General features: G+C 44.0%; 4 protein-coding genes and 2 long non-coding RNA genes across 15 annotated transcripts; 1 reads left to right on the forward strand and 5 right to left on the reverse strand.

Annotated features, from left to right (window-relative positions):
* Window positions 1-503: 503 nt before the first annotated feature.
* BICDL1 (BICD family like cargo adaptor 1) lies at window positions 504-50,037 on the reverse strand. Of its 3 annotated transcripts, XR_010030144.1 has the most exons (11): window positions 49,702-50,022; window positions 44,852-45,067; window positions 19,514-19,630; window positions 17,345-17,491; window positions 16,207-16,386; window positions 15,301-15,519; window positions 14,060-14,203; window positions 10,740-10,870; window positions 8,046-8,166; window positions 7,129-7,237; window positions 4,577-4,684 (listed from the first exon to the last, which is right to left on the reverse strand). XR_010030144.1 is itself a non-coding variant. In XM_063173097.1 (10 exons), exons 1-10 carry the CDS (start codon window positions 50,020-50,022, stop codon window positions 4,496-4,498), a joined length of 1,785 nt encoding a protein of 594 aa, XP_063029167.1. In that variant the 5' UTR covers window positions 50,023-50,037; the 3' UTR covers window positions 504-4,495. The 3 variants fall into 3 exon arrangements, 2 of the variants coding, with proteins under 2 accessions (XP_063029167.1, XP_063029166.1); XM_063173097.1 differs by lacking the exon at window positions 7,129-7,237 and having other exon boundaries at window positions 504-4,684; window positions 49,702-50,037; XM_063173096.1 differs by lacking the exons at window positions 7,129-7,237; window positions 14,060-14,203 and having other exon boundaries at window positions 504-4,684.
* Window positions 50,038-68,928: 18,891 nt separating this feature from the next.
* Window positions 68,929-136,969, forward strand: CIT (citron rho-interacting serine/threonine kinase). 2 transcript variants are annotated; one of them, XM_063173417.1, is made up of 47 exons: window positions 68,929-69,024; window positions 69,780-69,921; window positions 71,197-71,372; window positions 72,258-72,359; window positions 72,551-72,693; window positions 73,541-73,634; window positions 74,994-75,197; window positions 75,720-75,873; window positions 83,195-83,375; window positions 90,351-90,456; window positions 91,330-91,473; window positions 92,803-92,922; window positions 96,423-96,593; window positions 96,844-96,897; window positions 97,446-97,499; window positions 98,659-98,799; window positions 99,157-99,282; window positions 102,172-102,267; window positions 103,981-104,097; window positions 104,574-104,683; window positions 107,189-107,363; window positions 108,611-108,808; window positions 110,979-111,032; window positions 118,329-118,526; window positions 118,980-119,173; window positions 119,674-119,809; window positions 120,209-120,313; window positions 121,509-121,649; window positions 121,826-121,933; window positions 122,625-122,787; window positions 123,032-123,196; window positions 123,292-123,429; window positions 124,306-124,486; window positions 124,715-124,806; window positions 125,097-125,201; window positions 126,067-126,236; window positions 127,191-127,271; window positions 127,469-127,604; window positions 128,799-128,938; window positions 129,803-129,895; window positions 131,116-131,224; window positions 131,320-131,448; window positions 132,110-132,190; window positions 132,796-132,874; window positions 132,993-133,190; window positions 134,027-134,330; window positions 135,016-136,969. In XM_063173417.1, the coding sequence occupies exons 1-47, from the start codon at window positions 68,929-68,931 to the stop codon at window positions 135,037-135,039; spliced, it is 6,228 nt and encodes a 2,075-aa protein (XP_063029487.1). In that variant the 3' UTR covers window positions 135,040-136,969. The 2 variants fall into 2 exon arrangements, with proteins under 2 accessions (XP_063029487.1, XP_063029489.1); XM_063173419.1 differs by lacking the exons at window positions 68,929-69,024; window positions 69,780-69,921; window positions 71,197-71,372; ... (3 more) ...; window positions 74,994-75,197; window positions 75,720-75,873 and having other exon boundaries at window positions 83,040-83,375; window positions 96,838-96,897; window positions 133,997-134,330.
* Window positions 136,970-139,379: 2,410 nt separating this feature from the next.
* PRKAB1 (protein kinase AMP-activated non-catalytic subunit beta 1) lies at window positions 139,380-149,526 on the reverse strand. 3 transcript variants are annotated; one of them, XM_063173029.1, is made up of 8 exons: window positions 149,341-149,526; window positions 145,102-145,270; window positions 144,529-144,695; window positions 143,569-143,662; window positions 142,760-142,874; window positions 141,452-141,585; window positions 140,941-141,009; window positions 139,380-140,857 (listed from the first exon to the last, which is right to left on the reverse strand). In XM_063173029.1, the coding sequence occupies exons 2-8, from the start codon at window positions 145,258-145,260 to the stop codon at window positions 140,780-140,782; spliced, it is 816 nt and encodes a 271-aa protein (XP_063029099.1). In that variant the 5' UTR covers window positions 145,261-145,270; window positions 149,341-149,526; the 3' UTR covers window positions 139,380-140,779. The 3 variants fall into 3 exon arrangements, with proteins under 3 accessions (XP_063029099.1, XP_063029101.1, XP_063029100.1); XM_063173031.1 differs by lacking the exon at window positions 149,341-149,526 and adding an exon at window positions 146,100-146,123; XM_063173030.1 differs by lacking the exon at window positions 149,341-149,526 and adding an exon at window positions 145,691-145,894.
* Window positions 149,527-152,131: 2,605 nt separating this feature from the next.
* On the reverse strand, window positions 152,132-167,528 carry TMEM233 (transmembrane protein 233). 2 transcript variants are annotated; one of them, XM_063173062.1, is made up of 3 exons: window positions 167,316-167,528; window positions 159,596-159,730; window positions 152,132-153,965 (listed from the first exon to the last, which is right to left on the reverse strand). In XM_063173062.1, the coding sequence occupies exons 1-3, from the start codon at window positions 167,502-167,504 to the stop codon at window positions 153,954-153,956; spliced, it is 336 nt and encodes a 111-aa protein (XP_063029132.1). In that variant the 5' UTR covers window positions 167,505-167,528; the 3' UTR covers window positions 152,132-153,953. The 2 variants fall into 2 exon arrangements, with proteins under 2 accessions (XP_063029132.1, XP_063029133.1); XM_063173063.1 differs by lacking the exons at window positions 152,132-153,965; window positions 159,596-159,730 and adding an exon at window positions 159,744-159,920.
* Window positions 167,529-167,747: 219 nt separating this feature from the next.
* Window positions 167,748-190,337, reverse strand: LOC134427252 (uncharacterized). 3 transcript variants are annotated; one of them, XR_010030127.1, is made up of 11 exons: window positions 190,144-190,337; window positions 187,363-187,469; window positions 182,376-182,441; window positions 181,157-181,268; window positions 178,864-179,086; window positions 177,833-177,958; window positions 175,307-175,377; window positions 172,067-172,237; window positions 170,439-170,516; window positions 169,750-169,881; window positions 167,748-167,978 (listed from the first exon to the last, which is right to left on the reverse strand). It is a non-coding gene; the product is annotated as an uncharacterized LOC134427252 (long non-coding RNA). The 3 variants fall into 3 exon arrangements; XR_010030126.1 differs by having other exon boundaries at window positions 167,748-169,881; XR_010030128.1 differs by lacking the exon at window positions 181,157-181,268 and having other exon boundaries at window positions 167,748-169,881.
* A 996-nt stretch (window positions 190,338-191,333) lies between these two features.
* LOC134427502 (uncharacterized) lies at window positions 191,334-217,162 on the reverse strand. Of its 2 annotated transcripts, none has more exons than XR_010030192.1 (4): window positions 217,011-217,162; window positions 197,576-197,704; window positions 193,710-193,842; window positions 191,334-191,438 (listed from the first exon to the last, which is right to left on the reverse strand). It is a non-coding gene; the product is annotated as an uncharacterized LOC134427502 (long non-coding RNA). The 2 variants fall into 2 exon arrangements; XR_010030193.1 differs by having other exon boundaries at window positions 191,353-191,435.
* Window positions 217,163-240,297: the final 23,135 nt, after the last annotated feature.

Raw genomic sequence — 240,297 nt, forward strand, 5'->3', positions numbered from 1 at the left:
AATCTGAGCAGGAACTGCAGCTGTGGCTGTGCCCTCAGCACCCCCTTGCCCTGCCCAGGCTGGTAGAGATGGAAAGCTGCTCTGGGAAGGTGCCTTGGCTGTGTCTGTGCCCGTTGGGAGGAGCAGCTGGAGAGGACTCCTGGGGATGTGTGGATGGCCAGAGCTGCAGCTGCTGCCAGCTGTTTGTCACTGTCTGTGTCTGCTGTCTAAACTCCTTCCAGTTTGAGTCTGCCTCCATCCCAGGGCAGTAGAGCACAGCAGTGGCTGGAAGGTGGGATGATTTACCCACCTTCAGGTGTTCCTGTGCATCAAGAGATGCAAATGTTTCAAATGTTTCTGCCCTGGCCCCTTCTCCCCCAAGCACACACAGCACAGGGGCTTTACCTGGCTGAATTTCATGGGCTGATGCAGCACCAAAGATGCTGTTGGCTGTTAAATGGCAGTTCAAAAAATGAGCTTGTTTTGCTGCTGGGCACAGTAAAGTGGTGAGAGCTGAGACAGTATTGTATAAATGATGTTTTATTCTGAAGAGTACTATTTACAAAAGAAGTAGAGCATTGTTTTTACTAAAAATATGCCTTTATAGATTTTTATAATATGTATCTTATAAAAACCATACATTTATTTACATGACTGCTACATACAAAAATTACAGCACTGTGGTATATGTACATATCTATAGGTACATTCTTTCTGCTTGTCCCTGCTGTGTGCTTTTTCCCTCTCAATCCAAGGGAATCATTGCTGCAGCACCCAGACACTTCCTTTCTTGGCTTTTTGGTTCAAACAATCTTGCTTTTTATAGCCGAGTGGGGAGTAGAGAGTTTGCCTGATGGAGAGGCAGATCTGGAATCTACCATTCTAAGTAGGACAAGTGCATGTGGCCCTGCCTGCAGCCTCACTTCCTGCTCTCTCTGCAAAATGACTCTGTTGTCAGTAACTTTTTGATTTACTGTTCATCTCCATGGCAAGTTGCTGATCTAAGTTTGTGTGAAGATAAAGTGCTAGTGACTTGCCTTTCATTTCCATTTGTTCCTTGTTTACAGTTGCTTCCCTTGCAGAGTTTAGGAAGGGGAGACTGATCCCTTTTCCCTCGGGCTGGTGTAACAAACGTTTGCCCAAAGAGTCACCTGTTACCTGTGGGAATGTCCTTTGTAACCTTAATCTCAGCAGGCATCTCTTCTCTGTGCAATATTTGAACAGTGACTGTGCAGCACTACTGTTTTATTTACCATTATCCCAAAACCAAGGCTGAAGGTTGTGTTTAGAGCTGCTGATCCCACTCATTAAATCTCCTCTGGGATCCCGAGTACCTGCTGGATTAATGTGCTTCCTCCATCTCATCTCCTGGAGCTGATGTGTCCTTTACACCGTGGATGTGTCCTGGAAGAGTCAAGTGCCACACGTGAAGTGTCTTCCAACCAGCACTGCAAGGCTGATTCCAGGCTGTGACAGGATGGAGGGGAGTGAGTTAATGACAGCACAGAGTGAAGCAGTCGGGACATTGTTCAAACACAACGTGACAAATACGGGTGAGGTTTTTCAAGACAGAAGACAAAACCTAGCTGCTGTGTTAAGGCAGTGTCTGTTCCTGTGGAGTAGCAGCTCAGCACAAGGAGATCTCCTTTGGTGTGTTGTCCAGTTCATTGCACCCAGTTCTCTTGTATCTCTGGGTTTAGTAGTGCAACTAAGTCTTTAGGGTGAAGGGGCTTGTTTGAAGAAACCATACCCAACTGGCACCTTAGAACATGCAGACTTTCCTCTTGCAATCTCTTCTGCCACTCTTGTTAAATAAATAAAATTGCAATGGGATTAAGGATTCTCATTAAATGAAGAGATGAGCTGTGCCTACCCCTGCAACCGATTGAGTCACTTTCCTCAGCAAATATAGCAGAAGGCACCTTTCTTCATCTCATTACTGCATCTTCATGGGGAAACTTAAGGCCCTTGCCTCAGGACTGCATCCATCCATCCATCAATCCATCCATGCATTCATCCTCGCTGGGGTAGAGCCCCACACATGGTGGGCATGTGGCTTGAAGAGAGCTGGTGGGGTCTGGGAAATGACAATTGACAGCAGAAGAAAGGTCCCTGAGGACCGAGGTGTTCACGTGGCTCTCCTTGATAGAGCATCGTTCTCAGTGGTCACTGGTGTCACTGGTGTCACTGTGTCATGGGTGTCACTGTGTCACAGGTGTCACTGGCATCCACGCCTCATTTTTCAGGGATCCAAGGCTGGGGTAATGCATGAGGGTGTGACTGAGTCCTGGCAGCAGGAGATGCTGAGCAGGTGCCTCGTGTCCCTGCCCTGTCCAGAGTCACAGTAGAGGCAGGATGGCAGGATGAGGACATGTGGCACTGCACTGCAGCCCTTCCCCTCGCTTGCACAAGTGGCTACAAGCAGATACTCAACAGCTGAGCACTGCCTAGAAAGGAGAGGCCAAGTTTCAGTTTCCTTCCCTGCCTGTGAGGCTCCTGATGCCTTTCCCCAAAAGCATCAAGCTGTATTGGTGGGGCTTTGCCCAAGCATTTCCTGAAGCAGCTCTGCAGTCCAGGGTTCATTGCTTTCATGTAGATGGGTGTCACCACTCAGCTCTTCACTATCATGGCCAATCTCAGAGCACTCTGCTCCTTGCAGCCCAGAGCTGCCTTAGTGCAACATGGTCTCATACCAGTGTGGTGGTTTCATGTAACAAGGAAATACAGGAATGCTCAAATCTTCATAGGCAGAAAGGATTATTTGTACTGAGGTATTATGGATGTTCTATCCCACAGGGAGGCTGAATAACACTAAAACCCAAGCCACCAGCCTCTTACCTGCTGCTTAGAAGGTGACTGGTACCTGTTCTAGCAGAAAGCTTGATCCTGTGAGCAGAGATAGCAGCTCCCTGTGGGATGGTGTGTTAGCACCGAAGTTGCTGAGCAGGGCAGGGCTGAAGGAGCAGCCAGCTCTGTCTGCTGTGGGACAGTGTAGGTGGTGGCCTTTTGAAAGCAGCAGGAAACAAACTGGGGCCTGCCCATGGGTATTATGAGCTGGGAGAATGTGTGAAAATTGCATGAGAGCAGCAGGACATCTCTGAACTGAGCCTGGTGCTCCTCACTGGCTTATGATGGCAGACTGATAGAAGAGCTGTAAAGTGCCCATCCAGTGCAGAGGGCAGGTCCCTACTTGAGTATTGCAGGATTTCCAGCACTGCAGTCTGCTGGAATACACCAAAAAAGCCACGTTCCCTCTTGCTGATCAAGTCATGCAAAGCAGGCTCTGGTCATTGATCCAAAGGACCTTTGGCTACCTGCTCACTGAAGGGCTGAGTAGAAACTGACCCTCAGGCAGGGACAAAACTCCTTTCTGTCAGGCCATAGCCACCATTACTGCATAGGGCAGAGTAACCTGCAGGCTCTCCAGAGCTTTGTAGACACCCTGACAGCCTTTGGCTTCAGTGAAGGCAGATGCCAGTGTGCTTTCTGAGGATGGAGTCTGCCAACCCAGTGTCAGAGACTGACTGACATCATTGGGAGTAGGCTTTCAGTGAATTATCAGTTAGGCTTTTGGGGGCCTAGCCAGTTAAAATGCCAGTTTTCTTACTCTGCTTGGGAGATGTGTATGGCTTTGGGGAAAGGTGTGTGACTTGCTGAAGCCCCCAAACTACTTTTGGCCATTGGAGGAATAGCAGGTGCCTCAGGACTGAACATGCACAACTTTTATCCAGTCTGTAATCTGTTGTAGATGGTCAGTCTCCTGGGGAGAAATCTGTGTAGCTACAGCCTGCAACTCTTACCTCTGTAACAGGAGGGAGCTGGAGAGGACAGTGACAGCACCCATCTGTCCCCTGCCCTGAGCTGTGAGGAGCCTGGATCCCAGCGAGGGGGAACGGCCACGCAGAGCTCCAGGGGAGATGGTGCCCAGGCAGGAGCTGCACTGAGGGCTCAGCTTCCACCACGGAGAAAGCTACATCTGTCAAAACATGGTATTGCTGGGGCCAGAGTGACTCCAGTCTCAGTGGGATGGATGAAGGATGTCACAGCTGCCAGGGTGGCACAAACGGCTCCCTTCTGTCCTCTTGCATTCAGCTCTCTTCTTCCCCTTCTGCTCGCTGTGACAGAAGTTCTCAATCCCCTGCACTGCTCTGTCTTGGGGCTGCTTATTTCCTTCTCCAGCATAAGAATGCTTTTAAGACAATCAGAGAATTCTTCACAGCAGAAACTGGACTGTGTCAAAGCGCCTAAAATATACCCTGAAGTTTATCACTTCATGTATAGAACAAGAAAAATTTCTTTCTACTAGAATCACATTGTCAATTTGCAAATCTCCAATTCATGTAAACATTTGGTTCAGACCAGGTGTGGTGTAAATAGTGCAGAGTCTCAAGGGTTAACTCCTTTGCCCCCTTCTTTTTTACTCAGTGGATCAGACTTGGGTCCATCAGCAATCTGGGCAGCTGCCCCACTCCCCATCTTGAAGCAGGAATTGTTGGAGAGTTTTCTCTTTTTCAAATTAATTTTTCTTGAAGAAGGAGAAGAGCCGGTTTCCTTCGGCCCCGCCGGGCTCGTCCCCCTGCTGCTCCGGCCTGGGGGAGGGCCTGGCGCCCCGCCTGGCGCCACTGGAGAAGGAATAAGCAAGCTGGCTCCATTCCTTCGGGTGTTTGTCCATCAGCTGCTGGTCAATGACCCTGTGCATGTCATCCTGCAGCAGAGGGACAGGACAGGGCCGTTAGTGGCAGCTGATGCCAAGGGGAGCTGGGGCGGGGCGGCTGAAATGGGAATGGAACGTGCAGTGATGAGATGGAGCAGGGATGAGGGAGCAGGGACAGGTCTGTGTCCCCAGCCCACAGCAGGCTCAGCTGTGCCCACTGCCATGAGGCTTTTCAGGGAGTGAGGAAGATCAATCACACAGTTCTGAGGGACAGATTGCTCAGGCGGTCTGGCACAGGAGCTCTGTGCCTGCTTGAGACTCTGTGCCGCCCCTAAGCTGCGTTCCTCTGCAGCCTGCAGATGTCCCCTTTGGGGAGAAATAAATAAGAACAAATGCAGCTGAAAGCAGAGGCCAGAAGAAGGATGGAGGTCTGTGCTGAGCAGGTCTGTGTGCACCTGGGGACAGCAGGGGTGGCAGAGCTGCTGCATGGCCACTGTCACTGAGGCTGCTTTGGGGATGGTGCTGAGGGGCTGGGGCAGGTGTGGGCCCACCAGATCCCTCCTGGGCTTTGCACCAGACTCACCAAACAGAACTGAGCTCGTCCCTTAGAGCCCCTCCTTCCCCTAGAGCCAGCACAGCAGTGGGAGCTCTGACTGACAGCTCAACATGAACTGTGGCTTTTCAGGTGTACCAGGAATGCTCTGATTTCGTCCATGTTTGCTGCACAGTGAAGCTCCTTTATACAAAATAATTACCCAGTTCTGTTGCCACTAAGAATGTGCTAACATGTTTCTTGAAAACCTGGCTATAAATTTTACAGATTTTAAACTTTCAGATCCATTGCTTCTCCTATAATTGAATATTTAAGCTTAGTGAAAATGTGTGTACATAAACTAGCCCCACAGGAGGAATCAACTACTCCCCAGCAGTCTGGTCCCTGACTAGGGCTGAGGACACTGTCAGGATACTCTGGATGGGCTGGAGTGGTGAAGTGCTGTTCATTCAGCACCTGGTGAGGGGAGGCTGTCAGGGCAGCCCCAGGACTGAAAGGAAGGTGCTGCCATTGCCCAGCAGGTGCCCCAGCTGCTCTGGATTGGAATCAAATCAGCCAGCTGGGACTGCAAACTTAATAATGGCTGATCTCTTGCTGCAGCATTTTCTGTAGGGAAAAGGATTGATAGCCATGACCTGGGCCTGAATTTAGTGTGGGGGCTTCCCCTGTGGGAGCAGAAGGGTGCAGAGCTACACAGAGTGGGGAGGCTTTGGGTCTTTTTAGAGCAGGGCTGGAGAGAGGAAAGGCAGAGGGAGAGTTGAAGAGGTTGAGGTGAACATCAGTATGAAATATCAGTGAGACAGGTTTCCAGAGCTGAAGCTGCCATGTGAAAATGTACAGCACTTGGATTTGGAAGGCACCTCTTCTGCTAAATGAAGTAAGTACCCAGGCTCCTGCATAGCAGATCTGTGTCCTTGGTTGACCATACAACAAGGGATGAGAAGGATTTATATGTATATTTATATATATATATATACACACACAAAAATATCATATATATATATAAAAATACAGTATGCATTATTGAGAGAGCACTGCATTGGATCCCTGTCTGTCAGATGTGTGAGTCAGAGAGAAAAGCACTTGGATGGGGAGGATTTTTTGCTTGAATCCTATTTTGCAGCCTGTATGATTATGTCCTTAGAGAACACTGTCATCTTGTTGACAGCCCTTGGTGAAATGCAGACTAGCAGTGTGCAGAAGCAAAATGTTACCAGATTAAAGAGTCCAATTATGCCCAGCTAAAGCAGAGACTTTTATCCTATTTTATCAGAAACTTTTCTGCAAATTCCTTTGAAAAACAGTCCCCAAAATACATAAATCACCCCACTTGTTTTGTGCCTCTGTGGCTGAGCTGCTGCTGAGGGGACAGGAGGTGGCTGGAAATGATTTTACTGCTGTGTAGCAACACCTCAGGTCAGTATGTTGGAGACAACTTACTGCCATGAAGTGGCCTGAGCCTCAGCTCAGAGAGTTGATGGCAGCAGGTCTGGGGTTGCTGTGTTACTGCAACAGGACCTGTTCTTAACCCCTAAGCTGGGTTTATTCCAGCACTAAGTAGGCCTAACTTTATAGCACCCATCCAGACTGAATGTGGATCCAGACAGCTCCTGTGCAGAGCAGAATGTCACTTGGACAATGAGGCTGAGAGCAAAATCCCAGTCTGTCTTTCAAGAAGCTTTCCATATACTAAATATGTGGCTAGAGAGGGTTAATAAAATGTGCACCTCAGCCTGGCTTTGCCTGTGGTGCCCTGGTAAAGCCTCACCATGGGGTGCAGGATGCTGCCCTGACTGCTGCTGGGATGGGGGGGGTGGGCAGAATATTGGTGGGTGATGGAGACCCCCACTGGCCCCTCTTGCCAGATGATGGTGAGGGCAGAGGAGGATGTGGGTGATGGTGGCAGCAGATGGAGAGGGGATGGTGGGTGTGGGGAGCTCACCTCAAAGGCAGGAGGGGTGTACGACTAAAGCTGTTGGTACAGGAACTGAGAAAGGCCACTAGATCAGAAACCAAAGGAGCCAGATAGTAAAAAGCCCTGAGGAAGCAAACTGTAAGCAGGAAAAAGAAAAGAAAGAAGAAAAGAAAAGAAAAGGGAACAAAAAAGAGAGAGAGAGAGAGAAACGAAAACACAGTGGAGTTGAAACAGGAGCGAGGTTGTACAGGAAAGGTTTCTATTGGTCAGGCTGGTTTTAGTAGAGCTGGGGGCTTGCATGGTCTGCAACAAATCACTATAAATGGCACAGACCTTTGCTCTTGAGTCTGCTCTATTTTCTGCTGAAGTAGCCCTCCCTTGGTGCTGGTTTTGGGAGGAGGCAGCTTTGTCTGCTCACAAGGGTTTTCCCCACTGACCCCAAGCAGAGCATCTCCAGGGCACTGTGGAACTGCCATGACTTTGTTTTTTCACCTTGGTGAAGAACTGGAATTTTAGCTTCTCCTTCTTGATGGATCTTCAGAGTTTATGCAAACAGCGCAGCAACAATCAGCACAAGCTTGTTCTCCCACCCTTCTGCTCCATCACGGAAAAGCACAGACATGCTGTGCCCACGTGTACCAGGGTGTGCCTGCCTGGGGACACCTCTTGCACAGACCCCTCCCCACCCCAGGGCAGAGCAACATGCACATTTCCCATGTGAGGCACAGTCTGCTTCTCCATTTCCAATGAGTTTAGAGCTGCAGAATTCACTGCTCACAGCCAAAAGGGTTGGAGCAGGGAGGGGCAGCTCCCCCTGCACCCCATGAGCATCGCTGGCTCCTGCAGAGCCAAAACCCCCAAACACCCCCAAACACCCAATCCATGGGTGCTGAGGCAGAGAACAGCACAACCCACAGGAGGGGGACAGTGGGCTCATGCCTCACCTGCCAGGCCTCCAGCTGCTGCGAGAGGTTCACCTTCTGCTGGATGGCATCCAGGAGTTGGCTGTTGAGGGACATCATGTCAATCTTGCACTTGGTCAGCTCCACCTCCACCGCGTTCTTCCTGCAGGGACAGAAATCCAGGCATGGCACCTCCTTCTTTCTAAACAGTCAGGCATATCCAAGCAAATCTACAATTTATGTCTTTCACTGGCAAGTCCCCACATCCTAAGGTGTTCATCTCTGTTGTAATCTGAACAATTTATTAATCTGAGTGAAGAACTTTTGACATCTTTACCTTAAAACCAGCAGACTTCTGAGATGCACACTGTGAAGAATACTGAAAAAACTCAGATACACTGCTGTGTAAGGTAATAGTGTGCCTGGATAATGTGCAAGATGTGCCAATAAAATGGAGACCTAGAACAAGGTAGAATCTATATTCTCCTTCTGTTTACATGCATAGAAAACAAATGATATGTGCTAAAAATCAAATGACTCGTGTCTGATTGCTCCATCGATAAATTGCAATATAAAACAAACATTAAAATCTCTTAAAGAGCACAATTCTGCTTTCCCTTGGGACTTGACTGAAGGAAGGATCTAAGGAAGAAATGAAAGAAGAGAGCTTATCACAGCATATACTTTTCAGGAATGATAAGCAGTCAAAATTATTTAAATTAAATGTTAGACTTTAAGGAAAGCTCCCAATTTCAGTGGAGTTGTCCCAGCCCTTGGGAACACCTCTGCTGCATTTCTTCCCAGACATTTGGTGGCCATTGAGTGTGTCATGCCATGGACAAAGTTACCCAAAGAGCTCCAGATGCTCAGTGGCTGAGATGTTCCAGCTGCTCCTTTCTTGTGGAAAGGAATTGTCCTTCAGGATGGAGCAATTTCCTAAGCTGCCCAAGCTGGGAAATGCTGCTCATCCTGCTGGGAGCACACAGGTGAGCACAAAGCTTAAGTTTTCAATTAATTGCTGTGTGATAGGAAAGTGTAACATGACTTGCTGGGAACCATCTTTCCTTGCAAACATTTTCAAGAGAAATAACTGCATCTTATTAACTGTAGCTCATTCCTTGTCTCGTAATAGCTCCCTTGTGCTCCCCTGCAGAAGAGCAATTTGGGAATTGGTGTTTATATTCCAGGTACTAGAATACAAACAGAAATATTCCAAGGTTGCTTAACACTTCCAGGTGTTATATTCCAGGTACTGGTTGCTTAACACTTCCTCTGAAAGGATCCTATTTTCCTATTGCTTCCCATGTTGCCAAACTTCAGCTTCAAGCAAAAATTTTCCACACCAGATGTCTGCCTTGGGCAGTGATTTTATTTCTGTTCAGAGCTAAGCATTTTTGGGGGGGATGGGATGAACAAAAGCAACTTAACCCTTGGGCTGTGAGGTGGGAAGAAAATCACGAGCCTCCCCAGGCAGCAACCAGCCCACTCGGTCTGGGAGGGATGTTTTCACTTCAGTGACAAGATGCTCTTGTCTGCTTTCCCTTGCTGCCACTCTCTGCTCCTTCATCCCCCTCACTCGTGCCTCATTCCCACAGCTCCTGCACTGCAGGACAGCCAGCCCCAGATGCTGCTGCTTTGTCCAGCAGGGTCCCAGGGAAGTGGGGAAGCCGTGCCCTCGCACTGCGGGCTGTGCTCTGAGCACCTGAGCAGCCTTTTGTTCGCTTCCCCGCCGCTGGGTGGATGTTTCCAGGAGGGATGGCAGCGGCAGCGTTGCCATGGCCACGGCAGAGCCAGCAGCCCACAGGCACCGGAGCGTCACAGCCGCCCTGCACGCAGCCGGGATGCTCCTGCTCCTTGCCAACAGAGGGAGGTGCTCCAGAGCACAGCCGGGGCAGTCTGGTGGTCAGCTAGCCCAGCAGGGGCAGCACAGGCGATCCAGCCACTTACAAAAAGGGATGCTGCAGGCTGATTTAGCTCCTGCACCCTCTGAGGTGCAACCCTCTCCTGCTCCTCCTCTTGTCCAGGGCTTTTCCCCTAAGAAGCTGGACTGGTGGTGTCCTGGCCCACCTGCTTGTTGAAGGGATTATCAGAGGAATCCTTTCTAGCAGAGCACAGAGGGGTAAAGGTGTCTGTCCCTCTCCTTGGGGCATTTTGGCAAGCCCAAGGACAGAGCTGAGAAAGGGGGATTTGGGGTATGGGGGAGCAGAACTGCACAGATCTGTAAGGAGGATGGGCAAAATAAAGAGCCAAAGCAGTGGGAGAATCCCAAAAGGAGAACCAGAGAATTACAGGACTGGAGATGCAAAAAGAGAGCTTGGAACAGGAAAGGAGAGGAGTGACCAGAGGAGTGGCTTAGGGAAGAAGCCCAGGCAGGCTGTAATGGGGATGGTCAGGAAAGCGGGGCTGTATGTCTGGAATAGCAAAGGAAGAAAAACTGACAAATAGGGCAGACCTAGTGTTTGCATTTAGCTTCCTGAAGTCCTCTCCTCCTCACTGTGACTCACACCAGCACCAGGGATGGCACAAACACGGCTCACAGAATGCTCCTAAATGCCCCCAGTCCAGCTGTGGGCAGCTCTGCCTTTAGCATCTCCTGCCCTGCTCCCAGGCTCCTGGCAGCATTTCCCAACACCAGCACTTTGTCAGAGCTGCTGTGGAGAGCAGGAAAAGCCACTCCAGAGGCATCTCCTGCCATCAAGTGCCGCCCAGGCTGGCTGTGGCGCTGGTGGCACTCACTTGGCGATGGCCTCGTCGCGGTCCCGGATGGCCTGCAGGAGCCGCTCGCTCGCCTCCTTGTCCTCGGCCCCGCCGCGCAGCCGGTCCCGCTCCTCCTTCAGCGTCGTCATCTCCACACTCAGCAGCGTCACCTGCGGGCACAGGGAGCCTGTGAAACCCGGGGCTGCTCGGGAACATGCACAAGTGTGTGTGCGTGTGGGGAAAGCCACATGGGCCAACCTGCAGGTTGAGAGATGCCCTGGTCATAGAAAAAGCTGTGTCTGCTGAGTGGGGCTGTTAGTGCTGGTGCCTAAAAGGTGCTGAGTGACTCTGGGATGCTGACCTGAGCGAGATGTGCCACCAGGGTGGCCTCAGCAACGTGCAGAAACAGCACTGAAAGCTGGGCAGGGCAGGACCCACCTGTGACTTTGCTGGCACTATGGCATCAGTGCTAAAATGTTGTCTCTCTCCAAGCAATTTGTACACATCCCTTGAGTCTGCTTGTTATAATTCTGATCTTTTCCAGGGTTAAATTATTGCTAACATAATTTACCAGCAAATAATATTTTTTGAAAGGATCCTTACATCTTCTGAAGTAATATGAAGCTGTAGACAAAGGATGTGAAAATTCTCTTTCATGCCATGGAAGGTGTTACTGGCACATCTCACAATTTTAATTAGACTTTAAAATATGTCTGGAGTCTTTAATAGTCTGAGAAATGATCTATGGTTTTGGTCCTGTGCAGAGTGAGTTAATAGGGTGTGAAATCATGCAAGGATTGCATTAGCACAGCTTCACAGTATTTCATACACATTTAATTTCTTTGTCTAGGGCACACACATGCTCTGTTACACTACTCCACCACCTGGAAACCCCTCCAGCATTTGACCCACCTCCTGCCTCTAAATGCAGCTCAGTAGTGCTTGAATCTTCAAAGAAATCTTTAAATAGAGGGCAGACAGTCAAAAAGGGCTGATCACATCCAGGGCGTGGGAGGATCTGCTGTTAGTGAGGCACGGCTGGGCCGGGGGGAGGAGGGTGTGACTGCACCCTGTCTGTGCAGAGACTCCCCACGGGACTGGGGGGCTGTGCTGGGGCTGCCAGGGGATTGGGGAGCTGTGCCAAGGCTGCCAGGGGATTGAGGGGCTGTGCTGGGGCTGCCAGGGGACCAGGGGGCTGTGCTGGGGCTGCCAGGGGATTGAGGGGCTGTGCTGGGGCTGCCAGGGGACTGGGGAGCTGTCCCTCCCTCAGCCCCACATGGGGAGCACCTCAGAGCAAGGATGTGACACAGAGCAGTGGTGATGGGGGGATGTAAAAGGTGCTGAGCACTTCTACAGAAATCCCAGGAGACAGAGGATCCAGAGGCCCAAAACATGGTGTTTGGGGATAGGTTTGGGATTTTAACTGGTTCTGTCTGGGCTTCAGGTAAGAATGGAAGGAAATAAACAGGCAGAAGGTGTGAAATAGCTTCTCAGTGTAGACAGAGAAGGGGATGGCTCCTGTTTCCACCTGCTCACTGTGCTCTTGAGCAGGAGCAATGAATGTGTGTGATGCCACAAGATCCTAAAAGCCATTTAGAAGCAGCTCCCCTTTGATTGTATCAATACCAGTGCCAGAACAGAGGGATGAGGAGGCAGCAGAGCACTGCTTCCCCCGGGTGGACCAGATTTCCACATGCATCAATTTTCTGTAGCACTGAACAGAAGATGGTGTTGCCTCTTAAAGAGGTGGTGAGAGTAATTATTAACCTGCAGCAAGTGTGAGGCTGGATAACAGGCAAAAGCTGTGGGAGACATGTACTGGCTGTGGGAGGCTGGAGTTCCTCTCTGAGAGTAATGGCTGCTGCATTTGTAGCTATGCCTCATCTTTCTCCACATCACACAGAGGTGTGAGAAGAAAACAGAACTGCAGTCCTCCCTGTGCTTACTAAATATTCAGAGCTTTGGTAGCTGGGGACCTCTAAAAGCAGACCCAGGGTTCCAGACTTGCAATCCAGGGCTGGTCTTCTGGTCCCTCCTGGCTGGAGAGTTTGGGGAGATCAGACAAGCCTCAAATCTGTGAATAAGTCTCTAAAGGTTTCTGTCAGCACTCCCAGGTTGCAGAGGTCGAGCCCTTGTCTCTTGTCCCCTCCATCTCAGATGTGTTTAAGGGCAAGGGAAGCTGTGTGTGGTGCACAGGACTGCAGCAGCACAGCCAGGGCAGGGGCTGGCTCATGTCTCACTGGGGGCAGAAGACTGGACCTTCACAAGTGTCTCTTGTGGTGGCCACACTGCTGAGAGGAGCAGTCCTAGGAGAAGGACAGGCTCCAGGGCTGCTCCCCTCCCACACTCTGCCCTGATCAGCTGCTGTGGAAGCAGGACATTTCCCACCCTTGCACTCACACAGCCACCACTGCCAGGGTATTTAATGATGCTCTCACTCTCTTCCCTTTGGGGGGAGCTCCCACAGCCCTACACAAGGCTGTCACACCCCAGGTTGTGCTGACTTTCTGAGCAGGGCTGTGTTTTCCTATTTACTCTCCAAAGGGTGATACAGCACTGCTGGGAAGACCAGCTAAGGACATGTATTCATTCCATGTTCCAGTCCAGTTGCTGCTGCTGCTGCTGCAGCCTCCAGATCCCTTCCAGCATCTGGAGTCTTGTCCCACAGAGCCAAGGACTGCCAAGCACCTCTCTGGATGCCTGTGTCCATTTCCTGCTCTTGGCACAGGGCTCAGACACAGATGATGCTGGGTGGGGGTGCAATGAGTGTAGAGTTGGTGTTGGGGTGACCGTTCCTTGCTGTTGAGGTTGCCTCAGCTGGTCCCGGGGGTGCTGCCTGGAGCCAGCCTGGCCACAATTAGGATCCTCTTGCTTTTCTGAGGGTTTGTGATGTTGCTGTGGAAGAGGTTAAGCCCTGCTCCGTGCAGAGCAGAGCAGCACCTTTATATCCATGGAATGGTGCACATACCCTTCACAAGGGCTCAGTGCAGCAATTCAGGTCAGCTGAACTGGATACCTTTGGGTTTCCAGTACCCCATATCAAGAAGCCTCATACTGTGAGGTCTTCTGCTGAGAATTTAAATAACAGACTGGCTAAAATGTGGACTGGGAGAAAGGCCTATAGGAAGTCTGGCTGCTTGAGATGATGCTTCAGATGGGCCCCAGACAATTTGTCAGAAATTTTCATCCTGGATGCTTAAATCCTCTGCATTTGGTTTAACAAATCTCCCTCATCCAACCATTTTGTCCTAAATCATCCTGGGTTATTGATCATGTTGGTCTCTTTGATGGAAGGTGTGTCTTGGAGGATGAACTCTGCTGTTACAAGACCACATGTAAAATGTTTGGGAGTTGCTAACCTGGCTGTGCAGTCGCTGCAGCTCCTCCAAACTCTGCCTCAGTTTCCCCCGTTCTCCCTCCATTAACTCCCTCAGGGCTCGTGAATCCTCACTGGTTCTCCTGATCTGCTCCTCTAAGGTGTCGTCGTCGCTTCGCCGAGAGCTCTGAGAGCGGGAGAGAAACCTCTTGCTCAGATTTCACTTTAAAAGAGGCAATTGTATTAATTTGGTACCAGTTTGGGATGAGGGTGCTAAGCAATGAAAAAGAAAATATGAATGTGACTTTGGTAGAGCTTTTTGTTTGCATGTACCTCCATAACCAAGGGTGCTCAACCAAGGGTAGTGCTTCCACACATGATGCAAAGAGCATGCAGAGCTTGGCATAAACCAAATTTACAGAGACCTACTGCCCATTTGGTAGCCCATGTGGCTACAGTCTGTTTGTGGACTTTTACAGGACTCTCTATGTTTTATTTAACAAATACAACTTCATCTCTGTACTCTGCCTATGGGTACTCAAGTGAGGAGGGTGAGTACTCCCTCACAGCCCCCTGCAGGGGTTACACTGTTTTCCTCACCACAACACCCCAAATAAGCACTAATGGCAATACAACCCACTTGTAGGGAATGGGACCAGGCCTGATTTGACCCACAACAAAAAGTGAGGTGTTTTGTTGTAATTCTGCACTTCTGTGGATGCTGAGTGGTCCCTCCATGCCCCGCTCTGCCCAGCAGCCTGGGGACCACATCCTACAGACATCATCTTGTGCCAGCAAAACCCTTAACCTGCCATGAATTTGAGTTTGGCAGCTCCTGCCAAGACATTTCTATCAATTACCATTCACAAGGACGGAACCTCCTAATATAGGGGTTATGATGTTTTTATGGTACTATTGCTAATAAAGCAAGGTTAGGAAAATCTCAAAGGAAAGAACTGAACTGTGATGTGTAAGACAACCTGCAATATATCCACGTTGAAACTCTAACTTACTGAAAATCTCAAAGTAAGCCTACTTTTATTAATTTTCCAGAATGACTCCCAGGCCAATGATAGCTGTATGGGCTTGAAACTTTACGTGGTCTGAGCACTTCAGGGTGAAACCCCACGTGCTTGGCTCTTGGCTGACCATTTGAGACACAAAGAGTGGGCCGTGCCTTGTGCCACAGAGAACATCAGGGCCTTCAGGATCCAGCAGCACCTGCAGCAAGCTCTGGGCTAGGGGACATGCCCAAGGCAAGGCCTCTCAGTGCCACCAACTCACCGTGGAGTCTGCCCCGTCCAGCACGTTCTGGATGAGTCTCTTGAGCTCGCTGAGCGCGGCGCGCAGGCTCCCGGCGGGCACGTCTTTGGCTGAGGAGGTTTCTGAGGACTCGTCCATGGAGGAGTCGGTGGACACAGCCGAGTCGGCGCTGTCGTTGCCCCGCAGGTGGGAGCAGAGGTACCTCACCTGGCAGTACGCCTCCCACAGCTGCAGCCTCAGCTGCAACAACAGAGCCGGCCATTAGCCTGCGCCGTCAGCACCATGCACAGCCTCCCTCCATGGCCAAGTGCTGTCACAGACATCTTTCATGAAAAATCCTTTCCTTAGGATTTTTTCTCCTGAGAAGCCAAGAGGCCTCAGGAACAAAATGTAAAGAATGGTTATCTGCTGCTGGGGAATGCAACAGGTGCATCTGTGATTGGTCTCATGCAGTTGTTTCTATTAATGGCCAATCACAGTCAGCTGGCTTGGACTCTCTGTCCGACGCACAAACCTTTGATATCATTCCTTCTTTTTCTATTCTTAGCCAGCCTTCTGATGAAATCCTTTCAGCCTTCTGATGAAATCCTTTCTTTTGTTCTTTTAGTATAGTTATAATATTATATATAAATCATAAAATAATAAATCAAGCCTTCTAAAACATGGAGTCAGATCCCCATCTCTTCCCTCATCCTTGGACCCCTGTGAACATGGTCACAAAGTGCAGTGTGGGATTTCCAGCCCTCACAAATATTTGTCATGCTGATTTAGAAATGGATGCAGAGATTTACTTTCAAATGGTCAAAGGGTGCTGATGGCACACCCCAATCCCAATTTCCAGCTCCAAATCCAGATCAAATACATTAAACTCCCTTTTGTTCTGGGACCAGAGGCCTGTGGGCTTTCCCAGAGCTGGAGGGCAAATACCTGTTCTCGTTCTTGCTCCAGCTCCTCTGCCTCCATGCTCTGCTCTATCTCAGAGAGCAGGGATGTGCTGGTTGTGTTGAGGTTTTGGAGACTTTTCTCCTCGCTGAGCTCCTCCACCTTGCCCTGCAGCTGTCGGTAGGACAGCCTCACCTCCTGGAGCTCCAGCTGGCTTTGGTGCAGCTTGGGAAGAAAATCAAGGAAACAAAAAAATATTAATGGAGGCAATATGGACTGGATCAATCTCTTGGTTTGTGAGGGAGCTGGGAGGGAGGAATGAGTGACACAAAACAGGGTTTCCAGCCAGGAGGAAAGTACTCTTGGCTGGTATTGCTGTTTATTGGAGCTTAATAATCTCCAAGTGTCATTAGACACTGTTTAGAATCCAGAATACCCAGAAAGATAAAAATAGCAGATTAATCAGCACTAAAATGGAGAACATTGTGAAGAAGTTGGGACTCAGGTAAAGAAATTTGCTGAAAACAAAACAGCAGGAAGTGGATCCAAAGAGAAAGTGCTATCTACATTTTTTAAAAAGAAAATTACAAATATACTTTTAGGAAAAAATATTCAGGGTTGTTTTGCAGAGCTGAGCATCCAGTGCTTGGTAAACCACAGAAGTGAAATGGAAAAACCTTGCTCTGCCCTAAGCCCAAGAGGTGCCAAGCTTGTTTTCTGGGGAGTGACATTTGGTGATTCATGGCTGTGAACACCATGGAGATTGTTGGGAAACCACCTGAGCACTGGGATCTAAGAGGCCAGTGACTGCCCTCTGGAACAGCAGAGATCAAGAGGGGCTTCTCTGGATCTAGAGAAGCCCCTTTTGAAGCCAATTCTACTCTTAAAAAATTAAATAAAATGAACTGTAACCTGACTCCTCTGATTATTTTTGCATTTATCTCATTTCCCCAGCACCCTGCCCCACTTCCTTGCTCAGATCTGCCTCCTAGGCTGCTCTTTGCTGCCAAGATGCCTCATTGATGTTCCTGTTACCTGTCTTCCTGGGGAACACCCAGGACCTTGCTTGCTACCATTCATTCCTCTAGTTATCCTGTCTCCCAGTTTGTGGCCATTTTTACCCCAAATCATGACTTTTACTGCATCTCCCCATGCCCTCCCTGTCTCACTGCTGCCTCCTCACCTGCAGGTCCTTGTCATGGCTTTGTCTCTCCAGGATGAGGACTCGGTCCTGCAGCTCCTCCACAGTTCCCTGGAGCAGGTCGTTCTCCTCCATCATGGCACTGAGGCGATGCTCCAGCTCCCGCTTCCTGTCCGTCAGCATCTTGATCTGCAGGGCAAAGAGAGGCCCTGTCAGACTTTGCAGAGGCCAGGAAAGACACCACATTCCCAGGAGGGCAATGAAACAGCAAAAAGCAGAAGGATGTACACAGATGTTCAGTACCTGTATGAGAGAAGCTACCTCTGTGTGTGGTTTAAAGCTTAGGAAAGCTCTGAAAGGAAACAACTCCTTCCCCAGGCTGCAGGGCCTGCTCCAAAGGGGCTGGGTGTGCACTGACAGGAATATGCAAGGATATTGTGGTGGAGACCACCCCTGCCCACCCCTTGAACCTTCACATTTAAAAGACTGGGAAGAACTGGTTACTTTTTTGGCTGGTCCTGATGGTGGCATTTTCTCCTGTATGGGTGCTGGAGATCACAGGGTGAGCCAGCAGGATCCAGAGTGAGTCTGTGGGATCCTGCTCCCTGCAGGGCTGTGCCACAGCACTGCCCATTGCTGTTCTTAATTGGTGTGTGTTCATCAGGTCCCCATCAGGGATTTTTCTGTCTTTTCAATTGTGTAGACTCCTTTCTGTGCTGTGCTTATTTTTAGCTTCCCAGTGATCGGTTGCCTTTAAAATTGGTTCATTTCTTTTAATTGTCAAGGGCAGTGATTTCAGGCAAGGGACAGTTTGCCAAACAAACCCTCCGTGACTCAGTTAGCTGGGAACAGTGCAAGGGATGAATCAGCACTAGCCAAGGTCACTTCTTCTGTTTAACCAAGAAGAAGGAGCTTTTTCCCACATTAGTACACACAGGATCTTTGGGGTCTGGTATGCCAGCCATCCACCAGTCCAGTATAACCCTAAATATTCCTCATGGCCTCCTTTCAGTTCATGGAGTATAGACAAATTCAGCAAATTCCCACTGTTTTCTTGGCCTCTTTGGGACCTTGTCTCTTTGCTGCTTTCCAGGTTGCTGGAAAGATCTGGCTGCACAAAGGAGTATCAGCCAAGTATGTGGACTTGCTATTTCTGCAGAGTAAAGGCTGCTGGAGGTATTGGAAAGCTGCTCTGAGGTGACTAATGGTTTCTGAGATGTCTCTGCCCACCACCACCATGATTTGCGTGGGTTGGAGAAAGAAAAATAAGAGGTTTAATGGAGAGATTGTGGTAAGATTTCATATTTGGTGGGCAGACCAGTAATGAACATGCTGTAAATAACGATGCAACATAAACACCGCTCTGCCAGGAGCCCTGGACCATGGGAAAGGCACAGGGGGAAAGGGTTTGGAAAGCAAGAGACAGGAAGGAGGTGAGAAGACAAGGTGTGGCATGCATGGTGACAGGCATGCATGGTGACAGCAATGTATGTGCAGGCAAACCCTTTCCAAGGCTCCATACTTACTTCAAGGACTTGCTGCTCCACACCAAGGGGAGGGGAAGAAAAGGCGAGGGACCAGCAAGGAGCAGGTGGGAGCGGGAGAAAAGAAATCGAGAGATTTTAGGAAAAGCTTTTCCAGACAGCTTTTAAATAAAAGAAGTGGTTGGGTAGTAGAGTTGGACATCTTCTACCCATCTAGTTCCTGCCTATGTGATCCCCAGTGACCCTGTCAGGGAAGGGGAAAGGAAGGAAGCTGTCTCATTCCTGCAAATGTGCCTGAGTTAAAACAGGCAGGGGCTCCTTGCTTTCCCAAGTGCATGGCTGAGAGGCAAGAGAGGATTGCTGCTTTCTTTGCAAGCATGAGGAACAGAAGAAAAAACCCTTGCAGACCTTCCCACCATTCCTACCAGAGTTTAGTCTGTATTGGGCAGCAGCCCTGCAGGAGCACAGCCATGGTTTGGCTCCTGGAAGAGCCTTCTCATCCATTCATTTTGCAGGAATGCTGTGGCTGAGGCAGCACTGGAAGGTGCTGTGAGCCAGCCCAGCCAGAACACCATGGAGCAATCCTTGCTGGGGGAGTCCTTTGCCCCAGTGCTGCCATCCCTCTGGTGGCTCCACTGGCTGATTGTGTTTGCCCAGCTCAGAGAGGGTCATTACACAACTCCAAGAGCCCTGGCTGCTTCCTGCAGGAGGGAGGCAGGTGACTCACCTCGGCCTGGAGGCTCTCCAGCCTCACGATGTGCTGGCTGCTGGAGGAATGCTTCTCCCGGAAATCCTCCCGGAGCGTGTGGACCTGCAGGGAGAGCTGCCGCTCCACCTCCGACGCCTGCAGGGAGACACAGCTGGAGTTACCCCAAGAGCAGCCCTCTCCACCTGGCCAGGGAAACCCACCCAGATACACCTTCTGCACAAGCCCAGTTTCAGCAGAAATTCTGAATTTTGCAGAGTTTGGGTGAGTGAAAATCTCATTGTGGACAGACACTGGGGAGAGCTACCATTTAAACCATGTTGATTTTTCCCTTGGGGCAGCCATGGACACAGCCCATAATTTTTTTCCACTGCAAAAAAAGCATGATGACTCCTGTGTCCTAAAGGAAATTCACTTTGCCTTAAAAATTGTAGCCTAGCTGGGGTTGAGGAGAAGACCAGGAAACGCTCCTATTAGATTTACACTCTCTTAACCTCTGAACATCTTTGGCACTGCTCTAACATAACAAGTACTCTTTGCCTTTGATTCCCAGCTCCTGTCGAGGCCAGATGGAGAAACATCCACTGCACATAACTGTCAGTGAAGGATCCCTGGGCTTGTCCCTCTTTCCCATTTTGAAGCAGGGATGCCCCACTTATGCAGGGTGGTTTGAGGACAGCAGAAAGGTCATTCCTACCTGCAGGATCCAGGCTTGAGGCAGCCCTTACAAATGACAGCTTAGACATGTTAAGGACTCTCCATGCAGCTTTATGGCTGATTTTTACATGTGAACACACTTGTTTAGGCTTGTGAGACAACATAAGGTTTTTATGACTAAATCCTAAAGAGACAGCAAAACAGATAGTTTTTTTTTTTTTTTAATTAGCTTCCATCAGGTTTCATTACACTTAGGCACAGAGTTCCAACTATGCCACATGGGCTGGGATTGAGCTGATTCCCCTCAAGAGGTGGCATTCCTGTCCTGCTTGGGGCATGTCCAGTGGCAAAAGCCACAGTGCTTTAGACTGGGGGGTGAGATGGGAGGGAGGGATTGGAGTCAGCAGCTGTGGGCAGGTTGGGGAATGCATCTTTAGGTCTGGCAAATGTGGGTTTGGATTTTCTCCAGGTGCTCTGACAGTGCTCAAGGCAGAGCTTCACCAAAGGGTGCAATGACTCTGCTCTAGCAGCTTGTGACTGGAGCAATGAGCACACAGACCCAGCCTGAGCTGCCCACAAAGGCAACACTGCTCCCTTTAAAAAATGGTCCCTTATTTTGCACAGTCTGCAGCAAAATATTCCAAACCAGAAGCATGAAGTAAAAGGCTGTTCCAGCTCCATCAAGTGGAGGAAACTGGTGGCCTTAGCACTGTTTGCTTGGAGGGGCAGCAGCAGACAGAAGTGTGGCCAACAAATCAGGCTCTGACCACTGGCTTCAAAAAGAGAAATGGGGTTCCAATAAAAAGAAATAATCTTGTCTACCAATTGGTTTTTAGTTCCCTTCTTATACTGTTTTTTCACTCTTCTTTAAAGCCCCATATCAGAACCTGTTGCAGATTGCTAAATGGATTTAATAAAGCTTCCTTGCTTGGGCTGGATACACAGAATATAATGACAGCACAGCACTACAGGAAGGGGTGGTTATTTTTCTTCCCTTAAGCAACTATAGGTTGCAAAGCATCCTGAGCAGCTATTAATTGGTGACACTAAAGAAGATGGATGGATTGTGCTTTTTCTGAATGATTCACTTGCTTTTGTAATGACTGCTGAAACATCTTCATGCTGAAACACTCTGCAGGAGCTATCAAGGATGAAAAAGCACCAGATGAAAAGCACTGAAGGATTTTGCCTGCAAGATGCTGACCACACTCCCAAGGAGCACAAGTGGCCCCAGAGGAGATGACACACCAGTATTTGATAGCTCACTGTGTAACATAATTTATATGCTTGAAGAATTCTACATACAGAGAGTATATAAATGGACAACAGAGCAGTAAGGAAACAAGGCAGTATTAATGGCATTGTAAAAATCCCTGGTAGGAGAATATATAGCTGCTCTTGCTCGTTCTGCTCCCCATGCCCAGACAGGAGCAGGTGAAGGGATGAGCTGCAAGGATGATTCAGATTGTGGAAAGTCTGTTATATGAAAGGAGTCTAAAAAAAGGATGGCTTGTTTTATCTCATGCAGTGAATGCTGAGAGAGGACTCCCTATAAATACATCACGGATGAGCACACAGGAGGGAGAAGCGCTATTTAAGCAGAAGCACAATTTTGGCAGAAAAGAAAGATGTGAATAAACCGGATAAGAGTATATTAAGGCTGGCAATAGGAAGATTTCTACATTTCCAAGGACCTGCTGTAGGATTCCTCTTCCTGCACCATTACAGTAGTAGAAATGGTGGCAAAAAAATTAACTTTGTAATGGAGCTGGGTCACTTTGTCATGCAGCTTCTTTCAGAGGGCTGCCGGTGACAGAAGGGAAATGAATTGACCTCAAAGGTCCTCTCCAGTACCAGGCTGCTTGCAGGACTATAAGACTTGTATTCACCAGCATTAAATCATCATCTGCAATTTATCTATGTGCTGCCCAGCTCTTATTGCCACACATCTTATTGCCACAATTATAACCCACATGGAGGGAAAAAAGGACTCGGTTACTGGTAGTATTTAGAGCCCTAAAGGCAGACAGGATGTCACAGTGTCACCTCAGTGAACACCACTTGCATCCTGCCTCATGCAGTAGAGAAAAGTAAAAACAACACTTGCTTTAGGCTCACACAGTGCAGAAAATACTCTCTGACCAGCTGTTTAGCGGAAGTAAACAGAAATGACTGTATTTTGTGTTTCCCTCCACAGGCTAACTAGAAACAGTCTTCATCCAGTTTTTCTAGACATGAAACAGTCTTCTGAGCTGAGCTCTGGTCATGGAATCTTCCTTGTCATGCTACATTTGTTTCAGAGGTTATTAACGCTACTGCCAAACTACCCTTTCTAATTGGTTGTAAAATAGAGATTTTAACATCATCTTGCATTAATTTATGAAAGCCACCTTGACAGTGTCCAGTATTTCTCAGGCTTTATGGTGTATATTCAGACAGTGTCTGCTTCAGCTGTCAGCACTGCTGGTGGTGTGCACCTGTACATGTGTGTTTTAAACCATGAGCTCCCCACTGATTACTTCTAACATGCTCTTTTTACTTAGTGGCATCAGTGAAGATGTAACCTTCCATCTCCATTTCCTCTTTAATGCTCAATATGGCTTTTGCTGAATGGAAGTGAGTTTGTTCTGCCTCAGCCAGCCTGTAGGGCTTTCTCTCCTCCATCAGTGTTTCCTAAACATTAAAAGCTAAATCTTTTGTGGTTCTGTCAATCACTTAGCAATGCACTGATTTTCCTAGAGACAAGTAATATTCTTTGCAGAAAGGGAGACATATATTGCTCAACATCACAGCTTTGCTCTGTAGTTAAAAATGAATTAATTTCCTCAGTATGGGCAAATTGGCCAACGCAGCCGCCAGGCAAGATTTGAAACATATCTGCAAAAGCATGGACATCAATTCACAATTAGATATATCCAATCAACTGTGAGATTTGTTTTCTGGTCTTCAGGCAAGGTTTCGATGAGATTTGGGCAGTGCAAGAAGAGCAGGAGGACATTCTGGCTTCTGCTCTAATTAAGGGCTTTTCATCATTGCAAACTTGATTAAGTTTCTCTCGTGATTAATTCCCAAGTGTTAAAATACACAAAGATCTACATGTGTATATTTCTGGCAGAAAGAGATGCTTGCCAGTTCCAAGAACTCCATGAGGCTTAACATCTGGAATGTATGAGCAATAAATACATAAAACAAATATAAATAAATTGGACCACTGATGTTCCTGTGAAGGGAGGATCTTTGAGAAGTTAGGGATGGATTGTGACAAATTAATGGCCTGCAGGTTAGTCTTAGTCAAAGAAAACCTTCCTTTGGGGTAAGAGTTGATAAATAAAGCCAACTGATTACAAAATATCTAGCTATAAGTCATGTCACAAAGAAAAGGAGAATGGAAAAAGTTTAATAGGCTGTAGCTGGGTGGAGAAACCAATGTTTCCCTATGATTTACTTCTACAAACAAGATGATTAAGATTTAACAAAGGATATTGAAGATTTTCTTGCCTAAAATAGCTAAGAAAGAGAAGTTCTAATTAGTGCTAAATTTGTAACACTCAGGAGAGCGTGTTACCCCTTTTATTAATTTGCTAATAGCTGAGTTCAAGGGACTTCCAGTTCCCACTGTGGTCCCATTAACACTTCAAACCACTAATTGCTGCCTCCCCTGGCTGCAGGTTCCTGGATTCCCAGCTCTTCTCTGAAAGGAAAATATATTTGGCTACTAAAACATAACCAGAGCAGGAAACAACAACAACAACAACAAATTGCTTTAGATTAGTAATTTACAAAAAATTGTTAATCTGGTTTCAGAGGGAAGTCCCAGAGGATGGGGATTGCTGTCTTGCCACTGCAGCCAGAATCCTGGTGCTGGAAGCAGCCTGGTTTTCTGGGATACTTGATACAATAAATTGGCTGTTTCCCAGTCCTTGGGACATCGGCACCATTAGCCACCATCAATATTTTGCACACCTGGAAGTTGCTCAGTTTGGGAATCTTTGAGAGATTCTTAGCAAAGCTTTGAATGCAGGTCAATTTCAAATTGTTATTTGAAACATTATCCAGGAAAAGTTCTTACATAATAGAGGTGCTTGCATTCACCACTTCTTGGGGCCTTCAATCAGCTTGTATTTGCTGATTGATGTGCCCAGAGGGATTCCCTGTGGAATTCTCTGTGGAGAAGAGCAGTGGCACCCTGGTGGGCTGCCCAGATGCCCACCCAGCTGCTCTCACCCCCGCTTCTCAAAAATGGGGGAGAAAATAAGATTTAAAAGCTTGTGGGCTGAGACAAAGACTGAGAGATTACACACTATTAGGGAATTTGAAGTTAAAACAGTGATCAGTAAAGTAAAAGGCAAAGCTCAGACCAGGCACTGCCTGGGACTGGATTACCCATGGGGATTTTTGTGGTGAGGGGGAGGATGGGGCTGTACTGAGGGTGGATATTGGGTCAATGTGGAGTGGAGCTTCCAGCAGTGGAGCTGTGAAGGTTGTGTGCTGAGTGAAGATTGTAATGACCATTATGAAATTAGCATTTTGCTGAGACAAGGGGTGGAATTTATTTGCTGCAGGTGCCCAGGCACTGCTGGGGGGCTGGGAGACCCTCTGGGGTGGGGCTGGGGCTGCCCCAGAGTGGACATGGTGAGTTCCACCCCAGCCCCTCTGCGGGCAGGGCTGAGCCTGTCATTCACCACCTCTGGAAAAATGCACTCAGGAAAGGACAGAACCTTCTGCCAGTGACAGCTGAGGTAAAAAGCGTGGGAAACAGCAACAGCCTCATGGCTGGAGGAGGAGTAGGAGGGGATTTGGCTAGGCCTTCTCCAGAGACCTCTTCCTGCTTCTCCCCAGGGCAGCACAGGACATCAGAGCTGGGAAGTGCTGGTGAGAGCCAGCACTTTTATTTACAAAATGGTAAATAAAAGAATATTATTTTTGCACAAAATCAATCTCTCCAGAAAAAAGGAAAGCAGAGATCTCGATCCAAAGGATTTCCAAAGCAAGGAGACTCAGTAATGGAGGAAAGGCACAATTATGACTCTTTTATAAGCATCAGGCTGGGGACACATCAGTGATGGGAAAAGCCTCATGGCTGCAGCATTAAACCTATTCTGAGAGGATTCTGTGAGACAAAGGGCAGCAGTGGCAGCTTATGCTAAGCTCTGCACTACTTCCACAGTTTTGACATTTTGGAAATACAAGAATACGAGCTTTTATTGCCTGCATGAAAGTGAGAAATTTTTGCTACAGACTTGTTCCCTTTCCCTTCTGTAGGACAAGTGGGAAATGCAGAATGTGTCCTTTGGCCTCACTCCTATATACCTGGGTTTTACCATAAAAAACCCCAAGAATGTGTTTCCTCTCAACAAGCCCTAGTTGTGCAGTGGGTGGCAATGGATTAATGCCAATCAACTCTGAGGTCACACACCCAGCTGGTTAAAAGAGAGAGCAGGGAGCACCTGGGGCTTTGCATTTTGGGGTGGGGTGGTCTGGCACCTGCTTCTTGAGGTGGAGGTAAGAATGGAGATATTTAGTTCCTTGGTAGAAACATCTACAAACCTTGGCTCTTCTCAGGCTGAAGCTGGATTTCTTGTTTTTGGAAGGAAAAGTGTTTGCGTTGTATGACTCTGATTGCTTCCTATATTTCTGGTGACTGGAGAACTGTGTAAGTGTGGCTAGAGATGGAGAAAAGCTGCTGATGCTTTTTTTATTTTCAAGTGTCTTTGAAAAGTCCTTTTATCAAAGATGGTTGACTTTTTGCTGCATCACTAAGCAAAGTGTGAAAAACTAGATGGGGTTTTCCTAGCAATGTTCTTTTTTTCCCTTCTTGTAAGGTTAGGTGATACATCAAAACCAGTGTGCAAGGCAAGCACCTGAATGCTTTGGGAAAGAGCTCAGGGGGATGAATGCAAAATGGTGGCCTTCATCTTGTCTTTTAGTAGTGTTCAGATAACTGATTGAGACCAAAAACCATTAGCTGGGCTAAATCAATTTACAGGATTAGGAACTGCAAGGGCAGTTGGGTGCCATATGGGGGTAACTCTACCTGGGTGTAACACTTCCAGGTCTGTTGTTTGAATGAAACAAAGAGCTTCACAAGTGGCTGTGGGCTGTTTTAGGAGGTGCTTAAACACAAACCTCCCTTTTTTTTGGTGGTTTATTCTTGACCTAAACATTTGGCTCTTGTGGAGAAGAAAATAGAGTGTGTGGAAAAATGAGTCAGCCAGCTTCCTGTGGGAGGGACTGCAGGAGGCACGATGCTTTGAATGCTGCAATAAATTAGCACTGGAGATAATTCAGAGGACAAAGTGTGCCTGGAGGACACACCATGCTAAGTAGTGCACGAAGTGGCTCCTGCTCTGTGTGCAAATCCTGCTTTGCAGAAGAAGTGTGGGAGATGAGACAGCTCTGCACTGTGTCTGTTGCAGGGCTCTGCACAGAGAGCTGAACATGGGCTTGTTGGCAGCTGCTTGGTTCCTGGATGGGGGGAGGATTAGGGTAACAACATGTGACAACAGCAGGCTGGTGTGGTTCTGTGGGGATGCTGCACATCACCTGGAGGGGAGCATTTGTTACCTACTGCACATGGAAGCAGAAAGGCTGCAATAATCAAGTCTGGTGGAGCTGAGAGGAACCACCACATTAATTCACTGCAGCACAGCCTGGCCCTTGCTGCAAGGGGGTCTGGGACCTTCAGGTTAAAAAGTTTGTCATTCCCCTTGTGCCTGTGCAAGAGCACAGTGGCTGGAGCTCTGTACTGGACTAGCAGAGGGAATGGTACAGTTTGGAAGTGGACAGTACATGTTTTCCCTCAGTAAGCTCTGTGGTCTGCTCTCTAAGATAACTCCTAATGCATTTCTAATATTTAATTTCCACTAATAAGTTTTTTTCCCCCTGAAAAAGGCATATTTTATCTTGATAGACCATTTTGGCCATTACCTTTGATGTGGGCTTTTAATCCAGATTTGCTGGAGCTCAATCTATCTTTGTTACATGAGCTAAAGGCTGAAAAATAGTTCTTCCAGTAAATTCCTAGTGAGCCAAAAGCATGGGTCAGATGAGAGGACAAAGAAATACAAAATGCCTGACTAGTTTGGAAATAACTGAACTGGAAACACAAATACTTAACCTGGTCATTAAAACCTTTTGAAAAATTAAGGTGGTTACAATGATGGAGACAAAGAAATGTAACATTCCCTCCTGCCTGAGAGGCTTTGCTGTCTTTCCATGGTAGCCTGAAGTCAGGACAGGCAATCTCCATTCTTGAATTAATTCTTTTACAAAATCATTTTAGTCTTAAGACCTTAAACCTGGAGGTGTTCAAACCCAAATGGTTGTGCCTGGAAGAAAGAGACAATAATTAAGCTTCTTACAGTCTCTGGCTTTAAGCACTCTCTACCCTTTATTTGAAGGCAAATTAACTGAGCTCTATTGGGGATATCTAATACCTGATGGCAAGCTAACAGTTCTGTCTGCTCTTGAAATCTTCATGTCTACACCATGTTAAGCTCACAATTACTGTTTTAGGATTTATTAGTAGTAAATGCAAGCCAAAAGTTTTCCAGTGGGTGTAAACTTGATGCTCAAACCTGAAGTAACAAACATGTCTGAATGCATGAAAATAGGGGTGACCATTCCCATATATATGAAATGAGTTAGTGCCAAAAAGATGGAACAAAATTCAAGGAGTTGGTTTAAAATATATTAAACTCTCCCAGGAAGTCTTCAGACAGGAAGAGAGAAAGCATTTTCTCAAATGTATATTTAAATTTTATGGTAGATTGACCTGGACATGTTTGATTAGCTTTTAAATCCCTGCAAAGTTTGATTCCAAATAACTTCCATCAGGCTGTTTCTTAAAAATAGTGCTCATGTGTGTTTGCTCATTTCCTTTAAAACTTGATAAACTTATTTCAAAAGTGAGGGGAGGAAGAGCTAAGAAGTGGTTTTTGGAGCTTGGCTTGAATAAAGCAAGATGTGCAAATGTTCAGTGCAGAAGGATGATTTCTCATGGCCAATACAGTAGAACTTGTGGCTGCTTTCTGTGGAAAAATAAGAAAACTCAAACTCTATAGTGAATATTGGCCAGGATGAAAGCTACAGCTTCAAACTATTCCAATAAAGTTTCCTCTTCACTAAATGTTTTAACCACAGATAGGTGCAATAGGGTCACACATGGAAAGTGAATGCCATGAAAACGAGCAAGTCCATCACAAAGATTTGGAAACTTTGTGATGGATTTGAAACCAAGAAACTCATACGGCAGCATGTCACATTGCAGCACTCAAAAAAGTTCAAATCTATGTTCTTAAAGGATTGTTCTGGAGCTGTTAAGTAACATTTTACTTGAAAATATTTCTTGGTCAGCCAGTACTTGATCTGTCCTTCTAAACACAAAAGAACTGTGCTGAATACCTGCAGACAAAAAGCTTCTAGACAGATATCATTTAACTTAGCAGTGCTTCTTCCTGTACTTTGGCAGCCTCCAGCTATATCTGAATTGTTCTCCCTCTTGACAGCATGAAAAGATCTGTTCAGAGCATAAGGTCTTTGGAGCAGACTGAGCACAAGGCAGACCTTGCTCTTGGGTGATTGCTGACAAAAGATAATTACAATGTGTTAGTAATAACATCTGAGCACTTTGATCTGCTGAAGCTGAATCTATACTTAGTGCACTAACATGGGTAATAAGTACAGGAATTCTGTCTCCTTTTAGCCCAGCTTTGCTCTGTTTCCACCCAGGTTGAGCCTGGGGATGCAGGTGCAGCAGATGCTGGAACACAGCATGTTTACCTTCTGTGCTGTGCACAGATGTAAACACTGAGGGGATTAGGTCTTTAATTCCCAGAGCTTCAGGGCAGGGCTTGGCCTTCAGAGCAGTCAGCACCTCCCCAGCTGTACACAGGGGCAAATATGCAATAGTAATTTCTAGAGTGAGCCAGGACCTAAATTCACAGCAGGTGTACTCAAAGCTGAACATAAATCTTCCAAACCACACCTGTAACCCAGCTTTTGGGAAGCTTCTCAGTACTTCTGCAACTGGCCAGATCTTATTCATGTGGTAATGATCTTAGGCATCTCTCTCTCTCTCTAGAGAGACTGCATGGCTGTAGCTGTGGCAGTGTCTGAATGAGGGGAAGGTCTGGAAATATGGATCTCTCCTTGCAGCTTTGTCCTCCTACAATCTTGCTTTTAAAAAGCTCCTGCATGAATTTTATTGAAATAACAGCTTTTGGCAAACTTGCTGGCATTTTGGTACTTGAAGTCCTACAACAGGTTGTACTTAGAAATAAAAAATAATGCAAGCAGATGTGGAGAGGAAACGTAGCTGAAAAATGAGGTGGGTGCAGCACATGCTGTGGGATGGCATATAAAGGATACTCTACTCTGCCAAATCATACGCATGCAGGGGAATTGTGATCAGGGACTGGAAAGAGCCCCTCTCTCTATGAGTTTCAGGGTTTAGTGTATGTGAGTATCACTAAAGGTAAAGTATGGATGGTTCTGTATGGGGGAAGATGCTTCAGTCACCAGCCCTTCATGTATTCAGCTATTTTTCTGATGGAAAACAAGCGCAGTGTTATTGGAGGAAGACAAACCTGCTGCATCAACATCCCAACAGCTCTGTTAGAGTAACTGCCTGGGAGAAAGTCCACTGAAAATGTTACAAAAGCTGGGCTTGGCTGTGGGTTTGGCACAAACATGTTAGACTCAGACTTACACCTGTAGCCAAGGTTTTGCAAATCCAGGTCATGTGTCATTCAAGTGAAAGCCCTTTCCTGCACTGTCTAAGATGCTGCTTAGAGGGATAAGAGTCACTGGAGCTGTGTTTTTTTGGCACAGAGGCTGCTGCTTTTTGACAGCTGACTCCATGCAGACACAGCCAGTTCTCAGCAAGCCTGGGCTGAGCTGGAGCAGGTGTCAGGCAGGTCTGGGACTGACCCACAGCCCTGGTGTGGGGCTGCCTGCAAACCTGTAAGCACTGCTCAAGGTTTTAGACTGGGAAACACTGCACAGACAGAATTAGCAGCCTGTCCTGTGTTTGATGCTGAGAAAAGATCTCTTTTCTCTGTAAAGGTTTCACAGCTGAGGCTTTGGCTGGTAAGAAGCATGCTTCCCTCCCTCACCAAAGCTCCCTGATCACCCTCAGTGATTTGTCTTGGAGGGGCAGAGTTTGTAAATAAGGAGAGTTTCCCTACAGCTGCCCTTCAGAGAAAATATTGTTGGCTTTGGTGTTTTTAGGCAGAAGTCAGTATCAATGACATGTACCCTGTGCATGTGCCTTTTGGCTTTGGTGTTTTTAGGCAGAAGTCAGTATCAATGACATGTACCCTGTGCATGTGCCTTTTGACCCTACTTAGGGCCATAAAAGGGAACAGGAGACCAGCTGTAAAGTGCAACAAGAAAAACACAACAAAAGTGGTGTGGCAGTGGCTATTTTTCAGCTTCAGAGACTCCCTGACAAGTTACTGTTGGGAATGTGCTTCATTTTCAAAGCCCTGTTTGAGCATGCTCATAATTTACCTGTGGCAACCTTAGTTGCTTTCCAGGTATGTTCATTCATCACTTTATCTTCAGCAGAGAGGGCTGCCTTGCCTGAGTGTGTGTGGATTCTCCTGCACTTAATCGTGGGCTGATCTACTCCATCTCTTCTGCTACTACAGCAGGATTTTAAACTGGGATCTTCCCTAGCTTTGCTGCACATAAATGATTAACTTTCTCTTCCTCTTGCTGCCTGAAATCAAGAGTAATGTGACCAGTGACAGAAGAGACTGTGGTATTCAGCTCTCAGCAGTTTTTATTACTCCTGCTGCTGTAGCTGAATTTCTCTATGTGCACAAGCCAGTGGTAGCAGCACTAAATCTCCTGAGCCCCTGCTGTGTGCTGGAGTGCCTAAAATGGTGCTGCTTAGAGCTTCTGCCAGTACACAGACATGTGAGTGAGCTAGGAGGGCTTTCATCCTATCAGTGCTAAAAATCACCTGCCTTAAGCCACTGATCCCTTTCCCCCCTCCTTGCAAGTCTTGCATGCAGTGAGGTGTGTGCTGGAGCTGGCAGATGGCTGGGGAGCAAACAGGTCCACATGAGCATGCAAAAAAATCAGGCTGCATCAGTGGTAACCAGCCTGTGCCAGGACTTGGGTTTTCTTCTGCCTGTCACTGACTTCCCCATCACCCCTTGGCTTGGCTGTTTGGTTACCTACCTCCTGGAAAGTTTTCACCCCTCCTCTCCCAGCTCTCTCTAGTTGATTAGTCTAAAAGATATCAGCCATGACACATTGTTGAATTCATTTTTAGACACAATGCTATGCCAGAGATTTGTTTGCTCAATTACAGAAATACTATTCTTTCTGCTGCAGTATGTCTGGATTTGGTTTTGTTCCTGAGGCTGGTACTGATTTCAGCCTCCTTTCCTTGGCTTTGCTTAAAGATATTTTTAGTTGTTCTGTTGAATTCGAGCAGATATCCCCAGTCTGGAAAGTTATAAAGAACTGAGTGGACTGAAGAAGGAACAAGTGGTTTAACCATGTCACTACTGCAGCACAGGTAGGCTTTTATCACTTAGATCTTCAACTCTTAACACTTGTATCTAATGCAGGGCTGCTCAGCTCCATGCACAGGCACTCTCTGCATCTCCTGTGTGGAGACAGGTCTCGTGGCAGTGCCACACATGGCAAAAGCTGGCTTTGGGTGCCCAGGATGCCACATGAGACAAGGAACATCCTCCTCAGCAGACCCACATACCATGTGGTGTAGAGACAAGCTTCATGCAAGTGGAGCATCTGTGGAAGCTCCTTGACTTGATGCTTTGGTCATGTCTGCCTGAGCAGTGGGGCACGAGGGTAGAGCTGCTTGCTCAGAGGTGCAAAGTCCCAGTACAACCCATGTCAGACAGTGTGTGCACACCAAGTGATGACCTGAACCCTGGGTAGTTTTCAGAAATTAATAGGTTGAAGTGAAGCATAATTTTATTAAGCTCTTGCAGGGATTTGGAATTTCCCAGTGTGATCCCACTGACAGCAAGGGACGAAGGAGATAAAGATATTAGAGCCAAGATTTCAGCACAAGCCTTCTCTCAAGTACTGATTCAAAATACAGCTTTACATGTCAAGCTGTGAAACACCAAGTATATCCATGTCTCAAAATTATTTATTTAGAGGACAAGACAAATACTGCCAGTTAAAAAGCTCTCTATTGATTTCCACCCTTACTCAGGTTTGCTGAAAGGGTCTAGGATTTAATATTGTTTATGGCAACACTTAAACCTTACCAGGAAAGGAGTGTTTTGGCCAGGTCCCCTCACAGAGTCGGAATTTACACGAGGGTTATGAGGCTCACTGGGGCTAATCCCTACCAGCATTATACATCATCTGACAGTTGCCAAGGAGACAAGGATAATCTGAGTGAAACAAGATATGTGAGAAGGGTATTTATGGACATTTGCCTAATGATGCTGGTGGAATGCACCAAGAAGTGATTATCTGAGTGCCTTTGAAGTACTACCTCTTCTGTGATGAATATGGAGGACTGGTACACATGCAAAAAATGTCCCTCTGAAATTAAAGCAGCATCAGCTTGGCCTTGATTTTTTCATTTTATCCTATGGTGGCCTCATCCAGTGGTGTGGGTGATTCCTTAAGATTTTAGCCTTTATATTTTTCAAATCCTGTACTGCATTAGTGCATAACTATAAACTCCATATAAAGTATTAACTACTGTCTTCACATTTTGGTCGGACAAACAATTCCTCTAAGCCTAAAACTCAAGGACACCCTACAGCCTCGGGCCCTGAAAAGTATAAACAAAAGTGAATTTTGGAGGAGCAAACTGGGGTTAAATTACTTCATTACCTGAAGCTGAACCCTGATATGCAAATGGACCAAACTTTGTGTGAAAAACTTGTGACCATCATCCATCTTGGGTGTAGCCTCTGGGAGGCTTCTGACTGCCCAAGGTTTACCTATTGAAGACCTTTAATAAATACCTGCTGTTATTCTCTTAATCTTGTCCAGCCTCTGTTCTAGGCAGTCACTCCAAGGATTCATGGGGAGGGGCAGACAAGGCTTTTGCAGTGCTGTGAGTTCCCTGTCCAGCCACCTGCACTCTGTGGCATCAGCAGAGCATACACAAGGATAAACAGTGTAAAGAAGCCACTTCAGTCTGACAGAGGCTTAATGAGAACTGTCCACTCCACCATGAAATACTCACAGGTGCCTCAGGCCAAGTGGTGTGAGGGAAGGAAAGAGTGGAGGTGTGCAGGTACTCACAGGCATGGAGGTGTGTGGGCTTTGTTGATGGCTTTACAGGCAGCCAGCTTGTTCCTCCCTCCCTGCAGGGTGAGCCCAGCGGTGCCACAGACACCTGGCTCTGGGTGCTTGTGTCACATTCACCGAGCTGTGGGCAGGGTCAGCATCATTGCCTACTTGGTATGTGGGTCTAGACAGGCATTTTGGGCAATTATGCCACTTTTCCTGACCTGGGGTGCCTTATAGCTCTGCTTAGGGAGACTAAATAAGCCAGAGAGTTAATACTTTCATTTGATCAAGTTCATGCTTGGAAAGGCTTCTGCACTGTTGGTTTCTCACAGCAAAATATTTCCTTGGCAGGGTGTTCCATGGCCATGAAAAGGGTCAGAGATTGTTGGAGGAGGCCCATGTCTGGGACCAGGAGCACTAAAATTGTGAATTGGAGCTGTCCCACACTGGGCAAATCTTCCCCTCCTGTGCTGAGGTGAGGCAGTGACATGCAGTGAGGGAGAAAGCTGCCTGTCTCCTTCCCTCTCCCCCAGTTTGACCTTCTTAGACTCTGATACTGTCTCTTGATGGAGGATTAAGAAGGATGGGAAGGCAGAAGGAATTTCCCAAGTTTTGAATGCCTGATGCAAAGAACTCCTTTGAAAGGAGGGAGATGCTGAGAGCCAGCCTGCAGCTGATGGGCTGTGTCTCGTGATGCCAGAGTTAATCTGGGTAAGCAGAGATTAACTGAGCTGCTGGATTGGATAATGCCTGAACTGGTTTATTGCAGCTTCTGCTGATAAAGCAGCCCAAGCCTCAGAGACCCCTCCTTGTCTGCAGCTCTGCAGGATGAGGGCCTGTGCCCATGGCAGCAGTGCCTCAGGCACAGGAAGGCCCCAGGAAGAGGTGGCATTAATGGAATCATCAATTTTATAAGCATTTGCCTGGATCCCCTAAAGGTTTAAATATTTATGAGTTAGACTTCACTAAGAATCTGGTCCCTTGTGCTAAAGTGGAGAGTGAAATAAAGGCTAAGTAGCACAACATTTAGGGAGAATTTGTGCAGAAAGTGAAGTACAACATCCAGTAAAGCCTAGGGAAATAAATCTTTCTGGAATAGAGACAAACCTACAGGAACAATCTGAGTTGGCAAATCCCTGTGCAACTTCATAGCTGATCAATAAATGTTATTTAGACAAATATCACACTGCTACATTCTACCAACAATCTCTTTGAAACAAACATGGTCATTCCAGGCTTTCTCATTTGGCCTCTAAACATAAATCTGTTGAAAGTATGACTCCCACAAAATCTGAGTCTATTCAAGCATTTTGAATAATGGCCTGTTTACATGTGTTTTCACCCTTTCATTACTTTATGTCCATGTAGAGTTTCAATGCAAGTCAGTTCCAAAGCCTTTGAGACCACACATTCCTTGTGAGCATTCCCTCAGGTTTCTCTGCCTCATTCCTTAGTATTCATGAATAGCAAGAAAAAATAACCTGATGTTAGTCAAACTCTTGCCTGCATAAAAGGGAAACCTCAGAAGGTCTCTTTCTGACTTAACTTTGGCTAGTTCTTCTCATATCAGTGCAGAAACTGGCCAGCCCTCCCTAACTGGTGTCTGCTTGGCCACTTCCCAAAAGCTTCCTTTTTTGATGGAGACCTTGTAGAGTTTCTGGGCCATCTCTCCTACTCAGCCAAACTTACAGCTTGTTTTTGGTTTTTTTTTAATATCAGTCTAATTTTTATCCTGAAATTTATACACATGGCCATTTATGTAAGGGACATGGAGAATAAAGAAAGCCTATACTTGGTCAAGGAGCAATGTCTGAGCACTAGCATTACCCTGTCATGCTGTCAGTGTGGGGCACAGAGCACTAAATTGCTATTCCACATCTTAAAAACAAACAACAAGCCCCACCCCAGTTCATCCCCATTCTATAAGAGCAAGAGAAGTTCAAACTCTTGTGTACTCTGCCTGAGTGGAGATTTTTCATTCACTCAGGTCTTGTTTATTGGTTTACATTGAAAAGTCTGTCAGTGCCTCAGTTTCCTGGTGTTAATAGAATTTATGCCAATCCCTTGCTAACCAAGTAAAGAAACAACGAGAACTCTTATGGTACTTCTCCAAAAGGCCTTCTCTTGAAATTTGTGGGTGTTTTTGTCCTGAAACACTTCACCTGTAAAAGCAATTGGGACTATGGATCTCTTCTGTAAATACAGATCCTTCCCTCCAGCAAGTCTTGAGGTTTGTACCTGTCTAATGGTCCTAGTGTGAGTGACAAATCTACACCTGAACTGTAAAAGACATCCATTTTCCTGGATTTGAGCTTGTAGACAGCCAAGTACAATGGGGCTTTGTTCAACAAGTAACCAGGAACAGCTCAGGCTAAATAGTTGCCAAATGGAACAGCTTTCTAAGAGCACCCCTATCACTACAAAACTGTGCCAAGTCTGGAAGTGGGTTCAGGAACAGACTTTAAAGGATGGAGAGAACAAAGCAATCACAAGGTTAAATTTCGTTATCTTGGTGCACTGGAGTGCAAAGGAGCTGAAGGATTCCATTTAAAGGGCAAATCCAATGAGCTGGATGCTTTAGTTACCCAAACATCAGCAGGTCATGTAACTGTTCTGTGAAAGCTCTGCAGCTATGACACATCTGCATTACTGTGCTAATCTTGGTAGTCATAACCCAGCTGAAATTATCCAAGCAGTCCCTCAGTTTAAAAATGTTCTTTCCATGCTTCAACATTAGAACCTTCCAGGCAAGAATAGTTAGGAGAGGGAGAGAACAGTTAATGGAATTGTTCCCAACACTTCTGACCTCAGCAGTCCCCCCTCAAACACTGACAGGGATCCCATCCATGATGGAAATCTGTTGCAGGACTTGGCATCTACAGAACTGAGCCCCTGCAGAAGGATAACTGAGGTTGTGAGGCCAGCCTGTATCTCTGCAAATTAAATGCCTCCTTGGGCTGCTTATGAGCAGCCTTTTACTCCAGCTGCTCTGACATGCAGGCCCCTTGACTTATGTCAGTTGTTTTCTGTGGTACCTTTGCCTCTGGATCCTGTTGTGTCCCTGTCTGAGGTGGCATTTCCCATGCCTGTGGTGGTGCTGCCAAGCACGAGCCAGCTCTGTATTGCATTGTGGCCACCAGAAGTCAACAAGAGTATCTTTCTGATCCTGTATCTCTGCTCAAAATAAACTGGGTTCTGCTAAATGCCATTCTAAACAAAATGTTGGTTAAGCTCTTGGCTGTTTTGCAAGAGGCCTCTGATTTCATGGGTAATCAGAGCACTCAATACAGCTGGCAAAACCCTCTCAGTGTAGAAGAGACTTCCCTCTTGAGCTATTGTCTACTAAATTGCATTTAGAAAAAGCAAGGCTGCTTGAAAAAACAAGACTTTCATTATAAGGTGTGCAAACTTTATAAGCCAGAGTGGGTCTTTAAAGATCAAATGCTTTTAATTGGTTTTTTCTTATGTAGCTATTTGCAAAGCTTTCAATCATGTTTGTCTCTGGTTCTAGCTAGTAATGCAGTGGCTGGATACAAACACCTTCAGTGTCCTACTTTCTAGAATCTACTGGAGGAAGTGTTTACAGCAAGTGTGAATAAGCAGAAATATTTTGAAAAACTTTCTTCTGCCCATGTGTTCATACCTCTGAGCTACTGCATAATAAAACAATTCCAATAAACAACCTGGATGTAAACAGAATAGCCACTCAAAATTTTTTGTGTAGCGCAAGAGGGGAGGAAAGGACTCATTCAGAATTTTATCTTCTTACTCCAGGACAAGTTCAGCTTCAGTTTTATGTTGGATTCTGGCTTTCAGATGTTCACAGATTAGTGGTGCTGCTGATGTCTCAAGACAGAAGCCTTGCATGAACTTTTGAAATGTCTTCTAGGACCACTTGCCAGAGGAGAAAGCTGGGCTATGAGCAGGGCTCAGCTGAAGTGCAGGAAGAACAGTGTATGGCTGACTACCCAGGGCTTCACACCTACGTGTATCTGTCCACTCATTCCTGCAGATGTGCTGCCCGGTGAAAGGGGGGGTGGTGCGACAGGAGGAGCGGCTCTGTGATGGCTCCCGGGGCAGCCTGTGCTGCCTCATCCAGGCACGACAGCCTCGGAGGGTGGGAGATGAGCCGTGCACAGCCTGCAGGCTCAGTGCCTAGGACAGACAATCATTTCCCTGGTGCCACGGCCGAGCTGGACTCCCGGGAGATGCTCTGTGCCAAATCCCCAGCAGGGTCACTGCGTGGGCTCGCTGATCTGCTCACGAGGGGCTCTTTTCACCCAGGATGTACAATGTTTGTCTGTCCCAACAGGCTCGGGAGCTCATTGTGGATGGTACAGACAACAGGCTGCCTGGGGCTGGCACAGCTCCAGCGCGACTTTGGGGGGGAAATCGCCGTGAGCAGAGGAGGGAGGGCGGGGAGGGGGATGCAGAGAGCACGGCCCGGCAGCGAGCCGAGCCCCCGGGGGTGGCAGACGGGCCGCGGCCACCGCCCGCCCGCCTCGGACGTCACAAGCGCGTCTCCCTGCGTGTCCCCGACTGTCGTGGCGTTACAGGCACAGAAATCACAGCCGGTTACCACGGCAACAGCACCAGCCGGGACATGCCGTGCTGTCATCATCCAGCAACCGGCCAGGGGTCCCTGGGATGCTCTGCTGCCCCAGGGGAGGATGAGGGTCCCACCCAGCCCCTGGGACCCAGGGATGCCACCATCCTTTTGCCCAGGAACAGCGACTTGTGTAGCTCCACTGCCTTAGCAGTAACGTTTTTTTCTAATCTAAATAGTAGTTTAATCCTTTTCCTAGGGAGGGCTTTGCTATTCAGGAGCCCCTGTTTTATTCCATGCACAGCTTTCATAGGAGCATGAAATGTTAAGGGATTGGAATGGACCTTACAGATCATCTAGTCCCAATTCCCCCTGCCATAGGCAGGGAACATTCCCACTAGACCAGGCTGTTCCAAGCCCTATCCAACCTGGTTTTGAGCATTGCCAGGGTTGGGACAGCCACAACCTCCCTGGGCAACCTGCTCCAGTGTCTCAGCACCCTCACAGGAGAGACCTTCTTGCTAATACTTAACCTAAATTTCCCTTCTTTTAATTTGTCCCCATTCCCCCGTGTCCTATCACAACAGCCCATTCTCTTTCTGCCCATTCTGTACGTGCTCATCAGCCAGAGGACTCAAGGGTAAAAATCTTGCATGAAATGAGCGTGTGCAAAATCCTTGGGCAAATTCTGTAGGGGTGTTCCCCCTCATGTTTGCTGAAATTACTTTGGCACTTCCTGTATTTATTCCTTGATGTCTGGATGGCCCTGTTCCTGTTGGGTCCCAAAGCTCTGTGTGTCCTAAAATGGGGTTAATGGGTGCTACAGGCTTGGACTGACTCTCAGCAGAGGGCTGAGCCTCTCTCCTTGTTCTCCCAGAAGGACAAGTGCCACTCAGCAGTGATCTCAAGGTGTTTCTCCATTACCTTCTAGGGCACTGAATCATTTCATTGAAGGACTCTGCAGGCGAGAACAGGCAGCTGCAGTCACGTCCTATATTCACAGCCTCAGCATGGAAAGCCTCAGCACTCCAGGCCTGATGTGGCACGAAGCTGAATTATTAACAAGTGCTCTCTGCTAGAGGAGAAGCAACTGGAGAGAAGGAGCCTCATTTCTCATTAGTATTCCCTGGGTGATCAGGGATCTGGCTATGTGGCGTGAGGATCTGCTGATGCTCCAGAGGGGTGGGGAGCTGGGGAATGAGGTTACTGGGAGCTTCATTGGAATCACTGTTTGGCTCTGGCTGGTGCTGGTGTCTGTTTCCTCTCACCCCAGCATGTGTGACACGAGTGTGCCTCATGCCAGGCACAAAACAGTGCTCAAGGACTGTCTGCCTTCCCCCAAGGAATGAGCAGCCCCACTAAAGCTGCTGTGACAAGCAGGTCCTTCAGCCCCTTCAACAGGAAGCAGTGCTGCCCTTTCTCCTGCAATTTCCCCTTCCATTGAATTTGGACTGCTCAGTAGTGAGGCACGTGAAGATTTGCTACTCAGGACTCTGTGCTTGAGGAGTTCAGTGCAGAGCTCCTTCTAATAATCTACTCACTAAATAGGTCCAGTAAACATTTTGAAGAGTAAAAACTGGAGAGTTTTTATGAAAAATAATTCAGTGTAGTGGTTGATCTGCACCTTGAAATGTAGGGAGAGTAAAAGCAACTCTTCTCTAGTAGGAGTCCTAGTAAAATATATGTATTGTATAAGCGGCCTTGCCCCAATCCTAGTTGTTCTAAATGGGCTGCAGCTCTGATGTCCTTAATTGGGTGGCAGCTGTGGCCAATGAAGATAACTGGGATAAAAGAGGGTGGGTTGGCTGCTTAGGGAGAGCCTTGGAGGAGTCCTGATGAAGAAGCAGGAGCAGCACTGCTGTGAAGAGCTGTGTGTGAGAAAACCACCCAGAAGGTAGGGGACTCTAGAAATATGAATACAACAATGTAGTAACAACACTCTTCTTTAGCCCAGGTTCACTCAGGATCTTTGGTTAAAAATAAACCCCCTGAAGCAGGACTTAAATTCAGCCTGACTTGCCTCTGTGCTAAGGATGGAGCTCCCAATAGACCCTGCTGGGCTATTGGAGACAATTTAATAAACAAGACACAAGCAGGTTTGCATTAAGCACCTGTATAAATAAAATAAGGAATTAAAGACATAATTCATAGTGTAATTGCTACAGATTTCTGGCATGGCAAAAGCAGTGCATCTTGCCCAGCACGATTCTTCCAATAACTTTCTTTTTCAGTGAATAATCTGAATTTCTTAAAACCAACATTGTTCCTATGCTGATAGACCCAGCAACAACCATTCAGAAAAATCTCTTCAAATAACTGACAACAGATCTGCCTCTCCTGTGTGTTCTTGACCATAAAAGGATGTATTTAAAATACAAGTAATTTGGAAGGGAGAACACATTATGGTTAGCTTGTTCTTAAATAAAAACCTGTTTCTTTCAAAGCAAAGCCAGGCAGTGCCTGCCAGTTCTCTAACATCCTGCATGTTAGAGCATGAAGTGAGAAACTTCAACTGAAATATTACTGAAAGGAGGCTTTTGTGGTTAGTAAATAATACCTCCTTTGGAGAATTGTGGGCTGGCTGCTCCTGTTTTTGCTGTAGCACAGGGATTGACTGAAACACCTCATTCTTTGTAGCAGCATGCTGGCTCTGGATGCTGAGTGAATCTAAGGAGTTGGTGATTGAGGGCCCCTCTGAGGGATGCCACAGCAGCCCAGCCTTCCCCTCTAAACACAAGGAGCTGTTTCAGCAGTGCAAGATGACACTCTGCCACTGCCCCGGGAAACAGATTTGCATTGCAAAACCTACCTGAGCCTGACGTTGTGAAATCTCTCCCCGGTGCTCCATGAACCACAAAAGACGCCCAGCTGAACCGGGCAGGATAAGCCTCGCCCAAGCTACAGGCAGCAAACAGCTCCAGGAGCCAGAGCTGGGGAGCAGGAAATGTGTGGGAAAGCCATCTGGTGAAGGCACTCAGAAACAGCGTGGAAGTCTTTTTTCATTCACTTCCTGACAAAGTAGTAATATGTTGTCTCATTATAGGAAGATGACTGCTTGTTATTATTATTTGTATTAGTAACTCCTAGAAGCCCAAAGGTGGGGACAGACTCTTGCTGTGCTACCTGCTGTGGGCACATGTAAGAGGAGACCTTTCCCTATACACACTCCTCCATAAAAGGACAGAAGGCATAGGATTGTGGTTTTTGTGTTTTTCTTTTTTCTTTTTCTTTTTTTATCCTTGTGGGGAACTGAAACAGATGGAAGAGACTGAAGGAGCTGGAAACAGAACATGTAATAATTCCCAAGCCTTGACTTTCTCAGCAGAACTGTTCCTTGCCTCATACTTCAGCTCTGAGCAGTTCTGGTGAGTGGTTTGTACCCTGGCACACTGCTCATGAGGAGCTCTTCAGTTCTCCTTGGTAAACTTGGCATTTAGCTTGGTGTGGACACTGCTGAGAGCTCCTGCACCCTTTGCTGTGCTGAGGCAGGGGGAGGGAAATCAAAGCAATGTGCAGAAGGGATTTTAATCATCATGTAACAAATTAAAAAATACTGTGGAGGTCTTAAACTTGCTCTTTGGCATTTCAATCATGTCTTTCATCATGTGCTCCCAGTCCAGCCAACCAAATATTCCCCATGGTTTAATGCTGCTGTAACCTCAGGCAGTATCTTTGTTCTGCTAAAAGCAGAGAACCAAAGGCTGTATTTCAAGAGGAGGCAAAGTTCCTTATAGCCTACTTACTATTATTAGATATTTAAAGTTCTCCTGTATCACCACCTCATTGGAAGACCTCAAAACTTTTTAAAGACCTTATTTTAGCCTCTTGGTGACACAGGCAAGAGGCTAATTTTTAGATACTGGAACGGACTTAAAATTCCCATCCTTGAGTTTTCCTTATCAGTCTTTGCTGGAACTGATGATGGATTTTTTCAGTCCCAGGCATTAATTGCAAGACAGAGCTTTCCAGGTCCCCTTGCTGTCCTTGTGTGGGTGTGTGTGCTTGGCTGGTTGGCATTAGTGCCAGGTTTAGACAAAGTGAGTATGTGTTGGCTTTTCATCTCTGGGGAAGGCAGAGTTTAAAAAATGTCCTAAGGACTAATTAGTTGGTGAAAGTATGGCAGCAGCAGGAAGGAGGAGGGGCGGGATGGAGGAGATGGTGGCTGCTGCCCTGCTTTGAGATAAAAGAGGCTGAAGCCCAGGGAATCCGGAAGAAACAAGCAGGACCATGTGGGCTGGCAGCTCCTGAGGCTGACTGTCATTCAACACACAGAGCCCAGTGCCAAGGGGATACCTTCTCCAGGAGTGAGATGATCAAGTGTTGTTAAGTGGGGCCACGAGATGTTAATTGCTAAAAATGGTAGAAATTCAAATTTAAGGAGCTTTTAGTGTAGAATGACTCTACCAGAGAGAAGCCTGTCTTTGTGTCCTGTGAGTGAAGCAGGATGGGGCAGGCTTGAGGCTCTGAATAAGGCTTTCATCACCTTATCCCAGACTTCTCATAACCCTCTGCTCCCAAACAACCCACGGAGACACAAATGCAGAGCCAGGCACACAAGGAGGATACCAGCAACACCTTAAACCTCACAGAAGCTGTTACAGCACCTCTTTGTAGGACTTTTCCTCTGCCAGTACTCAGCTCATGATCCCACGAGAGACTCCAGCCTATGGCAAGCACATCCATGCTACTCTTATTTGTCCTTTTTATTAATTGGAAGCCTAAGTGGTAACAGGAGCCAGAACTCCATGGGTGCAGGGTTCAGGCAGTGCCACTGCCTCAGGGATTACATGTGTAACCTCTTCAGAATAAGAGACCAGACACATGAGACTGCAAATACACTATGGAGCAGCAAATATAGAATATTAAGCAGCTAATATAATGCTAAGATTTTAAAAAGCCTCAGCTAAAGCCCTGAGAAAGACAACAGATTGTTCCCTACTCTCTTTCAGTTTGTCCAGGTTTTCCTGACTGTGGGAGGACTGTTTACATCCTTGCTATACCCATTGCTGTATTTGAGTTACTGGCAAGTTTTGGCCAGGTGACAAACTCAATGAGCACTGAATCGTGCCTCGGCAAACATGAGCTCTGTCTCTGTCAGAGCTTATCTGCATTGGAGAAAAACTGTCCTCCAGGCTGGGAGCAGGGCTGGGCTGCAATGGGAAGGGCAGCAGCAATACTCAGCATTTTTGAATGTGGCAGTTCTGAAGTGGGTCAACGAAGACCATTTCTGGCTCTAAGAGGGAGTTAAGGGAACAAAACCCATGCTTGGACACCACATGCTGGTAGAGTTGGTGGTTCCTCTGACAAGGCTTTGTGGAGTGGATCTCTGAGCATCTGGCTGTGAGAGGTTCCTCTAGTACAAGTATCACATGAGGATAATCCCATCTGGTTTAAAAGCCCAAAACAAGCTGCCTGGTTTGCCTCTCCTACCTTCTAGTCTGTGCTTCCAGTTTATGCTTATATTGGGACAATAACAAATCTTACATTCCCCAGCCAGTGACAGAAATCATACACACAGAGAAGGAGACAAGTTCTTAGTCCTGGATAAGAAACCTGACACAACACAGGGCTTGTGCAATCTTGGGTGGAAACCCTCATCCATGGTGTATGTGGAATATGCTCTGTCCAGAGAAAGGTGAAAGATCTGTAGCTCACTTGGGACACATTGCTTTAAAAACATGGACAAACTTAGTAGCATTCCTGAGCTAAGGAAGATCAGGTCTTTTTGGTTTTTTTTTTTTTTTCTCTCTTCTTTTTAAAGTTAGTTAGCCAAATTGGAATAAGTTACTTTTTAAATCCTTGACAAGAAAATCTACAATGGAATGAGGAATGATTTCCTCAAGTGTCAGAACAGTGTCATACCCAACACTAGCTCCTCTCACCTCCGGAGGCACAGGACAACTGCACACACAGCTTGAGTGAAGACCTGTGGCCCTCTTCAGAGTCCTTTGGTCCTAGTGCTGTGGTTGAGGTGTCCACCCTCCCATAGGCAAAATCCCTGTGTCACCCCAGAGACTCAGCTCTGACAGAATTTAGTCTGAGAGAGGTTCTTAGAGCATGAGGTGGGCCTCTTCAGCCTGAATCTGTGTGTGTTTTTGTTCTATGCTATTTTAGGAATAAGCAACTGATAACAAGCAAATGCTTTGGTCTGCTGGAGTAACTGTGTTCTCAAGCATTAAAATTATGGTTTGTACTAACTGTCCAGTGGGGAGGAAAAAAATCAAGGCTCTTAATTCCAGAAGACAGGTTAACTTCTGTGGGAAGGAGGCAGAAACTGTTAAGTCTTTTGCTGTCAGAAAGAAACTCACGCTGCAAGTATTCAGTCAATTAGGCTGATTTGTAGCAGCCTCACTATAAATCCTCTTTCATTCACAGGCAAGTTAAGCTCTTTGATGAAACACAGCATTCCAAGGAATTTCAGTAGGTTCTCACACATCTAACCGTGGCAAAGTTATCTGTAGTGACACACCATCTGAGAATGACATGGTATGTTCAATTCTACAACATTACAGCTAATGTATCTCAAAAAAGGGAGGCCTGCAAAAAGCCTTTCGCCCCACTCTTGCAGATTAGCGTTCTTCTTGCATGCTAAATTTGTTCAGCCTATTAGTAAATTAGAAACAGATTTTCTACATCAGTTCTAGATACAAAAACAGTTGAGAAAGATAACTATGCAGTAAATGACCACTCAACCCAGAAACACAACTGTTTTGCCAAAAAATGCATCACTCCTTAGAGGTGTAAAATCAGTTTAAAGGCAGTATGTGTTATCACAACACCTGTGTAACATAACCAGAGGCAGAACCCTTTGTTTCCCTGGAAGCTGGAGCTTCCCCACTCCTTTGCCCCAGAGGGGGATGACAGCAGAGCTGTGCCCCTGTCCCGTGCCCAGCTGTGCCACCCAGCTGACTCACCCTGCTGAGCTGGTCCAGGAGTCTTTGGTTCTGCTCGGAGAGTTCCTGGACAGCGCGCGTCTTCTCGCGGTCGGCCTCGCGCAGGTGCACCTGCTGCTTCTCCAGCTCGTCCTGCAGCTGCTTCACGTCGCTCTCCAGCTCGGACACCCTTCCTTCCCACTCTCCCTCCTTGTTCTCAAATCGCCGCCGCAGCTCGTGCTTCTCTTGCTCCAGGTGCTACGTGATGGGGGAGAAGGGGTTAGGAAGGGAGGGAAAAAGGGTCAATGTCTCTTTTTCCTCCTCTATGCTAGGGCTAAAACCTCGTGCAGGAAACAGGATGGTGCTGGAGCGTGACAATGCCATGGAGATAACAATTCCACATCAGGGCAGGTCACTGGCACTTAAGCCATTTTCCATTTCCAGCAATTGGCCTGTCCTTGGCCACTGGAGTTCAGCACATTGAATTTTTACTGAAATAACTGCCAAAAGAGTGAAGTAGGCTGCATGTCAATAGGCGAGATATATAGGTCAGACAGAGCAATTGATTTAGCAGAGCCCAGTTTAACTCCAAAGCAATATTTCAGTGGTCAGTGGCATAATTTTTTAAAAATTGCCTTTATAGTCAAAATACACAAACTGTATACCCTCACTGTTGGTGAGGAATGTAGATGAAGCATCCTTGTTGTCATATGGGTCTCATGAACAACAGTTGAATCATCTATCCATTTGCTCCTTCTATTCCTGACCTAATTAGTGTCTGAGAGTTTGATAGTGCACAGTAACTCCATTGTTTGATGCAGCCTGCTCTGGAATGGCAATGGATGCAATGAACTGGTTGCTATAGACATTATGTACATCCATGTTCTGGGTTCAGGTTTCTTAGAAACCACTCTAAGTTCTGGAGACTCTGCTCTGCTTTGGATTGGCTGGAAAATGAGGAACAGCACCAATCTGGTGAAACTTTTGCATGTTTTACAGGCTCAGTTAAATGAGGGCTTGATTGAAACAGAGCTGCAAATCAGGTCAAAGCAGATTTATGTTGTGCCCATTTGAAAGAATCCCTGCTCCAAAACCCTGAGCTTGAATTTCCCTTGGTGGCTGAAGACACACATTTACTTTCAGAACAGTCACAGATTGGGGACATGGGCGCGTCCCAGGATCAGCAGGGAAACCTGAAAAACGGGAGTCCTCTCCTTGTTGGTTGTCCTCTGATCCCCAGAATATTCTCCTGCTACTCTTTATCAGATTCCCCAGTCTTTAAGGAATGTGTTTTAGAAAAGAACAGAAACCCACTGGGCCAAGCACTTGCCTATTTCTCCCAGGTGAATTGTTCCCTGGTGAACAATTCCCATGGCACTTCTGATAGGAGGGAAAAATAAACCTGCTAGGTGGAAAAGAAAATTGCACTGCATTTATGTGAAGTGGCTTTTTATTGCTTGTTAGAAACACAGGCTGTGAGGGGGCTGTTTCCCCTGGGTGCCTATTGCTGATGACACACAGCCTCCCTGGCAGGGTCCTTGTCACCTTCCCAAGCAGGTCTGAATGTCAAAACCCTCCAGTATCTCTCCAGCTTCTGGCCTGTGTATTGCTAATCTTCCACCTTTTTTTGCTCTGCCACACACATGCCATGTTTTCTCTTTCTTCACCTGATCCCCAAATCCTTTACTATGCTCCTTCCAGCTCAGTGTAGCAGCATGGTGCTTGTGCCCTTCAAATCCTTCTGCAAATTCCAGACTTTCATGAAAACCCTTAAATATGAGGGAAAGTTGATTAAAAACAGTGGCCCATAGTAGGGAATTTCCCCATGTTTCAGACACTAAAAGAATGAGCATCCTTGCAAATGAGAACTAAGCAGTAATATAAATATTTTAATGCAATAGGTAGGCATGAGGTCCCAGTAACTGGCCCATGACAACCATTGCAAAGAAATCTTGTTTGTAGTCCAAGTGTGGCTGGAGCAGCCACAATCTCACTTTCAGCAGCACACTGAAAATTCTGTCTTTTATAGCTCTGCCTCTTTCACTGCTAGGCAACGTTTAGAAAGATCCAGGGCCTTCTCTAAATGGAAAGTGGAACTTCAGCCTGCTGAGAAGCAGCACTGCAGCTGAAGTGCCCCAGACACCCAAATGTGATTTAGAAGCCACCGATAAGCCTTGTCAATCATTTAAAAAGCACTTTAGTTTTTTCACTGCAAAAGAAAATCTCCACTACACAGAGCCCCAGTAAATGGCCATCACAAAGGCTGGCATTAGAAGAAGGTGAAGAATATGAAGCTTATTCTGTTGTGACAGAGAAACCAGAACAGAGCAGTGGGGCACAGAGAGGCTGTTGCAAAGAGGAGGAGAACCCAGAGGAGATGTGTTGACTGGTCCCTCCTGCTCCTGTCAGCAGCCATCTCTCCTGGCCTGCCCTCACCCCAGCACCTGCAGGCTGCATGTCTGGCGAGGGGATTTCTGCACCTAGTGCTGATAGGGCAAGCTGCTGGCCTCAGGAGGGGAGTTTCTTCTTTCCTGAGTGTCTGTCTCTCCATTCACCAGCTGCTCATTGATTTTTAAACAGAACTGCTTTCTAGAAGATGTTTTCTTCGGAAAACAGCTTATCTTCAACTTATCTGAGCTGGGCTGGTCCTCATCTGAACAGATGAAAGCAAGGGGAGGTTTCCCAGCTGATAAAGAGGGTTCATACTGTAAAGTGCTTGGACACAGCAGGCTCCTCTGTGTCAGAGGAACAGCACTATTAACTGTTTTAATCCCTCAGAGAGGATAAAACTGTCAAGGATCACATATCAGAATTTATTACAGAACTTTAATTTCATGATTAGAAATGAATTTAAATTCAGGCTGTGAAATGAAAGGTTTGCCAGAGTAGGTGCATGGCAGGAATGCTGTACCTCAGCAATGAACCCACAAAACTAGAACAGATTTAATCTTGAGGCAAAGCACCCAATGAGCAGACCTGGACTTTGGCTGTTGTGAAATGGAGAGGCTTCACTGAGCTCTTGTAACCAATTCTGAACTGTGAACTGGGACAAAATATCTCCTTTTAAGTGCTAAACATCATTATATCAGGTTGTCAGCAAGGATCTCATTTGAGACTTTGCTTTGTGTCACCATCAGAAAGTTCTCAGCATAGGGAAGGAGGGAACAGCTGTGGGTCCTTCCTCTCTGCTCCTCTGAAATAAAAAAGCTTATTGTGAAATTTTATTCACTTCAGTGGCAACAGGAGGAGGCCGAGATTTAATCTGCAGAGGCTGGGATTATCAAGCTTGTGTTTTAGAAGATTAATGTTGAAATTTGATTTTTTGTGTGAAGCAGCACTGGGTTAAATTTGCCAAACACAATGGAAACAAAATGACCCTAAAGTAGATAACACTAACTCCTCTCAAATGGGTAGCCTGGAAAATAGCAATCTGTTATTCCACTGGGAAGTTAGGGTGATAGTAATGGCATGAAAACATGTAAACAGCCCGTTGTGTTTACAGTCTCTTCATTTACCTTCTGAAAGGGCCTGTGAGAGCAGAGGTAAACATTTGTGGGATGTTATTTAAAGTACTGTAAAGTTGTAGTTTCTCCCTTCTCCTTTTCACCTCAACATTTTGCGAGCAGTGAGTGGTGTTTGAGGCTCCTGAACTCTCTAAGAGGCAGCTTGCTGGGTACCTAAACTTGTGCATTTTTCCTTTAATGGTAGGAAAGGTTCTACTCCAACTCCTAAGGAAAAACCATGTCAGCACAACACCACATACGTCTGTTCTTACTTAATGATCAACCTGGAAACATTCACTCAGGAAAATTTTAATACTCTGGGAAATTCTCATCTGATAAACAGAGCCACTAAGCAACAATTTGAGCAAATGTCACCTTCACTATTTTTTTATTAAAATAGCAAAGGCAGGGAGATTGCCCTGCAAAAAGGAAGGGATCAGCTGAGGTAACTGACAAGCTTAATAAGAGAGAGGAATTTTTGTCAGGAGAACAAAGGGCATACAGTAATTTCACAGATCCTCCTGAACTTGAGAAATGTTAAGTCTGTGAGGAAGGAATACAGGAATATTCAGGACTGTGCAGAAAGGACTGGTCTAGGGCTGTGACTTGAAATGTGAATGTTAATCCAGCATTGTTCAAACTCTCTCCAGAACGGTGAGAGAGGCTTTCCTCAGCCTTCTAAGCAGTATTACTTATTGGAAGAAATACAATTTCAAGAGCAGCTATGAGGAAGAGTGAATAATAGTGGTTCTCTCACAATTGTGCAAGAGAGTCGTTCCAAAAAAAAAAGCTGCCTGCACAAGTCCTTTTCTTTGTAATAGCTCGATTTTATCTTAAAAAATCAATAAAGGGCTCAATCCCCCGAGTTCCTGGCAAACAGCTCTCTCCAGATACCTGTAGGCATTTTTTAGAGCCAACAGCTAAGAGCGATGTATCATTAGGGCTTATCTCCTGCCATGCCTAAAGCCTTAGCTGCAACAGCTTAAGCATAAGGGTCACATATGCTCTGTAGCTCAGTACCTGCTGTGCAAATTTAACTTCCGTGGTATTTCTGTGACGAGATGAGCCGCGCACATATCTCCCAGGTGGTCCTGGGGCAGAAGAGCCCCCCAGGAGCCTCCGGAGCGCGGTGCTGCAGCCCGGCCCCGGCCCCACACGCCGGCTCTCGGCCGGAGGGATCGGGGGAGAACGGCAGCTTAGCCTCCCCCAGGCCTCGCAGGCATTGCTCAGACCCTTTCTTCCCCGTCACGGCCGCAGCGCGTCCCGTGGGCTGCCCGGCCGGGCCCGCGCCCGCCGCTCGCCGGGGAAGGGGCCGCGCTGCGCGGGGAGAACCCGCGGGCCGGGGCCGGGGCCGGGGCCGGGGCCGGGCGGAGCGCGGCGGGGCCTCACCTCCAGTTTGTCGGTGAGCTCCTTGTGCATCCTCTCGTACTGCCGGCTCATGTCCTGGTTGCGCTCCAGCAGCGCCTTGCCCAGCCGCGCCGCCAGCACCAGGTCCTTCTCCTTCTGCCGGATCAGCGAGAGCAGCTCGGGGTCGCGGGCGGCGGCGGCGGGCGGCGGCTCCGGCGGCTCCCCGGCGGCGGCCAGCAGCGCCAGCTCCTCCTCCAGGGCCAGCTCCAGGGCGGCGGCCCCGGGCGGCTCCATGCCGCCGGCGCTGTCCGCCTCCGCCGGTGCTGACCCGGCGGCGGGCAGGCGCAGGCACGGCGCCGACATGGCCCTGCGCGCCGCCGCCGCTCCGCTGCGCCCCCCGCGCCCGGCCCGCGGCTGCGGCGGCTGGGCGGGGAGCGCCGCCGCCCCCGGCCCCCGCCCCCCGGCGCCGGGCCCCGGCAGCGCATCGCCGCCGCCACGGCCACCGCCACTGCCACTGCCGCCGGCGCCGCCAGGGGCACCGGGCCCGGGCGGCGCGGGGGAAACCGGGTCCTGCTGGCCCCGGCTAACGCGGGCAGGTCTCGCCCCTTCTGCCGCAGGCCCAGGCCAAAAATCCCCCCAAAACATCGGGGAAGTCCCAGGAGGCAGCTTGGCACCCCCGAGGGGCACAGCGTGTTCTCCTCGCTCGCTGCTCGCTCCCCCAGAGCTCTAGCGGAGCTCTTTCGGGTGCCAGAGCAGCTCTCGGGATCTTTGTGCTCAGTAGTTCACCCCGCAGAGCTGACTACAGCTTCCAACAGCCACCGGGGCTTGCTTTCAATTTCAGATTGTTTGGCATGTTCTCGGGTAACATTTGTCCTAAAGGTACCCTCAGTGAACGTTGGGAGTTGTAGTCAGTTCAGGTCCCAGTACTATTCCCTCTATTAGGGGCAGGACTGGTTGGGCTTTCAGTTTTGGTTTTGTTGATTTTTTGATCTCCTTAGATCCCAGTACAGGAAGGAAGCTGAGGCAGAATACAGCAGCAGAAACCTGTATATTGTCACCTTTGCTAAGACCCCATTCCCTCCATTTCTGATTATACTCGAATTTCAAGCAAGGCTTTAACAGTGATGGCACAAAAACATTTTAAAGGGAACTTGTGCTTTTGATTCCTAGATTCTGCAGACAGGAATTATGAGTTTCACAGCTTTTTTCTTTGTACACTGCTTTCTTGGGACTTGCTTTCCTTTCCTTCACTTAGACCATGTTCATCTGTATGCAACAGCCCCAACACATCAGTCCAAGGACGTTTTTGGCTGGGACAGTTGGTGACTGATGCAGGTTTCAAGCATGGCTGGCTTCTGCCTGGCGTCAGACCCAGGGCCCTGGAGAGCTGCTGATTATTCGTATCAGTTAGAACATGAATTGTGGCAATGCAAACTTCCCTCTGGCCATCTGCCACTGGGACTCGGCCTTTCGTGGGGATACACCCCAACAGCCCGGCTTGGGGGACCTGTTGATCCTTGGCCTTTTTCTTGGCAGCAACAGTTAACAGCAGTGCTGCTTTTGATATGAGAGCACCTACTCTCCAAGGACCTGGCAGACTGGTGCCTCGTGCTGCCAGCACCTGTCCCAGCACAGTAACTGTTGGTCCTTATGAGCATTGTGATTTTCTTTGCACTGGTGACCCAGAGGTGACACCTCCTTTATCTCACAGCAATTCCCCCAGGCACTGACTTTTCCCGTCCTTTTGTCCTTGCAGTTCCACAGAGCTTACATTGCTGGAAAGAGGGATTGACCATAAGGTGAGATTGTTTGGACAATATTGGCACTTTTAAAAGGATCCCCGTCCCAAGAGGAGCTGTGATTGCACAGATTTGATCATCTCTATTTAAACACAGGAGGGCATTTAATATTTAAACTGATTGTGAGCACCTTCTGCTGGAAGTGCCTACTACAGCAAACCAAGCTCCTGGTGTGATTAATGAAATCCATTGTGGCATCAATTTTCATCTCTAATGCTTCCTTCAGTGTATAAAACAAAAAGAGATTATAGTGAGATGGTTTTAATCTCCCAAACAAAGCCTGAAACAAACCCCATTGCTGCATCTGTTAGGAGAGGGATGAAGAAAATCTATTGCTTGGATGGAGAGGGAAAAGCACATATAAATCAGTGAAATGTATTGTAAATATGCCACCATCTTAGTCAGGCCTCTATACAAGCTTAATGTTCTTTTGGGGACTATTGACTGCAAAACATAACTGTGTTATCTGGAGCAACCCTGGATTAAAGCTTTGTTTATAGCACAACATATTATTGACTTCCACTTAAAAAAAAAAATTAAAAATCCATTGTCCTGTGAATTTAATTACTGGTTTGGCTTTTTAGAAATATGGTATGTTACTGCTTCTAAAACTCCTTTGTATGCTACTTTATTAGTATTTGATTTGGTATGTGTCATTCCAATCAAATACCTATGAAAAACTGTTAAGAATATAACAATGCAGTTTCTTTACAATGAAATGGTGGCATTATGTTTTAGGATCCTAAAATGTATTTCAGCTGAGAGCTGGGACAGTTGCTGCCTATAAGTGGACACCCAGCTCCCATTTCTACTCTTCTTGCCCTGCTTCAGCTTGGTTATGTCCTTTGGAGAGCCTCAGCCCAGGAAATAGAAGAACCAGTTACTGGAAACAAGTCAAACATGAGGTTGTTTTGTTTTAATTGCACTGCTGAAGGCTGATGTGACACTTCACTCCTCAGGTACTGCAATAGTGAGTAGCTCTTGTGGAGATTAGATCAGGCATTTCAGGAGCTGACACTCTTGAAACACACAAGGTTTCTGTGTGTACAGAACAAATGATCTTTCAGCCTGGAAATCACTCCAGGGATGGCCCTTTCTGAAAATGCAAAAAGGCCAGACTGACTCAAGCACACAGAGAACCGAGAGCAAGTGACTGATGCCAGTGATGTCATCACAGCACAGAAATGTCACCTTGCCCAGGACACACTGCCTTCTTTGTGATATTAGCAAACAAGGGTGAAAATAAAGCATAGGTGTAAGAGACTGGTGTAAGAGTCTTTGTAAGAGGGTCAAGCATTCTTTCCTTGCTCAGATCAAAATCTTGCATAGTTCTGTATAAACTAGAAAGCAAAAGGTTCTATTCTTATGAGTCAAAAGGGTGGCACTGACCTTGCCTTTGAGTACTTTTTTTTTTCCTTCTTGCTTTTCTCCATCCCACAAGTACCGAATCCAGTAAAAAAGCCATGGGGAGGGTTGGAGAACTTGATTCAAGGAGCCACCCAGGGCAACCTGCCAGTGCAAATTCCCTCTGCTATGGTTCCTAAAAGAGCAAGATACTGAAACAGGCAATCCAGCTTAAGCTGTGGATACAGCAGTGGGTATTGTCCTTCCCACAGGGTCAAGGGGAGGTGAACTCTAAGCTGTACAGGCTCTTCAAGCCCAGTGTCAAGGATATTGTTAAATCTGATGCTTTGAAATCTGTATTCTGCCTTGCAGGGATTTCACTGGTTGGTTTGCTCACAAAGGAAGTGTGGCAGAGGGTCTGGACCTTTGGTGGTTACACCAACAAATGCTGGAACATGTAGGACTGTATGACTTGAGCAGGACAAAGCATTTTTCACACATCAGAAAAGCTGCAAATCCAATAAATGTCCAAGTGCTTCAATCAATACCTTCACCTCAGCTGTGAGGGCAGCACTCAGGCACTGCAAGGGAACATCTTTTTTTGTTTAGAGTAAGGAGAGAAAAAGATGTGTTGTGGGAAAGCCACAGCCAGACCTGTAAAAGTAGGTTATTGTCCTGTGCTTTTAAAGCCGACTGTGGTGAGAAAGGAATTCCCATCAACATCCTTAATCTTCCTGCCAGTGGGCTGACAGACTTCCAGGGGAGGCAGCACAAGCTATCAGGTTTCTTTTGCCATTCTCTCTCTCTCTCTCTCTCTTTTTCTCTCTCCCTCCCTGCCCCACTCCCCCCTTTCTGAATGATGAATTGCTTTATCCTTCTCTCTGTTTTTCTGCACCTAATTTCTGGCAAATATCTTATGTTTTCTGGTTGTTTGTGTACTTCTGTGCCGAGGTGTTACAGCCACAACCTCCTCTGCTACAAGAGGTGCAGGCAGCCTCAGAGAGTTTGCAGTTACCCTAATGAATAATTAAAGGACATCTGTGTCTTGCTTGCAAAACAGGCCAGAACTGTAAAGCCAGAGATAAAACTCATGTGTGACCTTTCTTTCTCTTTGCTTCTGTAATGTCCAAAGCTATCCAGTATGTGTGTGCCCAGCTTCTCCCTGATGCTGAGTAGAGGAAATACAGGATGGGAAGGTGTATTTGCAGAGCTTGGTAAGGGTGAAAAACCAGAGATTTATTGTTAAATTCTGGAAAGTTTTAAGAAGGGAAAGAACACTGTTATGAGTGTTAGCCTAGCAAGATGTAGTAAAAAAAAAAAAAAAAAAAAAAAAGGCCATCCTATTTTCCTCAAGGCTCAGTATCTCCATGGAGTTTCTGACCAGGTTGTTTTTTCCCAGGGTTATCAATATAACATCAGGTAGAAGAGAAGGACCACTCATCCACCATGGTGACTCATGGCATTGAAGTCAGGGGGAAACATCCCTTGACTGCTAAGGGGGTAAAGCATGGATGACTCAGGAGTGCCCAAGGACAGAACCAACACCATGCTGTGCTCACCCTGCCTGTGTGTAAGGAACAGGGGGTGCAAAGGGAAAAGAGCAGGGGAATAGTTTGACTTGTAATGTGGCACATAGGAGTTAGAGATGTAACTATTTTGTACCATAGGTGTTAGTTTCTGTGAAGTTTGGAAGCATTCTGTAACACTCTCTCCAAAACAAAGCTGTTTGTTGACAGTGCTGGGAACAAGCAGAACTACTCCAGACCTGGAGGAGTTGTGTGGCCAATATTTCAGGCCATCTTGATCTGTTTGGGGTACCCCACCAATAATTTGGCTTTGGTTCACAGCTGGCCCTGATCTGACACACACGCTGCCTTGCACCTGAGGCTCCTTCTTGGCTTACCATGATTCAGGGAGACTGAGGACACAGGATCCATGTCCTTAATGGGATGACCTTCCAACACTTATGCCAAGAGGGCTCCCATCCTCACACACCCTTGTGCCAGCTGCTGGGATTGCAGTGTGACACTGCTGGAGCTACTCAGAGCTGCTGGAGAAGCTGCAGAGAAACAGAAAATGTCTCAGGGGCACGGTGAGCACAACAGGGTGCAGAGGAGAGCTGGGCTGGGGATGTACAGGGTGGCATTGAACACTCACATGTGAGGGATTGGGTCTGAGTGCTCCCACACAAACCCAGCTGTGGGCTGGCTGCTTCTGCAGCCCACAGGAGAAATAAAGATGTAATGGTTCCACGGGAGATGTACATCTACATCTAGACTGGTGCTGTGTTTTTTTAATGAACTAGGTGTTTTCAGCAGTGGGTGTGAGTTCTCCCTCTTGAATCTTACCACATGACAATGTTTGCCAAGCCTTTGTGGAACAAACACTCTTATTAAGAATTAAAAAGTAGTTTGTGCCTTTTCCCATTTTAAGGTACAAACTGAGAGAGCTGTTCTTGCTTGTATTTTTTTACAGCAAACCCTTAGGTCCTAAAATTTCCTGTCATGGTGTGGGCCATGGAGTTCTGCAACATAAATGATTGGACATGACTTTGTGCTTTGTTGTAGGGAAAAATACTTGTTCACTATGATCTCTCTGCTTCTTAGGGATATGCTGTGATTTGTAATGACTTGTTTTAGGAATGCTGGTCTTTGATCTGGCATTACTGGATTGTAATTGACCATGTTGACACAAAGCAATGGTGGGGGTTTAATGCAGCCTCTTTCACTCACTGTTGTGGTCAATTATTTCATGATAATGGCAACTCTGCCAGGTATTTTTGCTTCATTGAGCAATTATGTTGTTATGGAAACTGGTATTCTATAAATTATCTGAAGAGAGGCCTGATTCACTTCTTGGGAACAAGAAATTTTAAAGTAAAAAGTACAGGATAACAGGGGTTTTTCATTAGCTGCATACTTATTTGTGTAATTACTAATCCTTAGAGCTGTTAATTTGCACTCCTTGGTGCAAATATCAGCACCTTCGTGTCTCTGCAGGATCTCTCACATCATTAGGAGTCAGACCACCCTGCCCAGGGGGAGGCATCCTGGGTATGTGCAGCATAGAAGCTTTCAGAGGAGCTTTTGCAGCACCCATTACCTATGAGAGTAATCCCCTTTCATGCCCTGAGCTGTTTCCTCAGCACTTTCCAAGAGCACGAACTAGATAAACATGTGGGTGGAAAACCATTGAACAGAAGTAATTAAGTTGCTCCTGGTGAGCTAAAGCTCATTCTACATGGATGAGGAATCCTGCATTAGCTTGAGGTAGTCAGTGCTATTCCCCAGCATCTTTCCCCTTTTTCATGCTTTCAAACTGAGATTTCTTCTGGTTCTTTTTAACAGTTGAGCTACTAAAAAGAACATTGCCACCTTTTACATGTTCAGCTCACAGGACAGGGGGCACACTGCCTCCCTGGGCCCCAGGAGGGCTCTGCACTGTCAGGAGCAATAACCTCTCCTCCTCTTGGCTCTGGAGGCAGCTGGAAATCTGTCTTTGCTGTGTCAGCCTGGCCATGGGGAGACCTGCAAGTGGCAGGGAACCAGTCTCCACATGATGTTTCCTTGAGTAGTGGGGTTTAATTTGGGAGGCAGTAATCAACCTTGCTATAAAAATAGCCAAGTCTTGATTTCTCCAGAAAAATGAAAATCCTGTGTTTTCTCATGCTAGTTGCTGGTTTCTAAATCCCCTTCAGTTTCGTCAGCACCCTTCTGTTTCACAGAATGGCGAGTTGCCAGACTGGTGTATCATCTTCCTGGGGTCTGCTGCCCACGTAGCAGGTATTCAAATTCAAAATAGCAGACTTTGTAAGAGTGCAGGACAGCTTCAGCTGGCAGGAAAAGATTTGGGTTCCTTACAAATGTGGTTACATATTGGTGTATGAGAACAGTTCACAATGAAATGAAACCTGCTATGAGTGATTTCCATTTTAAGCTCATGTTATGTATAGGAGTTTTCAAGAGAAAAAGAATTGCCAAATAACAGCTAAGACATACTGTTGAATTATGGGTATTGCTTTCTGCTGTTTAATTACTTGCAGACTGCACTACCCTGTTGGAAAGGCAATGGCAGAACAGTTTTCATCTGGCAAAAGTATTTCTGTAGGATTAGAAAGTAAATTATTTTCTATCACTTGTACTGCTCAGAAAACCAATGTATCTTTTTTGCCCCATTTGGGGACTTGAATTACAAACAAAAGCAGAACACAGAAAGCTTCTTTATTTTCTTGTTTTACTGCAAACATAACAACTCTGTACAGCACTGTGCAAGGATCCCTGGATGTGGCACATGGCATCTGCTTTTGGAGAGGAAGCAAAGCCAGACCTTTCCCAAAACTACACACCACCCCTCCCTGTACTGTCTGCTTTCCAAGGAGTTCAAAGCTCTTCACAGAAACCATAATGAGGCAACTCTTGGGGTGGCATTGTCCTGTAATCCCTCTTCCCTTTCACAGAGGGATGAGGAGAAGCAAGGCAGTAACTTGCCAACAGTCCCCAATGCCAAGGCATGCAAATCTCATGATCGAGTTGTGACCTACAGTCCTAACCCTGAGATCACATTTTCTCTTCAAGAGCAAAGTCACAAAAGGAAAACAAAGGAGTTCCTGTCAATATCTCTTTGCAATGGCTACAATGCTTTGGTTTTTGAGTCAGACTCCCAAGGATCAAGGAAGGAGCTGCTGTAATACAGCTGAAGTCACAGATATATAACAGTGATGGTATAAAACAGCTGAAGAGAACAAGAGCAAGAGAGAAGGTTAAAGCTCCAGAGGCCTCAAAACATAAGCAACATGGAAAACATGAAAGAGATTGGTCTTAAATACTAGAAAGGACCAATGGAGAGAATGAGTCCTTATTACAGTAATTTTACTCATCCATTTTACAGTAATTTTTTAGATTTAAAATTGTGAGATTAATTATTCTTGTAATTTTAAAAAGTATTTCTTTATTCCTGCTGGGAGGACCTAGTTGACATCAGTTGTAAATGTGTTAGGACAGAAAAATCAAAGTGTTTAACTGCTGCGAGGCACTCTCATCATATCATAATGCCTTTTGAAGCGGTAATTCAATGATTGATCAGAGGAGATCTAATTAACTGACTGCATTATATGAAAAAAACAACCATGGAGAAAGCTGTGATACTCTGGGTATCACATTCATCAGAATCTTTGCTCTGCTGCAGGGGTGTGGGTGTTCTAAGGAAAAGCCAAACCTTCATTCAATAGATCACCTAAAAATAAACCTTAAGATTAAAAGTTTCCTTTCTCTTTCTATCCTGCCTTTCCCATATTATTGCTTTGCATACTTCTAGACATTTTAGGAAGTGCATAGACCATATTTGTCACTAAAATATTCAGCATTAAGCTAACTGCTTAAATCTAATATTCACCCACACATTATCTATATGGGGGTGAAATTAAGATGTGAACATTACCTTAATAAAGTGCCTTCTATTCTTGTTTCCCATTTTTGCATTTTGCTGTACAGCATTCTGTGCCTGCAGGGGCAGGGTGAGCTCAGTTGCATTGGGAATGACATTTATGAACATTTAGTGCAGCCTTGGTGTGAGTTCACAGCCAATGTCTCCCATGGGGTGTGTGAAGGCAATGATTTGACAAAAAGGGAGCCAGATACTCTTCATTGGGATCAATGAATATGTTGACATGCTGTTGTCAAAAGATATGAAGATTAGGGTGCATATTTTTCTTACTCAATGGCCTTTCATCCTGGATGTAGAGACTGATAAAATCCACAGCAATCCAGGCTCTGGGTTTGGCTGAATGCCCTTTGGTCTCTGATTCTCCTCTCTCTTGAAGATCAGGTTGTTTTGTAAAGCTCCACACCTTTGCCTGCCTAGAATGACATGAAATCAGCTTTGTTGAGAAGGAAGGGAAAAGTCATCAAAATTCATATTTTTTGCATTATTTCAGTGCTGTGGGTTAGCTTGCCACTTATTGGGGATCTGGTTTCTTTCAGCAACACTTTGATATTAAAAGTCTATCTTAGGATGTTTTTTCCTATTTTAGTAATCCTCTTTTAGGTCAGTGTCAGATGTAGCCTTATGTGAAGAATTTACTTTTTATTTTCCCTCACTGTTTTCATACAAAGCCATCATATAGACAGATGAGTTTTGCTTCCCCAAATTTACACTTAAATGAAGACATTTCAGTGAAGGCCAAAAAACAAAGGCAGCAACTACCTTCCAAACATTCCATTATTGAATATCCTTGCAGAAGAGCCTGTATGGCTTCCCATTCCACTGTCTGCCTCATAATCCTTGCTACTCCCTGGGTCAGTTTTGTGCTACTCAGTATAAAATACACACTGTGTCAGTTTTACTCCAGTTATTTAACTCCAAACCTCCAAACCAATACACAACCAGCTGAAATATTTATGGGTTTGCCCTTAAAGTGTTTTTGTTTGTTGAGTGTTTCAGAAGTTACTCAGTGGGAAAAAGGAGATGTTTTCACATAGCATGATATGTCTGCAAAGTTCAGGAAATATTGTCTCACTTTTTGATGCACACCAACATCCCTGTCCAGTGCAGAAGCCTCCTGGGAAATTGCTGTGGGCAAGAAAGGTAAGAGCTTACTGTTATTTTTAGTGTGTCTGTACATGCGTCACCCTTGGTTGCTTCTCTTTCTCTCCTGATGACTTTTCAGCTCAATAAGTTGTAGCATAAATAACCTGCAGTGCTATAGCCACCAGAAATTGGAAAATCATTCAGCAGCACAGCCTAAGAGCCATCTCCAGCCAATGGGGAAAAGGCCTGCGGGTCAGGGAGGTGATTTATGGGAATCAGCTCTCAACTGCTATAGAATTAGCACCTAGAGTTGGAAAAAGAATCTGGAATAAAGCAATCTACTTCTATGGAAAAGTGCCTCACTCTGCACTTCAAATGCTTTATTTTAAAAGCTGGAGATGTATTTATAGAAATTAAAATGGTGTTCCCCAGTGCCAGCCTTTTGTATCTATTATTCTAACATGCTTCTATTGAACTTGTCTGGCTTTCTGCTATCATTAATTGTATCTATTAGTTGTTAGTCTGTTGAACCCTTCCTCTATCTCAGTTTTTGAAAAATAAGAGCAGTTTGAGTAATTGGAGAATGCTGCTTAGGCCAGTGATTGTGTTTATAAAACAGAAACATTATGTTCCTCTTTATTTACCGTCATTGTAAATGGAAAATGCATCTATTGTTTGTGTTGCTCTGAAATTATGTATTGCTCTTTCAGACACCTGAGGACCCATTATCACCTCCTGAATTTTTGTGTTTGTCTGTGAGAGAAAATGCCCTTTATTGTCCTATCTCAGAAACACCATCTCATCAACTGGGAACCAATTTAGAAATCTTTTAATTCAGCAGATCATTAGAATATATATGACACTTCCAGGGAAAATTAAACCACGTGGAAGCAATAAAAGACTGGCAGTTATGTCTGATCAACAGTAATAGTCCAGCATCTTGGGAGAAAATAATGTATTTTAATTCAGAAGCCTCTCAACATTTAACAAAGCTGAATTTTGTGTTTTTAGCCCATTACAAAATTACCAGTATTTGGAAATTGGTTTTGTATTGTTTTTTGTGCATTTTGTTGTTGTTGTTTTGTGGGTTTTGTTTTGTTTTGTATTTTTTTGGTGGGAATAAGGAGAAAGAGTGAAAAGACAGACAGCTGCAAGGACTTGCAGCACATTCTAATGCTTTATTTTGTTTGACCTGATTTAACAAGCTTCCTCTGTTGAAATATCATCGTCTATGTCGGGAATTATGTCAGGAAGCACAATATGTGCAGTGTGGGTGAGTGAGCTTGCAAAAACTGTCAATGAAGATCAATTATAGGAATTTTTGAATTACACATTAGATAAGAAGCAGATGACTTCTTTTCCCTTGCAACTGCGCTGTTCACTATTTTTGTCTAAATTCAAATCCAGCCGTAGAGGCAGCGCAAATCTGTCACTGAGCGTCACAGCCTGCCCAGGCTTATTGATCATTCTCTTCTTTATGGCTGAGGTCCTGCAGAGCCCCGGTTTTGGCACAGAGCTCTGTGCAGAGGCAGCCAGAGAGCAGCAATGCACTAACAACCCAGGATTTATATGCAGCTTGGGCAGAAATGGCCCTTTACAAATGACTTGGTAGGCATGAAAAGAAAAATGCTATTTAGGAGTTGCCATTTGCTGATGTGTTGGTACTGCTGAATGATGCAGTGGGGGCTGTGTGTCCTTCTCTCACACCACAGCTGGGCAGGCAATGACAGGGGGAGGCAGCCTCGCTCCTGCACCTTCACTGTTTATAAATACCTTGGATCAGCCTCTTCATTGGATATTTCTGAATGTGGAATAGCATTTTTTTGCCCCAAGAGGCTACAGATAAGGGGGGAAGACTTTTGCAGACTCTACACAGCTGTTGAACACCACTGCCAGCATTTCCTGGCTGTGCCTCTGGCTCAGTTTGGAGCTGAATTCCAAAAAACAAGTAGGATTTAAAGAACCCTCTTCAAGAGAGAAGTAGCAGTTCTTATTCACAGGAACTAGATGATACATCATCTTTTGAGGCTGGGATACTGAAAGGCATCAGAATGAAAGCCAGGGGAACGTAGAGAAGAAATAGGTGCAACAAACTGTGCAGCCTGTGTGCAAATCTCTTTTATTCCAGCATCTTGTATTCTAAATAATCTTTATTTTGTAGTATCTGTTCATGGAGGAATAGGTTGATGCAGAAGCTAGAATCTTCCACTGATTTAAATGCTGTTTTCTGGAGGATTTTAAGTGGTAGCTGGTTGTTAACAAAGAACAATTACTTAAGATAAATTTTAAAAAATTATTTATTTATTTTAGTTATTGTTGTTTTTTGTCATTTTGAGGTTGGCTGTTAGCCTTTTATTGATAGCTCTTTGATATGAAAAGCTGACTACTTTCTGCTTTGTGCTTAAAAGCTTTAAGGTGTGGGGTGTGCCAAGTCTGCACCTTCCCCTCATTTCCAAGGCACTAATTGATACTAATTGTTCTCATCCACTGGCAGAACTCATTAATGCTGCATCTGATCCATTTCAAATTTCAGAGAAGCAATGCACAAGATCCACTGCTCTGAGGAAAACTGGAGGGCAAAGTGGTGAGAGGAATAGAAAGAAGAAAATATTCTACCTTAGTACCTCTATAATTCAATTATAGAGGAATTTGAAATAGTAGCATAAACCCACCTTTCATTAAAAAGTTATTTTCAAAACAAAAGTCAACCTGCAGCACTTTAAAAACAAGGGAGGAAAAAGAAGCCTAAAGCCATTTTTTATTCAGGAAATGTTTATTCTACAGAAACTCTTTCACATGGAATTTCCATTCCTCTTTCAAGATTTGTATTTTTGTATCCAGCCTTTGGCTAAAAATGGCAAAATGCAATTCCTTGGCAGACCATGAGCATTGCACCATTGCAACAACTTCCCACTTTCCCAATTTTATTTTTTTTTTTTTTTGAGGAAGAATATACTGGGTTTGGAGCCTTTTCTTTCCAGGTAGTAAAGGAAATTTAAAAGTGAGAAAAAACAATGTGAGCCAGGCCAATCACCATGAGAAATGGTGAAGAGCACTCCAAAAAAAGCAATTTCACCATACAGTGACCTCCAAAGCAGCCAGAAATTGTCATTCACTTCCTTTACGAACCTTAAATTACTTCACTGTTTGTCAGTGTTATTTCTTAATCATGCATTCATCACAATTCTTAACATGGAAAAGCTGTTTAAAAATGAGAATCCCACCACAGTCACTGTAAAATATCTCCTGGCCTCCAAGCAAACATTATAGAACTAATTCTAGAGGGATTAAATAAAGTAACATGTAGGCTGTCATTGCCGAGCTCTTCGGGACAGGAACGAACACACCCACTCAGAGCGAGAACATCGAAAATCCATGAGGTACCAAAATCGTGATTCCACATTAAAAAATAGGCAGGCAATCAAATCCAAACTTCTTTTAGTCTCACCTGGAAGAGTCCTTTGACATTAAAACTGTCATTGCCTCATCTGCTGCTTTTATTTATACTCTGCACCAAGTGCTACTATTGTGCTTTTTTCCCCCTATTCACACTGCCCACCATGCCACAGGGCTGCAGAGCACAGATTATTGGTTACTGGAATTTTTGGAATAAATCTTCAAAGGAAAAAGACAGAGTTTATTTCAAGTTCAATTCCACAAAGAATCCAAGTCTACCTCTGTATCTTAAATCATTAGAGTTAGTAAAGACTGGGTTTGTTTTCTTTTAAAAAGCTGGCATAATTTGAACAGACATATTTTGTTTAATCTATTTTCATACTTAATTTTGATACTTGAGTCTGACGGTATTTGTTTTTGTAACAAAATACCTGGGCACTGATGCCCCATCCCACAAACAAGCAAATTATTGCTGTAGTTGAGGAAAGGATGTCTTTTCTGTGGATTTGTTGATTTAAGGCAAAGAAAAGAGTCCTGCTGTGAACATCTAGAATTAATTCACCCTAGGACCAACATATGATTAAATTTTAATAATAAGTTTGTGCTCTCAAAAGAATTCTGTCTCTTCACCATAATGGTATTGCTGTTCTTTTTTTCTCTTGGAATCTGAATAAAATATATCTGGATATGGCCATTTTTACATGATTATTCTATCTAAATTCCAGAGTAATTGAGTGTTATGTTAGATGCAGTTGCCATCTGATAAGCAGCCCTGTCCTATTCTAGGTTATATCTTGGAAACCAGAGTTGCCTTCCCTTCCCATCAATGAAAACATGCAAGTGGTTCCTTAGGACATTTAAAACAAAACATTTTTTTATAATGCCTCAGATACTTTATTAGTTTTGCTTTAATTAAGCTCCTGTCACCTGTTGCTGTGCAACATGTAATTCCCATTAAGTCATGACAAATGCAGTTTTCAGCAGCTCCAGGAGTTAATGTGAATACATCAATATTCATGTCTCTTGACAGATTGGGAGGTTTAATAAATTGCTTTCTATAAAATAATTTTTGTGGAATCAGGGATGTTCCTCTGATAGCACAAAGGAAGCCTGAAGATGAGATATCTAAAATATCATTTGCTTTTCACTGCATCTGCAAGTTAATAAATTATTTCTCTGGAAAGTAATGAGGGATTTGTTTTAGGCAAAATATAAAAAAAAATGTAGAAGACAATTAGGATTTAAAAAAGCACTTCACTTTCATGAGGTTAAATGCTCAGTTTGCACATAAAGATTCTTAGTGACCCAATTCTGTTACTATTTCGTTTTGGTCACACCAGAAATTTATCATGATTATGTTTTGGCTTACAGGGAAATTCAAACATATGGCTGTGTTAGGAGAGTGTGGTCACAACTGAGCAGTGAGTGCTGGAATGAGGAACCCTCAGCACTGGGATTTGGTCTGAAGAGCATCATCACATATGTCTGTTTGCATTTTTATGAATAAATCAAAAGGGAGATGACAACTATGTATCTAATAGGATGTGTTTTAAAAACTATTTTAATGGATTTTACTTCTGTAAATATAAAGAAAATAGAAGCAATACATAAAAACTCCCAGTGAACATTAGCACTGGTATTATACAATTATTAGCATATTAATAATACAAACAAAAAAGACCTTTAATATTTTAGTCAAAATAACCTTGAAGAATATTTTCTCTGTGCCTACCTTCTAGTGAAAGTCGATGGAAGAAACACCAAACAGGCCTTTCAGTTTTTTAAAGTTTCATTTCCTTTTTGCTTATCCCAGGAGGATGACAGCAGAGTGGTCTTTTTCCAAAAATTCTCAGGAGGAAATTAAAAATACTGCAGAAGGAAAGACAAAGTAATTGTTTTCCTGGTGATTATTTCTCTTTGCCTTCATATATTTGATAAGGAATGTACTTCCCTCTTCCATAACTCTTCTTCCCAAATCTGTGTTTTGCAAATATTCCCATCCCCTGTAGTGTGCACAACTATTATGTCAGGTTGGATAATTTGTGATAGTTTGGGAAAAGAAAGTGGAACAAAATGTGTCAGGAACCTAAGGATTATTTAGGTCCCATTAAGCAGTGGGGAGAGCTACACTTAGCAAGGGTTTGTGACAGCATTGGAGTCAGCCAAGTTAAACCCTTTATTCTGAAACATGCAGTGGTAACCCAGGTGTGATCAGGGTTAGGGCTGAAAAAGAGCTTGGTTTATTAAAACCTCTTTTAAATATTGGTAAGTTAGAGGAAGGGATAGAGCTGATAAAGGCAAATTCATTTTTTGTTTTCATATAGAATTATAGATTGACATATAGATTAGCTATGGTAAAGGCCTTGCTGAAGAGCATGATTTATTTCTGGCATCCACATCCCCTGGGAGCCTGGGCTGCAGACCCATCTGCATGTGCAGCATCACAATTTGGAAAGAACAGAGCTGGAAAGATTTGCAAGGCAGGACAAAACCCCAGATTTTGGTCATCCTTAGCTCCTAGCATTGTGATAGCACAAGCCCTGTTTATTGTTTTCTGAGCATATATAAATTCATCAGCATTGTGGGCACAGGCACGAGTGCTCAGTGCTCCACAGATGAAGAGATTTCCAAGTAATGCTGCTGTAAATACAGAAGTTCACAGCCAGATGGTGTTGGGGGGGACTTGGCAGCTCTGTGCCCATTAAAATATGGTGAGGTTAGTTAGGATGAGGATCTGAGCACCAGGCTCTTGGCAAAAACCTGGAGTACCTGCCTGCCTGGTCGTTTACCTCTACATTTACAGGGTATCTTAGACTCAGGCAAGCCTGAAGGATGCTACTGTGACAAGCAATCCTGGGAACAGTCACCTTGGAGCACAATGCAGCAGCATGAGGGAGGAGAATTTGGGCCAAGGAAACAAAGGGAAACCCCAACTCTTATAATAAAATAATGTTCAAACAGATGGTAACCAATTCAGTGCATGGTGAGATGTCAAAACATGTTGAGCACCATATTGGGACCTGCTTAGGGAAAATCACAGTGCTATTTATGCTGTTGCACTTTTGAACAACCTATTAATTTAATAGTAGGAATGAGCCCTTGCTTTGTACAGTTGCAGATCTGCTGCTGCTCCTTCCAGTTAAGTGAGGTTGTACCCAGGAGCAGCTGTCAAGTTCAAGGAGTGATCCATAATTTGGCTGTTACAAAGGACTGGTGCACTATGATTCCTCTTGATAAAAATATCAAAGGTAGGAAGGAATCATCACTTTCACTTTGAAGGCTTCAGATCTTCAACTTAAACAAAAAGAAAATATGTGTTCTCCTGAACAGGTATGTATTTCTTTTTTACCTGAGACAGTAGAGATGGGTATTGAGGTGTTAGCACTGAAACTGCAGGTTTTTTCTTTCTCTTCTCCTCCCCTCATCTGCCACTTCAGTTGTTTTCTCACCATTTAATAGCAGTTCTAGTGCAACTGCATTTTTATGCTACTATTTCATTTTGCTGCTAGACTTCCCTGTTTACCTAACTACAGAGCAACAAAGAAGGAAAAAACCAGTATGTGATCTTGAATCACAGGGCTGCTTCTAGCAAAATATGCATTTAAAGGCTTTCTTAAAGGGAACTAATCTAACTTGAGTCCTCATCTAAATGATGAGGAAAACTGTGTCTTTCCCAAAGGGTTTTAAGAGCCAGCTTCTTTGCTTGCAAACACTAAAAAAAAAAAAAAAAATTTATTTGGAAAAAATAATTATAAATTAATTTACTGTGAATCAGTAAACCGAAGCTATTGCTGAACCTGTTGGGGAGCTGAGAGAGGCCTGTGGTCCAGCCAAGCAGCTCACCTGGCTGGTGAAATTTGGGATATTGTGTGGGACACCAGAGCCAGCGTTCATGTTCTGAAGGGAAAGGGGAGCATTCATGTACATGAGATGGGACCCTTTATGAGCCATCTCCTGTCCCAGTGTGTAGGACAACCCAGGTCTTCTGCTGCCCCCATTTTTTAAATCCAAACTGATGTGCAGATATGGTGATATCCCCAGAGGAATTAGAAACAGTGGGGATATTTAACAGTAATTCTGCCAGTTAAAACAGAGCGGGTTAATGATACTTGCTGAGGAGATAGGCTGGATAGAGGAGCCTGAAGTTCTCTTAGTTTGGATGGCAGGCTTGTTCAAAATCTAGGGTAGAGCACCTTTAGACATGGCAGGGCTCCAATATCAGGGGAGGATGTGGCACTTTACTAAAATGCACGACCATGGCAATTGCCCAGTTCATGCACAGGAAGCTCTTTACTGCATTTCTATTTAAGAGCTGATCTCCCTGGGAAATGCGCATGTGGATGAGACACAGCCAGTCACAGTGTCCTGAGTGGAGTCCAAAACCAAATTGGCAGCGGAGGTAGTGGACAATAAATTAGATTTTAAAAACTCTTTCAGGCTTTGTAACTTGAAATGAACCCAGCTATGTAAGTTTCAGATGAGAAATGCACCACAAATATGTCAGTGTTCCAGGGGTGGACTGGGGGAGGTGAAAGGAAGCACAAATATGTAAAATGATTTGTAGGAAGTCAACTGTAATAAATCCATGAGTGCATTACTTGATCAGCAAGATGCCAAAACAGCATTAGCATCATTAAAATAATGAATGTAAGAGAGCAAACATACGACATGATTATTTTTAAAGGCCACACCACGTAGATTTCTGTTACCAGATTAAATCTTGCCCAGGCACTGTCTGACAAGGGGCTGTTTTGCAGCCCTGTGATGTCTGCAGGTCTCAGCAGTGCTCCCTGCCGATGTCCCACGGATATCTCCGCACGGATCCATCGGATCCCTCTTACACGAGCTCATCCCGCATCCCCCTGCACCTTCTGCTGACGCCTCACTGACACAGGGCTGCCGAGCTGGAGGCCTTTCACCAGTGCCTCACTTTAAAGTTAATCACTCTGTATCTGAATAAAACGGCCGTACAGAAAGGGTCATAAAGGTCAGACAAGCATTTTACAGAATGAAATTTAAAGCTTCTGAAAAGCTTTCCATTTCCCCTCTGGCTGCCCTACATGGCAGCAGCTGCTGCCAACTATGACGTCTAGGGTAGGGCTGAGCCAGCTCCACTCAGAACCACTGGGAATGTGTCATTTTCCCCTTTTACGATTCGGCACAAAAACAAACAAACAAACAAAAAGACGTGAAATACTCGACAAGCGTGAGCAAACCCGTGAGGGCAGAGCAGCGCCAGCGGTGTCCGAAGGCTTGCCTGTGCTCCCTCCGGAGCTGGGGAAGCCCCGCGGCACCGGAGTCCCCTCAGAGTCCCCTCAGGGTCCCCTCAGAGCCCGCGGCCGCTGCCGCCCTCACGGGGCCGCCGCCACACCCAGGCAGGGCTTCCGGCCCCGCCGGCCTGCGATTGGCCCGCTCCGCCGTACCAGAAGTGACGTCAGCAGCCCCACGCCCACCGCGCCGTTCAAACGCTGGCGGCGGTAACAGCGGGGAGCGCGCGGGGACTGAGGGGACCTGGGGGGCTCCGGGAACGGGGCGACCCTGAGGGGCGGAACGGAGCTTGGGGTGGAGCAGCTCTGAGAGGGACCCGGGGCTCGGGATGGGGCAGCTCTGAGAGGGACTCGGCGATTGGGATGGGACAGGTCTGAGAGGGACATGGGGTTCAGGATGGGACAGCTCTGAGGGGGACCCGGGACTCGGGATGGGGCAGCTCTGAGTGGGATCGGAGCTTGGGATGGGGCAGCTCTGAGGGGGACCCGGGACTCGGGATGGGGCAGCTCTGAGTGGGATCGGAGCTTGGGATGGGGCAGCTCTGAGGGGAACCCGGGCCCGCCCGCTGTACCCTCCGGGGTCTGGGGGGCTCCGTGCCCTCCCTGCAAGGCGGTGCGGTCACTGTCCCTGGAGGTGTTTAGGGAAAGGCTGGCCGAGGTGCTGAGTGCCATAGGGAAGGGGGCACGGTGGGGTTCGCTCACTGGATGGTCTCGGAGGGTCTTCTTCAATGTAATTGCTTCTGTGCTTCTCCCCACTTTATTGCTGGGGTGCTCCCAGCCTTTAAACTTATAAATTTTGTCCCCGAGGAAAAGTAGATGTTACTTATATTACATCCGCCCTCATGCATGTTTTTTACTTAGAGTCAGCCAGCCAAGTGCTTCCTGAATGTCCCTGTTCACTTTTTCAGGTGCTTGTTTCAATGAGATAAGCTCTAAAGATGTTGAAGTTTAAATGTGGAGCCCGAAATCCAGTCGAGGCAGGACCGATGGAGCCCATCACCAGCCGAGTGTCTCGGCTAAATCTGCTCTTTCAGGTGAAGGACATCTGGCCTGGGAAAGGCTGATCCTGGTTTTGTTCTTGTCCTGATCTCCAGTATCTCAAAATACAGCTTTGCTTGTTTGGGTGCTGAAACCATGCCTGTGTTATTCTTTGGGGTAACTAGGTGAAGTTCAAGGTGCACCTGGTTTGCACAAAATTCAGTGGATAGGAACTGCTGTAATGTTTTGTGCATCTGCTGATGTTTTAACCTGATAGATTTTTCCACTTAAATATGGAATATTGCTTTCTGTAATATTTAGTTTTTTCATGAGTGAAGGAGCTGTGGGTTTGTCCCAAGATGAATTTACCTAAGGGGCTGCTTTTTCATCATCTGAGGTCCCACAGCTTTTCCTTCCAGAGCTACTGTTGATGCTGATTTCTCCAATTGTTTGTACCATGGAAAGACCTGCATGATGCAGTGTCAAGGAAAAGGCCAGTCAGATCAGAGTCATCAGGAGGATAGAGATTGTTAAAATTTGAATCACAGCTTTCTTGAGACTGGTAGTTTAGTTGCTTGAAACTTTAAAGGATTGCTTTGTCTATAAGAAAAATACCTGTAACAGCTATCTGTTGGACAGATGGACATAGTGAGTTGATATATTTACCTCACACTTCTGTATCATTTGCTTAATTTCTGAAGTAGTGATTTTAAAATGGATATATATTATCTGCTCTATACATCTGTTATTGATTTGAGGCTTTTCATTGTTGTCTGAGACTCCATCTGCTGTTGCTGCTTTTTTTTTCCAGGGGAAGCCACTCTTTGTGACTCAACAGCAGATGTCTCCTCTCTCCCGGGAAGGCATCCTTGATTCATTATTTGTTCTTTTTGAAGAATGCAGAAACCCTGCTTTAATGAAAATTAAACATGTTGGCAACTTTGTCAAGAAGTGTAAGTTTGTTTACACTAATTTTCAGGTGTCACTTTATAAAACAGTTCTTAAGAATCTGGATGTTAGAGTAATGCTTTAGTTGCTTTGATTGTAACCCAGGACTTTGAGCATCTGATTCTTTGTTGGCAGACTCAACTCTGCAAAGGGGATCTTGGCAATCTTGGTAAGGATTTGTTCAGGTCCAAGAAGATCAAATGCAAGTGGCTTTTGAAGTGCTGTGACTCAAATGTGCCTCCTTCTTAGTCTGTACTGTATTTATATTTGAAGAGGTGCTTTCTTGGAAAGTGAGTACTGGCTACAGCAAAGCTCTGAGTGTGCACCACAGAAGGATGTCAGAAGTTTAGAGCAGGGTGGTGACTCTGAGAGAAAAAAAGATTTGAGAGAGAAATTTGGTAATCTCTGGCTCTTTCAAAATACCTTTTGGAGTCCATGTGTTACCAAAGTTCTGCATGTGTAACTTGTAAAGAAGTATTTCTGTGCTTCAGAAATGCAGGTCCTAAAGGTGTAAATATTTTATTGATAATGTGCCCAGAATCCTTTTGAGGAAGAGCAAAGAAAATTTCCATCAATTTTTCCATTAAGATGTAGCAGAAACACATTGGATTTCAAGTAACACCTTGTGTCCCCCGTTATAATTCCACCCAATGATTTGTAGTATTATTAGCAGACAGAAATTTTCTGCTAGTTTGAAGAATTTTTAGAACAATCTCCTGTGAGTGACTGATAATCCCAGTGCATGCTGGCTGGAACTAGTCAGTGGGAAACTTGAGCTGAATATCTGCAGTAAATGCCTCTGGTTGGTTGTTAGACAATAGACTGGTGCCTCCCTCAGGCAGAGGAGCAAACCCTGCCCCTGGACTGGAACTTGCTGGGTAAAGCCCTCATGTTTAGAGAATATACTTTGTATTGATAAAGGATGGCTGGAAAGAAATTAGGAACCAAAGAGCTTCTCAGGCTCTGATGTTATGAATGGGACAGAATTATGGTTGCCATGGGAACTGTCTTAACATTTCCTGATCCTTTTGTATGTACCATATTTCAGACTTAACTCTGCATTGATACAGTCTTTTTCTAGTTCTGATGCATGCTGTTATTTTTAAGAAGCATATTCTGGAAAGATTTAACATTTCTCGAGAATCTGGAACTGAATGTTGGGATTTTTTTTGGTTTTGGTTTGCTGGAGCTTTTTAAATTTTATTCCCCAGTTTCTATGTTGTCTCTTTTTTATGAAATGCCAGTTGCCAAATGTAAAAACAAGTATTTTATTTTTATAGATGCAGAGGCTGTCGCTGAACTAAAGGAACTGCAACCCAGTGTGAAGGACTTTGAAGTAAAGAGTGTGGTTGGCTGTGGTCACTTTGCAGATGTCAAAGTAGTGAGGGAGAAAGTCACTGGTGATGTCTATGCCATGAAGGTGATGAGCAAGGAGTCCTTGCTGGCACAGGAGCACGTATGTATATTTTTCTCTGATGAGTCTAGGAGGATAAATTGCAATTTGTTGAACACTTCCTTTATGTCACTATAATTAGAACTGAGTTAAAAATATATCTTGAGAAAGTTCATCCTGCATTTGAGTGAAGCAATAAATTTGTGTGTAGTTTTGCTGTGTTTAAAAGCCATTGTGACAGTCTGTGGGTCTGTTGGATGAGGTGCCATCCTCAGGTGCCAAAACATGGCCCTTGTTGTAAAGAGCTTCCCATGTAATTATAAGAAAAGAAAAACAGATGATGAAAACACTGAATCAGTATTGATCTTGTTGAAGATGGTTTGAATTTTCAGACAATCCATTCATTAAGTTTTTTTTTTTTTTTTAATTTTAAAGAGCAAAGTAGAATGTCAGGAGTGGGTGTGAAGGCAAACTGTGGTGACTGGATTTTTATGGAGAGCCTCTCGCTAGCTTGAGGAATGTGTTACTTGGAAACTTAAAAAAGGGATAATGGAGGTTGTTCTCATAGTTTGGTGAGAAACAGAAGTTAATCTTTGCTGACATGAGATGACAAGTAGGACAGAGATACTCCATGAGAGACCTCATGAATTTATACAATATCTGCATCAGTTGTTCCCAATACATGGTGCACCAAGGTTGCTCCTGATATCCCTCAGCATTGTTTGTGGCTAGGAGAAATGGAGCCCGACTAAAATTACCCTTTTTGGGCCCAGATTGACAAGAAAGCAAAGTATGGTGCTACCCTCACATCGCACTTGCTCAGGAAACAGCACTTAATGATTTCTGTGTAATTTTTTTGTGATGTGTGCCAAGTTTTTCTAAAACTAGGGGATTATAATGTATTCTCACTCCCTCTCATCATGATGTAACTGAACACTTTTTTGGTAGGTGTCGTTTTTTGAGGAAGAACGCAGCATATTAGCTCAGAGCACCAGTCCATGGATTCCACAATTACAGTATGCATTTCAAGACAAGAAAAATCTCTACTTGGTAATGCCTAGTTTTTTGATTTTCTCCTCTACTGAACACCATTGTTGTTGGTTTATTTTAAAGAATAATGTGATGGTTGAAATGTGCTTGTTTTCTGTAAATTTTCCTGCACTGTTTGATATATGCCCAGTGTCATACTGGGGAGTTGAATGGAATATCTTGTATATCTATTCCTTTAAAATTGGATGCAGGTTATGGAGTATCAGCCTGGAGGAGACTTGCTGTCACTCTTAAACAGATATGAGGACCAGCTGGATGAGAGCATGGTGCAGTTCTACCTTGCAGAGTTGGTTTTGGCCATTCACAGTGTCCATCAGATGGGTTATGTCCACCGGTATGTCAGGGTTCCTTTGGGTGCTTCTGTATCCTGTCCTCTTTCAGTATTTCACATGCTGTGTCAGAGGACAAAATTAGAAAATTAATCAGACTCCCAACTATAATTGTAGCTCAGGGCATTGACTTTGATGTAAAGTTCAGACCAATATCAAGAAAGGATTGTTACATATATTTTTCTGGAGGCTCAGTGAAAAGAAGCCTTAATGTTGCCCTATAAAAAATTTAAATATTTTCCATGGATTGCTGCTTTTGGCACCAAATCCTATGGGGAATTAATGTAATTGTTAAAAATGGTTGTGTGCTGATTGGTGAACAGGGCAGTATAGGATGTTGGAGTAGTTAAATATCACAGAGTTTTCTCTCAGGGCTTGGAGACAGTTACTGTGTGCATTTCCAAATCATAATGGTATTTAAAAAAACTATTCCATTCTGGAGGTGTGGATGGGTATTATGTTCCAAGACCTTGTAGTGGCTGCACTTAGAGCATGGGCTGTGGCTTTCTAATGCAAGGTCACTGGCTGAATTTGGAAGATGTGAAGAATAAGTTCTGAGGGAATTTGGGAAGAAAACTACAAAGTACTTGACTGTGAGTCAGTTACAATGTGGTCAAGATGCAAAATCACCTTATCTTTTCATCTGCTGTCAATAGTTATTAACCTTCCATGAAATAAGGGGAGCTGTAATTCTTCCATATTTGCCTGGAAACAGGGAATTTTTGGAAAGACTCCCACTTGAAAGGCTTTATGCATTTGGTTGAGTATAGCTGAATAGGGATATCCTGTTATCTGGGTGTGCCTGTAGGGAATGGTCTGGAAAGGTTCTGATTGCTTTCTTCTGGCTTACAGGGACATCAAACCAGAGAATGTTCTTATTGACAGAACAGGGCACATTAAACTGGTGGATTTTGGGTCAGCTGCCAAAATGACAGTAAACAAAACGGTAATAATGTGGATTTCAACTTTGTCTGTGCCTTGTTTGGATAGTCCAGTTGAAAAGGGAAAACTAACTCAGTATCTGTTCTTTGATTACACCTTGCTCTTCTCTCTTCTGCCTTTCTTGTCTACTATGGAATCTATTCACAATTGTATTTTTCCATTTGTGAATGGCTTTTCAAGCATGAGCTCAAGTATCTTGTTCAGCCCTCAGCAAATACATATTTACTTATTAAAATATTAATAAACAAGAAAGCAGACTTACCTTTACCTTTCTCATGGTGCTGCACTGGGCACAAAATCATATTTCTACAAGTTCTTACAGCTGTTCAATGCTGTGTTTAAAGGGGACATGGATTCATAGTTGGAATGAAAATCGTGCCTGTTGTAACCAAGTTCACATAACTTTGAAGACTGGGGAGCTCTTGATCAAAATGAGTCACATTTAAATATTCTGGGCTTCACTCACCACAAAGTACTGCATCAAATCTAAATCAGTGGAGTTTTTTATAAGTTGCTTGTAAGTTTTGGTAGCTGCACACAACTTCCACTGAAAATTTTTAAAATTTAAATGTGTCTAAGTGAGAACATGAAGTTCTGTACCATATTTCTGTCTTGTTTTACAGTTTTTATTTTTCCATAACATTTTCTTTGTAATGTGATTCTTAATATCCTGTTTTTCCCTACTCTTACATTTTCAGTGCTTCTCTGCATTGCATTTTCCTTTGAAACTTTTTGTTCACACTATCTCTTCAGTCACTCATAGGTTTTTGTGTTAGCCTGCCTGCTGTTTTGTTTCATTCTTTATGCCACTCACTACAAAAATGATTGTAGCATTGGCTCCTGAATTACCTTTTCTAAGCAGTCCAGAAATTCAAATATTAGTACTTTGCTGATCATGAACACTAGGTAAAAAGGATGACAGGGAATGTAATGAGGGCAGGAAATAGTTCTGTCTGAACTTGACCATTTTTGAAATTTCAGCTATGATGTCCCTGTTAATACTAGTTGAAACAGAGTTAAAACAAACATCAGTTTAGTATTTCTGTGCTTTTTGGGATGCTACTTTTCTACTTTAGCAGTTTGTATTTTATAGTAACAATTAGCTCTGATAATTTGACTCTTTATATCAAATATATCAAACAAATCCCTTTGGTTACCAGCAGTTTTCTTAACCTGGTGCTTATTTGCTAAACAGCTTTGCTTAAAATTACTTTCTTAAAATTCACATGGAGGGCTGAAAATTATGTCTTTTTTAAAAAATAAAAAAAGAGTGGAGGGGGAAAAAAGAAAACCTTTGTTTTATTACCAAGACGCCATTGAACAGAAAGTGCTGTAATTTCACTTGGTGTATCTTTGCTCCCAGGTAAATGCCAGGCTCCCTGTGGGCACACCTGACTACATGGCACCAGAGATGCTGACAGGGCTGGGAGGGGATGGCAAAGCCTCCTATGGCCCTGAGTGTGACTGGTGGTCCCTTGGAGTCATTGCCTATGAAATGATCTATGGGAGGTCTCCCTTCACTGAGGGCACTTCAGCAAAGACTTTCAATAACATCATGAACTTCCAGGTAGAGAGATCTCCTTCCCTGTTCTCAAGTAAAAAGGCTGTTTTTCTCAGCTTTGCATAAAAGTTTATGGATGTCTCTTACTTTGTCATAAAATATTTGGAATATATGCACTGTGCTGTATTTATATAGGTATTATAGGTTATAGTCAAGTTATTTTTTGTAACAGGTGTCATCATTCCCAATTGAAAAAATGCTATGACCCACCCTTTGGAGGTTTGTGAGAATTTTCTGGGGAAATGTCTTGTTTTATTCTTCCATTTGTGTGTGCTATTGGCCATTGTTCAGCATAAGGTGCTGACCTGGGATACCATTTGCCTGGGTGGGAATGGTTGTTCCTGTGTTCTTATCTTTACTGCAGTAAATGCATATAAAAGCCTGCTTGGATAAAATGCACCGTGCTTTTATTTGTGTGCTATAAATATTCATCCTTTGTACCTGACATATCTCAGAATAATGAAACTTAATCTTCCTGTTCTGAGCCTGTTTTCCTACTGAGCAGAAATCCATTTCTTTCTAATGCAGAGATTTCTGAAGTTCCCAGAGGATGTGAAAGTTAGCAGTGACTTTCTTGACCTGATCCAGAGCCTGCTCTGTGGGCAGAAGGAAAGGCTGGGTTATGAGGATCTCTGCTGCCATCCATTTTTTTCTAAAATTGACTGGAACAATATCCGTAATTGTAAGTAGAATAAAATTGCTTTTAGAAACGATTTCTGGGTTTTTTGGTACTGGGAAATGTATACAATGAGTATTAAAGAGTGTTTGATCTGAATTATTCCTAATGAAACAGGACTGGTTTCTGGAGCAGGTGTTTTTAGCAAAACAGCTCATTTTGGTTTTTGCAAAGGCTATGTTAATATCTCAGGTAAAAATTGTAAGGTAGAGGATGTTTTATTAAACTCCACATGAATTCCTGATGCAATTGCCATATTACTGCAGGCACTAGACTGGAAAATCAAAATGGTCCTTTCCATGTCCTTCTTCAGATTAAAAGGCATCAGTATTTTTTTTCAGGCCTTTCCCACTTCAGTTTGCTAAATTTTGGCTTCATCTTTTCTTGTTGTTGTTGTTGTATCTTCAGATTTCTCTTTTGTAACTTGTGAACCAACTTTACTTAGGGTTGGTTTGTTTTTTGTAGTTCCAGTAGGTGATGAAATGTCTGTGGCCATAGGGGCCATTGCAGCTTTTTGTCAAAGTCAATGGGGATAATGTATTACTGCTTTTTTTTTGGTGAAAAATCTGTTCATTCAACCAGGAATAGAATAAAACCAGTGAACCAGATAATTCTCTATGCAGAAAACTGTGTATAATACTATGCAAGCAATGGAATTTGGTATTTGGAAGTACTGAGGCACCAGCTCCATGGCAAAAGCAAATGCTTCACAGTTCATCAGTGATCTCTGTATGGGGATCTGATTGTATTGGAGAGTATTTTAAATTATTTGGACTGTAAGATTATCTGGGCGAGCAACATGTCTGCCTTATGTTTTTTGTCAAATATGCTGTAAGGGAATGATTCTGCTCCATTTTCCATGATAAATTGCTAAGCCAGTGCTTCTCCTTTTGATGACTATCTCAGCACTTCAGCTGTCAGCTCCACAGACTGTTTGCTCACTTTTCTGTCGATTCATTAATTTTGAACTTGTGGAGCTGCTGTTCTGTTAAATTCCATTGTTTCTGCCCTTTGAGAGCCATTGAGCCTGCAGCCCTTTTCATCACTTTAGCATACATTTCCCAGTGCTCTCTGCCTTCTCTCCCTAGAGCCCTGCCTCAGCCACCAGTTTCTGTTCCTGAATTTAGTGTTGCATTTATATCATGTTGCCTCAGATATAGAGAGGAGAATGACATGTGAGCATATGTTCTGGTGTTTCCTTGGCAATTGCCTGTCTAGTATTCACACAGCTGCAGGAGTTAATGGAACGTTTTGCCAATTTGTGTGACAGCAGTGATGCTGATGGACAAGCCACTAGGCAGCCCTGGTGTGGTTTTAATGTTGGAATAATCATTTGGGATTTAAAAAAATCCCATTTCTGTCTGCAGCTGGCCAGCAGATTGCATCATCACTCCCTGTAATATCCACACCTACCTACTGGGAGGTTTCATGCAGTTTTGACCCCTCATTTTGTTGTTATACCTCATACTTGATAAACCCCCACTGTAACTAGCACAAAACACAGCAGTGTCTGTGCTTCCAGCAGCAGATTCAATGTATCACCTATTGCTTTGCTCTCAGTAGTGGTTCTCCCTGTGCTGATTTTTCTGAGCAGTCTTTCTGTCATTCTGTTCAAAACCTGGGTCAGGTTTGACCTGAGCTATCTAAAAGCTAAAGGTTTCTTTCTAATCTTGACCTCTGCTGATAGAGGTGTTTAGCTGGAGAAATGGCAGCTTGAGAAGATGGGTGGTGGAAGAGGTCATAGGATTTAGATTTACATTAAAGAATCTCACTACCCCAAGTTAATCTGGTGAAAGACTTTAAGGTTATGGAGTGTTGGGGCTGGGTGATCCTAAACCCAACTGAAGTGACTCTGATCCACAATTGTTGGACAAATTCTGTGTCAGTATAGTCAGACTTTCCTATAGTCTATAAGGGCAGTGATGTAATTTCTATTTCAGGCTGAGCAAGGTAGGGAAAAAAATTGGTACCTTTGCCTTGCAGGTTTTTAATTATCATGCTGAGAGCTCCAGGATAGCCATTCTTAATACACAGATTATGGTTAAGAATGTGTCATTAAGGGGCTTTTCAGTGTTACACTTTGTTGTTATGGTAACCTATCAAACACTTGACTTTTTAGTAAACCCGTTTCCAAAAGATCATTGCCTCTAAAAAAAGCTCCCAACTTCCTGAGGTCCAAGTAATGTATTTGTAAAAGCAGCTCTTAAGTTACAGAATCAAACAATTAAACCTAAAGTCAGGTTTATCTGAATTTGTCTCAACAGGTGATTTTTCTCCTTTGTTGGAGTATTATACTGAAACACACAGAAATTCTGGTCTCTGTTGCTCTCTGCCTTTTTTTCTGCTATTTAATGACTTCTAAAGCTTATTTAAAAAACCCACCTGCAAACAGATACCATTGCACTTCCTCCCCAAAAATAAAATAAACTAAAACTTTCAAAAAAGTTTTTGTTCACTCACTGAAGAATTTTCTGAAAGTATTTTGGAATTTATTTACCTGAAATAAGCATATTTCTGTTTCAGCTAAATGATCAGGTATTTCACTAGAAAGTTGATAACAGAACCATTTGAGTACCTAAGAAGTATCTAAAATCAGAGGTAGAGAATGTGGGAATGACATACTTGAGTTATCAGCAACAAGGCTGCATTCTGTATAATTTTGGGAGTTTTTGGTTGTCTTTTGTTATTTGACATCCATAAACTGCATCAGCTTTTATTTTGGAACCAAAAATCTGCTTGCTGAAGCCTAGCTGGGAGATGGTCAGAAAACTTTGATCTGTATCAGCATAAAGAGCCTTTCATTTTAAGAATTGCTTTGTAATTACAATCCAAGAGGTCTTGAAAATGGAATGGCATATTTGGGCTTGCACATGGAAACTATATATATGAAAAGACAAGAGTTATTGTCTTGTGCAAACAGAAGAACTCGAGAAAGTATTAGAGACTGATTTTTAAACTGTTTTCTGCTGTTAAAGAGGCAGGACCCAAATCTCATTATTCAAAAATCCAAGACACTTCTCCTTATGAACACCATGTTGTCATTCAGGATGTTAACAGTTACACATTGTAGTGTTTCATTTGAATTCTTGTCTTCAGAAAAATGTGTTGACTTGTTTCTTGAAGTGGAGATCACTTGCACTGCAGGTTGGAAATCACTTTTATTAATAGAAATGTATGTGTTGGATCATTGTCTTGACAAAACACTAAAGGTGTTAAGATAATATTGTAATGATAGGTTAGAACAAGCACAGTGCGTTTTTTATAAGTAGTCTTAGCAAAAATTTCCTTTAGTTTCATCATTGGGATTGTCTATTCTTTCTTTCATAACACTTTCTCAAATAGGTCTGTTAGAGCCTGAGGAAGAGGAATGCCTAACCTATTTAAAAAGGCTGTGTGGATGCTTTTCCTCAGAAAGCATTTATAGATCACCTTGTAGATCAAGAAGAGACACATTTTTATCCTTAAGAAACATTCTGTATTGCCTTTAAGTTTCCTATTTCAGTTGAGTCTTTCACTGTCCCAGGGGAAATGCAGTCTCTCTTTTCTGAATTTGCATGAAAATATTTTGAAAGGATGGAAAGACCTGGTTAAGGCAATGTTCTTTGTACCAGTCATAAATACACACACTGAGGCAGAGTTTTAAAAAAAGGCTTTTTTCCATAAGAGACACTTTATCTAATCTTAATTATAAACTGATTAAAGTACTGGAGTATGTGTGGTGGTTTTGGATTTTTCCTTTTTTCTTTTTCCTTTTTTCTTTTTCTTTTTTTTTTTTCCCTTAAACTTAGCAACCTACAACACCCCCTTTTCCTCTGAAAGTCATTCTTTGGAACAGATGGAAGAGGGTTACATCCTTCCACAAGTGGGGATGTATCTAGGCAAGGAATTGGCTTTTTTAAAACATGCAGTTCTCCACAAGATACTTTAAATGGTAAACAGAACATGTACGTTGTTGTAACGTGTCGGGGACAAAAGGAGCTCTTTGTACCCAACCAGTTTGTGAGAGTAGAAGCACTGGGTTTACTGATTCTTGAGTAATACTTTGGGGTGAGCCTGAGAAAAGTGCAAATTTGTCACCTTGTCAGATGTGATGGCTTGGTGCTCACATTTATTTCTCAGAGGCTTCTCTTGACCTCTGCTGAAGGATCCTTTCCTTTAAAGAGGAAACTGATAAGCACATCAATGTATTTGCATTCACCAGTCTTCATCTTGTTCTGAAATTGCTATGGTTGTGTGACAGCTTTCTGATTTTAAGCAAGAAATAATAACTTAGCTAGACATTATGCCATGGTGTGACCCACCCTTGAGAACAAAATTGCTTGTCTGTTTTAGCTTGATTTTACAAGACTACTCTGTTTTTTCTGTGTTAATTTGGACATCCGATAAAGGACTCCTTAGTCTAAAGAATAAAAAATCTATGAGGAAGCTACCATATAATTAGCAACATCAGACAGAGTGGATCTAGCTTTTTTTTTTCTAAGTTATTCCCTCTTACCCATAAGTGATATTTTTGTCCAACAGCTGAAACTTCTTCAGAAGTTCTGCTTCCCATTTTCAGCCACTGTTGACAAGTTCAGAACCACTTAACATCTAGAGGTGTTTTTGTCAAATGACTGTTCCAAGTTTTCTCTTTAGTTGCTACTACTTCTTGATACAAATATTGTAACAAAGTTATACTGCAGAGTTGCAGGGATTTTGGACTGTTAGTCATGGTTTTTAGTGAATGCAAAATAGAGGGCAAAGGATTGTTTCATTATTTTTTAATCTAGTATTCACAATTTCTCTTCTTTGTTCTCATATTTTATTAAACATCAGAGGAAGCTGTAGTGTAAAACACTGTGCTCTTTAAACTAGTTTCCACCAGCCCCAAAGGTTTGCTCTGTCTCACATTCAGTTTTATCTTTGTGCATCCATTGTTCCCCCACTGAGTGCTTTTTCATCTTTTTATGTGCATGCATAGTTAAATGATATTTTCTTTTATGCATGGGGTTTGAGTAGCAATTCTTATTGTTGGTAAGAGGGACAACTTTGTTTTTAATTACAAGACCTTGAAGATGGCTCTTAAGATCTTCTTTGCTGATTTCTGGAGGGAAGTAAGACTTTAGGTGTCTCTTTCAGAGATGAAGTTATATCTGGCAGGCTCTGGGGAGGACAGAATAGGGTGCTTGTACCCTTATAAAAAGGCAGCTAAGTTGGGTTTTGCTACCTCTTTAAAAATGTTCTAGATTTTTGCAGATGAAGTGAAGAGTTGGCTGTTTTCTCTATTACTTTACCTCATAGACAGTGTCTGCCTTCAAAAACAGTGTTAAAAATCCCACAGCAACCCTTCTGTGAGAGAAAGTGCAGAGTTCTTTCAGCAAAGGTCCTGAAACTAAAGAATACTGATCCTGAACTGATCCTTCTCTGCTGTGAATTAACTACAACTTTAGGCTTGTATTTGCAATTAATTTACAAATTGTTTTCTGTTACTTATCTGTTTTTAATCATTAAGAACAAATGTAAGAGTAGCTGGACATTATCCTGATATTAAGTGATTTTTTTTTAAAGGAAATACATATTCCAATCAACAATCTATATTTCAAAATTATGTTTATGTTGCATAAGTATCAGCATTATGTTATATTTTTTATTATGACCAATTAAAGAGAAGAAATTAATAAATCTGTGATACTGACATACATTTTAAATGTTCTGGAGCTTGTAAGTTCCAGTAGGCTGAAACTGCTTACTACAGAACCTATTTAATTAGTGTATTTTCCCCATTTATCTCATTCTAATGCACTTGGAGCTACAGTACACAAGCAGCATCTGTTTCATGGAATTTCTTCTCACTTCCCTGCTTGGGAGCAGCGTCAGGATGGCTCTTCAGGGAGCTGCTACCAAAGCCCGCGCCTGTACTTGGGATTTGGCACTTGACGGAGACAGATTCTTTATTTTTAATTTTTGATTTTTTTTGTCTATTAACGCTGGTCTGGTGGGTAGTTCCAGCGAGGAATGGAGAGGTAAAGGCGGGCAGTGAAGGCTTTGGCAGCCTAGAGGGAGCCAGAGCCTCCAGCCGTGACTGGCGGTGCCCCTGCCACTGACGGGCGGCAGCGGCTGTCACGCCGCAGGCAGGTAGGGTTAACGCCGGCTCGGGAGCAGGGAGCCTGCACTGCAGGGGTTGGAATGTTTGTTCCCAGTCCTTCAATCCTCAGCAGCCCTTCAGCTACGGGAGATCCATACTGGATCCATGGTAACGGTTTTAGCACACTCCACTTCCATCAGCTGGTGACAATGGGCTGTTCTAGCTGCGGGCTGAGGAGCTGTCTCCCCTTTGCTGAGCTCAGAGTTGCAGTGAGTGGGGAGCCGAGTGATGAAATTAAATAAATAAATGTTAGGAAATGTGATTTAATGAGGTAGGGATTGCACAGCAGGGCTTCTGCATTCATTCCTTTCCCACACGTAGCCAAGCCAGCAGGTAGCTCGGGTGCTGCACAGCACCGAGAAGAACTTGTCCTTTTGTTCCTTAGGTTAATTAAACTGAAGCAAGCACGAGAAAATCATCTGAAATTAAAACAACTGCTTAGCAAGTTAAGTGGTACCAATTTAGAAATTATAGTAAGAAATACATTGTAATTCCTGCTATTTATACCTCTCTTCAGAGCTCATTGTATCAGAGCCAGACTGCAGTGGTGTCCCGGCAAGAGTTCCAGATCTTAAGCAAGCTTGTTTAGAGAAATAAAATCAATCTTCTTTTCCTACAGACCACTGAGCTTTTAGTAGCTATAGTTTATTAGAACCTTCCAGGAGAAAGACCAGTTTGCTGTTGATTAGAAACCCATGCTGGGAAGATTCTTGTTAGTGTTAAAGGGTAAGATATATCCCTTAGCTGACTAGCACAAGATCAGGCTTCTTTCTCAGGTAGTGTCACTAATTGGACAGGTTGGAGACATTTTCCTTTTCAAGATGAATCAGAATTGACAGGCTGCTGGCTATATTACAGTAATGATTTTCTTAGCCTGGTGCTTTGATTTTATTATTTATGTGTTAAAAAACCCCAACATCCTCACCTGAAAAAAACCCAAACCCAGAATCTCTAATGCCCAAGCTAAATCTCAGTTTGATCAGTGTGGGAGATGCTGTGCCTGCAGAGTGGTAGCCATGTTGGCAGCTCAGGGGTTAATCTCTTGTTGCTGTAATACGCTTTGAGAGCAGCAGCTCAGTCTGCTTGTGTTAGCAAGATTAAAAGCAGGAGCTGCAGTGCCATTGCAAGCACTGAATGAGTGGGACTGTTGCAGAGTGAACTGTAGCTGAATTTTATCTTTTCTTCTTGCTTTTTTTCCACCAGCTCCTCCCCCCTTCGTTCCTACTCTCAAGTCTGATGATGACACCTCAAATTTTGATGAACCAGAGAAGAATTCGCGGGTTTTATCCTCTACGCGCCAGTTGAACCCAGCAGGATTCTCGGGGGAAGATTTGCCGTTTGTGGGGTTTTCATTCATCAAGGCTTTGGGGATACTCAGACCAGAGTAAGTAGAAATTATTGCTCAGGTGGATAGGACTGCTGGAAAAATGGGTAGGTTTGTTGCAGAGAGGATGGTGTGTGTGTGAGAGGGAAAGCTGTTTTAACTGACCTGTACTCTGCTGTAGGGAAGCTGCCAGATTCGGGTTTTATCTGTTGCTGCTGTGTCTTGTGCATGTCCTGCTGTTCTCTGATTATTTCTGGGATGAAGGGGAGGAAATGGGGTAAAAAGATTAATTCTAAATCAGTTATTATTAAAATTGTAGTTCAAATAGTTTGAATTAGTTGTTGCTGTTTAGCAGGGAGCAGTAGGTGATTGCATTTCTGGTACTGCAGATCCCTGCAAGGAGCAGAATACTGAGGAGTTCAGAGATGGAAAAAGGGGATGGTGTTATTTTATTGGGTCACAGAGTGGGCACCAAGTGCTGGGAATGTGTAAGGCTGAATCAGTGATCCATAGAAAAGCAGCTCCACTAACCTGGGAATGTGCAGTGATGGGTCAGTGAGCAAGGGAAGGAGCTGCATGGCAGCTGGCTCTGTGCTGCTGGGTCAAGTTAAACAGGAGGACTGGACATTGCTGTGGTGTGTGCTCAGACACTGGAGATTTGGATCAAATATGCAGTGGCCATGTGTGTGGAGGGATGTAAAGACCTCAGAGAAATGATTTTCAATGGAAAGAAAACATGATTTCCAAGAGAAGGGAGTCAGAGAAAAAGAAGAATATAAATAGTGTGATATAAACCATTTGGTGTGGTGGGTGGTTGGTTTCTGATGACAAAGCTATTGAAAAAGTATTAGTGCAGTGTGTTAAGTTGGGAAGTCCTCAGCTCAGGACCAGGAGGCCTCTCAGGAGCGCAGTGGCTTTGGCTGGGTTAGTGACTCAATGCACTGTGTTATCATGTCAGCCCTCATTCCCTGCTGCTGGTTTGCTCCCTTCTGGGACTTCATTGTCAATCTGTCTTAATTGAGTTTCATTTTATGTCATATTGGTGATAGCTGCTCTGCAGTAAGCTTGTCACCAAATTTGGTGATACTGTTGACATCTTTGATCTTGCTCACACCGTGAATCAAGGTTATATGATGGTTATGCCAGCAATAAAAGGGGAATTTTTGCCTTTCCCTCCTCAGCAGAGTTGCTTTTATGGCAAAAGAGGAAGGAAGGGAGAGGATATAGAGCCTCAGAAAGTGTTCTTTTGGTGAAATGATCTAATATCATTAGCAGGATTGAATGTTAGATCTGTAGATACCTGGGGTTAAAAATCTGTTTTAATTTATGAGTGCGATAACTTGGGCTGTTCTCTTGTCTGCCTGGAGAACTGCAATCCATGTACCAGGTCTGTGTGGCCATTCAGGTGACAGTCAGGAAAGCCTCAACAGTGACCATATATGTGTGGTAAAAACATGTATGCAATTGGGCCCAGGACTAGAACTGAAGAGGAGCATGGGCTGAAGTCTCAGAACAGTGGTGTAACTGTGCTGGAGGCTGAGAGAGCTGGAGCAGATGGACTGAGGGGCTTTCTCTGTGGAGCTGCTACCAAAAATGCATATGGAAGTTACATTTGAATTTTGGGAATAGGTGAGAAGAGGTATAGCAAATGAATATAGAGATTAATGTCCTCTGCAGTAATTTTGACTGAAATAAAATTTCTGTTTGGTGTGGCCTGTGTTTTCTTAAACTGGAACAGAAAATCATCTTATAGATATTTTCTCCTGAATAATAATGGTTTCTTTTTCTTGAGTGAGATCTAGATAAATGCACTTATTTTTAGCAGTACATATTTGCCTTTTGTTCTAAGAAGGTGATTTAAGTATGGCAAAGCCCTTATGGAGACTTTATTTATTATATATTATTACTAAATACCTGTATTTAAATATTGCAGTGATTAGTTTATTCTCAATACCACTGCAAATGGGTCACAAAGATAACTTCTTACTTATAAAATATTGTCTGGTGTGTGTTTTACTTGAGGAAATAGAGTACTGTTTGTCTGCACTGCCTTGAAAATCAAATTCTTAGATGAAGAGCAATAAAATGTGGAGGGGGTTTATCTGCTGTGAATCTTGGGATGCCTTCTCTGGAAGGTCCTAAGTCATGAAGTTTATCAGTCCAGATTTTTTTTTAAAAAACCTTTTCCTGTGAAAGTCTCTCCTTATGGTTGCTAAGTGATGCAGATCTATTTTCCTGTCTGCAGCACGAACCCTCTAGTGCTGCTTACTGTAAGGCCAGGCAACTGCAGAGTGCTGGTGACGAGGTCCTTGAAACTTTCAGCACTTTGAATCTGGGGTCTGTCAGACTCTGAAGGTCAGGGTTATCCTTTGCCCTTGTCCACTGGACAGTAAGAAGGTGGGTATTTGGGTATTTCAAATACTTCAGAGACAAGGCAGCTAAGGAAGGACAGAAGAAGGATAACAGAAGTTCTCTTTTCCAATCCCAATGACTTTGGGCTAGAAGGGTTTTCCTTGTTTAAGTCACTTAGACCTGTTGCCAGAAATTACATGGTTGGTGTGTGGTTCAGAAAGGTCCATTGGATTACAGTGCTCTGTCTGCTGCCCCATACCATGAGATTTGAGAGGAATTTGTGTCCCTCTAACAAATGTGAGACTTATCAAAAATGCAAAAGACACAGCAATAATGTGTCATAGGAAGCAATCAGGAGAAATCAAGGGCATTGTTTAAGTTGTGGGCTGCTTAAAGTGTTCCAGCTAAATCTGCTCTTAGAAGAGCTGGGCTGAGGCTGCAGAGTAGGACCAGCTAACTCCTTCTCCCATCATGGCCTCTGAATTCTGGATGTGGGGGAGAAAAGCCTGTCTGGCTGCAAATCTGGCTGCTGGTTTGGCTGCAAGCGTGTGACTGTGACAAGATAAGAGGCAACCAAGAGTTTAATTCCATTAAAAGCCAGCCCCACCTTACTTCCTGTCCCTAACCATGGCTGATCTCCAGTGCTTAGAACAAGTGACAGAAACCCTTAGCTGCCAAAAATACGCATCAAGTGGTGGAAGAAAATTGTTCTTGTCTTTTGTAGGTGACTAGAAGAAAGCATAAGATAAATATGTTATAAATCCAGGACTAACCAAATATACCAAACTGCCTAATAAAAATAAATACCTAATAAAATTAGTGCCAAATAAAAATAAATACCAAATAAAATATATCAAAATACCTAATAAAAAAATAAGTGCCTAATTAAAAATAGTTTATTATGCAGAATTTTGCCTGCCTATGTTCTCTCTCTAAGGTCCTAAGAAATGGTGTTTTCTCAAGATTTCTGGGGTTTTGTTTTCTGGTTTTTTTGGGGTTACTGGGGTTGAGGGGTTTTTTTAATTAAAAAATTTGGTATGGATTCGTGACTGTCATTATAAAATACTGAGTTAAAATGGGCCATTCCTCAAAAAAGAAGGATTTCTACTGATTTCTTCCAACAGTTTGTTGGGTTCTGGTAAGCTCTTTCACCAAAGATAGATGAAAGAGGAAGCACAGGATGAGCATACCAAAAATATGCTTTGCTTCAACAAGCTCTATTCACAGATTGATGGTATCACTGTTTGTTTTTGGTTGGTTTTTTTTAGGCCTGAGCAAGCATTTACGAGGGGGTGGAAGGTACAGATGAGTATAATGCTAAAAAGAATAGAGCATGAGGGATGGGGATGAGATTATCAGCATGTTGTGTGGGGGCCAGGATTAGGACAGATGGTGCCAATCCTTGTGAGAAGGAAGCACAGGTGAGTTGGGGGTTTAGGACAGTGGCAGAAAAGGACACAGGAAGTTACAAAGTGTGATGGGATGCACAAGTTGGACACCAAGAATCAGCTTGGAGCTTTTCCCATGGCAATGCTTTTTTCTTCTTCATCTCAGCCACATTAGGACTGGAGGAGCTTTTACACAAGCAGCCCCATTTCTGCTCATTCTGCTGGTTGAGGCTGCTGCTGATCTAGCTGTGAAATCACTAGTCAGCTCTAAGTTAACTTGGCTTTTAGTCATGCAGGCTCTGCTTCTCTGGAAAGTAAATTGGCACAGCCTATGAGAGTTTGGTACTCTAGACTTGGATTTGGGTTTTTTTTTAATCTTTTATTGCCATTTTTTTGTTGGTGGAGCTGGTTACCTTTTGTTAATAATTTTTTTCACACTTGAGAGGAAACAGCAGAAACTGCTCTGTTGTGCTAAGAGAATTGATCCAGATGTAGCAGTTAATTAAATGAAATACTCTGAGATGGTCCCATCCTGAATGATAGCTATACATCATGGCTTTAGATGTTGGATTGTGTGTGTTTAATTTCTGCAATGATGCTGACTGAGGAAGAATATAAGTGCCCCAGAAATGTGGGTATTTTCCACCTTGTCATGCTCTGTTGAGAGCTTCTATCACCATGACAAGGCTTATTAGATTAGCCAGTATTCCATTTCTCTTGATTTCCTCTGTCTGCCCCTTTCTGATACTTTGAAGGTTGTATGGATGTTCAGGAAGTTGTTCTAATACAATTTGTACACAGGAAAGAATTACTGGGAGAGCCTGTCTCCTAAAAACTGTGTCCAGTGCTAACTGAGATCAGCTTCCCTTGGGGATAAGATGTACCGTTTCCATGGCAGGAAAATCACCGTGACACCAGCACATATATTTTTAAGGAATTTCTTCCTCACTTTGGACAGGGATGGGGAAGAAAGATTGGAGTTGTGTCTGCAGCCTTCTCTCCTCTTACAAAGCCAACACCAGCCCTGAGGAGCAGCTCCCTCTGCAGTCACCTCATGAAATCCAAACTTGGGCAGTCTCCTGTGCCCTGTCCCATCCCATCCCACCCGAACCTTCTGCAGAACTCCACATTCCCTGAATCCCTCCTGTTCCTGCCTGCCTTGCAGTGCCTGGGGATGCTTTCAGCTGGTTCACCATGAGAAGTTTTTGAAATGCAAAATGGTGCCTGTAATATTAGGCTCTGTTTCTTTTAATAGCAAATAAAATAAACAAGCAAAAGTGACAAATAAAATGAGCTCCTTTGGGGAGGTGGAATAGAAGACATAAATAAAACCAGCTCTGTGAGAACTGGCTGGAGTTTTCTTAGGTAATGCCTCAGATCTGAAAAGAATGGAAGTAAAAAAGTGATGGTTAAGGTTGAAACTATAATAATAAAAAAAGATTGCTTTAGCCAATACAGTTCAGACCTGTAAAACTAAATTTTTATTAAAAGAAGATTTTCAGATTTGTCTCAGTACATATTTGCAGCTATTTACATATATTTGATTAACATTTGAAAGCAGATTCCTTAGTGTCTTTTTTAGCTAATGTGAGCTTTAATTTGTATTTTTAGACTGCTTTTCTCAACTATTCATTTTTAGCCTTGTTTGTACACCCAGCTGTTATGGGATTTAATATGCATCTTTCTCAGATGGTTGCTTTTTCTCTGTAGGAGTATAGACACGCTTTATAAATTGATTTTTAAATATGGTAATTTGACGGATCAGATTGATTGGACCAGGGCTAAAGGAATGCTGTATAAAAGCATTAATTTTAAACTTTTTTTTAGTAAGTCCTGATCATATCTCTATCATTGACATGCAGGATTCTTTTTTCTAAGTTTTTCCATATCAGGTTTCTGAAGAGATATATTAATACCTGACCTTTCAAGACAGCATTGGTGGATTTTGCTGTGTTTGTTTGCTGATATTAAAACAGCCTTTCCTAATCACTGCTCGAGGTGCTGGTGCTGAAGATCTGTTTGATCCAGAAATGTTGCTGCATTTTTGTAAAAATCCATGTATATCTTTCTGTGCCTCTGCTGCATATCCAGTTGGATTAAGGAGTAGATTTTTCCTCAGAAAATGGTGGTGATGGAATGAAACTTTCCTTGGTGTTGAGAGGAGCCTGTGCTGCTGTGTGTGGGTGTCTGGCTCTATGCAGAGAGCTGCTCAAAGCTCCTTTCTCTCCGTGGGGATAACTGGCTGCACACCAAACTGTGGCCAGGAGAAGCAGAAAGCAACGTGTGGGCAGCCTGTGTGATCTTTTATTAGCACCTTCATTGTACTGCTGCTTTTTCATCTATCAGTTAACACTGCTTCCATCATTAACTGCTCCAGTCTCTAGTCTGAATCATTTTATGCAAGGGAGAATGTGATTTTTAAAATTGTGTTTTGATGTGTGTACTTAATTTTTTGGTTGCAGATTGCATATTTAAGGCTTTGCAAAGCACTAAAAATATGCTCCTAAACATCAGGTGGCTTCCTATCCTCTTCTAAAATAAATTTAGACTAACAGGAATGGTAAACTCCTTAAATGCTGAGTCCCAATTAGACAGAAAGCTTAAGAACAAGTAAATATTTTCCCCTGGCTTCTGGAGTCAAATTGTTTTGAGCAGTACAGTTGTGTCTCAGGAAAAAAAAATTACTTTTAAGTGGAACTCTGAAGTTCTGCAGTGTGACTAATCATATTGATATTGATTGGGTTTGTAGGGATCATATGAATTGGGTTAGGGAAGTTTCAATTTTGATTCACAGAATGTAACTAAGGATATTAAATCTTCTTCCTGTGGTGCAGATTATGACATGTTGAAGTTTGTAGGGCTTTTATACTTTGATGGTAATTTAAAAACCTGTTTAAAAATGAAGTGCCAAATAAAAGGCATTTCTCTGAAAATTTGTTATCTTTCCAAATGGTTATGTTGACTTTATGCTCTGTTTTTGTTGCACCTATAAGTCCCTACAAATCATGGAAAACTGCTGCTGTGATTTATTGTTTTGCACTCTGACACAGCCACTGATGGAAAATATGAATATTGTAACTAGAAGTACACGTGGATTATTTAATAATGGTGTACTGTCATTAGCTTTTATGGTGCCTTTGATCTGCAATGATGGCTGTTAGGCTGTGATTGCTGCACAATCACATTTCTTTTATCCTGGAATAAGTAAGTACCCAATGACTTTACAGGGGCTGCATAAATCAGATTTTTGTACCTTTTACCCATATTCATGTGCTGTTTGGCTTTGCTCTTTTAGATCTGTTTTTTCAAGTGTGGATTCCCCAGCCAAGGTCAGCTCCATGGAAAAGACACTTCTTCTCAAGAGCAAAGAGCTCCAAGACGCCCAGGACAAGTGTCACAAGGTATTTATTCATGCGATTGGCCACACCCATTGCTCCAGGAATCTGCAACCACTGTATGTCCAGGGATCTGTCAGATGCTGCTGATCATCCAGACTCGTGGTGGGCAAAGTGCTTTTCCTTCAGAGAGGTGGCTTCCTGTCCAGTACAAAGGGAGATGAATTTAGGCCATGCTGTTGCTGTAGATACTTTTAACTTAACAAGAAGCGGCTCTGGATTTTAAACAGTGCTTTTGTCAGCGTGCCACAGACGACTGCTGCTTCCTGCAGGCCCTGCCTCTTCATCAGACACACATTACAGCAGTACTGTTCTGAGGGCTCTTCCTCACTCATCAGCTCCTGCTTATATAACTGTTGTCACGTCACTGCTTTATGGTGAACGTCTTGTAACAGTTGCTGTGCTCCAATAAAGGGAACCTGGTGGAGTCTTTTAACACTTACTGCTTGTTTTGAGACTTTTATGAGAGTTCCATTACTTTTCTCCCTGCTCGGTTCTGGATTTGACCATTTGCTCCTGACAAGGAGATGGGGGGAAACCATCTTCTGGTCCAGCATGGATTTGGGATAAGGTTAAAGTGACCCATCTCTGCAAGTCAGGTGAAAAATGATTGTGTCTTCTTTGCTAACTGGGGTTCGAAGAATGACTGAATATGAACAAGCAGCTTGAATGAATGGGGTGACTTAGACTTACTACTTTGTCCTTAAGAAGAACTGTGCATTCCTGGAGCAGAGACAATGGTATCGGAATTTAAACACCATTTGGAGAAACATAGCTAGAAGTCTCTTGGAGACAAATTTCTTACAAAGAGAGCTCTGAAAGTAGCAGTTAACAAAGCTTTTGAAGCCCTCCTTTATAACCTCTTGATATTTATTGCAGATGGAGCAGGAAATGACGCGGTTGCACCGGAGAGTGTCAGAGGTGGAGGCTGTACTTAGCCAAAAGGAGGTGGAACTGAAAGCCTCTGAGACCCAGCGATCCCTCCTGGAGCAGGACCTGGCCACCTATATCACAGAATGCAGTGTGAGCCCTTACCCCAGTCCTTTCAGCTCTGAAGGCCTGAAATCTGGTGGTCTTTGTCTTTCTCTTCCATCATGCTTTCAGTGGGGTACTTGATGGAGAGAAAATACTATGTGAGAGGATATCTGTTGAACATGGAGCCCTGAAGTGTTTGCACAAGCTTGATTGGTAGTTTTATTCAGATGTTGTTTCATGGTCATGTGCTTAGATCATGCAGGAGTGACTACTGTCCTGGTCTTGCTGAAACTCTTTGTGATGTTTGTCTTACTGGCTGTGCTAGAACATGCCTGGTTTGTGCTTCTGGAAGGTTTCTTAGCTGGAAGAGGATGGGGCCTAATCAGTGCCTAGACAGAAATCTTCAAGAACAAATAGGATTAGGAAGCAGTGGTGTTGCCTCCATCTGTGGTGTCCTGAGTTCAGACCCATCCTGTTCCCCAGCACAGTGTCAGGGAAGATCTAGGGCAGGTGCTATTTTTCAGGTAGAATATAAAAATGAGGCTGTAAAGCCATGTCTTCAGAGATCATTTTTCATGAGAGCTGGAATGTCTGCCCAGTTGTCACTGGCAATATTCCAGTGAGGATATTTTCATTCTAGTTGATAGTCTCTGTATTTTCAGTTAGATACACAATTATGTTTCCTCTCTTGTACCAAGAGCAAAAATGCAGCTAATACTCTGTTCCAGAGAATTGAAAACCATTTCTGATGTCTTGGGTTGATGTTGGGAAGGACATCTTAAAATGGGGCCAAGTGATTTTCCTATACTGAATGCTACTAGGCAAGGAAGAAAATTCAGTTTATATCTTCCTGTTGATGAATAACACTCAGTTAATAGGAGCACCACTCCACTGGTGACTCCAAATTTGGAGGTAAGGCATGTGGTGAGATACACTCAGCTCTTCTGTTCCTTACAGAAATTTAACAATGATTAAAGCATTTGACTCACTTAACAGCAACAAGAAAAATGTAAGTAACATGAAGTTGAAGGATTGTATCTAGGTTGTGAATTAATAGTGCTGGATAAAATATAGATAAATGCTGTCAATAATGGATGCCTTTTGTGATCTGTGTTTGGTTTTTGTCTCTAAACCTGATGTGAGGAAGTGGAGATTTGAACGAAGATTTGAGTTGAGTAAACAGTGTTTGTAAAATGGGCTGCTTCTGTTCAGATAGGAGCCGCACTGGCCATGAATTTCATTAGGATTCCATCATTGGTGCCTCCATTTTTCTGATGCCTCACTGCAGTCAAGGAGGCATTTGTGTAACTAAAGATCTTCATTATACAACCATTTGAGAAACCAAAGCCTATGTATTGAACATTTTGCTTTCTGCAGAGCTTAAAGCGCAGCCTGGAGCAGGCACGGATGGAGGTGTCTCAGGAAGATGATAAGGCACTGCAGCTACTTCATGATATCAGAGAGCAAAGCCGAAAACTGCAAGAGATCAAAGAACAGGTATTCCTGCTTCTTTGGGGAGCAGAGTGGCTGCCCACAAATAGGCATTCTTGGCACATTCTAGCTCTGGTGCCAGGATTGCGCTCGGTGTTGATGGGCTGTGATAACTCCCAAGCTGTGTGATTTCACAGGGGTTCCTGAACAATACAGCAAGCTACAAAATTCCACTTGTGTATTTTGCAAGTAAGCACAAACTCCAGACTTCACCTTTCTCTTTTCCTAGTCCCGAAAGTACTTCATCTGTACAATCAGTTTAGGAGAAAGTTCCAATGCTTTAGTGACATGCTGCAGTAGAAATGACCTATCCATTTTAAATGTCACAAGTTAATAAATATTCACCTGGGAGAGAGCTGAGCTAACCTGAATTGTGTTGGTCTTTTAAAAAATTTTTCTTCTTTATCTTACTATTTAAAATGCTTAATTGTGTTTCAAAATAGAATGTGTACTGCCTATTTTTTTCCTGATTTGATCTCTTTGCAAAGTAGAAATTAATAATTTTCTTTTCCACCCAAAGAATGTTGAAAGTTCACTAATTCACATAGTTGCCCTTAGGTAAAAAAGGTCAAAATTAAATGAAAACATTGTGGCAAATGTGGCCATTGCAAGGGAGAACCCACTCAGTTTTATGAATTAACAGCAACATACTGCATTGAGAAAAAGGAACTGAAATTTGCTATAGCATTCAAACAATTCTTTGTAATTATCTGTTGGTTTTCATCTTCAAAGCACTTTACAAACATTAACTGACTCATTTCAAAGTCTCTGAGACAAGGAAGCCCTGAAACCTTGGTAATAATTCTCCAGACATGAGTAGCTCTTATATAAAAAGTAATGAAATGCAAGCCCAACCCTCTGGATGTAGCTGTCCTCCACAGACTTCCCCAGCATTCTTCTGGGTGGTTGTTTTATGTAATACAAGGGATCTAAAGCTCCCTGCTCTCTCTTCTGGTGCTTAGCTAGCAAAGTTGCTTTAAATGCTGAAATGGGGAACATTTTTGATGATTTTAAATATCCACAGATTCTTAGGCAGTACAGACAAATGTAACAGAGGAAACATAGTGCAAGTAATTTTTAATCAAACACTTTGTCCCAGAATCTCTTAATTTGGCTTGTGGAGATTCACAATGACATAAAGAGGCTGCTTAGCTCAACAAATGAGTCCTGCAGAGTTTCATGTCTGTGGTGGCCTTCTGAGCTCCCTGAAACATGTGTTCAAGAATCTTGCAACCAAAAATGCTGAGAAATTTGTGCTGACTCATGTCAGCAGGTGGATTTTGGCCATTAAAGACTTGGACCATGATTTTTAAGTCAGAGGGAACTGGGAGTTGGAAGAGCCCCTTAGAGTTTTGCTGTTGGAAACCTGAGGCTTGAGAGAGAATGAGTCAAATCAACAGCAAAGCAGGATCTTCAAAACCCAATAATTAGGCATTTGATATTTTCAGGGTGAGGCTGTAGGTTCAATTTAACCTCAGGTACTTGGATAGAAGAGCATGGTGGGTTTGTGGGGTTTTTTGTTTGCTTGGGGTGTGTGTTTGGTTTTTGTTTTGTTTTGTTTTTTTGTTTTAACTAAACCTGTGCTCTGGTCGTTATTTGATGAAGAGCCGTACTAACAGACAAACTTGCAACAAATCAGAATCTGTATTTTTCTGAAAGCCTCACTTATGTCTGTGTAGTTCCCTGATGTGATTTGCTTCAGATACATGCCCTGAACTTGTCTAGTAATCTGTGCTTAAATATCTCTTGGTATTTTAGAACTCTGAGCAATGCATATCCCAGAGGATTGTTCTGTGTTGCCTTGAGTGCTGTGGCCTGTTCCTCTGATCTATCTCGGGACTTATTCAAAGACAATCTTGCAAATGTGATGAAACAAGAAAACCTGAAATATTACTAATTATCTCCTCTTCTTTCTTCTTTTCTCCCTCCCCATTTTCCTCCCTTCCCAAATGCTCGTTGTAACAGTGGCAACTATTGTCATACCTTTAATTCTTTGGTGAAGTGTTCGCTGATATAAAAGCCCAGTATTTTAGGAAGTCTAAACAAATTATGATTTCTGAGCAGAACATTTATTCTTTCAAACCATTCTGCCTTTTTGTTCACAGATGTATTTGTATAAAAAGAATATTTAAGTTAATACATGCTTAGTTATTAGGAAAAAAGATCTAATTTTTTTCCAGCAAGAAAATAAGATTATCCTTGCACAGGAGACAAACTGGAAAGAGTAGGTTCCTGTCTGGCTTACAAAGTGGAGAACCAGTTTTGGGATTACAAGCCAAGGAGCCATTCTTTGCTCCCTGTAAGGGCCAGTAAAACAATCTGCTAAAGGCCTGGCTTCTTTCACTATCTGCATAAGCTCTCCATGCTGGAGGATGAGGGGCTGCCATCAGGGTCAGTGCTCAGCAGGCTCTCATCGAGCTGAAGGCGCTGCCTGTCTGGAGGGAGTGATGACAAACCCGGTTCTGTCACGAGACAGTTACTCTTCTCAATATGGGGGTAGTCAGGCATACTGTAAGATATTAAAATGGAAAGAGAGATAGACTCCCCCACTGTCAGTCCTTCACAATCTTTGTTCCTAACTCTTGATGTGCATGTTTTCTACTTGTTCTCAGCTTCGTAAAAAATACTTCAATTTTGGAGAGGGCTTTTTTTGTTTTTTTTTTTTTTTTTTTTTTTTTGCTTTAGAATAATTTCATGAAATGCATACTTGCAGGACTTAATAAATGCTAAACATAATTAAATTCTTGTCTTTCAGTGAAGATGTGAAGCAATCTCTCAAGCTAGTCTCAGTTTGAGTTCCCAGTCTCATTGAGATAGTCAATTCAAATGTTCTTTTCTTCTCCCACCTTCCCCTTCCAAATGCCCTGTCTTGTAGTCTCCTACATGGGGAATCTTTATTTCTGCCTGTACAGGCAAATATCTTCTATGAGCAATGTGAGTTTTAGATAGTTTTTCTAAGATAATGTTTGATTTTAGGTTATCTCCCATACTGAGCAATGTGATCCTTTTTAACTCTGTCAAGAGAAATCTGATGGCTGCGAGCCACAGTGTGCTACCCCTCTGCTTCTCCTTCTTCCTTTTACCCAAGCTGTGCAGATCTGTGGTAACTGTCATGTTATCAGCCTGAGAAAATAGATCTTGAGGGAGCATCTGGGCATTTAGTAGAGACATCAACTCAAAGGCACATTTCTGTTTCAGAAATTAGAAATGTAAGTAATTTTTATCATTTGTATGTGGATGTATGTATGTGTTCCTGCACTCTCAAAAAGTCAATGTTTTGATTTGGAGGTATTGAGTTGAAAGTGGCAAGACTCAAACCACAACACCATGATTTTAGTTATTTTTAGTTAGTTTTTACTGTTTTATTTTGTACTTTACCTTCCTTCTACGTACTCTTAAGTGCATCTCTTGCCTGCAGTCAGTATTCTGGAATCTGCTGCTCCAAGCATTTCCCCTGTTGCCTCTAAACTGTAACCCCTTCTCCTTCCCTTGCACCCCAACCACAGGAATACCAAGCTCAAGTGGAAGAGATGAGGCTGATGATGAATCAGCTGGAGGAGGATCTGATCTCGGCTCGCAGGCGCAGCGATCTCTACGAGTCGGAGTTGAGGGAGTCCCGCCTGGCAGCCGAGGAGTTCAAACGTAAAGCTGCCGAGTGCCACAACAAACTGCAAAAGGTAGTCTAGGCTCCATGGGAGAGGGGGCTGAGGCTTGCTGCAATATCTAGTGCTGCTTGACACATGCACACACACAAGTTGTGGGTGTGCCCTTCAGAGATTAGCGTGGTTCCTACAACTAACACAACATGTGTTGTATGATGTGAGTTCTACTTGGTGTAACTGCTGGTGTTTAAATTGCATGAGGTGATGACTGGATAGAAGCCTAGCTTTTCCTGAGGTTTTCATATATTTTATATTTAAGTTACAGGTTAAAGATCAAGGAAAAAATGAGGCAGGAGAGTTGTATTCCAAACTGGAAAAGGTATGTTACTTCAGTGTTCTAGATTTTTCTTCCTGGGTCTCTTATGTTTTGCACAGAAACCAAACTGTGGCTACTCAGTGGCATGCATGGCCTCACAGCCCCCACCTCCTTTCATTTTATGTTTTAAGACATCTTGGTGTGATTCACTGTTCTCTCTTGTTTGATCTAAAGCTGTCTCTGGATAACCAGTTCTTAATGGATTGTGTTGAGAAGCCAGGCAAAGACAGGCTGTTATGTGTCATCCAAGTTTGGAGTCAGGCTGGGGCTACATCAGGGTTTGCTTTACTCAGAAGGAACAGCAAAGTGAAAAACAAAAAGAATTCTGTGTTCTCACACTGAACAATCTTCTTGGTAACTAAAATATTAAATCAACTGGAAGTTAGCAAAATGGGAGTGGATTTGCCAAGGGGTGTTTTGGTGTGTTGGGATTACAGGGGGAAACCAAGATTTTTGGGAAGCGAATTAAAACAAATATGGTATCATAAGCAAGGAGCATTTTCTCCTCTTTGGTTTTGACTCTTTCCCTCCATCTTTTTATCTAACTATAGATCAATACAGAGCAGCAAGCCAAAATCCAGGAGCTGCAGGAAAAGCTGACAAAGGTAACGACTGGGTGGTGAAAGTGGATTTTTCACAAGATTTCCCAGTGAAACCTTAATGAAGAGGAGGGATGCACTTTGTTTTACCCTCAAAAATAGAATTAGTCATAGCATGGGGGATGATAAGGAAAAGGGGGTGGGAAATGGTATCTGAAATCACTGGTGCTCTCAATATGCTTTTGGCTCTTGAGACATGTCAACAGTGCTTATTTTTACAAATGAAGCTGAGTCAGAACTGGAGTAGTGTAGAGAAATTCTCATTTAGAGGCCTGTTTGGGTATGCTCTGGACACTGCACAGGTCCCTTGCTTCTGAAGAGGGGTTCAGCTGCTTTTAGCTCACTAGTAAAACACATGTTGGACTTGGTTTAGTCTCCCAGTATAATCTGCTTTAATCACCTGACAGTTCAGTTCTTCCCAGGATCTTCACAGCAAAAATGTTGAATGATAAGGATTCACAACAGAACTAAAACACCTTATCAATGTCTGCTGAAAGTGGTGCAGAATATCTAAGATTTGCTGTCGTGGTCAGTCTGGCACTTCAGGTCTCACTGTAAGAACAGTTAGGGAACTTCTCTTATTGGAATCCTTCAGCAGGAAAGAAAGGGGTTGTCATAATAATTCCCTGATTGAGCTTTTCAAACTTGGCACCTGCTGAGAGAAGGCTATTTCAAGGGTTAATGATCATGAATATGGAGGCCAAAACTACATAGAAATAGTACGTCTAATATTTCAAAACATTCATATTTTAATCCCCTGTATCCTTTTCTACCTGCATTAATGCCAAGGAATTATCTGTAGGCCAACAGCTTACTCTCCTTGTCCTTCAGTAGTAAGAGTATTTTCTGAGTTCTTTAAAGGAACTTGGGCTGAATTTGGGATAGACTTACTTGACTCTATATACTGAAAGTTAACTTGCAATATAGCAAGACAAATATGTGTATCCTAGATTTTAATTTTTTTTTTTTTGTGAAATAGAAGTCAAAATTATGTTTTGGAAGTTATTTGGACTCATGCACATGTTAATTTAAACTGTTAAACCAAAGTTCTGTAGTGATTTTATTGAGAATGTTGACCATCTTGAAGTTCTGAAACTTTCATACACCAAATTTGTGTGTGTGTTTTTCATATAATATCTTTTCATTTTTCTCTCTTGACCTTCAGGCTGTGAAAGCCAGCTCAGAGGCAACTGAGCTCCTGCAGAATATCCGTCAGGCAAAGGAGAGAGCTGAGAAGGAGCTGGAGAAACTGCAGAACCGGGAAGATTCCAATGAAAGCATGAAGAAAAAATTGCTTGAAGCAGAGGTGAGTGCAGAGTGTGTCCAGAGTAAATCAGTTATTGAGATGTGTCTTAGTTTAGGAACCCTCACCTGGGTGGCTCTGAACAGCATTCCTGTAGTAATTCTTCAGGGGAAAGTGCTGTTGGACTTTAAAGCATTTTTAATTAAGAAACATATTTTTGGAGGAAAAGTGAGGGGTTTTATTTTCAGTGAGGAGTGGATAAGGACATGTGGTCAGCCTGGTGGATTTGGGGTGTGATGAGGATTCAAAATATGAAAGCCAGCCTTATATTGACTGCTTCAGCCTGTTTCCTCCAGAAACTACTCCTTGCTTTGTGCTAGTGCAGAGTGGCCTAACCAGCAGCTCATGATTGCTCTGCAGGAACGGCGCCATTCTCTGGAGAATCAAGTGAAGAGATTAGAGACTGTGGAACGAAGAGAAAACCGCCTAAAAGAAGATATTCAAACTAAATCTCAACAGATTCAACAGATGGCAGAAAAAATTCTGGTGAGCAGAGGTGATAAATGAAACCTAGAGGGTAAGAGTTTGTAAGGAAGCGGTAGGGAAGAATCAGAAGATGTAGAATTGCGTTGAATAAGGTGGAAATTGTTGAATAAAGGGATTTGTTTCCTGTACCAGCAGAAAGCTTAAGTATTCAAATACTATTTGTACCCCTAGTTACAAACTCTCTCTTGTGCCTTTAGTCTTAATAGTGCTTCAAAGCTGGAGTCATCTCAGTGGGAAAACTTTTCCATCAACACAGTAATGTTTAAATTATTTACCTCATGATTGTTTCAGAGGTAAAACATTCTGAGGGTGGGTTATGGCAATAACAAAAACATCTCTCTTTTTAAGTAAATTGCAGAGGAATTTAGAGGTCAGATCTATTAGAAGTGCTTACATTTTGAAGCAGAGAGAAATTCGTCATCCAAACTGTTCATCTCCAAAGATATTTGTTAGGAAACCATTTGCACCCACATAACTTCTCTGTTGGCAATTTCTTGTTTCTTTCCTGGTTAAAACTATTAAGGCAAGTTAGTATGTCAGTCTCTAGTGAATCAAGCAGAGGGTGTTTCTAATAATTTTTGCTTCCCTTGGACAGAAAGCATAATTTAATATTGGAATGATTAAATTTATTTTGCCTTCCTCATGAATTTTCTCTGTGTGTTGCCAATATGACAAGGAAAAAAAGAATTACATTTTACTGATAGTAATCCCAAGCTGAGACACACCTGAGGAAGACCAAATGAAAATGTAAAATTAAACATATTTGGAGTCAACAGATGACCCAGGCTTGTTCTGGGTGAATAGACTTTAGCATCAGTATGCTGAGCACTGTCAAGAAAAGGTAGAATAAGTTCTTTAGTAGTGCTGTTCTTTTCAAATTGTTTTGATAGCAGGAGTGCATGGTAAGTGGGAGACTATGGTTGTGCTGGGCAGAGAGCCAACTTTATGTTTAGAAATAGTGTAAAACTTTGAATTGTTTCATAAGCCTCTTGTGTATATTTGGGGATTGTTCCTTGGTTTTGATTATGTTCTCTGTGGAGGAGAAAGTGGAAGGGAAGGCAGAAATATCAACTAATTGTTTTACACCATGGGATATGCTTAGCTCTTCTTATAGATAGTTTCCATGGAATCCTGACAGAATGTTGGAGGGGTATTTTATGGAAAAAGTCAAACAGGCATTGAAGAAGTAATCCTATAGAGTCTTTCCTAGTCCCTTGCAACTGCTCTGGGAGCACAGGGTACTGGTGTTCTTTTTTCCTCCACTCCTACCTTGTACCTTCCCTCAAGCTGTCTCTTCAATCATTTTTTACTTTTCTTGGTATGGAGAGGTAAGAGGGGAGCTGAAGATACAGAATTGCATAGAATAAGATGGAAATTATTGAATAAAGGCATGGTTTTCATGTACACTCATGGAGCAGTACCTGAGAAGTACCTGCTCATCTGTCTGTAAGGAACTGATGAAGAAGTAAGAAACAAGTTAGAGAAGATACTTCTGCCTGCCTGAAAGTGCAGATCATTGCTGTGATGCCAATAACAAAGTCAGTGCTACATAGAGAATACTGACTGAGGGCAGCAATGGTAGAAAATTACCTTTTCAAGCCCACACTGGCTGTTAAGTGCCACTGCAGGAACTGGTGAAGCTCCTGCTACAATATGAGCAGTCTGATGCTGGGAGCTTTGGAGCTGCTGCTGATCTGGTTGTCTGATTCTCTGCCAGGACCTGAAACGTGTGGGTTTCTGGGGGAGGTGAGTTGTCCCTCTTGTTGCTGGGAGACATATTTCAATTGCAAAAAGCAGCAATCTCCATTCCATGCAGGAGTGTCAGGGACTAGGCACTGTTGATGACCTACTTTTGGTGAACCTCCTCTTTGATTCTCACTTCTGGAAAGGAGGTCTATTGCAATTACTGGAGCAGAAAAGCTTACAAGATGAGGAAAAAGCATATCAAAATACTATGTAAAGTACTAAAACACACACAAATATCAGGAAATTTTCCTGTTCTGTGCAGTAATGAGGGCAAACAGGAGGTCCAGATGCCCCTCAGCACCCGAATTTGTCTACGCAAGAGTCAGCCCAGTGGTGGTGAATGACAGACCTGGACCTGCTCCTGTTCTAAAGAAATTGTTGGAATGACAAATATGACAATAAATGAGCATAAAGTTGTAAGCTTGGCTCTTGAGAAGTGTCCTGTTGAAAGGTTATTATAGATAGACCCCCAAATAATATAGTCAGACTGCAGAAATAGCTGATTTCTGAAATACAAATTATTTAAGTCCTTATTGTACATGGCTGAAACTATCTGATGTGAAATAAAGAGGCTAGAAAGATTCTGGAATGTTCCACCACATCCTGCACTTTTCATTTTTGAAGCCATTTATAAATAGCATTTCTGACAACATTTGTCCAAGGAATACAGCAAAGTAAATGCTATTCCCCCTCTGAATGCAGAATGAAAAGCACAGACAGCAGTACCCCGTTATTGAGGTCTGCTGTAAGAAAACAAGTGAGACCTTGTTAAAAATAGATCTGAACTTCCTGTGATGCCACTGCAGCTATAAAATGTTTATAACTATGTTTTCACCAAATGTCCTTGGCCTATCTTTGGGTATATTTCACTGGGAGATGGAGATTCTTACCATGGAAGTAGAAATCCTTGTCCTTAGCAGTGTTCCCACTCTGCAGAAGATGGGTCTGCAGCAATATGCAAACCTAAAGTTGATAATGTTCAGGTCTCATAATGCCTTTCTTTTTTACCATGATAGCCCTGGACTTGGGATTTTTATAGTGTGAAGCCTTAAAAAAGAGAATGAATTTTTGGTGTCTTTGTAACACATACTCACAGCACCTGCCATTTCCTTGTTTCTGAATATGATTTTTTGCTGCTTTTAGGAGCTGGAGGAAAAGCACCGTGAGGCTCAGATTGCAGCACAACATCTGGAGTTGCAGCTGAAACAGAAGGAACAATTCTATGAGGAGAAACTCAAAGTAAAAATATCTTCTCTTCCTACAAGCTTTTGTGGGTAGAATGAGTTCAGGGAAAAACAGTTGCCTTTAGGCTCTGATTGCTTTGTCTTGTGAGTTGCCTTCTTGTTGCCATTGCTGCAATGTTGAGGGAGTTTAGTGGAATCCAAATCAGTTTTCTCCTGTTTTTTCTGCCATTGTACCTTATCTGTCTGTGGCACTGGATTAGGAGAGGTAGCATTTGAAGCCAGAACTACAGGAAGGCATTTGTTGGTTGTAATTTGACTTTTGATGACTAAATAATACTTAGTTAATGCTGTTGGATCTCTCACCCTGAAGAGGCTTTCAGTTCCCACTGATTTTCTATGAGTGTTCACTCAGCCTACCTGCAAGTTTTAAATGCAGCAAATAGTAGACCATTTCTGAAATTCCATCTTGGAGCTGGAACATCTGCCAAGAAGACACAGAAACCACCCACTTTGTTTTTGTCTTTTCCAGGGTAGCATTAACAAACAGTTAGAAATAGGCACCATCTAAAATTAGTAAAAACAAGCTGGCAAATAGGAGTATGTGCACTGGCTAAGGATTTTTCTAAAGAGCTTGCAATATAACAGCCAGTAAATGCACTTTGTAAGAGTCTTTCATAAGAACAAATTATTCTCAGTAGGAACAGTCTTCATCTTGTACATTTATCTAATACTTTAATTCTACATTTTTGCTGAAATGTGAGAGGATGTAGTATTTAAGAGGAGAGAAGAAATTTCTGTGGGAGAAATATAAAGGAAAAAACAAGATATGCTGGCAGATCAGAGCATGTGGTTATCAGTAATGAGAGGAGAGTGATAGAAAGCAGGAAGATGAGATGTAGATGTTGAGAAATAAGTGGTGATATAAAAACTGGAAAAGAGTATAAGCTTTGAAAAAAAAATAAAATGTAAGAGAACTGGTGTATTATGGGGCTCTATGATGTAGGGTTTAGTAGGAGAAATCAGGAAGCCAGGCGAAAGAGGTTCAAAGGAATAAAACAGCACATGGAGCTTTTGTAACTGGAAAAGTAAAAACTATCCTGTGGTGCAGAATTTGTGCCTTTGATAAACTTTTCTTTGAAGGAAGAGACCTTCAATTTAACAACTGATTCATAACTCTGGTCATACATACACAACATGCATTTCTAGCAAAATGTAGCAATTCATTACTTTAGTCCTGTTCCCAATGACAGCTATTTGTGCCACAGTAAGAAGTTTTTTAATTTGCTGTTAGATTTTTGTCTCTGACTGGAAGAATTTGTCTGGTCTCAGTTGCCTTCTCATCCATACCTATGGAACTCACAAATTACTTATGAGCCATGTTGGTAGGGCAGCCAAAGGATGGGCACTTTCCTATTTCTTTCAGCTGTACATATTGGGTTAGAGAGTCTTTTCTCTGTTTCTCTTGCATTAGGCTGAAACAGTTATTCAACACGGTTTATATGACTCAAAATAATAAATAAAATACCTACAGTATCTCCATATCTCTATAAAATCTTATTGTTAAATTCAGTCTTCAGAGATAACTGAGAGTGCTCTTTTTGGAGTTTGCTCTTCCATGGATTTCATGCAATTGCATCATGGATTTAATTTTGCTTGAGATATGACCAATTCCTTACTAAAAAAAAATCTATATTGATGATTTTCTTTCTGCTTGCCCTTTGCCCAGTGAAACAGATATAATTTAGACAAAAGAAATGTCTTCATTTAGGTGTTGGAAAATCAGATGAAGAAGGATCTTGCAGATAAGGAAGCACTTGAGAATATGCTCAGAAGACATGAAGAAGAAGCACGTGAGAAATGCAAAGTTCTGGCTGAACAGAAGGCGGTATGTGGTGTTGAGCTGGAAATCAAAGCTGTTTGAAGAGTAGCTTTCTAAAGCTGATTTTAAGCAAGATAATCTTGTTTGAGGTTCTGTAGTGCTGCTGAGCTGCTTTGAAAAAAAATTCATTGATTAATATGAATTTTAAGAGACATGTTTTTTTTTTAATTCAAGAATATTTGAATATTTAAATTCAAGAATATTTTTGTCTTCAAGAATATCTCCTTTAAAAAAGCCATACAGCTTGCTGTGTACCCCTTATTTTGGGTCTTGATAATGATTGCTTTTTCCTAACATTAAAGCAGTAGCAAGCAGCTGCAAATAGCTCCAGTAATTGCATTTGTGTTGCTGATTTTGGCCATTTGATCAGTTTTCTTTTAGTTCTTTTTTGTTTCTGGAAAAAATTCAGACTTTTAAAATAAACTTTATTTTTGTAACTGCTTGCATTGTGCAGCCTCAAAGTCTCACTGCTGTGTTTTCAGATGATCAATGCAATGGATTCCAAGATCAGGTCACTGGAGCAGAGAATTGTGGAATTGTCTGAGGCCAACAAACTGGCAGCAAATAGCAGCCTCTTTACCCAGAGGAACATGTAAGTGTGGCAGCTCTGTCACTCCTTTTCCAATTGAAGTGATTCTCTGATTCACCATGTAAAAGTGGCTCTTTTTTGCAGGCCTGCTCTGCTCCCTGCTTGTTTTTCACTGATAGCCCTTCAAAAATATTCTCCCTTCTTCAAATAGTTGGGACTCGCTGTGTATTTTGTGTTTTCTCAAACATGACTGGGAAAATTGGTTTGTATTGCAGTGTTTACTTTGGAGCATTTCCTAAGGCAGGTGATTTGTGCAGGTTTGCCAGATATGTTAAATGAATACTAATAATTTTATGTCTAAAATACCCCTGGAGAAGCATACATTCCTTCTTTAAACATAAACATTGCTAATAGATTTATATTTTGCTCAGTTCCCCTGACACATGATTTTGTAATTGAAAACATTAAACACCCTTCACTCACAAACATTCCTTCATGCCTTGATGGGTGAGAAAACAAGGAAGAACACTGTATTTTTAAGCCAAGAATTTCTCTGCATGCTTTTGAATTCTTCTATTTCTGACCCTTTTGTGTGCCCAAACTTTATTTTTCTTTGGATTTTAGCTGAGATTCCTTATCTTTACAATGCTGTATATCCTTCATAAATGACATAGAGGTGTTCTACTTCGAGTGTAGGAAAAGCATGGGTTGGTTGACACCTCCTGTAGGGCAGGGCTAAAACAGAATTTGCCCTTACTGAGTTCAGACATTCACCAGCTTGGTTTCCACAAAGGTTACAGCTGCTGGATCCAACATCAGGCAGTGCCTTTGTGGGAAGCACTTGGATAGATGCATCTCTGATATTGAATAGAATCAGACAAGGATGAGTTTTGGCAAAGACTTGCTTTGGTTTCAGTCCTTTTTTGTGGTCATTATGCCTCCAGATATGTAATGGCTCCAATTTTCATTGCATTTCAAATATCTTGGAATTTATTTTAGCCTTTGTAGCCAAAAACATTCACAGAAATAACTGGGGAACCTAATTGTGTTGCTTAATGCTCCAGATGACCTCCAGTTAATCACCCAGGGAGTTTGTTGAGGCAGCAAAAGCCATAACTTACCTTCAGTCTAAAATAAAACAGAAATGTCTTGAGGTGGAGCTGTTCAGTGTAGGGAAGGTTGAATGTCTCAGTCATGGGTGCTGAATTGAGTGTAAGGACCTAAAGCATCCTCTGGGAGCCATATCCTTGACTGGAGAGCCACAGAAAACAAGAAAAACATATAATAATGTTTCAACATACAATTTAAAATAGATTATTGAGAGCCATTTTGTCAAATGATGAACTTTGCAGGATTGGTAGGAGACAGTACAGAATTAGCAACATTTTGAGAGAAAATTGCCTAATTATGCATGCAGTTAGTTAATGAATTTGTGCTTATTTTGTGAATTGGGCTGTTGAAAATGTATAAATTGTTGTTGGACTGCATTTTGAACCCACAAAAGCTGCAGCTAATCTGAGCATGCATCAAGAGGAGAGCTAGTGATTAAACTCTTCAGAGGAGAGGGGAGCTCTGCAAGCTTTTGTTCCAGCAGTATCTGAGGAAACCACTGATTATCAGGTTCCTGAGAAGATAGCCCAGTAAACAGCCGGAAATGAAATAACACCATTTGACAGTTCTGGCTGGCAATAATCTATAGAGGTAAATTAAAAAAACAGAGAGGGTAAAAGGGTGGTTTTGCTTGCAATGCACAGAAATGTGAGTCAGAAGACTTAAGTCCTATTTTTAGTTTTGTTAAGTCTTCCTATTTGATCTTGGGCAACCCACATAATTTCTTTGGGATAGGATTAATAACAGCTTATCTCACAGTGAACTTCTTAAAATATTAATTCATTAATATATGTAGAGCTTTGTGAGGTTTCTAAGTAGAAAGCACTCTATGAGGCAGAATTTTCCAATCCATGATAACACAATTCCAGGAACTGTAAATAATGCAGAAAGACCCTTTTTTTTTTTTTTAGGGTGTCAATTTCAGATAATAATAATTAATAATTGCCAGCTCTCAAAATTCTTATGAGAACAAGTAATTATTTTTGTTCAGTTTGTGGATTAAGACTTTGATCAGAGACAGCAAAAGCTTCACTTCAGTGTAGGTCAAGTTCTATGTTCATTACAACAAAAAGCCTCAAACAAAAACCCCAACACACTACTCCCAATCCTAAAGCATGGGGTTCCTCTTGTCTCATGGAAATACACTCTGAGAAAGCAACTCTCAGAATTTATTTTTCCACTACAGAAAAACATGTGACAACTGATGAAATGAGTAGATTTAATTGTATCTTAAATTACAGATTACCCTCTATTCATTTGTGCAACTGGCAAATATGGAATTTTAGCTCTGGGCATATGTTGATGAATACACTAGTATTTTTTATTTTTAGCTGGGATGTAGTATTTAAGCCATGAACTTAACTTCACAGCAAACTTGTGTTTTCCTTACTTGACCCCAGTGGAAGGATATATGTTAAGGGCATTTTGGGTTTGTCACTTGTGCATTTCTCCTATCAGGAAAGCCCAAGAGGAGATGATTTCAGAGCTCAGGCAACAGAAGTTCTACTTGGAAACACAAGCTGGAAAGTTGGAGGCCCAGAATCGAAAATTAGAAGAACAATTGGAAAAGATGAGTCACCAAGATCACACTGACAAGAACCGCCTGCTGGAGTTGGAGACACGGCTCAGAGAGGTGAAAGCATGGCTCTGATCCCTCTCAACAAACTTTCCTAAATGTACCCCATTTTGTCAATACAGTGAGAACTAGATTAACTTGTTGCAGTGGTATTTGAAAGTGTATAAGTAATTTTAAAAAAAAGCTCACTAAAAGGAGATAAATGTAAGTATTAAGGACTTGTCATGCTGAATCTGAGCTTTTAGATCATCTTGCTTTTTCAGAATTCTATTTCTGTGTTTGTACAATACTCTTATAATATTTTCTGGGTAGAGAATAATAGCTCAGCAATGTACAATGACCAGACAGATAACCTGTAGTCTTAGAGTCTACAGCTTAGAAAGCAAAGGACACAGCAGAATTGCTGTACGAAAAAAGGAACCTGCTGCTTCAGGCACCATTTTCAGAGTTTTCTGGAAAGAAAACCCAACACTAATATGGAAATATACTCTTAAAGATCTGTGAGCTGTACTTCAGTTTTAATGTTGTATTAACTAGTTTGGTTCTACAAATTCTTCTCCAGTCTCAGTCCACTAATTTTCAGCTAAGGCTGAAATCTTGCCTTCAGCTGAGGTTGTTGAACAACCAACCTGTCCTACTTTGGCCAGAAGCTGACTGAGACCATGTAAGTTTTCTGACAGCCTTGTCACACATCTCAAGCACAACAGACAGATTCCCTTGGGATAGCAGGCAGCCTGAAGAAGGTGCTAAGGTTTGGAATTGATTTTGAACACTGAGATGTGTTTTAGTTGTTTATTTCTTATCCCTGGAGTGACATGTTTTTCCCTTTGTGTGCTGCAAGAAAACCTTCATCAGAAGCCATTCAAATAAACCCAGAGCCAGATGAGCTGGTAGGTTTCTATAAAAGGAATCTGAAGGGAAGATGAAACATGGAATTGCAAAATGTATGTAATGTATGCCCAGAGATTCCCAAATAAAGATCCTTAGAGACTCTTAGCTTCAGTGAAGAAAGTTCATCACAAACTACTTCAACATTTTATGTCAGTGTTTGATATGTTTGAGTTTCAGCTGGAACTATTCTTGTGCCCTTGTTGTTTCAAAATGCCAAGATGTTTTTTCCAAAAAAAACAGTAGATTTTAGGGAGTAGACAAAGCTGTGTCCTTGATTTAAGCAGTCTGCCAGGATGTGATTTTGGGAACAGACATGGCAATGGCATCTTAAAGTGGGCTGTGAAACAAGACTCCATTGCCTGTCATGTCTTTGTTAGTAACTCACACTTGGGTACTACTGTGACTTCCTTCAGGTTAGCCTAGAGCACGAAGAGCAGAAGCTGGAGCTGAAGAGGCAGCTGACAGAGCTGCAGCTGACCCTGCAGGAGAGGGAATCCCAGATCACTGGGCTGCAGGCTGCAAGGACAGCCCTGGAGAACCAGCTCAGAGAGGCCAAGACCGAGCTGGAGGAGACCACGGCCGAGGCAGAGGAGGAGATCCAAGCCCTCACGGTGAGCCCTGGACCCTGTCTGTGAGCTGCAGATAAACCCTAGAGTTATGTAGGTGCATGTTTCATAAAGAGGTTAAAAGGAATTTATATGATCTAATTTTTCATTTTCAGAAATGGGTGTGAATTGTGCCTTGTGTTGATAGGGTAAAATGTCAAATTTTACCTTTAAGTATTTGAATACTTCCTAGTAATGGTTCATTGCTGCCTAAACTGACTGATGGCTTGTAGGAGAATCATTACTTTTGTTTTGAGGTAAAAGTTGCATCTGAAATTGGTATTGTTAGGAGTTTAACTCTGTGATTTACTTATTTAAATAATAGCTCATGAATTTAGAAGTACTTGATGGTCATAAATGTTTTGATGATTTTTTTCTTCCTATCAGTTACCCTGCTTTGAGGATACTTATTCAGGGGTATATATACCAAATTTAGGGGTGTATATACCAAATTCTCCCACCAAATTCTTGGAAGAGTCTTCCAACACATAATTGTATCCCAGTGCTACTTTTATTAAAAATTGTCATGTGTGTCTGGTGAGGTGTGTGAGTGATAGAAAGGAAAACAAAGTTCAAGTCCTGCCACCCTCTTCCACCCCAACCCCTATAAATGGAGTTCTGGATTATATGCTGCTGGTTGCTGTCTCTTGAGCACAAAAGGATGATTTCAAACTGTTTGATTTTAAGAAATATTTCCTTCACAAAAGATTCCCAGGGTTGTGGGTAGAGAGTTTGACCTGCTACCAGCTAACCCCACCTTGAGCAGCAGCCTGAAATGACCCTCAAATCCTGTCATTTGGAAATGTTGAAAATGTGCTCCAGTGGCATTTAATCAAAGAACTGTTTGAATATTGCTGCCATTGCTGGTTTTTGGGAGGGGAGGGGGGCTCAGCTGGCATGGGCACTGGTATTATGCTGCTGCTTTGGGTAGATGAATGGCAGAACCATTCTCTCAGTTCTAAAGTGGGCACAGCCTGGGCAAGTGCAGCAACAGCATCAAGGCCTAAGAATAACTGAATAGAGATGGCATTGGGTTCTTTTTGCTCAGAACTGAGGCAGTCCCTTCCCAGCTGAAAGCTTTGCATAACAGCCACTATCACTGCCAGGGGGCTGGCAATGCACTTGGGATCCTTACCAGCAGTGAAACAGATGAATATTCATGACCTGTGTTCGCTCAGTTATTGCTCCAGTTAATGGGGCAAACTGGTCGTGCTGGACCAGCTGCTGTCAGGCACTCCAGCCAAGCAGGCTTGGGGCTATTCCTGCCATGGAGTTTTTTACATACTTTTATTTCTCACATTGCCTGTTGTGGTAAGATAGCTTTTAAGCTCTCGTATTTGACTTCTGCTGAATGTTTTTTTTCCTGTTTAGTCTCTTGGCTCTAAGGAAAATGTTCTGAATGAAGAAAGGTGGCTGGATATGCTTGAGCAGTAACCTTTCCTTTATTAAGTTTTCACATAGTACATGACATTAGACACTTGTTAAATCACTTTGAATTTTGAGAGAGGCCACGAGGCTGAAACAAGAACTTTTTGCTTTGTCATGCTTTGCTTGTAAATTAGGGGATAAAAATGGTGCATGCAATACTGCATTCTTTAAAATGAGTGTTTGAACTTTTCTGTACTTTAGATGCTGTCCTCAAAGAATTGATTATTATGTTTTATCACTGCTTTTTAGGGAGGCTCAGGCTTAAATGTGACTTTATGGTAGGATTCAGGTAGATTGGCAGAGCTGTTTGGGGTAGCTTGCATTATACATCACTATAGTTTTTCTTTGCAAGCATTAAATTGTGTGCAGTGTTTATTTTCTATGAAACACCAAATATGGAAATAAAACCAACTCAAATTAAAATGTCAAGAATGTAAAAACTTAACATGGGATCAACAAGTCTTCTGGTGCCCATTTCAGATGGAACCTGTTACATAATTCCATTCTTGAGCTTGTACATTTTCCTAAAGCACCTCAGATTTGGGAGCAGAAGTGGATTTTGATAAGTAGATGGGACTTTTGCTAATCAGTTCTTTGCCACTGCAAAGTGCTTTCAAAGCCTGCAGCATCTGCCTTCCAAACTTTGCTTGCTGGTAGATTGTTCTGCAGTTTGTTTAGCAACAAATGCAACAGCATTCTCGAATTCTAATGTATGAAAAATTGATGATGAACTTCTTACCTCCTTTAGGCACATAGAGATGAAATCCAGCGTAAATTTGAAGCCCTTCGTAATAGCTGCACAGTGAGTATTAAATACAGATCATTGAATTATTTTGAAATTAAGGATAATGAAACAAACAATTTCCTCATTCAATCCTTGATGACACTAGTTCATAATGTGGACTTCTGGCTTCAAGGTGCTAGTAGGAGCTGGATGGATTGGATTGGATTTCTTTTAGGTTTCAGGTAAACCTCAATTTTGAGGTTTTAGTCTGATCATGAAATTGTCACTGTTCTTCTTTTTGGAGAAGAAAGTAAATTAAAATATCTCATTGCAGTGCAGCTAATAAGAATGGTGCAGCAGCTGCAAAAAATGACTGTAGATAAAGATCTTTTCTGCTCACAAGAAGGAAAGATCTGCCTGTCCAAATTCTGAGCTGCATTGTAGATCTAGGCCTGAGTGGGTTTTAAGGAGGATTTTAACACTGTTTGAAGAAACAAGAAGTGTTAAGGTTCCAAATAATACATTGACATACAGCAGAGAGAACTCCGGGATCTGAATTTTCACCTTCTGTTGCCTGAGATCTTTGACATGTTTTCAGATTCATTTCATCAGTCCAGGACACATCTCCAAGGGCTTTGTCTATCCACAGGGATTCTTGCAGTTTAACACTATCTTCACTTGTTCATGGCAGCTGATGGAGAGTATCTGCCTTCCAGTGACATGAATTACACAAGTGTTGGATAAGGACCACAGTCCTCTGGTCAGCAGTGATTGTGAATTATTCTGGGCTTTTTCTCTCTACCCCACACTGTGAGCAGGGCTTAATTGCTGGGACTTTTTATCTTGATTGTTTCCCTGCTTCCAGTGATTTCTTCCAATGTAATTTTTCATGCTGTGGGAGTAAGTCTCTAATGTGTCAGTTTTTATCTTTTAAAATATCTTTTCAGCATGAGAGCCATTCTGTTTTCCTCACTTGCTCTTTAGCACTGAGCAAGGGGGTTCTTCTGGACATGGAATATCCAGACAGGAAGAAGTGAGGAAGTACAGCTTTCCAAAGTGCTTTAACCTGTGTCTAAAAGAAATCCTACACAAGAAACTTCACTTTCTGTTCCCTTCCTCATTTTCTTAGATTGACTGTCTAGCTCTCTATGTGTCATCATAGATCTTACATCCAGAGCTATCTCCTGTTGCTCTGGATGTTGCCTTTCATTCAGAGTGACAGCTTTCTGGGAAAACACTTTTGTGATCTCCATGCAGGGAAAAACCAGGTGGGGAAACTCTGTGGCTTCTGTTCACTGCAGGGTCAGCTGCCTTGCAGAGCTGTAACTCATTATCCAGTGACACTTCAGCTCTGAGTGTGGGGAACAAGCTCCAGCAGTGCAGAATGACCCATAACATTTCCAGAATGTCAAGAGCTTCAAAGGACTTGTAAAAGTGTTGTGTATTGTAAGGCCCTCCAGTGGGATAAGTGGGATCAGACATCCTCATCAATAAGAGATTAATTAAATAGTTCCTAAATGAATAATACATGCCCGTGGTACATTCTCTTTGCAGCCCAGGAGAATGCATGTATAATTTAATTGACCATGGACAGATAATTTCATGTTGTGTGCTATGACTGCTCCTGGCTGTCCATCCTGCCTGAGGAATGAGGAAATCAGGGCAATATTCTGTTGCCAGTGAGGGTCAAGAAATGCTAATTACACTGCTTTCACCAGATGTTCCAAACTCATTTTTATCTGATGGTACCAGTATGATGCAGGCTGTGCTTTTTGGTGACCATGTGACTCCACTTGAAGGTGATTATAATTTATACTCCTTTTAAAATCCAACAACACTTCAAGGGAATAATTGTAATATGCTGCTACTTATACAGCCTGATAAAGGATGGATTTATTCTTTCAGGAAGTTCTCAAGAGAGATCCTTTTTAAGCTGACACAAACTCCTTGAACTAGTCTGGAAAACTTTGGCAGGGAATTACATTTTATTTGATCTTATTGAGAAGCCCCAAACAGCATAAGAATTACAAAAATAAGATTAGACAGGAAAAAAAATGTTAAAAATTGAATTACTTCAGTACTTTTGCAGTCTTCAAAAGATAAATAAAAATACTTAATCTACTTTCTTTGGTATTGTTCCTGTTTCTCTAGCTTCACAAAGGTCACAACTTCTGATTGTAGAGAAGGCTGTGTCTGCTTTCCTTGTATCCTCATTGCACACTTGGTCTTCCTTTTGCTGAGGTCTCTGACCAAGGAGGCATTTTTAGCTTCCCCTTTTTCATGCTTTCTGTCACTCAATTGAGCAAGAAATAAAAGAATACATAATTACAGCAAAAATTGTAACTTGTGCTACCTGCTGAACACACATGTGCTTGTGGGGACACACAGAGTCATATCTTATCACAACCTTCTCACAATGATGGCTCATCCAGCAAATCTGCTGAGGGAGAAAAACTACTTCCCTACATTTATTCTATGAAATAAATGGCCCATTTGAGTGTTAAAAGTATTTTCCAGGCAACCAAAGCAAGATCTAGAAATAAAAGGCATTCTTAAATAGGAAAATGTACATATTTGTCAGTTGTCTCCAGATACCTGCAAACTGTGGCTTGTTCTGAGATCACCAGCATGTTTAAACTTAAAAATACAACTAAGTTATCTAAATAATAATAATAGAACTGTTTCCAAAAGGAAACTTCCATTAAGCAGGTATTAAAGTCTTTAAATATTTAGCAGGAAATAGTCCTATAAAAGCCTTGCGCTCAGATTAGTAAAATGCCAGAGAACAACCATCTGAGCCACCTGGGTTTTTCAGGTACAGGGAGTTGCTTTTACTCTAGCAATGAGTGGCATTTCTTATTCCTAATTGGATATTGCATTTCCATTTATTCAAGTTTTCCCCTATAAAAGAAAGTTTATCTTCCCTTCTTGAGTTTCTTTTGTCATCATCTTGTGTTCCAGTCTTAAACATTAACTGGCTTGATCTGCAAGAGATTGGATACTGAGGCATTACATCTGTGAGCCCATCAGATAGGTGTAATTTATGTGTGAATTCCTGCTGAATTCAGTCTAAGATCCTGATTCCACATTTGCTTCATTAGTTGACATAAGTTGTCTTCTTGTGAGCTTCCAAAATAATACTCAGGAATGTTACTTTGATGCTAAACTGTGTTTCGGAGTAAAGGAATCTTGCCCACTATGACAAGGCTAATACCCAGGCAAAAATTTTTATATGGCTTTCTTAATTTTTTTTTTGAAAAGAAAAATTCCTGTTGGGTGGAAGGAGTTATCCTTGATTCCCATTTCACAGAAAATATGATGGCAGATACCAGTTACAGGCAGAAATGGAGTTTTGTATTTTTTGTAGCCTGACAAAAAATCAGAGACTTCTGAGGCGTTGCTGTGAGAGGTTAATGAGACCTTCACTGTGGGTAACATCACCAGCATTTGAGGAAGAGGCTGTTGTTTGGGAGAGGCAGCTCATCTTCTGGGGCCTGGGATAGGAACACAGGAACTGAGTGTTTTAATCCTGCCTTGCTGTGGGGAGGAGAGGAATGCAGTCTGGGCAGTGTCCAATGGGCAATGTCCCTCAAGATAAACCATGAAGAGTTTTTGGAGACTGAGATCCATGTCTAAGGTGTGTTTCAAGGCACAGATGTTGTCTGACTATGGGGAGGGAGGAAAGTGAGGGATTTATTGTCAGGTATTGATGGAACAGAACAATCTGTCTGCAGCCCTGTGTGAGGGCCTCAGCCTCCCAGTGTTGGGATTTCTCTGCCTGAAAAGCTTTGTCTCAGAGAGTAGGTGAAGACAAAAGGAGTCTGATTTCTGCTCTCACTTCCTCCTCACAATAATTTAGGGCTGAGAGACAGCTTTTTCTTGTTTCCTATTTACTCCTGACAGGTAGCTTTCTGGTAAAGATTAGTGGGGATGGGGAGGAGTGGAAATGGATAGAGCAACACTATTAGTCTGGAATTACATTAAACTCCAAGTAAAACACTGCTGATAGCATTCCAAAACAGTTTCCCTTGTTGTGTCCTTGCATTTTCCTGCATGTTTGTTGATGGCATCTGAAAACTGAGACACTTTTATGAAGGAATAGGGTGTGGGGAAGTTTGCAAGCTGCAGTTATTGGTATATAAATAAAACTCCTTATTTTTATCCTTTTCCTCATCATTGTGCCTATGGTTTTGGTATGTGGAGCATATGGATTAAATTTAGTACATTTTATCTGGTGTGCAAACCAAATCATCAAGGCCCTGACTTTTTGTTGCTCTGATATTTGATTTAATCCATGGCTGGAGAGGTCTGTGGGACCAGGGGTAACAGCTGTGAATCTGCTCAGCCTCACCAGAGGAACACTTTGCTTTCCTCAGATTATTCAGTGGAGAGGGAATTATGCTGGATATGGTCCCTTCTGCTGAGGAGCTGCTGTGCTTGGGCTGCTCTGCAATATTTAAAAATGAGATACAGTCCTCTGCATCAGGATAAAGATAAGCTGTGTCCTTAGATGTGGTGTGCAGTGAAGAATCTGTGTAGTTAGATGATATCTCTGGTTTATGGATTAGTTGTGGTGAAGATGTGCATAAATAGAGGAGAAAATTCCAGTTGCTCTGAGTGGTGATGCAGTGGCACAGATACAGTGGCTGTCTAGAATTGCTTTTCCAAGGTTTCAAGTGTTTGCTTAATTTATAAACTTAAAATGTGAAGATTTTTCTAATTATATTATGGGTTTCTAAAGGATATAATGGCATTTTCTTACTGACTTCCCTTTAATATACTTCACATTTACTCGAGAATAGCTCAGAATTGGTTGACTTGTTTGGGACTTTTTGGGGCTTTTTTTACCTGGGGATTTCCTTAACTGAAAAGAAAAATATCTAAAGCTATTAAATCTTTCCAGGTACAGGATTCTGATATAGGTTGTATGGATGCCCAAGCCAGTATTTCCAATTAAATCTGGGGGGTTTTTAATCTGTGGTTTTTTTGTTGTTGTTGTTGATAACCAGGAAAGGCATTTATATTACACTACATCCCATTTTCCTGTGTCAGCATTACCTATTACTCTTTAGGCTTTTAGTGTTAATAAACTCTCTAATCCTGTTGGGTTGTACATAGCTGTAGATAGCTATTGGATGTGTTAAAAAACATCCCCTTTCCCCATGAAAAATGGAAGATTGTAGCAAGAGGAATAAATTTTCTCCTGTGGAAAAAAATTGTATCTATCTAGATTACATTATCTAGGTTTTAATATAGCTGGAATTTAAGCCAATGTATTTTGGAATTGTCAGTAACTACACTGTTAGAAGAAGGAAAGAAATCATGTCACATCTTCTGGAACCTTTCTTTGTTAACTGCTTTGTTATTTGTCTGAAGTTTTCCAGAAATATCCTACTAGATAAAATATAGCAGTGAAATATAATATGATCGGGTTTAATTTTAGTTGTATTCAGGGAAAGAAGTCATAATCTCAGAACCTAGAATAAAAGAAAATGGGAGCTCAATTTCCAGCCCTTAAGGAATAAAATCAACTTGAAATACAGCCAGTTTTAATAATTAATTAAGTAGCTGGACATATTAACTCTGCATATTACTTTATCCATTTTGTGTTTCCCTCATCTCAGTTTTCTTGTATTTCAAAACTAGCTTAATATTTTTTAATAGAAATTACTTGTACTAGTGAATGTATAAAATATATCTTGAAACTGCCTAGATACATGGTATGGTCAAACAATAAATGGAAGAAAAAGTGAGTTTCTGATCTGGTAGAGATATCAGCTGTTGTAAGAGCAGTAGGTAAAGCACTGTGAAAACAAATGTTCTTTTGTTCCTTTTTGTTTGTATAAACAAATCTAAGTCCTTATTTCTGTAGCACTATAGGCACTAACATGTCCTTACAACCCAGGCTGCTCTTTGAAAGCTTGGTGCAAACAATGCAGGGGAAAATGTGTATTTTCAATAGGGCAGGGAGAGTGCTCACAAACAAGCACATGATCAGATTTCCTCAGAAATGTTGTGTTTTGAAGTGTGAATCATCTTGATTTGACCCTGAACATATGGGTGGCAGGAACTCCCCTTCACCCAGCAGGGAGTAATGGCTGTTGGACTTTTCCTGCTCACAGTTTAAAAACCAAATACTGTTAATTTAGGTCTAGGAGAGGCATGGTAAAAGGCTGCCAAAATATGCATTACAGATTCTTCAAAAAGAAGTGGTTGTCATCTTTCCAGAGAGCTGAGAAGAGCAGTGTGCTCTATCCTCTACTGCTTTAGATATTTAAGTCCTTGGCTTCTGTAGGAAATTGGAACATTTACATTTGAATGTGTGGCCAACTGTGCTCTGAGATTTTATTTTTTTCCCATTTAATGAAGTATCTTATTCACTTTTCTTTGACATCCAGGCAAAAGAGTCTCTAGAACATATTTTTAAGAGTTGAATGTGAATTGTATAGAGTTTACCAGTTTCTGAAATTCTTTTTATTAAGCTGATTTCAAAATTACTGAGGTTTCTTTCTCTTCTGTTGTGGTGATATTGGTTTTGAGTTAGGAGGTACAAATTCATCCACCCGGTGTTCAGGCCTTTCATTCATAAAACCAACTGTGAAAATGGCCCACTGTTGTTTATAGTTGTCCTTCAGTTGGAGGGGACTGTGGTTGAAAGCTTTTAGTTAGTGCTGACTGAACAAATGGATGCTCCCACTTTGGCAAAGGCCTTGTTGAGTTTTTGCTTTTCACTGATTTTCCATATTGTGTTACCACACTGGTTTCTTCCCTCCTGTGTACCCAGCTGCCATCCATAATGCTGTTACTTTGATAGAATGTATTTCTGAACATTTTTCTGCCTTTCCTGGTTATACCCAGTGTTACAAACAATAATATAAGCAATTCCCAGGGATATCCATCAGGTTGCACTGCCTGCACTGCACCTCTTGGTCTGTTTTCTTCAGTACCACACTTTGAAAGGCTTTCTGAGAGTGATTAGCCTCATTGCACTTAGGGGAGATTGAGGCAAAAAAAGGTCACTGTAAGTCAGCAGCAGAGCTAAGAATCCAGCCAGAACTCCTGGCTCCCAATCCAAGGCTTTAACTATGGCAGGTCACTCAAATAATAAATTACATTGCAGCATATTTATGCTCTGAACCAGATTTAAAAAAAAAAGCTATTTTCTCTAAGACACAAAACTTTACTACTAATCCAAGTACATTACTATGCAAAAATACCTACCACTATAATGCTGCCCTTTTTTGAATTAGAAAAAATGTAAAAGCTTGGAAATAAATAATTCTGTGTGAATTGATTAATCTCCCCAGTTATATAGAAGAATGGATGATTTCAAAAACCTGTGCTTACTCACATGTAATTTATTTTTCTTTCTAGGTGATTTCAGATTTGGAAGAGCAGCTGAACCAGCTCACTGAAGACAATGCAGAGCTGAACAACCAGAATTTCTTCCTGTCCAAACAACTGGACGAGGCCTCGGGGGCCAACGACGAGGTGGTGCAGCTGCGGAGCGAGGTCGATCATCTCCGCCGGGAGATCACCGAGAGGGAGATGCAGCTCACCAGCCAGAAACAAGTAAGGCTCTCTAGGTCTGCCCAGCAGCCTTGGTGAGAGCTGGCAAAAACTCCTTTTACATCTGGGAACCCATGAGAGGTGATGATGCTTCCAAGGGCAGTGGCATTTAAGCCTTCCTTCCCAAGGCGGTTGAGTGAATGGAAATTTTTGGTATTTCCCATCGTGTTTTTACAACATTTTATTTAGCAATCCTGCACTCTGAAGGCATTGTCATTTAGAATTACTCATTTTAATTTGGTGGCTCTGGAAATCTCAAAATGTTCATAATGAGCTCGACCTGACATTATCAGGGATCACAAGTGAATGTACAGGAGCCTTGAAATAAATGGGCTGTGATTTCCCAGCTCCTGCTGGCTGCTGATTTGCATGTACTGTAATCGAAATGCTACGGCTGAAGCTGAGAGTGCACGCTTGATGTGGGATGTGAGAATTGATAGGAGGATTTATTTTTAGACTATGGAGGCCTTGAAGACAACATGTACGATGCTGGAAGAGCAAGTAATGGACTTGGAGGCCCTGAATGATGAACTCCTGGAGAAAGAGCGCCAGTGGGAAGCGTGGAGAAATGTTCTAGGGGATGAGAAGTCCCAGTTTGAATGTCGAGTTAGAGAGCTGCAGAGGATGCTGGATACTGAGAAACAGAGCAGGTCTCTCTCTCTCTCTTCCTTCCCTTTTATGAACTTTTATGAAAATTCTCTATAGAAGCTAGTACAAAAATTATATTTAGCATAGGATATGGGAGTTGGAGCTAAATATAAAATCTTGTGAGGTAGTTCTAAAAATGGTTTATTAGTTAATAGTCATCACTGATATTGTTCCTTTTGTTTCTTTGCAAGTGAAAGATTCAAGGGGAGTGGTATTTATCATTGTAACTTATAAAATGTCCTGATTTATTATCTTCTATTTTATTTTATGGAAAAAATAGTCTTTGCTCCTGACTGTTCCTGTGGGGTCTTGAAATTTTTAAGGCTGTAGTTCTAGCAGGGGCAGGAACAGGATTATATAATATAAAAGTGTTGCAGCAAACAGTCTGGCTTTCTAATGTAACATCTTGAATTTGAGGCAACCTCTGAAAGAGTTATTGATGCCACTGCCTGCTAGGGAGAGGTCAAGGAGTTAGGTAACATTATTTTCCATTTTAATGCAGAGTGAGAGCAGATCAGCGTATTACTGAGTCTCGCCAGGTGGTAGAACTGGCTGTCAAGGAACACAAGGCAGAGATTCTGGCCCTGCAGCAAGCACTCAAGGAACAAAAACTCAAAGCAGAGAGCCTTTCTGATAAGGTAAGTAACTTTCAATCCTAGACTTTCATAATTAGATGAAATATTTTTCCACTGATATTACTTTTAGAAATGTGGCCTTCAGCAGCTTTTTTCAAGATGTTATGGAGACAAATTAAAAAGACCGGAGGGCATAGAATAGAATTCTATCTGCAAACCAAAGACCTCAAATTTTCTTTGAAAAAGACTAAAGCAGACAGCAGGCTATGATGCCTGGAATGAAGTCCTTCAATAACTCGGTATCTGCATTTGAACAAGCCAAAATATCTTTTGCCTGGTTTTTCCCCAGCAACCAAAGGATAATTGTATCATTTTTCTTCAACACGTGCTTGGTGAAGTTGGATTTAAGACTGTGGAATTATATTTATTAGTGTTCAATATTACTCTGACCCTCTTTCCCAGCTCAATGACCTGGAGAAGAAGCATGCCATGCTGGAGATGAATGCCCGCAGTTTACAGCAGAAGCTTGAGACAGAAAGGGAGCTCAAGCAGAGGCTTCTGGAGGAGGTAACCTTGGAGATTCATGTTAGAACTTCAGAAGGTTCCACATCTTGAGGAGGGGAGGTTGTGTGAATAAGAGTTACACATACATCCTTCTTCTGTATAACTAGGGAGATTAATCAAGTTGGGGGAGTTGTTTTCACTAAAAGTTTGCAGAGTGTGTGGCCATGTCAGGGAGCAATAAAAGTGAGCTGCTCCTCAGGGGAGATGGCAGCCAAAGGGGACAGCATGCCAGGCAAGGACAGGACCTTGCAGCCTGCAAGCTCACACCCACAGCACCTGAACAAGAGGACCAGTGAAGATACCAGTGATCATTATGGAAGCCTCTAGTCACAAGGCAGCTCCTAAGTCAGCCCTGCAAGGCCAGGTCTGTGCCCAGGCATAGCTCTGACCAGGCCAAGGGCCATAGCTTAAAACCAGCTCTGGAGCCAACATGCTGACAGTGCACACCTGGAGGCCACAGGTGAGGCTTCTCTCACAGCTCTTGCCATCACTGATTTGGGTCACAGGTTTTGATACAAGGTCACACACCATCATCATATCAGACAGTAACTGAATGCAGGCAACCAGTTGTGGGTGGTGGGGGAAGAGGCTCCAGAGGAGGATTTCAGGGACAATTAGGGCATTTAGAGCCTTCTGGTATTCTTGGGGTACTGACAGGTTGCCTACTCCTTTGTGCATCACCAGGAAAGATTCCTGGCTCTTACTTTGTAACATAGGAGCATTCATGGTTTTCCTAGTCAGGGACCTTGTCAAGAAAGTGTAAATTCTAAAGGAAGTAGGAGTATTTTGTCATGTGCCCTCCTTTGGTGTTAATTGGAGAGAAAGATGCAAACAGCTGGCCATTATTTTCCTTATCTCATGTGACTATGACTGTCCTGGTTTATAGTAAAGATTGTAGTTTTAATTTACTTTTACACAGTACTGAGGTGACTTCTGGTGGTTGTACAGAGAGCTTGAGAAAATGGTGTTGCTACAGATTAATATAAATACACAGAAATGCTTGTTTAGTCATAATGCAGTCTGAAAGAAAAAGAATCTTCTAGAGTATTGTCATTTTCCAGTTCTTGAAGAATTGTATGTTTATTTATAAGTTCTGCAATGATGATTATTTTACAAGAGTGACAACATTTAATAGCTTTTCCTTACAAACAAGAAGACAACAAACCCAAAACCCTGGCCTTTGTTCTCCTCTCAACAGCAGGCAAAGCTGCAGCAGCAAATGGATCTGCAGAAGAATCACATCTTCCGCCTGACTCAAGGTCTGCAGGAGGCTCTGGACCGAGCAGATCTTCTGAAGACTGAGAGAAGTGACCTGGAATATCAGCTGGAAAACATTCAGGTGAGGGTGAGGAAGCAGGGCAGTGCTCTGCCTCATTCCCTGTGAGGCTTTAGGATGTGATTTACAGTTTGTGTGATACTTTCTTTAGGGTATTTTTTAGCTCTGTTTTGCTATCAAGTTGTTTGTTTGTTTCTTCTGTTAAGATGAAATTTCTTGCATCTGTGTGTGATTCACAGGTTCTCTATTCCCATGAAAAAGTGAAAATGGAGGGCACTATTTCTCAGCAAACTAAACTCATTGATTTCCTGCAGGCAAAGATGGACCAACCAGCAAAAAAGAAAAAGGTGGGTGAATAAGGTTTGAGAGGCATGGAAGTGAATGGTTTTGTAATTAGTTATGTGCTGTGTATTCTTAATATTCTGTTTTATCTTCCTTTGTGTAACAAAATGTTGTCCTCATTTAAGACCATTCTGAGTTGGTGAACACAAACTTTACTAGGCAGAATGTGTTCTTTGTGGTTTTTCTGGTATTTAGTTATTCCTACAACATTTAGGTTACAACCCAGTAGCTACACCTCAGTGAAGCTGTAGGACTACAGAATTTTAAGCATGTTTTTTTAATGCTAAGTATGTATATGTGTACAAACTTATTGCGTACCAAGAGTGGTTGTCCTTTAGTCACAGCATAGGACGGAGCAGTCAGGCAATGTGACTCGTGTCACATCTTTGTCATAAGCTGTTCTGTCACTTTGAATGAAGTAATTTAATTTTAACCACATATTTTGAGATCCTCTGTTTAGATGCTTTCAGAGACTCCAGGTGTGAGTACTAACAGGTGATGTATGTCCCTCTTTAAATTAATCCATATCTTGACATTTTTCTCTCCAGTGCCAATATGAACTAAAAATCCATCCTTACACATAACAGAGTTGCCATTAGGCCCTCTGGCCGGACTGCCACTAGCTAGTGTCACTTTGCCTAGGTTAAGCCATCTCTTGCTAGGAGTTAGGAGTTGTCTGTGTGTTTCTGTTGCTAGGGCCTGTTTAGTCGGCGGAAAGAGGACCCTTCTTTACCCACACAGGTTCCCCTGCAATACAATGAGCTGAAAGTGGCACTGGAGAAGGAGAAGGCTCGTTCTGCTGAGCTGGAGGAGGCTCTACAGAAAACACGCATTGAACTCAGATCTGCTCGTGAAGAAGGTAGGGGTTAACAGAAAAGGTGGATCTGGAAGGAGGCACACGTTCTTGGTCTGAAAATGTGCCTTTAATTGTGTGCCACTCTAGCAATAATTAAACAACATATGTTATTACCACTGCTGTGATGTTACAATAAAGCTACACTTGATTCTGTAGGCTGTAACTGCAGACTGGTCACACAGAGCCCTGCTAGGAACCAGAGTGCCACGTTGGTCACATTAACCAGGGACATTTGTCTTGTCTGTAGCTGCTCATCGGAAAATATCGGACCACCCTCACCCCTCCACGCCGGCCACAGCCAGGCAGCAGATCATCATGTCTGCCATAGTGCGCTCCCCTGAGCACCAGCCCACGCCCATCAGCCTGCTGGCTCCACCCTCCAGCCGCCGGAAGGAATCCTCCACACCTGAGGGTAGGCTTCTGCCCACCTCCTCTTCTTCTTCCCCTGCAATGCCATCTCTTTACTGGTGTAGTTTTCACCCTGCTGATGATCTGTGTCCCTCGCAGAGTACAGCCGGCGCCTGAAGGAGCGGATGCACCACAACATCCCCCATCGCTTCAACGTGGGGCTCAACATGAGGGCCACCAAGTGTGCCGTGTGCCTGGACACCGTGCACTTCGGCAGGCAGGCCTCCAAGTGTCTGGGTAAGGGCAAAACTCAGCACAGCTCGGGGGGAGGAGAGGCATCATCTCGGAGGGTTGCAGTTTACTGCAGTCCTGATTCACGTGAAAAGTTTCTGTTTTGGCCTGCACATTTGAAGAATGAGTTGGAGTTCTTTAGTTCTTGGTCTCAGAGTTGTTTATTGTTTCTTATCTATAAAAATTTTTCTCCTGCCCTGCCGAGGTCCGTCCAGCAGGACAGTTCCAGGCACTCTGCCTGCCCCCGGGGCGATGTTATCTCTTTATACTACAAATTATGTATAACATGTTTACAATTACTTTCCAATACCTATCACCTATGTTAAACAGTGAGCATCTACTCTAAACCAATCCAAAAGTGCCACCAGCACAGCAGAAGATGGAGGTAGAGAAGAAGAAGAAGAAGAAAGGCTGGACACACCCAAGTCCCTCCATCTTGTCCCCAAAACCCTCATTCTAAAAGCCCCAAAATCTACTTTTTCACCTAGTGATAATTTTATTATTACACTATTTAAACTTCTGTGGATTTCAGGTCTTCATACAAAGCTGGTAATTTGCTCCATGGGTCATAATCAAACTCACAGGTGTTCTGAACTGTGTGCCAGGGTCTCTGAGCCCACTGGCAGGGGTCCTGGCAACTCTGGGACACCCAGAGGGATGTTCTGAGTTCAGAAAGCATCACCCATCTAGAGCAGGGAAAGAAATGACAGTGTGAAGACTCTGAAACTACTTGGTGCAAACATTGAGAAAACATCATGATTTGGAGTGGAAGGGGAACCTTGGAGAAGCTGGGATTTGTGTGTTAGAAGTTGAGGCAGCTGTGTCATGATTGTTTTCTTTTTTTTGTCATTTAACAGAAGTTTTTCCCTGTCCTCTTGTCAGAATGCCAGGTGATGTGTCACCCAAAATGCTCAACTTGCTTGCCAGCTACTTGTGGGCTGCCAGCAGAATATGCCACGCACTTCTCGGAAGCGTTCTGCCGGGATAAGATGAATTCCCCTGGCCTGCAGCTGAAGGAGCCAAGCACCAGTCTGCGTCTGGAAGGGTGGATGAAAGTGCCAAGGTACAAACAGGACTCTTGGTGCTATGTCAGGTGCTGAAATATTTGGCCTGATATTACCCTGGCTCTTACAATGAGATAATTAATAAAGGCCCATTACATGGGCATTGCAATTACCACCACTATAATTACAGTTGCTACTGCTGAAATTTCTTTTATAGGAGTTGCATGCTTGCTTTATATAGAATCCAAGCAGAAAGTCCAACATGGCTTTGTGCTTATTTTCCTCAGGAATAATAAACGTGGGCAACAGGGCTGGGACAGGAAGTATATTGTCCTGGAAGGAACCAAAGTGCTCATTTATGATGCAGAAGCAAGAGAAGGTAACTTAGAATTTCTAGCAAGAACATATATTTTAATCTTCAGATATTGTTTGGTGGGTTGAGAGGCCTAAAGATTATTATTGTTTCCTATAGCTGTACCAAATTTAGCTAAATCTTCAGTGATAAAGCAACATTATTTTTTTCTAGACTCTTAGCCATTTTATTGGCTGGCATGTCATAATAATCCAGCTGAGAAAACATCCAGTGTGCATCCACTTCCATTTGCTATCACAATTATTTTCTTGCTGCCTGTTTGTCTGTTCCTAATCTGTCTCCCCATTCTGCTGCAGCTGGACAGAGGCCTCTGGAGGAATTTGAGCTCTGCCTTCCTGATGGTGATGTAACTGTTCATGGAGCTGTAGGAGCTACTGAGCTTACCAATACAGCAAAGACAGGTGAGAATATTACATAGGTCAGGTCAAATGGATTTCATCTGGCTTGCCATCAGTTAGCCTTGTTTGGCTGAACAGAATTTTCTCCCTCGAGCTTTCATTGTGTAATGCTGTAATTTACCTCCATCTGAATTAGGGGAGTAGCTGAGCACTCCAGACCTAGTTACACCCAGGCTGTTGCTTCTGTCGTGGTAGAACTGTGGTTAATATAGTCATCAAGCCAAATGGAAGTAAATCTTAAGAGATCTGTAGCATAAACACTCGCTTTATTTAAATTTCTTCTCTATTAACTGTGATGTATCATAACTTCTTCCACCATTGTGCTCTGACCACAAAGCCATTAACTTAGAAATGCTGTGGGGTGTATACAGTCTCTTATTATGAAAAAATGTTGATGTGTTGATTTGTATGTACTGAAGAGAACTGATGGATAAGATTCTGTATGTCTTGACTGTTACATTAAAGGATACAGACTGTTAAAAACAAAGGTTTCCATAACCAGTTTTTACAGATTTTCCTTAATCAGTACAGGGAAAACTTTAGTCAAGTGTCTGGTTTTGTTTTGGTTTTGTTTTGGTTTTTTTCCCCACAATGGAATTTCTTTCTCTTTTGAATAAAAGGCAAGAAATTATTTTTGTTGAGTTAAAGACAGCCTTGTATGTATGGATTGCATACATCCAGCTAATATTTAGGTGTAAGTAGCTAGCCTGTGCAGGACCTGTAAAGGAGAAACCAATGTGTAAATTGCCATGGTACGTCATGATAAATACAACTTCTCTCCAATGAGGCTGAAAGGTGTTGATTTTAAGTCCACTGACAATATTCCAAAAACTAATCTAAGTCTTATTCTATCTATATAACATCTCAGATGTGCCATATATCCTAAAATTGGAGTCTCATCCACACACCACTTGCTGGCCTGGTAGAACACTCTACCTGTTAGCACCCAGCTTCCCTGACAAACAGCGCTGGGTCACAGCACTGGAATCAATAGTGGCAGGTGGGAGAGTTTCCAGAGAAAAAGCTGAGGCTGATGCTGTGAGTATAAAAGTTTCATTTAATAATAAAATATTCTGGGAGGGAGCAGAGTTTTGAAAAATATTTTTTCGGTATTTGACATACTGAGGTTTAACTGAAGGTAAGTTATTGCTTCTGCCTTTATGATTTGAGCACCAGGAGCCAGTTCACTGTGAGAATGATGCTGTGTATTACAATACCCTTCTTTAGACTTGGGGAGTGTAGTAAGAGAATCCCAAAATATCTCTGTAATTCCAGCAGAGGAAGGAAGAGCAGTTAGGACATTGTTCATAAGGTACCACATGGAACTAGCAAACCTTAAAAGAAGCAAAAACTCCCTCCCCTCCCATTCTTAGAGAGCCAGAGGTTTTATGTTTCTTGCTGGGGGGAGGTGTGTGTGGGTGTGTACTTTTTAGTTTAAGTTTTATTCCTAATAAGAGGTTATACAGATTTGTTTAGGTTTTGGATAGCCTTTCTCACACTGTTACACTGATAACTCTATTTTCTGGCAAAGGGAGGTTGGATTCTGTGGCATTGCATAAGAGAATTAGCTGTGGAGGTAGGGAATATCTGACTGCAGGAAATACTCTTTTTTCCTCAGGCTCACATTTCTTTTGTATCTGAGAAAAAAACATGCTCCCACCAACATTTATACTTTTCTTTAATCCTTCCCCTTGGAAAATTCCACTGCTCTGTTGTAGGAGGTTGGGGAAAATGGAAAGGATAGAGACAACAATAGGTTCTGCCTGAATTTAGGATAATTCTGATCAGTTTGCCTTACTGTGTCTAAGGTAGATAAAAGTTTACTAATTCTTTTGTAGGAGGCATCCCTGCAACTTTTAGCTTTCTGAGAAAAAGAAATCTATGCCAATCTCTTTGCCTGTCTGAAATGATGACCTTACATTGTTAAAATACCCACAGATAAAGAGATGAAGATTAACTCAACAAGAAAAAAATTATTTTTGTCATTTACAGAAACTGCTGGGGAACTCCCTGCTGAAGCTGGAGGGTGAAGACCGTTTGGATATCAATTGCACAATGCCCTTCAGTGACCAGGTAATGGTCATGTGCACTTGGTCTTTCTCAGAAGTGGATAATTGATTCAGGGAAATGGTATCTTGATTGCAATATGTGTAATTATGCACTTGTTTGTGGGTTTGATTTTTCTCTTCATTGCTGAAGAGTATCACCCAAGCTGCTGTTGGAGCATTCCTTGTTCTCCTCATGTAGAGCTATTTTTTCCCCTATTGTAGGTAGTGCTGGTGGGTGCAGAAGAAGGTCTCTATGCCCTGAATGTACTGAAGAATTCCTTAACACACATCCCAGGAATGGGAGCTGTCTTCCAAATTCACCTCATCAAGGATCTGGAGAAGCTGCTCATGATAGCAGGTACAGGGCTGTGTGTCCCCTCTGGCCCTGCAGTGGCTCTGTGCTGCCAGGTCCTGCTTGCCTTTGGGTTTGTTCCAGGCTTTTGTCTGTTTTTTTTTTTTAATCAGCAAATTGGCAGGAATGCCTTGCTGTGGTTAACACAGTCCTGTCTGAGGCTGGCTGGTAAGGGATGGTGTGAATGAGCACTCAGTTAAACCTTCACAAGAAACTGATTTCAGAGCTGAGGGAGGGAACAACCAGAGACAAAACATTTCCAGGTTAGAGGTCAGTTGTCATTTTAAGTTCAGTTTAAAAAGTGCTGAGCTAACCAGTGAACATCTCTTCCTAATTATTGCATAACGTTTTTAATGTAATTAACCATTTGAGGACCACTATGTGATCACTGGGGCATAGGGCCAACTTTTACCCTCTCTTGCCCTGTAGCAAAGCTGGGACTCCTGTCATGATTTAAGATTTCTTTATGAAAGGAACACCAGCTTTAATCTCTCCATCTGTGGTTTTCCAGAGATAATCCTTCCCACACGGATGTAGGCATGCTGAACATTAGGCTGTGTCTTCATCTGAAAGCCCAAATTATCAAGTGTCTATATGACATTTGCAGGGAATGAAAAACAAATTCTTTCCTGTTCTGCTAGTTTTGTGGGTTTTTCCTGGTAAAGGTTTAAGATGTCCATGGTCTATTTGTGCCAGGGTAGTAGAGAACAAAGCAAATCTCACACATAATGAGAAAGCTGTGTTAGTCTGTCACTGGGCTTCTGAGAGGAACTGGCCTTGGGCTGTAATGCAATTCATTAGGGCAGTTCTTGGAAATCCCTTGCCAGTTCTGTTGGCACAGAGTGATTAAAACATCTTGTACTTGAAGAAGTTCTGAAGGGCAAAATGAAACTTCCTGGCTAATTTTGAATAATGTCTTAATGAGGCCACAATTACTGTGTACTGCTAGACTTCAGCAACACTAATAATCCACGCAGGGAATGATTGCTCTCCTGGTGGATTTGCTGCCTGTTGTAGGGTTGGGATTTTGTAAGTTTTCTGTTTCAGTTTGAATAGGAATAATATGGAATGAATTCTGCTTGGTACCTTGTGACTGTTTCCACAGTAACAGCCTGTAACAATGAGCTGCTGCTTAGGTAAGACTTTTGTAGTGAATAGGGAGTTCTCCCTTGATGAAATGCACCCTTTTTTTGTTTCCAGGAGAGGAGAGGGCTCTGTGTCTTGTTGATGTAAAGAAAGTGAAGCAGTCCCTAGCCCAGTCTCACCTCCCAGCCCAGCCTGATGTCTCACCAAATGTCTTTGAGGCTGTCAAAGGATGTCACCTTTTTGCTGCTGGCAAAGTAAGTCACAGCTCCCTTGTGCCCCCAGACCACCCCTTAGACTGCTCTGAGTTAAATATTAACAAATCAGCATCTTTACTCCACTGGCAACAAACACATCCAAGGTCTGTATTCTTGCTCTGAATATTTTTCTTCAAATAAGAAGAATGTATGGGCTGAAGAGAGGCTGAGCTGGAGACAGAATGGGAGATTTGCTGTTAATATGGATCAGTTCAGCCAGGATGCCATGGTGGTATAGCTTAAACTGCTAGACAGTAAGAAATCCAGCACAGCATGGTACTACTGCCTCCTCACTACTGACTACAGTTTTGAAGTTTTTAATTAGTGAATTCTGTCCAATCTTTGTTCTTGAATGTCATGCTTCCAGGTAGGTTAGCAAATTTCCTTAGGTGTTTGTGTCACTTTAATTCTAAACATTTACACAAATTACTGGTTTTAGTATGGAGCATTTAACCACAGCAAAAATTCTCATTAACAATAACTTCTCTGGACTACTTTGGTAACAAACTGAGCACCACTCATTTCAAAGTGATGCTTAAGATAAGTTTCAGGGGTTAAAATGTAGACCTAACCTATTTCAATTTGTCAATCCCTTTTCTGTGCAAAACCTTCTCATATTTTATTAACGTCTTTCAAGCATAAAAGAAATCATAGAAGCCATTTAAATTCACGTTCTTTTTTGAGAATGTGAAGAGGCTTTTCATTATTTCATGAATTCACAATAATTACCCTATTAATAAAATGTACTTGCTTATCTCTGCAAAGTTCTTTTTGTGGCAAGAGGTTCTCAGATCCGTTTCACATGCTCAGCAATAGAATTTATTTTATTGCTGTCCTGAACTATGCTTTTTATCTTCCTCACAGGTTGAGAACAGTCTTTGTATCTGTGCAGCCATGCCCAATAAAGTGGTGGTTCTGCGATACAACGAGAGCTTGAGCAAGTTCTGTATCAGAAAGGTGAGTTTAGTAACTCCCTGCTCTAGTTGAGGTTAATTCACATTGTGCTCTAAGCCTTTGCTTTGGAGCAAACATCTAAAACCTTTCTGTGAGCATGAGAAAATTTGTTTGCTAGCTAAAATGATAACAAATTGCACTGTGCACTGACTCAAAGTGGAGTAGGCAGCAATTTCCTTTAATAAGAGTTGGCATTTTTGGAGAGATGCAGAACAGAATTGTGGTTTTTTTGAGATATTGGGCTGAGCTGTAACCATACCCTCAGAGATCTCTCCTCAGGACAAAAAGTTTAAACACCAGCTGCCTTAAAATATCTGGCACCCAGAAACTCATGTTCTCTCCTATGCACAAACTACACCTCCCTGGGTGAAAGCCCCTGCAGGTGACTTTGCAGGCACCATTTCATTTTCCAGTGTGTCTGAGGCTGCTGGAGGGAGCAGTGGGCACAGCCATGCAGATCTGGCCTCCTCAGGAGGAAAGGCATGACTGATGGAGATCTGGGCACACCTGGAATGTCTACAAGCACTGCAGCTGACACCAACTCCTGCTCACACTGAGGGTCTGCAGCCCTTCCTCTGACAAGGGCTTACATGCACAACATGCAAAGGCATGTTTTAGAGGGCAGGTTTTCCTTATCTCCACTAATCCAGACAACTGAATTTAGATCCTAACAAGATGGCAGCAAGCCCAGAATATGCTTTTCTTTTCTGCCAACAAAATTTCCAGATAAAGTAGGATTTATGTAAGGAATCTTGTCCTCAGAAGATCTGGGAATCTGAGCATTGTGTCAGGCTAACCTGCAGAGTATCCCAGCTCTTCAGTCAAAAGGCAGGTCCTGGTGGACAGCATCTCTCTATCATGTACAAAGAAGGAAGGAAGGAAGATGGGCTGTGGTCTACAAGGCAGCTGCTCATTGCTGCTCCAGAAATCTGAGCTGCAGAGCAGAATATCTTCCAGAACAGTGTATTTTTCCAAAAGGAAGAGAATCTATCCAGAGGCGAGTTGATATGCAAGTCTACATTCAAGCATCTCTTCCAACAAAACAAAACTTTCTTCTAGGAAGAGTTTTTGTTCACATGCTTTTGAAAGACTGCTGGGTCTTTGAGATTGCCACCTCTCCCTTTTGTAAAGATAAATGTAGCAATATCCAACTTTCCAGACTCAGTGTTATCTGTAAGCTGGTACAGGGGACTAATATCTGTCTATGCTGTCCTTTTTTGCAGGAGATTGAAACCTCTGAGCCTTGCAGCTGCATCCATTTGACCACTTACAGCATCATCATTGGAACCAACAAGTTCTATGAAATTGAGATGAAGCAGTACACACTGGAGGGTAGGAGATAATTCCTGAGAATGCTCCAAGTGGCTCCACAGGCGGTTTTGAAAAAAGTTGGTGCAAATCAAAGCCTTTCTCCATTCTCTTTGCAGAGTTTTTGGATAAAAATGACCACACTTTGGCCTCTGCTGTGTTTGCTGCTTCCACCAACAGTTTCCCAGTCAGTATCATCCAAGTGAACCCAGCAGGGCAGAGGGAGGAGTATCTGCTGTGTTTCCATGGTAAGTGGTGCATGGATGTGCAGGTGTTGCACTACTCCTGTTCTCTGAGCTGCAGAAGGTACCCAAATGCTGTTGAATTTTGGACAACCTGCTTTGGTTTAAAAGTTCTCCATGCCTGGTGGATCAGTTTTTGCACAAGATTTCTGTGCCTAAGGGAAGGACTGCAGGCAGTGTGTAAAGTGCAAACAGGTGCTTGATTACCCTGATAAGATGTTCAGGGGCTCTCAGGCTTGGGTTTTGTCTGGTTTCTGTGCAGACAGATGAGACTTTTTAACCTTCTGGTGATTAAATAAGAGAGGGTGTTATTTTTTTGGATAGCTGCTTCTGTTGCCCTCTTGTATACTGTCATGGGAATGCACAAACCTTCTGAAGCCCTCTAGCAGTAATTTTGGGTGAGTAATGGGAGGAATGCCATCACCTGCCCAACTGTAGATTAAATAATGACCTTAGTTTAGCTGGAACAGAGACATGGAATCACAGCACCTTTTGGCCTGGCAGTATTCCTACATCCAACCACTTCCATGGCATTTAGACTAATTCATGGCAATCTGGTATTTGTAAGATATCCCTGATAAAAAGCATGGGAACAACTGCCTTTGTCCCTTCTAAATGAATAAAACTCAGGCAGATGCTCATGACCTGATGTGGCTTCTCTTGGCAGAGTTTGGTGTCTTTGTGGATTCCTATGGAAGACGCAGTAGGACAGACGACCTGAAATGGAACCGCTTGCCCTTAGCTTTTGGTAAGTGTTGAGGGAAAACCCCTTGGATTGTGGAGATTATTGAAACAGGAAAAATCCCTGTGGAATGGGTACTCTGCACTCAGCCCTTCTGTCTTCTTTTCCCTTCCCAATTATTCCAGAAACTATAGAGCTTTTTCCCACTATTTAAGCTTATTCTAAATCCAGATGGCAAACCCTCTGAAATATAAGCAATTTAAGGAAAACTAAACTGAATTCCATTTCCTCTATGTTCCTGGTCCGACACTGGCTATTGGAATTTTTAACAATGCTCTAAGTTTCTGAAACAGTGAAGAGTATATGAGGGCAGCATGGCTCCCCCAGGCCTTTTGCACTGCTTAACGGGATTTTGTTCAGTTAATAGCCTGGCTTTAATGCCTTTTTCATGATACTTTGGTTAGTAAAGTCCTTGAGATACAGTTTCAAAGCACCAATTCTTTAAACTTGCATCTCCCCCTATACTGATGGTGTCTGTGTCATTACATATAATGTATTCCTTAGTTTTCCCACAGGGCTGTCAGCCTCTCTTGTGCTTGCTGTTGTGTTTTAGAAGTTTTTAATAGAGACTGTATCTTGTGTTTTTTCCTGCCTTTGCACTGCTCCTCCAGCCTACAGGGAGCCCTATCTGTTCGTGACCCACTTCAATTCCCTTGAAGTGATTGAGATTCAGGCACGAGCTTCTATAGGGTAAGTGGTTCTCTTTTCATCTCTTTGAGCAGCCTGTTTTGCAGGAATATATGGACTTGCCAGGAAAAGGTAGTACTGTGCTGCCACTGTAAAGACTTTTTGCTGCAATTTTCCCCAGGACCCCGGCACGAGCCCACTTGGAGATCCCGAACCCGCGGTACCTGGGGCCTGCCATTTCCTCAGGAGCCATCTACTTGGCCTCCTCCTACCAGGACAAGCTAAGGGTGATCTGCTGTAAGGGCAACCTGGTGAAGGAGACCAACAATGAGCAGCAGCAGCCGCCACAGCACCACAGAGGCTCCTCTGCCACACGCAGGTACGGGGACATCAGGTGTCACAATGTCAGTGTTACAGTCCCTGGGTGCCTCAAGAGCAAACTTCCCTCCTGATGCCTTTTGTGGTGGGCTGCCCTTGTTCTGTTCTTAGAGCCTAGTGACTGTTACTGTAATGCTGTAATAGAGTCACTAATGGCTTAATATCCACAAGGAAACAAACATCAGCTCTAGATGGGGATAATCTCCACAAATGCTTTGTGACCTTGTGCTGGTTTGCTTTGATGTTGTGATAGAGCTCTGCCTTCAAAGCTTTTTGAGCTCAGATACTGTTGATATGACACTAAACACGGCTTGGCTGTAACAAGATGTAAAGCAAGAGCCTCTTTCTATCAAATAATGGGTCTGCCTTAGGGAGATTAGTGCTGGCAAGTTGTGATGTGATATACAGGTAATTAAATGCTTGGGCTGATGGTGCCACTGTGTGCACAGGAAACAAAAATTGAGGCTTGTAGTTCATCCCAGCCTGGCCTGAACATCCCTGAGCTACAGAAAATTGTGTGAAAACACATATATCAAATTTTAGTGTATTTTTATATGGAAAAGCATATGGCTGGAGTGTATGAGAAGGTGTTGTGTACAGAACAGGCCAGAGAACATGACTTACACCGGCAATTCATTAAGGCACATTGCCAGTGTGGCTCACGTGATGGATACTCCAGCTGCCAAAATACCTCTGCATTTTCCATCTTGCCTCAGGGAGGGGCTGATGCTCCTCACCTGAAGGGTGCAGGGGGAAAAGTTACATTTCTGCTAAAAGAAAATGTGACGGGAGGTTTTTGTCACTCAGCGGTTCGCGTCAATTATTTTTGAATGACAGCAGCCCGAACAAGAGAGGCCCCCCCACGTACAACGAGCACATCACCAAGCGCGTGGCCTCCAGCCCGGGGCCCCCCGAAGGGCCCAGCCACCCCCGGGAGCCCAGCACCCCGCACCGGTACCGCGAGGGCCGCACGGAGCTGCGCAGGGACAAGTCCCCGGGGCGGCCCCTGGAGAGGGAGAAGTCGCCGGGGCGGCTGCTGAGCACGCGCAGGGAGCGCTCCCCGGGACGGCTCTTCGAGGACAGCGGCCGAGGCAGGGTGGCTGTGAGCGGAGCCAGGACTCCCCTTGCTCAAGTCAATAAGGTAAGGCAGGAGCCTGCAGGAATGTCTGTTCTCGGGGAAGGGCTTGGAGGTGTAGTGCAGAAGGGCTGGTGGCACTGGAAAGCTCAAGAGCAGATCAGATCTCACCCCCCTGCTCCTCAAATTCTGTTGGAGCACAGCCCACATGGTGTCAGTCATTCACTGGCCCTGTGACCACCAGCCCTGGGCTGGTTCTGGCACTGCAAAAGCTGCTTGACCCTAGAAGGGGATGAAAGCAATTGGGCATTTACTAGCAAGTGATAGAGGGCTTGAAGGGGAATAATATCTGGAGCAGGGAATGTGGGAGCCTGCTGTGTTAAGCTACATACAAGGCCAAAAGGGCCCAAACATTGTTGGCCCATTCAGGCTCCTACAACCTCTAGCAGATGGAGTAGTAAAACTATCAAAGAACCTATTCAACCATCAACTTCCTTCCCAATCTTATTTATTGCAACCCCAATACAAGCCTTACTTCTAGCAATCTCAACCTGAACCCCATTGCCCCTTCCATTCCCCTTAGCAGACCTTAACCTAGGCCTACTCTTCCTATTAGCCATGTCAGTGTTTGTGGATGACAGGAGCCCTGGCTCTGTGGCAGCAGCAGGTGATGAATGTACTGCTCCCACCACCTCCTGCCTGGAAGAGAAGCACCTGTGACTTGTAACTTGTCCTTTTATTTCCCTGCCAGGTCTGGGACCAGTCTTCAGTGTAAGTCTCAGCTAGACAAAGTTACTCGTCTTGACCTGCAGGAAAAAAAGGAAATATACTGAGTATATGCACTCCATCTGTCTGCAGCCCAGCTCCCAAACAGCATTCCTGGGCCAAAGCTCGCTCCGCAGCGGGAGCCGTGATGCTTTCCAAGACCGTTCGCAGCTCAGTTAATTTCTCTGCACTTTCCTGCACTCCTGTTTTTGCACTTTGTACTACTGTTACTCTTTCAAGCAGTTCATGAACTTTTTGTATCCACTTTAGTCCCTAGTAGTTCATCCAGGAAATGGGACTTGTGTCCTACCCCAGGTCATCACTGTGGTTAGCACCCCTTAACAGAGAGTTGGTCAAAGTTCTGAGATGTGCTGGGAGCCCCTGATGGCCTGGAAACAGAAGGGCCAAGGTGAGTGAGTCTTTCAATAGGAGCTGTGGTTGGATGTTCTCCACAGAACACATGAAAAATTTCTTCTGATTAGCCTGTTCACCTGCCACTTCTGAAAGTTATTTTGTTCTCACTAAAATCGCTTTAGAGCAGCTCTGATGGGGAGGGAAGACCCCTGCTTTAACCAAGCCCCCTGCCCGGCCCTGAGACAAAGTGCATTACCTATAAGCTACTGGGTTGTAAGACTTTATTCAGGTCTTCTGCATGACAGTTCACTGCATGCTGCTGCACCATCACTGGCTCTCTCCTTTTAGGTTGCTTTGCTGAGTAGTGTATTGTACCTCACTTGTAAATTAACTGAAACCTTTAGATTACGCTGCAAATAGCCGTTAATTACTCTGGAAATTTGGCACCGAAGATTTAACAAGCCTTATTCTATGACAAGAATCACAGTCACATTTGTGTTCTCCTCTCAGCACTGGACATGGTCTCTTCAGCAATGAGTCCTGCCAGCCTCAGCTCCCCAGGGGGAGCAGCCTAGGCTGGCTCCTCCCGTGAGCTGTAGCTTGTGGTGCAATCAGATCCGGTGTCTTGGCACAGGACACCCACAGGGAGCAGCTTTGGCAGTTGCTGACACACCTTGGCTTCCCCGTGTCTGACCTCGAGCCTTTTATTGCTTCCTATTCTCTTTTGCTGTGAACATGAAGCAGAGAGCAAATGATTTTCAAAGCAGGTTTTGACCATTCACTCTGCAATAGCAACATTCTAAGTGAACAACCACGTTCTTTACAACTGGAAAGAGCAAAACTGCATCCAGTCTTCTTCCCTTGGCGCCACACTTAAAACTTCTGCTAGTCCCTTGCAAGCCTGTGCTAACCTGTTCTAGAAACCCATCAAAATTCCAATGCCTTGTCAGTGTCCCTTGGCGAGTTTCATGAATATTGTATTCTGTTCTCTTGTCTGTTGGGTTATTTTCAGTCAGATGATTTGGCAGGAAATTTGCTGAAAGTTTTTGTCTCCTGGTCTGAATATTTCGAAAGGTCACTGAGATCAGTCTTTAAATCTTTGCATCTCATGGAAGATCTTCAAGACCTCAGAAATGGGCTTGTTGAGTCCTGAAAGTGTATATCTTGTGTCTTGTTCGTGAAATGCTTCCTGCTCTAGAAATAGCTCAAAGGACTGTACATATTTACAAGAAACTTTATATTCGTAACAAAAGGGAATTGAATTGGTTTCTACTTTTTTATTGTAAACTGTGCGTTTTTCAACACTGGCTTTTTGTTTTACTGGTGGTTGTGGACAGCCATCCTCAGACACTGGAGGGGCCTCGCCTCAGTCCTCCTGCTCCCATGAAGAAATATTGTAACATTAAATTGCAATTGAAGCTTGTTAGCATAAATGAGGTTTTAGGTCTCTAAAAGTACAGGATTTTTCTTCATTACCTTTTTATTATTGACAAGGGAGGGAACCAGAGGGACAGTTCAAAGCTCCACCGGGAAAGTATTGAACTTTGTTGTTGAACAATAACCAAATAAAACAAATAACTATCTTACCTGGCATGGTGAAATGACGGCTTCCTTCTCTCTGGAGTGCCCCTGCCCCTCCTGCCCCTTCCCTGGCTCTGGGGAATCCTCGGTGTCAGAGCTGAACCCAGAGCAAACCCTGGCAATATTCAGCATTTAATATTCTTCATTCCCTGAACAGTAGCATAAGTGGCTTCACAAACCCCAGGCATGTTCACATGCATGGACCCAGGTGGGTTTATCCAGGTGCTTCACTAGAGCAGCAGTCACTGCAAGCACCCACACTCAGTCCTGCCTCACCTGTGACAGGGGCAGAGCTGGAGCACCTGTGAGTGTCTGGGAAAACAGTCTTGCCCTGGTAAGTGACCCCACACATCTTGAGCTGGAAAAAAGGCTTCTTAATTAACAAGAGTGTGATCTAATGACAGGTTTGGGACTTATCCCAGCAGTGTACTGGGAGCAAAGTGGAGGGAGGCAGTTCCTCATCCCACTGCTGTAAAATGCTGGTGCTTTAAGGCCTAATAGCTGCAACTTTAAAAAAAGACCATTCACAAATCCAGTCAGATTGAGTACAACCTGCAGTTACTGTACAGCTCAACTTACACCTGCTGGGAAAACTTGCTAGATCAGACTTAAATGTAAATACATCTATTTTTAACTGAACTAGTTTTTACAGGGTCTGAAGTATTCTTTCACAGGAAGAGGTTTTTAATATTCACACTGCTGCCTACAGTAACTTAATTTGTCCTCCTACTGTTGAGTGTTTTTGGTTCTGTGCACATACCCACCCCCTCAGCCCTGAGAAAGGGCTTGGTGGAGGCTCTGGGGGTGGGTACCCAATGGCTCCTCTTACAATTTGGTCTACATGACATTCTCCATGAACATGCTCTCCATCAACCCTGAGCTGCTTGATTTATCTATTGTGCCTACTATGATGTATATGATGAAATGCTGACTTGTTCAATGTTCCTTTATTTCTTTTACTGTGCACAAACAATACTTATTTAAAGCTCATTGTTGCAGTCCTATGATGCATGATCCGAATTGTAACAAAACTAAATTAATCCAGAAACTGGTGGAGTAAAAAAAAATTATTTATTGAGCTTTCTGATTCCCAAGAACCTTACACAAATCCATGTCAGCTTGACCCCCACATGCTGTGCTGAAATTCAGGGGGTTGGGGAGGGCAGGGAGCTCTTGTTATTCCTGTACTGGTTTACTCCAGGGTCCCCAAAAGTGACTGTAACAAAAGCGTCTGCATCTACCTTTAAAAAAATGTGCTCTCCTAGCAACAGCCAAGAATAAACATAACAGCACAGACTGTGAGCTGTGGGTGGGGAATGTAAGTGAGCTAATAAATCCAACTCTTGATCCAGCTTCTGCCTTTGGAGGGATTTGATTCATCCCATTGCAATAAAGGAACACAGAGTGATTAATTCATTCACCTGTCAAGCCAAAAATGACCCAGCAAAAAACCCTAATGCAACACCCCAAAACCCACCCCCCAGCAAAAACCAAACCAACCACCTTTCCTCTTCTTCATCCTGCTGGAGAGAAAGGGCTTTGGGGGGCTGAGGGTGGCAGAGGCTTACCTGAGGAGATCTGTGGCTCCTGGCACTGTCACTTGGGATGCCAGCTCACCTCCGTCACTGCTGCTTGTGGCTGGGGAGGCCTGGGGACGGCTGGGCTTGGTCCCTGTGGGCAGGGAAGGGTGGAGCAGAGGGAGGGTCCCTCCTGCAGGCCCTCCACAGCCTGGGGCCCACCCTGGGCTCCCAACCTTTGGGGCTGCAAAAGCTGATGGTGCGGTGGTGGCTGCAGTCCCTGTACTGAGCCCTCTGCCAGCTGACACAGGGCCGGGGGTAACAAACAAAAAATCAAAATTAAAAATCCTCAAGCTTTCTACACAGCAATTTTTCCTGTCCTGGGGTTCCACCATAACTGGTGCACTGTTGAAGAAGATGGAATGCTCTGCAATACCAGCACTGAGCACACACCCCACAGCCTTGGCATTCCCTGGACACTGCAGGAATACAAACTGTCACAGATTGTCCCCTCACACAGCTGGACCTGCAGAGTCACCCTGGTGACTCTTTTTTGGGGAAAAAGGTCTGCTTGAAGTGGCTGCTGGAACAAAGAGAAGCTGACAGGAGGCTTAAGAACCATCCCAAGCTTTCCAGCTCTGCTGCTGGAGCTTTTAAATAACTGGACTCTTGTCCTTCCTCTAAACTTTACATCAGAAATAAGCATGAACACCTTGGTCTTGTTCACTGACTGAGTACAAGAGGAGAAAGTGTTTCAGTCTGCATCATTTAATGAAAAGCTTGTACAACCCACCAAGGCATAAAACTGCAATCAGGAAATCACATGTAATAACAAAATAACTCATTGAGGCAAGGTTACCACAGGAGGGAAGGGTAGTAACAAGACAAGTCACCCACATCTCTTGAAAATGTTTTATTTGTTTCTAAAGAGGTTGAAAACAAGCAATTCTGTAGTTCAGAATACTAAATACTATCCATAGCACAGAATGAAGAAAAAGTTTTCAGAGAAAACCATTGCACTAGACCCAGATCTACTCAGCTACTGAAGATATTGCAACACGGCTGGTGAACAGACCCCAGGCTGGCAAGGCACCCTCCCACTGTGGCTCACCCCACGCTGGCTGCTGCAGCTCTGTCCCCACTCTGAGGCCTCACAGACTTGTGCAAAGTGCTTCCCCCACGCTGGGAGACGCTGCTTGTCATTGGCACGGGCACGGTGCCCCAGGCACCACAACAAGCACACTGGCAGCAGGTTTGCATTAATGTTGCATTTGTTTTGGGATAAAACAGGCTGTCAGCACCAAGGACAGGCAGCCTGGCACTACTAGAATCACTTAGAAAACAGAAACAGAATAAAATGTTGCCTGGCTCCAGCCCTGGGCACAGAGGGTGCTGCATCCAGCACTCTGCTGACACTGAGGGGTGAGTTTGGCCACTGGACACAGGAGACTTACAGTCACCCTCAGGCTGTTACTGAGGGACTCATCCCTAAACTGAATCCATCCATCTCCTTCCTCTCTCAGCTTAAGGAAGTCCTCATCAGTGACAGCAAGAGAAACCAGTTTTCCAAAAGCAGATTACTGCAAGACACAGTTATGATTTACAGAAAAATCCAGCCATTAAAAACAATTGTCTTTACCAGAAATTCCACAGGGGAAAAGATGTATTTCAGTTCTCATGAAGAGAAAAAACTACAGAGCTATTCACAGTAGAAACAGTGCACCCCACTCTACCGTAAAATAATAATGAGCTTGTAGTGATGATTATGTTGCTGATTTTGCCCAGAAAAGGCTGCTACAAAATGATCATCAATATTCACACTTACTTCAGCCAGGCAAGTTTGGAACTTGCTACTGAAATAGTGTTTGATGAGCAATGGAAGCAGTAATGAGCCTGCTTTTGCTGAGTGTTATGCTCAAATCAGATTCCCCAAGAATCCTGAACTTTCCAGACTTTGGGCTGGCAGACTCCCAGTCTGCCTTGCTGCTAAAGCTCTTTGATCTCTTGCTGCCCTGACATTATTCAGCCTAATTAAATTGGTGGTTTTTTAACTCAGCTGACAAGGGGCACTGACACCTTGGCCACCTGTCTGGGTGCTGTGAAGCTGCCATTTCCAAGAACTTCCACGGTGGGGCTAACAAAATAAGGCAAATACAGGAGAACCTGGAAGTCTCAGGAAAAATATGAAATCAGAGTTTGTTTGCTACAGCACAGAGCAGAAGTACATTTGGTTAAGTGAAGCATTTTTTTCTGAGACTGCACTGGCCCAGAACAATTGGTCACAAATGACTGTGATGCTCATATTGGCTTGTACAGCAAAGTGGTCACGTATTTCTTCTTGTAACGGTGTGTAGCACTGAGCACCATCACTCCATCCTACAGGGGAGGGAAAACAAGTGAGCAAGTGCCATGGCCAGACACCCAGGCTGCCCCTGGGCACGACATGCCCTGGCTCTCACCTTGATGGAAAGTGCATACAGGTGGTTCAACATGACGTGGTTGGGCTCAGGGAGCAGAGCAGGGTCACACTGCAGAGAACAGGGACAGTGTGACAGTAACAGTGACAGACAGCGTGACAGTTCACTCCTCACAGCTGAGGGGTGACAAACAGCATCTGTGACCAGCCACTGAGTCCATCACAAACACATTTCAGAACAACCCCAGGGTAAAACCCTCTGCATCCTCACCAGCACCATGAATCAGACTGATTATCCCTCATGTGCTTCTGGTGTCTTAACAGTTACCAAGATTAAGCTTTTGCACATTCTAGTTTTCCATTTTAAAGACAGTCAACGAGAAAAATAGAATTACTTCAGATGAATCCTTGTGGACATATATAATAAGGAACTCACCAGCACAATAACTTCTCCTAAGATTTTTCCTAAGCTGTCCCATGCCCATATCCAGATTTTTCCCTACCTGTTCCCACCCTCACGGGCATTATTTAACAAACCAAAGTGATGCACTCACAGAAATGCCTGTGTCCTTGTTCAGGATGACCTGCAACAGGTGTGGGGGGAGAATGGGGGGGGATTTAAAGCGCTCCTCTGCCTTGCAGACATAGGGCTCCTGGTGGTATGGTCCTGGGGGTGAACTGGACAGCTCTGCCAGAGATCAAATGGTAAATATGGTAAATATTTCATCCTGAATGCTTTGTGAGAACATCTGCTCTTTATAGGTACATGCAGCCTAAAGGAATCAATGGCACTTAAGTACAACTGCAGCAGCTGGTGCAGTGCCAGAGGATCAGTCACTGCCCAAGGGGGATTTAAGGTGCCCAAAGTCTGACTTGGAAGGAGCTGTGAGGTTCTGGGCAGCAGAGTTCTGAGGGCACAACTGCACTTCAGAACTTCTCTGTCACCTCTGCCCAGCACTTCTGCTAACAGCCCACAGTGCAGGCTGCCCTACAAGGGCAAGGACATGGGAAGCACCTGAGAAAGGCAACTGCTCCCCCCTGCAGGCTGGGCTGTGGGAAGAGCCCTTCCAAGTCTGATCAGGGAAAGGAAACACTGCTACACAGCCTGTGGGGGAAGGCATCTGCTAGAATCTCCTCCTGGCCTGCCCCACAATCACACAACACTTCCTCCAAAAAGGCTTTGTCCAGGGCAAAGTCACACAGAGCAAACACACCCAAGCACACCTCCTGCCCCGGGCTCAAAGGTCTGCTGAAGGAGGGTGGAAGGTGCTGCCTCAGTCATGGCCTCCATCCCTACAGAGCTCAGCAGCCAACAGGGCAGGGCTGACCTCAGACATGGCTCAAGCTAAACCCCACTGGAACGTGAAACTGAAGGCATTTTTGTATTATTCTTAGGTAGATAATTTACACTACACTGTGAGGATACTCCCCAGCCTGTGTTATGACTGAGATGCATCTAATTTCTCCCTGCTAAAGTGCAACCCCTGACCCCCTCAGCCACCTCCTCAGCAGAGAAGACTGAATTAGGAGCCGTGCAGGCTGTCAACGTTGGTTTGATGGGGTAAAGCAGAGACTGATGCACCAGTGACTGCCCTAAACCCAGCCATGCACACAGCAGGGGCAAACAAAGTTACTGAGCACCCAGGGCTTCCTCCTCATCAGGTCTGTGCTGCTTTGTCACAGGCTTCCTCCTCTGTGCATTCCACTTTCTTCCTTTGGGCATTTGTGATTCCTGCACACATCCCAGGGCCTGACACAAGAGGAGATTAATCTCTGCTGGAGCTTCAACTCAGCTAAAAAGGGAAAATGCAATTTTGAGCAGCTCTAAAAAGTGTGATGCAAAGTTACCAGTGAGCTCATACCAGACATGTCTGAACACTTTTGGGAGTCCACCATCAAAGCATCAAACACTTCAAAGTCAGTTTTCTTCACCTGGATGATGTTGTTGACAGTACCCAGCTGGCTGGTTACTACTGGCTGCCAAAAGACAAGACAGAAAAACCAGAATAAAAAAAGCCTGTGGGACTAATAGATTCTCAGAACTGCACAATCAGCATTACCAAGAATGAGATACAATTAATTTTGAAATGTGACAGAACCAGATGTGAGAAGAGCTCAATGAGTGTTAGGTTAAGAGGAAGTGCAGGATTTTCAGGGCTGGGAGGGGAAAATGCCAGCTGAACCTGCCAAGCCCACAGGCTCCAGACAAGGCAGGGGTCAGTCTGGGCTGGAGTTACCTGTGACACCAGCTCTGGACATTGAGCACGTGGGGAACTGCTGGGCAGGCTGGGGTTAAAGCTCTTTTTATAGCAGAGGAGGAAAAACAGGCCTGGTAGATTTTGGCACAATTACTGGACTGTGAAAAGATCTAGAGCAGCAACAGCAACATGCTGGCACAGAGAGCCAGGAAGGCACAGCAAGCTCTGGGCTGCCAGGAGTGCTGCAATGCTCTAAAAGGCAGTTTGGCACTGGGCAAGCAAAGCTTGGCATCACTTATGAACCAGTGGCCAAGAGATCCTGTCCCTCATTGCATCTCCTGCCCTCTGAGCTCAGGCTGATGCTGCCACCCAGGCCAGCAGCCAGCAGAAACCTCTCTGTCACCAGCCTGAACAGCCCCTTTCTCCTCTTCAGATGCCTCAATCAATAAGCAGAGACTCAAAGCAAACTTCACCTCTGCAGGATCGTGTGTCCACTGCCCATCCACGAGGAACTTGTACTGGTGCTCTCCTTCTGGCAGGTCCAGGATTGCCACAAAGTTATTGTGACTGGAATTCAAGACAAACAATCAGCCCTGCAGAATTCTGAGAAGTGCCTTGGTCTCTAAGCTGTGGCACACACTGTGACACAGAGCAGAAGCCTCCTCATGCAAAACCTTGAACAGGCAGAGAATCTCTGATGCAATCCAAAGGCAAGGAATCAAATGATGATTAATGCTCATGATAATTTCCTCTGTGACAGTGAGTCCCCCCACACTCCTGACATCCCATAACTGGCACTGAGCTTTTGTAAAGTCACTCTCACATCTTCATGTTACTTGTTAGCACAAGAGACCTCATTTATCTGCTGATGGAACAAGATCAGCTTTCTCATATTTCCCTGCCTTTCAGTATTTGCCATCATAAATTGCATTTCCCAAATGCCCATGAAATAAATGAACAATGAGCAGATAAAAGCAGCAACTCAATACTTCTGGGTTACTTTGGGTCTGCAGAGCTGCTGCTTGGCAATTTCCAAACTCTGTGAGGAATCAGGGCTGTGAAGTCCCTGATTCTTCAGAAGGCTTTAGAAGCATCTCAGAAAAGCTGAGTAACACTTGATGCTGCTCCACCAGGCCTCTGAGCCCTCTGAGCTGGGCAAAAGCCACTGACATGGCAAGGATGTGTCACAGACACTGTGTGTGATGGAACCAGCTCTCCTTTCCCTGCTCCAGGCTCGCAGCAGGGACAGTTTGGGGTTATCTGTGTGCTGTGCCCAGTGAACTGAATGGAGAAGCCACTCTGTCATCAGGGGCAGAGGAGAGAGGCAGGACAGTGGTAAACCCAGCCCAATCCCATCTCTGAGCTGCCCACCTCCCCCATGGCTCTGAGCACTGCCAGTCCATGGGGAACATGCTGCAGCAGCACTCCCTTACCTCCTTGTCAGAGGAATCTTACTCCAGTTGTTGAAGGACCCTGACAAATAAACCTCCTTCCCCCCTCCAGTCCAGCGGAACACCGTAGGCCGAGCTTGAGTGGGGGTTTTGTCATTCACCTCCAGGTCCTGCTGCCAAGCTAGAAATTCCTCTTTCTCCAATGGAGCCTGCAAGCACAATGTCTCAATCAAAAAAGGTTCTTTCCTGCCAGACTCAGAGAACCTGTGCTGTACTGAAAGCTTTTTTTGCCCTCAGGCAGGATTCTCTAAGTTTACTAGAAGCAGGTTTTGTCAGATGCAGAACACAAAATGCATTTCTAGATACTGTTCACAAGTTCATTTACACAAATTCTGCAAAGGTGTTAAAGCCTTCCAAATCTGCAGGAAGAGTGGAAGGCAAAATAATGCTCTTCCCTCCAATTATACCTGCTTAAACACCAATTCACTCTCTCCTTGGCATGGGAAGGAAGGGGGATGGACAGCTCTGTGTAAACTCAATGACAAATCCCTGCAGGTTTCAAACAGCCCCAGAGCATTCCAAGCAAGCAGTGCTGGGAGAACAAACCAGCAATACCTTCATTTCCTCTGGATGGAACAAGTCTGCATCTTCAGGGCTGTCCATGAGGATTTTGGGTCTGTCTCCCTCCTTGGTGGCTCCTCCTGAGCTGTCCCCTCGGGCGCCTTTGTGCCCATGGCGCTCCAGCCCCGCGCGCTCGCTGCTCGTGTTCCCCATTTCCGTGGATCTAAAGGAGCAGGGAAAGCCGGATCAGCACAGCACTCCCACGGCTGGAACACCAGCAGGCAGGAAAGGAAACTCATTAATAGCCTTAGGCTGTGCTTTTGAGTTGAAGAGCCTCAGAAACGTGATTAACCCATTGTGAAGTGACACCACGCTCTGAACAAAGGCACTGACAGTTTTTAGCCTCTGCTGATGATGTTCTACATGAGCAGCTCTACCGGAGCCAGCCAGGCAGGCAGCTGACCCAGCAGGTCCCTGGCACACAGCACGGAGCTGCTGTGCCCCCCCAGGCCAAGGGCTCGATCTTTGCCTCCTGCCCCCCGTGCACGCAGCGCTCCACCTCGCCAGCTGCAACACCAGGGGAACCTTCTGCTCCAAAAGCAGCCAGCCTGAAATGTGACCGCTCTAGAGTAAGTTATCTCACCCTGCTGAGGATGCTGAGAGCAGCCGAGGGGGGCTCTAAACAAATAATCACAGAATGGATGTCCCGTGCTGAAGGGCCCACAGGGACCACCCGGGCCAGTTCCTGGCCCTGCACAGACACCCAACGCTCCCACCCAGTGCCTGAGAGCGGTGTCCCAGCGCTCCTGGAGCTCTGGCAGCCTGGGGACTGTGACCGCTCCCTGGGACGGCTCAGTCCCGCTCTGTCCCCGCTCTCCTCCGGGAGCGGCAGCGCCTGCAGAGACCCAGCCCCGCCTGGGTGTGCACGGAGGGGGCCCGCGGGCGCACCGGGACCTCCGCGGGGCACGGGGGCCCAGCCCGGCCTGGCAGCCCCGGGATCCGACCCCGGGAGCCGCCGCTGCCCTGCCCAGCCCCGCCGGGCCCGCACCCACCGCCCGCCGCGCTCCCGCCGCCGCCGCCGCGCTTCCGCTTCCGCCGGGCCCGGCCCGCACCCGCCGGGGGGAACCGAGCCCGGCATTGCCGTTCCGGGCTGGCCCGCGCTCCAGGGCGGGCTCCATGGTCAGCTCCATGGTGAACTCCATGGGGGCTCCATGGTCAGCTCCATGGTCAGCTCCATGGTGAACTCCATGGGGGGCTCCATGGTCAGCTCCATGGTGAACTCCATGGGGGCTCCATGGGGGGCTCCATGGTCAGCTCCATGGTGAACTCCATGGGGGCTCCATGGTCAGCTCCATGGTGAACTCCATGGGGGCTCCATGGGGGGCTCCATGGTCAGCTCCATGGTGAACTCCATGGGGGCTCCATGGGGGGCTCCATGGTCAGCTCCATGGCGGGTTCCATGAAGAGCTCCGTGGCAGGCTCCATGGCAAGCTCCACGGTGGGCTCCATAGTGAGCTCCATGGCGGGCTCCATGGGGACCTCCATGGCAGGCTCCATAGCGAGCTCCATGGCAGGCTCCATGGGGGGCTCCATGGTCAGCTCCATGGGGAGCTCTATGGTGAACTCCATGGGGAGCTCCATGGGGTGCTCCACGGGGGGCTCCATGGGGTGCCCCAGGGCAGGCTCCATGGTCAGCTCCAGGCCAGGCTACCCCCGCACCTCCTCAGCCCCCACTGCTGCCGGGCACGGCTCCGTGCCTGCCCCGGGAGCCGCTGTGCCCCGGGCAGTGCCTGAGAGCGGTGTTGGAGCCTCGGGCAATGGTGCGTCCCTGAGGGCGGTCAGAGCACGCTGGAACAGTCAGCTCTGGCGTCTGAGGAGGTACAGATGGAAGGCCAAGTCCTTAAATGATAAATGTTTCCCAACTGAAATGACACTGATACATTTCTCAAAGCATTCCCCACTCACACTGTCTGGTTTTACCCTTGGCTTTCCCCCCAGCTGTTACTGGTTTTTTACTCTTGGCTTTCCCCCCAGCTGTTACTGGTTTTTTATTCGCCTTTCCTCACTGCTACAGTGCTGAGGCCTGCAGGTGTGTCACCCTTCTCTTTACAGGTAAATTGCTTTTTTGACATTACAAATAGAAGCAACCTGCACAGAGACAGAAGGACTCCTACCAAATGGAAGCATCCACACACTGCCGGGATGGCTGTGCCAGTGCAGCGCTGGCTCCCGCTGTGTTTTGGGGTACAGCTGCTCCCTTTTTGCCCCTGGGGTCGAACACCCTGCCCAGGACAGGCTGCCAGGGGCTGCCAGGGTAGTGTGTGCAGGCAGCTCTTCCCCAGCCCTGCACACAGCCCCTGCTGTAAAATGCAGCTGCTGTTATTTTGGCATTTCACACATTTAGTGCTCCTGAATTCTTGTCTCCAACCCCAATTATTTTGTTCTCCCCAGTTTTCTTGGCCAGCACTGTTTGCAGCACAGGGTACCTTGTCTTGCCCATCATTTGCCCATCCAGGACCATTGTGATGATCTGCACAGCAGCCACATAGACCCACTACAGGCCACAGTACCTTCATCTGGGGCCTGGCCTTTGCAATGATTTTTGTTTTTCTAGGAACCACAGAGTGGTAACAAACTGCAGGGTAAGGCCTGCTAGCAGATCATGAGGCTGTGGTAACTACTCTGTGGTAGGTACAAGCATTCATTTTAAAGTCTGGTGTTAAAATGTGATGGTTCCCCCTTCCATGGTGATGAACCATCCGTGGTGTGCTCCATGCCAAAAGCTCTGGGAGCTGCTGGCCTGTGGACAGGACAGAGGCCATGGACAAGGCATCTCAGCCTCACTGTTCCTTCTCCCTGTTTTCCCTGTGTCTGCTCTCTTTCAGGACTGGTTCTTGTCTCTCCTCACCCTGAAAGGTGGGTGTAGCACACTCCTGGAGCACTCAGCTGTAACTCACTCTGTCAGGTGCTGCTCCCTGAGAGGGCTGGATGACATCCCACCATGAACACCTAGATCATCCCCCACCTCCTCACACACGTCTGTGTGCACGTCCTTGCGTTCACTGGAGTGTTGTTTTCTCCCCTCAGCCTGAGTGGGAGCCCCATTCCCTCACAGCTGTTGGTGCAGGAGATGTGGGAAGTGAGGGATTAGCTAAAGACAAGCCACAGGCCCTGGCAGAGCTCAGCCTCCCACTGATTCTCTGGAGCCCTGGAGTTCTGCTCCTCCCTTTAACAGCATCTGTGACTTTTGCCTCCTTTTATGCTCTGCAGCCTGAAGGGCATAAAAACTCCCCCTGTTCCACCCCATCTGAACCAGCCTCCACATTCCAAAGGAAGACTACAAAATACCTTTTCTACCTCTGCCCCTGTTGGGGTAAAAGGAGCAGGGGAAAACACAAGTGACTAATTCTGAATAAGAAATTCCCTTAAAAAAAACAAACAAAATATCCCCAAAACAAACAAACAAAACCAAATTTCTCTTTCAGACTGTTCACAGCCCATAAAACAAGATAACAGTAATGATGAAATGTTTCATCTGGTGTCATGACTGTGCCACAACACCTCCTAGGACAATGTGAAGTTTTAAAAGCAGAGGCTTGTAAAAGACCTGCAGGATATGAAGAGCTCTGTGGTCTCTGTTAGTTGCCATGTCAGTAGCCACAAGCAAAGCTCAGGTCTTTTTTCCTCCCCTCACACCTACCTTTTTTAGTAAACATGAGCTAGACCTGGCCTGACTATTAAATCTTAGTCAGAAGTTAATTTTAAGGCAGTTTGGTTCTTGGCTCTTAAAATGACGAGACTCAGCAGAGCTGGTCAAAGTTCTGGGAATCATTACAGAGCACTTTGGGTGCTGTACAGGCTGAGGGGTCAAGTGAAGTGACATCTTTGCTACTGAGTCACTCTACCCCCTTGGAGATATCACTTACCATCCCTCTCTATCAGCTGACTCATTTTAAAAGAGAGGAAGGACCAAAGAGGAGAGGTGTGAGGTCAGGACAGACTTGTGTTAGGGGAATGCATGTCTTGGATTAGATGGAGTGAAGAGTGACATTACAAGCTTTTCAGGCCCAGAAGTCAGGGATGGCACTCACCAAACACCATGCTCTAGGCCAGAATCTCTCATTTTCACTATTTAGATTATCTCTCTTGTTAATTGATTAAAATCAAAAGGCAATTAAGCCTCCACTCAATACTGGTTGAAAAGTGAACGTGAGGCTGCCACAGCTCACCATGACCACAGAGCCTGCTTTGGTCTGGATACTTCACTTCCAGTGGAGTTTCCCCTTCTCTTACCTCAGAGTAGGTGTCAAAAAAGAATTGCCTTCAGCCTCATGCTGTGCAGTTCAAAGTCCTGAAGAATCCATTGAAATCTGGCAAAGTTCTTTTCCCTTGACATGATGCAAGCTTATTTAGCCAGAGAGAAGTCACTGCAAGTGGTGTGGAAGCTGACTCAGCCCTCCAGCGAGAGATGACAAACGCAGAGGAGCCATCCTCAGACGTGAGCTGGGAGATCAGATTCACACATGCCATAAATCACATTATAAAGGACACATGAGCAAGTGCTTCTTGCAGCTTGAGTGCTGTGGGGAGTGAGCTGTGTGGGAGCAGAACAGAACTTACCCAGAGTTCCAGACAGGGTAAATTTCTTGCTGTCTTGGAGTCCCAAATTTATTCCTCCATCTTTGCAATGGCTGATTGATGTTTGCAGGCCCCCTCCTCCTTTTAGGTCCCTTGTGGGTTTAGCCCCCTTAGGCTGGCAGGGAGTGCAGCAGAGGAGGTTGGGCAGCCTCCTTAGAGGCTCAGTCCCCTCTCAGGGACACGTGTCCTGCTGAGCTGCAGAACGTGCTGCTGTGCTTGGAAATGGAAAACTGGGAGTGCACAGAAGAAATCCCTCACACACCACTGCATCCCTCCTCTGCTCCCACACTGCACACCTCCTGAGACCTGCTAAATCAAAATGAGGTTGGAGTGGGGAGGATTGTAAGAGGAAACCAACATTTAGGTAGTTTTTGAGCCTGAAGGTGCTGCCTGTGGAGACTGAGGGCAGTCTCAGAAAGGTGGGGGTCAGGCAGCAGCCCTGCAGAGCCCTGAGGGCTCCAGCCTTGCCTGGAGCTATCTCCTACAAAGCCAGGGTAGGTTCCACATCTGTTCAAGGTTTGGTGATATGGACTCCACCTTCCACAAAGGCTCCTGAGCAGCTGTCAGGTAACCAGGATGCTTCTAACCAGCTTGGCTCCCATCAATCCAGTGACTTTTCCTTGTATTTAGATCTTACTGGCCTTTGGGAATTCAACCCTTCAACTCTTCTTGCATGTGTGCACACACAAACACACAAAGTAAAAACTAAGGGGGGAGATGACTCCATCTTCCCCCTTCTGAGGCAATCAGAAATAAATAACTGGCAGATCAAGTTAGGGTGCAGGAGAGGAAATGAGCCTAGAGAGAGATGTTTGCCCACTGTTTCAGCAGAGGCACCTGAACAGATGCTGAGAGTGAGGGACACTGTGGCAGCAAACAGATACAACCTATTTCCAGGCTGAGAGGCAGAACACACTGTGAGCACATATCCAAAGATAGAGGTCCAAAAGCTACAACTTCTGGAACCTCACCACTCCTGGATCCTGGCTGCAACAACATAAATTGAAGAGCCAGTGCTGATCTTCAGGGGAAGGCTGTAAACCCCTGGCTGTGCCTGCAGGAAGGCACCCCAAGAATTTAATTTCATATTATCCCCGAGATAATTTGTTTTTTGTGCAATCTGAAGAAACTTACACCACGTTTTGAGTGTCTGGCTGACCCCCTTCATACAGCAGCAAAGAACCCCCACTTATATTTAGAAGCCTCTTCTAGGATTACATATCAAGATACGTGCACTGGGCTGTTTTGCAGAATGCAGCTGCCTTGTAAGAAGCCAAAGGTGCCAACATGATCCAGGAGCTGAGGCCAGCAATTTCAAATTGCCATCTGTCTCTGCCTGTAATATGTGCAGGAAAGAAAAGGGAGCTGCACTTGAGGCATTAGTTGGTGCCTTCAGTGTGCGAGGACACTGTGTCCAAAACATGGAAGCCTGAAGCAGCTTTGCAGAAGGAAGACTCTGTTCATGCACCCAGGACACAGATGTTGAGTTGAAATACATCTTACTGCTTCCCACCTCCCTCTGTTTCATCAAATAACATCATTCAGCACATATATAATGTAACAGGGGGTTTTTCCTACCAAATAAGGAGGGCCCAATGCAGAATAATGGATTAAATCCAAATCTAGATGTGTGACAATGAATTTCAGAGATAATGGAATTTGTATACATGCCCCTCTAAATATGGAGCAGGCACAAATTCCTCAGTCAGACACCTGCATTCTGCCTTCCACGTCCTCTGCTGGCACTAGGGCCTTGCTGATTTGGGCACTAAAATGTCATTTATGCTCCCTGTGTTTGCTGCCTGTTTTGGGATGTCTCTGCCACACATCAGAACAATGTGGTTGTCCAGGGACCAGACCTCTTTCCAGCACAAGCTGCACTTCCCAAACATGGTTGAAAATTTATGTAAACATAAATAAATGAAGAGAACCAATACCAATACATTAGTAAAGCAAAAATAAGATTACCTATGACACAGAAGCACTAAGGACATTAGAGGAATTGCTGCATTCTCTCCTCTCTGTCACATTAAGTGGTTTAATATAAAGCCTTTATTTTTATACCAATCAATAGCACTGTAAGGTACCAACATTTATCTTCAGAAGCACTGAAGGTACAATGGCTCAATTCTCAATTGTATTAAGAGTGAGACTTCAAAGATATTTATGAGGAACAAGATGCAAGTTAGATTTCCAGTATGGTTTCCAAAAGCTTCTGAACAAGTCGGGTGCCTAGCTCCTATTGATCTCAACCCTTGTCAGGCAGTTTAAAAGATACTTCAAGTTGCCTATCCCTATCCTCTGGTGCCCACACAACTTTGGAAACCTCCTTTTGCTGTGATTCACCTCATTCTGAAACTGTCCAAGGGCTTAGAAAAAGGGATATTACTCTTTCCAATAGAAGAGGCAACAAAACTTAGGAAAAGACACTTCCCACATACCAGAATAGACATGAATTAAAAGTAATTTTATTCCACTTGTCAATGACATTTCTATAATATCTGATAATAAGGCAAGCTACTAAAAGTCCCACAAGACATATCAGACCATTAAAATAGTATTCAAAAACCAAAGAGGAGTTCACAGAACAGCCAATTCTTGGGATCATCAAAATCAGTGGCAAGATTCCCATGTGGACAAATCTGATCAGTGTAAATGTTTAATAAATCAGCTGACTTCACCAGTGTTTGTGAAGTTTAATACGGCAGCAATTAAGGAGAGGTAATGCTTCACTGACTTCAATGAAAAACAGAATTTGGCAGGAAGGAAAGCGAAAAAGCACATTGAAAATATAATATCAAGGCACAAAAAATACATGCTACTTCCAGGCATATGCTTTAACAGGTAAAGGTTTCTGGGAGGATTTTTTTTTTTTCGTTTTTAATAGGCTGTTGAACTCCTGACAGATGATTCTTGTCTCACCTGCACCTGCAGAACTCCCTGGATTTCTGGGCAGTCGCTCCAGGTTGATGTTGGTGCAGGGAGAGGAAGTTGGCACAGCTCTCTTGAAGGTGTGGTAATAAAGCAGAGCAGCAGCTGCTGAGGGTGCAGCCACATCTTAATGCTCACCAGAGCTCACTCCTTTTAACATAGAATATTTGTGTGACAAAACAATTGTATTCTGTGAAACAGCTAATGAAAACAGCTGTCCCATGCTAGATTTTCACAAGGTATCAAGAAACTGCAGTAATTTAGAGGCCATCAATTCTGGAACCTGAGGCTGCTTGCTGAGTAGTGTCTAAGGATCAGGAAGTGTGTCTGTAACTAGGCAGAGGTGCACAAGTCTGTCCATCTCTAACTGCAGTGATACACAGACCAGTCATAGAGATGAGAGGATGAGCCAAACAAAACCCACATGAACAAAGCAGAACACAATGAAACTATGTGCCTTGCTGGAAGCACAACAACAAAGGGATGAAGGACATCTGTTTAAAAAGAAGATCTTTTGTCAGATAAAAAAATAGGAACTTTTTACATATGTGAGGTTTAAAGAGGAAAATATGATCAGTGCAAATTTAATGCGGGACAGGAGCTAAGTCAAGGGAGTGCAACAATGAAAGACAACAAAACAGAAATAAATTATTAAGAAAAACATGGATGCAATGGAACAAGAGTCTCTCTTAATAATCAAGTGATTGAAATCGGTCCCAGGTGTTTAAAAATCCAAGGTAAAGTTCGAAAAGCTGAGGATGACAAAAGAAAGCAGCTGCTGAGTCAGAGTGCGCCCACGGCATTATAAAATCACAGAGCAGGGTAAAATCACAAACCCATGGGTACAGTTGTGTCATGTTGAGACTATTTTAAAGTAATGGACAAATCCTTAATGGCCTGATCCAAAATCTGCCAGAAGTAACAGGAGTTCTCCTACTAGCGTCAGTGGGCTGTGCATCAGATCTTACACTGTGCACCATAAACAGTCTGGATATGTTGGCTTTGTCTGGCCGGGGTCAGCCAGGGAACATCACAGATCCAGCATACATTCCATGGAAAAGAGAAAGAAAAGGGATTTTGTTTTAGGGCAAGATCTCATTATACATTAGGGTAAAAGAAAAAATGCTGCTTTATACTGAGATGTCTTATAAATAAATAGTTTTGAAAACCTGGTCACGCCATGCTGATTAACTAACTGGGCTATCAGTTCATTCACCAGCAACATGCCTCTGCAGACGTGTAGGGTCAGAGCTAACAGTCTGGAATGGTTTCCATCTCTTCTTTTTCCCCCCTCCAGAGGTTTACATGTTGATATCATCCAAGTGCAGTCCTGGTCTTCAGATAGCATGCTGCAAGGACACAGAAATATGTGTGTTTAAAGGAGGAGAAGACAGAGAGTTTGCCCTGTGAATTTAAATTATTAATTCTACAGATCTAATGGATACATTATGCCACATTAGTGGTACTTGTTCTCTTAACAAACATCCCTCTAGACTAGCAGCTCAATACAGTTTTGAGTCAAAGAGCTGAGTTTCTAATGGCATTGGTCATCTGTCAATCTGAACTGAATTTTTAAACTGGGTTACCTGAATCAATGCAAATCAGGGCCTTCCATTCCAGGAAATGGGCTCTCACTTGACAAAGATTCATGAGGTCAACAGCATCTCTGCTTCCTTGGAGTGGTACATAAAGCAGTCAGAATAAGAACAACCCTCCAGCAGTGGAGAACTTGGTAAATCCCACAGTAACACTCAACATGCTTTAAAAGGACTGGGAAACCTGTCCTGTGCATGTGCACCAGGAGAGCAAAGATCTGAGGAGTTCCCTCAAATTCCTGTGTAGGGGAAAGCTCTCAGACAATAGCCATGGATGCCCTGAAATATCCCTGGATTCTGGGTTCTGCTGGAGTCTGAGGGATCTCCTCATCAGGCAGATACAGTCTAGCAGCTCCTCAAGGAGGGATTTGGGACTCAAGGCACTGCCCAGTAAATATATCCTGCAGACAGCATTGATGCCTTTGCTGACTGTCTCTTGGATGCTACTCATGGCTCCACTGGGTAGAATCCATAGTGGGAACATCTCCTCTGTGCACAGATGAAACAGCTCTTTCTGGACCAGGATTTTTTATGTGGTTTGCTAAGGAAGTCAGGCTGATGTAACCACACTGTCTGTGCACCTGCACACTGTGCCACTACTCAGCCTTCCAGCTGAGGGAGCAAACACTTTGAGAAACAGGTAGAGGACTTTAGGCTCCTATGTTTTCACAAATCCAGTGAAACAAGGTAAGGATCAAGGAAATAACCAGTATGTGCCCTTACCACAGAAAAGCAGCAGTATGAGCTCCCCGGCTGGATGGACACCAAGAATTATAGAGCAGGAATGCCCTGACTTCAGGCTTGGAGCTCTTTCCCTTACTGGCAGGCCAGTCCCTGCAGCACAAGACCCTGACTCGTTTATTTTTATGGTAAGGTGCAGAGGACAGGATGGCCAGTGTAAAGATCTGGAGGCTGGCTGAGTAATCCCTGTCCTCGTGCTGGTCTTCAGCTTGTCCTGTCTCTGAAAGACAGGCAGTCACTGAGTGGAATGCCTGCAAGGCTTCTGAGAGCTTCAGGAACAGGACAGCACAGACACTAAAAATAAACTTGCACTCCTTTTCCTCCTGAAGAATTATTTCTAAGTCAGTGAGGAAACTGTATGTGTACATCTGTCACAGCTGCACAGTCTAAACACTTCTCCTTTTCCTCCTACCTGGAATTACCAATGCTGCATTACTGCACATGAGCTTGATTTAAAACCCTTCTGATTCTGAGCAATGCAATGTCCTCATGTGCCTTCCTCACAGCCTGGCTGGCTCTGTGTTCCTTGGAAGCCATGCTGACAGGTGGCATTTCTGTGGCTTCCCTGGGGTGAAGTTCTAAATCAAGTGAGATTAAAGAAGGGGTCAGAAGTTCAGGCTCCTCTACGAAAGCACTGAAATACCATAATGGTTTGCATAAAATTCCAAACTCACAGCGTTTTGGCTTCCTTCCTCAGAGCAAAACTGTTGCTGTCTCAGTCTACTGGAGTTTTTACTTCTCTCTAACACCTCTCACTCACCCTCCACATTTCTGCTTGGCTCACTGCTACTTGTCCAGACTGCAGAAGTCCACAAGAGAGGAGCACAGAAGATGTGGGCTGTATATGGCTCGTGGCTCAGCTGGGTGGCAAAACTCATGTGAGCAGCACTGCAAAGTGTCACTCAGACACTAGAGGTGGTCTAGTAATGTGCTGTGAGGAGCTGACTATTGTTCTGAACTACTCACATGGCAGCATGAAGTAGAACATGACATGTTTAGATACATTTAAGAATAGGGTTTGGGATCTCTAGGATCTCCTTCACTTAAGTAAGGAGGATCCAGCCCAGGCTCTTGTTTCCCTGAACCCTGCCAGCAGAACTCAAATGTAATCCAAGGGTGTCTCATGTCAGCAAAACCCAAATCAAAACAGAATTTGGAATCTGCTTCAAAAACGTTGGTGCTGCTCTGAAAACAGATTGTAAATGACTTGAGAGTCCTCACTGACTGACAAGATCGCCACCTTTTGCTGAACAAAATGCCCACAGGTGGGAAGGCTGACTGCAAGCCTGTGCAAGTCTGGGGAAAGGTTTCTGAGAGGAGCATGATGAGAACAGGGGCACTGGGTGGGAGCAAACAGGGTATGGCACACACAGGCTGTGGCACACAGCCCTGCCCTGCTCCAGGTCACGGTGCTGTCCCCTCAGGGAAGGCAAATACATCCCATTTCTCACTGCAGTCCTTGATGGACAACATGCCTGAGGCACACATGCAGGGCCAGACTGTGGTGACACAAATGCCAGCTGAAGTTACATCTGAGCAAGCCCTGGAAATGTAACTCAGCCCTCGGGACTGGCGAGGCAGGGGCACAGGGAAAGCTGACAGGGGAGAGTAAAAGCAAATGGGGAAGAGTAAGGATAAATTTGGCCCAGTGTGGAATGAGGCCCAGCCCTGATCTCACACACAGCACAGCTCTGCACTCAGAGTCCTCAGCAGGATGAGGGACATGCCAGGACTGATCAGGACACACAAGTTTCATTGCTGGGCTGTCAGCTCCAGTGATGCAAGTGATGGCTTCCCCTTGCCTACATTTGGGGCCATGGCTGCAGATCATAGATGGTTCCCAAGTGTTGGGTGGGCCCTGCTCCAGGATATAAATATGTATCACTACATATCTTAATACATGTTTGCTAAAGATAACATGCCAGTGTTTGAGACAAATGAGGCTCTCTGAGGCAGCAGGAGAAGCCCCAAGCTGACTTAGCTCTGAGTAAATCCTCAAAATGAGAAGTCAAGGCTGTTTCTTCCCTGCAGTAGATGTGTAGGTGTTGGCTGCTGTTACTCCTGTGCTACTGCTGCTCTGTGACTGAACCAACCAGGGAAGGCACATGAGGACACTTGGAAGTGGGGGTTTGCTGAAAAGTGAAAGGGTCTTTCTCTTCCCAAGTCTGGCACTATTATTGGGAGTACATTTGGGAGTATTATTGGTGGTATAAAATCATTGTTTGCTCAAAGCAGGAATTTCCTGCTCTTCCTCTCTCTGCAACTTCTACCATTTCTGCCCTCAGCACACCTGACTAGATATTTTTCTCCTGGCTGAGGCATGTGGAGTTGTTTTGAAGGAGGCTTCAGAGCCAGCTGAGCCTGACTCAAGTTCCTGTATCTATAAGAAAAGTTGTGTAACAATTGATGGAGATTCCCCCCTGCCAACCTGACTTGGATGTCTCACTTTTGTTGCCTCTCAGAGGCTGGATGTTGTGGTAGAGAACTTGAGTTCTCAGTACACTTAGCATCTTTGATGCTGGCAGCAGTATCTCCCCAAGGTAATTTGCAGTGAGATTTGTTATCCCTTGAAGACCAAAAGAAGCCACAAGGAATGTCAACAGAAAGAACTGGGTACGGTGGTATCTGATTAATTTCAAGTGGATAAAGTACAGGAATTAATCTTGGAAGGGTCAAGCTTTTCATACATACTGCTAAAGTCTAACTTCCAGGAAAAATGCATGTGTAGGTCATGGAAACATTAAATCTGTGCTTAATGGTGATCAAATAAATCTGCCATATTATTGTATCAAGGCTATTTTGTGCTACCTTACTATATATTAAAGTTAGCATAGAATTAATTTACAATCACTCCAGCAGAGTGGCTGTCAGTAAATAATCATGAGAAAGGCACAAATGGGTGTGAGGTCACTGAATGGAGTGTGAAAAGCCATTCACAGCAGTGGAATGTCAGACTAAGACAATTTAGTATAAAGTAAAAAGGTCCAAGAGTAAGGCAACAGAGGGGACCCAGGTAAGCATGGAGAGTGGAAAGACCAGCTGGGTGCTTCTGTTCACTCATTTTCACATCAAAAGATTGTTGTTGCCATCAAATCCTTTCCCAGAAGCAAAGGCTCTTTGGAGGGTGACAAGTGAGAGGGAGAAGGGGAGCAGTGAAGAGGCTGGAAGGGTAAGAGAGCAGAGTGAATCCAGTGAACCTGAACTCCTCACAAAAGTCATGGTACCATTTGGCCAAGGAAGCTCTGTGGAAACTATGTACAGAAATTAATATCCCAGCAGTGTTCTGAGGGTTCCCAGGCACCTTCTACCCAACAGAGAGTTTTCTCTTAAAAAAAAAAAAAAACAAAACAAACTCCCAGAACCAAAATCAAATTAAAAAGTCCTCAAAGGAAAACAAAGTTGTAATATACTGGTTTACTGCTGCCTGGTCACTGTGAATGCTTCTGGCCAGTGCTGTCTGCCACTCCTCACACTGCCCTTCCCTCCCCTACGTTGAAAAAATAACTGAGCTGCTCTCCTTGCCTGAGAAATGATGAGTAAGGAGGTGGAATTTACTGCTGCTGTCAATTACAAAACTTGGCACCCCCAGCCTGAAGAGCCTTGGGTTTGAATCTGCCAGCGCTGAATGAGCTGAACACAAGCTGAACCAAGACTCCTGCTTGCAAAATGCACAGAAAATTAATGAATGCACAGGACACTTAGAGTCTGAAACAACATCTAGTAATGTCCCACAGAGCTGGACCCCCTGTCCAGTAACTTCCCTGCAGCTCAATATGTTGTATTTCAATTTTTGTATGAAAATGCTGTACACGTTTAACCAGTTACTGCATTCCACTCCTCAGAGATGTCTTCATTTCAGTGGTAAATGGGGTGTTCTCTGTTTATAGCTTATGCATCAGTTTGTGCAGTGCACTGAAATGCCCTCCAACCAAACCAGCCAATAATAAATTCATTTAAATTGGTTATTTTAATGGGAAGTGCACAGTACTGTGGAGAAAAGAACACATTGTTGCACAACCTTAAGAAAGATTATCAATATCCTCAATTGCTTTTGTTCTCTTTTCCAGTAATCCATTTGGGTAACCCCAGAGATTCATTTGTTTGTTTCTATTATTGCAGGTGTGGGAGGACAGTAACACAGCATAGAGAGTGAAGGGCCTTACCCCAGGGCCTTGTGTCTCTACACAAGTCAGAATGACATTTTTGATCACTTTTGATATAGTTCTGGTCATCTATTTTACTATCAAACATAGAGGAGTAACTGACCGTTGTCTCCTCCTTGCAGAGCTAAAAGATCTGTTGGCCAGACCATGAGACTGAAAATTAGCACCTGGGGACTCTGTTACCTGAAATTTAAAGATCTCAGGTCACTTGGTCTGAAAGGTGGTGAAGCTGAGGAGGAGAAAACCCAAAACCAACTGGCCAAAATAGGAAAAACATATTGGAGCTGCAAGAGTTTCTAGAAAACCACCTGCTGCCAAGACAGAGCCGCTTGTGTTTAACCACAGACAACAGAATTTTCTAAGGTGTTGAATACAATAAAATTCTTTTGGAAAGCATACATGCATCCCTAGATAGATAAAGAGAGGTGGCTGTGGCAGCCCTCAGTGCCTGGAGGGAGGGCTGTGGGAGCCCTTGCTCACCGTGGTGAAGTGAACCGCGCAGTAGATGCCGATGATGATGAGGCCGATGATGATGGAGGCCACGGCCACCCAGAGCGCGTTGCGACCCAGCCGCTTGGAGCCTTCTATGTCCCCCTGGTTGTAACTGTTCAGAGCCTGCAGGGGGCAAACAGGGAATCACACTCTGCCCTTCGAACACAAACCTGTTGGCAAAGCAGCACGGCAGCGCTGAACCAACAGAACCAATCAATGTCCGCTGTCAGGGTAAGCAGGGAGTCCAGTTTTCTGTTCCACTCATTTTCTGTTGGAATGTTGAGGGACACAGGACAGATGATGGACTTTGGACCTGGTAAACATAAGAGATTTGATAACAGGATGCTTTGGCAAAAGCAAACAGAACTTTGAAAATTAGACCTGGATTGCAAGAAGATGAAATCAAACGGTTTACCAGAAAAAGAAAATCCCATTGAACTCTGCAAGCAGGAGATGCTGTTATATGCATAAGTTTGTGTATGTGATTTTAACCTAATCATTGTAGTACACATTACTAGTCTCCCTGAAATAGTATATAAGCATTTGTATCCCACAATAAAATTGAATTCTGATCACCAAGTCTCCCCATCTGATCAGTCTCCCCATCTCTCTCCATTGCTGACAATTTTCAGTACCTTTCATTGAAGCTACAGCTCTTTTCTGTTTGTTTGTTTGTTTTGTGGTTTGTTTGTTTTTTGTTCAGTGGTGGGCCTTTGTTTATATGATACACACCTGTCACTGTAATATTTTCTGAAAAATTCCCTTGCCCAGGATTCTTCTCCTGGGAAGGTGAGATGCCTCAGAGAAAAAAGAAAACAATAATTATCTGATTTGCTTCTCCTGTGTTTTGCTGCTTTGGAATGTGGTTGGAGATTGTTTATCCAATATGTGAATTGTTTTAACTTAATGGCTAATCACAGCCAGCTGTGTTGAGGCTCTGGAGAGAGTCACAAGGTTTTCATTAGTATCTTCTAGCCTTCTGTAAATATCCTCTCTATATTCTTTAGTTTAGTCTAGTATAGTATTTTAATATAATATAATATCATAAAATAATAAATTAGCCTTCTAAGAACATGAAGTCAGATTCATCTTTCCTCCCAGTGATGTGGGACCCAAAAAATACCACACACACCAGCATAAAAGCTGTCAAACCAACACCAACCCACTTGCATAAACCAGTGGCTTTTATCTTTGGAAATAGTTTTGTAGTATATGGGAATTATTATTTGGCCACTTCACTGGCAGTGAGATAAATTCTTATGCTTTACAAGATATAAGCATAAAAAAGAGCATAAACAGGCTGCATTTTTAGAGAGAGTGTCAGCAAAACTTTAAAAGGCTTACTAATTACCTATTTTTCCAATATTTTACTTTTCCAAACAAAGTTTGAAGAATTAATGGGTAGTTTGCTAGTGGTGGGAAAAATACAAACTGAAAAAATATAGGGCATCTGAACAAAACATCTGAGTGCCATCATCATGGGCTAGAAGTTGTGTTCCTTTGCATTCTGGAAGACACTGATAATTATGATCATAGACACTGATAATTATGATCATATCCATCCTGAGGTGTGCATCAGCTATCCCTATATTTTCTCAAGAGACTCGAGTTTCTCTCTACCCACCCATGGCTTAGCAGATGCTGTACATTCATTACATGCTCAGATTGCAATGTGTGATAGGACCACTCTGACCCTCTACACTTCTGTGAGACAGACTGTAGGATTTTCTGAATTAATTTTTGGTTTAACCAAACCATTTCTAAAGGAAAAGATTCAGTGAACCACACAAAGTGCTGCAGCATATGAGTCTAAACACAGTTTGTAGAATTTTTTCCCAAGAATGATATGCTATCAAAGCATTAAAAAGGGCATTATTCCTAAGAATTCTTTTGTAAAATCATGAGAGTTTGAGTTCATAAGCCATAACACTGAGTCCAGATTTCTAGATCAGATTTCACTATTAAACTCAGCATACTTCCTCAGGGAATCAGATTAGTCACAACATGGTTTTTAGTATCTTGTATATATTTCAGGAGGTATCAGAGAAATGGGAAGAGTAGGGGGAGAGATATGGGGACCTAATCAAATTAACTGCTCTCTGGACTAGAGAATTCAGATTGTCTCTAGAAAACAACTGTATGAGGTATCACCAAGTGCCAAAATGAAAGTGCTTCAGCTATAAATCACTTTTTGCAGCAAACAGAACAACAGAGTGAAGAGCTGAGACTGTGGAGGGCAGGAAAGGGATGAAGTTCAGAGCACACCAAGCACTGCTGTGCAGCCATTTCCCCCAAGCAGGAAAGCAATGAGGGGCACGATGTGTGTGCTGTGTCAATTAGTGAGCACGCAGAGCTAATGGGCTGGGTGCACCCGTGGTGTCAGCACTGCAGGAGCATCAGCCCAGCCCAGACAGTCCCAAAGCAACACAGCCCGCGTTCCTAGAACTGCATCTCAAGGATAAGTGCAGGTACTTATTCTCTGGAGCCTACAAAAGGCTGAGATGCTGATGCACTCATGTCCTTAAAGAGAGCACTGATACATTTCTTCCCTTCCTGGAAGCCCACATGCCTAAACATTTCTCTGGTTTGTGTCCCCAAAGAATATCACTAAAACCTCTGCTCTGCTGTCAGATTTCATTGAGGTTGGAAAGCACGTAATGGGGAAAGAGGGAAGAGATGGAAATGAGAGATGGACACGAGCACGTGGTCAGACAGGACAGTGCCAGCCCTGACCCTGCTACAAAGGGGCTGGCACTGTCCTGTCACCAAAGCCACTCCACTGTCCCCAGCAGACCTGGCTGCAGAAGAGCTTTCTCCAAGTACATTTGGAAAGGTCTTTAAAAGGATTATGAGGAGAAACACAGCTCAGCTGGCCTTGAGCAGACTGACCTCCTCCTGTGTGTGCCAACACCCACCAATGCCACTGTGGCTGCAGGGAGAAACACAGAGAAGCAGCACAGACACCCTGGCCCTGACTCTGTGCTCGCCTCTTATCAAAGCACTCCCCTTGCACGGCATCTGCAGGGGGTTCTGCAGACACCATCGACTCAGCTCCCCAGCCTGTGGTCTCAAAAGTGAGACAGAGTTGTAAGCAAGACCTGACAGCATCAGCTTGCAGTTCTGGGCCATTTTACTAATGTATTTAGGAAGTCTGGAAAATCTCCATGTGATTTCTGCAGGTACTACATAAATAATTCACCATACAAACTTTAATAAATAATGCCATTTTAATATAAATCCATGATGAAGAGGAGGAAAACAACATTAATGATAAAGAGAAGGATTTGGGAGAGTCAGGAAGGAGACCAAAGTTTCTCTATGAAGAGGTTTAAATTAAATGAAATAACTTAGAAAGCATTCAATAAAAAAAATAAGAGGTTTGAGGGAGTGGTTGGGGTCTGATGTAAAGCTTTCTGAAATTCATTACTTCCATCTGCTTCAAAGGGCTCCTGGTCAAGTTTCCAGTTTTCAATATTAGACAGAGATAACAACAACTGTTAAAGCTTTAACTGTTACATCTATTTATTTCCAAGGGCTTGGCAATATATTGAGAACACAGCATCTGTATGAGGCATTTGGTCTGTCCAACTTTTAAAACAAATTTCAGCCCTTTTCAGCCTAACACCATATGATTTCTCAGGTTTCTGCTACCTCACTGGCTATGAAGTCATAATGTAAATTAAAGCCACAGTTCTGCAGCTGTTTATTTACTTGAGTAATCTCAGTGACTTCACCAGGTTCACACACATCTATTTATAAAACATTCCCAGTCCAACAATAAAGTGACTTAAACTCATGTGAACAGAAATGGTCTGAATTAGCTATAAAATATTAATCCCTTTTTATGTGTATTTCTTGTTCCACACCCCCAGAACACTGATCATGGCAAAACCATGAAAGAACACTGAGATACTTCAGAAATCTTCCTCTACTTTTGTTACAGATCTGGGCAGAGCAGACTGAGGTTCTCTGATCAGCATTTTCTAGGCTCTGTAAGGCAGGCTGGGTGAACCTTAATTGGCTGTGCCTGGAAAGGAGACACTCTCTAGTTCAGAGCTGAGGAAGAACCAGACCTGCTGACTCAGGGTGAGTGCTCACTGTAGGAACAGCTCCCAGGGAAACACAAAGGAGAGGGGGCGCTTGGGGAGCAGTTCAGAACAGGCAGGTGCTGAGCAGGGGAGTGAAAGGGGAGCTGGCTCTGCAGGGTGCTGCTGAGGAAAAACAAAAACCTTCCAGTTTGCAAAGGCAGGGCCATGCAAAAATGCCTTAACAGCAGCTGCTGAGCCCTGCTGTTTAATATTCCTGAATATTAAATATGCTGCTTAATATTCCTGAAGTGAGTTCAGGCTGTCCCATATGGTGTTAGATATTCAGGTACCTACAAGCTACCTAGCAAGGGGTGTATAAATAATAAACTCTGCAAGCAAACTTTCTAAATACAGAAACATTGGTCACTGCTGGTCACTGAGCTGGCCACAGCCAACACACTGCACATGGCTCCTTAGGATCCCAATTAAAAGAGGTGAGAAAGCAAGGCCCATCCTTTCCTGTCCCCACAGCTTCCACCACCCTCTAATTTGTTGTCTCTGCTTAGGGAAACCAATATAAAGACAAGGCATCTGAATCCCACAGCAACAAATGCAGACAAAGAACTTGTTACTATCAGAGGCAGATGAGCCAAGATTGTCACAGCTTGACCACATATGTTGTTTGAAGCATGGAAATGATTAAACGAAAATGTGTCAACAGCAAGAGGGAGTTTGGAGCAAAAATCAGTGAGAAATAGCTTTGGAGAGACTGTTTGGAGGTTGTTACAAATGTAAAGCCCTATGGAATTACAGAACTAGTCTGACATCCCTCAGGTGAGAGATCTCTGCAATGAAGACAGCTGAAGGGGGGCAATGAGAAGGGCCAACAAAACGTGTTCAATTGTCAGACCTCAGTGCTGGCATTGAAAATATCTGATTCATTTCCCAGAGTTATTCCACAGCCCCCCTCTAGCTGTGACCCCATGAGCCAGACACAGCCAGTCCACCCAGCCAGGTCTCAGGCACAGCTGGCAGCTCACTGAGAGCTCTTTGGGCTCACCACTGCAGAGAAGGAGCCAAAGAGCTCAGTGACACAGTGCCCAGCCCCACACCAGAGAAATCTCCTGAGCCACAGAAGCCTCCTGACCTGGTCCTGCCCCCAAACTCTTGCCTGTGGTTATTACACTTGTATGGGAAAGAAGAGGGCAGAGCTGAGGGAGGTGTCCCTGGGGCTGACCGAGCCAACTGATGGCAGAGCAGTGTGACACAGCTGCTGGAAGCAACAAGGAGCAGAAATGATGGCATCTGGGGCTGCACAAGGCTATTGAGAGCAGTGATCCTACAGCCAGGAGTCTTGGGGAAAACAGAACTCCATTTGCCAGAAATGCTGAGCAGTGCTCACCCTGCAAGTGGCCAGGGGTGCTCTTGTAATGCCAATGTGGCAACACAGTGATGGCAATAATGCCCTTTCTACCAGCTCTCCTCTGACCCCTGCCATGAGAAACAGGTAAGGAGCAAGGAAAGTTATTATTGCAATAAGGAGAACTTGCAAAAGGTTTATTCTAAAAATAAAGGAAAGGAGGTAAGATCTGTAACGGTGAGGTTTGAGCCTCCAAAGGTGAGAAAGGAGCGAGGAAACCAGTGCTGGAGTTGTAAATGGGGCAGCAGAAGAGACAGAAGAGACTGAAGACAAATCTGTCACTTATTTTGGGGGTGTGTTAGAGCCCAGACTCTACTTTTAGAGTGAAAACATTGTCTGAATTTAGAACAGTTAAGGAGGGCATGACACAGGTACACAGGGTGCTGAACCATGCCCCCTCTAGAAGCCAGTAGGTCTTTTCCCTTTAGGTCCATTTTATGAAGTGGAAATTTGTAGAAAATCCACTTTTGAGGGTCTTTAAATCTGACCCAGAGTCTCAGGTAAGCTCTGCAGACCGTAAAGGTGTCTTCTGTAAGAAAAGAAAATAACCACCCTTGTATCTCAGTGTTAACCCTCAGCAGCTCCAGCTGAGAAAGGGAGAGAGGTGCAGATCCCAGCAGAAGTGGAAATAAAACCAGCCCAGGCTAAAATGCAGAACCTGCAGCTGAAGACAATGCAGCAGTTACAGGTTGCAGCTTGGAAAGGCAGGGGGGTCAGGCTGTGGAAAAGAAGTTGGACATGCTATTTTTATAGAAAAGGAGAGGTTTTAGGTAGGATGTGTTGAAACAGAAGCTATTCCCAGACAGGGGAGGTCACTGGTCTGGTTTTTGTTTCCCCTGTAAGGGAGTGGGCAGCTGAGACCTGCACAGGCTGTTCAGCATTCAGGAAGTGCTCTTCCCACCCTGGTTCCTTCAAACCCCCTGGTAACAGCTACTGATGCCTGACTCCAGAAGCCTGCATGAACTTCAACCAGGCTGGGGGTGGAGATTTCTCCATATGGGGTGCAAAAATCTTTAGAGGCCAAATTCTGTCCTTGACAGTTAACTTCTGTACAGCCCCAGCACCTTGATGAAAGCAGTGTCACAGGGAACAGACGCTCCCAGCCCCAGATCATCAGCTCTCATTACTTTATATAGCACCCTCTGTGTCCGTGGACAGAAAGGATGCTGAGTACCAGCAGAACCAAACCTTCCCAAAATAAGGAAAAAAGCATACTGTATAGTTCAGGTAACAACAAAGGAAATAAACGCAGAAGAAAGTTAAAAAAAAAAAAAAAGAAGAAGAAGAAAGAAAGAAACAAGACAGCTAATACTTAACCACAAAAAAAAAAAAAAAAAAAAAAAATACACAAAACCCCAAAAACTTAAACAATGGCTTTAGAATAGTAGTTTTCAAACTTCAGCAATGTGATTTCTCATCAATCTTTACTCATCACTCTTTACAAGAGTGTGTTTTGGGATATTTTAGACAAAGTTAGCTATTCTTATACTTAATTGCAAAAAGAAATAACTACATTTTTACTTACCTTCTCAGCTTGGCTGTCAGAGAAAAGGATGAAAATACACAACATGTTTTAAACCTTTTTCAGCTCCTAAACAACAGAAATACATTGCAGTGTTACTGATAACACCGATCATGTATATGAGGAGAAAACTCTGGATCTGACTCTGCAACTTTTAACTCAGAGAAGGAGATTCTGTTCCAACAATCCTTTGGAAGTTAAGGGGATTGCTGGTTTATTAAGGACAACGTGTATCAATTTCAGATTGTAGGAGTGAGGCTGTTCTCTCAGTGTGTTTGATACTCAATTTACACGGGCAATTGCCAACAACCTACAATCGTTATCATCATCTGTATTATTCTAACAAAGAGTATCAAAGAGCCTGTTTACTGGAAAAAAGGCACTCCTATTATATTTGATTAGCTAAAGCAGAAACCAAATCTGATTTCTGTTCTCCAGCTGACACTTTCACACAGATACTCTGTCCAGTTCAGCGTGCGCCTTAGTTGATGCAACAAACCCCGCTAACTGGAATAAACCCGCCACCTGACAGTGCGAACTTGTTGGAAGCTGCCTTTCACTCCACGCTTTCCATCGCTGCTGGGATAGCTCGGCGGTGCCCCTGCCCGCGCCCGCGGATGCTCCCAGGCTCGCTGCCTCGCCCGGTGTCCGCAGGCTCCGGGACAAGCGGCTCCAGGGCGGCTGATGCCCCTGTCCCTGCCGGGGCCGCTCGGAGCCCGAGCCGGAGGTGCTACTCACCATGACGGCGAACACGAAGGCGACGATGTTGACGGGATAGGCGGGACAGAAGCAGGAGAGGATGCTGAGGAGCAGGTAGTTCTTGGGCCGCGGCGGCGGCGGCTCGTCGGGCAGCTCATCCTCGATGTTGGTCTCGGGGCTGTTCTCCAGAGCCCGCTTGATGTCGGCGCCGGCGGGGAGCGCGGACATGGGGCTGCGCTGCGGCGGGCGGGCGGCGCGGAAAGCCCAGCGCTCCGGGCAGGCGGGACCGAGCGGCGCCGAGCCAAGGGAGCCGCCCCGGGCCGGGGCCGGGGCCGGGCGGGGCGGGGGGGCTGCGGCGGGGCCCTGCGAGCACGGGCTGCGGTGATGGGAGAGCGCCCGGCCCGACGCCGCCCGCCCGCCGAGGCTCCCAGCGCCCCGGCCCCGGGAGCGCCCCCGGGCAGCGAAACCCGCGCCTGCTCCGGCCCCTGTGGAACAACTTCTGCTGCTGCAGCCAAAGGGCTTGAGCCGAGTTCGCACAGCCCCCGGCAGAACCGCGCCGCGCTCTTAAACTCGCGGTCCCAAGTGCCCGAGCCGCTTCAGCAAGCGGGGAAAAGCCCGCAAAGCCATTTTCTCGCACCTGGACTGAATTTGCCGTCTCAGCCTCTTGCTGAACTTAGCCAAAGCATTGAAGAGCAGCAGAAACTAACGAATTTAAAGCATTAGGGTAAATTTTTTAGCAAATTATTCCGTTATTACTGAACATGGCATCTGTAAGGTGAAACCTACTGTGGGGAAGCCTGAAAGAGAGCCAGGAAATCAGTATTATCTCTAAAACAACATATGGGGGAAAAACCCCCAAAATAAATAGATCTTTATTTACCCCAAGTAAACCATTATGAAAATAGATCTTTATTTACCTCCAAGTAAACCATTATGGAAATAGATCTTTATTTACCCCAAGTAAATAAAGATCTATTTCCATAATGGTTTTCAATTTAGTGAGGAGTGACACGGCAGCCTACACTGAGAAAGGAACAGGCTGTTTATGCTATGTGGTCCTAGAAAAATCTTCACACCTGTATCAGCAAATTAGAGACTTTTGGTCAGATGAAGGCTGAAGTTGAGATTTTGCTCTCACTGGCTCGTCCTGAGAGCATTTCATTAATTAAAGTTTTAAAAAATAGTAAGGTGTGCTTACAGCTTTATGAATGAGAGACTTTTATCCCTGGGAGTTTTGCAATAGACTTGAATGGAGCCACCGTTTCCCCGTTCTGGATGTTATCCTACAACATGTGACACAGTAGAGACTTTTATAAGGAATAAAGGTGCAGTGTTTTCACTTTCATAGGCATTAATTGTCTCTCAGCTGCATGCCTGGAATATAACACAGAGTGAGAATCTGCTGATCTATCAAAATGTCAAAAGAAAAGACGGTACATCTTTGGGAAAGAGTAAGAAAGACCAGCTCCCATCTGCTTGCCAACGTAGCCATTAATGTTCAGGCACAAGCTCTGTGCAGCTGTAAACTCTCTGATCTGTTTGTTCTCAGGGGACTTTAAACACAGTCACCAGACAAGTGCAGGAAAAACAATTCACATCACACCACACAATTACTGCTGGGGCTGATTTCAGTAGGGATGGAGTCCATATCCTCTGCCAGGGATCAGCATCTTCCGGGCCCCTCAAGCCTTTAATCCAGGGGCACACTTTCAGGACCCATTGTAATGGCTTCGAATGGTTTGAGCTTGAGTTTGCCTGCTGGTGGTTGAAACACAGTTAATAAGAATTTGTTATCTCATGACTGTGAAAATCCAGCTGCTTAGGGCAGTTTGAGCCATTCAAGGTGGACATAAACAAGGACAGCAAACAGCTGTGGCAAATCAATTCTAAGGAGAAGGCAAAGGTGTGTGCAGAGATCAGCCAGAGAAACATGACCCTGGGCTGTGAGGAAAAGATGTAGATTCTTCCTGTTTAACACCAGACATCGAGTTTTAGTGCTTTTCCAGGGGACCTCCAAGAGAGTGATCCAGAGACTGGCAGAGTCACCAGTGACATCAACAACCTGTGTTAAATCTTCCTCTGAGGACAATGAAGTGCAGGTGGAATTTGGGCTCCGTTAAGCTGGGCCGTGTGAATCCCTTCCCAGGTCTCTCAAAGTCACAGGTCTAACAGTAGAACCTGGTGTTTCTTGTGTGTTTCTAGAAACCGTAAAGTTTAATTGTTCAAACGAGGCTGCTAACAGATGCTAATGGATTGCAGAGAAAGCAGGAGATAGGAAGTGGTGAGATATTCAGGGCCAATTTGTGCTAATGAGAGCTCATTAAGAGGTTCTTGAGATAAAGGTTCTGTCAGGAGGCAGTTAGTGTGGCTGAATTTAGTGGTTTGTGTAGAAGATGGGTTAAAATCCAAGAACTGTGTCCTGTTAGGACGAGACTGATTAAATTTTAAACGGCACTGACTTGTAGCCACTTACCGAGGTGAGGAGAAGGAAGGAGGTCCTCAGCCAACATTTTGGGTTCTCAGGCTGCAGAGGGAGGGCAGTTCCAGCCCTTGGAGAGGCTGTAACCTCAGAGGAGAGAACCGCTGTGCTGGGATGGCTCGGCAGCTGTGAAAGTGATTTAAGAACGTGGCCTGAGAGTTTTAAGATATAGTTCCATGAACAATCATAAAAACAGCCTTCCAAGGGAATGAGTCAGAGTACCCAATATTGCTGCTTACAGCCTTGCACTTCATGCTGAAACTTGAAAGAGAAACTGATCGCTCTGCAATTTTTTCCAGGGATATGAGTAAGGCAAGATCATGGATAAATTGCTTATCATGATGGGCAAAGCAGATGGGCCAGAGACATGACAGTTGCAAAATGGTTTTTTTGTAAAGGTCTCCTGATTTCAGATGCTGTGGCTTCCCAGCAGGATTTCTTGTACGGTGGAATATGGTCCCTCCACATTTTGCTGTATTCCTGGCTGGGAGGACTCTTCTCAAAGGCATGTTCACAGCCCAGAGTGGCCCTGCAGAGAAGTTCCAGTGTCTGCACACAAGTCCACATAAACACCAAAAATGGCAGTTTAATGCCCAGGGGTTCTTTGGGGCTAACATGTATGTCCAGACACGAAACAGTAACAGCCAAAGGGCACATCAGGCTCCAAGCTGAGTTCTACTTACCTGAAAAAAAAAGTACTCTCACCATCTTCCAACATTAGCCATGCTTTGTCTTCCTGAGAGAACAGAGAACCTCCCTGCCTTCAAAGGGAAGAAAAAAATATAAACTGGAAATGAAGTAAGTCAGTGCCTAAAATTCTCATAGTGCATCCATTGCACAGTAATTTAAAGTTGTTATATACTTCATCACAGTATCTCATGATAGTAACATCCATTTTGGAGGAAAGCCCGTGGGGTTTGAAATATGCATACACAGCAGGGTTGTTCCTTCTGTCACATAGCTCAATATAACTTCCCCTTACCCAAAAGGGGATCACCTGGAGATGGGACACAAGAGGTTGGATGGAGGCCTCCCATATTCCAAAAAGTAGTATTTTGGCTTGGTTTAATAAGTCCTTCTACAGAAACATTCGGCAGGGGAGCAGTGGAAAACCTACCCACCCTTCTCTTTTCAAAGACAAATCTGTATCCAGTCATTCTTGTCTTGCCAGAATGTGGGGGAGTGTGGGAACCTCCCTTCTCTGCTGCCCATCCTCAGGACTGCCAGGCCCCTCAGCAGCACTTCCCAAACTCAGGGACTGTGGCTATCAAGGAGCACAGCCAGAGCTGCAATTTTGGTTCTTGGTGCTGTGAAGTTGGAGGGAAATCTGTGCCACCCCAGGAGCCACTGGAGAGAAATGGCTCCCTGTCTGTCCCCAGGCAGCCACCACTGTCTCCAGCTTTTCCTCTCCTGCTAAATCAGTTCTTTCCTTGGTACATTCTGTACATTTTGGTGCCCAAATTTGCTTTGCACTGATAGGTCTTTGCTTGGAAGCCTCTATTTATAGTGAACTGAGGTGAACTGTCTTTAACTTCTGCCTGAACTTCAGCTGCAGAAAACATTCCATGCCACCCTCCTTTTTCTTCCCCTGAGGTATTAAACACAAATACCTTCACAATTTGGTTTGTTAAAGTTTTGTTTACTGGCAGACTTTGGAAAATAGCCACTATGCCTTTGGTTTTAGGTGTTTTAGTATCTTTTAGCTGCTCTTCAGGTGATGATATTGTTTGTAAAGGGAAGCTTGTAGATAGAAGCATTTTGCTCAGACATGTTGAGAGCACTAAACTGAAGCATGAGGAGAAATGAAAAGGAAGAGGTTTGGGAGGCTGCTTAAACTACTTCTCATTTGATAATTCCAAATGAATATATGAATCAAATTGCTTGTCAACACTATGCAAAGGAAACAGCTCCTTGTTCCTGCTCTTGATGTGGACAGAGTTTAATATGTGGCATAATAAGCAGTGGAAGCTGTAATGACTGGAAGGATGCACATGCCTTTCCTTAAAAATTATGGATCAGGACTGGTTTTGCTGTTGTATTTCTGTGTTACTGACTCAGCAGTGGCTGTGGGGCTCTACCCTGTACACTGATGCTCTAACAGGTATTGTGAGATAAATGCTTTTCCTAGTTTAAACCAAACTTTGCAATTTTACCCTCACAGCTGCAGATTCCCCTTTTTCATTGTGGGCCACAGCTGAGGGCTGTGGCTTTGGAAACACCAAAGATTTGTCATGAGCTGTTAACTATGCTAAATTATTCATGGCAAATAAATATGTGACCAGTGAAATGTTCAGATAAAAATGAAAGTTACCTTCACAGTCTGAGATTGCTTTTCCATCCTGTGATAACCTTCTGGAATTATATCACAATTTGAAGTCAGTAAGTTGACTGTGCAAGCCTGCAAGAGCTCAAACACATGTGAAGAGGTCTTTGGGTGTTTTCCGTGATCTGTCCTTTTCCATGCTGTCTCCTGGTTTCTGACCTGTGTGATGAAGTCAGATATCAACATTAGAGGATCAGTTCCAGCAGCTCAGGCAGTGTGGGCATCTGCTCAGTGCTGTGGGTGACCTGTGCTGTGCTGGGGGGAGCCCTGGTTTCATCTCACTGCTCCACTTCCCTGCAAACCAGTTCATGTTCTTCAAAGTTTTTTCTCCTTGTGACTGCCAAGACAGTCTGTTGTAGTACTGAAAGGGCAGGAGTTTATCTTACCTCACTTTAATGCTCTGAAAACAGAGCATCAAAGCCCAGCTCAGCCAAATTTCCTTCAGAATCTATGTGGAAAGTTACTACAAGGGAGTTTAATAGCAGATACCTTCTCATTTATATGCTTTTTTTACACTGGACACCTAATTTTCCAGATTTCCTGCTATGAGGATTAATTTCAGATGTAGCTGTGCAATGCAGTGCTGTGAATTCAGCCTTTTTGGAAATATTACTGACCATTAATTGTCTATGAGTTCATAAAAACCATTCATAACAAACTTGTTAGTTTAAGAATTTGAACAATTATGCCAACTTGAGTGGTATTTCTATCATTAAAGAAATTACAAGCTGATTTGTAGAGGCAAATATTGAAACATTACTCTTTTGAATGTTTTTCAAAAATTCAAGTGTTTATGGAAATATTTTGGGGTTATTTAATATTATCTCATATTCCATTAATAAAGGTATTTGACACAGACAATTAATTTAATTAGTTCCCACTGCACAGTCAGCCTGGAATCTTCTCATGGACTTCTCTGGGTCAGCTCCAGCTTCACACAACACAAGCAACAGGAACACACAGGCAGGGCAGTGCATAGCTATGTTACAAGCAGGATAAATCTTGAACAAAAGGCTAAATACACCCATTAGGGAAAGTCTGGATCTGGACTCACATCTGAACCTGTGGGAGGAGCTGAATACTAATTGTTCTATAAATATTTAATATACCTAGCACTTTCCCATTGTGTGGCATCCCAAAGGAGGCATCTTTCCTTCTCTCTCACACACACCAGTATTCTTCTTTCATTAAGGGTTCCCAAATACAGTAATTAGAGCAGTCATCAAATTTGCATCTGGCTGATCAGTGCCACTCCAGCTCTATTTCAATGTAATTGCAGTGGCCTCAGCTGCACTGGTGAACATGGCCCAGGGCTCAGGTAATTATTGTGCCAGAGATCATTTAATGAGGAAAAAGCAAGTGAGACATTTTGTGGGATAGGAACCCACCAGGAAATAATCTGCCTGTAAACATAACAGGACCTTGATAATTTTCCTCATTTATACATTTAATTTTAAAAAGTTCAAATGCATGAATTCAGTGTGTTTGCCCTCTGATACCAAGACAAGCTGTGGTACAGACATCAGCAAATCAAATTTATAAATAACATGCCAAAACATTCTGGTTTGGGACAGAATTGCCATGCTGTGCTGCATGACTGTCAAAAATCCAGGTGCAGTTGTCATAGGGTAAAAGCTCCTTGGAGGGCTACTTGTAAGAATTTGAGGGCGAGGGGCAGTTGCTCCCCTTTGGATACAGAAACTGCAATTGTAGGGGAAGATTAACAGCTCCTTGTCCATGACTGAGGAGTCTGACTGCCCACTGCTCATCCCCACAGAGCTTCCATGCTCAATGGTTGTCTTGTTTAATAATTTCAGTATTTTCCTTTGACACTTCGTGTGCGAGAAAATCTGATAACTCTGTGGAATTTGTAGAGGGCTTCCAAAAAGTTGAACAACTTTCAGTCCTTGCTCAAGCCCTGGATTCAAAAAGAAGCCTGCGCTAATCAAGTCTGGTTTTTTACAGGAGAAAAAGCTTGGTTTTCTGCCATTTTTCTCTCAGCCACTTAGATTATGTGTGTCACAGCTCTTCCTCTTTTCCTACAAGAAATGGGAACAGCTGGACATTGTTTTAATGCAAAGTTTTCATTACAAAATGTGTGTGTTTCCCTTAGCTCCAACCTGCCCTCCTCTGTAAGCATGGTTTGAAGGGCCACAGGTAAGGAACAGCAGCCTTTGAAAGGCAAGGATTTGCTGGAATATTCTGAGAAATGTCCTAATGAACTCTCTGTGTTCAATGTTTTGATGGCTGTTACAGCAATCTGGAAATACATTAGATGCTGGAGTGGTCAACTTCTTTTAAAAATCTGCTAAAATTTATGGCACAATGACCAAATCTATCATGTAATGGCAGGTTGTAATTTACAATGTAATGTACTAAAATACAGCCACCCTAATAACAAGCCATATAATTTACATGGGAAAGAAACAACCATTTGCCAGGGGGGAAAAAAATTAGGATGTCAACAATGAGAAAAGGATTTCTTTTCAGCCCTCCCCTACTTCAGGTCTGATCTTGCCCCTGTGAAGTGCACTGCAGAAATCTGCATCAACAATGGAAAATCAGAATCTTGAAAATGGGCATTGTTAATCAGGACTGACACCACTAAAAATAATGTTGTAGAGTGGGATTGTTGCAGCCATCAGCCCAAAGGCTGCAGGAGGTTTGTGTAGCTGGAGCATTCCAGCTCCTTGGGGAGGCACCTTCTGAGGGGAAAGAGTTTCAAGGTTGCTGTACTTTGTGCAAAAGTGAGTTTTCCCCTTCGGGTGGAATACACCCTTTATTTCCCTTTTTGACTGCAAATAATCAATGAGTTATACTACATCAGGTAGATCAAAATGCATCTACAGCCCCTTTTTGATGTACAGATGATTAAGAAGAGTACAAAACCAGGGCAATTTCAGGGTATTTCAGGCCCTGGTACCTCCTCCCAGCTTCTCATGATCAGCTGGTTTTGATTCAAAATAAGAAAATTAAGCTTGGGGCACCTGAGAATTCTTCCCAGCTGCATTTGGCCCCATCTTTGTCTGTCTTTGATAATTTTCTTGATGTGGTGGATCAGTTTTCCTACTGGGAAATGTATTCTGTGTGTAGGATTGTGCCCACACAGACCCAGTTACCAGATCAAGCTGCTGGTTACAAGATCAGCCATGGCACTTGTGATAATAATCTATTCTGATTTTACAGTCATCAACACTCATCAGGGTAAACAAGAATCTTTCCACTGACCTTAACAGGAGCTGGAGCAGATCCCAAATATCCTGGAGTTGGTAAGCCTGAGTTTTCCATCTTCTGCAATGCTACAGCAGTGATATTGATTGAAACTTAGCAGAGAGAATTGTTGTTATTAGTATGCCAGGCTAAATATAATTCCATCTCTTTAAGGTGCTGGTGTGGTACCATTAACTTACAAGACAGCAGAACAGAGGGGTGATATATAAACTTGAAATTCTGATTACTTGCACCCCAGTTTGTGAATACCCCTCCAGTGACATTTCTTTCCAATAAAACAGCTTATCTCCAAGACAGAGATGTTTCTTTTATAATCCCTATTTATAAAATGTTGCTTTTTATGTTTATAAAACACAGAGGGACTATTGTTGATGGAATAGGATTGTTGGCTTATTTTCTACCATGGTGAAATCTTTCCTAGGAAAAGAGAATAGAGATGACAATTTCAGAACCCTTGTGAAGCAGAAGGGCAGGGTGAGTGCTCAAAGAAGCATTATTTACTCTTTGAATTGATGAGTTTTCCTGTAGCAGTTGCCAGCCTAAAACCCAGGAAATTCTCATGGAACCAGAGCTTTCTGCCCAGTGCCACCCAGGTAAATCTTATTTCAGTGTCACAGGGGGAACCTGAGGAGGGAAGGGTTTGGGTGACACTGGGAATGGACAGCAGGAAAGAGTTCATTGTCTGAATCCCCTGCAAGCAAGTGACCAACCCAGGTTTTCATGGCTTGTTTTGGCTAATGGAATTTGTTAGTGACTGCTCCATCAGCTGAAATTGTAGAGGGTCAGAGCAGGATGGGACAGAACTCCGATCTGAGCAGCTCCACCACACACTCTGGTGACCTTTAGCAAGCTGCTTGGGCTCTTGGTGCATCTCCAGGTGTTAAATGGGTTACTCTGAACCTCCCTTGCAAGGGGCTGCTGAAATTGAGAGTCTAAGGCTGTGAGATTGTTCATGGAAGTGTTTGGGAGAATCCAAGATATCTGCAGGGAAAAGCCCTCTGAAGTTTAAAAAGCTCAGATCCTCTTTTATCTGGGTATGGCCCTCTCAGTGTTCTGTTTCAGTCCTTTAAACTGGCAGATGAAGACTTCACTAGAGCTGAGGATCTTGCCTGAGGAAATCAAGCTTTTCAGGAAGCAGGGAAAGGAAAGCTGCATTTTTGCTCCAGAGGAGCTCTTTGTCACATCAGAGTGAAAGAAGCAGAAAATTTTTCATTATGCTGATGCTGGAGAAACAAAAAAGACAATCTGCTTTCTTTTTAGAGAGAAACCTGGTGGCAATAGGAGAGAGAAGAGCCTTTATCAAGCAAAAGCATACATAAGAGAAAACCATTAGAAACTCCTAACATTCACACTGGCATCCTGCTCTGGGAGCTCACAGGGCTGCTCAGACATTAGCTAATTACATTTGGCACAATCCTCTCATCTTACATGCAGGCAGACACATTAGGTTGCCTCCTTAGCTGGTGTAAAGTTTGGCTTTTGGCAGCATGGCTCGTGCCTTCTAGCTGAGGACAAGCCCCTTTTTTCCCATCATTTTTATATGTGATATATAAATAAATTTCATTTATTAATGAAATTTCACAAACTCTGCCTGCACACAGTGAGGAAGGACTGAGATGAAGGTTTCACCCTCTGTAACCACAGTTTAACCTGGAGCTTCCAAGCTGCTAAATTAAGATTTCTTTTTGTTGGCCACAGGGTAACACAACAGCCCTGTCAATGAAACTTGACCCAGACCATGGTGAAACAATCCCAGAAGAACAACAGAACTGGGGGCTCTCAAAACCTGCTGAGGGTTGCAAGAAAGTTTAAAGAAATAGAAACAAATGCTGGAATTGGAGTTTCAGAGATCAGGAGTCCTGGTCATGCTTATCTGCCAGAATCACTGCAGTTGATTTCTCTGAGCATCAGATCAGGCCCACAGAGTTTGTGGAGGGAAGCTTTTCCACTGGATTTTGAGATGGAGGAAAAGCATGGACAGGGGAAAATATGATTTCTTTACCTGTACAAGTGCTAATTTATCACTGCCATATACAAAAGAAGAAAGCAGGAGCTGTACAGAACTTTAAGAACTTACTTGTCTTTAATGTCTGTAAGTCAAAGAAATCTGTGCTCTTGGTTGTTTTCCCTGAGAAACAATTACCTCTTGATAATGAGGAAGGACAAAATAAGGCCATTAATCAGTAAAATATTACACATCAGTGGTCACTGTGCTCACCTGGCCTTGTTTCCCCTTATTGTGGCTGAAGGATAAGCAGCATTTCTTCCCAGTGTGCCCTCAGGAAGCTTTGACAGGCAGGGAAGCAGTTCATTAAAATTATCAGCTAAGAAAATCACTAGGTCACCAATTCCATCATCCAGCAACTGTGACCCACCAGGAAATACACATTTGAGCCCAGACAGGTTCATAAGTATCACATATTTATCACTGTCTACAAGTTCAGGTGCGTCATTCTACTGCCTTTCCCTGCACAGTGATGGCAAACATATGCTCAGGTAATCAGGGGAAAATGTAAAATGTACCTTCAGCTGGAAAGCCGGGAGATGCATCTAATGATGCTTGGTGTTTCAATACTGATGTAAGGCAAGAATTAATCCATAATCAGGAAATAACTCCAGAATAAACTCAATGCCAACTGCCCCCTCCGTCTGAATAACAAAAATAAATTAATTAATGCAGAAGAAAATTGCCTTAAATCTTACAGCTACCCTGTGTTTGTATAGAGGAGAGCAAAACTGAAGAGCAGATAGAGTCAATGCTGTTTAGAGATGGAAATCGGGATATCTGTACTGAGCAGATGCTTCCTATACTGTAAGTATTGTTACAGGAACGTTGCAAAACGTCAAGACAATACAGAGAAATTGATCTGGATGTGTTGGGTGCTAACAGTTTGCCTTTGTAAGGCACGATGACACTCGGTATGTGCAAAATGCAGAATAAACTGCTGCCGGTGAGAGATTTCTCTCGGTCCCGCAGCCAGGGGAACTGAACAGCTGTGATGAGAACAGCAAACACGAGGTGGCATCGTTGCCATTTGGTCAGAGGTGCCTGGGTACATCTCACTGTCGGGGCGCTCTCCTCCCTTCCCTATGTCCTTCCTCGCCGGACAACAACTTCCAGAACAAGAGTTGAGCCCAACTTAAGGTCTCGAGAAGGAGCTGTTGTTGTTTTCAGCGTTGCTGAAGCAAAAGGTGTCTGGACAATTTGCAGAACCTGACCAGCTCATGGATGACTGGGAACAGCTCCCCTTCTCAGAGCTCAAGTTAATGTTTCTCCTCGAGTGTCCTAACACTTTATGACAGATGTCACTTACACTGAGGTGGTAAATAAATCAACAATGACATAACAACCAAATGATACTGATTAATAAGCCAGTGGTTGTCATAACGTCTTTCCTCTGAAGAATTCAAGATGTACCGTAAAAATTTAATCTTCATTTAATGAGATCCTAAATTATTTAATCTGGTGACTTTTCAGTGCAGGGATTTCACCCACAGGTGCCTGCTCTCCCCACCCTCATATCACAGGGAATCAAGAACTGGGCTCCTCTCACCTCCACAGCCGCAGGAGATCTGGAGAACACACCTGCAAGGCAGCCAGAGCCTTAAAAAAGGTGTCTGGGTGAATTTTCAAGTCAGAATTCTTCCAGTCAGGAACCTTAAAAAAGGCGTCTGGGTGAATTTTCAAATCAGGATTCTTCCATATTTTTCCAGTCTTTCTGTACATATTTGTCACCCTTCACACACTCTGGGAGTCAGGCAAGCAATGCAGGAAACCTTTAACAGAAAGAGCAGCAATAAAAGAGAAGATTTGGGGACCAAATGCATGTCTGATTAATAACTCAGAGTTTGCCTGGCATTTCTGCCACTTCACAGCCTCCATAAGTTCCACAGAAAAAATGGCTCTTTGGGGAATGCAGCACTCTGTAATTCTGAATGAATCATAGAATGTTTTGGGTTGGAAGGCACCTCTAAAGCAAGTAATGCCAAAGAGCTTTACTTTATTGGACTTGAGCACCAATTCCCTTTGCTGAGCATTGAAATCAGGGCTTCTTCATTGTTCATCAAATTCTGGATGACAAACTTGGGTATGAAAGGAAATAATAAAATCCCAACAAATGCTTTCATTTTACTACAGATTTGTCCTCTTCATTTTTCTCTATTTATTTTGTTTGGCCTCTGTGGATTTCCCAGTGCAATCAGTGCCTGTTCTGCCACACTTTCTGATTGTCTTTACTATCCCTTTTCCCTGTGCTATCATCATTCTCCTCTCTCCATGTGCTGAGATAAATCTCACTGATGTAAGGGCTCTGCAACACGCAGCCTTTACCATTTCACTCTGAATGCAGAGATACAGGAGGAGAATTACAGCTTACAATAAAAATAAAACTCTTGTGAAAAGACTGCCATTTTTAAACGTTCTGTCTAAATTCTGCAGTGCTGCTTTGACAGTCCTGAAGACTAATGTTCCAAACCTTTCTAGTCTGTGCATGACTGGGCTGCGGCTTCCATTGCACAGGCACAGGATTTGGCAGCACATCATGAGGAAGAGCTGCCTCCCACCAGTTTAGGATACATGTTACTGGGATAGGAGGAAAGGGGTGAGAAATTTCCTCATTAAAGCAGTAGAAAAGGAAACTCATGGTTCTCAGCTTCAGCAGGGCCAGTTCTACACTCAGCAGTGTCCTGCCGGTGTGGATGTACAGCAAAATCCTTATTATCCCTGGCTGGATTATCCAGGTAACTGGAATCATGTCACACACAGCCCTTTTATAGCCCCTCCATGCACTATTTTGAGAAGGGAAGTTCTGCTCTGTGCATTCTTACACTGCACTGCTCATATTTGTTTGTTTTTCTCACTTCACGAGAGAGCCAAGACAAGCAGCACGCAGCAGTCAAGTGTTCCTCTGTGATTCAGCCTCCTTGGCAGGCAGAGCATGGAAAAACCAGCCCCATTGTAAACGAGACGAGTGCCTGGGGAAAGCAGCGCCGCTGTCATGGCTCGGTGCCTCCACGAGAGGGGTGACCAGCCTTGTGGGAGCAGGAACAGGGATCCCAGTCCTCACAGGCAGCCCTCGGCAGGGCAGGGCTGGCACAGGGAGCTGAACACATCTGTGCTCTGCTGCAAAGTCAAAGCTACCCGGGGGTTCTGTGCCTCCTTATCAGTTTTTGTCCATCTTCATCACGTTCTCTTTCAGTTCTCATGCCCAGCTGTCTTAATCTTTCCGTGTCACTTCCAAAATCCTTCATTTGTTTCAGAGCCTGTTATTCCTGTCAATATCACCCTTCCTGCCTGCTGCAAAAAACCAAACCAGCCCGACCAACCAAAAACAAGCTGTGTTTTAAACATGCTCATACTTCTGCAGAGTTAACTGGGAAGACACTAAGGAAGGCAGAAAACAATGAAGAACATATTTTATGTTCTGCCTGTGGGCTTTACTACCAGATTTTGCAGTACCCTGTACACATCCCCATTTTACAAATATATTAAAAGTGTTTACATTTTATATCTGTAGGTAAGAAAATCTTCAGAGTCAAACTACAGACTATGTGTGGGCTGAATTTGTTACTCAGGTTTTGTGTGAAAAGGATTACAGTGTCCAGAGTAAATATATCCACTGTATATGCCCAAAAAATCATTCAAAAATAACCCCAAAACACTGCTGTAATACATTACAGTTAACCTGTAATGTATTTTGTACAGTCATAAAACTGTCCATCATCATTCCTGTATTTTTATTTTAATGTCAAATCACATAACTTCATCTTTAAAAGGCATGAAAACAAAATCTGGTGAAAAGGAAGCTGAGTTGTGTTACAAGACTTACAAAAACAATCTCTTCCTACCTCCCAAGGCTCACTAGGGTGTCATGTAAGGATCCAGCTGCTTCTTCATGATCTTCTGCCTCATATTGGCAATGAGATGGATTTGCTTTTAATGGAAGAGCTTTCAGGGCAGCTAAAGCAAGAAATCGACATCCTGTAGTAACCATTTTGTGGCAAGCACCAGTGTTGGTCAGAGCATACAGCAAGACCTCTTATTCTCACTAAAAATTGAAATTTAATATAATGTACAGGTGGGGTATTTAAACTCAAATTTATGAAATAATTTGAGGTATTAAAAAAAAAGGCAAATTATATTGAATTTGGATTGCTGTCATCTTTCACCCCAGTCACATCCTGGCAGGGAAGTGCCCTCACATTGCACTGGGATGCACTAAAAGTGCTGCAAGGTTTCCGTGGCCTGTGCTGCTCTCGTGTCAGAAAATGCTCCCTGACATTTGCATGCCAAGTGCTCTGCATGGAGAGGGCTGAGTTTGTAGAGCACATGATGTGCTTCAGAACCAGTTCTGTGCCCTCACCCTGCCTCCTGGGCCTCTGCCTCCCTGGTGCTACACTCTCATGGTCCTTAATGAATGGAAAGTTCACCCTGCAGTTCTTCTGGCAGCAGACCCCAGCACAGAACCACCTTTAAAATAATGCACACTGTGCCTTCTCCAGGAGTGAGACATTCTGGTAAAACCCTATTAATATTGCACACTTGATGGGGGCTATCCAGGTGTAAAATTTATTTCTCTTGACCTCAAGGGGGAAAAAAAACCTCGAGCAAAGTCTGTTTGTAAGAATGGTTTGTCATGTTGATTTTATAGCAATGGAAACCACCACAGAGCTGAGTGATGAGGGAACACACCTCATGTTAGCTGGAAGTGTTACAGAGGGACTACAGAGAAAAAGCACTGGTGGAAATAGAAACAATTCCACAGGAATAAGATAGAACATTGCTTTTTCTACAAAGCTGCTGGAGCACAGGATTTCTTCCATTTGCAAAGGCAAGATTTATGGAGTATTTTCCAGAAAGCACATCCTGCTTGCACAGCAGCAAAATGGTTATTCTGCTACCCATGCAAAAAAAAATGCACATATTATCTGAATTTACTGAATGCTGAATTAGGTTATTTGGGGGGGGGGGGGGAGGGGGATAAAAAGAAAGAAAGAAAGAAAAAGACATAAACTGTTCTGATTAGTTGTTTTCCCTTGTCCTGCAGAAACCCATCAGGTAACATACCTGCAGTCCAACCTTCTTAACAACTTTTTGTTTATGGACACCTTTTGACACCTCTTCATGTTTTACCTGTAGGGATGACAAAAACTATTCTGTAAAACCTTGGCAACGCAGTAGTGATTGCTCTCTCCCTTCCAGAGAGGATGCCACTTATGCTGCCCTGAATGAGACATCCTAAATAAAACTGCTACTTAGTATTCCTGAAAATTAAAGTTTCTTCAAAGAAAAGCAGATTTTTAGAGAGGTTTTGAGATAGGTACCCAAATACAAATATACCCAATTCATTAATCACTGTTGAAAAGATAAGCTTTGTTCTTTCAGCTGTGAAAAGACCCAGCCATTAAGCAGAAGACACTAAATATTTTTTACATTAGATGCTTATAAAAATAGCGTATCAGAAAATAAGGTAGATTTGAACAAATTATGAAGAAAGTCTGTTTTCAGTGCCATGCTGTGATAGTGGCATAACTGTCAAGCCTGGTGAATTCCTAAACCCACTGTATCACTTTGCCATTCTTCTTTTAAATGTCATGTGGAATTTAATGCATTTAACACCATCAGGTATCTAATTACATCTCTGTGTCTCCTTATCAGCTTCCACCACCACTCCAGACACCCTCAAGCAGTCCTTCACTGGCTGCAGTTTCCAGACTCCCCCTCTTTGAGCAGATCTCTCTCCAAAAATACCCTTTACTGCTTTTGCCTCCCACTCTAAGGTGAATGCTTTTCTTCTCCATCCCCGGAACACTTGCAAAGTTAATTTAACTCACTGTTTTCCTTCAAATTAACATCTTTGTTGTCCTTCCCACTGCTGTTTCATTGCTGCTTTGGTGCCAATCCCCTGGAGAGACAGACACACCCATTTTCTCTGTTTTATCCCCTCCAATCACTCGTGCAGTAAAACACCTGTCAGGCTCCTTGGCAGAAATCCCAGTGTTAGCTGTCAAATCCTAAATCATCCTCCGAGGTGCCTGGTGTGTCCCACATGGCAACAAGTGACATTTCCCTGAGCACACAACACCTTGAAGTTGTAATCCCCAAATTCAAAAGGTCTTTTTCGTCTCTTTTTGGGAAGGACTGCATACAGAAGGGGAATGGTGGCTGTGTTAAATAGCACCCCAAGCTATTTCTACATGGGAAAAGTCAGGACCTTGCTTGGAAGAGCCCAGTCCCTTCATTCATCTCCACCTGGAGAAACTAAATGCAAATAATCAAGCTTGTCTGTATTAATAATAATATTTTTGAAATATTAACTTCCATAGCTGTGAGCTAGTCAGACATTAATTAGAAAAGAGAAAAAAGCAAAGGAGGATTCAGTAATTTCACCTGCCTTTGATTTCTGTGCCTTAGTTAATCATCTGTGAAATGGGGTACTATATTTACCTGTTCTGCAGAGATCTAACAGTGATAAATCAGTTCAAAAGGCATTGATCAACCCCAAAGAAAAGCCCCAAGTTCAGGAATAAGTTTTAGAAGGAAGATCCTTTGCACAATACTTATATCCTCCTTTTAAAAATACATGTTTTACAGAGAAGGCGAAGCTAAACTGCTGTCTAGAAAGCTTTGGGGAAAATATATCCAGTTAGTGTTTAATCTCTCATACAAGTCCCACATTTTCCTTTGCATTGTGAAGGAAATGTGTGTCATCTGAACTGGTCTGCACACACACATTGCTTATTACACAGGAGCCATGAAAAATTAGGCTTGCATTTTGTACATTTGGATCACATACTCCCTGTCTATGGAAAATGAGATTTTTAATTTTTCTTAAAATGGGGTGAAGAAAGCAAGCTCAGAACTCTAATCTGCTCTGTAAAACCTGTGACTGATTGGGTGGGGGCTGAGTGATAAATGATACTTCCCCAGCAGTGACCTGTTGTTCTAGCACAGCTGCCACCACTGCAGCTTCAACATTTACCTCTGTCAGCATGATGTAACATTTTACCCTTTGCACTAATGCAGCTCCTCACTCAGCCACCAAGCACTGAAAAATCCAATTTGTATAAGCAAAGGTTCCACTGGACAAAAGGCTTTGTATTGAGCCATGAATTCTTAAAAGAAATCTTTCTGTTGGAGTCACGCTCAGCTGTATCTACAGATTATCTGCCTGCTGCAGAATCTCTTTCCCAGCTTTGAAATATAAATATGTGCCCATGTGGGTTAGGGTTGTGTGTGCTCTCAAAATTATGAGCTACATGAAGATCTGTGAATTTGGGGTATGAGGCTACAAGGCAGCTGTACTTGTAATCCATTAATTGTTTTCCCTTCTATTCTGTTAAACTGTGTTTGCACTTCAATGTACTTTGAGCAATATATTGTAGCAATGAGTTCCTAAATTTAATCATGCTTGAAAACACTTCCCATTGCTTTAAATTTTCTGCCAGATAATTTAATTTGGTGTGCAATAAATCTGGTGTCAAGGGAAATTGTGAATAACCACTCTAATCACTTTTTTTCCATGCACTCCATGACATTAGAGAGATCTGTCATAACCTTGTCTCCAGCCATTTCTCTCCTGCCCTGAAGAGCCTCAGAATAAGGGCTTCTCATGTGGAAGTCATTTCAAATCTGTAACATCTCACCACTTTTTTTTCAATCAAACTTTACTACTTGTGAAACCAGCCTGGGTGAATGGGAAGGATGGGAACTGATAAAGCACTTAAAAATATTTCTCTTTTTGCTATAAATACTTTCTTTTTTGCCTCCTCTTTGTTCTTAGTGTTCTTCTTGCCTTTTTGACAGCTCCTGAACAGTCCCAGAACTCTCCCCAAATGGCTCCAAGAGCTCCTTCCTGAGTGGTAATTTAGAGCGTAGTAGAGCATGCTGTCAGCCTAATAATGATAATATAAATATCAATTAAAAAGTAATTAGTAGTACTAAATGGTAAACGTGCCTTTCTGGTCCAGTTTGACTTGGAAGGAAACAAAAAGATTTAAGATTATCTGGTTTTGCAGTGAGCTGCATTGAGAGCCAACAGATAAAGACTCTGTCAGGTCTCTCAAGTGGTCAGAGGCAAAAGGAATTTTGCAAGCAGAAGCTGCAGAACTGGAAAACCTGGGGAAAATCCAGGGCTCTGTGCATTTATACCCTGCTGCCAGCCTGTACCTGGGAGTCTTGCTGACAAACTCTCCTTTCTCCCAGTCTATTGGTAGGTCCCCATATGTAAAGGGGTCAAAAAGCCATTCACCACACACACCAGGATTGCCTCTGTCCTCCAATTTATCAGGCTAATTCTGCATAATGCTGCTCTTATGCCTCTGTTATACACAGACACATTTTGGCTTGGCTGAGAACACAGACAGAAAACACAACAGCTTTGGAGAGCTTTGCCCTGCAAGTCAGAGCATAAACTGTTCACTGTTCTTACCAACCACTCATGAATAATTTAAATACACGTTATGTCAACACTATTGTATTGACTAAAAAAATGTTGAAAATCTAAATTGCTATTTACTTTTGGCAGTATAAAAGTTCAGAAGCAAGAGATCTTTTACAAAATACCCATCACTGTCATACATAATTGATAGAATAAAATCAGCTACTAAATATCACCTAATAGCTGGCTTTGTTCTGTAATGATAATGTATATGGAATTCCTGTTGAGTTCAGTGGGATAACCCTTCAAGGGAAGGCTGTGGGAATATACATACATCTATTACTAAATGTATTTAATTTGCATATTTATTAGCCAAAAGAGAAAAAGGGAAGAAAACACAGATTTGGCAGGGATCTCAGTGTTTTCTCCTGGTTCTGCAAGCTGCACTAAGAGAGGAGGATGCTGTGCTGCAGGTCTGACTGTACCACTCCCTGCTGACTGCACAGGGACAGAGCCAATCCAGGATTTGTTTCTGGTGCATAGTACTGAATTAATAACATTCCACTGAAATGGTTATTATTTCTTGGAAGGAGAGAAACAACAACATACAAAGGACAAAAGATTCCCCAGTACCTCCCTCCTTCCCCTTGGATTCCAGTAGGTCAGTATGGAATGGGTCAAAGTGTTGGATTTGAGAGCCAAAGCTTCCAAAAGCCAGTGTGTGGCACAGAGCTGTTGGAGAAGGTGTTCAGTGCAAAGAGGAGAAACCAACATGTTACATTCTAGGCAGGGAAAAAGCCCAGCTGGCACCGTGTGGGCTCAAACAGACACATCCAATTATTTCTGTAGCAGGAGCTTTAATTGTCCCAGTGGGTTCTAGGCACCTCTCAAGGTTTTTCTAGTCCTGATACATAACTCTGTGTCCTCAAAGAATATTTTGGGATGTGAAATTTCCAATGGGCTTATGATGACGCGCCCAGTGCTTTCAAACTTAGGAGAATTCTGACCTTTATCCCATTATGCTGTGGATTTTTGGGGGTTTGGATGCTACAGGAGCTTCTAAGTTTTGCATTTAAGTAAAAACAGTGTGCAAATTTAAAACGTTGAGCTCATCTTTTTCCAAACCAAGATTATCTTTGGCATTCAGCTTGTTCCATGTAAATATATAAAGACACATTTGCTGAGCAATTGGGTTAATGAACTTAGAACAGAGCAGATTGTGTGTTAGTGACTAATCCAAAGTACAGAGAAACAAACATGGTACAAGCACTTTCCTCTCTCTCTTTCATAGGCCCACTTTTACCTTGGCTGATTAAATTTTAATTTTCACAGCCTTTGCTCAAAATGAGCCCAATCCTGAAAGCTGCACGACATCAAACACCTTATGCAGTTTAGAACTTGCTGAGTGAGTGGCAGCAAGGCAAATGATGTGATTGTGCTTCTGCACGTGTGCACACACAAGGTGCTCTTCAGGATTCAATCATTTAATGTTAAAATTTGACAGTTGCTGCCAGAAAAGACAAACTGTATCCCCACCAAGTCCTGAAATTCTAAGAATACAATTTCAGCAGCTGAGCAGCAGCTCTGGGTGTACCTGTGATGGGTTTGTGTCACTGTGGGTTTCACTCATGTCATACCATGGAGGGCAGGACATGAATCTTCCTTCAAACTTACCTTTTTGCTCCGGGGTGGTTTGGAGTGCAGACATTGGCATAAACAGTAATAAACCACTGTAAAGTCATTTTTTGTCTTCTTTCCTGACTTCTTCATGTGGCTGTCTCCTGTGGGAAAGAAGAAAAACTGAAGTTAAAAAAGTAGTATGTGAAATGAAGGCAGAGCCAATAAAACTGTGTATTGTTTTCATCACACCTCCTCCCCTTCTTAGCTTTTCAAAGAATACTTAGATGCATTTCTAAATTGTTAATGACTGCACTTATTAGCATTTATTAATATTGAGAGTTGGATAGTTCTATGTTTATCAGGATATATAATTTTCATTTATTTCTAATATGCTTACAGTGCTTTATAAATTATAATACAGTATTATTTGTATCCACAAATTTATACTACTGCTTATTATTTGCAATTAAGCATTTATGTGAAATCACATTTGGAGGCAGAGGAAATAATGTGACTGATTTGTTTGAGAACAGATGCTGACACACTGCTGGCATTCCATTTTTGTTTTCACTTGTTTTCTGTTGGAATCACGCCACTGGAGGTGGTAGGATTATATACCTGAGGCCAGGGTTTCAAGATGTGCTTCAAATTCTGTTCAGTTTTTCCTGGGTTACCATATTGTCAGCACAGAAATAGTAAATATTAAGTTGAAAAGATTCACCCTGGTGAGAAGAGTCTTGGCCAAAGCAGTGTAACAGAAAGCTGAGATTTTTACAGGCTGCGGGTGCTGCTCATTCACTGCATGAGTCCCTTTGACCGGTTTTCTCCTTCCATCACACTGTCTCTCAGGAATACTTTGTTCCTTTCCCACCTTTTCTAACTGTTCAATTAGGGACCAATTTGGCACACTGGATACTCAGTGTCACTCCAGTAAATATGATACTTTTCTGCTGAGAATTATTCAGCCTGTCTGTACTGCTAGATTGGTTTTTTGAGCTGGTTTTTGTTGGGTTTTTTGTTTGTTTGGTTTGGTTTGGTTTTTTTTTTTTTTTGTACTCTCAGGAGAGATTTTATTTCTTATTTTTTATTAATGGCTACATATTGTTGTCTCAGTTCATGACTAGAGCATAATGGCATCTCTGATGACTGTGGAGAGTGAGTTTTCCAAGTTGAGAGTCAGTTCATGAGAGGAAGGTGGTACTTGGGAGTGACAAAAGCCACAGCAAAGTGATGAGCAAAGACTGCTGGAGATGGATGAGCTTTTGAGGCACCAAAGCCCCAAAGGTCTCTAACCTTCAGAAGAGTCCCCCTGTGCTGCTGAGCAAGGATTTAATCATCACACAGTGAGGGCTGGCAGGTGGAGGACAACTCCAGTGTTACAGTGGGCATTAGAGGTGCAGTGGGAGCCAAAGGACTGAAGACAATTCAGTGATCAAATGGAGAGAAAACTGAAGAAGGCTGTAAGCAATAGGTGTGGTGTCATGAAGAAACCCAGCTACTTCTGCTGAGTATAATTCTATTTTATTCTTAGTGCTGTGGGGTCCCACACTGGGGAAACAAAAGCATGGCACAAGCTCACCAGGTTTTTCTTCATTTCTGAGGTAGCTATGAAACCTCTCCAGAGTTCACTCATCTTCCTCCTGCCTTCTAAAGGTCTTTTTAAAACCACTTCAAGCACTTTCCCCCCACGCTTGCCAAGTTTACAGCTGCTCACTTACCCAGACTTTAAGCATTATCCTTTTCAAGTCCATCCAAGGGAACTGCCTCAATAGCAAGGAATGACAGAAACTGGAAACTTGCTTTTGAAAACCACTGCCCTCAGATCACCCAAAGGCCTCTGAGCTGACTTACATGTTTATTTGTTCCTTTGACTCCTCCACATCAGAGGAATATTTGGGTGGCTGGACTTCAGTTCTTTCTCACGTGCCCCAAGCCTGCTGGGTGCTTTCTGTGTGCTCTTCCTCCTCAGTGATTCCTGACCAAGGATATGAAAGTATTCTCCACCTTGCTTCACAGAACTGAGGTGGAGCCTGCCAAAAATCATCACAGCTTGGGCAGGGCTCTGATCACACACTATTAAATTAATTGGTTTCTCTGTTGCCCACCAACTTAATTTTTAAAGGGGATTTCACATTCTTCTATATTCAAGAGTTCAACATTAGTTTCTCCCTCTGCACTATGATAACAAAGGACAACAATGCCCCAGATGAACTGGGAGAACTTTCCCTTATCTCTTTCAGCATCACACAGGAGAACTATTGGATGTCTTGAGCTTGGCATCACTTTGTCCAGTCCTTGGTCCAAAACCACCCTGCCTAATTCTAATTTCTGGCAGTACTGGCCTCACTGTGTGAGCTCAGCTGTCACTGCCCTGCAGCTGCCTGCTCACTGCTGAATTCCACATGCTCTTGGAAGGCTGCAGTGTTGAGGAAAAGGGAAGGTGCCAGTGCAGTCTGTCAGTGAGCTGGAGGGAACAGGCAGGGCATTTCTGCTGGAGAAGGAAATAAAGAAATGACCATGCTGTCCTGCCTGTGGGACAACAACCCAGGTTACAAAAATAACAGAAGTAGAACAAGCAGTAGATGATGGCAGTGAAAGGGATTTGGCACACAGGTACTCTGCAGCCTCAGAGTAAAAGAGTAGTAAGGATGTAGCAGCAGATCCAAGTCCAAGGAGCATCTTACCCCACACTACAGGACACATCCCCGGCAGACACTGTGCTGCTGACTTTTGAATCAGATGCCATCAGACTGTATTGATTATTTTAAACACAATCCGGGCTCGAAAGTTGGGCCTCATTTGTTTTACTGACAAGTAATAACTCTCTTTTCTTACCAGAGGAGTTAGAGCACCCAAAGGCCACAAGGTGCTCATCACTCCTGGGCACAGGATACGATGATGATGGTCTGTTGCTGATGCTCCTGTGCAGGGCCAGGAGTTGGACTCTGTGATCCCTGTGGGTCCCTTCCAACTCAGCATGTTCCGTGATTCTGCAATTTCAGGCACCAAATTCCCCAGTTCTCAAAGGAAGCAGTTTACTCCCTCCTTCCGTCTCAACTATAGCAAAAGAAATAAAAACCAGAACATTTAACAGCAATGCAGCATATAAAAGAGCTGTAATAACCATCTGGATTAAATATACCAAAATACCTTCCATTAATTTCATCTTTTTGGGGTATTTATGAATTATCCTAAAGGTTCATGGGCTGTTTAAAAACCCCAGTAAAATAAACTCAAAATTAAAATACAGAGATAACCAATTCACTCTTCTACACTGTAGATTTACCACATATTGCTGGAACATGACATCAAATATTTTTCCATTTAAATTTGGGCATCACAATAACCTGTTTATACAATAACTTAATAAATTTAGCTGGGCTGCCTATTTGACAAGTAGGCGAGAATCCTTCATTAAAATGCAAATGTAATCAAGGTGAAATTTGGAATACATTTATTAAAGTAATTGAGCTTCAGTCAACTGTAGTCACAACACAGATTTTCAAGTGCCGTTCAGACAAAAGGATATGTCTAATTCTTCCACATTAATATCTTTATCAGCATGAACATTAAAAGAGTTTTCTGAGCACTAATAATGTACTGTGGAATAATTCCAGTTTTCTCTGCAGGAATATATTATTACAGATAAGGGTCAAAGACATGCACAAAGGAGTGACCCAGCAGTGTACTGCACATACAGAAAATTGGTTGCAAGTATTTTCAGAGCTTGGTGTAACTATGCACTTCCCAAATTACTCTGTAAATCCTTTAGAGACTCAAGGTCATCAGTTAATTGACCATTAAAGTGTTGGGGAATTGAACTTTTACTGCTAAGATTTCGGATTCTTGGTGCTTTTGATTAAGAAATTACTCATAAAAATAAAAGGAAATACTAAATTTGTCTTGGTTATCATTTAAATGCTAGTAAAATATTAGGAAGCTGTGATAGCAATGTCAGAAACTTTTTCATTAGGGTAAGGACAAGCTAGATATTTACCTTTTTTTTTATTTTTTATATAGTTTCTACTTGTTTAAGTACCCTGGGTCATCTTCAGTGCCTTCACAGGAATCACAGTAAGGTTGTATTTGTTGCAGAAGATCAAATTTTATAGTTGATAATGTCAGATCTACTGTGTGCAGAAACAAATGCAGAGATAGTTATTAAAGGACTGATGTGATGCCAACCCCTTGCTCAGCTCGGCTGGTTTGGCTCCACCCTGAACAAATTAGCCAGGAAAATGGGAAGAAAATTGCAAAGCCCTTAGCTGCTCCACTGTTTGATGCAATCCTGGTGTCACCAGGTGCTTCAGCCTCTCTCTCTTCCTGCTCATCTCCCTCTGCCCCATTCCCCAAGGCTGGAGTTGCAGACAATTTACACCAGCTTGATTCTCTCTCTAAGGCTGAAGATTCCTGGTGAACAAATATTTTAAGCAGTAAATAAAGTCATTAGGTAGCTATCAAGCAATGCATGCATAGGTATTTCTCTGATAATGGAAATTTTTAGCCACCATTTCATAAAAATGTCTTATTCAATTTTCTTTCTTTAATGGAATCAGCCTTTATATCAACAAAGCTAATGATACAACATCTCCTGCTCCAGACACTGTTAGAAAGAATCCAGCCTTTTCCAGAGGCTTACAGCCAATTGTAAATATAAATGAAACCTGTGTGTCACTGCTCTGAAAGCCACTGGGAGCACAGGCTAAGGCCATTTCCTTTATTTTCATAAAAGCATTTCAGTGTGCATGGGCAGCCATTCCCTGCTGGAGCCATAAAAGCTCCTCTTTGGGCACCAGGCCAGGCCCTGCTGGGCACTGCCTGGCTTGCTGCAGGAGTGGCAAACTGGAGAGGAGCTTCCCAGGTGAGCAACAAGTGCAATTTAATCCACACTGCAACTTCCACCATTGCCCGTAAGTGTTTTCTGTGGCAGAAAATGTAGTACAACAATCCATTTTGTTATAAACCAGAAAGGGCAGGAGGCAGCAACTTTGAAACTACAGCAAATACAGCTGAACTGTTTCCTGAGCAGACTAAAACTGTATTAAAACCCACTACAAATCTTCTAAATGAGCACTTTGCATCATTTGCAGCCGTGCCATCATGAGCTGTGATCTCATCACAAATCTCAAATGAGGACAGTGAGCATCTGGACCCTGAAGATTTCAAAGCAATATCCAGGGAAGGAAGCAGGGAGAGCAGAAAGCTGACTTCATTTGGATTAAACTTGAAATCTACACACCCTTCTGTAGTTTTGGGGGCAGCATGGTACTGGAGGGCCTGGGTTTTTTGAACATATATTAAAATGGAAGTTCTGACAAGCTGAAGGATTCAGGATGTCATGGCAATTCTCTGCAGGAGCACAGTGTTAACACTGCATTAATCAGATTTCAATTGATTACACACCACTGCCCTCACTGCTGTTTCACTTTTAATAGGACACTTTTTATTTTTAATCTTTTCAGTCCCCAAAATATGTGTTGAATATATCTGCTTTAGAACACATCAGACTCCAGTGGAGCTGTTGCTGCATTCTAATGGCTAAAACAATTCTTCCAGGTCCCTTAACTTTCTGACAAGGTGCTGTAACAGCTAAATAGCAAATAATTATGAAATTGCAGGAATTGCCAAGGTAAAAGAAAATCCATATGTACATAGTGCTTTTCTTATTTACAGAGCACGCACAGAACAATGGGAGAGCAAAGCCTGCATTTCTTGTAAACTGTCAACAGTGATACTGATTTACACCAGTTCCATTCTCTTATCAGCAAATACTGGAGCTGCTGACCATTTCACTCAGTACTGCAGGGCCTTACATTCAGCATTGTAATTTATATCCATGCCAGTATGTCCCAAATTTATTTATATTAGGGCTGTTCTATCACCTTTCCTGAGCAGTGTAAGGCAGTCTCATTGTAAAGGAGAATTAGGGCATTGCTCACTTTAAAATTATTCAGTGAGTTATTACAGGGCACACACATTATCCTGAAATTTATTTCTGAAATTACCAAAAGCCCTGAAGTTGAATTTACGTGGCAGTGAGCCTGAGCCAGCAAGTCCTACTACTGAGCTCTGCATTTGGGTCATGCTCTAAAAGCTCAGCATGTGGACAGAAAAAGCTTGCAACTACTCCCAGTTCAAATGTAGATACTAAGGCAAATTAATTTAAAATTCTGGTTTGGTAATATTCACAGCCAAGTTAGAGATGCCCACACAAGGAATCAGGAACACAGTGGGGACTGCTCCCAATCGGTGCTTGAAGAATTACACGCTAAGAACCAAATGGGTAAACATTCATCCTCCCACTTTTCTTTAATTTGGTGAAGACCAGATGATAACAACATTAAAACTCTATTAAATGCAGGTACCAGCCCCCAGAAACTCAGACATCTGTGATCATTTACCAGGCTGAACCTCTGATGATTCTGCCAAGGAACTCAAGTAGCAGCACATCAACATCTGTGTGGAGCAGTTGAAGACAGACAAACAATCTGGAATACCCACATTGTTTCAGATGTTGACTCCCATTTTATTCTCCTGCAGATAAGTACAATATTCTGTACTCAGGTGTCTGTTTAAAAAATAAGACCAGGATTTGCATAATGGGAAAGATGCACATTATCCATGGAAATCCGACTGGGAAATAAGTCAAGAAACAAGTTCAAATAAGACATGAGCAAATTTGTGGTACAGTCACAGAAGGTTGTGTGGCAGGAAATAAAGATCTTCAATAGTCAAAACACCACCCACACTGTGACAGGAGATGTCACAGGTAGATGCATTCGCATAGTGCTGCATATTTAAAGTGTCTCAGAGTGGTTTTCAATTAACTACAAAGATGTTAAAACATAGATGCTGCTTCCATTGTGAAATGAGACAGAACCTCTCACTGGAAAATGAAGAGGTTCTCTTAACACTGAGAAGACATTTGGTTTCTAGGAGTTATACAAAACCTGTCTCAGGAGGAGTACATAAACAAAGGTGAGTGGGTGAAGTACTTCCAGAGCAGCACCAAAAAGTCAGTTTTGTATTGATGAGGGGCATAAAAATAATAAACCTGTGATATTTCAGAGCTTTGCTTTAATTTTTTCTCAATAAAGCTGTGGGTAAGCTATTACCAAAACTTCAAAAGAAATAAAAAATCACAAGGCAATTTCTGGGGTTTCCATGTTCTAGCTGTAATAATGTACAATAGTGACCTTATGTTCATATTATCAATAAAAACTCACTTCTTGTTAAGCAGAATTTCAGTGAGAACCCTGATCCTCCACCAGGAAATAATGCTGCTTCAAGATTTTCATATGAAAGTAGAAAACAATTCTCATGACTTGATGTCTTGCTTTACTACATTAAGGTATTTACAGAGCAATGACATTTTACTGCTAAATAATGGAAACCTCATTTTACATGTCAGCATTGTTCTAGCATCCAGTGACAATGTGTCATTGGGGTACCAGAAATGCAGAATTACACTGTTGTGTTTAGATAAGTAGTGAAATCTAATAAGGATGAACTATTTCCACTCAAGAAATCTCAAACATAAACAAGTATTTTTGCCTAAAAGGAAAGGAATTGAGACTCAAAGGAACAGCCTCTGGAAAGGCAGAAATGCTGATAGGAATAGCAGTCTTTCCCAGTGATTGATGATAGAGATAATGGTTCATACATCCATACACTTAAATGGCTTTCTTTCCCCATGACTGCTGTCTAATTAATGTGAGCCATCATTCATGTAAAAGAAAAATTTTGCTTCTGGAGGAAAAAAAAAAATGCTGCAAACTGCTAGCAGTGACAGTGCTAGAAACATGCCAATTAGAGTGATTTCTGCCAAGCAGCAAAAGGGCACAAAACACTGGTTTCCAAGCAACTGACATTATAAAGTATTAAATACACTGGAAACTAAAATTGGCAGATAAACACTTCACCTTCTCAGCACTGCCTCGCTCTCCCTTTTGCTTTCCTGCCTGCTCCTATAGACTCCACTGTGCCTTCCAGTAAATATATGCACTAAGGGATGCCAGCTTATCACACTCCTAAACATTAAACATCTTCTGTCTGCATATATTAGAGTAGCACTGGGACAGATTCACAGGTAAGGACAGACAAGGTCGTAACTAGAACTCCAAAAATAACACATTAAAGTCTGTCAGTACAGGCTGCCATTTCAATCCCATTGAAATGGTTTTGTACTAAAGGGAGATCCACAGCCACTATCAGGAAAGGAAATTGGAGAAACTGCTCTTCAGGTTGCAGTCAGTCTGTTATTCCAGGCAGAAAGGAAGGATTAGGAGAGGCTGGGCTTTCTGCATGCAGAGTGACTTTTAGAGCTCTGCCTTCAGGAAACTTAAACTATTTTAAAGAGCAATCCAGTTCCTAATTTAAACCAGAAAAAGCAGCTGGTTGAACACTGTTGAACTTCCAGCAGTTTGACATTTCACTTTATCTAACCAGCACAGCCCAGGGAAACAGGAGCACGGGAGGCATTTCCCTGACTCTGGCTAATTCCATTCAGAGGTTCTGTGTGCCCTTTGCAGGGCTTGGCTGGCTCATGGAATAGCACAGACACTTCCCCTTTGGGCTTGCAGCTTAAAAGGGTCAATTCTTAGACACTGAGGATGACCACAATATGTCATTTTTACATGGCACCTGTGCTTAGATGACTGTCCTTGCAAAGTTTCCAGTTACACACACAAAAAAGGTGTTTTCAGCCAGTCTCATTTGAAGCAATATGCTTCATTTTAAATACTAGTTTTTGTGAACAGGAGTATGTCCAATACACTTGCACAGTCTTAGTTGGTCTCAGAAGTGGTTTAGGGCAACCTGCTTTTATTTATGGATTAACCACTACAAGTTTCCAATAGTTTTGTAGTCTCTCTTGTTGTGTAGCAGTTCTTAATGCTTCTGCAATTTGTTAATTAGAAAAATTTTTATTTTCTTGGTTCTCATACAGTACATCCTCATGCAAGCAGGGATTACTTAACATTATTTCTGGATCCATTTACAGGTGTCACTGGAACAAAGCAATAAGACAGGATCTCCCTCAGAGCTCAATGGCATTTTGAAGGGGATGTGCTGTTTGAGTTTACTCAATTCTAGTAAAAATAGAAATGAAAACATAATTCTTAGCTCTAAGCCACAGATATTTGAATGCTCAAGGACAAAGGTGGTGTCTTTCCTGCCACAGTGTATTCAACCCACTGAATCCAACACTGGGAAGTACTTAGCAAACTCCTTCCCATATTTCCATGCTGTGTGGGGGTAGAAGGATACCCAAGAGGGAACAGGGGTCTCCTGGAGTGACTGTGCCCATCATCAGGGAATGCTTCATACCTGAGAATAGTGACTGATAGTTTTGAAAGATGAGTAGCTTGCATCCTGTCTCATCATCCTCTTTTATATCATCATGAGGACTCAAGAAACTGGAAGAGAATATTACTGACAGGAGGTATGAGGTCATAATTATAAGGTTTATCTTTAGTTTAATTATGTTTTTAATGTGTAAGGCAGAATATTAAAGCTGCACGAATGCAGCTAAGTCTGTTCCGGTAATGACTCCTCAAACATTTCTGAGATAATTTAAAAATAATTCCTACTACTCTGTCACTGTGATCATTTAAAAAACTTCCTCACACTTTGTTCCATTATACTCTTTCATACAAACAAGCTGCAAGATCACAGACTCTACTTCCTGTGAATATGTATCAATTAACATCCAATTAAGACAACTGCTGGGTGTCCTTTTCAATCAGGAGGAAAAGCAGCAAAAAGCAAATCCACGAAGGTCATTTGTATTCACTGACTCTCTGTAGTAAGTATTAGCATGCTGCTCTGCTAGCCTGACTGCTTTAATTGAGATTAAAAGTTGCTGCCCTGGAGAAGAAAACTCCAGTTTTCTTCTTTATTTCTTGCACTTTCCATTCTCCTTTTTAATGTCTGAATTTATTACAAGAAGCATTGCTGACATGGCCTTTGATCCAAATCAGCAGCATAGTCATTCTTATTTGAAATTACCTTCTCCTGCAACTTCCTATTTCAATATTTGGTTAAAATGTCTGTGAGGTTTGATTTCTTTGCCATTCTTACTGTTTCTTTTTTTTCTAGATTTAGCCAAAGTAACAAACCCTTAAGATGAATGGCTAACATGATTTCACTGTGAAATCTTTCTACCCAGGCATGTGGACTTAGTTTTAAATGCAGCTGCAAGTTAAATTTGTGGGACTAGAAGAAGATGGCCAAGGGATGTTTGACAGGTAGGGGGTTTCTTACTTACCAGCCTTGCAAACTCTGCTTGGGATGTTAACATTAAATTGGGCTCTTTCCATCTTCTGCATCAGGAATAAAAGGGATTCTGCAACCCAAATTTTATAGCCAAGAACAGCTTCACAAAACCCATGGTCTTCTGTGGGTTGGAGGACAGGTCTGGTCAGGACTGAACAGACAATTCTGCTGATAATGTACATAAAGGACCACAGTCCTTTAAATATGTCCTAAAAGATGACATCAAAACACATTAAGATCAAATCTATTCACATCATTAAAAAATATACGTTTAACATAATTTTGCAGATTGCATTACCATTAAAAATTCAGTGGAAGGTGGGCCTGCATTTATCATAATGTGGCCTAGGAAACAAATGTCCTCAGTAAAACCAGGCTAAACAGTCCAGCTGTTAGAGAGAACAACAGCACTCCTCCAGAGTAATGGGCTGCAGCTCACAAAAAGTCTTTCCCTGGAGATTCTAATTTAGCAGGTCAACTTTGAAATTAGAAATAAAAGCAGAGAAGCTGAGGCAGCACTGAAGTATAGAGGAATTAGTAAGGTGAGTTGGGTATTTACTTCCCTGAGACACCCAAAGTTCCAATTGCAGCTGTAAAAGTGACAATTAATCTCACATCCCCAATTTGGCTTCCATAATTTAGCCCTGAGAGTAATAATATTTATCCACCTAATACCTATCAGTGCTACAGAGGTGAACAGGACAATGCCTGCACATAGTTGAATACTAGGCATTATAAGATTTATCAGATTCGCATTCATAAAATTTTAAGAGAGTGGAAATAAGATTTTTAAAAGAGAAATAATTCAATTAAAATAGTAAGAACAAATACTACCTATGTGTAAAAACCCTGTAACTTGCATTGAAATGAGTGGTCCATCTTGCTTCATCTAAATGCCTACAAATCAATGTGTTACTATTTCAGCTGATCAGGTCTTTTAATACCAATTAAATGAGGGGAATTTGCATCCTACAGAACACTTGCAGCTATTTCTCTTCCTACTAATTTGAAAATAAAGAATGCAAAGCAACCAAAAGCAAGCTCCAAGCACCTGCAACTCGTAGATCAAGAAGTAAAGTGATTTTTGGCAGGTTATCATCAAAAGAACTTTAACTTGTCCTCAAGGAGACAATCCCTCTGAAACTTAGCAGAGAATAATGACTGAAGGCAAACATAACTAACAGTGCATTTATGGCAAAACCAAGTCATGCTTTACTAAAATGGCTTACCCAGCCTTCAAAATACATAGGATTTATTATTTTGTTTACAGTTTATTACTATTTTCAGTTAAGTTTATCAAGGGAAAATCCACTAAAACTGATTCAGTTGACTAAGTGAATAATAAAAATAATTGGGGGCAGAGAAGGGAAAGGGAAGTATGTGAAATCTAATGTTACCACAAGTAAACAGTATGAAATTTAGAAATTGTTCTCACATAAAAATTTTAGAACAATTAAACCACCTAAATTTCACTTTATTGTGAAATGTAAAGCTCTGGTTTCTCTACAGCAGTACATGCAAAGAGAAGGTTTAACTTCCCTGACTTTTATTCAGTTAATCTCAAACAATGCAAGAGCTTAATTTTTCTCCAACTTATGCTGCTACAATATCCCACGTTGTCTCGACTGCCACATTTGCTTAGATTTAACCTAATTATTAAGCCTTTATATAGATGTCTGTCTTATTGCTGCTTGCTTTAATTCAAATTTTTCCCCCCAGTGAATGCTCTTCAAAGACTTAAAGTCTCAGAAGCTTGTAAACACTCATGTAATTTGTACCCTGCTGGGGCTGGCAGGGGTAATTTGTCAGTTTTATTTGCAGCAGGCTGTAAGTAAACCCTGCCAGATGTAAATCATCTTTTTGTACTCTTTGCTGTTCAATTGCAAATGAATCTCTTTCCTTAGATTAACACTCCCATCCATTGATGGGAGTCAGAAGTTTCTAGAAAAATTTCAAAAACCCTGGAGTCACCTACTCTAAGGCTTATTATGCAGTTTAGCAAGTGTTTAAGGTAATTCTGAGAAAACAGGGTGAGTCGTCTCTGTAGGGAAGTTTGGAGTGCAAGCAGAACTTATGAGTGCCACAGAAAAGCAGAATGAAACCTCAGCTTGAGCCCCACCTGTAGTGGCAATGCTGACACCTGGGTGACAACACATTTTTATATATTAAGAGTACCAGTGCCTAAATGGGAGTTTACTCTGCCAAAGCCTCTCTCAACAGACCCCCCTGCTTGTGGGTGTTTTGTTTTGTTTCATTTGCTTGGTTTCTAATGTTTATTTATTTATTGAAATGAGACCACAAGAAATGTCCTGCTGGACCAGAGGTTTCTTGTGTCTAGTGGCAATAGAAGATGGTTTCTAGGAAAAGAATATAAACCTTGTACAGCCCTGGCTGACTAAAGTTTCTGTGTGCTTTGGGTTCCTTCCCTTGACTCAGATCCATTCCCAATTCTCTATGGGAAGAGCATCTTCCCTGGTTCCTGTGGATCAGACTGAAAGTCACCAAACTGAAAATAAACATGACAGCATTAATTAAGGACAGCTCAGCACAGAGAAGGTATGTGCAGTCTCAGGGTTCCGAATATTTTCTGAGCTGGTCATCACCTGTGACAGCATTGTGTCATCTCACCAGCATGGAAACAAGTCTGAGTTCAAGTTTGACAGAGACTTTGCAGGAAGTTGAGCAACCACGACCTTCATTAAAATACCAGGCAGGGAGAAGAGCTTGTTCCATGGCCTGGACTTAAAGAATGGCTGCTCTGAGCACTCATGGATTAACAAACTACAAAAGTTACACATAATTTTCAAAACTAAGTGGTGCAAATAAATTTTTCTACCGAGATGCAAACTAGAGCAAAATTGTCTCCACAAGTCTGGTGTAGGAAACTTTGTATGCCAGGAAGTGTCTTTGGTGCTTTCCTTCACATAGGAAGTAGCTGTGCAAAATGCATGTATGCTTTATAAATTGTTATGCTTAAATGCTTAAGAAATGTACATTTTCTCTTGAGAGTCTATTATATAGACTACTCTGTCTGACATAAAAAGAATATCCAATTTCCAAACCTGGGAATAGAAAATTACTTACTTGTAGCTGCTTTTCCCTGAAGGTGCACTCTGTCATAAACCTCTATTCTGGGTCTGTGTTTTCAGCCCCAAGGAAGGCACAGACCCATAAAAAGCCCTCAAGTCAGACACAAGCACAATTTTGGAACTCCCTCAACCATCAGTTTCTTCAAGTGGAAAAAAAAAAAAAAGACACATTCCTGCCTATTAAAAAAAATTATATAGGTAGATTAATAAAAAAAGACTTCAGATCACTCGGCTGTGCCTGGAGTTCAGGCTAAAAAGAGCATGAAAACAGTAATTCCTTCCTGCACTAGTTTTAGATCAAAGGGCTCATTCACTGATTCTAAGCAATCCAAAGCTCCTGGCCCTCAGAACTTTCATCCATGTACTCCAGGTAGAGTAAATGCACAAAAAAGGGTCCAGCAGACTCAGAGCTGTGGCTGGAACACTTGCTCTGCTGTGTAGCTTTTGCACAACAGAGCAAAACTTAAGAACATCCAGGTACTTAAAAAAAATGAAGGAGAACATTTTGCTTTTTGGAATCTTGACTTAAGAAGGCACAAAACTTTAAAAAATCTTGTTCCTATCTAAGATTGCAGCAAAACAAATGTTCAAAATGTAAGGAGCAGTGGCTTGGGCACCCAGCCTTCACCTGCTGGAAATGCCAATCAGAGATTACTGGACACATTCAGCATGGAAAATCTCTTACACTGAACTGTAAGAAAAAAAATTAAGTATTTGTCATTACATAAATTTAATAATCACAATTTGACTTTTTTTTCCCCCAAGGATCAAAGTTATTTATTGTAACAATTTGTAATAAAAAGCAGGTTTTGAATATTAAATGTCCTAATCTGTGGAAATAGGCTTTCAAAAGTAGACTGGATTTTAGAAATGAGTTACTAGACAAAGCACTTTAAAAAATTATTTCCAGCATAAAAACATAAATGTTTGTAACTTCATTCCTGTACACTCATGAACACAACTGATCTACCCATAAATAATGCTAAAAGACAAATAATTATTTCCTCTGATAAGCCCTCCTAAATTTCACAGCACTTTTGAAGGTAGAAAGGTGCCAGATGGATGGAACAGACTTTGCAGGTGGAACACCTTCAGAGAAGTTGCTTCAGAAGCAAATTGGTTTTAAAAACTGAAGTTTCCATATTTTGAGTAATATTCAACTTTTATCAGGGGACATGGCTTTTGAGAGTTCAGTCAAAAATCCAATAAATTCTAAGTATTTGAACACCCTTTGATCTTTTTTTCTCCTTTTCAGTTACCATTTCCTTTAGGCTGTCTTCCCTGGCATGTCTGTAATCAGGAACAGCACCTCCTCAGCCCCATCCCGCAGCACAAAATGTAACAGCACCCCCAAAAATCCATGAACTTGTGCCAACTTTTTCATCACCTCTGCTCCAGGAACAGCATGGAACAGAGTGACACTCACAGCACTGGTTATTTTGTTGTGTTCTTTTTGGGTTTTGTGGGGTTTTTTTAACCACACACCTTGTATTTAAAGAAAATATTAGAAGAAACCTGACTTGGATATTCACGAACAGGAAATTTCCAGTCTGCTCTGTTCATGACACCTACTTGGTTTTGGTTTTTTTTCCCCATTTTTCTGTTTTGTTTTCCAGAAGCAGCTAAGTGTTGCCAGCAGCCAGGTACCATTAGTTCTCCCTGATGACACAATTAATACAAATTAAGAATCTGTCAGGCTCGCTCCCCACTGAGGGGCTGAGGGTGGGTCGCAACGGAGCCCTCAGTTTTCAATGGCGGGAAAGCACCGGTGACCACGGGCACGGGCTGGAGATGTTCAATTGCAATCATTTAAAGTGTTTAATGCCACAAAAATCGAAATTTTGTTCTCTCAGGCTCAATATTTCCTTTTCTCCTGCCTCTGGCCAGCGAGATCTGCTAGGCCTTGGGTAAGGGGAGAGAGCTGTGACCGCCCTGGCCTCCCTCAGGGAGGGTCCCTCGCTCCGTGCCCTCCCTCAGGCCCTGAGGGGGCGATTCCATCGCTTTCCTCTGAGGAAACAGAAGGGAAAAAACTTATTTTCCTCAATAATATCTGTCATTACAGCGGCATGAATTGGAAAGGTGCAATCCCAGCTTAAAATGGGACATAATTATAGAACAGTAGAACTCTCTCTTTTTAATTTGCCGTGCAGTTATAAAGCCAGAGAACGCTGCTGGAGTGTCTCGTTTGTTAAACTCAACAATACATTATTGTGACAATCTGAGCAGTCTTTGCAGCTTGGGTGTTGGTGGGGTTTTTTTTAGTGTCTTCAACTTAAAGTGTCTTCAGCTTAAGAAGACTTTCATTATAGCTCATCTAATTTCCTTCAAGCCTGTTGCAGTGATCATTTCCTGATATATATATAAAAAAGCTTGTACAGCTCCATATGTGAGAAACAATAAATTAAAAAAAATATCATAAAGTAACACAGGAGACATTATCATAAAGAGAGATTAGATAAGGAAATGACCTGAAAGTTTTCTGTGGGAATGATGATGGTGATGTTTGAGCACTGGGATAGAGCAGGTGCAGGTGGGAGGAAGGAAGGCAGCCAGGCTGCAGTGCTGCTGCTGCAGCAGGTGGAGCTCCGTGCCCTCCCAAGGACCTGCAGGCAACCGGAGCTCACAGAAACCCCTGAGATTCCTGCTCCCTGCCTCAAATAATTCCTCCCCTGATCTCCTCACCTCTAGAAAGAAAATTGCAGCCTCCTGCAATTTTTTTTTTTTGGATCAAAAAAAATTATTTCTTTCAGTCAAACCCATCTTCTGTATACTCTAGATTTCACCCTAACAACTCCCAAATGCTTCCACTTTCTCATCTAGATAATTCTGGAGGTTAAAAATTGCTCAATTCTGACAAATCCATCCTTTTGTTAACATTATCCCTGTGTCACACACCTGTCATCTTTGCAGATGTCATTCTGTAAGTTTTGAGATTTTTCCAATTTTTTTGTTTGTTTGTTTAAGCTGGTGAAAGAACCTCTTTCCTCTGAATTAATGATGTTTTTTCATTCTGGGTAACTCATTAAGTTTATATGTACTGTCAAAACTAGCAGATTGACACACCTATTGCACTCTCCTTCCTGACAATATATCACTCAACCAGGAATATTATGATAACATTTGCAAACTGAATGTGTTTTTGTTGAAAATGAATCAGCACAGCCTCATCACGAGACAACATTTAGTCACCCCAATGCAAGATTGACCTCAAAAAATGTGTTTTTTGATTTTGTGAAAATGTTTAGGCAGCTTTTGTAAAGCAACACATACAGAGATGGCTGCTGCAGTTCTGCAGGCAGGATTCTAAATGTTGAATTTTAAAGACAGTGTTCTAACCAAGCACTCAGGATTTTTTTTCTTCTATTTCCTCTTTTCTTGCTGCTGCTCAATACTGACCCATCCTGCCCTCTCACTAGAAAGTGGGAACACAGAACAGACATCAGGACCAAAAGAGAATTTTCAATTAAACACAAGAGGCTCCAAGACAAAGGACGTGACAAGGAATAGACTGTAGAAAATTTAGATTTCTTTCAGAGCAACACTATTCTAGTGCTTAGGAAAAAAAAGGAGAAAAGTCATAGCTAAATCTGCACAAAGACAAAACAACTGATTTGTTAAGGCTGTGCTGTGCCATATCAATAATGCAAAGCACTTTGCAGTTGAGGATCTCAGTTGCCAAGGGGAGCACTTGGTAAGAGCTGCTGCAGCAGGTCCCACGCTGCTGCTCTGGTCAGAATGGTGCCAGCACCCACGGAAAGGAGCCTCATCCCACTGCTTTTCCATGGCAGTTTTAATGAGTAAAGCAGTTCCAGCCCTGTTGGGTGTCCCTCTGCACTCCAATGAACATGTTACTGTCAGTGGAGACACATCAGCCAAATGGAAGGAGACAGCCCAGGAGTCAGACAAAGGTTGCCTGCTAGCGAGAGCATGAGGAGCAAACTCGGAATAAATAGATTCAATTTCATCTGTGTCAGGAATTTCCTCTGACACCCTAAATAAAACATTTAGCACCTTATTCCAGCCAGCAGAGGCCTTTTCTTGACTGTGATGAATTCCACAGCTCATCGTGCCTCCACTTCCTGTGCCTGAAATGGGAATTAAAACACTTCTCTTCCATGGACATCCACAAAGGATTCTGATATAATGGATATCAGAAAAAACATTCTGATATGGATATCATGGAAAGCATCTGTCAAAAAACCCCCCTATTTTCATAATAAAACCACATTGAATATCTTGGTATTGTTTATTCCATCCATTTGCTTCTATTTCTCATACTCCTGTGAGAAATCTTTTTATTTTCTTGTCTCCAAGGATTATCTACTAGTTCTGGCAAGGTTGGTAAGTTTTGTAAAATAATTGGATCAAATGAATCACAGTTGCAATATTGTTGCTATCAGCGCATTTACCCTACAGTAACTTTGAACTCTTTAAACAACTACATAATTTGATCTGCCATCTTTATAGTCTTTGTAAACTCTTTTCATTCAGATGATTTAAAAATCTTAAAATGTGTCCTTGGAAGTCAATACAAATAAGGAAGGAAAAAAGTTTCCTTCTGTTTTTAGGTATGACATCTCTCTGTACCACCTATCTTTGTCTTATGTTTCTGTCTTTTTTGTGGTCTTAGGACATTGTGCATTTGTGTGGACAAATTAGATATTTGCAACTCTCCCAAAGCCCTTTATGCACATTTTTGGTTGCTTACTGGCAATGACAATGTTGCTCAGCATTAGCTAATGTTTTCTAGATATTTTCCCCCCAGTTAAGTAAAAATTACAAATGTTCTTGCCAAATCTCCCAGAACACCAAATGTCCCAAAGCCATTTTCAATTGCCAAAAATCCATTCTACTAGAAATTAATGCAATCACTGTTAAACAGAAAAGAAGAAAACCTCATCTGCACCATAATACTGCTCACTTGCCCCTTGCTATTAGAGTTCAAAATAGATTACAGAAGTGCTGAAAAGAACCCTTCAGGCACAAAGGACACTCAGAAAGCAGAAACATCCATAAACATCTTAAAAAAAAAAAAGGTTTCTTACTTCTGCTAGTCTAACACAGGATTTCTTATTGCAATGTTATGCTACAAAACATGAGAGTTCGTGAACCAAGGCAGGAGTACCTAATAAAATTATCAGATCGATATCTGCTACAGCACAGACTCTCTATTCAATCCAAAAGCAGCAAACAAAAAAAGAACATGTTATTCTGTTTTATTTCAGAGTGAGAGCAAAGTTAATTTGAGAAAGAACTGGGGGAAGACACAGCTGGAGAGCAGAGTTTCCAGCCTCAGGAAATTCAAGGAAATGTAATTGAGAACAAATTATCTCTTTAATTACTTTTGACCAAATCAATAAGAAGCATGGAATAAAGAGCATGATGGCTGCCACCTGGTAGAGGACTGAGAACACCAAAGTTGAAAAGTAACACAAAACTAAAACACAGCTGTGATAAGGACAATCAGAGCAATTCTTTTACCAAATTAAAAAAAAAAAAAAAAAAAAAGTAAAAAGGGAAAGAAGAGTGTGAAGGGTATTAGCTCAATAAACAAACAATGTGCAGAACTTAATGGTTGTTTTTGGCTGCTTCTCACCATTCTCAGCTGTGAAGACTGTTAACACTTCACTATTTTGTCCATTCCCAAAATATCCCATCATGACTTGGGAATCAGATAGAAAAATCCCCAAGACCTTTTGTTTCCTCCTGAATCTCCGTTACTTCTCCCATGCTGGCTTTTATTTACCAAACACCCATGTAGGAATTCTTTACTGTTAGAGTTCGAGGCAAGCACTTATTCTTGTCAGTGTGTTAATAAACCAGAGCAAGATCTCACCTCTCCCTTGGCTTGGTTCCCAGGTCTGGGCAGGAACACTCACACCCAGAGGTGATGTGTGTGTGGCTAAGCAGGGCTGGATGGGACAGAGCCCTCTGGCAAGGCACAGGTGGGGGGGCTGTACTGGCATCCAGCAGCAGTGAAGGCTCCCAAACTATCGTTAATAATTAATTAATAATACATGGTCCCCGTTCCCACATTAGTTCACACCTTTAAGACATTAATCCTCTCAGCAGCAGCGTGGCATTTTCCTCTGACTCACTGAAGAATGAGGGTGGAACAGGACAAGTATCTTGTCCTGGCAATTCCAAGCAGGGCAGTGAACCCACAACCTCCATCTCGGCATGGAAGCCCTGGATCCCCTCACACAGCCTGGCTGAGTGCTCCAGCATTTGTCACTGTCACTGAGGAACCTGTGAGGAGGCAAATTGCTGAACCTCCTCCCCTCTCCTCAACTGTGCTTTAGTTTAACATTCCACAACTGTTCTTCCTGTGGCTGCCGGGCACTGGGGTTAAAGCACATTTCAGATGTGCTGTCGACACCTCGCCCTCTGCCTTTTTCTCTTTCTTATCACAACTCCTTGGGGACCTTAAGATCTTCAGTATTTCAAACAGTTTCTTTAAAAGTCTTGGCACCTATATGTGAGCAGGAAAATGTGTTCATTTTATGGGCTGAGTAAATGAAATTTCGCTCTGATGTGACCTTTGCTTGCGTTTTTTTTTCTTGAAGGGAAGCAGAGTGGTCATTTTCCATCTCCAGAATCCTGCATCTACATTCACAGCACACATGCTGGGATGGCTGGCTCAGCTGATCTGTTCACCAGCTCCTCACGAGGTGTCTGACAGTGATCATCTGCTTTATCCTCTTCACAGTATAGCTGCGAGATGAAATTCTAGCAGAAACTGAATTTTACAGCACCATAAGCTGGCCTAAAACTGAGCACCAACTTTTATAGGTCCTTCACACAGGGATCAAACCTGCAAATGGAGCATCTTTGTTGTCCAAAACCACAATCACAGTTGCCAGAATTTTAAAACAATTGAAAATTTGATATTACAAGACAATTTTTTCCCCTAGGAGTATGCATCTTACAGTTTTTGTATAGGTCTTACCAAAGTGCAGACATGCCTAAAACATTATTAATTTTTCAGTGAAACAGAGTTGACTTCTACTACAAGTACTATCCTTGGCCCAGAAAAAAAAAACCCTCAGAAAGATGAACTACTTTCTATTTCACTGTCAGACATATAATGGGAAAAAAAAATATCCAAGTGCCAACACAATGCAGACAATGCAGCGAGACTTGCTTTGTAGCCTGAGGTGAAAGAAAGGAGCTTTGGAGTCCTTTTTCCTGTAAGCTGCTGTATCCCACTTAGCGAGTAAATGGATTTCTGGCCAAAGCCATTGTCATCACTGAGCCCATTCCCACAGAAAAGCATTCCCTGAGAGGTCCTGGGAGCAACCATGAACCACCCTACTGGTTTTGTCCATAAATAGAAAAACTCATTCTGCAAACAGAAATGAACATTTTTCAGAAGAACTAAAAATCATTTTAACCCCCAACAACAAAGAAAAACATATTAAAAAGATAAAATGACAGGCTTCCTGGAATAACTGTCTCAAACAACAGCTGGCCAAGTATGACAGATTCACACAGAAGAAAGAGCTGGCTGTGCTTTGTAACAGACATAATTTCAAACCCAGATCTCAGAACTCCCTTGATCCAAAGAAAAGTTCCTTTAGTTGGCTTAGGGGCACAAAAGCCATTGATAGAATGAACAACTAATTACAGTTAAATTCACCTCTGGAAGGAGCTGGGGGTGCAAAACAAGTCCTGTAAGCAGAACACACAACCTTTTAAAAGGATGCAGTTTTCCCATCACATCCAGAGAGACAATATCCTCATGCACAAATTACAGATTCTCTCCTTGAAGAGCACAGGCAGATGAATCAGAACCTCCCAGCAGATCAGCAAATACACAATTTGTTTGGTGTTACTCTGCATGCAGTGATATACCTAAGGTTAGACTGGAACCCTCCATATGGAGGAGTTAGACAACAGGAATAAACTTCCGTAGGATCATTATGGAATTTATCAAATTATGCTTTGTCTATCAAAACTTCAACTTCTACATTTATTTTTCACACTGTCTAATCTTTTTGAGATTCTAAACCTATTTCAAAAACGCAGATGATTGAGTTTGTATAATGAGAAATTTAATGACCTGTAAAGTGAGTGCATCTGCCAGCCCTAAAAAAGTCATCTTTTCACCACGTGCACATCCCAATATGGGTCTGATGGTTCCACTGTTACTTTTCCAGGCATCCACTCCTGTTGCCTCCTTAAATGTACATTTTGGGAGGTAAGTTGAAGACTAAGAATTTTAAAATGCTTAAATATTTCTTACAATATTTTTCCAATAACACTTTGTAGAGAAATATTTACATTCTCTAAGTAAACTGAAAATAGAGAGTTTGCAAACAAAAAGATAAGCAAATTCTGAGCCACTGTTTAGTTTCACTCAAGCGTATTTTTGTCAAGGGGTCAAGTTCTGTGCTGGAATAAAAATCCTGATTGAATATGTATTTTGACAGGGATGAATATGATCCATATTGCAACAGCAGAATGAGTGTGCATCCAAAGACTGGCTGGCACCAGCTCCATCCACAGTAAACATGAGACAGATGAATGTGTCAAGAAAAAGATCTTAGTGGCTACATTTTATGCAAGATTACAGAGCATCCTTTAATCCTGATACAAACTCCAAATCACCCTTTACAGCTCTGCATACAGAATGTGCTTTAACTGTATCACGCAGAACACAATTTAAATGTAACATACAAACCTCAAACTGACCTCTCTTTATTACATGTTTGTAATTTACATTAAAACTAGCATTCAGGCACACACATCCAGGCTGGGCATTGGTTTATATTTGTTAACATTCTGGCCTAGATTTGATCTGTTTACTGCAAACAAAGCCCTACCTGTGACTTTAAAAAATATTAGTATTTAGGTTGCACCCTACACCCCTCACAAGTGACTCTCATTCCGAACTGCTAAAGGTCTGACACGTAAATAAGGGAATAAGCCCCAGCCAAGCCTGCCTTTCTGAAGGACAGCTATTTTGAGCAGCAGTTTGTGATGGCCCTGCCAGCTGCACACGCAGCCTGCCTTGCATCTGTGGCCCATTCTCTGTGAGCATTGCCTTTGTTTTGATTTCCCAGTTTGTGTCCCATTAGTTTTCAGGCTGGATGTCACAGCGCCATTAAATCGCCGTTTTTGAGCAGCGGTGTCTCCCAGCTGACCTCACAGCAAAGGCACCAAGATTTGATTTCTCTCACTTTCTCTGACAAGCCAGGGGTGCCGAGAGCCTCCAGCTCACACAGCAAACATGCTCTGACTCACCACACACCAACCCAGATCTCACACAGATAATCAAAATGAACATTAATTTACGAGAACAGCTCAAAGTGGAAATACCTGAAGGGAAAAAATTACAAGCACAGTATTTCACTGAGAGCAGCTTCTCAAAAGGGAAGGATTCGAACATTACTGGTGAGCTAATGGAAACAAAGTGACTGTTTGGAAAAGGTTTTTAGGGGGTTGGTTTGGGGAGTTTTTTTAAAATGTTTTTATCTGCTTTCCCTAACAGATGAAGCAAGCTCACTATCAGCAAGAGTGATTTCTGACTGTCAGACAACAAAGCTAAATGAATTTTGTGCTTCTGAGCTTTTAGAAAAAGCCAAAAAAAAAAAATAAAACTAGAGCTTTCATCTGATGAACCTGGACAGGGATCACTAGAATCCTGCCAAGGTTTAATTTCTCATTTTTCATGGATTAACATCATTGTTTATGTAGTTCAGGCTGTTGCATAGTGACACAGGCTCTAAATAGGGTGACAAGAAACAAACCCAACCAAACAAATAACAATTCCAAGATGCAGCAATGCCTCTGACGGGTGCTTAGAATGAGCTTATTTTACAGAAATCCACCAATGATCTTCCCCAGCACTGGCAGCATTTGTGGAGCAGAGCCTGGGGGGGATGAGGAGCCCCCAGTGATGTACAGCTGCCTGCACAGAGGAGTCAGCTCCCTGAACTGTGATGAGCAATTTGTCTCACAGCTTTGATCCACTGTCACTTTAGCTGGCACTGACTCCAGGAATTAATTTCTAACATTTCAGGGTAACCTAGTAAAAAAAATAAATGGAAGCAGTGCATGGTAGATATCTGTAGATAACCTATCACCTACTGCAGGTGCTGACAGCAAAGTTAAATATCTCCTGTTACAGCACAAAAGCTCTCAATTTCTTGAGCACATAAATGCATTACCCTACTTAAGGCAAAGTATCAACAAAGTAAAGCAGCAGAAAGGACAAAATTTTTTAGCCATATGCTCTAAGCTAATACTGTGTTGGTCCTATGTGTGTGAGAGGCTTCCTGAGTGGAAGAACAGATCCTTTATTTCAACTCTGCCCACTGGAAAAGGACATCAGTTCCATCACAATGGAATCAGACTAGAGTATGTTTGGGGTTTAATTACAAGACAGTTGCTATAGAGCTTTAATTATCTTGCTAATGTGATAAGTGCACTGCATGAAAGCCATAAATATTTCTCACTCTGGCTGAACTGATCAGCACCAAATAGAGCAGCAAATAGTGGCTTTGGAAGTCGTTTAGGAAGGGAATATAAACCCTCGTTAAATTCAGCCCTACTGTTATGCTGTCATCATGCCGCAGATGGATCACAAACCCTCGATTTCAGCATGTTTTGGGCAAAAATCTTTGTCATTAACAAACTGGCACTGAGCTGTGGCCGCAGGTTGTCATGCTTGGCCATCATGAACCAAAGGCAGCCACACCATTCCTCACCAGCCCATGAACCTGCCAAGGTTGTGACACCTGCAGAAGGTGCTGATCCCAAGAGCTCTCAGTGAGCAACCTCTGCTCCTTTCCTGGTTCCTGTTCCTCTGTATCCAGGCAGGAGGTGACAGGAGAGGAAGACTGCTGGCCCACAAATGAATTTGTCCACAATTCAACCAACAGTAACAGGTAAAAGTCTTATTCTGACAGTGTCAGACAGGACAGGTTTGACTTCCTTCCATTAACTCCCCCAGCATGAAGTAAAAGTTTGTTCTTTAGTTTTAGGCCCTAATTGTAAGATAACTTCATTTTTTCTTAAATTAAATAGCTCCCCAATAAGCAATGAGGATCAAGTGTTACCTAATAAAGCTGTAAGTCTTCCTCTATCTGAACTGGGAACTATCAGGTTCAAGGGGTACAAGCACTACCAACTGAGAGCAGAAGTCAGAAGCACTGGATTCCTGAAGCACTGGGAGGGAAATGTTGACAAACACTGGGATTAAACGATGCCACCTGGACAGATGAGGATCCTCAGCATGGCAGACAGATGAGGCTCTCTGATCACTGCTGTACCTGCAGAGGAGAAATGAACCACCAAGGCCAAAACTATTGCAGTAAATACACTTCAGGCTGAAGGACTGCAGTCCAAGGGCTGCTCTAACAGATGAAGAATGATATGATTTCACCCTCCCAGCACTACCACAGGCCTTAGCTCAAGGCCAAAGACACAGCAGAGAGCACACAGTGACCAGCATTGGCTTCAGTGGGTTCTGGAACCTACTGCAACCTGACTTGAATTGTAGAAGAGAAAATATTACAAATAACCCTAACAGCCTTGCAATCTCTATTTCAAACACATGGGTTGTTATCTGCAGCCTGATGTAACACAGCTAAAATGTGCCTTTTATGAGTAAGGAAATTTAGGGAAAAGTCAGAGTCATTCTTCAAAAGGGAAGATTTGTAATGGATGCAGTGTATGAGTGAGCCCTTATGAATTTACACATGTCATATCAGCTTTATGAAGCATCTTTTAACCCTTAAATGAAATTGAGTTGGTGTGAATGAAGTGAAATGCTCACAGACCAAAATCCATCAGTGTTTCTCTTGGAAAACTGTGCCCTACTGCACGATTACTGCCCTGAGGTTGATAGACAGGCACATAAAATATCTCATTCCTCTACGCCAAGAAGGATTGTGGAATCTGTCCTTTCTGCCCATTAGATTAGCAGAGAGGATGCCTAAACCTTTTAGCAGCAAGTCATTGAGGAATTGAAGTTAAAACCTTCCTCCTAATACACCGGAAAAAACAGGTCCAGGCTACAGTACTTGGAACCACGTCACAGCCCAGATTTCACAGTCAGCACAAAGCAACTCCTTAAAAATGGATGGAATGCAAAGCAACACTAAACCCCCATTCCCCATATCCTGCTTTTGAGCTCCTAACATACAGAATAAGTTACATCTGCCTAATTAACTTGACTATTGCCCCCTAAAAATACTTTCTATCTTAGCTCTCCTTCTGTGCAAACAGCATAATGTTAATTTAATGGAAAGGTCACATTATACTACAAGGAAGGGAGTGACATTCCATTGTGTCCTTCTCTCCCTGCTCACAATCCTCCCCCTGCTGCTGCTGTGCATGCAAGGCATTTCCTATAAACATTTCATGAATAATGAGAAACCATCTATCCAGGGAAAGTGCTGCCTTCCACCACTTGCTGTTGTGCATCACTCTGCAGTCTCAAGGAAACCAAAACACCACCCACTTGATTGTACACAAATGGATTTTCCTCTGCAAGCCAAGCTCAAGATTTAATTATTATGCTTTCCCTGTCACTCCTGAATGCCTTCATTCACTTTGCCCACACAAGGCAATATTCCAATCCAGGAACAGGTTTCAAAGTTCTTGCATGTGGAGCAAGTTACCCTGAAACTCATTTTCTTTACTGGGGGAATGAGTCCTTCTCTGCCATGCAGTGTTTGGGGGGAATTAGCAAGGTGTCCTGGCTGAACTTCAGCTTGCTTCAGCTGCTGTCTGCCCACTGAATCTCACCTCTCCTTTTCAGCTGGATCCATCATTCTTCATCATTTTCCACCCTGCTCTCTCAGGTAGCTTTGCTCTGCTCTGTTGGCCACAGTAAACCAGGGATGGCTGATGTGACCTCTACATCCAGCCTGCAAGGTCCTTTTGGCATCATTTGGGGCAAAACTGAGCTATGAATATATGATTCTTCCTGGAAACTATCACAACCCAGCCTCTATCTACAAATCTAGTCCTGCATTTCTCTATCAGTTCTGATTATTTTTCTTGGAATATAAAAGTCTCCACATTGATCATGTTCCTCTGCCCCTAATTAAACAATTAGCATTTCCTGCTAGTGATCACAGAGCTGTTCCTAAGTTCTGTATATGCAAAAGAGCTCAGCTTTCCCTCTTGAAACATTTTCTTAACATTTCAGCTATGCACACATTCATTCCAGACATAATTCCACTGAACATGACACTAGAGAAATCCACCAGTGTCTAGTAAGATCAGCATTAACATTCCTTTGTGCTGAGTGACACAAAGGAACCAGAAGCTCATCCATAAATTACCAAGTGTTAACCTTACTGTCCAGTACAAGCCCTAAACTGAGCCTACCCAGAAACAGGAACCACCATTTATTCCTTACATTGAACTTCTGGTCAAATATGAAAGGTTTTTTTTTTTTTTACTATTCTCACCCAAAAATAGCCATTTCATGCAGTGTTTACAGTTACCAAAAGTAATTTTTAGCAGCTGGGGGAGCAGCAGATTCTCCAAATAAAGGAAATAGTTTACTGCCTTCATTATCTGAACTACAGAGCACTTGTGTGCTCCATTTCAGAGAAAGAGGCACTAAACCTGTTACAAATCCACTATTTTGAATATTCACAGCTCGGTGTAACCTTTGCAGTGCACTTCCCTGCTGCCCCAGGCAGGATATTGCAGCCCCATTCCCAAAGCCAGGTGAGCTCTGAGGACAGCTCAGCTTTAATCACAGCAGTCAGTTAATGCACCATGACTGGAGCAGCAGCCTGACATTTGGCAAGTTTACTGAAACCTTCATAACAATGCATTATTACATTTGATATGCCTCCCTTAATTCATTATGGAAGCAGCCTTTAGGAACAGAAATTGAACTTTTGGAATTGATTAGACTGTTTTGAGATTTAATAGCACAGATATTGTGTGGTCCTTCCTGGGTAGCTGCTGTTTCACAGATATGCCAAACTAATTTGGTGATCATAAACCCTTTACTTTTACAGGACATAACATTTTCACCTCGTTAGGCTCAGGTCAGGAGTACCACCTTGCATTTTATATTCATGTTAGACAGTAAAACTAACACTAAACCAAATATAAAAGGCCCATTCTTAAAACCATAGCTCCATAAGCATGAGCCCCATCTCCAGTCTGATTTTTATCTCCATTTTTGTTTCACACTCTAAAAGACAAATCAAAACACTTGCAGGAAAAGCCAGGAGCTCAGGATCACAAAGCTTTTTGCTATAATACCAGTTTTGCCCTTTCCATAGGCAATTACCAAAAGATAATTCACTTTTCTAAGTAATTTTGTGTGCAAGTACAAGAGAGTCAATGACTGTCAGTCTCACAAGGCCATGAAAAAAAACATTTCAACAAAACTCTCAGTACATGAGAGCTTAAATGTTATTGTTAACAGTAATAGAACCAACTACTTCAGCACTGAAGGAGTACTGCTCTTCTAAAACAGTCAAGAATTTCTAATCCAAGTTGACTACAGTGGCAGAGTAGACCACAGTTCAGAATAAAAGATAAAATTCAGAAACTCTGCACCACCAGCTTCACTATGCCTGCTAAGTAATCTCAGATACTTGGCTGTCAGTGTTGTTATTCTCCTGTTAGAATTACTGCAGTATGATGTCATATTTCCCCATTTTGTCCATGCACATGTGCAAATAAGAATTTTAGTTCCTCAGATATGGCTTTACTGACGCTTTCCAGCTTTTTATTAAGGCTTTTTGAAAATTAGGCCCAAGTTAGAAGAAATAGGTGAATGGTTCAGGTTATCAAATGAGCTTAATTACTAAAACCAACATTAGCCAGTGTACAGTCTAACAGCCTAATGTAATATTTGCCTAATGTAATGTAATAAATCTCTCTGCCATTGAATCTTAAACATGTATCCAAGTTTGATTGCATATATCTGAAATTGAACGTTTTTTCTTGCATCATTTGCTCTCTTGCAGTTCTACGACCACCTCACTTCACAGCTTCTGTTTATCCTTCATTCCACTCCTCCTTTTGCCAACTCTCACAAACCAAACCACTGCAGATCACCAGTTCTCTCAGCTAAACACAGAACCATTTATTTTATTGCACAGCCCCATTATTCACATCTGCTTGGTCACCACTTCCTCACACACCCTCACACCTCATGCAGTCAGGTTTACTGACATTCAATAACAGAAACACAGCAGCACTTCATGGTTACAGTGCAAATGTCTGGCAGGTCAATGCCTCCTTGGATGGGGGAAAAGGAAGTCATGCAGGAGAGGGAGTCCAGGCCATTAGGATGTTTATTTAAAAAAACCCCAAACCCTCCTAGTTCATCTTTCAACAAGAAACATCTTTTGCTATTTAAAAAAGGAAAAGCACTGTAGTGTTACCTTTGCTAACACAGTTAAAGGCGACAGGAGACAGTTAAAAATAACACTGAGCAACTCATTCTGTTTGCTGGAAACCACATTCCCCATCAGACACGTCCAGCCAGGGTTGCACTGGCTCGCTGAGAGCGGCAAGTGCACATCAGTTCTCATTGTGAGAAGTGGAGCAGAGACATCACCTCAAATGGAGATGGGGGGTGAATCCTGCCCTGCCTGTGGTTACCAGCTGGCACCATGTGGATGGAGCTTGTAGGAAAAGCCATTGGTGCAGCACCACAGTTCATTCTGCCCACAAACACTGAGGAGAGCAGCTGCTTCCCTCTCCCTTTACTCTAGAAAGGAAAAAAAACCCAAACAGCTCGCAACTTGTTAACACCAAAAGGAAAAAAAAAACCAAACCCAAAGAAACAAACCCCAAACAATAGGAAAAACCACAGCATCCTTTTGCCCCCTCCCTAAACAAAACCAAACAAAACAGAAAAGGAAACTAGAGAAGGTTAGGCAAAGAAAAACTCGCTGCAAAATCCACCTATGGTAATGAGGGACAAGAAATCTCCATGGAAACCTAAGTCAGGCATACCTGTGTCCCCTCTGCAGGCAGAGCTTTCAGAGGGAGGCATCACACACCGTGACAAAGTCTTCCTGACATCCCAGGCCCCTCAGAGGCACCAACACGTGCACCCTTTCACTGCTGTGCAAGCAGTGAGAGCTTTCCTTCACTGTGACACCTCCAATCTGAATTTGTAACCACACACGGTGCCAGTGTGCTCACAGCTGCTTTTTTTATTTTTACATACTCAAACTTACCATCACTGACAGGCTTAGGCAACAGCAAGGTGAGAAACTGCAGACAATTGACAAAGGGCAGTTTTCCAAATACTGACTTTTCTCGCACTCAGGAAATTTATTTTGTTCATGCTCTGCAAGATTGTGCAAGCCATGACACAATCGTGGGCTAAAAACAAACCTGTTTTGCAGATGCTTTTAGCTTTCACACTGGTCCATGTGGAGGGCACATGCAGCAGTCAGAGCTCCAAAGAAAAAACAAAACAACCCACACAATTATGCTCAAGTTTTCTTTCTTCATTCCCAATTCTTCATCAGAAATGCACAAGGACAAACAAGATAAACTTGGATGGCTGGGGAAGCAGAAAGTGTGACTCTCACTGCTACAATCTCTTCTGTACACTCCCTGTTTTGTCTTGTTCCCTTCACTGTGGCCAAAAGACCAGCCCATACTAAACACTGGAATTCTTGAGCTAACAGGTTGTCACATGAGGAGCCTGTCAAAATAGCACAGCAGAAAAAAACACCCCAAACCAAACAGCCTTCAGTCAAATATAAATTAACCCCTGCAAACAAAGCACACCTCAAAATTGTCACTTCCATGCTGCTAATATGCATTTTTTAATTGCTGAAAGGATACTCAAGTGCCACCAATGAAGACTTTGAGACTGGCTCTAGCAAGCAGAGGAAAGATGTGGAATCTGTGCCCAGTTTTACCTATCAGGAAGCTACCAAAATACCCCAAAGAGCTACTTGAAACTGAACATCTCACCATAATTGTATCTACTTCATATAGCTAACACAGAAAAATACTCTATAAAGTATTTTGTGCCTTTTCTCTTCCAAGGACAGTTGAGTAGTCTATGGAGAGAAATACTGGCTTATCCTTTCTCAGAAGCATTTTGTTGAAATTTCATATTCTTTAAATTGGAAGTTTCAGGGAATGTCTGAAGCTGGGGTGGTTTTTATTTGTTTTTTTAAATGACTTAGGTAATTTAAAAAAATTTTAAGAGCTAAAATACAGGGAGGACACCTGTGCTGATCAGTGACCACATACTGGCTCTCAATTCAGAAAGGATCAGGAATGTCACCACACCAGCGCAGTCTGGCCAGACCAGTTTCTCCATTTTGGAGAACATAGGAAGCCCATCCACCACCAATGTTTTCCTGCTGCTCCCAGAGCAATAAGAAATTATGACTAACCTTCATATAAAAGAGATGGCAGGGGAAAAAAAGGTCTTTGCATTAAAAGCTCTGCCTTGAAATACATGTTTTTAGTCTTCTAGAAAGCAAGGTTTTAAATTGGAAACACTGACAGATCTCTAACTGCAGCAATAACAAATAACATCAGTGTAATTTCTCTTGAAAGAAATTGCTCTGCCTTCTCATCCAGTTTCCAGCTTAAAACCTTTCATTGCTGAGGCTGTTGTCAATCTTATCTAGTGACCCATTTACCCAAAGCACAGAATTACAGAACACAATATTATGACAAGTACACAGCTAGCTCTGACATTAATAACACTCAAGATTTCGTGGACTAGGATTGCTTTTAGTGCTTGGTCAGAAAGGCCACCTTCCTTCCAATGCAAAAAGTCAACAATCCACCTCAGAGGTTTTGCAAATGAATTTGTCACGGCAATTAAGGGGAAGAATTTATCCAGCCATGATAAAAGGTGACTGACAACACCGTGCACCGCTACATTACAGAATAAGAGAGAGACCTTTAACACATTGTTCTGAACACTTAGGAAATCAAAAATACAGTCTGGAAAGCTACATTCTGTGACTTTCAATGAACCAGTGGTGTCTGCAATGCACACCCGACCTCTGAGGTAGAGGGGAGCAAACCTCATGAGCCAAGTCTCCTCCAGTGATCTGCAGCAGGGCTTGAAGGTCTCCATCTCACGTGGACTGACATCAGCTGATTCCAACCCAACACAGAACCAGACAGCCCTGCAGAAATCCCCTCCCCAACAAGGTTTGGAGAGTACAGGAACCCAAAATCCTCTTGGAAGATGCCTGGGGTATTCTGGTTAAAAACCATGGTCTGTCCCACTCCCCAGGGTTCTCCTGGAGAGCAGAGTGGCAGGGAGCAGATGGAGAAGAGCCACCACAGGGCAATCTAAAGCCACGAGGGTCAGAAAGTCCACATCACTGTGACAAATGGCCACTCCATTCTGCCTGGGTACTGCTGCCCAGGGTGGTTAAAGAGGTCTCCTTGTTGTGGGGTTGGAGGATTGTTATTTTTTATGTGTTTTGGGGAGGGTTTTGTTGTTTGGTTGGTTTTACAAACACAACTGCCACACACCCTGAGCTCCCCCTGTCCTTCACTGGTTCTGCCAGTGGGTTGGACAGGGCTTGTTTTGTTCCAGTGTGTTGCAGTGGAATGCAATTCTTCCACTGTGCTGGCCCAGCTTGGTGTTTTCCCTGCAAGATCCACCACATTCCCAAGAGGCTAAAAACCAACAGCTTCCAGTGAGGATATTCAAATATCAGCTCTGTTTTTCCTGACACCACATTTACTTAACAAAGATACAAAAAGCATCCATGAATGTACAGCTTGTCTGAACATATTTGTTGCCATCAAGTATATTAAAAAATGTCCTAAACATGCAATTATTCCATATAGTGCCCTATGGCCACATTATATTGTGAAACCATCCACAGTCCCTCAAGTGGTTTTAGCTCTTAAAATCTATTTTTTAAAGAATACCAGTTTAGAAAGCAGCATTTGCCAGCAGATATTACCATACTCAAGCCCTGTTGAATTCACATTTTATCATCATCTTGTTGTTTACAAATTTTCCTGTCATTCATCATTGCAAATCATCAGCTGCACTTGTGGCTGAAGAAAACACTAACTCAGAAGGCAGAGATGAGTGCAAATGCATTAATCAGAGATCATGATTTTTCTACCAGGAATGTTATGCTCTCAGACACCTATAATTAGACATATCCAGTACCTATAATCTTCTCAGATATTCAAAATATAATGGGGACTGCTCAGTGTAGGTAGGAATGGAGTGAATTACCAACATAAAGCAAAAATACAGGTGGAGCAAAGTATTTTTAGACTTGGGCTATAAAAACACATTTCTGTTCTAGAATTTCTAAAAGAAAAAAAACAAACCTACAAACAAATATTTGTGCAGAGAACACTGACAGCCTAAATAGTGAGACCTGATGTGTGAGCAGCATGAAAACCCTGGGCCTTCCTCAGACTGGGGGGATGGAAGGAAGCAGAGGACAGGTCAGATTCCTTTTTTTTTCCCCCCAACTCAATAACCTTTTATTAAAAGGGAAAAGAATCATCAGTCTGAGATTTCCAGCACTCTGTAGTGCTTTCAGCCATGCTCCGCACAAAAAGGAGCAGCAGGTGAGACCATTCATCTCTGATTGCTTCATGAAGCTCAAGTATAAGCCACAACTACACATTTAGTAATCTACATAGTTTATTTTCTATTTTAATTGTGTACTTGTAATTTGGTCAAGTTAAACAGCCAAGTTCCAAGTGGGTTTCAGAGCAGGAAAGGATTCAACTCTGACACCATTTTTCAATACCAAAACAACAATCATTACCTTGAATTAACCAGTATTTTCAGAATTGCCAGAATTTAAAAGGGCATATTTGAGTTCAAAATTCTTGAAAGCCACTTATATTATTCAGCAGAAAAGATGTTTTAGAATTGAAGGGGTAAGAACACTGGCAACACGTGCTGGAGGAGCACAGGCAGGCAGATGCTGCTTCAGGTGGAATATAAAAATGAAGTGAATGCAGACATTGTCTGGAGCTGGGCCTGATGGCACAGGGGGGCTGCAGTGACTCCATTCTGCTTTTCCATGGAAAATTGCTCAGTACAAACCAGCCCAGACACCTCAGAATTATGCCTCAGGTTTTAGCTTTTTTGGCTTCTGTGCTGCTTTAGGGTAGTTCTGAGTTTCATATTAGGGGATGGTGAGCTCTCTTCACAGAGCAGGGAGACAAAACAATTCCTTCTCCAGCTGGGGACCAAGGACAAATGATCCAAATCTCAAGTTCAAGAGAACAAACAATGACAGAATGAAAAGAGAAAAACAAGAAGGATTGGACTTCATAACCTAAAGCCGTAATTGGACAATTAGCTCCAATATGCAAATGGACCAGAGCTTGTAAAAGCAAGAGACCCCCATGACCCATTGTGCATTTTGTGACCACTTTGGTTCATCCTGGGTGCAACCCTGGCTGGGCTCTTGTGCTGCCCAAGGTGGATCCACAGAGGTTTTTAATAAATCCCTGCTTTATTCTTTAACTCTATCCAGCCTCTGTTCTAGGTCAGCCTTCCCAAGGCATCAGGAGAACCTCAGCTCTCCCTACATGAGCCAAGAGCACTGAGGAGAAAAGGCAGCAGAACACAGCAAGGCAGTGACAGAGATCAGTGACACTGCTCTTGTCCCTGTGGTTTGGGAATCAAGCTTGGAAGTGACTTGGGACAGTGCAAGACTCACAAAGTCAGTGACTGTTGTGGGACTGAGGAGAGCAGGAGATAATCAGTTTGTTGTTTGTGTGGGTTTTATCAGAGAGAGTCCTGGCTCACCCCAACACCCAAACAGAGGTGAAGTGAAATGTAAAACAGTTAATGCACCATCTTTGAAGCTATCCCTACTTATCTAAGCTCCATTGCAAAAATTCCACTTTTTATACCATTCTTGTGCTCATCCTTTGAGCTGTTTACCCATCCCTCACCTACCGGCATTTATCATTCCTGTTTCTCAATCCATTCTTTACCCTCAGACTCTCACTACAATTCTTTTCCTTCCATTTTCAAGACTTGCTTCCTTTCCTGAATATTTTCCCTTAAGTGCATCCTCATCTCACATTTTCCTTTTCACTCAGCCTGCCACTGTCCCTGCTCCATTTTAAGTGCTCCCATTAAGAACTTCAAAGATCAGTTTCAAAAAGCCCCAATGTACCCATCAAAACAGTCCTGCTTTACTTACAAACACTCTGTACCACCATCAGATATTGTAGCCTGTGATACATTTCCTGTGATTATCCACAGGAAGGCATGGAAGAATGTTCCAAGCATTTATTTAAACAGAAATAATGATTTCTTTTCCCTGGAAACGAGAGGTTACTTCAATAAAAGTCTCACCTGCTCTAAAAGGGAGCCAGGAAAACTTGGATCTTCATGGAGAATCTCTCCCAGCTCCTGGTAAGGCTCCTCAAGTGGCTGAAGCACCTCATGAAAATGAATTATTTTTCCCTCCTAATGATCATTTTCCCAGAACTTGCTGCCTTGGAAGTTTGCTGCTCCAGGCCAAGACCTTTTCTTCCTCCTGAGCAGAGCCAAGCAAACCCTAAATGGGCACAAAATCCCAAGGATTCAGCACTTGAGTGGCTGCTGGCACTGTTATCCTGCTGTTCCCAGGTGGATCTGGGACCACAGGTGCCTCGAGTTTGCTGTTCCCACCTGCATTTGCTATCTCAGGTCCCTTGAGTCTACAGTTTTTAAATGCATCTGCTACTGGCATTGTTCCAGAACAGGAGCCTTGGTGTTTTTAATTCCCTACGTTATTAAAGCCAGTTGTTCCTCAGTTATGAAAACACACACAGCTGCCCAAACTCTGAAGCAAGAGTTTTTAATTTTCTAAAGGGCAGCCCAGCAGAAGGATCTGCAGCTAATTAACACTACATGAGGTCTCATTCCCCTCAAAAATAGAAACAAATCCTGAGGGGCCAGGACACCTTACACCTAACCAGCCTCCTGGGGACCACCCAGAACTCCTCCTTTGTATTTATATGCCAAATAAAACATATTCATATCTATTTCTAGCTGCAGCACCACCTCCCCTGCCTGCAGCCCTCATGCCAAGGGCCTCCCACCACCCAAATTCCAGGGACTGGGATGAAGTTTGCTCATCCCCTCCTGGGGCCAAGGGGGCCATGCATGAGCACAAGTGGCCACAGACCTGCCAAGGGTCATGAGGCTGTGGCAAAATGTGGAATAGTTAAAAATTTCCTTGGGAAAGGATGCTTTTGATGTTTGATAATTATATATTTTCAAGTCTAATCAACAGATACGAGCTAGTAACCAAGCTCATGCATTAGGAAAAAAAATAACCAAATTAGCAGTTGGTGGAATTGCCTTGTTAAATTTAGGGCTTGACATGTTTCAGTGAGCTCAGGTTTAGTGGGAGGTCAGCAAGGCTTGGGGGAAATGGATGCCCACTGATAGTGGACATAAAGAATGTAAAATTCATGGGTTATCTGTCAGAGCTCCCAATATAAGGAATAAACCAATAAACCCAACTCAGCAACTGTGCTGGAATCAGCTCTGGGGTCTCCCTGTGCCCCACAGGGCAGAGCTGCAAGGGGGTTCCTCCTGCCAAACCCACACAGGTTTGGTTTCTCCAAGCATGAAGGTCACCTCTGGAGAAGGATTTTCTCACCTTTCCTTCAGCTGAGGGCCAAGCTGGGCTGTCCCCTGCCTCAAGCTGAGGCACACCAGAGCTGTGGCCAAGGGACACGGCCATAAATGTGTTTTGCCTTTAGATCAAGAGAATTTCATCGCTCCACAACACTGATGGAGAGCCCAGCAGTTAAAGCACTGAGAAGACCTGAGTGTCATGATAATAGTAAGGGAAATATTAATCAGTATTTCAATTAATTAAATATAATGCTTGGCTACTCTCCCATGTGGCAGCTTGGGATACAGGACAGAGCAACCCCCTGGTGCTGCTCAGCCCTCAAGAAAACCCATCAAACCTCACTCCTCCCACGACTGTTTTCAGTAAAAGCCTTTTAAATCCCACTCAAACCTTGTCAAACAGGCTGTAACTGGTGCAAATGAAAACTCAAGATGAATTTAATACTGTACCTATTCAGCCCTAAAATACAGGGCCGATCAGCAGCAATAGCACATTATTTGAGGTATATGATTTCCAGCAGATTGGGTTTTTAGCCTGTCAAGATCACTCCAACCATCTGAATCCTGTGAGTTCTCTAAAGGGACAAGGTATCTGAAAACATCTCCTCCCTCCCCCCTCCCTGGCTTTCCTCTCAGCTCTGAGAAAAAACACCCTTGCTATCATTGCCCTGCATTTTAATCTCTCCAACTCGTCTTTGCTATTATAACTTTTGGTTTAGAGGGATGTGAGCAGACAGGAGAAGCAGGGAGCCACAGTGGGGCTGTGGGGCTCCAGAGGCTGCAGGAGAAAGCAGGGGGCATTTGCAGCTGGGCATGTTCCCCTCACCTCATTTTCTTCCCTGGCTTTATATTGTCTACAGGCTGATTTTTATCCTCAAACCTCATGCATTGCTCTGCTTTTCTTTTCAGGAAAAAAAATCCTCAGGCATGTGGGGGTCAAGGCCAGAGGCGCTCACCCACTGACCTGCTAAAGTGAGGAGCTGGAAATGCAATTTCTGCTACTTTCCTCATTGGAAGCAGTTTAATCATAGATGTTTCCAGCTGGAAGGGAATAATCTGACACCCAGTGTTTGAGACAGCCACAACTTGGTAACAATGAGCCTCTGAGCACCTGCTGGTGTTGGACATGGGCGCACAGGAATGATTTCCACTGAAACAGTGGAGAAAGAACCAGTTTCAATGAATCCCCAGATGCAAATGATGACATCTCATCTGGAACTGGGATTTCAGCTCGAGCAACCTTTGTCTGCAGCAGGGTGGAACCTGCTGGGGCTCTGGCTGCTGGAGAGGGGGAAGCCAGCTGGGACAATCCTCCCTGCAGCCCCTGGAGCTGTGAGTGCATGCAGGAGCTGCACGGGGGCAGGTGGGCACACAGGAGCCACCCCACAGCCCTGCCCTGCAGGCACCAAGGCTGGCACCCTGGAGCTGTGAGTGCATGCAGGAGCTGCACGGGGGCAGGTGGGCACACAGGAGCCACCCCACAGCCCTGCCCTGCAGGCACCAAGGCTGGCACCCACTGGAGCTGTGCCCCAGACTCACTCTGCTCCCCTGGCAGCTCTGTTCCAATGGCTTTGAAACAACCAAAATGTCATTTGGCTTAGGATGGTCAGGAGCCTGGGAGGGCCCAGAGGGATGGAGGGATGTGTCCTCCTGAGGCTGGACACTCCCCATCCCTTCTGCAGTCTGTCCCCCATCCCAGGGCAATCTGCAATCCCCGGGGCAAGGCTCCTGCACAGATCACTCTCTCTGTCTCCAGGCTCTTTGCAATTCGTTTCTCCCACAATTTTTCCATGGGGAGCCCACCTTGCAAACTCCTTCCTGGCAAGGCGTTCCCTCTGGAGCTCACATGCCCGTGCCTGGCTCCTTGGTGCCACATCCACAGAAATGAGCTCCCTCCAAGACACAGGGGGATGCACTATTCAGAAACAAAAATACCCCCAAAGATGGTTGATAAGTTTATGGTTTTGGAGACTCTTCCCCTATTTTTCTCCCACAGCCCACAGAAGTTCACAGAGCTGGGTGGGATCTCCCAGCTCTTCCCTTCCTCAGCTCCATTTCTCCTCCACCGTGTTCATCTCTAGTCCCATTTTCAAGCAATACTCCAATAACAACAGGTTTGCATTTGTTTCTTTTTTCCTTCTGTGTCATTTCTCCATCCAGCTTACAATTTTGGCGGCAATTTAACAGCCTTTACAAATTACATTCCTATCTTTTTCACTGTTATTGTTAGAGGAGAAAGTCCCATTTTTCACTGTGATCTTTCAGGTTTCTGCTGTCACTGTAGTTAAGAACTTTTTTTTTTTTTTTTTTTGTCCTTAGCTTTTATTTTCTTATCCCTGAAGGGCAGCCTTGGAAATTCAAAGCTGTTCCCTGCCTATCAGTGGATCTGGTATTCTCTTTTGGCAGTTCCACAGTGACTGTCTCTCTTCCTTCCAACCTTCCACCTCAATGACACCTTTTCTCAATAAATTACCCTTTGTCTCTTGGAGCGATGGTTCCATTTGTGACAGTTTGGATGTGTAATAGTTGCATCCCAGTGGATACCTCCAGGACTGTCAACTAACAGGCCAATACAAACCCACTGGTGCAGAAAATAAAGAGATTTATGTATTTTGGACTTTATTTCCTCCCTGGTAGTCGAGCTGCGCTCTGCATTTTCAAAGTTTCAGTTTAAAAGGTGTGGTTGCTCCTTGTCAAAAAAAAAAACAAAACAAAAACCCTCTCCTGGATTGGAGGGGTGACTGAATTCATGGCAGAATTCCCTTTTTTGCAACACGACATCCCTTGGGATCCCTGGAAAATGCCTCGGAGCAGCCAAACCCACCCAGCCGTGCCTCCCCACACCAGTGCAGGGCTTCATGGATTGTTTATGCTAGAGCGGAAACATTGATTTTTGCAAACATTTCCTAACAATAACAACAGGGATCGATTTGTGCTGCTGTTGCTCATGGTTTTGCTAATGGGGGAGAAACGTGTGGAGCAGCAGCTTTGAGGTGTCCCTGGGCTCCCTGTGGGAAAGGAGGGATCCTGGGGGACACACTCACACCCAGCACTGCTGGAGGAGGTGCAACAGATAAATCCTGAGAAATCTGGATGCTCACACCCTGCTCCCATCACACAACAATAGAGATATCCAAGCTCACAGCTGGCAGCAACACCATCCTCCCTGGCTCCTGCAAGCTGCCCGAAAGCAACAGATTGAACATTTTCATAGGAGTTGTCAAGATCCAGCCCTTGGCTTTAGCAGCCTGGGACTTTCTTCTCGCAGCCCTGCACCTTCTGTCTCCTTTCCAAACACCAGACAAGCCAAACATTATTTTCCAATCCCAGCATCTGGCACAGAGCTCTGGGCAAGGCTCTCAGCCTGTCGCCGGTGAGATAAATGAGCCCGTTTCAGCGGCCGACTTCATAAAAGTATATGAAAAGTAGTTAACAAAAGGGTACTTCACAAAGAGGGGAATGCAAATGCAACCTCCTAGATAACTAATTAACTGAAGGAGGCAGACAAAGGGGAAGCAGCTTCCCATCTGTGGAAAGAGATGTCATTTTGTGGAGGCTTTAATTAGTTCTGCCCCGTCCCGCAGCCATTCACTTGCGGCGCTCACAGGCTGCTCCTGCTCTGAGCTCCCTGGGCTCTCCAGGTACACAGGGGAGAGCAAAGCTGGGGGAAAAGCTGCTTCACCTTGCTAAAGTCCCCACGAGGGTTGTGTTTTCAGCAGGGGCCCAAGCAGCAAACAAAGCTGGGTTTTTTTTGGAGGGGGTTTGTGCAGCCATCCAGAGCCACCCAGGGCTGGAGATCACAGAATCACAGAACAGCTCAGGCTGGAAAAGACCTCAAAGATCATCAATTCCAACAATTAATCCAGCACTGCCAGGCCCACCACTAAACCCAGATTTTCCATGGAGAGGGGTTTCTTTCATGGGGGCTGTGGATGCCCCATCCCTGGAAGTGCCCCAAGATTGGTTTGGACGGAGCTTGAAGCAATCCTGCCCAAGGTGTCCCTGCCCATGGAACTCAATAATCTTTATATTCCCTTCCAACTCAAACCATTGTCTGATTTCTCCCCTGCCCCCATCAAAGCTTTCCAGCCAGTTTTGGGCACTAGCATTAGGTTTTGCTACCCCCCAAGCTTTGGGCTGTACCTGCACTTTGGACTAAGGCACAGCTCACACGGATGGGCTCTCCAGGGAACGTGGCACCTGGACGGAGCACTCTGGGTCCATCCCCACTGTGCCACTGCCTCTTTCAAGCTGTTCTCTTGCTTTTCCTTTGCTCCTCTGCCTGGGAGGGTCCCTTGGCACCCCCAGGCTGCAGGAGCTCAGCAGGGTTAAGGCTGAGCAGGGCATACCACGGGAATTAGTCACCACCGGGACCTCAGTCAAGTGTTTCATTTCATGCCCTTTTCCAAAGACATTTGTGCTTGAAAAATCCTGAAGAATTATGAGCTCCCTGCTAACAGACGTGACTCAGAGGGGTGGTGGGCACACGCCACTTAAGTGAGAAGTGTCTTCTGCAGTGTGGGTGAGGAGGAGAGAGGGGCTGCTGACAAAGTGGGTTCTGCAGGGAAAAACACCCAAGTGGCTTCAGTTTGTGCTGCCAACAGCTTTGTTACAGCAGCAGTGGCTCAGATTACTGATGGGGAGAGACCACCAGTGAAACAGCTCCCAGGGGCTTGGCCAAGGTCTGATGTACCACCAGGGCAGCTCTGGCATTCAGTGCATGGAGCAAATCCGTGCCCAAAACACAGAGCAGGACAATGCTCTGCTACCAAAGGCCACTCTGTCCCTCATGGTGCTGTCCTGCCCCTGTAAACACCAGGAACTCGCTCAGCAAGAAGTTCATGGGACACTGCCAATCCCCTGGAGCTGGCTTTGGGCATCACGTGCCTTTGCCAGGCATTACCTGTGACCTGCCTGGTTTGTGCAAGGAGCACCAGGAGCACACATATGTGGGGGATGCCCAAGTCCCTGTGCCAACCTTGGCAGGTCACCATGGGGACACCATACGAGCTGAGAAATTTACAGGAAAAAAATTACAATTGAGTCATCCCTTCTCAAGACATCGTTTCCCACCTGCATCCAGCACTGGCATCACTGGAAATTACCAGGCTGGGCATTGTCAGCGGCAGGAGATGCTGAGCAGAGTGAGGGGGACCAGAAATGAAGTTTATAGGGATACAGCCTTGAACTTTCTCCAGCCTGACTTCCAGTGCATTACCGGAATGGCAGGGATTGGCTGCCAAGCAGAGGCATTTGGAAACCCTCCCAGCTCTTTCCCAAAGTGGACGGGGAGGAGGAGGAGTTGCCTGAGCTGAGCTGGGTTCCTCCAGCCCCTGTGAGGCCCCCGAGGGACTGGCTGGGAGAGGGGACCTGTGGGACCCGGATGGCTGGGACAGGAACGGTGACTTTGCACAACGCTGTGCCTCGGTGACTCGTGACACTGCAGAGCCTCTCTGGGGCTGGCTGCACCCGGGTATTATTAGACCTGGTGGTTTTATTTCTGCTCCAGCCAAAGTTCAGCCGGTGCAGTTGGAGCTCTGATGCTGTGATGGGTGCTGGACGCATCCTGTCCCTCCAGAAACACTTGGTGCTGACAGTCACCATGTCTGTCCCCCACGTGCCACCACCCAGCCATGCAGCCTCCCACAGCAGGGGATTTCCTAATCCTCCTTTTGTTATGGCTAAAAAATAAGAAAAGCAATGACCATAAGTGATACTAAGCCAGGGCACACACGGCACAGATGATATAATGCTCCTTACTTACATTCCCTAGGGAAATTTCCCTCCCCACTTTGCAGAGTTTGAGCTCTGAGAAATCCCTTTGCTACTCTCCTGTCAGGGAGGTTGGGGGTAATGAAATAAGACCCTGGAGATCATCTGTGCGAGCTGCAGCACATCCCTGTACCCCTCTGGGGTCAAGCACCACCTCCCCCTGAGAGTGGCCCAGCCTGGGCTTGCAAAGGAGGGAAGAAGGGAAGAAGCAGGGCCAGGAATGGGCAAGGGAAAGGAGCTGGGCAAAGTGGGCACTGCTGGGAGCCCAGAGAGACAGGGATCCCTCTGTGCCATCCCAAAATCTGCTGGGATGGAGGGTTTCTCTGAGGCACTGAGCTCCTGGCAGGCACAGAGCCTGCTCCTCAGAGCTGCTCAGAACTTCCCCCAGAGCTGAGCCTGGGCCCAGCCTGTGAGCAGACATGGAAACAGAGAGGGACAGCCACGAGCAGCTCTTGCATTATCACCATTGCTGCCAGGCCCAGGGAGGCTGGGCTGCTGTCAGATCCTGCTGTCACCATGACTTTGCTGTTTCCGAACCTTGAAGGGATTCTTCCCAAAGGAGCAACCGCCCCCTCACCCGCTTCCCTTTCCATCCCCAGCTATTTTTATTTCCCTCCTTGAGATAAAGCTACATGTGTGGGGGAGGTATTTACACACACATGAGAAAGTATTGATGCACATAAAAATAACCTGATGATTTGAGAAAGACATTTCACTTCCACAGAGCTCTCTATTCCCTGTTCCATTATAAACAGAAAACGCTGGAGTTATTGAGGCTTGTGGGAGGTTCAGCATTGTTCTCAGTGTGTTTGCACAGAACATTCTCTCTGCTCACACACAGGGTCTGCAGCTGGGGGAAACAGGCACTGGGTATGTGCTCAAGAGGAAAAGAAAGTGAGATTTTTATGTTCTTAGGAAGTTTATGGCTCGCTGTGAAGCAGATACAGCAGAGGTGAATTCCTACAGAATCCCTCCCATATCCTCATTTCATTCATGACACATTTCCAGATGTGTAAGTGCCTGTCTTCACAATGCTTTCATGTTTGAAATACCTTTTTTTAAGGGAACAAGGGAGGAGAAAGGTAAGCACCCAGTGCCCCCAGCCACAAGCTGATGCTGCCTGCTCTCAGCTGTGCCCAGCTGTGGGGGCGATGCAGCATCTGCCCATCCCACGGGGTGTGCAGGGGGAGCAGCAGGGTGTGAGCCCCTGGGCTGCCCACCCCATGGGATGCATTCAGCACCCACTGATCCCAAATTGGGGATCCACTGGGCAAGGCCACCCTCTGAGCAGCACGTGGATTGAGGAGGGAGTGAGCTCACACAGCGAGGCAGGCCCAGCCTGGCTCAGGGAAGCATCTCTGCCAAAACAAGTCACTCCTGAGCCCCGGGGCCATGCTCTCGGTGTTCCTACAAGCCCCAGCATGCCGGGACATCACTGTATGGGGCTGCAGCAGCCAGGGAGCAGAGCTGAGCAGCACAGAACATCCCTGAGCTCGGGCTGGCTGCTGCCAGCCTTGCTGTGGCTCTTTTGAGCAGGCTGCCACACGCAGCATTCTTGGGGACAAGAGACAGCCTCATTACATTAACAGCAATCCACCACACGGCATCACTATTATTATCTGGGTTTGTGGGTATAATAGATAACACAGCAGCTCCCCCTCTCCAAAATAACCTGGTGTTGGGAGCAATTTGGAGGGAAGATTGGGATATTTGCAGAGCATCCCATGCTGAGATAAAGGAGGCAGTGCTGTGGCTGCACACCCTCAGCTGCAGGAGCTGAGCTGCAGGATGGCTCCCTCCAAATCACTCCGGAATTGCAGGCAGAGAGAACAGCAAAAGGCAGAGCCTGCCCAGCCAAGGTTGTTTAAAAATACCCAGTCCCAGCCCCCGTGGGCTCTGCAGATCTGCTGGGAGTCGGGAAGCCCACGCTGGTGATGAGCAGGTGCTCCTTGCAGGCTCAGCCCTTTAAAAAAGCTCCTGGGATCTTGCCCAGGGTCTCTTCTCCCAAAATCTAAGCCAGATCCCAGCTGGGAAGCGCTCTATAAAAACACAACCACGTGCCCTGGCAGTGACCTCCCCTCGGTGTTAAGCACAAAGCCACCTCACCACCCATGGGGAGCACCACCCTGCCTGCCGATGCACCCATCTGCTGGGGTTAAATCCCACAACGCTGGAAAGAATTTTAAAAGGAGTCTGTAAAAATAGCTTGTCCAGAGATGGGCTGGAGGCACAACTGCCCCGGGGGGACCAGCCTGGATGGGGATGGAAGCAGCAGCTCCTGAGGGGTGCAGGTGCTCCCCATCACTGAGGCTGCCCTCCAGCACAAGCAGGGATGGACAGGGAAGAGGCTTCCCGGGAATGCCAGCCCTGCTCCCCTGTCATCCCCTGCATCCTGCCCAGCAGGAGCACAACCAAGGCCGGAATTTTTGCTGCCATTGCTCACGGTGTCCCCTGAGCCCATCCCCGGGAAGTGGGACCCGTCCGAGGGGACAAACCTGCCCGCACACGCTTCCAGGGCTGTGACTCAGCCCGCCTGGGTAAACAGCCGGGTAAACAGGCTCGTTTTACTTTCAAAACAAACCCAAGGAGCCGCAAAGGCCAGTTCCTCCTCCCCCAGCAAGCACGGTGTGTAATCCTTGGCATTTGTCCCCCGGGTGCTTCCGAGAGGTGCCAGCGCTTTAAAGCCTGGCAGCCGCTGGAGACAAAGCGACAGATTTAGCTCAGGAGCGAAAATGCTGCTCGCTGCGAATGCCAAGGAGCAGGAAAACAAAAAGCACCTGCGAGGGAAATGCCTGCTGCTGGGGAGGCTCTGGAACACCACCTCCGAGAGGCACGGAGAGCCTGTCCCTAAGGCAGAACAGCTCTGGGCATGGCTGCAGTTAGGGGGATTTACAGCCAAACGCTCTGTTGGTGCACGTGAGGGTCTCTGCATCCTGCAGGAGGTGGCTTTCCAAGGAGAAATACAGCTCCAGACATGGCATTGCACTCCCACTGCAACCCCGGACAGCCAAGGTTTGCTCATGGCTCCTTTGTTGGAAAAGGCTTTGGGCAGCCCCTGCAGAAACTCCTGTCCCAAAAGGCTCCTTCTTCCCAGGGAGCCCTGACCTGACCCTGCTGGGTTTGGGATCTCTGGGTGTTAAACGCCCCCAGATGAAGCCATTTCCCATAAGGATCCCACAGTTTGATGGCTCCTCTTATGTCATTTCAGTAGCAGGTGGTGGAAGTGTGGGGGGGAGGAAAAACCTATAAAATGTTTAACATCCCTTTAGCTTCGATTTATCTGAAGAGAATTCAAACGGCACAATTTCCTCCCGCCATCTGGGTTCCACTTTAAAAGATGTTTTCTCATATCACTGCAATTTCAGAAAATCTTGTTGTACATCTATGGAAATGCAAGATGCTTCCCCTAAATTGTGCATCAGCGTGAAGCTTTTTAAACCTCAACAGCAGCTATGATATATTTTGACAGCTCCCAGACAGCTCCTGAGAGAATTTCCCTGTTCCTACACTACCCATGCAGGGGGGGCCCAGCTTTGGGAGCTGCAGTCCTACAAGGCAAAGCTCTCTGCTTGGTTTTGTACCAATTCCTGCTTGGTTTTGTCTTGTGTTGCTTCAGCACTGGGAAGAAGTTTCCCTTGCAGATCTGGCCTGAACACTTGGAGCTGCAGGCGGTGGCACACGTGTTCATCATGTGTATTTCCCACTCAGGCACCCCAAAATAGCTTAGAAACACACTGAACTGCTCCAAAACCTTCGAGACTTCTCAAAGGTCCTGACAAACATCCTGCAAGTGGGGAGTCTGGAGGAGGAGAAAGGTTCCAGTGATGTCCCTGCTGCTCTCAGCCTTTCCTAGGCACCCCAAACAACTGCAGGGAGAGCTGCTCTGAGCAGACAGCCCCAAAAATCCAGCTCCAGAGAAGAGGGAAGGCATTTTCTTCAGCATCCCGCTCCCAGCCCTTAAGCCAGGTGAGAAAGCCAACCCAGAACCCAGCTCTGAGCCTTGGCTTTGCTGAGCTCCCTGAGCCTGTGAAAGCATCCCAACTCAAACACTGATTGCCAGCCAGAGGAATGGGTTAACACAGCTCAGCACAGGCCAGGGGTGTTTGGTGTCAGAGTTTAGAGCTCAATAATCCCATAAACACAGCAGAGAACCCCTGGAGCAGCCAGTTCGTGCAGGGGATGAGCTGGGACAGGGGGTGGCTGCATGGGGAGACACACGGGGTTCAGAAATGGGGAGAAACCAGAACAGGGGTCCAAGGAGCCCCCACCATGGACCTACCACAGCACTGCTCACCCCAGCACATCCCCATGCTGCCTGTGTCCCACAGCCCCAGGATGGATGGAGGAGTCACTCCCTCCCACTGGGACACTCAGGGAAGGGACACACAGGCATTTGAACAGCAGAGATTTTGGTCTATAGCCAGGAGGCTTGCTTATTTTTGAAGATATCAGTGATTGTTCCCACATGGCTCCTGCATGGCAAAGAAGGGTCCCATAGGAAAAGCTGGAGCTGACACTGAGCCAGACCCCTGCCACAGACAAGGAAAGTTTGTGTCATCAAAAACCCCCCAGATTTTGGAGGGGTCTGGTAGCCCACCTAGGGCATGGACTGAACTTGGGTTTGGTAAACCTGGCAGATCAAACCTGGATGGATCTAAACCATGTTTCTGACTCATCTTAGAGCAAGAAGCCCTGTCTTGAGCAATTTCTGCCACATACAGTCCAGGGAAATCAGAGAGATTTCCAGTGGAGAAATGGGCTGTCCCTGTGGGACCCACAGCACATCACAAGAGCCTCAGTTTCCCCAACAACACCTTGAAACCAGGATGCATCTCTCAGGATTGCCCCAATGCCATCAGAAACCAGCTCTGGGGATCAGGTGGATGCTGGTTCTGTGGTGCTGTTCCCAAATCTGGCTCCAGCAGGATGGAGCCCCTTGCAGTGTGCTGGGAGGAGTTGGAATGCTGAGCACGCCTTCCCGACGCTCACCCTGATTTTCAGAAATTGCATTAAATCAGTATTGCTGCAAATTGCCCTCTTTTTTTGGCTCCAGCTTGATGTAAAAAGGAAAACAAATGGAGTTTTAAAATGCAGCTAATCAAGGAGTTAAAGAGAGGTTAATCCTAATGGATTAATCAGCTCACAGGAGGATGGGAAGGAGGCTCGGGTGAGAAAGAGCAGGGAAGCAGCCAAGCCTGGTTCCTCCTCCCAGGGGTGATAGAAAGGTTCAGGGGGAGCATGGAGACATTGGTGATAGCCCTTCTTCCACCTGGCTGCACCCAGCATGGGGACCACAGAGGAATAATGTGTCCTGGACTCAGGGATATCTTCCCTGAGGAAACAGAGCCCTCGATGCATCTGTCATCACCCCCTGAGGAAAAGGCTGAGGAGGGTTTGCCATCACCACCCTCAGCTACAGAAACCAAGAGGTGACAAAACCCAGGACGTGGGGAGGCCCTGAGTGGTGTTAACCCCCCTGCAGAACTCTGGATGGGATTGGGAAATGGGTTTTGAGCAGAGCAAACCCATCCCAAGGCTTTCAACCACCAGGGCTGCCCTGACCACCCTGCAGGGTCCAGCCACCAAACCCAACCATCCTCCTGCCCAAACCATCAGCATCCTCCTCCCAGCACAGCCAGGCATCCTCCAGGGGACAAAGCCTCTCTCTTGGCAGCTAATTGGGCTTAGACATAAGAAGGGTTTGAGCATCATTAGTGGCAGAGCAAGCAAGGAGGTTTAAAGAAGGTTATTAACGATATACACGCTGTATACAGCAGCATCATCACCCCCAAAAATATTAGCTCCATTAAGTATCATTATCAAGACCTGGAGCTAATCATTTAAGCTTAATGAAACCAATACATTTCTGCAGCAGTGCTGATCCCTCAGAGGGAGGTGGCAGCCAGGGAAGGCTCGAGGAGCAGTGGTTCCACTGCCCTGCTGGCTCTGGGCTCTGTGCTCCCCAGAGCTGAGCCCCCTTCCAGGTGCTCTCAGCAGTGATTCTCCCTCTTTAGCATCAACCTTCTGCTTTGGCAGCTCACAGATCTGCTCAATGACCACAGAATGGTTTGGAAGGGAAAGGACCTTGAAGATCTCCTGGTTCCAAGGGCAGGAGCACCTTGCAGCCTGGCCCTGCAGGGCACTCAGCCCACACCTCCCTCTCCTCCTTGTTTTGAGCAGTTTTCTCTTTGGAGGCCGGAGCAGAAATGATTTGGAGCCAAGGCGGCTGCGATGAGCTCACTGCTAATTATGCAGAGAAGTCATTTTGCTGTGGCTGTGGTGATGAAGTGATAGGAGAGGAGCAGAACCCCACAGCCACTCTGTGCATCACAAATTGAACAGAAATAAACCCCAAAGTGAGCAAACCAAACCCCCTGACCTCTGTGAGCCACTGTGGGTGCTGTGCTGACCCCAAACCCACTGCAATCAGGGACAGGCAGCTCAGGCTGGGACACAAAAATGCCATCAGCTCCACTTTCCTCTTTGTCCCTGTGTGTTTTCCAGCTCCAATTTCCTCCTTGTCCATCTGTGTTTTCCAGCTCCCCTTTCCTCTGTTCATCTGTGTTTTTCACTCTGGTCCCAGCAGCAGGATCACGGCTGCAGCAGGACTCACCATCATTTTAAAGGGGAGCTGGGGATTGGCACCATCCTTATTAAAACCACTCACTCACACCTCATTTTACCTTCCCACTGGAGATGATTTAGCTTGATTTATTCTAATTAGTTGTAATTTATTGTTTTAATGAGCTCTTCTGCAGGCTTTTTGTGCTTCATAACCACCCTCCTTGGCTGCTACAATGCATTTCAAGGAGGTCTTTTAATAAGGAAAGGTTTCCAAGGCTGCCTCGGATAGGGAGGTTTTTGTTGGAGTATGAAAAGATCAAAATTAAGGCAGAATTTCCCTCTCCTCCAGGATGGGTTTGCTGGGGAGCATCTGGCTGGGAGCAGGAGGCTGCCCCTCAGCACCTCACCCACATGGCAAGAGTCTCCTTAATTATCAGCAGCATTTGCAACTGGGTTTAAAGACTGACAAAAGAAAACAAATAGGAGGAAACTCTCCTTCCTCTGGCTGCAGCTCTGGAGCAGGGAATTGGGGCCCGGAAGGTGCAGCTGCAATTCTAAGGATTGGTCAGGGATGCTCAACACCAGGGTCACCCACACTGCCCACCCAGGAGGGTCTGTGCTGCTGGAGGGGGCCAGGACACGATGCCATAATCAGAATTAATTCACCCACAGAGATCTCTCCTCTCCTCCCCTCTGCTGGGATGGGTGAAGCTGCAGGAACTTCCTGAGCTGCTCCCAGGGGTGGCTGGGCCATTTCGTGGCTTTCCAGCCTTTAGTTTGGAAGGGAGAGAAAGGCCATCTGGTCAGGTGGGTTATTTCTGTGACATTGGGTCTGTCCATTAGAAGAAAAAGTAAGTTTTTCCTTCTCTGTCCCCACAGCCACCACGTGGCCAAATTCCCTTTGGAGACATCCAAAATGAAGCAGATGAGATTTGCTTTGCAAGTAGAGACAAAAAACTTCGCAAAAGCAAAACCTCCAAAGGGGGAGAAACTCCCAAAGAGAGAAACATGAAAACCCCCAAATGGCTTCAGCTCCAGCACAGAAACACCTGGGTGCTTACAGGATATTTTCTCTGGCTTGAACAGAAGCAGCTGAGATTTGTGTGAGAAATAGTGAGAAACCCTTGGGGAGCCAGGGATGCTCCAGAGGGCCCTGGGAAGGGAAAATCTCCTGGAAGTGTCACAGCAAATCCCCCGTGCAAACCCAGATGGAGCTGCTGCAGGAACGGAGCCAGGGGAGAGCCTGGGGAGCTGCACGTGGCCTGGGGGCCCTGCAGCCCCAGGGACTGAGGAGGAGGAGGATGGAGGAAGCCAGGCTGGGCTCCTGCATGTGCAGAGGCTCCCAGAGGGGCTGGAAGGCACAAACAGCCCCATGAAACAACAAAGGGTCTCTGTGGGCACCCCAGGCCCCCACAGCAAGATCCAACAGGGAGCAATGAGACATCAAGGGTGTGCCAGTCCATGGGCACGGGAGTCAGTGATGGTGATGCTCCCCAGAGCAGGGATGGCCACAGCTCTGCCCAGCCACCTCCTGCTCCTGCCACAGGGGCTGGGCAGCTGGAAAATCAGATTAACCCTGTTCTAAGGGAAGGGACCGGGTCTCTGGAGGTGCCTGGTGGATCTGGACAGCTCTGGAGCTTCTTGTGGATTATTTACCCAGCTCCACACACTGCCAACCAAAATAAATCAATTCAGCTTTTGTTTCCATTTTAGGAAAATGAATCCTCTGGGACAGGCTGGGAGCTGGTGCCCTGCTGGGAGCCACGTGCTCCCCATCCCAGCCCTGGTGGGGTGCAAGCAGGACTCAGAACCCCTTGGGCCCACTGCCCCATGTCCCTGCCTTGCTGGGGACAGACAGCAGGACACAGGCTGTGTGTCAGCTTTCCTGAGCCTCCTGCCACCCTGCAGAGTCCTCCCACGGCTTGGGTGACCTTTTCCTTATCTCCTCACGTCCTTCAGCCCCTCACAGCAGCAGCAGCAGGTCCTGCAAGGGCAGTTTCCCATGATGCAGCCCCTTATCTCATGGTGCTGAGCCCTCCCCACCAGCCCATTCCAGCCCTGTGCTGGCAGCACTGGGGATCACCCACTTGTGCTGCAGGAGGGATCACCAAAAATTTAACCCAAACCACAAAAGCTGCATGGACCACCCACATCTCCCTCCAGCTGCCCCGGAGAGCTTTGCTGGCACTCCTCAGAGGGAACCTTGCAAGCTCATGGTCCTGGGATGCATCAGGAGCTGCTGGGTTTCCTCCTCAGCCCCAACCCTAGAACTGCTTTTCTGGAACAGGCACTCTCCTTCCTCCTGCCCCACCAGTTACAAATTGCCCAGCATTCAAACTACTTAATCCCAGCAGCTCTTTCAGATCTGTTTGCCTATTTGATCAGAACCGGCTTCTAAGAAAGAAAATAAAATAACAAAATCTTCCAAGCGCCTGCTCCCGTCTCCTCCCCATGCAGGATGCTGTGTTGGCAGCATTGGTGCTGTTCCAAGAGCAGCCTGGGAAAGGCCACATTAGGATGGCTCCTCTGTCTCCTTCAGCAGTGAAAACCATTTGGATGATGTGGATATTGGGGAGTCTAAAAAGGGAGCACTGTCCCCCTGGAATGAGGGACAGGGCTGGCAGGGAGGTGCTGCTGTGGCTGGGCTGCCCCATGCAGTGTGAATTGCTGATAATCACAGCCCTGCCCTTCCTGCCTTGAGTGAGAGAGGTCCCAAAATGCAGAATCAGGATCTCATCCCCCTCAGGCAGCCCCAGGGTCAGACCCACCCATGGGATGCCCTCAGTCACAGGCTGTCCCTTAGAGCTGTTCTGAGCCACGATGTGTTCTGACACACCTGATGGGCTGGAGCTGCCCCAAACCCACAGATGTGATATCACTGCACAGAGGCCTCCACTGCTCAGTGCTGTGGGGCTGGAGGCTCCAAACCCACACCTCACACACGAGGGAGGGTGAGCACACTGCTCCCAGCGCCCACAGCCCCAGCTCTGCTCCCCTGGAGCCCCAGAAAGGCACAGATCCTACCCCTCTCCTCAGACACAGGGGAGACGCTGCTGCAGGAGTGCCCCGGTGTTTCCAAACCAATTTTTGCATTTTGCCCCAGTGTTTCCAAACCAATTTTTGCATTTGCAGAAATGCCACCGGGGATTACTTGTTTAAAACCTCCTTCGCAGGGGTAATCAGATCATACTTGAAAAGAGCCTCAGGATCTGCAGTTACAATTATTTCATTAGGATGTGATACTCCAGACCATCCAGGAGCTCGGGAAGCTGCTGTTTGCACAGGCCCGAGCACGCTGCCCAGGGAAGAGGTCCTTAGTGCTAATTGCCAATGCCAACCCCAGCCATTAGGAAATTATTGCTAATGCAGCTGACAACAGCTTTTATAAGACTCTATTAAGGAATTCATCAGAAAGCAGAACCAAATAAAGCAAAAAGCTATTAAAGAAAAACAAAACTCACCCCCAAAGTGCGGGATCAGCAGGAACAAGAAGCAGGAGCTGTTGAGTGAGTGCAGCAGCCCCAGAGCTGAGCCCAGGGCTCCCTTTGTCCCAACACTGGTGTTGCATCAGCCTGGGGCCCTCCCCAAATACCCTGGGATGGGAGAGTGGCTCAGCTGTGGCTCATTCCCCCCTGGCAGCTCCCTGTGGAGTCACAGCTGGTCCCCTGCACCTGCAGCCCTGCTCAGGGAACCATCCTGTGCCAGACAGGGGTGCAGGGCCAGGATATGGGTGCAGGGACCTCCAGACAGGGTGCAGGGCCAGGATATGGGTGCAGGGACCTCCAGACAGGGTGCAGGGCCAGGATATGGGTGCAGGGACCTCCAGACAGGGTGCAGGGCCAGGATATGGGTGCAGGGACCTCCAGACAGGGTGCAGGGCCTGGATATGGGTGCAGGGACCTCCAGACAGGGTGCAGGGCCAGGATATGGGTGCAGGGACCTCCAGACAGGGTGCAGGGCCAGGATATGGGTGCAGGGACCTCCAGACAGGGTGCAGGGCCAGGATATGGGTGCAGGGCCAGGATATGGGCGCAGGGACCTCCAGACAGGGTGCAGGGCCTGGATATGGGCGCAGGGACCTCCAGACAGGGGTGCAGGGCCAGGATATGGGTGCAGGGCCAGGATATGGGTGCAGGGCCAGGATATGGGTGCAGGGACCTCCAGACAGGGTGCAGGGCCAGGATATGGGTGCAGGGACCTCCAGACAGAGTGCAGGGCCAGGATATGGGCGCAGGGACCTCCAGACAGGGGTGCAGGGCCAGGATATGGGCGCAGGGACCGCCAGCCCAGTGCTGGGCCTGAGCGTGTCCCCAGGAACCCCTGGGGTCCTTCTGGGAAAGGGGAAAACACCGAGGTTGGGCCTGGGGATATTTTGTCAAAAGCCTGATAAAAATAACTCTCTGAAGGGGTGAGGAAGAGGAAGGACAATTTGTGCTGGAGAGGAGGTGTCACCCACAGGGCCTGACAGCTCCAAGTGGCACAAGGACACAGGGCTGGAGCAGTGACTCATGACTTTTTGGCGTTCCATGCCGCTGTGGGTATCGCATTTCAGGGATTATATTTTATTCATAAAAATTGCTGTGCTCACAGCCCTGGCTGGCAGAGCCACAGAGGCTGAGCTTGGGGCTGGCTCTGCTCTGCACCATCAGGGGGTCCCAGCTCTGGAGCAGCTGCTGGGTGTTAAATACATTCTGCACAGCTGGGTGAGAGTGCCCAGGTTCCCCT

This window comes from Melospiza melodia, chromosome 20 (assembly GCF_035770615.1).
Source record: "Melospiza melodia melodia isolate bMelMel2 chromosome 20, bMelMel2.pri, whole genome shotgun sequence".
Taxonomy (NCBI): domain Eukaryota; kingdom Metazoa; phylum Chordata; class Aves; order Passeriformes; family Passerellidae; genus Melospiza; species Melospiza melodia.

What these genes read in the sequence shown, in the direction of transcription:
- PRKAB1 (XM_063173029.1), bottom strand. Translation starts at nt 145,260, where the DNA reads ATGGGGAACACGAGCAGCGAGCGCGCGGGGCTGGAGCGCCATGGGCAC. An exon ending in TCCATCCAGAGGAAATGAAG is followed by an intron (nt 144,696 to 145,101) that starts GTATTGCTGGTT and finishes TTGTGCTTGCAG; the next exon opens with GCTCCATTGGAGAAAGAGGA. An exon ending in ACAAGGACACAGGCATTTCT is followed by an intron (nt 141,010 to 141,451) that starts GTGAGTGCATCA and finishes TGTTCTCTGCAG; the next exon opens with TGTGACCCTGCTCTGCTCCC.
- TMEM233 (XM_063173062.1), bottom strand. Translation starts at nt 167,504, where the DNA reads ATGTCCGCGCTCCCCGCCGGCGCCGACATCAAGCGGGCTCTGGAGAAC. An exon ending in CCTTCGTGTTCGCCGTCATG is followed by an intron (nt 159,731 to 167,315) that starts GTGAGTAGCACC and finishes TGCCCCCTGCAG; the next exon opens with GCTCTGAACAGTTACAACCA.
- CIT (XM_063173417.1), top strand. Translation starts at nt 68,929, where the DNA reads ATGTTGAAGTTTAAATGTGGAGCCCGAAATCCAGTCGAGGCAGGACCG. An exon ending in TGTATTCCAAACTGGAAAAG is followed by an intron (nt 96,898 to 97,445) that starts GTATGTTACTTC and finishes ATCTAACTATAG; the next exon opens with ATCAATACAGAGCAGCAAGC. An exon ending in TACCAATACAGCAAAGACAG is followed by an intron (nt 125,202 to 126,066) that starts GTGAGAATATTA and finishes ATAACATCTCAG; the next exon opens with ATGTGCCATATATCCTAAAA.
- BICDL1 (XM_063173097.1), bottom strand. Translation starts at nt 50,022, where the DNA reads ATGTCGGCGCCGTGCCTGCGCCTGCCCGCCGCCGGGTCAGCACCGGCG. An exon ending in TCCTGGACCAGCTCAGCAGG is followed by an intron (nt 19,631 to 44,851) that starts GTGAGTCAGCTG and finishes GTCTCCCTGCAG; the next exon opens with GCGTCGGAGGTGGAGCGGCA. An exon ending in TGCAGCGACTGCACAGCCAG is followed by an intron (nt 10,871 to 14,059) that starts GTTAGCAACTCC and finishes CTGTGCCCGCAG; the next exon opens with GTGACGCTGCTGAGTGTGGA.